Source organism: Ursus americanus, chromosome X (genome assembly GCF_024610735.1).
Source record: "Ursus americanus isolate L20-20 chromosome X, mUrsAme1.1.p, whole genome shotgun sequence".
In the NCBI taxonomy this organism is placed as follows: Eukaryota; Metazoa; Chordata; class Mammalia; order Carnivora; family Ursidae; genus Ursus; species Ursus americanus.
This window is the reverse complement of record NC_142164.1, coordinates 54146599-54434956: the sequence shown is the minus strand read 5'-3', so window position 1 is coordinate 54434956 and position 288358 is coordinate 54146599. Positions and strand designations below refer to the sequence as shown.

General features: G+C 37.0%; 1 protein-coding gene, 1 non-coding gene and 1 pseudogene across 3 annotated transcripts; all 3 read right to left on the bottom strand.

The window, feature by feature from the left end:
- Window positions 1-68691: 68691 nt before the first annotated feature.
- On the bottom strand, window positions 68692-68797 carry LOC123777494 (U6 spliceosomal RNA). The gene has a single exon (XR_006775660.1). It is a non-coding gene; the product is annotated as a U6 spliceosomal RNA (small nuclear RNA).
- Window positions 68798-91953: 23156 nt separating this feature from the next.
- Window positions 91954-280884, bottom strand: CHM (CHM Rab escort protein). Of its 2 annotated transcripts, XM_045774163.2 has the most exons (15): window positions 280789-280884; window positions 251542-251608; window positions 225097-225169; window positions 222149-222273; window positions 204204-204591; window positions 199333-199449; window positions 198713-198833; window positions 196776-197001; window positions 159626-159703; window positions 141337-141441; window positions 140682-140745; window positions 135400-135496; window positions 105642-105740; window positions 99911-100071; window positions 91954-92829 (listed from the first exon to the last, which is right to left on the bottom strand). In XM_045774163.2, exons 1-15 carry the CDS (start codon window positions 280835-280837, stop codon window positions 92638-92640), a joined length of 1962 nt encoding a protein of 653 aa, XP_045630119.2. In that variant the 5' UTR covers window positions 280838-280884; the 3' UTR covers window positions 91954-92637. The 2 variants fall into 2 exon arrangements, with proteins under 2 accessions (XP_045630119.2, XP_045630128.2); XM_045774172.2 differs by lacking the exon at window positions 159626-159703.
- LOC148106912 (prefoldin subunit 3 pseudogene) lies at window positions 163347-173543 on the bottom strand (annotated as a pseudogene).
- Window positions 280885-288358: the final 7474 nt, after the last annotated feature.

Here is a 288358-nt window from a genome sequence, read left to right as displayed (position 1 = left end):
AAAGAGCATTTATGGAAGTCCAAGAATCCAGCAGAGGAGTTATAGAACATCATGGGTATAAAAGAATGTGAAATAGAGTGCTTTGGAAAGGGTAAGAAAAACAGTTTGAATTTACCTGTATCGCCCCTCCAAGAGACTCACTTCAGCATCAAGTACACATAAAAACTCAAATTGAAGGGATATAAAAAGGTTTTCCATACAAGTGGAAACCAGAAGAGAACAGGGGTAAGTATATCAGACAAAATAGACTTTAAGCCAAAAATGATAACAAGAGACAAAGAAGGTTTTTATATAATAATAAAGGGGTAAATACTTCACAAATATAACTGTAAGTATATATACACCCAGCATTAGGGAAGCTAAATATATTAACCACATACTAAGAGATATGAAGAGAGAAACAGACAGCAATACAAGAATAATAGGGGACTTCAACCCCACTTTCAGCAGTGGATAGATCATCCAGACAGAAAATTAATTAATAAACACTGGATTTGAGCTATACCTTAGACTGAATGGACCTAACAGACACACACAGAAATTTCATCCAACAGTAGCACCATACACATTCATCTCAAGAGGATGGAATATTCACCAGGATAGATATTACCTATTAAGTCACAAAAAAAGGCTTAACAAATTGAAGAGACTTGAAATGATATCAAATATCTTTTCTGACCACAATGATAGGAAACTAGAAATCAATAATAGGAGGAAAGCTGGAAAATTCACAAAAATGTGAAAAGTAAACAACATACTCCTGAACAGCCAATGGGTCAAAGAAGAAATTAAAAGGCAAAACAAAAATATCTTAAGTCAAACAAAAATGAAAACATAACAAAACAAAACTTACAGGATGCATCAAAGAGTTTTTAGAGAAGGATGTTAATAATGATGAATGTCTACATTTAAAAAAAGCCATCTCTCTAATGAAAAATTTAACTTTACACTTCAAAGAACTAGAAGAAAGAGAACAAATTAAACCCAAAGTTAGCAGAAGGGAGGAAATAACTAAGATCAGAGCAGAAAAAAAATAGAGACTGGGAAATCTATAGGACAGACACTGAAACTAAAAGCTGATTTTTTGAAAAGATAAATAAAATTGACAAATCTTTAGTTATACTAATTAGGAAAAAAGAGAAAAGACTCAAGTAAATTAAATCAAAATGAAAAAGTAGTCATTACAACTATTACTGAAGAAATACAAAATATCATAAGATTACCATAAACAATTATACACTAGCAATTTGGATAATTAAGTAGAAATGAGCAAATACTTCAAAATACACAACTTACCAAGACTGAAGAATGAAGAAACAAAAAATCTAAATAGACCAATAATGAGTAGGAAGATTTCATCATTTATCAAAACTCCCAATGCAGAAAAGCCTGGAACAAGAAGTTTTAATTGGTAGATTCTACCAAACATTTAAGAATTAGTGCCAATCTTCTTCAAACACTTCCAAAAAAATCAAAGAAGAGGGAATATACTCCCAAACTCATTAACAAAACCCTGGTACTAAAATCAAATAACACTACAAGAAAATAAAACTACAGGCCAATATCCCTAACAAATACAGATGCAAAATTTTTCAACATTAATACTTAAACTGAGCTCAACAGTACAGTGAAAGGATCATAAACAATGGTGAAGTAGGATTTATTTCTAGGATGCAAGAATGATTCAACATATGCAAATCAATAAACATGATAAACCACATTAATAGAATGAAACATTTAAGAATATGATTATCTAAATAGATGCTGGAAAAGCATTTAACAAAATACAAGTCTTTCATGATAAAATTGAATATTGAAGGAATCTGCCTGAATATAATAAAGACCATATGATAAGGCCACAGCTAACATCATACTCAATAGCCAAAAATTGAAAGATTTTCCTCTAAGATTAGGAACAGGACAAGTATGCCCATTCTTACCACTCTTATTCAAAATAGTACTGGACTTCATATCCAGAGTAATTAGGCAAGACAAAGAAATAAAAGGCATCCAAATCAGAAAGGAAAAAGGGGGTACCTGGGTGTCACAGTCAACTGAGCATCTGACTCTTTCAGCTCAGTTCACGATCTCAGGGCCCTGATCTCAGGCCCTGGGGTTGAACTTCATGTTGGGCTCTGTACTTGGTGTGGAGTCTGCTTGGGACTGTTCTACTTTCCTTCTACCCTTCCTTCTCTCTCTCAAAAAAATAAAAAAATAAATAAATAAAATAAAATATAAAAAGGAAGGAAAAAGTAAAATTGTCTGTTTCCAGATGATGTGATCATTCATTCATTTATATATATATAAATAAATAGAATATTCATTCATAGATTATATATATATATAGATTATATATATATATATATATATATATATATATATATATATATATATATATTCCAAAGCCCATATCAAAAAGTTGTTGGAACTAATTAATGAATTCAGTAACATTGCAGGATACAAAATTAACATGCAGAAATTTGCTGCATATCTATATACTAATAATTAAATATCTGAAAGAGATATAGAAAACTATCCCACTCAACAATAGTATCAAAAGCAATGAAATATGTAGAAATAAATTTAATCAAGGAAGTGAAAGATCTGTACAACAGAAACTATAAGATTTTTATGAAAGAAAATTGAAAAAGACATAAATAAATGGAAATATCCAATGTTCATGGATTGGATGAATTAATACTGTTAAAATTTCCATATTATACAATGCATCTATAGTTTCAGTGAAACTGAAACAAAAGAAACAATCAACAAAAAGAAAAGGCAGCATATAGAATGGTAGAAAATACATGCAAACCATCTATTATAAGGGACTGATATCTAAAATATAAAAGGAACTCATATAACTTACTAGTAATAGAAACATTCTGATTTTCAAAAAAATGAGCAGAGGAACTGAGTAGGCATTTTTCCAAAGAAGATATACAAATTGCCAAAAGGCGCATGACAAGATGCTCAAAATTACTAATCATCAGGGAAATGGATATAGAAAAGTGAGCTATCACCTCATACATGTTAGACTGGGTATTATAACAAGTCACAAAATAAGTTTTGGCAAGAAGGTGTAGAAAAAAGAACCCACTGCCTTTTTGGTGGGAATGTAAATTAGTGCAGCCACTATGAAAAAGAGTATGAAGGTCCCTCCAAGAAAATAAATTGAACTACCATATCATCTAGCATTCTCACATATGGAGATATATATATATATATATATATATATATATATATATATATATATATATATATATATTTAGAATTGGATTTTAGAACTAAAATCAGGATTTTTAAGAGATGCCTGCACTGGCATGTTCATTGCAACATAAACACATATTCACAATAGCCAAGATATAAACAACACCTAAACTGGAATATTATTCATGGATGAGAAAGAAGGAAATACTGCCATTTGTGACAACATGGATGGAACTTGAGGGCATGATGCTAATTGAAATCAGTAAGACAGAACAAAACCAAACACTGTATAATCTCACTCATATATGGAATCTTAAAAAAACCAATTCATAGAAATAGAGTAGAATGATGGTTGCCAGATCCAGATATTGCGGGATTGGGGAAATGGGGAGGTGTTGGTCAAAGGTTACAGACTTCCAGCCAGAATAGTAATACTTATATTGGACAAACTAGACATTACAACAAAGACTGAAACAAGAATAAAAAAAGGCAAATATAAAAATAAATGGAACAATCCAACAAGATGTAACAATTGTAAATATTTATGCATCCAACATTAGAGAACCCAAATGTGTATAAAACAAATTATAACAAACATAAAGGAACAAATGCATAATAATACAATAACAGTATTGGACTTTAACACCACTTACACCAATGGACAGATCATCCAAATGGATAGATTTAACAGATACATTCAGAACATTCCATCCTAAAACAGCAAGAATACACATTCTTTTCAAGTGCACATGGAACATTCTTCAGATTAGATCACATATTAGGTCACAAAACAGGGCTCAACAAATACAAAAAGATTGAAATCATACCATGCATCCATTCTGACAACAACACTATGAAACTAAAAGTGAACCACAAGAAAAAAATTTAAAAGAACACAAATAAATGGAGGTTGAGAAAACATGTTACTAAACAATGAATAGGTCAACCAAGAAATCAAAGAAGAAATTTTAAAAAATACATGCAAACAAATGAAAACACAATGGTCCAAAATACTTGAGATGCAGCAAAAGCTGTCCTAAAAGGGAAGTGTATGGCAATACATGCCTACCTTAAGAAGCAAGAAAAATCTCAAATAAACAACAAACTTACACCTAAAGTAGCTACAAAAAGAATAAACAAAATTCAAAACCAGTGGAAGGGAACAACAACAACAACAAAAAGATTTGAGCAGAAATAAAGGATATAGAAACTAAAAAACCACTAGAACGAATCAATGAAACAAAAAGTAGGTTCTTTAAAAGATCCAAATAAACAATAAATGCAGCCAGACTCATCAGAAAGGGGTGCGACAGACAGGACCCAAATAAATAAAATCATAAATGATAGAGGAGAAACAACAACTAACACCACAGAAATACAAAAAATTATAAGAAAATATTATAAAAAAAACTATACACCCACAAATTGGACAACCTGGAAGAAATGGATAAATTCCTAGAAACATAAAAATTACCAAAACTAAGACAGGAAGAAATTGAAAACTTGAACAAACCAATAATCAGCAAAGAAATTTAATCAGGAATTAAAAAAAAACAACACCCAACAACAAAAAAACCTGGGCCAGATGCATTCACAGATGAATTCTACCAAACATTTAAGGATGAAAAACACAATTCATTCTATGAGGCCAGCATTATCCTGATACCAAAACCAGATAAAGTCTCCATTAAAAAGAGAGAGAGAGAGAAATACAGGCCAGGAGACACCTGGGTGGATCAGTTGGTTAAGTGTCTGATTCTCAATTTCAGCTCAGGTCACATCTCAGGGTCTTGAGATTGGGCCCTGCATTGGGCCCTGTGTTCAGTGGGGAGTCTGCTTAACCATCTCTCCCATTTCCCCCTGACCCCCCACTCTCCATCTCTCAAATAAACAAATAATTTTTTTAAAAAAGAGAGCGAGAACTACAGGCCAATATCCCTGATGAAATGGAAACAAAAATTCTCAATAAAATACTAGCAAATGGAATCCAACAATACATTTAAAAAAATCATTCACCACAATCAAGTGGGATTTATTCCTAGCTTTCTAGGGCAGTTAAATATTTGCAACTCAATCAATGTGATATACCTCATTAATAAAAGAAAGAACCATATGATCATTTGAATAAATGCAGGAAAAGCATTTGACAAAGTACAACATCCATTCATGATAAAAACCTTCAATAAAGTAGGTTTAGATAGAACATGCTTAAACATATTAAAGGCCATATAAAGAATACACAGCTAATAATCATCCTCAATAGGAAAAAATTGAGAGCTTTTCCTCTAGTTCAGGAATAAGACAGGAATGTCTACTCTCATTATTGCTTTTTCACATAGTACTGGAAGACCTAGCCATAGCAATCACACAACACAAAGACATAAAAAGCATCCATATTATTAAGGAATAAGTAAAACTTCCACTATTTGCAGATGGCATGATACTCTACAGAGAAAATGAAATGCAAAAGACACCACCAAAAATAGCTAGAACTGATACACGAATTCAGTAATGTTGCAGGTTACAGAATCAACAACAAAAAAAATTCTATTGCATTTCTATACACCAGTGAAGCAGCAGAAAGAGAAATTAAAGAATTAATCCCATTTCCATTTGCACCAAAAACAATAAGATACCTAGGAATAAACTTAACCAAAGAGGTGAAAGAACTGTACTCTGAAAATAAAAAAAAAAAGATGAAAGAAATTGAAGATGACACACAAAAGAATGGAAAAGACATTCCATACTCATGGATGAGAAGAATAAATATTGTTAAGATGTTTATACTACACAGCAATCTACACATTTAATGCAATCCCTATCAAAATACCATCAGCATCTTTCACAGAGAAAGCATGTTTTGCTGGAACAAACAATCCTAAGATTTGTATGGAAACAGAAAAGACCCTGAATAACCAACACACTATAGAAAAAGAAAATCAAAGCTGGTGGTATCACAGTTCCAGAATTTAAGCTCTATCACAACACAGTAATCATCAAGAAATTATTGTACTGGCACAAAAACTGACACATAGATCAATGGAACAGAATAGAGAAACCAGAAATGGACCCTCAATCTACGGTCAATGAATCTTCAACAAAGCAGGAAAGAATATCCAATGGAAAAAAGACAACAAATGATGTTGGAAAAAATGAGACAGCCACAATCAGAAGAATGACACTGGCCACTTTCTTACACCATACACAAAAATAAACTAAAAGTGGATGAAAGACCAAATGTGAGACAGGAATCCATCAAAATCCTACAGGAAAACAAGGCAGCAAACTCTTTGACCTCAGCCACAGCACCTTCTTGCTAGACATGTCTCCAAAGGCAAGAGAAACAAAAGCAAAATGAACTATTCAAACTTCATCAAGATAAAAAGCAGTTTTCATAGCAAACAAAAGAGTTGCCAAACAAAAGGGCAACCTACATAATAGGAGAAGGTATTTGCAATTGTCTTTTTTAATATTTTAAATGGATGCTTTAATTTCTAGCTAAAGCAATACGTTACTGAGTGCACAATGGTCACAGAGAAAGAATGAAATGTAGAATTATTTTCTTAATATGAACACAGGAAAACACAAGAAACAAATAGTTTGCAAAAATAGATAAAGTGCAAGGAAAAACATTAAAAAATGTGGTAAATCCAAACCCCAGTATCTTCACTGGAATATTAAACAACAACAACAAAAAAAAAACCCAAATGTACCTGGTAACACTAAACTCTCCTTGAATATATTCCATTGGGATTTTCCTAGAGCTATAACTAAAACATGAAGATAAAATTAAAAAAACACACACAAAAAAAACCACAGAAAAACCACGAAAGCCCATGGAATGACAACCAATCTAATGAACATCATGACAATATAAATATCATATAGAATAATATGTAACATGAAAGGAGTTTGTCACTGTTATTAACTGTTATTTTTCAGTATCAAAAGTTACACTATTTAGAAGATGGCAGAGGAGTAGGGGTCCCCGTTTTCAGCTGGTCCCCAGAGTTGAGCTGGATAGATACCAGGCCATACTGAACACCCACGGAATCAGCCTGAGACACAGGAAGCTACATCTGGATCTCTACAAATGAACATCTCCAGCACTGAGTATTGAGGTATGAAGCAGGGAGCCATGAATCCGCGCACAGATATTGGAAGATAAATGGAAGGGGGAGGGAGCCGCTATATTCAGGGGCCAGGAAGCGGTAGCCACCTGTACTGAGGAGGGGCTGGACTCGCGCACTGGCACCCGCGAGAGAGAACAGACTGAGACCGTGAGCCAGGGAACGCAGGCAACCAGACTAAAAACCAGAGTCCCGGAGTGTGCGCGAACCACACTGAAACGGAGCTCCGGAGCACGCGGGGGCAGCTTGTGGCTGGCGGTGTAAGAAAGACAAAGGACAGAGATGTGCTGGCCCTGGAAGTGAGGGCTGAGATGCTGGCTGTGGGGCACACATCCTGGGATGCTGTAGGGTTTAGCAACACCAACAGAATCAGAGTTAAAGAGGCGAGAAGAGCTCAGTGGAGAGCGTACTGTGATCCCTCTGTTCTGAGACAGAGGCTGAGATTCGGCCACTGCTGCTCTGACTCTCAGAAGAGGCACAGCAAACCGCCAGGGAAAGCCGCCAGAGAACAAAAGCCTGGAAATACCGGCTCACAGTGTGCCCATCCCCAACCCCCCTCGCAGCAGACAGGGAGACTCTACACAAACAGGGTTGCCTAAGTATCAGCGCAGCAGGCCCCTCACCCAGAAGACAGGCTGAAAAATCAAGAAGCCCACATCCCTAAGGTCCCTATATAACAAGTGTGCACTGCATGGGTCCTGGTCAATAATTTGGGCTCTGGACAACCCCGCAACCTCTCCTCATCAGAATGATGAGAAGGAGAAATTCCCCTCAGCAAAGAAAAGACAATGAGCCTGTGGCATCTGCCACATAACTAATGGATATGGATATAACCAAATTATCAGAAATGGAGTTCAGAGTAACAATGGTCAAGATGATGTGTAGACTTGAAAAACATATTAATGAAAATATTAACGAGAATATAGAATCCCTAAGGGAGGAAATGAGAGCAATTCTGACAGAAATTAAAAATGCTATGAATCAAATGCAGTCAAAACTAGATGCTCTGATGGCCAGGGTAAATGAGGCAGAAGGACGAATTAGTGAATAGGAGGATGGGATGGTAGAAGAGAAGCCAAAACAGAAACATGGCTCAAAAAAATCAAATCTCGAGAATGTAGGTTATGGGAGATCACTGACTCAATGAAACGTTCCAATGTCACAATTATTGGCATCCCCGAGGGCATGGACAAAAAGAGAGGTCTAGAAGAGATATTTGAACAAATTGTAGATGAAAACTTCCCTCATCTAGCAAAGGAAACAAGCATTCATGTCCAAGAGGCAGAGAGGACCCCTCCCAAATTCAACATGACAAACCTACACCACGTCATGTCATAGTGCAATTCACAAATATTAGATCCAAGGATACAGTATTGAAAGTGGCCAGGGCAAAGAAATTTCTCACGTACCAAGGCAAAGGTATCAGAATTATGTCAGACCTGTCTACACAGACCTGGAATGAGAGAAAGGGTGGGGGGGCATTTTTAAGGCTCTTTCAGAGAAAAACATGCGGCCAAGGATCCTTTATCTAGTGAGGCTGTCATACAGAATTGATAGAGAGATAATGACCTTCCAGAATCACTAGTCACTGACCAATTTCATAACCATGAAACCAGCCCTACACGAGATAATAAGGGAGGTTCTATAAAAGTAAAAAGGCTCCAAGAGTGATACAGTACAAAAAGTCACAATCTATAGAAACAAAGACTTTACAGGCAACAAGACATCATTAAATCATATCTCTCAATAATCAAGCTCAATGTAAAAGGCCTAAATGCTCCCATAAAACTCCACAGTGCTGCAGATTGGAAAAAAAGACATGACCCATCCATTTGCTGTCTACAAGAGACTCATTTTGAACCTTAAGACACATCCAGACTGAAAGTAAAGGGATGGAATACCATCTTTCATGCCAATGGACCTCAAAAGAAAGCTGGGGTAGCAATTCTCATATCAGACAGATTGGATTTTAAACTAAAGACTATAGTTAGAGATACAGAAGGGCACAATATTATTCTTAAAGGATGCATCCAACATGTGGATGACAATTATAAATATCTATGCCCCCAACTGGGGAGCAGCAAGATACACAAGCCAACTCTTAAACAGAATAAAGAGACATATAGATAAAAATGTGTTAATAGTAGGGGACCTCAACACCCCACTATCAGCAATAGACATATCACCTAAGCAGAAAATCAACAGAGAAACAAGAGCTTTGAATGCCATACTAGACGAGTTGGACCTCATAGATATATATAGAACACTACACCCCAGAACAAAAGAATACACATTCTATTCGAATGCACATGGAACATTCTCCAGAATAGATCATGCTCTGGGTCACAAACCAGGTCTCAAAGGATATCAAAAGACTGAAATTATTCCCTGCATATTCTCAGACCACAATGCTTTGAAATTGGAACTCAATCACAAGGAAAAATTTGGAAGAAACTCAAACACTTGGAGACTAAGAACCATCTTGCTCAAGAATGATTTGATAAACCAGGAAATCAAAAATCAATTTAAACAATTTATGAAGGCCAACGAGAATGAAAACACAATGGCCCAAAACCTATGGGACACTGCAAAGGCAGTCATAAGGGGGAAACACATAGCCATCCAAGCCTCACTCAAAAGAATAGAAAAATCTAAAATGCAGTATTTATATTCTTACCTTAAAAAGCTGGAATAGCAAGAGAAGAACAGGCCTAATCCATGTATGAGAAAGCAGTTGATCAAGATTAGAGCAGAGATCAATGAATTAGAAACCAGGAGCACAGTAGAGCAGATCAACAGAACTAGAAGCTGGTTCTTTGAAAGAATAAATAAGATCGATAAACCACTGGCAAGGCTTATCCAAAAGAATAGAGAAAGGGTCCAAATTAATAAAATTAAGAATGAAAAGGGAGAGGTCACAACCAACACCAGAGAAATAGGAAGGATCATTAGAAACTTTTAACAACAGCTTTATGCCAATAAATTAAGCATCTTGGAAGAGATGGAGGCCTTCCTGGAAACCTATAAACTACCAAGACTGAAAAAGGAAGAAATTGATTTTTTAAACAGACCAATTAATTACGAAGAAATTAAAGCAGTGATTAAAAACCTTCCAAAAAACAAAACTTCAGGGCCTGATGGATTACCCAGGGTATTCTACCAAACATTCAAAGAAGAAATAATACCTATTCTCCTAAAACTATTTGAAAAAAAAGAAAGAGAAGGAAAACTACCAAACTCATTCTATGAGGCCAATATTACCTTGATCTCCAAACCAGGCAAAGAACCCATCAAAAATGAGAATTACAGACCTATATCCATGATGAATATAGATGCCAAAATTCTCAACAAGATCCTAGCTAATAGGATTAAACAGTACATTAAAAGGATTATCCCTCATGACCAAGTGGGCTTCATCCCTGGGATGCAAGGGAGGTTCAACATTTGCAAATCTATCAGTGTGAAAGTTTATATCATCAAGAAGAAAGCCAAGAATCATATGATCATCTCAATTGATGCAGAAAAAGCATTTGACAAAATACAACATCATTTCCTGATTAAAACCCTTCAGAGTGTAGGGATAGAGGGTACATTCCTCAATCTCAAAAAACCATCTATGAAGAGCCTACAGAAAATATCATTCTCAATGGGGAAAAGCTGGAAGCCTTTCCCTTAAGATCAGGAACACGACAAGGATTCCCACTCTCGCCATTATTATTCAACATAGTACTAGAAGTCCTTGCAACAGCAATCAGACAACAAAAAAGGATAAAAGATATTCAAAACAGCAAAAAAGAAGTCAAACTGTCTCTCTTCACAGATGACATGATACTCTATATGGAAAATTCAAAAGAATCCACCCCCAAACTACTAGAAGTTATAAAGCAATTCAGTAGTGTGGCGGGACACAAAATCAATGCTCAGAAATCAGTTGCATTTCTATCAACAATGAGACTGAAGAAAGAGAAATTACGGAATGCATCCCATTTAAGATACCACCAAAAATCATACATTACCTTGGAATTAACCAGAGACGTAAAGGCTCTATATTCTAGAAACTACAAATCACTCTTGAAAGACATTGAAGACACAAAAAGATGAAAAAATATTCCATGCTCATGGATCAGAGGAACTAACATAGTTAAAATGTCCATGCTACCCTGAGCAATCTACACTCTCAATGCTATCCCAATCAAAATACCAATGACATTTTTCAAAGAACTGGAACAAACAGCCTTAAATTTGTGTGGAACCAGAAAAGGCCATGAATCACCAAGGAAGTGTTGAAAAGGAAAAACAAAGCTGGGGGCATCGCAAAGCCGGATTTCAAGTTGTACTACAAAGCTGTGATCACCAAGACAGCAAGGTACTGGCACAAAAACAGACACATAGAGCAATGGAACAGAATAGAGAACCCAGAAATGGACCCTCGGATATTTAGGCAATAATCTTTGATAAAGTAGGAAAAACCATCCGGTGGAAAAAAGACAGTCTCTTCAATAAATGGTGCTGGGAAAATTGGACAGCTACATGCAAAAGAATGAAACTGACCACTCTCTCACACCATACACAAAGATCAACTCCAAATGGATGAAAGACCTCGATGTGAGACAGGAATGGATCAAAATCCTAGAGGAAAACATAGGCAGCAACCTCTATGACATCGGCCACAGCAACTTTTTCATGACACATCTCCAAAGGCAAGAGAAACAAAAGATAAAATGAACTTCTGTGACTCCATCAAGATAAAAAGCTTCTGCACAGCCAAGGATACAGTCATAAAAACTAAGATACAGCCCACGGAATGGGAGAATATATTTGCAAATGATGTTACAGATAAAAGACTGGTATCTAAGATCTACAAAGAACTCAAACTCAATACACAAGAAACAAATAAACAAATCATAAAATGGGCAGAAGATATGAATAGACACTTTTCCAATGAAGACATACAAATGGCTAACAGACACATGAAAAAGTGTTCAAAATCATTAGCCATCAGGGAAATTCAAGTCAAAACCACACTGAGATACCACCTTATGCCAGTTAGAATGGCAAAAATTGACAAGGCAAGAAATAACAAATGTTGGAGAGGATGTGGAGAAAGGGGATCCCTGAGGGAGGAGTTAAGATGGCGGAGGAGTAGGAGACACCTTTTTCAGCCGGTCCTCCGAGTCGAGCTGGATAGGTACCAGACCAGCCTAAACAACCACGGAACCAGCCTGAGACGCAGGAAGACGCATCTGGATCTCTACAAATGAACATCTCCAGCGCTGAGTATTGAGGTACGAAGCGGGGAGCCATGAAACTGTGCACAGATATCGGAAGATAAACAGAAGGGGGAGGGAGCCGCCGCGTTCGGGCGCCGGGAAGCGGTAGCCACTTGCACGGGGAAGCGGGCGGGGCTCGCGGAAGGCACCCGCAAAACAGCAGACTGAGACCGTGAGCCGGGTGCGTGCGCCACCAGGCATCTCGCGGAACCCCGGAATCCCGGTGCGCTCACTGGATCCAGACTGAGACCGGGAGCTTCCGGAGCGCGCGTGGGCGGCTGGCGGCTGGCGGTGTTAGAAACACAAAGGACAGAGATGCGCCGGCCCTGGAAGTGAGGGCTGGGACTCCGGGTGTGGGGCGCACATCCCGGGACGCTGCAGGGTTGAGCAGCACCAACAGAGACAGAGTTAAAGTGGCCAGAACATTAGTAGAGAACGGGCCGCGATCCCTCTGTTCCGTGACAGAGGCTGAAATTTGGCCGCTGCTGCTCTGACTCTCAGAAGAGGCACAGCAAACCGCCAGGGAAAGCCGCCAGAGAACAAAAGCCTGGAAATACCAGCTCAGAGAGTGCCCATCCCCATCCCCCCTCGCAGGGGACACGGAGACTCTACCCAAACAGGGCTGCCTGAGTATCGGCGCGGCAGGCCCCTCCCCCAGAACACAGAAGGCAGGCTGAAAAATCAAGAAGCCCATAACCCGGGCGCCGGGGTGGCGCAGTCATTGAGGGCCTGCCTTCGGCTTAGGGCGTGATCCCAGCGTTCCGGAAAGGAGTCCCTCATCGGGCTCCTCCGCTGGGAGCCTGCTTCTTCCTCTCCCACTCCCCTGCTTCTGTTCCCTCTCTCACTGGTTGGCTGCCACATAAATAAATAAATAAATAAATAAAATCTTTAAAGAACACGCCCACATCCCTAAGATCCCTATAAAACAAGGGGCACGGCCTGGGACCCAGTCAATAATTTGGGCTCTGGACAACCCCGCAACCTCTCTTCATCAGAATGACAAGAAGGAGAAGCCCCCCCCAGCAAAGAAAAGACAGTGAGACTGTGGCCTCTGCCACAGAAATAATGGATATGGATGTAACCAAATTATCAGAAATGGAATTCAGAGTAACGATGGTCAAAATGATGAGTAGAATTGAAAAAAGTATAAACGAAAAGGTTACTGAGAATATAGAATCCCTAAGGACAGATGAGAGCGAATCTGACAGAAATTAAAAATTCTATGGGCCAAATGCAGGCAAAACTAGAGGCTCTGACAGCCAGGGTCGCAGAAGCAGAGGAAAGGGTTAGTGAATTGGAGGATGGGTTAATAGAGGAAAAAATGAAAATAGAAGATGGTCTTAAAAAAATCCACGCCCACGAATGTAGGTTACGGGAGATTACTGACTCAATGAAACGATCCAATGTTAGAATCATCGGCATCCCCGAGGGGGTGGAGAAAAACAGAGGTCTAGAAGAGATATTTGAACAAATTGTAGCTGAAAACTTCCCTAATCTAGCAAGGGAAACAAACATTCGTGTCCAAGAAGCAGAGAGGACCCCTCCCAAGCTCAACCACGACAAACCTACGCCACGTCACGTCATAGTGCACTTCGCAAATATTAGATGCAAGGATACAGTATTGAAAGCGGCCAGGGCAAAGAAATTTCTCACGTACCAAGGCAAAAGCATCAGAATTACGTCAGACCTGTCTACACAGACCTGGAATGAGAGAAAGGGTTGGGGGAGCATATTTAAAGCTCTTTCAGAGAAAAACATGCAGCCAAGGATCCTTTATCCAGCAAGGCTGTCATTCAGAATTGATGGAGAAATAAAGACATTTCAGAATTGCCAGTCACTAACCAATTTTGTAACTACGAAACCAGCCCTACAGGAGATATTACGGGGGGTTCTATAAAAGTAAAAAGGCCCCAAGAGTGATACAGAACAGAAAGTCACAGCCAATACAAACAAAGACTTTACTGGCAACATGGCAACATTAAAATCATATCTCTCAGTAATCAGTCTTAATGTAAATGGTTTGAACCATCCCATAAAAGGCCACAGGGTTGCAGATTGGATAAAAAGAAATGACCCATCCATTTGTTGTCTACAAGAGACTCATTTCAAACCCAAAGATGCATTCAGACTGAGAGTAAGGGGATGGAGTACCATCTTTCACGCAAATGGTCCTCAAAAGAAAGCTGGGGTAGCAATTCTCATATCAGATAAATTGGATTTTAAACTACAGACTATAGTTAGAGACGCAGAAGGGCACTATATTATTCTTAAGGGAAGTATTCAACAAGTGGATATGACAATTATAAATATATATGCCCCCAACAGGGGAGCAGCAAGATACACAAGCCAACTCTTAACCAGAATAAAGAGACATATAAATGAAAATACATTAATAGTAGGGGACCTCAACACTCCACTATCAGAAATAGACAGAACACCCTGGCAAAAACTAAGCAAAGAATCAAAGGCTTTGAATGCCATACTCGACGAGTTGGACCTCATAGATATATATAGAACACTACACCCCAGAACCAAAAAATACTCATTCTATTCTAATGCCCATGGAACATTCTCAAGAATAGACCATGTTCTGGGACACAAAACAGGTCTCAACCGATACCAAAAGATTGAAATTATCCCCTGCATATTCTCAGACCACAACGCTCTGAAATTGGAACTCAACCACAAGGAAAAATTTGGAAGAAACTCAAACACTTGGAGAATAAGAGCCATACTGCTCAGGAATGACTCGATAAACCAGGAAATCAAAAATCAAATTAAACAATTTATGGAGACCAATGAGAATGAAAATACAACAGTCCAAAACCTATGGGATACTGCAAAGGCAGTCCTAAGGGGGAAATACATAGCCATCCAAGCCTCACTCAAAAGAATAGAAAAATCTAAAATGCAGTTTTTATATTCTCACCTCAAGAAGCTGGAACAGCAACAGAGGGACAGGCCTAATCCACGCACGAGGAAGCAGTTGACCAAAATTAGAGCTGAAATCAATCAAGCAGAAACCAGAAGTACAGTAGAGCAGATCAACAGGACTAGAAGCTGGTTCTTTGAGAGAATCAATAAAATTGACAGACCACTGGCAAGACTTATCCAAAAGAAAAGAGAAAGGACCCAGATTATTAAAATTATGAATGAAAAAGGAGAGGTCACGACGAACACCATTGAAATTGGAAGGATTATTAGAAATTTTTATCAACAGCTATATGCCAATAAACTAAGCAATCTGGAAGAGATGGAATCCTTCCTGGAAACCTATAAACTACCAAGATTGAAACCGGAAGAAATTGATTCCTTAAACAGGCCAATTAATTATGAAGAAATTGAGTCAGTGATAAACAACCTTCCAAATAACAAAACTCCAGGCCCGGACGGTTTTCCTGGGGAATTCTACCAAACATTCAAGGAAGAAATAATACCTATTCTCCTAAAGCTATTTCAAAAAATAGAAACAGAAGGAAAGCTACCAAACTCATTCTATGAGGCCAATATTACCTTGATCCCCAAACCAGGCAAAGACCCCCTCAAAAAGGAGAATTACAGACCGATTTCCCTAATGAATATATACGCCAAAATCCTCAACAAGATACTTGCTAATAGAATCCAACAGTACATTAAAAGGATTATCCATCACGATCAAGTGGGATTCATACCTGGGATGCAAGCGTGGTTCAATATTCGCAAATCAATCAGTGTGATACATCATATCAACAAGAAAAGACTCAGGAACCATATGATCCTCTCAATCGATGCTGAAAAAGCATTTGACAAAATACAGCATCCTTTCCTGATTAAAACCCTTCAGAGTGTAGGAATAGAAGGTACATTTCTCAATCTCATAAAAGCCATCTATGAAAAGCCTACTGCAAATATTATTCTCAATGGAGAAAAGCTGGAAGCCTTTCCCTTAAGATCAGGAACTCGACAAGGATGCCCACTCTCGCCACTATTGTTCAACATAGTACTAGAAGTCCTTGCAACAGCAATCAGACGACAAAAAGGGATCAAAGGTATTCAAACTGGCAAAGAAGAAGTCAAAATGTCTCTCTTTGCAGATGACATGATACTCTATATGGAAAACCCAAAAGAAGCAACTCCCAAATTATTAGAAGTTATAGAGCAATTCAGTAACGTGGCAGGATACAAAATAAATGCTCAGAAATCAGTTGCATTTCTATACACGAATAACGAGACCGAAGAAAGAGAAATTAGGGAATCCATCCCATTTACAATAGCACCAAAAACCATACGTTACCTTGGAATTAACTTAACCAGAGACGTAAAGGACCTATATTCTAGAAACTATAAATCACTCTTGAAAGACATTGAGGAAGACATAAAAAGATGGAAAGATATTCCATGCTCATGGATCGGAAGAATTAACATAGTTAAAATGTCCATGCTACCCAGAGCAATCTACACTTTCAATGCTATCCCAATCAAAATACCAAGGACATTTTTCAAAGAACTGGAACAAACAGTCCTTAAATTTGTATGGAAACAGAAAAGGCCCCGAATCTCCAAGGAACTGTTGAAAAGGAAAAACAAAGCTGGGGGCATCACAATGCCAGATTTCGAGCTGTACTACAAAGCTGTGATCACAAAGACAGCATGGTACTGGCACAAAAACAGACACATAGACCAATGGAACAGAATAGAGAGCCCAGAAATGGACCCTCGGCTCTTTGGGCAACTAATATTTGATAAAGCAGGAAAAAACATCCGGTGGGAAAAAGACAGTCTCTTCAATAAATGGTGCTGGGAAAATTGGACAGCTACATGCAAAAGAATGAAACTTGACCACTATCTCACACCATACACAAAAATAAACTCCAAATGGATGAAAGACCTCAATGTGAGACAGGAATCTATTCAAAATTCTAGAGGAGAACATAGGCAACAACCTCTACGACATCGGCCAAAGCAACCTTTTTCATGACACATCCCCAAAGGCAAGAGAAACAAAAGATAAAATGAATTTATGGGACTTCATCAAGATTAAAAGTTTCTGCACAGCCAAGGAAACAGTCAGAAAAACTAAGAGGCAGCCCACGGAATGGGAGAATATATTTGCAAATGACACTACAGATAAAGGACTGGTATCCAAGATCTACAAAGAACTTCTCAAACTCAATACACGAGAAACAAATAAACAAATCAAAAAATGGGCAGAAGATATGAACAGACACTTTTCCAATGAAGACATACAAATGGCTAACAGACACATGAAAAAATGTTCAAAATCATTAGCCATCAAGGAAATTCAAATCAAAACCACACTGAGATACCACCTTACGCCAGTTAGAATGGCAAAAATAGACAAGGCAAGAAACAACAATTGTTGGAGAGGATGTGGAGAAAGGGGATCCCTCCTACATTGTTGGTGGGAATGCAAGTTGGTACAGCCACTCTGGAAAACAGTGTGGAGGTCCCTTAAAAAGTTAAAAATTGAGCTAACCTATGACCCAGCCATTGCACTACTGGGTATTTATCCCAAAGATACAGACGTAGTGAAGAGAAGGGCCATATGCACCCCAATGTTCATAGCAGCAATGTCCACAATAGCTAAATTGTGGAAGGAGCCGAGATGCCCTTCAACAGATGACTGGATTAAGAAGTTGTGGTCCATATATACAATGGAATATTACTCAGCTATCAGAAAGAACGAGTTCTCAACATTTGCTACTACATGGACAGCACTGGAGGAGATAATGCTAAGTGAAATAAGTCAAGCAGAGAAAGACAACTATCATATGATTTCTCTCATCTATGGAACATAAGAACTAGGATGATCAGTAGGGGAAGAAAGGGATAAAGAAAGGGGGGGTAATCAGAAGGGGGAATGAAACATGAGAGACTATGGACTATGAGAAACAAACTGAGGACTTCAGAGGGGAGGGGGGTGGGGGAATGGGATAGACCGGTGATGGGTAGCAAGGAGGGCACGTATTGCATGGTGCACTGGGTGTTATACACAACTAATGAATCATTGAGCCTTACATCGGAAACCGGGGATGTACTGTATGGTGACTAACATAATATAATAAAAAATCATTAAAAAAAATAAATAAAAGGCTGAACAGTATTCCAAAAAAAAAAAAAAGAAAGGGGATCCCTCCTACATTGTTGGTGGGAATGCAAGTTGGTACAGACACTCTGGAAAACAGTGTGGAGATCCCTTAAAAAGTTAAAAATGGAGTTACCCTATGATACAGCCATTGCACTACCAGGTATTTATCCTAAAGGTACAGACGTAGTGGAAGGAAGGGCCATATGCACCCCAATGTTCATAGCAGCATTGTCCACAATAGCTAAATTATAGAAGAAGCCGAGACGCCATTCAACAGATGACTGGATTGAGAAGATGTGGTCCGTGTATACAATGGAATATTACTCAGCTATCAAAAAGAACAATTTCTCAACATTTGCTGCAACATGGACAGCACCTGAGGAGATAATGCTAAGTGAAATAAGTCAAGCAGAGAAAGACAATTATCATATGGTTTGTCTCATCTATGGAACATAGAACCATGAAGATCGGGGGCGCCTGGGTGACAGAGCGGTTAAGCGTCTGCCTTCGGCTCAGGGCATGATCCTGGCGTTATGGGATCGATCCCCACATCAGGCTCTATGAGCCTGTTTCTTCCTCTCCCACTCCCCCTGCTTGTGTTCCCTCTCTCGCTGGCTGTCTCTATCTCTGTCGAATAAATAAATAAAATCTTTAAAAAAAAAAAGAACCATGAAGATCGGGAAGAGAAGAAAGGGATAAAGAAAGGGGGGGTAATCAGAAGGGGGAATGAAGCATGAGAGACTATGGACTCTGAGAAACAAACTGAGGGCTTCAGAGGGGAGGGGGTGGGGGAATGAGATAGGTTAGTGATGGGTAGTAAGGAGGGCATGTATTGCATGGTGCACTGGGTGTTATATGCAACTAATGAATCATGGAACTTTACATCAAAAACCAGGGATGTACTGTATGGTGACTAACATAAATAATAAAAAATATTATTAAAAAAAACAAATGTTACACTATTTAAATATCCTACATCATGGAAAACAGACATCCATATCTGTATGTTCATATACACATATCTAAATATATACACAGATAAATATATGTATACAGTAAAACATTTATTTTTAGCTCATGAGATATAAAACCATTCATCACAGAAGATTGACCTTATCAAGATAGTGAAAAAGTAGGTCCCACTTCATTACATTTTTTTGCCTTGTCTGTCACTTTATTTTTTTAATTTAAATTCAATTAATAACATATAATGTATTATTAGTTTCAGAGGCAGAGGTCAGTGATTCATCAGTCTTACATAATACAGAGTGCTCATTACATCACGTGCCCTCCTTAACATCCATCACCCAGTTAACCCATCCTCCCTTCTCTCCAGCAACCCTCAGTTTGTATCATAGATTAAGAGTCTCTTATATTTTGTCTCCCTCTCTGATTTCCTCTTGTTTTATTTTTTCCTTCCTTCCCCTATTATTCTCTGTTTTGTTTCTTAAATTCCACAGATAAGTGAGATTATATGATAATTGTCTTTCTCTGATTGACTTACTTTGCTTAACATAATACCCTCTAGTTCCATCCACATCGTTACAAATGGAAATATTTCATTTCTTTGATAGCTGAGTAGTACTCCATTGTATATGTTTATCACTTCTTTATCCATTCATCCGTCGATGGACATCTGGGCTCTTTCCATCGTTTGGTTATTGTGGGCATCGCTACTATAAACATTGGAGTGCAGGTGCCCCTTCAGATCACTATTTTGTAAATACCCAGTACTGCAAATGCTAGGTCATAGTGTAGCTCTATATCAACTTTTTGAGGAATCTCCATACTGTTTTACAGAGTCACTGTACGAGCTTGCATTCCCACATAACAGTGTGAGAGGGTTCTCCTTCCTCCACAACCTTGCCAACATCTGTCATTTCCTAACTTGTTAATTTTAGCCATTTTGAATGGTGAGAGGTGGCATCTCATTGTGATTTTGATTTGTATTTCCCTGATACGAAGTGATGTGGAACTTTTTTTCATGTGTCTGTTGGCCATTTTGGATGTCTTCCTTGAAGAAATGTCTATTCATTTCCTCTGCACAATTCCTGATTGGATTATTTGTTGTTTGGATGTGGAGTTTGATAAATTCTTCATAGATTTTGGGTACTAGCCCTTTATCAGATAAGACATTTGCAAATATCTTCTCCCATTATCTCAGTTGCCTTTTGGTTTTGTCGACTCTATCCTTTGTAGTGCAGGGGGTTTTATCTTGATGAAGTCGCAATAGTTCTTTTTGCCTTTGTTTCCCTTGCCTTTGGAGACATGTCTTGAAAGGAGTTAATGTGGCTGAGGTCACAGAGGTTGCTGCCTGGGTTGTCCTCTATGATTTTAATGGATTCCTATCTCACAGTTACATCTTTCATCCATATTGAGTCTATTTTTGTGCATGGTGAGGAAATGCTCCAGTTTTATTCTACGTGTGGCTGTCCAATTTTTCCAACAACATTTGTTGAAGACATTGTCTTTTTTCCATTGGATATTCTTTCCTGCTTTGTTGAAGATTCATTGACCATAGAGTTGAGGGTCCATTTCCAGGTTCTCTATTCTGTTCCATTGATCTAAGTGTCTGTTTTAGTGCCAGTACCATACTGTCTTGATGATTAGAGCTTTGTAACATTGCTTGAAGTCCAGAATTGTGATGACAGCAGTTTTGTTTTTCTTTTTCAGCAATCCTTTTGCTATTTGGGTCTTTCCTGGTTCTATATAAATTTTAAGATAGTTTGTTTCAGCTCTGTGAAAAATGTCAATGATATCATGATATGGGTTGCACTGAATGTACAGATTGCTGTGGGTAGATAAACATTTTAACAATATTTGTTCTTCGAATCCAAGAGCATAGAAAGTTTTTCCATTTCTTTTTGTCTTCCTCAATTTCCTTCATGAGTGTTTTATAGTTTCCTGAGACAGTTCCTTTGCCTCTTTGGTTAAGTTTATTCATAAGTATCTTATAGTTTTTGGTATAATAGTAAATGGGATTCACTCAATAATTTCTCTTTTCTCTGTCTCATTGTTACTGCATAAAAATGCAACTCATTTCTGTGCATTGAGCTTATATCCTACCACTTTGATGAATTGCTGTATGAGTATTAGCAACTCTGGGTTGGAGTCCTTTGGGATTTCTACACAGACTGTCCTGTCATCCGCAAAGAGTAAGAGTTGGACTTCTTCTTTGTCAATTTGAATTCCTTTTATTTCTTTTTTTAATAATAATATTTTTTATTATATTATTTTAGTAACCAACAGTACATCCCTAGTTTTTGATGTAAAGTTCCATGAGTCATTAGTTGCGTATAACACCCAGTGCACCATGCAACACATGCCCTCCTTACTACCCATCACCAGCCTATCCCATTCCCCCAACCCCTCCCCTCTGAAGCTCTCATTTTGTTTCTCAGAGTCCATACTCTCTCATGCTTCATTCTCCCGTCTGATTACCCCCCTTCTTTATCCCTTTCTTCTCCTACTTCTTATATTCCATAAATGAGTGAAACCATATGATAATTGTCTTTCTCTGCTTGACTTATTTCGTTTAGCATTATCTCCTCCAGTCCCGTCCATGTTGCAGCAAATGTTGAGAAATCGTTCTTTTTGATAGCTGAGTAATATTCCATTGTATATATGGACCACATCTTCTTAATCCAGTCATCTGTTGAAGGGCATCACAGCTCCTTCCATGATTTAGCTATTGTGGAAAGTGCTGCTATGATTATTGGGGTGCATATGGCCCTTTCTTCACTACGTCTGTATCTTTGGGGTAAATACCCAGTAGTGCAATAGCTGGATCATAGGGTAGCTCAATTTTTAACTTTTTAAGGGACCTCCACACTGTTTTCCAGAGTGGCTGTACCAACTTGCATCCCCACCGACAATGTAGGAGGGATCCCCTTTCTCCACATCCTTTCCAACATTTGTTGTTTCCTGCCTTGTCAATTTTTGCCATTCTAACTGGCGTAAGGTGGCATCTCAGTGTGGTTTTGATTTGAATTTCCCTGATGGCTAATGATTTTGAACACTTTTTCATGCATCTGTTAGCCATTTGTATGTCTTCATTGGAAAAGTGTCTGTTCATATCTTCTGCCCGTTTTAAGATTTGTTTATTTGTTTCTTCTGTATTGAGTCTGAGAACATCTTTGTATATCTTGGATACCAGTCTTTTACCTGTAGTGTCATTTGCCAATATCTTCTCCCATTTCGTGGGCTGTATCTTAGTTTTTATGACTGTTTCCTTGGCTGTGCAGAAGCTTTTTATCTTGATGAAGTCCCACAAGTTCATTTTATCTTTTGTTTCTCTTGACTTTGGAGATGTGTCATGAAAAAGTTGCTGTGGCCGATGTCATAGAGGTTGCTGCCTATGTTCTCCTTTAGGATTTTGATGGATTCCTGTCTCACATCAAGGTCTTTCTACATGTGGAGTTTACATTTGTGTATGGTGTGAGAGAGTGGTCAAGTTTCATTCTTTTGCATGTAGCTGACCAATTTTCCCAGCACCATTTATTGAAGAGACTGTCTTTTTTCCACTGGATGTTTTTTCCTGCTTTGTCAAAGATTACTTGCCCAAAGAGCTGAGGGTCCATTTCTGGGTTATCTATTCTGTTCCATTGCTCTATGTGTCTGTTTTTGTGCCAGTACCATGCTGTTTTTGTGATCACAGCTTTGTAGTACAGCTCAAAATCCGGCATTGTGATGCCCCCAGCTTTGTTTTTCCTTTTTAATGCATTCCTTGGTGATGTGGGGCCTTTTCTGGTTCCACACAAATTTAAGGGCTGTTTGTTCCAGTTCTTTGAAAAATGTCATTGGTATTTTGATCGGGATAGCATTGAGAGTGTAGATTGCTCCGGGTAGCATAGACATTTTAACTATGTTAATTCTTCCGATCCATGAGCATGGCATATTTTTCCATCTTTTTGTGTCTTCTTCAATGTCTTTCAAGAGTGATTTGTAATTTCTAGAATATAGATCCTTTACATCTCTGGTTAAGTTAATTCCAAGATAACACATGATTTTTGGTGCTATCGTAAATGGATGGATTCCCTAATTTCTCTTTCTTCAGTCTCATTGTTCGTCTATAGAAATGCAACTGATTTCTGAGCACTGATTGTGTATCCTGGCACATTACTGAATTGCATTATAAGTTCTAGTAATTTGGAGGTGGAGTGTTTTGGGTTTTTCATATAAAGTATCATGTCATCTGCAAAGAGAGAGAGTTTGACTTTTTCTTTCGTGATTTGAATACCTTTTATTCTTTTTTGTTGTCTGATTCCTGTTGCTAGGACTTCTAGTACTATGTTGAACAGGAATGGTGGGCATCCTTGTCGTGTTCCTGATCTTAAGGGAAAGCCTTTCAGCTTTTCTGCATTGAGAAGGACATTCACTGTAGGCTTTTCATAGTTGGTTTTTATGAAATTGAGGAATGTACCCTCTATCCCTACACTCTGAAGGGTTTTAATCAGGAAAGGATGCTGTATTTTGTCAAATGCTTTTTCTGCATTAATTGAAAGGATCATATGGCTCTTGTCTCTTCTCTTATTAATGTGTTCTATCACACTGATTGATTTGCGAATGTTGAACCACTCTTGCAACCCAAGGATGAATCCCATTTGGTCTTGATGGATAATCCTTTTAATGTACTGTTCGATCCTATTAGCTAGGACCTTGTTGAGAATTTTGTTGTCCATATTCATCAGGGATATTGGTCTGTAATTCTCCTTTTTGATGGGGTCTTTACCTGGTTTTGGGATCAAGGTAATGCTGGCCTCATAGAATGAGTTTGGTAGTTTTCCTTCTGTTTCTATTTTTTGAACCAGCTTCAGGAGAATAGGTATTATTTCATCTTTGAATGTTTGGTAGAATTCCTCAGAGAATCCATCAGGCACTGGACTCATTTTTGGGAAGGTTTTTGATCACTGCTTCAATCTCTTCATGATTAATCAGTCTGTTTAAATAATCAATTTCTTCCTGTTTTAGTTTTGGTAGTTTCCAGGTTTCCAGGAAGGCATCCATTTCTCCCAGGTTGTTTAATTTATTGGCATATAGTTGTTGATAATAGTTTCTAATGATTGCTTCTATTTCCTTGGTGTTGGTCGTGATCTCTCCCCTTTCATTCATCATTTTATTAATTTGGGACCTTTCTCTATTCTTTTGAATAAGTCTGGCCAGTGTCTTATCGATCTTATTTATTCTTTCAAAGAACCAGCTTCTAGTTTTGTTGATCTGCTCTACTGTGCTCCTAGTTTCTAATTCATTGATCTCTGCTCTAATTTTGATCAATTGGGTCAGGTCTCGTGCATGGGTTAGGCCTGTTATTCTGTTCCAACTCCAGCTTCTTAAAGTGAGAATTTAAGGAGTGCATTTGAAATTTTTCTATTCTTTTGAGTGAGGCTTGGATGGCTATGTATTTTCCCCTTAGGTCCGCTTTGCACTGTCCTATAGGTATTGGACCAATGTGTTTTCATTCTAATTGGTGTTCATAAATTGCTAAAGTTCTTCTTTGATTTCATGGTTTACCCAATCAATCTTGAGTACGATGGTTATTAGTTTTCAAGTGTTTGTGTTTCTTCCAAATTTTTCCGTGTGATTGAGATCCAGTTTCAACGCATTGTTGTCTGAGAATATGCAGGGAATGATCTCAGTCTTTTGATGTCGGTTGAGACCTGTTTTGTGACCCAGTATATGGTCTATTCTGGAAAAAGTTCCATGTGCTTTCGAAAAGAATGAGTATTCTGTTGTTGTAGGGTGTAGTGTTCTCTGTATATCTATGAGGTCCATCTGGTCCAGTATGTCATTCAAAACTCTTGTTTCTTTGCTGACTTTCTCCTTAGATGATCTGTCTATTGCTGAGAGCAGAGTGTTGAGGTCCCCTACTATTAACGAATTATTATCTATATGTGTCTTTGTTCTGGTTAAGAGTTCACTTGTGTATCTAGCTGCTCCCCTGTTGGGGGCATAGATATTTATAATTGTTATATCCACTTGTTGGATACATTCTTTAAGAATAATATAGTGTCCTTCTGTATCTCTAACTACAGTCTTTAGTTTAAAATCTAATCTGTCTTATATGAGAATTGCCACCCCAGCTTTCTTATGAAGTCTGTTGGCATGAAAAATGGTTCTCCATCCCTTCACTTTCAGTCTGCTTGTATCTTTAGGTTCAAAATGAGTCTCTTGTAGACAGCATATGGATGGGTCATGTCTTTTGATCCATTCTGCAGCCCTGTGGCATTTATGGGAGCATTTAGGCCATTCACGTTGAGAGTGATTATTGAGAGATATGATTTTAATGATGTCATGCTGGCTGTTATGTCTTTATTTCTATAGATTGTAAATTTCTGTTCTGTATCACTCTTGGGGTCTTTTTACTTTTATAGAACCCCCCTTAATATTTCTTGTAGGGCTGGCTTGCTGGTCACATATTCTTTCAATTTCTGCTGGTCTTGGAATGTCCTTGTCTCTCCATAGATTCTGAATGAAAGGCTTCGTGGATAAAGGATCCTTGGCTGCATGTTCTTCTCGCTTAGTGCTCTAAATATGTCTTTCCAGCCCTTTCTGGCTTGCCAGGTCTCTGTAGACAGGTCTGACATTATTCTGATGTTCTTCCCTCTGTAGGTGAGAATTCTCTTTCCCCTGGCTGCTTTCAAGATTTTATTCTTGGATCTAAGATTTTCGAATTGTACTATTATGTGATGTGGTGTTGGTCTGTTCTCATTGATCTGGGGGGGGGGTCCTGTCTGCCCCTTGGACACGAATGTTTTTTTCCTTCTCCAGATTAAGGAAGTTCTCAGCTACAATTTGTTCAAATATCTCTTCTAGACTTCTCTCTTTCTCCATCCTGTAGGGGATGCCAATGATTCTGACACTGGAACATTTCATTGAGTAAGTAATCTCCCATAATCTACATTCTTGAGATTGGACTTTTTTAAAGCCAATTCCCACTTTTTCCTTCTTTTACATCATCTCATCTTCCAACTCACTAATTCATTCTTCTACCTCGTTTACCCTGGCCATCAGAGCATCCAGTTTAGACTGCGTTTGATTCATAATATTCTTAATTTCTGCCAGATTCACTCACATTTCCACCCTTAGAGATTCTATATTCTCGTTAATATTTTGGATATTTTTTCAAGCCTACACATCATCTTGACCATTGTTACTCTGAATTCCATTTCTGACAATTTGGTTATATCCATATCCATTAGTTCTGTGGCAGAGGCCACAGTCTGTTTCTTTCCTTTGTTGGGGGTTCCTCTTCTTGTCATTCTGATGAGGAGTTGTTGTGTGGATGTACAGAGCCCAAATTATTGACCAGGACCCACGGAAGGTGCACTGGTTTTATAGGGACCTTAGGGATGTGGGCTTCCTGTTTGTTCAACTGCCTTCTGGGGGAGGGGCCTGCCACACTGATACTCAGGCAACCCTGTTTGGGTAGAGTTGCCCTGTCTCCTGTGATGGGGAGGGATGGCACAGTGTGAACTGGTTTTTCTGGGCTTTAGTTCTCTGTCGGCTTTCCCTGGTGGCTTTCTGTGACTCTTCTGAGAGTCAGAGCAGCACTGGCCATATTCAAGCCTCTGTCTCAGAACAGAGAGATCGCAGCCTGCTCTTCACTGAGCTCTCCTGGCCACTCTAACTCTGTTTCTGTCAGTGCTGCTAAAAACCCCACAGCATCCCGGGTTGTGCGTCGCACAGCCGTTCTCCCAGTCCTTGCTCCCAGGGCCAGCACGGCTCTGCCCTTTGTGCTTCTAACACCGCCTGCCACCCCCAGTTCCCACATACATTCCTGAGTTCCTGGTTCCAGTCTAGTTCCAGTGAGCACTCTGGAGCTCCGGTTTTCAGTCTGGCTGGGCACGCATTCCCGGGCTCATGGTCTCAGTCTGCTTTCCCATGGGTGCCGGTCCACGAGGCTGGCTCCCCAGCGCAGGAGGCTACTGCTTTTGCACCCAAACATGGCGGTTCCTTCCCCCTTCCCTTTATCTTCCGATCTCTGTGTGTGGATTCACAGCTCCCTGCTTCATAGCTCAATACTCAGCACCGGAGATGTGTGTTTGCAGAGATCCAGATGTATCTTCCTACGTCTCAGGTTGATTTCCTGGGTGTTCAGGATGGTCTGGTAGATATCCAGTGTGATTCAGGGGACCAGCTGAAAAAAGGGTCCCCTACTCCTCTGCCATCTTTTTTTGTGATTTCCCTGATTTCTATTTTCATATTGTTTTTTTCAGAAAAAAAATAATATGATTTCATTCTTCTCAAATTATTGAGACGTGTTTTTTGGCCTAACATGTAATCTATCCTGAAGAATGTTCCATGTGCACTTGAAAAGAATGTGTATTCTGCTGCTTTCGTATGGAATGTTCTGAATCTGTTAGGTTCATATTGTCCAATGTATCATACAAAGCCACTGTTTCCTTGTTGATTTTCTGTCTACACAATCTATCCACTGATGTAAGTGGGGTGTTAAAGTCCCCTACTATTACTTTATCACTGCCAGTTTCTCCCTTTATTTTTTTTAATACTTGATTTAATATTTGGATGCTCCTATTTTGGATGCATAGATATTTATAATTGCTATATCCTCTTGTTGGATTGTTTCCCCTTATCATTATGCAGTGTACTTCTTTGTCTCTTGTTACAGTCTTTGTTTTAAAGCCTATTTTGTTTGATATAAGTATTGCTACATTGTATTTTTCTTCTACTTCCATTGCATAGTATATGTTTTTCTAGACCTTCACTTTCAGGCTTACAAATCTTTAGGTGTTAAATCATTCTTTTGAACACAACATATAGATGGATCTCTTTTTTTATCCATATAATCACTTTATGTCTTTTGATTGGAGAGTTTAGTCCATTTACATTTAAAATAATTATTGATAGATACATACTTAATACCATTTTGCTAACTATTTTCTTGTTGTTTTGTAGTTCTCTGTTCCTTTCTTCTCTTGCTCTCTTCCCTTGTGATTGATGGCTTCTTTAGTGCTATGTTTGGATGCTTTTCTCTTTATTTTTTGTATATGTATTATAGGTTTTTGATTTGTGGTTACCATGGGGTTCATATATAGTATCTTATGCGTATAGTGGTGTATATTAAGTTGATGGTCACTTAAGTTTGAACACATTCTAAAAGCACTGCACTTTTACCTCCCCCTCCATGTTTTATGTAATGACATCCTATTTTACATATTTTATTTTGCATATCCCTTGACTAATTTTGTAGATATAATTGATTTTTACACTTTTGTGTTTTAACCTCCATCCTGGCTTTATAAGTGATGAATCTACTTACCACCTTTCCTATTTGTTGCTTTAACCAGTGTAATTTTTTTCATAATTTTCTTTCTTCTAGTTTTTTTTCTTTCCACTTAAATTCCTTTTAACATTTCTTATAAAGCTGGTATAGTAATACTGAATAATTTTAAGTTTTGTTTGTCTAGGAAACTCTTGATCTCTTTTTCAATTTTGAATGATAAACTTGTTGGTTGAAGATTTTATCCCTTCATCACTTTGAATATATCACGCCCCTCCTTCTGGCCTGCAAAATTTTTGTGGAAAAATCAGCTAATAGCCAAATAAGTTTTCCCTTGTATGTATTCACTTGCTTTTCTCTTGCTGCTTTTTAAGACTCTCTATCTTTGGAGTGCCTGGGTGGCTCAGTCAGTTAAGTGTCTGTCTCATGATTTTGGCTCAGGTCATGATCTCAGGGTGATGTGACCGAGCCCTGCATCAGGCTCCACTCTGGGCTTGGAGCCTGCTTAAGATTCTCTCTCATTCTTTCTTTCTGCCTCTCCCCTCTCTTTCTCTTAAAAAAAATCTCTTTCTCTTTGATATTTGACATTTTAATTATTTTGTGTTAGTATAGACCTGCTTGGGTTCACATTTTGAGGACTTTCTGTTCTTCCTGGATCTGGTTCCTGTTCCTTCCAGGTTCAGTGGAGTGGGACAAAAGAGAAACACCAGGATGGGGTATTCAATGCTAACAAGGTAGTTTCAGAGTGTTAGAACTGGTTTCTGCAAGCATTTGGCTATCTAGGTGTGAGAAGGCAAGAAAAATCACCAGAACTTTTGTTCTCAGAAAAATCTCCTGCAGATTGCTGCCTCTCCAACACATGTCCTAAAATTAGTCAATAAATTTCCTTCATATATACCAAGGCACTTTTCAAACTATTGCTTCTGTGCTGTGTCTTAGGTCAAGTTATTTAGTATCTGGCTCTTTAAGGATAGGGACTCAGTTTCTTTTAGCCCACCAGTTCTTCTGGAGGTAAAGCCTACTGACTTTCAAAGCCAGATGTTATTGGAAATGATCTTCCCATGGCAGGCCCCCATGACTAAGGGTGCCTAGTGTGGTGTCTGATCACCTTGCTCCTCTGTGCTTTTGATGTCCTTCCCATTTGTGGTGATTTGCATTGGCAGTTTGGTTCCCAACCTTCTCAGGACCCCTTTTCAATATGGCCTTCTCACTACAACCAGCTGTGGAAGGTCTGTTCTGCCAGTCTTTAGGTTGTTTTATAACAAGGAAAAACATAGCATATCTGACTTCATGTTGCTTATATTTCCCTTGCTGCTGTGATGTACAGGTTAGAAACTTCTGCTTAGCTCTGTGTGTAAGCATGTTAATCATCAAAGGAATTGTGCTTACACCTGAGATTTGTAAAAATTGCTCTCTACCCAAACCTGACTCATCCAAGGAGATAAGGAAATAGCCAGAGTGGTCATTATCTCAATTCTTTCAAGGCTGAAGAATTATCATAACTCAGGGGAGATTCAAACCGTGCCCCATAGGGTTAACGAGTTTGAAACCAGCAGAAAATTTAAAGCTTATTTTTCAGAGAACTGTTTTTCCCTAATCAGCTGTTGTCTTTTCAGACACCACTGACAGATCCACTAATTGCCTCTGCAGAAGCCTGTACTGAAGGTCAATTGATGTTTCCAACCTTTGAACAAGCAAAGCTCTGCACTCCTTACCTGAGATAATGAGCCCAGGACCCCGCCCACTTTACACCGGCTCTTTAAGCATGCTTATAGCCCCTTTTCCATTGTCCTAAGATAGCCTTCTAAAATCAGGGATTGAATTTTGCCTCATTCTGATGTCAAGTCTCCACCCCAAAGTGAACACAGGATGTTTGTTACATCTATGTTTGTGGCATGCACATGCTCCATCTTTCCTCATGGATAGTCACTCATAAGATTCCCTGTCTTTTCCCCAATATGTATGTAATTTCAATCCCTATAATTATGAAAAAAAACTTGTTCTCTCCCTCTTTGGGGAGGCAGATTTGAGTCTTGCCCTCCTGTCTCCTCTTTTGGCTGCCTCTTGAATAAACCCTTTCCTTGCCGCATACCTGATGTCTCAGTGATTGGCTTTGCTGGGCATCAGGCAAAAGGACATGGGTTTGGTGATAGGTTTCTGAGTTAGTTGTAATACATGTGGTTGTTGACTTGGTGTGTCCATGGGAAAAAATGAGCTCAGGATCCTCCTGCTCCATCATCTTCCCCATTATCCAGTCCCAATATGTTTTTTTTTTAATTTCTTTTTTTAACATTCTTCTCTCTTTTTCTCTAACTGAAATCTAGAAGTCCAATGAGGATACTTCTCTCTTTGCAATCCTCTCAAGTAATGAATATTTTCAGTTTCACACTCCTCTAATCTAGAGCCAGGACATAAAATATATATCTTCCATGCCGCATGTTGCTACTTCAAAACTATTTCTCCTCCCCATTTCTTCAAATCCCAAGATCCTACGACATTTATGCCAATAGCCATGCCATCTGTACACTTTCTTGTTATTGTTAACTATGAAAATTCTGTTCACTTTTCCTCATTCACTTCAACCCTTAGCACCTGACTCATTGTCTTACCCTCACTCCATTATGAATACTATCAGTATTACTGACTACAGCATTTATTCAGATAATCCATAAAAAACCTTTGCTTTTCAATACTGCTGTATTATCTTTAAAATTTTCGTCCTCTCTTTCACTTGATCCATTCATCCCTATGGTTATGCTCTACTTATCACCATTGTATTACCTCCAAAATCTTGGATTCAAGGATCCTACTCTAACCCATTATTTTTCTCTTTCCGACTTAATAATTCAAGTACCCCCACACTATTAATTCTTCAAAGTCATTGAGTCTTCTAGTCTATGTACCTTAGCATTTTTTACTATCATCATTTCCCATGTTTATTGTTTCTAATCACCTCTTTTACATTCACTGACAAGTCTATATTTACTTGTAAATATTTTTAGCCCCCATGTAATACCTGGTAGGAAAGATACCATTCAGATTACCCATAAAGCATACAATGAGTTTGCTCATGCTGTCAGTAACAAAGCAACTGGTTTTATCTGAGACAAATAGCATTGGCAGTTTTATTAATCTTTTTTTTTTATGTTTTCTTTTGTTGCCTGGAGGCTTGGTTTATAAAGATCACATAAAAATTCATCTAAGATACAGAATAGAAAGAACAAATTTTAAAAATAAGAGAGGAAATCTTAAATGTTCTTTTTTGGGAAAGAGGAAAAGAGAGGGGTAAGGATGTCACGGCAATATAGTAAATGACGTAGAAGAATTTCTCCCCTAACAAAATCTACTGGTGAAATGAGAGAGCAAAGGGACTTTTTTCTTTAACCTTGCTCAGTTTTGCTAATACATTTGTGTAATCTGCAAAAATTGGGAAGTTTGGCTTCTCTTCCCTTTTCCTTGATTCTTTCAGTTATTATTGCCTCATTATATAGTCATTTGTACAATATTTAGGCAGACATTTACTGCTGCATAAATCAAAGTCATGGAATTTCATTTTGCCCATTGGTCTTTATGAAAACACCAGCAACATCTTCATTTGAATGTCAATGTTTGTCAACCATTAAATTGATTGATTTTTCATTATACAATTCAATACAAGAGGCAATGTTCAGTTTGTATGCAACATTGCTCTGAAAAAAAGACTCGTTGGAAAATCCTTTCTGCTTATACTTTAAAAATAATATTTCTTTCACAGGAAACTCATGCTTTAAATCTATCTTTATATGTGAATTGCTCCATTAACATGCCTGGTACAGGTATAGCATAATTCACCTTAATGCAGATAAACAGCTTTTTTATTTTGTTGTAGTGACACTAGTCTTTTAATTTCATTTTATTTTAAATTCTCTCAGAATGTACCTATTGTTCATGCAATGTAGATTACAACCCTCAAGAAAATGATCAAATTAACATCTTGAAAATATAAGAGCCTTTACACAGAACTAACAGGTGTCAGCAGCTGTGTTGTGTTTCCTACACAAATCCTTTAAAATGGATCATGAACTTCTTTTGTAGGCACACCTGTTGTGAAAATAGTCTAGGCTAAATTGTAGGTTCATTTACCCTATGGCTATGCCTCTAAAAATGTCAGCAAGGAAGGCAATCCATGCCAACTGCTGCCAGAGCAGCTGTTGGTTAGTTAGGAATGGGAGAGCAACCTTTATATTGGCTTATTTATTTGGAGCAAACAAAGAAAAATGTAGATTTCCACAGTCACATCCTTGCTTCATTAAGACAGATGTGTACCTGTTGTTTGTATGTCATATAATCCCAAAACAGTACTAGGAATGAAAATTGTCCTTTGTTTAAAAACCTCATCACAAATGTCAAAATGAGAAAATTGTCCAGCAATATGAAACTTCATAAGTTGATTTAAAAAACCCTTTTCCTAAATATTCAAAATACACAACTTCTAAGAAGTCAAAGAAGCAGTCAGTGAAAAAAACATACTTTAGAAACTTGAAAGAAATATTTAGAGTTCAGCTTGTAGAATCCATATCCTAAAGCGAGAAATCACAAAGGGAAGAAAGTAAGAAATTGATGCCAAACCTTGCTAGTTTAGTAGCCTTGAATGTCTAAAAAACATCTAAAAGAGAGCTCAAACAGAGAAATCTATTAAGACGATAGACATGGTTCACTTTCAGATATTGTGGATTGAAGTTCAATGGCAAATTCTAGAGTTAAAATTATGAACTTGCACTGAAGGGAACTTTCTGAAACGACCATCTTAAAAAGTGGAAAGATTACGCTGAAGATGTTCTCGCACTGGGAGAACGTACAAATGAGAGGGACAAACTTTGGAGCATTACAATAAGATCAGCAATCACATAACTAATATGTAAAGAAGGATTGTAATAAAAATTACCATCATTTCAACTATCTGTCATGTGGAATAAACCAAATCACAAAACTCTAGGTGGTATTTATTTTGACCTGCTTCTCCAAGTTTACTCTATGACGAGGTGTTCCCAAGATCTATAATTAGATGCCAATAAATATTAACATTTATTTTAAAAAATATAATTTTAAATATACTAAATGTATTTTATGATAAAGAGGAATGCATTTTTATAATACAGTATTTTCCAATTCAATAAAAAAGCTAAGTAATGCACCTGTGAATAATCAGTGGGACAAACAGGTCCCATTAAGGAAAATAGTATGAGAGCAACATACTAAATTATACGATAGAGTATGACATCCATGCAGTGATGTATCAAACATGGACATAAATTGCTAAAAGAAGGGACACCTGGGTGGCTCAGTCAGTTAAGCATCTGCCTTTGACTCCGGTCATGATCCCATGGTCATGGGATTGAGTCCCACATCAGGCTCCTTGCTCAGTGGGGAGCCTGCTTCTCCCTCTGCCTGCTGCTCCCCCAGCTTGTACTCTCTCTCTCTCTCTCTCTCTGACAAATAAATAAAAAGATCTTTAAAAGTAATTGCTAAAAGAATTGATGATTGAATTTCCAGGTTCCTTGTTTGGATAATATTCAGATTTCTGGCATTCTGAATCATTTCCTACTAGGAAAAGAGGAAACTTCCATTTTTCAGAAATGTAAATTATTAAATGCTTATTCAAAATACAAAAGGTGTTCAAAACAATGTTTCTAAGAATTACATATAAAATGCATACTAAAATATTAATTATTTTAGCTATAAAGCTCAAATTGATTTGAAAAATTTGTAGAAAATGGACATTTCAGATTTTTCTTAATAGAAAAGATGTTCATGACAAAAATAGAATTGAGCTGTTTCTCCCTCAAATCTACCCCGTACTTTTCCACCCTCACCAATAAGCAGCTCAGTACATTGAGGTCCATTACATTTTAGAATTAAATATTATTACATTATAAGATTATCACTAAATTTGCAGAAGAACCAACAACAAAAAGTATAGCATAAAATTTCTTCTTTAAAATATATCTGAGGGCACCTGGATGGCATGGTCGGTTGTGCCTCTGACTCTTAGTTTTGGCTCAGGTCATGATCTCAGGGTCATGAGATCAAGCCTCACATCAGGCTTCATGCTCAGCCCAGAGTCTGCTTAAGACTCTCTCTCTCCCTCTGCCCCTCCCCCATACTCTCTCTCTCTAAAATAAATATTTTAAAATTTTTTAAAAAAACAAAATATGTCTGATAAAATCCAAACAAACTGCTTTGAAAAATAATCTACGTACAGACAATTACACTCAGGTAAGAAGCAATTTTGACATAAGATGGAAAGCAAAATGTGTTATATTTTTGGCTGAAATGGAATAATGATTTTAACGCCTCCTCAACTGACTTGATATTTATGCTTTTTGAACTCTAAGTTAAAGATAATTGTGTTCTGATATATAAGGAGTTATTATACACAGATGGCACCATGGAGGCCCATAGATGTGTTTTGTTTGGGCAACATAGTGTTTTTATTATTTTATTACTTTATTTTATATTATTTAAAATCAATTTAATTAATATATAGTTTATTATTAGTTTCAGAGGTTCAGAGGTAGTTTAGTGATTCATCAGTTGCATGTAACACCCAGTGCTCATTACATCAAGTGCCCTCCTTAATGCTCATGACCCAGTTACCCCATCCCCCACCCACCTTCCCTCCAGCAACCCTCAGTTTGTTTCCTATAGTTAAGAGTCTCTTATGGTTTGTCTACCTCTCTGATTTCATCTTATTTTATTTTTCCTTTCCTTCCCCTATGTTCATCTGTTTTGTTTCTTAAATTCTGCATATGAATGAAATCATGTATTTGTCTTTCTCTGAATGACTTATTTCACATAGCATAATACCCTCTAGTTCCATGTTGTTGCAAATGGAAAAATTTCATTCTTTTTGATGGCTGAGTAATATTCCATTGTGTGTGTGTGTGTGTGTGTGTGTGTGTGTGTGTGTATTACTTGTTCTTTATCCATTCATCTTTCAATGGACATCTGGGCTGCTTGCATAGTTTGACTAGTGTGGACACTGCTGCTATAAACATTGGGGTGCATGTGCCCCTTCAAGTCACTGTGTTTGTATCCTTTGGATAAATACCTAGTAGTACAATTGCTGGGTCATTGGGTAGCTCTAGTTTTAAGTTTTTGAGGAACCTCTATACTGTTTTCCAGGGTTGCTGCACCAGCTTGCATTCCCACCAACAGTGTAAGGGGGTTACCTTTTCTCCACATCCTCACCAACATCTGTTGTTTCCTGAGTTGTTCATTTTAGCCATTCTGACTCATGTGAGGTGGTATCTCCTTGTGGTTTTGATTTGTCTTTCCCTGATGCTATCTTCTTTGGAGACATGTCTATTCACAACATAGTGTTTTTAAACTGAATTAGTTGCCAAAATTAATCAGGAGTTTTTATATTACAATTTGTATGTCTAAGTACTCTTCAAAGTCAGAGGGTCTGTCAACAGTTTCCCAACCTGCGTGGGAAAAACCACATTGCCCCAAGTGGCAGTTGTGGAATAGATGATGCTTAGTTTAAATAGGGCCTGTATTCCCCAGTTGGCCAAAGTCCACACCAGACCCTCTCTATTCATTTAGGTCACCTGCCTAGCCCCTATAGGTTTTGTGACCTCAGTCTTGGTTTGTTGGTAACTATACTATATCTCACTGCCATAAAGATTGCAGCTGGCTTTGAGTTAAATACATTTTGATACTTGAGCAACTCATATTATTTTGCCAATATAATAAATAGAAGCACATTATAACTCTGTTGGAGTGGCAATGGCAAGGTGGACATAAATTATGCACCCTAATCATTTCCACAGGTTTTTGTGCAATGATAACAAATTGACTGCGTGAAACTATAACAATGATATAAAATGGGCACTCATCCCCACTTTCTAGTTGAAGAAACTGGGGCAACAGGTTAATTACATAACTTGCTATAAGGATGTTAAGCCAGATCTGTCTGACTCCATGGTTCCATGTGCTTAATACATTACTATACAATAGCCTAGTGAGTTATATGTCCCTAGATACATAATAAAGTCAATTTCACTTATATTATGTCCCATTCCCTGGTAACATGGGAAGGACTGGTACATGGAATATAAAGGTGTGAATATTGTATTCTACAAAGTTCAAACCCACCAAGAAAGATTTTGGAATCTAGTTAAAGGATTATTAGCAGAACTTGACTAGGTGCAAACTAAACAAGAAGCCAACAATTAAGCTTTCCATGAAAGTGTTCAATGTCTTTTGATAATTTTTTACCATAGTAAAAATATTTTAATTATGATCTCAATATTCCTAAAAGGTGTAAATATTTATAAGTTTTCTTGTGAAAGCAGAAAAAGATTATTCCCACTTCCCTTTTTTCACACATGCAGGACTAAATACTCCATAACTCTCTTAAAGTCTTGATTGTAACAAAGAGTCTTAGGCTTTTTATCTCACTTAAAATTAACAATTTTATATATATATATATATATATATATATATATATATATATATATAATAACTCTATTGGAAAGTTATATGGAAGTTAGGTTTTGGGATGATACAAGTGAACTGTAGCTTCATCTAAATAACAGAAAGCTAATAAACAAAACGCAGTATGGAGGTATAAGCAATAAGAGAGTTATGGAGATAAATACTAAAGAACTAAAAAAAATTGGTTAAAAGTGTTGGCATCTGGGGACCTAGAGGAGAGGGAGGGGCCTATTTGGAGGCTCTTGATTTTCATTGTAGATGTTTCTATACTATTTGTTTATTTGACTATGTGCTTGTATTCTTTTTAAAAATATTATAATGTTCTCAGAAGCAGTGGCAGAAATGACACTTCATCTTTAGCTACTTTGACGGAGAGGAATAACTTTCAAAATTGGCATACAAAATGTCAGCTTTGATATTCTATTCACTGACAAGGATGCTTACATGTATTTTAAATAATGCTACATGTTTCTGATAAACTTGTAAATATTAGCAAAGGTTGCTTCAGCTATACATTATAATGTTTCAGCAATTATATATATTATTAAGTGCTCATCATGATAAGTGTACTCTTAATCTCCTTCACCTATTTTACCCACCCCCCACACACACCTCCCCTCTGGCAACCACCACTTTGCTCTCTATATTTAAGAGACTATTTTTTTGTCTCTTTTTCTCTTTGTTCATTTGTTTTGTTTCTTAAATTCCACGAGTGAAACGATATGGTATTTGTCTTTCTCTGACTGACTTATATTGTATACCTGAAACTAATGTAACAAGGTATTTTTAAATATACTTGAATTTTAAAAAATAAATAAATAGATTAAAATTTTAAAGAGAAGACAAATGATTTAAAAATGAAAAAAAAGTTGCTTCAGACAAGGCATGACATATGTTGAGCATTCTCAGGACTGATGAGAGGGAGGAAGCAGAATATGACAGGAAAAGCAATATTCTATGAAAATAATGTCCCAAGAACTAGTGGGGATAAGCACTTGCAGATAGTTATAGTATTTGATAAGTGATAGGAAATTTTAAAAAGCAGTAACATAGTCACTTCAATGGAGTTAGACAAAATTTTACATGAATAAATACAGAATTCAGTAAATACATAGATAAGCAAATCAACAGACAAATAAATGTAATGTGATTGAGCAATTCCTGAAGGCAATGTTTAAAAATACAGGCTGTACACCTAAAATAAAATATTTCCCTTTCTTTTATTCATGTTAAAGAAGAAAAGGACCTATATGTAAAAACTAAAACTGTAAAACTTTTAGAAGAAAACATAGTTGGAAATATTCATGGCATTGAATTTGGTAATGATTTTCTTGAATAAGACACGAAAAAGTATGGACAACAAAAGAAAAAATAGATAAATTAGACATCATCAAAATGAAATCATGAAATGAAATTTCAAATAACACATCTGATAAGAGATTAATATCCAGAAAGTAAAAAAGAAAACCAGCAAAGAACAACAGAACTCTTACAACTCAATAATAACAAAAATCAAATAACTAAATTCAGAAATGGGCAAAAGACGTGACATAACTTCAGAGAAGATATAGAAATGGCCAATAAGCACATGAACAAATGCAAATTAAAACCACAAAAAGATACCAATTCAAAACTTCAATGAACATACTATTTATGTCCTCCCCAAAACTGTAAGTTGAAATGTTAACCCCCAATGTGATGGTATTTGGAAGTGGGGCCTTTGGTAAATGATTAGATCATGAGGTGGAGCCCTCATGAATGGGATTAGTGCCCTTATAAAAGAGGCCTGCCACTCTTTTAAAAAAGCATTCTCTTACCCTTCCACCATGTGAGATTACAGTGAAAAGAGTACCATCTATGAATCAGGAAGTGGGCTGTTACCAGACATTGAATGTGCTGGCACCTTCATTTTGTACCTCTCAGCCAGCCCAACTGTGAGAAATGAACTTCCGCTGTTTAGAAACCACACAATTAATGGTACTTTGGTTTTCTTTCCAGCTTTATTGAGATACACTTGACATGCAACATTGTGAAAGTTTAAAGTGTACAATGGGATGATGTAATACAAGCATATATTGTGAAATGATTATAATAGGGTTAGTTAACACTTCCATCACTTCACATAATTGTTTTATTTTTTGAGAACTTATCCATATTATAACTGCCAGTTTGTACCCTTTGAACAACATCTCCCTTTTTAATTTTTTGAAGAACTTCCATACTGTTTTCCATGGTGGCTGAACCATTTTACATTCCCACCAAAAGTGCACAAAGGCTCCTTTTCCTTCACAGCCTTGTCAACACTTATCTCTGTCTTTTTGACAACAGTCATTCTAACAGAGAGGGAGGCAAGATGACAGAAGAGTAGGGGACCTCATTTCATCTGGTCCCTTGAATTTAGCTAGATATCTATCAAATCATTCTGAACACCTGTGAGTTCAATCTGAAATGTAAAAAAAAAAAAATCCTGGAATTCTACAAATAGAACAACAATCACTTTTTGCAAGGTAGGAGGTGCAGAGAAGTGAATCTGAGGGGATATATCAGAAGGTAAACTGTGTGGGGAGGGAGCATTCATAAGCTGGCTACCGGAAATTGATATAGCCTTGGAGAGCAAAATCAGATCATTTAGACGTTTGCTCCAGAAAGAGATGTCCCTGCCTGAAAGGTGCTCAGGTGGTAAAGCAGGGCAGAATCCTAGGTGGGGCAGGGTGGTCTCAGGATCCTTGGGGTCACAGAAACAATGGGGGTGCCTGAGCCAGCAGAGTTTCCAGACATTGGAGCATGGAAACCAGCTATGGTCAGCGAGCCCGGGAGGGGGCTCTCAGCTCAGTTTGTCATAGACCACGAACCACAGCACAATTGGGTGACTGTTCTCTGTGTGGGGGCCCTACAAAGGGCATAAAGGCCATGACCCTCTGCCTTCCCCTGGGAGGGATGGACAGCACAGGTGCACACTGAAGGAGTCTACAGAGCTTGGTGCACACAAAAATGAAGACTGCTTTTCCCTGAGGGTTTGCTGAAGAGACAGGGCTGCAATCTTTCAGCTCTGGGGCTGGAGATCAGGGAACCACCATTTTTATTTTCATCTTCTGAAGCATCACAGAAAGACTTTGGGGAACAAAAGCCACATAGAGCAACCTGAAGCAGCTTACAGTGAGCCTGGCCCCCTGGCAAGGGGTGGTACAATTCCACCCAGGCAAAGACACCTGAGAATCAGTGCAACAGGCCAGTCCCCTAGAATACTAACAGGAACATTGGGCTGATACCAAACCTATTAATCACACAGAACTGAAGAATTCCTGTGGTAGGGGAAAATAGTATACAGAATTCGAGGGTTTTTTCTCATGATCCTTTTCCCTTTCAGTTTAAAATTTTCCTTTTCTTTTTTTCGTTTTTAACTAGTTTCATATTTTATCAACTCTTCGTTTTTTCTTTTAAAGATTTTATTTATTTATTTATTTATTTATTTATTTATTTATTTATTTGACAGAGAGAGAGCACAAGCAGAGGGAGGGGCAGGAGTAAAGAGAGAAGCAGGCTTACTCCTGAGCAGGGAGCCTGATGCAGGGCTCGATTCCAGGACCCCCAGATCATGACCTGAGCCAAAGGCAGATAGATGCTTTTACCAACTGAGCCTCTCAGGTGCCCCTCAACTCTTTGTCCTTAAGTCTTTTCTCAATTTTCACTTTTACATTTACATTTTATAGATATATTCTTCATTTTTGGCTTCCTTTCACTGTATTCAATTTTATTGAAACACACACACACACACACACACACACACATATATATATATATGTTTTCTTTCTTTACAATTGTGGGATCAATTGTATTTTTTTTATTAAAAGTAGTGTTAATGGAATATCAGGTGATATAACAAACAGACCAAAATACACCCAGGACCAAGTGTATCACCCTGTTCTATTTACCTGTTTGATTATATTCTCTCTTCCCTCAACCCCACCCCACCCCATTTTTTTGTTTTGGTTTCTGATCTCTTCTGATTTGTCTAATGTATATTTCGCTGGGGTCGTGGTTGATATTTTTAGTTTTTATTTCTTTTTTGTTCTCTCATCTATTCTCTGGACAAAATGACTAGAAGGAGGAATTCACCACAAAAGAAAGAACCAGAAGTAATACTCTCTGACATAGATTTAATCAATATGGATATAACTAAAATGTCAGAATTGGAGACAGTCCAAGATGGCAGAGGAGTAGGAGATCTTAGTTTTGTCTGGTCCCAGGAATTCAGCTAGATAGCTATCAAATCATTCTGAAAACCTGCAAACTCAACCAGAGACCTAAGAAAATAATAGCTGCAACTCTACAAATAGAAAACCAACCACTTTCTGCAAGGTAGGCGGTGTGAAGAGGTGAATCCGAGGTGATATATGGGAAGATAAATTGTGGGAGGTTGGAGCTTCCATCAGCCAGCACTGGAAAGTGATATAGCAGTGAAGCACAAAATCAGAACTCTTAAAAGTCTGCTCCATTGAGGGATGTCCCTGCCTGAAAGGTGCTCCAGTGGCAAAACAGAGTGGAATCCTAGGTGGGACAGTGTGGTCTCAGGATCCCCAGGGTCACAGCGAGACCAAAAACACCTGAGTGTGGCAGAGTTCCTAGGCATTGGAGCGGGGAAGCCAGCTGCAATCAGTGACCCCAACAGTGGGCTCACAGCTCAGGGTTGCCATATACCACGAACCACAGCACAATCTGGCAGCTGCTCCCAGAGCAAGGGCACAGCAAGCAGCAGAACCACTGAGAGACTCCCCCTCCCAGGAGGAGTGGCACGGGTGCACACCCAGGAATCTGCAGAGTTTGGAGTCTCAAAATGGAGATGGGTGCGTAAGATAGAAACATCTGGTCACAGGCTGGGAGAGCATGGAGTGTGGACAGAGACTAGGGAGAGAGGAGCGATTGACTGTTTTTCCCTGAGAGCACACTGAGGAGAGGGCCCCTGAGCTTTTGGCTCCAGGGTTGGAGACTGGGAGGCTGCTATTTTCATTCTCATCCTCTAAAGGGATGTGGAAATCCTTTAGGGAACAAAAGCCACAAAGAGCAATCCAGAGACATTTAGTTAGCCCAGCTCCTCAGCAAAGGTGGTGCATTTCCACCCAGGGCAAAGACACTTGAGAATCAATGCAAGAGGCCCCTCCCCCAGAAGACCAGCAAGAACATCCAGTAACAGCAAGTTTACTGATTATAGAGAACTGTAAAATTCCAGCACTAAGGGAAAATAGTGAGTAAGGAAAGGGTTAAGGTATAGGCAGGGAGAGATAGGGGGTCCCTGACTAGGCTCTGAAACTATTCCTGGAAAGCAAAACACTAAGCCAAAGTGAACAAGAGATAAGGGAACAGACCAGAAGACCTGGCCCCGAATGTTAGGAAGTATTTTTCTTTGGCAGCTACAGTGTAATCACAGAAAATGATCAAACCTCAAAGAATTAAGTCATTAATGGTATTATCAATACTGTTTGCTCAAACCAAGATGGCACAAGAATCTCAAGGCTGCAAGCTTTCCAGTCAGTTCTCAATAAAAGACTGCCACTAAAAGCCCACAGTGAGAACCCATTTGGGACCCATCTTACTCTAGAGAGCTTTTTCTTTCCTTTCTGTTCTCACCTTCACATAATAAACTTCAACTTCACTTCACCCTTTTGTGTCCAAGATTCATTCTTTGACACCGTGAGAAAAGACCCTGCAATCCTGAAATAATAGTATATAGAATTCATGTTTTTTCCCATGATTATTTAGTCTTTCAATTTTTTTCCCTTTCCTTTATCAACCAATTCATTATTTTATCAACTTTAAAAAATCATTAATTTTCATTTTTATACTTATACTCTATCCTTTCATTGTATTAAATTTTATATTTATATTTATAATTTATATTTGTATATATACATAAGTTTGGTATATATGCTTTGGTGAAGAACACACATTCTTCTCAAGTGCATATGGAACATTCTTCAGAATAAATCACATAATTGGTCACAAATCAAGTCTCTTCCAGTACCAAAAGATTGGGATCATTCCCTGCATATTTCCAGACCACACTGCTTTGAAACTTGAAATGAATGATAAGAGGAAATTTGGAAGGAACTCAAATACTCAGGAGGCAAAAGAGCATGCTACTAAAGAATGAATGGGTCAACCAGGAAATTAAAGAAGAATTTTAAAAAATTCATTGAAACAAATGATAATGAAAACACAGCTATTCAATAGCTTTGGGATGCAGCAAAGGTGGTCCTAAGTGGGAAGTACACAGCAATACAAGCCTTTCTCAAGAAACAAGAAATGTCTCAAATACCCAAGCTAACCTTACACCTAAAGGAGCTGGAGAAAGAAGAGCAAATAGAGCCTAAACTAAGCAGGAGATGAGAAATAATAAAGATTAGAATAGAAATCAATGTTTCCCAGAGTCCATAGTCTCTCATGGTTCATTCCCCCCCTTCATTCTTCCCTTCCTTCTCCTACCTCTTCCTATTTCTTATGTTCCAAAAATGAGTGAAACCATATGATAATTGTCTTTCTCTGCTTGACTTATTTCACTTAGAAACAAACTGAGGGCTTCAGAGGGGAGGGGGTGGGGGACTGGGATAGGAAATGGGTATTAAGGAGGGCACATATTGCATGGTGCACTGGGTGTTACAGGCAAATAATGAATCATGGAACATTGCATCAAAAACTAGGGATATGCTGTATGGTGACTAATATAACAAAATAAAAATTATTTTAAAAAAAGGAAAAACTAAAAAAAAAACAGAAATCAATGAAATAGAAACCAAAAGAACATTAGAACAGATCAATGAAACTAGAAGCTGGTTCACTGAAAGAATTAATGAGATCTATAAATTCCTAGCCAGATCTTATCAAAAAGAAAAGAGAAAGGACCCAAATTACTATAATCACGAATGAGAGGGGGGATTACAATCAACACCAAGGAGATACAATTTTAAGAACATATTATAAGCAACTCTATGCCAACAAATTAAACAACCTGGAAGAAATGGATGCAGTCCTAGAAACATATAAAGCACCAAAACTGAGAAAGGAAGAAATAGAAAACCTGAACAGAACCATAACTAGCAAACAAATTGAAGAAGTAATCAAAACCAAGAGTCCAGGACCAGATGGCTTCCCAGGGGAACTCTGCCAAACATTTAAAGAAGAAATAATACTTATTCTACTGAAGCTGTTTCAAAAAATAGATATGGAAGGAAAACTTCCAAACTCGTTCTATGAGGCCAGCATTACCTTGATCCCAAAAGCAGACAAAGATCCCAATAAAAAGGAGAATTACAGACCAATATCCCTGATGAACAATGGATGCCAAAATTCTCATCAAGATACTAGCCAATATGGGGCGCCTGGATGGATCAGTTGTTAAGCGTCTGCCTTCGGCTTAGGGCGTGATCCTGGTGTTCTGGGATTGAGCCCCATGTCAGGCTCTTCCACTGGGAGTCTGCTTCTTCCTCTCCCACTCCCTCTGCTTGTGTTCCCTCTCTCGCTGTCTGTCTCTCTCTCTGTCAAATAAATAAATAAAATCTTAAAAAAAAAGATACTAGCCAATAGGATCCAACAGTACATTAAAAGGATTATTCACCATGACCAGGTGGGATTTATTCCTGGGATGCACGGGTGATTTAACATCCACAAATCAATAAATGTGATACATCATATTGATAAAAGGAAGGACAAGAATCATATGATCCTCTCTACTGATGCAGAGAAATTTTGACAAAATAGAGCATCCTTTCTTGATTAAAACTCTCCACAGTGTAGGGAAGGATAGAGGGAACATACATCAATATCATAAAAGCCATCTACAAATAGCCCTCAGAGATTATCATTCTCAATGGGGAAATAGTGAGAGCTTTTCCTGTTAGATCAAGAAAGTAACAGAGATTTCCACTCTCACAAGTTTTTTTTTCAACATAGTAATAAAAGACCAAACCTCAACAATCAGACAACAAAAATAAATAAAAGGCACTCAAATTGGCAAAGAAGTCAAACTCTAACTCTTCTCAGACGACATAATACTTTATGTGGAAAACCCAAAAGACTCCACCCCAAAATTGCTAGAAATCATCCAGAAATTCAGCAACATAGCAAGATATGAAACCAATGCACAGAAATCAGTTGCATTTCTATACACTAACACAATGAGACAGAAGAAAAGGAAATTAAAGAATTGATCCCACTTACAATTGCACCAAAACCCTAAGATAACTAGGAATAAATCTAACCAAGGAGGTAAAGTATCTGTACTCTAAAACTACAGAACTCTTATGAAGGAAATTGAGGAACACACAAAGAAATGGCACAACATTCCATGTTCATGTATTGGAAGAATTAATATTGTTAAAATGTCTGTGCTACCCAGAGCAATCTACATATTCAATGCAATTCCTACCAAAATATCACTAGCATCTTTCACAGAGCTGGAACAAACAATCCTAAAATTTGTATGGAAACATAAAGACCCCCAGTAGCCAAAGGAATGTTGAAAAAGAAAACAAAAGCTGGTGGCATCACAATGCCAGACTTCAAGCTATATTAAAAGCTGTAATCATCAAGACAGTATGGTACTGGCACAAAAACAGACACATAGATCAATGGAACAGAATAGAGAACCCAGCAATGGACCGGACCCTCAATTCTAAGGTCAACTGGTCTTTGACAAAGCTGGAAAGAAGATCCAATGGAAAAAGACATTCTCTTCAACAAATGATGTTGGGAAATGCACAGTCAAATGTAGAAAAATGAAACTGGACCATTTTCTTACACCATATACAAAGATAATCTCAAAATAGATGAATGACCTAAATGTGAGACAGGGATTCATCAGAGTCCTAGAGAAGAACACAGGCAGAATCCTCTTTCTCCCCAGCCTTAGCAACTTCTTGCTAGACATGCCTCCAAAGGCAAGGAAACAAAGGCAAAAATGAACTATTTGGACTTCATCAAGACAAAAAGCTTTTCCACAAAAAAGGAAACAGTCAACAAACTAAAAGACAACCTATGGAATCGGAGAAGCTATTTAAAATGATATATTAGATAAAGGGCTAGTATCCAAGATCTATAAAGAACTTTTCAAACGCAACACCCAAAAACCAAAAAAATCCAGTCAAGAAATGGGCAGAAGACATGAACAATAATTTCTCCAAAGACGACATAAAAATGGCCAATAGACACATGAAAAAATGCTCCACATCACTTGGCATCAGGGAAATCCAAATCAAAAGCACAATGAGATCCCACCCCACACCAGTCAGAATGGCTAAAATTAACAAGACAGGAAACAACAAATGTTGGCAAGGATGCAGAGAAAGGGAAACCCTCTTAAACTGTTGGTCAGAATACAAGCTGGTACAGCCACTCTGGAAAACAGTATGGAGATTCCTCAAATATAGACCCATCTACCCCCCAGCAATTGTGCTACTAGGTATTTACCCCAATGATACTACTGTAGGAATACAAAGGGGCACATGTACCCCAATGTTTATAACAGCAATATCCACAATAGCCAAATTATGGAAAGATCCCAGATGTCCAGAGACAGAAGAATGGAAAAAGAATATGTGTTATACATATACAATAGAATATTATTCACCCATGATTTCTCATTCTCTTTTATTTAACATTATTTTTATTATTTTTTACTAATTATTAATTACTATTTTTAGTAAAACTATTACTATTAATATATTCTTATTTAATATAATAATGACTAATAAATAATATATATTATATTATATATAATATGTATATATTATATTGTATTATATATGTTATTATATATTATATATTATTTATTATAAAACAAAAAATTAATAAATAAAATATATACTATATAATAATATAATTAATTTAAAATAAAATTTATATACAACTATTATTATTACTATTTATTATTAATATTTACAATTTACATCCATCTGGATGGGACTGGAAGGTACTATGCTAAGCAATGTGAGTCAATCAGAGAAACACAATTATCTATGAATATGGACACCAAAATTCTCAACAATCCTAGCTAATAGGATCCAACAGTACATTAAAAGGATTATCCATCAAGACCAAGTGAGATTCATCTCTGGGATGCAAGGGTGGTTCAACATTCACATATCAATCAGTATCATAGATCATATCAACAAGAAAAGAGTCAAGAACCATTTGATCCTCTCAATTGATGCAGAAAAAGCATTTGACAAAATACAGCATCCTTTTCTGATTAAAACCCTTCAGAGTGTAGGGATAGAGGGTACATTCCTCAATCTCATAAAAACCATCTATGAAAAGCCTACAGCAAATATCATTCTCAATGGGGAAAAGCTGGAAGCCTTTCCCTTAAGATCAGGAACACGACAAGGATGCCCACTCTCGCCATTATTATTCAACATAGTACTAGAAGTCCTTGCAACAGGAATCAGACAATGAAAAGGGATAAAAGGTTTCCAAATTGGCAAAGAAGAACTCAAACTGTCTCTCTTCACAGATGACATGATACTCTATATGTTAAACTCAAAAGATTCCACCCCCAAACTACCAGAAGTTATAGAGCAATTCAGTAATGTGACAGGATACAAAATCAATGCTCAGAAATCAGTTGCATTTCTATACATGAACAATGAGACTGAAGAAAGAGATATTAGGGAACACATTCCATTTACAATAGCACCGAAAACCATATGTTATCTCAGAATTAACTTAACCAGAGACATAAAGGATCTATATTCTAGAAACTACAAATCACTCTTGAAAGACATTGAAGACACAAAAAGATGGAAAAATATTCCATGCTCATGGATCAGAAGAATTAACATAGTTAAAATGTCCATGCTACCCAGAGCTATCTACACTTTCAATGCTATCCCGATCAAAATACTAATGACATTTTTCAAAGAACTGGAACAAACAGCCCTTAAAGTTGTGTGGAACCAGAAAAGGCCCCGAATTGCCAAGGAACTGTTGAAAAGGAAAAACAAAGCTGGGGTATCACATTGCCAGATTTCAAGCTATACTACAAAGCTGTGATCACAAAGACAGCAAGGTATTGGCACAAAAACAGACACATAGACCAATAGAACAGAATAGAGAACCCAGAAACGGACCCTCCACTCTTTGGGCGACTAATCTTTGACAAAGCAGGAAAAAACACCCAGTGGAAAAAAGACAGTCTCTTCAATATATGGTGTGGGAAAATTGGACAGCTACATGCAAAATAATGAAACTTGACCACTCTCTCACACCATACACAAAGATAAACTCCAAATGGATGAAAGACCTCAATGTGAGACAGGAATCCATCAAAATCATAGAGGAGAACATAGGCAGCAACCTCTATGACATCGGCCACAGCAACTTTTTCATGACACATCTCCAAAGGCAAGAGAAACAAAAGATAAAATGAACTTGTGGTACTTCATCAAGATAAAAAGCTTCTGCACAGCCAAGGAAACAGTCAAAAAAACTAAGAGGCAGCCCACGGAATGGGAGAAGATATTGGCAAATGACACTACAGGTAAAAGACTGGTATCCAAGATATACAAAGAAGTTCTCAGACTCAATACAGAAGAAACAAATAAACAAATCATAAAATGGGCAGAAGATATGAACAGACACTTTTCCAATGAAGACATACAAATGGCTAACAGGCACATGAAAAAATGTTCAAAATCATTACCCATCAGGGAAATTCAAATCAAAACCACACTGAGATACCACCTTATGCCAGTTAGAATGGCAACAATTGACGAGGCAGGAAACAAGAAATGTTGGAGAGGATGTGGAGAAAGGGGATCCCTCCTACATTGTTGGTGGGAATGCAAGTTGGTACAGACACTCTGGAAAACAGTGTGGAGGTCCCTTAAAAAATTAAAAATTGAGCTCCCCTATGACCCAGACATTGCACTACTGGGTATTTACCCCAAAGATACAGACGTAGTGAAAAGAAGGGCCATATTCACCCCAATGTTCATAGCAGCACTGTCCAGAATAGCTAAATCGTGGAAGGAGCCGAGATGCCCTTCAACAGATGACTGGATTAAGAAGATGTGGTCCATATATACAATGGAATATTCCTCAGCCATCAAAAAGAACAATTTCTCAACATTTGCTGCAACATGGACGGGACTGGAGGAGATAATGTGAAGCGAAATAAGTCAAACAGAGAAAGACAATTATCATATGATTTCACTCATTTATGGAAAATAAGAAGTAGGAAGATTGGTAGAAGAAAGGGAAGAAGAAATGGCGGGTAAATAGAAGGGGGAATGAAGCATGAGAGACTATGGACTCTGAGAAACAAACTGAGGGCTTTATAGGGGAGAGGGGTGGGGGAATGGGATAGGCTGTTGATGGGTAGTAAGGAGGGCACGTATTGCATGGTGTACTGGGTGTTATATGCAAGTAATGAATCATGGAACTTTAAATAAAATAAAATAAAATAAAATAAAATAAAATAAAAAAGAAATTATTATCAACAACTATATGCCAATAGGGGCGCCTGGGTGGCTCAGTCATTAAGCGTCTGCCTTCAGCTCAGGGCATGATCCTGGAGTTCTGGGGTCAAGCCCCACATCAGGCTTCTCTGCTAGGAGCCTGCTTCTTCTTCTCCCACTCTCCCTGCTTGTGTTTCCTCTCTTGCTGGCTGTCTCTCTCTCTATCAGATAAATAAAATCTTTAAACAACAACAACAACAACAACAACAACAACAACAACAACTATATGCCAATAAATTAAGCAACCTGGAAGAAATGGATGCCTTCCTGGAAATGTATTAACTACCCAGACTGAAACAGGAAGTAACTGACAACCTGAATAGACCAATAACCAATAATGAGATTGAAGCAGTGATCAAAAAACTCCCCCCCCAAAAAAAACAAGAGTCTAGGGCCTGATGGATTCACTGGGGAATTCTACCAAACAGTCAAAGAAGAAATAATACCTATTCTCCTGAAGCTGTTTCAAAAAATACAAACAGAAGGAAAACTACCAAACTCAAAACCGTCAGGTGATCAAGATTAGAGCAGAAATCAATGAATTAGAAACCAGGAGTACAGTAGAGCAGATCAACAGAACTAGAAGCTGGTTCTATGAGAGAATCAATAAAATTACAAACCACTGTCAAGACTTATCCAAAAGAATAGAGAAAGGACCCAAATTAATACAATTATGAATGAAAAAGGAGAGGTCACAACCAACACCAATGAAATTGGAAGGATTATTAGAACCTTTTATCAACAGCTTTATGGCAATAAATTAAGCAATCTGGAAGAGATGGAGGCCTTCCTAGAAACCTATAAACTACCAAGACTGAAACAGAAAGAAATTGATTTTTTAAACAGGCCAATTAATTATGAAGAGTTTGAGTCAGTGATAAACAACCTTCCAAAAAACAAAACTCCAGGCCTGGATGGTTTTCCTGGGGAATTCTACCAAACATTCAAAGAAATAATACCTATTCTCCTAAAGCTATTTCAAAAAATGGAAACAGAAGGAAAGCTACCAAACTCATTCTATGAGGCCAATATTACCTTGATCCCCAAACCAGGCAAAGACCCCCTCAAAAAGGAGAATTACAGACCAATTTCCCTAATGAACATGGACGCCAAAATCCTCAACAAGATCCTGGCTAATAGAAATCCAACAGTACATTAAAAGGATTATCCATCATGACCAAGTGGGATTCATCCCTGGGATGCAAGGGTGGTTCAACATTTGCAAATCTATCAGTGTGATAGATTATATCAACAAGAAAAAAGCCAAGCATCATATGATCCTTTCAATAGATGCAGAAAAAGCATTTGAGAAAATACAGCATCTTTTCCTGATTAAAACCCTTCAGAGTGTAGGGATAGAGGGTAATTCCTCAATCTCATAAAAACCATTATGAAAAGCCTACAGCAAATATCATTCTCAATGGGGAAAAGCTGGAAGCCTTTCCCTTAAGATCAGGAACACAACAAGGATGCCTACTCTCTCCACTATTGTTTAACATAGTACTAGAAGTCCTAGCAACAGCAATCAGACAACAAAAAAATAATTAAAAAGTATTCAAACTGTCAAAGAGGGGGTCAAACTCCCTCTCTTCACAGGTGACATGATACTTTATGTGGAAAACCCAAAACATTTAACGTCCAAATTACTAGAACTCATACAGCAATTCAGTAATGTGGCAGGGTACAAAATCAACACACAGAAATCAGTTGCTTTCCTATACACTAACAATGTAAATGTAGAAAGAGAAATTAGGGAACTGATTCCATTTAGAATAGCACTAAAAACCATAAGATACCTTGGAATAAACCTAACCAAAGAGGTAAAGGATCTATACTCTAGAAACTACAAAACACTGATGAAATTCTTTGACAAAGACACAAAAAGATGGAAAAACATTCCATGCGCATGGATCGGAAGAATAAACATTGTTAAAATGTCTATGCTACCTAGAGGAATCTATACTTTCAACATCATCACGATCAAAATACCAATGACATTTTTCAAAATGCTGGAACAAACAATCCTAAAATTTGTGTGGAAACAGAAAAGATCCTGAATTGCTAAGGAAATGTTGAAAAAGGAAAACAAAGCTGGGGCATCACGTTGTCTGATTTCAAGCTATATTACAAAGCTGTAATCACCAAGACAGCATGGTACTGGCACAAAAACAGACACATAGACCAGTGGAACAGAATAGAGAACCCAGATATGGACCCTTAACTCTATGGTCAACTAATCTTTGACAAATCGGGAAAAAAATATCCAATCGAGAGAAGACAGTCTCTTCAATAAAAGGTGCTGAGAAAATCGGACAGCTATATACAGAAGAATGAAACTCGACCATTCTTTTACACCATACACAAAGATAAACTCCAAATGGATGAAAGACCTAAGTGTGAGACAGGAATCCATCGAAATCAGAGGAGAACATAGGCAGTAACCTCTTTGACATTGGCCACAGCAACTTCTTTCAAGTCATGTCTCCAAAGGCAAGGGAAACAAAAGCAAAAATGAAATTTGGGGACCTCATCAAGATAAAAAGCTTCTGCACATCAAAGAAACAGTCAACAAAACAAAGGCACAACCCACGGAATGGGAGAAGATATTTGCAAATGATATTACAGATAAAGGGCTGGTATCCAAGATCTATAAAGAACTTCTCAAACTCAACACCGAAAAAACAAATAATCAAGTCAAAAACTGGGCAGAAGACATGAACAGACTCTTTTCCAAAGACATACAAATGGCTAAGAGACACATGAAAAAATGTTCAATATCATTAGCCATCAGGGAAATTCAAATCAATACCACATCGATATACCACCTTACACTTGTTAGAATGGCAAATATTGACGGGGCAAGAAACAACAAATGTTGGAGGGGCTGTGGAGAAAGTGGAACCCTCTTACACTGTTGGTGGGTATACACGTTGGTACGGCCACTTTGGAAAACAGTATGGAGGTTCCTCAAAAAGTTAAAAATAGAGCTACTCTATGACCCAGCAATTGCACTACTGGGTATTTACCCCAAAGATACATATGTCGTGAAAAAAAGGGTCATATGGACCCCAATGTTCATAGCAGCAATGTCACAATAGCCAACTGTGTAAGGAGAGGAGATGCCCTTCAACAGGCAAATGGATAAAGAAGATGTGGTCCATATATACAATGGAATATTACTCAGCCTTCAGAAAGGATGAATACCTACCATTTGCATCAACATAGATGGAAATGGAGGAGATTATGCTAAGTGACATTAGTCAAGCAGAGAAAGGCAATTTCATATGCTTTCACTGAACATAAGCAATAGCACAGAAGACCATAGGGGAAGGGAGGGAAAACTGAAGGGGAAGAAATCAGAGAGGGATACAAACCATGAGAGACTCTGGACTCCAGGAAACAAACTGAGGGTTCCAGAAGGGAGGGGGTTCGGGGGATGGAGTTGCTGGGTGATAGGTATGAAGGAGGGCACGAGTTGTGATGAGCACTGGGTGTTATGCACAACTCATGAATCATTGAACACTACATCAAAAACTAATGATGTACTATATGTTGGCTAGCTGAACATAATAATAAAAAATAATAAAAAATGAACATAATAATAAAAAAATAATAAAAAAATGTTTGGAAGAAGTCGCCTGGAAATCCATCTTACCCTGCACTTTTGCTTGTTGGGAGTTTTTGATTACTGACATTATTTCTTTGCTGGTTATCGGTCTGTTGAAATTTTCTATTTTTTTTTCTTGTTTTGGTTTTCATAGTTTATATTTCTAGGAATTTATCCATTTATTCTAGGTTTTCCAATTTTTTTGGCATATAGTTTTTCATAATATTTTCTTGTGATTGCTTGTATTTTTGTGGTATTGGTTGTTATTTTTTCTCATTAATTTGGCATTTTATTTATTTGAGTCCTTTCTCTACTTTTCCTGATAAGTCTGGCTAGAGGTTTATAAATTTTCTTGATTTTTTTTCAAAGAACCAGTTCCTTGTTTCATTGATCTGTTCTATTTTTTTTTTTTAGTTTCTATATCATATATTTCTGCTCTGATCTTTATTATTTCTTTCTTTCTGCTGGTTTTATCTTTTGTTTGTTGTTGTTTTTCTTTTTAAAAATATTTATTTATTTATTTTAGAAAGAGAGTGTATGAGTGGGAGGAGTGGGAGAGGCAGAGGGAGAGGAAGAGAGAAACTCAAGCAGATTCCACACTGAGCACAGAGCATGATGTGTGGCTCTGTCTCACAATCTGAGCTGAAACCTAGAGTTGGATGCTTGACCATGCCACCCAGGTGCACCTATTGGTGTTTTTCTAGTTCCTTTAGGTGTAAGGTTAGGTTGTTTATTTGGGATTTTTCTTGCTTCTTGAAATAGGTCTGTGTTGTTAGAAACTTCCCTCTGAGAATCACTTTTGTTGCACATCAAATATATGGTCTGTGGTGTTTTCATATTCATTTGCTTCCATGTACTTTTTAATATATTATCTTATTTCCTGGTTGCCACATTCATCATTTAGTAGGATGTTATTTAACTTCCATATATTTGTGGTCTTTTCAGATTTTTTCCTTGTGGTTGACTTCTAGTTCCATAGCATTGTGGTCAGGAAGGATGCAGGTTATGATTCTGATCTTCTTGAATTTGGTGAGATTTATTCTGTGGGATAAAATGTGATGTGTTCTGAATAATGTTCTGTGTATACTTGAAAAGAATGCATGTTCTGCTGTTTTAGGATGGAATGTTCTGAATATGTCTGTTAAATCTGTTCCACTGTGTTATTCAAAGTTATTGTTTCATTGTTAATTTTCTGTTTAGATGATATGTCCATTGATGTAAGTGGGATGTTAAAGTCCCCTGCTATTATCGTATTATTATCAATGAGTTCTTTTATGTTTGTTACTGTTTTATATATGTGGGCGCTCCCAAGTTGAGGGCATATATATTTACAATTGTTAGACCTTTTTGTTGGATTGTCCCTTTTATTATTATATAGTGTCCTCTTCACTCTTGTTACAGTCTTTGTTTAAAAGTCTACTTTGTCCAATATAAGTATTGCTATCTTGGCCTTCTTTTGACATCCATTTGCATGATAAATGTTTCTCTATCCTCTCACTTTCAATCTGCAGATGTCTTTAGGTCTAACATGGGTCTCTTGTAGGAAACATATAGAGGGGTCTTGTTTTGTTTATACATTCTGGCACCCTATGTCTTTTGATTGGAGCAATTAGTCCATTTACACTCAAAGCAATTATTAATAGATATGTATTTGGTGCTATTTTATTACTTGTTTTGTCATTGTTTCTGGAGGTTTTCTCTCTTCCTTTCTACTCTTTGTCACTTTTGGTCTTTCCTTCCCATACAGAGTCCCCTTTAATATTTCTTGCAGTGCTGGTTTAGTGGTCACTAACTCCTTTAGTTTTTGTTTGCCTGGGAAACTCTTTCTTTCTATTGTGAATTACAGCCTTGCTGATTTTTCCCATTCAGCACATTGAATATATTATGCCACTTTTCTCTGGCTTGTCAAATTTCTGTGCTGAGATCTGCTGGTAACTGTGTGGGTCTTCCCTTGTAAATAAGGGACTTCCATTGTCTTGCTGCTTTTAGGATTTTTTTCTTTATCACTATATTTTGAAAACTTAGCTAAAATATGTCTTGGTGTTGGCCTGCTTTTTTGATTTTGATGGGAGTTCTTTGTGCCTCCTGGATCTGGATGTCTTTTTCCTTCTCCAGATTTGGGAAGTTTTTAGCTATTTTTCCTCAAATAAACTTTCATTCCCCTTTCTCTCTCTCCTTCTTCTGGATTCCTATATGAATATTATTACATCTGCTGAAGTCACTGAGCTCCCTAAGTCTACTTTTGTGATCCATCATTCTTCTTTCTCTCTTTTGTTCAGCTTCATTATTTTCCATTATTTTATCTACTGTACCACTTATTTATTCCTCTGTTCTTCCATCCTTGTGGTCATTACAACCAGATGGTTTTGACTATCAGATATCGTATTTTAAATTTCTGCCTGAGTGGTTTTTAGCTCTATCTTCTTTGCAGTAAGAGTCTCCCTGATGTCTTCCACACTTTTTGCCAGCCCTGCAAGTATCCCTATGACTGTTTCTTTAAATTCTGGATCAGGCATATTACTTATATATGTTTCAATTAGACCTTTGACCATGACATTTTCTTGTTCTTTCTTTTATATGAGTTCCTCCATCTTGGCATTTTGTCTAGGTCTCAGTCTACTTCTATGTGTTAGAAGAGCCTGTTATGTTTCCTGCTCTTGAGAGTAAGAGCATTATGATGAAGAGGTCATATAATGTCTAGGGCTTGGCACTTCAGGAAGTGTCTCTGTTGTGTGCTACATGCACTCTGCTCTTGTATTTTGGCAGCTCTATCCCTCAGGTCAGATGTCTGTGGAGGTTATCCTTGCCTGGAGTGTACAGTTTTTGACCTTGGACAGAGTGTGGCGAGTTTTAACTAGGTGTGCTCTGGTCTGCTTGTTAAAAAAGACCTGATACTATTTCCACTAGAACTGAAGCTTTGCAGAATTGTATGGTCAGTAGAGTGGTATGTGCAGGCATTCCTGCTGGTCTTCTGGAGAATGGGCCTGAGATGTTATTCCTTAGGCACACTTGCCCAAAAAAAGCGGTACCAGCTGATTGCTGGGGAGGGGTGGACGGGACATGCTGTAGGCAGATTAGGCAGCCAGTGTTGGCACTGTGCTGCTTACTGAAGTTGGTTTATGCTGAGGGGCTGGGGATGGAAGTTGTTCCAGTCAGCTCTTTTGTCCCAGGAGAAGGGATTCCATGCTTTCTTCTTCAGGGAAGACCTCCCAGAAGAGCTAACAATTTTCCTTTGTGTATCTTAGGCATTTTTCAGATCGTTGTTTTCACACTGTCTGTCTCTGGGTTGCCTACCTGCCTGGAGCAGTGCAGTGCACTTTGGGCTCTATCCAAGCCAAGCCAAATGACTTTTAAAACTCCAAACTTTAGGGACCTGGTGTGACTGGGACCTGCACTGGTCTGGGGGAGGACCCCACTGCACTGGGACTGATGCAGTTTTGACCCAGAAGGGCAGTCATGCCAGAGTGCAGGGGCCTGGGATTTGGAGCAAAGCAGGCTGAACAGCCAGTATCCATCCAGGTAAGCTGCCCTAGCAGGTTTTCTCTGCATGTATGCTGAGCAGTGGGAGAGCAAAATGGTGACCTTTGTCCCTGGAGAGGCAATGCCACCTCTCACAGATGCACTTCATGAAGAGGGAACAGTCTCTCCCCATATGTCCTAGATAATTCTCTGATCATGCCATCTGCCCCCAGGTTACCTGCTTGCCTTCTCTCCAGGCATAGGGCAGCACCCTCAGGGCTCTACCTAGTCATGCCATGGCCCTCTAAAACTCCAGACTTTGAGTCCTACTGATTGCAAAAACTCATGAAAATCAGCCCCTCTTATTTTCCTAGCCAACGGCTTTGGGCAAGTGTTCTCCTTGTGTAATCCTCTGTGCACCTCTCTCTCTCACCTGTCTCTGGGACCAGGGCTCTCTCTCCTCTGCAGCACCTGCAATCTGTTTCTCCCCCAAATCATGTCTCCACACTTCTTACCTTCCTCAGTGTGGACTCTTCTCTCCCTCTAGTTGTGCAGTTTGTTCCGTCAGTCCTCAGGTTTATTTTTTGGGTATTCAAAATGATTGGTAGTTATCTAGCTGTGTTCAATAGACGAGGCAAGCTTACAGTCCCCCTACTATGCTGCTGTCTTACCTCCCTGGCTTACAGAGTTTCTGTTGACAGTCTCCTACTAGCCTTATGGGATTTCCTTTGTAAGTTAATGACTTCTTTTGTCTTGCTATTTTCAAAAGTTTTTCCTTATTACTATATTTTGCAAGTTTAATAACAGTATGTCTTGCTGTGGGTCTGCTTTTGTTGATTTTTTTGTGGGAAATTTTCAGCTATTATTTCCTCAAATTTTCTGCCCCCTTTTCTCTTTCTTCTTCTGTGACTCTTATAATATGAATGTTATTACCTCTGATGGAGTCAATGAGTTCCTTAAGTCTATTATCGTTTTTGTAGAATTCTTTTCTTTCTTTTATTCAGCTTGCTTACTTTCTATTTCTCTGTCTTCTAGATCATTAATTTGTTCCTCTGCTTCTTCTAGCCTGCTGTTCATTCCATCAAGCATGTTTCTCATTTTGTTTGTTGTGTCTTTTATCTCTGTTATGTTATTACTAATCTCTTTGTTAATGGTCTCACTCATGTCTTCCACTCCTTTCAAGTCCAGTGAGTGTCCTTATCATCTTTTAAATTCTCTATCAGGCATGTTATGTATATCTGTTTCACTTAGCTCTGGGTGTGGCCTTGTCCTGTTATTTCATTTGGGATAAATTTCTCAGTCTCCTCATTTTGCCTGTTTCTCTGTGTCTGTTTCAATGTTAAGAAAGTCAGCTGTGTCTTCTGTTCTTGAGAGTACTGAGTTTATGAAGAAGATGTCCTGGAGTGCCCACTTTGCCTATCGTGGCAGGGTTTGATCCCTATGCTGTTATGAGGCCAGCCTGGGCCACCACGGAATTTTATTTGGGCAATGTCAGCATTCAGAATAGATGTCTGCTCTCAGCTCATTTGCCAAGGTTGTGGTCTCATCAAACTGCAGAACATTCTTTCTGTATTGTCCTAAGAGGATTTTCTTGGTGGGTACGACCTGCAGATATACCAAATGCCTATCCCCAGTTAGTTGGGAGAGATAAATACCTTCCCAGACAAACAAAACTGAAGGAATTCATGACCACTAAACCAGCCCTGCAAGTAATATTAAAAAGGGACTCTTTGAGTGTGAAAGAAAGACTGAAAGCAACAAAGACTAAAAAAATACAGAGAAAATCTCCAGAAACAATAACTTGACAAACAATACAATGGAACTAAATTCACATCTATCAATAATCACTCTGAATGTAAATGGGCTAAATACTCCAATGAAAAGACATAGGGTATCAGAATGGATAAAAATACAAGACCCATCATATAGATGGGGAGATGACGGGGAAACATCTATCATGCAAATGCATGAAAGCCCGAATAGCCATACTTAATATCAGAAAAACTAGACTTTAAAACAAAGCCTATAACAAGAGATGAAGGGGACTATATCATAATTAAGGGGTCTATCCCACAAGAAGATCTAACAATTGTAAATATTTATGCCCACAAATTGGGAGCACCCAAATATATAAAATAATTAATAAAAACACAAAAGAACCCATTGATAACAATACAATAATAGTAAGGGACATTAACAACCCACTTATAGCAATGGGCAGATCTTCTAAGTAGAAAATCAACAAGGAAACAATGGCTTTGAATGATGCACTGGACCAGATGAACTTAACAGATACATTCAGAACATTTCATCCTAAAACAGCAGAATACACATTCTTTTCAAGTGCACATGGGCCATTCTCCAGAATAGATCACATACTGGGTCATAAATCAGGCCTCAACAAATAAAAAAAAAGATTGAAATCATACCATGCATATTTTCTGACCACAATGCTGTGAAACTTGAAGACAACGACAAGAGCAAAAATTTGGAAAGACCACAAATACATGGAGGAAAAGAACATCCTACTAGAGAATGAGTGGGTTAACCAGGAAATGCAAAAAAGAAATTTAAAAATACATGGAAACAAATGAAAATGAGAACACAACAGTCCAAAACTTTTGGGATGCAGCAAAAGCAGTCGTAAGAGGGAAGTATATAGCAATAGGGTCTACCTCAATAAGCAAGAAAAGTCTCAAATATCTAACCTTATCCCTAAAGGAGCCAGAGGAAGAACAGCAAATCAAACCTAAAACCAAGAGAGGAAAGGAAGTAATAATTATTACAGCAGAAGTAAATGATATGGAAACAAACAAAAAAGCAGTCAAACAGATCAGTGAAACTAAGAGCTGGTTCCTTGAAAGAATTAATGAAATTGATAAGTCTTAGCCAGACTTATCAAAAAGAGAAAGGACCCAAATAAATAAAAACATGCATGAGAGAGGAGAGAGTATAACAAACACCACAGAAGTAAAAAGAATTATAAGAGAATATAATAAAAAACTATATGCCAAAAAACTGGACAATCTGGAAAAAAATGGGTAAATTCCTAGAAACATATAAACTATGAAAACTGAAACAGGAAGAAATAGAAAATTTGAATAGACCATACCCAGCAAAGAAATCGAATCAGTATTCAAAAATATCCCAACAAACAAAAATCCTGTGCCAAATGGCTTCAAAGGCAAATTCTACCAAACATTTAAAGAAGAGTTAATACCTATTCTTCTCAAACTGTTCCAAAAAATAGAAGTGGAAGGAAAACTTCCAAACTTATTTAAAGGCCATATACAAAAGTCCCACAGCTAATTTCATTCTCAATGGGGAAAATCCGAGAGCTTTTCCCCTACAGTCAGGAACAAGACAGGTATGTCCACTCTCGCCATTGTTATTTTACATAGTACTTGAAGTTCTAGCCACAGCAATCAGACAACACAAAGAAATAAAAGGCATCCAAATTGGCAAGGAAGAAGTCAAATTTTCTCCATTCCCGGATGATATAACTCTATGTAGAAAACTCAAAAGACTTCACCAAAAATTTGCTAGAACTCATACATGAATTCAGCAATATCACAGGATACAAAATCAACATACGGATATCTATCACATTTCTATACACAAATAATGAAGTAGCAGAAAGAGAAATCAAGGGATCCATCCCATTTACAACTGCACCAAAACCCATAAGATACTAAGGAATAAATCCAGCCAAAGAGGTAAAAGATCTGTATCTGGAAAACTATATTGAGAATGACACAAAGAAATGAAAAACATTCCATGCTCATAGATTGGAAGAACAAATGTTAAAATGTCTATACTACCCAAAGCAATCTATACCTTGAATGCAATCCCTATCAAAATACCACCAGCATTTTTCACAGAGCTAGAACAAACAACCCTAAAATTTGTATGGAACCACAAAAGAACCTAAATTGCCAAAGAATCTTGAAAAAGAAAAAAAAAAGCTGGAGGCATCACACTTCCAGATTTCAATCTATATTACAAAGTTGTAGTGATCAAGATAGTATGGTACTGGCACAAAACCAGACACACAGATCAATGGAACAGAACAGAAAACCCAGAAATGGACCTGCAACTGAATGGTTAGCTTACTTTTGACAAAGCAGGAAAGAATATCCTTTGGAAATAAGACAGTCTCTTCAACAAATGTGTTGGGAAAACTGGAAAGCAACATGCAGAAGAATGAAACTGGACCACTTTCTTACACCATACACAAAAATAAAATCAAAATGGATGAAAGACCTACATGTGAAACAGGAAACCATCAAAACCCTAGAGGAGAACATAGGCAGCAACCTCTTTGACATTGGCCGTAGCAATTTATTACTAGGTACATCTCTGGGGCAAGCAAAACAAAAGCAAAAATGATCTACTGGGACTTCTTCAAGATATCAAACTTCTGCACAGTCAAGGAAACAATCACCAAAACTAAAAGGAAGCCTATGGAATGGAGAGGATACTTGCAATAACATATCTGATAAAGGATTAGTTTATAAACTCTATGAAGAACTTATCAAATTCAACACCCAAAAAAGAAATAATCTAGTTAAGAAATGGGCAGAAGTGGGTGCCTGGGTGGCTCAGTTGGTTGAGCGACTGCCTTCAGCTCAGGTCAGGATCCCGGAGTCCTAGGATCAAGGCCCGCATCAGGCTCCCTTCTCAGCAGGGAGTCTGCTTCTCCCTCTGACCCTCTCTCCTCTCATGCTCTCTCTCACTCTCTCTCTCAAACAAACAAATAAATAAATAAATAAAATCTTTAAAAAAAAGGGCAGAAGGCATGAATAGATATTTTTTCCAAAGAAGACATACAGATGGGCAACAGACACATGAAGTGATGCTCAACATCACTCATCATCAGGGAAATGCAAATAAAAACTATGATGCAATATCACCTTGCACCTGTTAGAATGGCTACAATTAATAACACAGGTAACAACAGATGTTGGTGAGGATGTGGAGAATGGGGAACCCCCTTACACAGTTGGTGGGAAAGCAAACTGGTGCAGCCATTCTGGAAAACAGTATGAAGATTACTCCAACAGTTCATATAAGAACTACCCTACAACCCAGCAATAGCAGTACTATGTATTTATCCAAGGAATCCAAAAATACTGTTTCAAATGGGCACATCCCCCCGATGTTTATAGCAGCATTATCAACAATAGCCAAATTATGGAAAGAGCCCAAATGTCCATTGACTGATGAATGGATAAATAAAAGGTTTTGTATATATATGTGTGTGTGTGTACACACACACACACACAGGAATATTATTCAGCCATCAAAAAGGAAGATATCTTGCCACATGCAGCAAAGTGGACGGAGCTAGAATGCATTATGCTAAGGAAGACAAATACCATATAATTTCACTCATGTGGTATTGAAGAAACAAAACAAAGAAGCAAAGGAATAAAAGAGAGAGGGAGGCAAACCAAGAAACAGACTCTCAACTAGCAGAGGAGAGGTGGAGGTGGGTGAGTAAAATAAGTGATGGGGTTTAAGGAGTGCACTTGCTGTGATGAGCACTGGGCATTGTATGGAAGTGTTGAATCACTATATTGTACACTTGCGGCTAATATTACGTTGTATATTAGCTAACTGGTATTTAAGTAAAAATTTTAAAAAATAAAGAAAAGAAATGACACTTATATGAAACTAGCCTGTTGACCAGAACCAGAAACCTAGGAATCATCTTGTCCTCTTTTGTCTTTTCCACTACTCCATGCTAATTCTTGTCACCAAATCCTTATGAGTCTACTTCTAAATTTGTCTTTAATATGTCTTTTCCTTTCTAACCAACTGTCACTGCTGTTTAAAATATTATCACCTCTCAGCTGGACCCCTGCACTAGCCTGCTAACTGAACCGATCTGCTTGCCACCACTTGTGATCCCCTACAATCTTTTTAACACAGTGCTACCAGTACAATCTTTCTAAAATGCAAATATGAACACATCATTATTCCTCTGCTTGACATCTTTCAATGTCTTTATCACCCCTATCTTTACCACTTCACAGTCTAAGCTCCAATCATTCAGAATTATTTGCAGTTCATTGAAGGTGCCATGCTCTCTTGCTTGTGCACTTGTTCATGCCATTCTTACTTTCTTGCATGCTTTTCTTCATCTGGATATCTTTTACATTAAGACTCTTAGGGCATCACCTTGCCCCAAAGCTTTCCCTGTTACCACCAGTCCAGGTTAAGTGCCAAGTTAAAGTACATTCCAATACCTCATTAAATTGCTTAGCATTACCATTGCCTGTTTTTAACAGGTCTGTCTGTTCAGTAGACTGGAGAGCTCCTTGAGAGCAGAAACTGAGTTGAAGTCATCTCAGGGTTTCTGAATTATGTTCTCTTAAGTCTTGGTTTTGTGTATTTTGGAATAATAAAACTGTTCTCAGCAAAGTCAGGTCTAGGTTTTCTCTGAATCTTGAATCCTACAATTCTTCTATGGCAACACAAAATCAGTAAAAAACTACCACATTCTGGGGCACCTGGCTGGCTCAGTTGGCTAAGTGTCTGCCTTTGGCTCAGGTCATGATTCCAGAGTCCTGGAGATTGAGCCCCATGCCGGTCTCCCTGCTTGGCGGGGAGCCTGCTTCTCCTTCTCCCTCTGCCTTTCCCCCGCTTGTGCTCTCTCACTCTCTGTCAAATAAATAAATAAAATTGAGAAAAATAAAAAAAAAAAGTTACCACACTTTGAAACAAGTTGCTCAGAACTCAGAATACAGAGTGTGTCTCCTTTCTTGGAATGAGGAAGAGAAAATGTCTACAAAATGTGAGAACAAACCTGAATTAGTATCTTGATAAATGATCCTGTGACAGAATAAAGATGCTGTTTTAAGGACAATAAACTGCTACTAGTAGAGAAAGCCTTGAGAGCTTCTCAGTTTTGTCTTTTTACTTTGCCTAAAGCAGGTCAAAATTCTCCAGTGTTTTCTTTCAAGTACAAAACACACTTGGTACTAATTTAAATAAGTTGTACATTCTGAATTCAATTCAGTTTAAAATTGAGTAATTATAATAAAATGAAGATTTTGCTAGATTAAATTGATAGGAATAGAAACAAAGTCTATTTAGGCTATATAGGGTTTGGTCAAAAACATTTTTTTTAACATAACAGTTTCTGATTGGGAAATCATGGAGTTTTAGAGCTAAAAAGACACTTTTAGATAAGGAACCATCTCAGCATTGGTATGATGGCAAAAAATAAATACTGTGTACACTTGTAACTTGTAAAAATACAGGATTCTATCTTCTCCCTACTCATTTTTCCAGCAAGGAAATGTCTACTTATTCTGCTTCATGTATCTGCCATATAGTTTAGACTGGTAGGCTTTCAGGAGGTGGGAGCTTCTTAAAATTGATCATCAGCAAAAGGATTTCAAAATTTCAATCAAAGCTTTCAGCATGGATCCAAGTTAAATTGGGTCAACAAACTGAAGTTTGTATGTTACAAATGCTGCTTTCATTCAACTTGAACATGCTGAGTGGCAGGTATGATATGCCTGTTGAAATAGGAGTTCTGAATTCTAGACAATCTAAATCTGAAAGCAGGGGAGAGGTCAGACAAAATATCTAACAATTAAACAAATGAGGTCAATAGAAAAAAATACAACAAGCAAAGCAATCTTCTCTTTAGAATGAGAAATGTGTTTTTTTTTAAAGTCAGGTTTACCTTTTATTAATTCATTTTTATGATTTACTAAGATTAATAATTAACTAGTAACTAACACATAGCAATACCTGTAACAGGTATTTTTCAGGCATTTTATATACATAATTCAAATCAGTGAAGGAGGCACTATTATTATCCCCATTTTTACAGATGAAGAAACTGTAGCATAAAGAGGTTAAATAACATGGCCAATATCACACAGCCAAGAGGCAAACCAAGGCTTGAAACCAAGCAATGTGCTTCCAAAACCAGGACAATTAAAACATATGGCGGTTTGGTATTTGAAATTTATAAAAGCAATAAATAAATCTAAATGCATAGTACCTGCACTTCCTGCCCCCTCTCTCCTACTACCCTTGCACTGTCTCCTTCATTTAGGGGGTTAAACTAAAAAGAGACAGCAGCAGTCAAATGTTTGATTTCGATGCAAATGTCTCTCATTTATTTAAAGCACAACATATTGGACAATATTAGTTCTCAATATTTGCTGCAGCATGGACGGCACTGGAGGAGATAATGCTAAGTGAAATAAGTCAAGCAGACAAAGACAATTATCATGTGATTTCTCTCATCTATGGAACGTAAGAACTAGGAAGATCGGTAGGGGAAGAAAGGGATAAAGAAAGGGGGGGGGTAATCAGAAGGGGGAATGAAGCATGAGAGACTATGGACTCTGGGAAACAAACTGAGGGCTTCAGAAGGGAAGGGGGTGGGGGAATGGGATAGGCTGGTGATGGGTAGTAAGGAGGGCACGTATTGCATGGTGCACTGGGTGTTATACACAACTAATGAATCATCGAACTTTACATCAGAAACCAGGGATGTACTGTATGGTGACTAACATAATATAATAAAAAAACATTAAAATAAAAAAAATATTAGTTGTTCAATTTCTGTAGAATTTTTTAACCAACAACTTTAGAGTAGAAATGCTGTGATAACATCATCTATAACTTCACTGTGGCAGAGTTTTCTTATTTGACTTCCATTAAAAGAAAGTAACATATTTTGTTTTTAGAATCTTCTAGTCTAATAATGTAGGCTGCTGAGAAAAAAGGTTTATAGGTGTAATTTTCACTATCATAGAGCAGCGCAGAGTATGCTACACCGTCAGATAAATGAATGTCTAGTAAAATATTTCAACAAAATTAAATGAGTCCCATCTTAAGTGGGCCATCTTGCCCATGAAAATTGGGTCCTGACAGGTAAGCTGGATCAATCAGGCCCAGGTTGTTTGCTAAAGAGTCAGGATTATATCCCGGAAATGAGAGACAGATCACATCCTTTTACACCTAATGTAAGAGATATGGCCCTGTTCAATTCTTAAAAGATACTGGGAAGCGAACAAAAGATTGAAATCTGAGCTAAGTGGAACTATTCAAGCTTAATTGGTGTGTCAAAAGAATATAAAGATCATATTTTCCAAAGGCTCTAAACTTTAATCTGATGATAATGTGGCAATAGAATGCAATCAAAGGTGCCAGTATATCTTTGAAAGTGTATAATCTTGGTATGCAACTCAAACTATTTATTCTGCCTGATTTAATTATACAGCCTGATTGACAACACTCAGTGCAAGCAATCCATTCTAATGCCTTCTGAAGAGAATACCTGAGTCCAGGTACATAAATGTTGCCAGAACAGTGATAAATGACTAGATCACCTTCTTCTGACATGAATAGCAACACTGATTCAACAGTGTGGAGTGTTGTTTAGAAAAAGAAAAAGTGAGTGTTAATGATATGCTGTAAACGTGTGCTGGAAAAAAAATGCTGAGGACAGGTGCAAACAATTTTCTGTGTGGAAAATCAAATATAGCTGTAATGATATGTGATAGAACAGCAGATGTTTCCCAGAACAAGTATCACTTCCATCACTAATGCTTTTCTTATTTTTTTAAGCCACTTTCATTGACCCACAGACACACTGCTTTGTTTGGGGTTTAATAAAAACAGAGTTAATTAACATGTAACACAAAATGACATTTTCTTTTACTTCTGTACATGATTTGTTAGCAGAAGGAAAACTGCTTCATTCTTTAATTATGGCCAAATGCTAAAGTCATTATATTCTTGCTTGATAAGGCTGTGAGCTTTCCTGTTTATGACCAAGTGATAAAAAAGTCATATTTTTTACTGAAATAGTTCTATGAAATACATGTTTTAAGTTTTTTCAAAAAATATTCATTTTATGCATACTTGAAATTGACATTATTATGAGAATGAATGCCATTGAGTCATATATTTTTCTATGATTAAACCAGGCAAGAAATCTATGCTCATGGATATAAATGTCCTCATTTATAGACCTTTGTGTCTATATAAGGGAGAGAAAGCTAAGGAAAATGGAAGGAAGCACATGGGCATATAAATATATAACTGCAAAGGGATAGGAATGGTGGATAAGGGATGCTGGCACTGTAATCCACAAGTTACTATTGAGGGGGGGCTTTAATGGATGGATTGGCTTTCCCAGGTTACTGGTACTAAGAAGGAATCATGCCCTTTTTAAGAGGAAGTAATGCAGAAAGAAAGAAATTGCAACTTGGTTCCTTTTACTCTTTCAAAGTTAGGATACTGTGAGCAGAATAGTGTGGAATAATCTAAGGAACTCAGAATATGGATGAAGGTGTGCCAGAATCCAGAAAGATATCCTTGAATTTTGAAATACATGGGAGAAACTAAAACGTTAGGAAAAGTGAGAGAGGTTGGAGCACTAAAGACAACATAGGATGGTGGGGAAGATGAAACAAGTGCATTCCTTAACTTTTTAGTTATTAAGGGTGAAATCATAGGAATTGAAAAGAGAGGAGTTTAGGCAAAATTGGAGAATTAAAATCCTTTGTATATCATCTATGGACATTACATGTTAGAGCTTAATTTTTATAAAAATATATTGTGATAAATACATATTAAGATCTAAGAAAGAGATTCAATATGTCTTTTTAATATGGAAGCTATTCTCAAAACTGCTGACAAAGGGGGAATGTGTGTGTGTGTGTGTGAGAGAGAGAGAGAGAGAGAAAGAGAGAGAGAGAGAGAGAGAGGGACCAGGAGCAGGGGACTAATGGTGTGAGTGGAACAGAGGGAAATATTACTCAAAGGCAAGGTACATTATGACAATTTCAGTTTCAAATGAAGAATAACCCAACTCAAACTAGTTTAAATAAGAGAGAAATCCATTCTGTGTAAATGAAAAGTCCAGAGCTTCAAGCAGAGCTGGTTCCAGTCACTCGAAGGATAGCTCTCACTTCTCCTTGATTCTGATTTTCTCTGTGTGTGTTTTATCTTTTGGAAAATTCCCTCCCATTGTATTAACAAGTATAGATTTACACCATCTTTATATCTTTTAATTACAGAGATAGAATTTCTTACTCAAGTTCCAGCAAAACTTCTAGCAATTTCCCCCACAGACTGGCTTAGATCACTTGCCCATTCCTGAACTAATCATTTTGGCCAAGGAGATGGGATACTGCTATTGAAAATGTCTATCATCTTACAACTTCTTTGGTCAGTCAGAGAAGTAAACCCAACAAGATGAAGTTTCTATTACTAGAGAAAGAATGAGGTGGAAGAAAATCACGTTAAGCAAAACTGTACAAACTGTACAAACATGTAACAAAACTGTAGCTAACACAACAGACTATCAGCAATATGTCCAAAATGATGATGTGAGAAGGGCACATATAATATGAGTGTAAATACTTTGATTTCAATTATCTGGATGTTCTATATAAACGTATAGGTGGAAGGGCGCCTGGGTGGTTCAGTCATTAAGCACCGGCCTTTGGCTCAGGGCGTGATCCTGGTGTTCTGGGATCGAGCCCCGCATTGGGCTCCTACACTGGGAGCCTGCTTCTTCCTCTCCCACTCCCCCTGCTTGTGTTCCCTCTCTTGCTGGCTGTCTCTCTCTCTCTGTCAAATAAATAAATAAATTCTTTAAAAAAAAAGTATAGGTGGAACACATGCCCATTTTTTTCAGGTAATAGCCTTCATTTTTTTTTAATGGAATGCTTCATGATTTTGTGTGTTATCCTGGTGCAGAGGCCATGCTAATCTTCTCTGTATAATTCCAGTTTTAGTATTTGGGCTGCCAAACTAGTGCAACAGCTTTCATTCTTAATTAGTGTTTCTCCAGTACAGTCTTTGGACCAATCGCACCAGAATTATTAGGGAACCCTGTTAAAAATAATTTCCTGGGTTCTACCCTAAATCTGTTGAGTCAGGATCTACAAATAAATTCCTCTTGGCAGGAACAGTTTTAGCAGGTACTCTGGGTGATTTTTGTGTAACTTTAAGCTCCAGAGCCATCGCTTTATGTTATTTAGACACACTGAATTGTAATACTGGGAGAAGCTATTGTGTTTGGTTTTGTAATATAGGATGTAAACAAAGTAAGCCCATTTTTAGTGCTCAACAAATATTTGATGCATTAAATAACTGTTTCTTATTAGTTCAGAATAATTAAGTAGAAGCCCTAAGAACTAAAGATAATTCAAAATCACAGGTAATTTTTTTTAATGTGGGGACTTCTGGCTATGGTGTGGTAATGAGGACAGCAAAAATTCTTTGCTCTCAAACAACGCTAAAACTTGACAGCATAGTTTTTAAAAAATCACCATTTCAGGGATCTGGAATGGAACAGAAGCAACCGACAAACTGAGAAACATTTATTCATGTAAAACTGAATTTCAGGAAAAAACAATGAAAGTCTGTAGCAGTCTTGTCTGGGACTTCTCCCAGCCTGCTCCCCTATCAGTGTAAGGTAGTTCTATCATAGTGGAGCTGGCAGTGAAAATTAGCAGCACTGCTGGTAGAAGGGGCTAACTTGATTTGGAGTAGAGAATGACAAACCTATGTCCAATTGCATTGTCAAAAAAGCAGCTACCTCAATAGAAGATGAGCAGAAAAAGTCAGCAGCATAGTAATCGCAGGGCGAAGCCCTGATTGGAGTCAATGGCGGACCAAACAACCAGCTGAAACTTAACAGAAAAATTCTGGATATGAGAGAACCCTGGTGGCGGTATCCTTGGCTGTCCAGGAGATTACATCAATGCAAAGGGAGACCTGAAAGGATTTGGTGGAAATGAATGTCTGGGCAGTACTAGAAAATGACCTGAATTTGTACATATACATAAAGTCACACACAAATCCATCAGCATTGGGTGGATGCCTTACTGACACATGTTGTTTGAGCACAACCTCTGACCAATTGTTAGCTGACCATTAAATTATGAAAACACAGAGGTGATTCCTAGGAAGCCAGGCTGAAAAGAAACAAAATGATTAAAAAAAAAAAATAAGAAGAACAAGCACCAGAGACCACAAAGCACGGGGGAGACAGATTCCACTGAAAAGCTACAAATAAATGAAATAAAACTAGCAACAACAACCAGCTTCAGGGGGAAAAAAAAGAATCCAGAGCTCTTACAATATATTACATAAAATATTGAGTTTTTAAAAATAAAATGACAAGATATGAAAAGAAACAAGATTCAAGGGTAGGATCAAGATGGCAGAGTAGGAAGATCCTGAGCTCACCTTCTCCTGTTAAATTCGACACCAAAATTTACAACTACATATAGAACCACTACCTGTGAGAATGAATTGAAGACTAGCAGAACAGATCATACACAACTAAAGATAAAAAGAAAAAAAATCACCTTGAAATGGTAAGAGGGGTGGAGATGTGATTTAGTCGGGACCCACACACCCAGCACAGCAACCCATAAGCAGGAGTGGTATCACAGTTGCAGAGGTCCTCCTTGAGGAATGGGGGCTTTGATCCCCACATCAGGATCCACAGCCTGGGCAACCTGCATGAGAAAGATGAACCCCCATCGTGTGTGGCTTTGAAAACCAACAAGGCTTATGTTCAAGAGAGCTGGAGGGCACTAGGAAACTGCAACTCTGCTCCTAAATGGTGTGCACATGATATCACTCATTCTGAGCCCCAGCACAAAGGCAACAGTTTGAAAAATACCTGGCTTACATGTGAAGATCCACTGACTAATTCTAGGCTGGGATCTATTGGAACATTCTCTGGGGACAGAAGCACTGGCAGGTACCTTTTCCTTTTTTAGCCTCTCCCATCTACCTAGCTGGCCCAGTGCTGGTGAGTCCCATTTCTGACATTCTCCATCTACTGTACAAGAATTGCTTGCACAGTCCTGACATTCTCCTGAGAATTCACCTGGCTCAAACCACCCACTGGGCCAAAGCCCCTTCCCAGCATCTCACTGCCTTGCCAATCCTGGTGGACAGCCTTGGCCAGCAGCAGTGGCCCTCTCTAGGAGCTCACAGCCCTGAAACTCCTGGTGGACATCCTCAGCTGGCACTGGAGCCCATCCCAAGGGCTCCTGTCCCAGGGAACCAGCCCTCCACACTAGAATATCTACTTCACAGCAAGCCACACAGGAGGCCTAATCTGCCCACCAGTACACCCATAGCTGTCATAGCCAGGCCTGGCAGCCAGCCATGCTGGAGTTCAACCCCATATATCAGCATACCCACAACAGTTGTGGCTGAGCCTCTCAGCTAGCTGAGCTGAGGGTCAGATCCACTCACCAGCAAGCCTGTAGCAGTCATGGCTGGACCTTCCAGACAGCCATACCAGGGGTCACCCCAATATAACAGCAAGTCTACACTGGTTGTGATGTGGCAACAATGGAAGCGTGCATGCAGGCCACACAGGGGTCATTGCTGGGGCACCCAGCTCAGGTGACAAGGGGGGGGCGTGTATGTACTACTGTAATCCAAAGCTTTATTATAAAGCCACTCTTTCAAGACTGGAAGATATAACTGATTTACTCAATATATGGAAAAAAATCAAAAGTTAGGCAAAATGAGGATACAGAAGGGTATGTTTCAAATGAAAGAATAAAACAAAACCTCAAATAAGAACTAAATGAAATGAAAATACAAATTCCGCCAGATAGTGAGGATACTCAGAAGATGGTGGAGTAGGAGTAAGCTCACTTCATACCACAGACACACCTAGGTAACAGCCACATCAGTTTGTCTAACCCAGAAAATGACTAGAAGACTGGTCGAACACACTTTCCACAGTTAATTGTAGAGAGAAGGCCACTCCAAAAAGAGTAGGAAGGGCAAAGACTTGGTAGGAACCAAACTGCCATCAAAACAAACCACAAATGGGAGGGTGCCACAATCATGGAGAAAAGGGAGGAGCAGGCCGTACACCAGGCACCCCACACAAGGGGGACCTGCAGTAGGAAGACAAGTCTCCATAACAATTGGCTTTGAAAACTAGTGGGGCTTAACTTTAAGTTTTTTACAACCACCCGGGCTTATCTCTGGGTACTTTAAAAACCAGGAGACTCAACTATGGGAGAGCTGGACGGTGATAGGAAACTGAGTCCCCACCATTAAAGAGGCAGCATAAAAACAATCCCGCTGAGATATAGCATAAAAGCAACAGTTTGAAAGGCTTCTGGGTATATGTGAAGGCAATTTCTTTACTAATCTCAGAATGTATGCCGGAAGGGCAGGGACCTTTAGGAGACTGCTCCAGGAACAAAAGAATGGCAGGTACCATTTCTCTATACCCCACCCTCCACCAGCTTAGATGCTCAGTCATCTCTGGTAACCAGCATGAACATTCTCCACCTAACTTCTTTTTAACTTAAATTCAAATAGTTAACATATAGCGTACTATTAGTTTCAAGGATAGAATTTAGTGATTCATCAGTTACATATAACACCCAGTGCTCATTACATCAAATGTCCTCCTTAATGCCCATCACCCAATTACCCATCCCCCACCCGCCTCCCCTCCGGCAGCCCTCAGTTTATTTCCTAGAGTTAAGAGTCTCTTATGGTTTAAGATGGCGGAGGAGTAGGAGACCCCTTTTTCAGCCGGTCCCCTGAGTCGAGTTGGATAGGCACCAGACCACCCTGAACATCCACGGAATCAGCCTGAGACACAGGAAGATACATCTGGATCACTACAAACGAACACATCCAGTGCTGAGTATTGAGGTACGAAGCGGGGAGCAGTGAAACCGTGCACAGATATCGGAAGATAAACGGAAGGGGTAGGGAGCCACCGCGTTTTGGCGCCGGGAAGCGGTAGCCACCTGCACGGGGGAGCTGGCGGACTCGCGGACCGGCACCCGAGAGAGAGGAGACTGAGACTGTGAGCTGGGGAACGCGCTGCCACCAGACTGAAAACTGGAGCTCCGGTGTGCTCAGTGGAACCAGACTGAGACCTGGAGCTCTGGGAGTGCGTGGGGGCAGCTGGTGGCTGGCGGCTGGCTGTGTTAGAAACACAAAGGACAGAGACTCACAGGCCCTGGAAGTGAGGGCTGGGACGCTGGGTGTGGGGCGCACATCCCGGGATGCTGCAGGGTTGAGCAGCACCAACAGAAACAGAGTTAAAGTGGCTAGAACACCAGTGGAGAACGGTTCGCAATCCCTCTGTTCTGAGACAGAGGCTGAGATTTGGCCACTGCTGCTCTGACTCTCAGAAGAGGCACAGCAAACTGCCAGGGAAAGCCGCCAGAGAACAAAAGCCTGGAAATACCGGCTCAGGGAGTGCCCATCCCCATCCCCCCTCGCAGGGGACACGGAGACTCTACCCAAACAGGGTTTTCTGAGTATCAGCACGGCAGGCCCCTCCCCCAGAAGGCAGGCTGAAAAATCAAGAAGCCCACATTCCTAAGATCCCTATAAAACAAGGGCGCACGGCCTGAGTCCCAGTCAATAATTTGGGCTCTCTACAACCCCGCAACCTCTCCTCATCAGAATGACGAGAAGGAGAAATCCCCCTCCCCCAGCAAAGAAAAGACAATGAGTCTGTAGCCTCTGCCACAGAACTGATGGATATGGATATAGCCAAATTATCAGAAATGGAATTCAGAGCAACAATGATCAAGATGATGTGTAGACTGGAAAAAAGTATTAATGAAAATGTTAATGAGACTATAGAATCTCTAAGGGCAGAAATGAGAGCGAATCTGGCAGAATTTAAAAATTCTATGAGCCAAATGCAGGCAAAACTAGAGGCTTTGATGGCCAGAGTGAATGAGGCAGAAGAACGTATCAGCGAATTGGAGGATGGGTTAGTAGAAGAAAAAACGAAAATAGAAGCTGGACTCAAAAAATTCCACGCTCAGGAATGAAGGTTACGGGAGATTACTGACTCAGTGAAATGTTCCAATGTCAGAATCATCGGCATCCCCGAGGGGGGAGAGAAAAACAGAGGTCTAGAAGAGATATTTGAACAAATTGTAGCTGAAAACTTCCCTAATCTAGCAAGGGAAACAAACATTCATGCCCAAGAGGCAGAGAGGACCCCTCCCAAGCTCAAACACGACAAACCTACACCACGTCACGTCATAGTGCAATTCGCAAATATTAGATCCAAGGATACAGTATTAAAAGCAGCCAGGGCAAAGAAATTTCTCACGTACCAAGGCAAAGGCATCAGAATTACGTCAGACCTGTCTACACAGACCTGGAATGAGAGAAAGGGTTGGGGGGGGCATTTTTAAAGCTCTTTCAGAGAAAAACATGTAGCCAAGGATCCTTTATCCAGCAAGGCTGTCATTCAGAATGGATGGAGAAATAAAGACCTACCAGAATCGCCAGTCATTGACCAATTTTGTAACCACAAAACCAGCCCTAAAGGAGATATTAAGCGGGGTTCTATAAAAGTAAGAAGGCCCCAAGAGTGATACAGAACAGAAACTCACAATCTATAGAAACAAAGACTTTACTGGCAACATGGCATCATTAAAATCATATCTCTCAATAATCAGTATCAATGTAAATGGCGTAAATGCTCCCAAAAAACACCACAGGCTTGCAAATTGGATAAAAAGACATGACCCATCCATTTGCTGTCTACAAGAGACTCATTCTGAACCTAAAGATACATCCAGACCGAAAGTAAAGGGATGGAATACCAACTTTCATGCCAATGGACCTCAAAAGCAAGCTGGGGTAGCAATTCTCATATCAGACAGATTGGATTTTAAACTAAAGAGTATACTTAGAGACACAGAAGGGCACTATATTATTCTTAAAGTATGTATCCAACAAGTGGATATGACAATTATAAATATATATGCCCCCAACAGGGGAGCAGCAAGATACACAAGCCAACTCTTAACTAGAATAAAGACACATAGAGATAAAAATACGTTAATAGTAGGGGACCTCAACACTCCACTATCAGAAATAGACAGAACACCCATGCAAAAAATTGACAAAGAAACAAGGGCTTTGAATGCCATACTCGACGAGTTGGACCTCATAGATATATATGGAACATTACAGCCCAGAACCAAAGAATACTCATTTTATTCTAATGCTCATGGAACATTCTCAAGAATAGACCATGTTCTGGGACACAAAACAGGTCTCAACCGATACCAAAAGACTGAAATTATTCCCTGCATATTCTCAGACCACAACACACTGAAATTGGAACTCAACCACAAGGAAAAATTTGGAAGAAACTCAAACACTTGGAGACTAAGAACCTTATCGAATGACTCGATAAACCAGGAAATCAAAAATCAATTTAAACAATTTATGGAGACCAACGAGAATGAAAACACAACGGTCCAAAACCTATGGCATACTGCAAAGGCAGTCCTAAGGGGGAAATACATAGCCATCCAAGCCTCACTCAAAAGAATAGAAAAATCTAAAATGCAGTTTTTATATTCTCACCTCAAGAAGCTGGAACAGCAACAGAGGGACAGGCCTAATCTACTCACGAGGAAGCAGTTGACCTAAATTAGAGCAGAAATCAATCAATCAGAAACCAGAAGTACAGTAGAGCAGATCAACAGGACTAGAAGCTGGTTCTTTGAGAGAATCAATAAAATTGACAGACCACTGGTAAGACTTATCCAAAAGAAAAGAGAAAGGACCCAAATTAATAAAATTATGAATGAAAAAGGAGAGGTCACGACCAATACCATTGAAATTGGAAGGACTATTAGAAATTTTTATCAACAGCTATATGCCAATAAAGTAAGCAATCTGGAAGAGATGGAATCCTTCCTGGAAACCTATAAACTACCAAGATTGAAACAGGAAGAAATTGATTCCTTAAACAGGCCAATTAATTATGAAGAAATTGAGTCAGTGATAAACAAACTTCCAAATAACAAAACTCCAGGCCTGCAAGGTTTTCCTGGGGAATTCTACCAAACATTCAAGGAAGAAATAATACCTATTCTCCTAAAGCTATTTCAAAAAATAGAAACAGAAGGAAAGCTACCAAACTCATTCTATGAGGCCAATATTACCTAGATCCCCAAACCAGGCAAAGACCCCCTCAAAAAGGAGAATTACAGACCGATCTCCCTCATGATTATGGACGCCAAAATCCTCAACAAGATACTTGCTAATAGAATCCAACAGTACATTAAAAGGATTCTCCATCATGATCAAGTGGGATTCATACCTGGGATGCAAGCGTGGTTCAATATTCACAAATCAATCAGCGTGATACATCATATCAACAAGAAAAGACTCAGGAACCATATGATCCTCTCAACTGATGCCGAAAAAGCATTTGACAAAATACAGCATCCTTTCCTGATTAAAACCCTTCAGAGTGTAGGAATAGAGGGTACATTTCTCAATCTCATAAAAGCCATCTATGAAAAGCCTACTGCAAATATTATTCTCAATGGGGAAAAGCTGGAAGCCTTTCCCTTAAGATCAGGAACTCGACAAGGATGCCCACTCTCGCCACTATTATTCAACATAGTACTAGAAGTCCTTGCAACAGCAATCAGACGACAAAAAGGGATCAAAGGTATCCAAATCAGCAAAGAAGAAGTCAAAATGTCTCTCTTCGCAGATGACATGATACTCTATGTGGAAAACCCAAAAGAATCCAATCCCAAACTATTAGAAGTTATAGAGCAATTCAGTAATGTGGAGGGATACAAAATCAATGCTCAGAAATCAGTTGCATTTCTGTACACAAATAACGAGACCGAAGAAAGAGAAATTAGGGAATCCATCCCATTTACAATAGCACCAAAAATCATACGTTACCTTGGAATTAACTTAACCAGAGACGTAAAGGACCTATATTCTAGAAACTATAAATCACTCTTGAAAGACATTGAGGAAGACATAAAAAGATGGAAAGATATTCCATGCTCATGGATCGGAAGCATTAACATAGTTAAAATGTCCACGCTACCCAGAGCAATCTACACTTTCAATGCTATCCCGATCAAAATACCGATGACATTTTTCAAAGAGCTGGAACAAATAGTCCTTAAATTTGTATGGAACCAGAAAAGGCCACGAATCGCCAAGGAACTGTTGAAAAGGAAAAACAAAGCTGGGGGTATCACATTGCCAGATTTTGAGCTGTACTACAAAGCTGTGATCACAAAGACAGCATGGTACTGGCACAAAAACAGACACATAGACCAATGGAACAGAATAGAGAACCCAGAAATGGACCCTCGGCTCTTTGGGCAACTAATCTTTGATAAAGCAGGAAAAAACATCCGGTGGGAAAAAGACAGTCTATTCAATAAATGGTGCTGGGAAAATTGGACAGCTACATGCAAAAGAATGAAACTTGGCCACTCTCTCACACCACACACAAAAATAAACTCCAAATGGATGAAAGACCTCAATGTGAGACAGGAATCTATCAAAATTCTAGAGGAGAACATAGGCAGCAACCTCTACGACATCGGCCAAAGCAACCTTTTTCATGACACATCCCCAAAGCAAAAGAAACAAAAGATAAAATGAACTTGTGGGACTTCATCAAGATTAAAAGCTTCTGCACAGCCAAGGAAACAGAAAAACTAAGAGGCAGCCCACGGAATGGGAGAATATATTTGCAAATGACACTACAGATAAAGGACTGGTATCCAAGATCTACAAAGAACTTCTCAAACTCAATACACGAGAAACAAACAAATCAAAAAATGGGCAGAAGATATGAACAGACACTTTTCTAATGATGACATACAAATGGCTAACAGACACATGAAAAAATGTTCAAAATCATTAGCCATCAGGGAAATTCAAATCAAAACCACACTGAGATACCACCTTACGCCAGTTAGAATGGCAAAAATAGACAAGGCAATAAACAACAATTGTTGGAGAGGATGTGGAGAAAGGGGATCCCTCCTATGTTGTTGGCGGGAATGCAAGTTGGTACAGCCACTCTGGAAAACAGTTTGGAGGTCCCTTAAAAAGTTAAAATGGAGCTACCTTATGATCCAGCCATTGCACTACTGGGTGTTTACCCCAAAGATACAGACGTAGTGAAGAGAAGGGCCATATGCACCCCAATGTTCATAGCAGCAATGTCCACAATAGCTAAATCGTGGAAGGAGCCAAGATGCCCTTCAACAGATAACTGGATTAAGAAGTTGTGGTCCATATATACAATGGAATATTACTCAGCTATCAAAAAGAACGACTTCTCAACATTTGCTGCAACACGGACAGCACTGGAGGAGATAATGCTAAGTGAAATAAGTCAAGTAGAGAAAGACAACTATCATATGATTTCTCTCATCTATGGAACATAAGAACTAGGATGATCAGTAGGGGAAGAAAGGGATAAAGAAAGGGGGGGTAATCAGAAGGGGGAATGAAACATGAGAGACTATGGACTATGAGAATCAAACTAAGGGCCTCAGAGGGGAGGGGGTTGGGGGAATGGGATAGACCGGTGATGGGTAGTAAGGAGGGCACGTATTGCATGGTGCACTGGGTGTTATACACAACTAATGAATCATCGAGCCTTACATCGGAAACAGGGGATGTACTGTATGGTGACTAACATAATATAATAAATAATCATTAAAAAAAATCTGTGTTTATGCTTCAACAAGCCAGAGTTGGAATGACTGGGCATCAGAATGAAAAATTATATTTTAAATTATTTTAATTGCTTTGCCAATTGGAGTAAGGTTTATAAAATTTAAAGATAAGCATTTTTATTAGCTTAAACTACAGGCAGAATATTTGCTATCTCTCTTACATATATATGGAGCTTAAATAATGGAAAAAAAATAAAAAATAAAAAATAAAAAGCTTCTGCACAGCCAAGGAAACAGTCAAAAAAACTAAGAGGCAGCCCATGGAACGGGAGAAGATATTTGCAAATGACACTACAGATAAAGGACTGGTATCCAAGATCTACAAAGAACTTCTCAAACTCAATACGTGAGAAAAAAAATAAACAAATCATAAAATCGGCAGAAGACATGAACAGACACTTTTCTAATGATGACATACAAATGGCTAACAGACACATGAAAAAAATCTTCAAAATCATTAGCCATCAGGGAAATTCAAATCAAAACCACGCTAACATACCACCTTACGCCAGTTAGAATGGCAAAAATTGACAAGGCAAGAAACAACAGTTGCTGGAGAGGATGTGGAGAAAGGGGATCCCTCCTACATTGTTGGTGGGAATGCAAGTTGGTACAGCCACTGTGGAAAACAATGTGGAGGTCCCTTATAAAGTTAAAAATTGAGCTACCCTATGACCCAGCCATGGCACTACTGGGTATTTACCCAAAAGAGACAGACGTAGTGAAGAGAAGGGCCATATGCACCCCAATGTTCATAGCAGCATTGTCCACAATAGCCAAAGCATGGAAGGAACCGAGATGCCCTTCAACAGATGACTGGATTAAGAAGTTGTGGTCCATATATACAATGGAATATTACTCAGCTATCAGAAAGAACGAGTTCTCAACATTTGCTGCAACATGGACGGCACTGGAGGAGATAATGCTAAGTGAAATAAGTCAAGCAGAGAAAGACAATTATCATGTGATTTCTCTCATCTATGGAACATAAGAACTAGGAAGATTGGTAGGGGAAAAAAGGGATAAAGAAAGGGGGGTAATCAGAAGGGGGAATGAAGCATGAGAGACTATGGACTCTGAGAAAGAAACTGAGGGCTTCAGAGTGGAGGGTGGTGGGGAAATGGGATAGGCTGGTGATGGGTAGCAAGGAGGGCACGTATTGCATGGTGCACTGGGTGTCATACGCAACTAATGAATCATCGAACTTTACATCAGAAACCAGGGATGTACTGTATGGTGACTAACATAATATAATAAAAAAACATTAAAAAAATAATAAAAAATAAAAACAAATAAAAACAAATACAAAAAATAATGTCTCTTATGTTTTGCCTTCCTCTGTTTTATCTTATTTTTCCTTCCCTTCCCCTATGTTTATCTGTTTTGTTTCTTAAATTCCACATATGAGTGACATCATACAGTATTTGTCTTTCTCTGACTGACTTATTTATTTTTTAAAGATTTTGTTTATTTGCGTGCCTTCATTGGAAAAGTGTTCATATCTTCTGCCCATTTTATGATTTGTTTATTTGTTTCTTCTGTACTGAGTTTTAGAAGTTCTTTGTAGATCTCGGATACCAGTCTTTTATCTGTAGTGTCATGACTGGATTAAGAAGATGTGGTCATTATATACAATGGAATATTACTCAGCTATCAAAAATAATGATTTCTTAACATTTGCTGCAACATGGACAGCACTGGAGTAGATAATGCTAAGTGAAATAAGTCAAGCAGAGAAAGACAATTATCATATGGTTTCACTCATCTATGGAACATAAGAAGTAGGAAGATCAGTAGAAGAAAGGGATAAAGAAAGAGGGGGTAAACAGAAGGGAGAATGAAGCATGAGAGACTATGGACTCTGAGAAACAAACTTAGGGCTTTAGAGGGGAGGGGTTGGGGAAATGGGATAGGCTGGTGATGGGTAGTAAGGAGGGCACGTATTGGGTGCACTTGGTGTTACACACAACTAATGAATCATGGAACTTTACATCAAAAACCAGGTAAGTACTGTACGGTGACTACTATAATAAAAAAATATTATTATAAAAAAAATAAAGAGTTTGAAAGAGAAAAAAAGACCCAAAATCAAACAAACAAATAGGATTTTGTTTATTTGGGGCACCTGTGTGTCTCAGTGAATTAAGTGTATGCCTTCAGCTCCCTCTGCCTGCCACTCCCCCTGCTTGCCCTCTGTCAAATAAATAAAATCTTTTTAAAAATCTTCAAAAAAAGATTTCATTAAATTATTTGACAGAGGGAGACAGAGCACAAGCAGGGGAAGTGACAGGCAAAGGGAGAGAGAGAAACAGACTCCCCACTGAGCAGAGAGCCTGATGTGGGGCTTGATCCCAGGATCCTGAAATCAGGACCTGAGCCAAAGGCAGACCCTTAATCCACTAAGCCACCCAGGCAACCCTCTGATGTCTTATTTAGTTTAACATAATGCTCTTTAGTTCCATCCACGTCATGCAAATGGTAAGATTTCATTCTTTTTGATGGCAGAGTGATCTTCCATTATATGTATATACGACCTATTCTTTATCCATTCATCTGTTGATGGACATCTGGACTCTTTCCATATTTTGGCTATTGTGGATATTGCTGCTATAAATATTGGGGTGCATATGTCCCTTCAAATCACTTATTTTTGTATCCTTTGGATGAATACCTAGTAGTATAATTGCTGGGTTGTAGCGTACTTCTATTTTTAACTTTTTGCAGAACTTCCATACTGTTTCCAGAGTGGCTACACCAGTTTGCATTCTTACCAACAGTGTAAGAGTGTTTCCCTTTCTCTGCATCCTTGCCAACATCTGTTGTTTCCTGAGTTGTTAATTTTAGCCATTCTGACTGGTGTGAGGTGGTATCTCATTGTGGTTTTGATTTGTATTTCCGTGATGCCAAGTAATGTGGAGCATTTTTTCACGTGTCTGTTGGCCATTTGTATTCACGCCTTCACTTCGTCCATACTTGTGCTCATTACATCCAGTGGGTTTTGCATCTCAGTTATAGTGTTTATTTTGGCCTGAGTAGATTTTACATCTTTTATCTCTGTAGTAAGGGGCTGGTGTCTTCTATGCTTTTCTTAAGTCCAGCTAGTAACTTTATGATTATTGTTTTAAATTCTGTTTCAGGCATATTACTTACATCTGTTTTGATCAGCTCCCTCGCCATGACCTCTTCTTGTTCTTTCTTTTGGGGTGAATTCCTCTGTCTCGGCATTTTGTCTAGGTTTCTGTCTTCTCTGTGTTAAGAAAGCCTGTTATATTTTCTGCTCCTGAGAGTAATGGCTATATTATGAAAATGTCATATACTGACCAGCGAATCGTGCTTCAGGAAGTGTTTCTGGTGTAAGCGGTTTCCACTCCGTTGTTGTGTTTGAGCTGCACTTTCCCTCAGGTCAGTCCTTTGATTGTTTCACCTTGCCAGCAGTGGGGAGTGTTTGGACCTTGTCCAATGTGTGGCAAGTTTTAACTATGTGGGTTTTGGTGTCCCTGTGAAGAGGCCAGATCCTATTTCCAGTGGAACTGAATTTTTACAGCACTTTATGGTCAGTAGACTTGGGGTGTGTGTGTGTGTGTGGCAGGGGGGTGTTTGTGCTCATCTTTTGGGGGAGTGACATGCTGCTGGTCTGCCTCTCACACACACTTGTGCTAGTTCAGACTCACCTGCAGAACACAGGGGCAAGGCTTGGTATAAGCAGCTCAGCCTCCACTGTGGGCACTGTGCTGCTTACTGAAGTTCCTCCAAGCGGAAGCAATGAGGGAAAAATTGTGTCAGCCAGCTTTCTTGTCCCTTGAAAGGAGAGTTTCTGCCCCCTGCTTTTCAGGAAGCCCTCACAGAACAGCACACAATCTTCCCTCATTTGTCCCAGGCTTCCCTCAGTTCCCTGTTTTCATCTTGTCTATGTCTGTGGCATCTCCTTTTATGACAGTACATTGTTCCTGTTTTATCTCAGGTATGCTGGCTGGTTTTCAAAACTCCAAATTTTAAGGACCCGGCATGGCCTGGACCTGTGCTGATACCCTCAGACAGGGTCTCACAGTGCTGGTTGTTCCATAAGGTTGGTGCGGTTTGTTCCTAAGGGCAGTTCCGTGGACTTGCTGGGGCTTGGAGTTTATGGCAAAGTGCAGCAAAAAGCTGATGCCCAGGTACAGGTTAGCTGCCCTCAACAGGTGTCTCTGCTCATATGCAATGAATGGGGCAGCTCAGTGGCACCTGCTAGCTCTTTTGTCCTCAGATAGGCAGTGATGCCTCTCCCAAATGCCCTCCAAGATGGGAAACTCTCTCTCCCAGTGGGACCCAGGGGTTCCTCAGACCATCCTACCCACTACTGAGCCTCTGCCCTCCTTCACAGGAGCACCTCTACACCCACCAGGCTCCACCTGGCAATTGTGCTGACTTCTAAAACTTTATTATTTAATCTCTGCTGCTTGTGAAAACTTGTAATAATCAGCCCCTCTTGTTTTCCCCATCAATGGTTTTGGAGAAGTGTTTTCCTTGTGCAATGTCCTGTGCTCTGTTCTCTCTCTCTCTCTCCTCTCCCCCTGATCAGGGCTCCCTACCTTCTGTAGCACCATTGATTCTTTTCCCCCTAAATCACAATTCTACATCTCCTACCCTGCATGATGTGGTCTCTTTTCTCCTTCTAGTTGTACAGTATGTTCTCTCAGTTCTCAGATTGATTTCCTGTGTGTTCAGAGTGATTTGATATTTATCTAGCTGTGTTGGAGGGATGAGGCAAGCAGAAGGTTCTAATACTGTGCCATCTTAACTCCTCCCTCATGATTTTTTGCTCCTCTAAATCACATCTCCATGTCACCTACCTTCCATGATGTGGCCTCTTTTCTCCCTCTAGCTGTTCAGTTTGTTCTCTCAGTCCTCAGATCTATTTCTTAGGTGTTCAGAATGATTTGATATTTATCTAGATGTGTTTCAGGGATGAGGCAAGCATAGGGTCCCCCTACTATTCTGCCATTTTCTCTCTTCTCTGGTGTTTAATCCATTTTGAGCTTACCTTTGCATGTGGTGAAAAAAAGTGGCCAGGTTCTGTAAGCACCCAGATACATAAAACCGTTAGTAACAAACATAAAAGAACTAATCAATAGTAATACAATAATAGTAGAGGCCTTTAAAACCCCATTTACACCAAAGGACAGATCACCTAAACAGAAAATCAACAAGGAAACAATGGCTTTGAATGACACACTGGACCAGATGGACCTAACAGATATATTCAGATCATTCCATCCTAAAACAGCAGAATTGCATTCTTTTCAAGTGGGCATGGAACATTCTCCAGAACAGATCACATATTAGGCCACAAAACAATCTTCAACAATTAAAAAAGATAAAAGTCTAACCACACATCTTTTCTGACCAAAACACTGTGATACTAGAAGTCAACCACAAGAAAAAAACATGGAAAGACCACAGATACGTGGAGGTTAAGTAACATGCTACTAAACAATGAATGGGTCAACCAGGATATCAAAGAAGAAATAAAAAATTACATGGAAACAAATTAAGATGAAAACAGTGTTCCAAAATCTTTGGGATGCAGCAAAAGCAGTCCCAAGAGGGATGTTTATAGCAATATAGGTCGAACTCAAGAAACAAAAATCTCAAATGAACAACCTAACCTTACACCTAAAGGAGTCAGAAAAAGAACAAACAAAACCCCAAAACAGCAGAAGGAAGGAAATAATAAACACTAGTGCAGAAATAAATTATATAGAAACTAAAAAAACCCAAACAAAACAACAACAACAAAAACCCCAACAGAAAAGATCAGTGAGGAGCTGGTTCTTTGAAAAGATCAACGAAATTAATAAACCTCTAGCCAGACTCATCAGAAAAAAAGAGGATTCAAACAAAATCACTAATTAAAAAGGAGAAAAAACAACCAACACCACAGAAAATAGAAGCAATTGTAAGGGAATATTATGAAAAATTATGTGCCAACAAATTGAACAACTTACAAGAAATGGATAAATTTCTAGAAACATATAAACTACAAAAACTGATGCAGAAATAGAAAATTTAAACAGACTGATAACCAGCAAAGAACTCGAATCAGTAGCAAAAAACTCCCAATAAACAAAAAGTCCAAGACAGATGGCTTCACAGGTGAATTCTACCAAATATTTAAAGGGTTACTACCTAATCTTCTCAAAATTTCCAAAAAAACAGAAGAGGCAGGACTACTTCCAAATTCATTCTATGAAGCCAGCATTATCATGATACGAAAATCAGATAAAATTACTACCAAAAAAAGAGAACTACAGGCCATATCTCTGAGGAATATAGATGCAGAAATCCTCAACAAAATATTAGGAAACTGAGTCCAACAATACATTTAAAAAAATCATTCACTTGACCAGAGATCAAGAGTCAGATGCTCAACAATAGCCAAACTATGGAGAGCCCAAATGTCCATCAACTGATGAATGGATAAAGATGTGGGGTGTGTGTGTGTGTGTGTGTGTGTAATGGAATATTATTCAGCCATCAAAAATAATGAAATCTTGCCATTTTCAATGACATGGATGGAGCCACAGTGTATTATGCTAAGTGAAATAAGTAAGAGAAAGACAAATGCCACATGATCTCACTCATATGTGGAATTTAAGAACGAAAACAAGTGAACATATGTGAAGGGGAAAAAAAGGAGAGAGAAACAAACCATAATAGACTCTTAATGATAGAGAACAAACTGAGGGTTGATGGAGGGAGATGGATGGGGGATGGGCTAGATGGGTGATGGGTAGTAAAGAGGGCACTTGTTATGATGAGCACTGGGTGTTGTATATAAGTGATGAATCACTGAATTCTACTCCAGAACTCAATATTACACTGCACGTTCACTAAAACATAAATTAAAAAAATCATTCATCACAATCAAGTGGGATTTATTCCTTGAATGCGAGGTTCAATATTCACAAATCAATGTAATACACCACATCAATAAGAGAGGATAAAAATCATATGATCATTCAATAGATGTAGAAAAAGCATTTGACAAAGTACAACATCCATTCATGATAAACCCATCAACATAGTAAGTTTAGAAGGAACACACCTCAACAGAACAGAGGCCATGCATGAAGATCCCATACCACACATCATACTCAATGGGGAAAAACCAAGAGCTTTCCCCTTAAGGTCAGGAACAAGAGAAGGATGTGGACTCTCAGCACTGTTATTCAACATAGTACTGGAAGTGCAGGCCAGAGCAATCAGACAACAAAAAGAAATAAAGGGCATCCAAACTGGTAAGGAAGAAATAAAACTTTTACTATTTGCAGACGACATAATATTATATATACAAAACCTGAAAGATTCCACCAAATAACTACAAGCACTGATAAATAAATTCAGTAAAGTCACAGGATACAAAATGAAAGTTGCATTTTTATACATCAATAATGAAGCAGCAGGAAGACATATTAAGAAAACAATCCATTTACAACTGCACCAAAAAGAATAAGATAGCTAGGAATAAGCTTAACTAAAGAGGTGTAAGACTTGTATTCTGAAGACTATAAAACACTCATGAAAGAAGTTGAAGACAGCACAATCAAATGGAAAGATATTCCATTCTCATGGACTGGAACAACAAATATTGTTAAAACATCTATACTACCCAAAGCAACCTACGGATTTAATACAATCCCTATCAAAATACCAACAGCATTTTTCACAGAACTAGAACAATCTTAAAATTTGTATGGAACTACAAAAGACCCCAAATAGCCAAAGCAGTCCTGAAAAAGAAAAGCAAAACTGGAGGTATCACAATTCCAAACTTCAAGTTATATTATAAAGCTATAGTAATCAAAACAGTATGGTACTGGCCCAAAAGAAAAGACTCATAGATCAATAGAGCAGCATAGAAAATGTAGAAGAAAAAAAAAACACCACAAATATATCATTGACAAAGCAGGAAAGAACACGCAATGGGAAAGTCTCTTCAACAAATGGTGTTGGGAAAACCGGACATCTACATGGAAAACAATGAAACAGGACCCTTACACCATATACAAAAATAAACTAAATATAGATTAAACACCTAAAGGTGAGACCTAAAACCATAAATATCCTAGAAGAGCACAGGCAGTAATTTTTCTGACATTGGCCACAGCAACATTTTTCTAGATATGTCTCCCAAGGCAAAGGAAACAAAAGCAAAAATAATTGAGACTACATCAAAATAAAAAGCTTCTACACAGTAAAGCAAATAATCAACAAAACTAAAAGGAAACCTACAGAATGGAAAAAGGTATTTCCAAATGACATAACCAAAAAACAATATTCAAAATATATAAAGACCTTGTACAACTCAACACACCAAAAACAAATAATCAAACTTAAAAATGGGCAGAAGACTAAGAAACAAAACTGAAGAACATAGGGGAAGGGAAGGAAAAAATAAAATAAAAACAGAGAGGAAGGCAAACCATAAGAGACTCATAACTATAGGGAGCAAACTGAGGGTTGCTGGAGGGGAGGTGGGTGGGGGATCGAATAATTGGGTAATGGGCATTATGGAGGGCAGTTGATGTAATGAGCACTGGGTGTTATATGCACCTGACGAATCACTAAATTCTACCTCTGAAACTAATAATACACTATATGTAAACTAGCTTAAATGTAAATAAAATATAAAAATAGTAAAAAAAATTGGTCAGAAGACATGAAAAGACATGGGACTTCACCAAGATAAAAAGCTTCTGCACAGCAAAGGAAACAGTCAACAAAACTACGAGGCAACCCATGGAATGGGAGAAGATATTTGCAAATGACATTACAGATAAAGGGCTGGTATCCAAGATCTATAAAGAACTTCTCAAATTCAACATCCAAAATACAAATAACCCAGTCAAAAAATGGGCAGAAGACATGAACAGACACTTCTCCAAAGAAGACATACAAATGGCTAATGGGCACAGGAAAAAATGTTCAACATCATTAGCCATTAGGGAAATTCAAATCAAAACCACAGTGAGATACCACCTTAGAATGGCAAAAATTAATAAGGCAGGAAACAAGAAATGTTCGAGATGGTGTGGAGGAAGGGGAACCCTCTTACACTGTTGGTGGGAATGCAAGCTGGGGCAGCCACTTTGGAAAACAGTGTGGAGGTCCCTTAAAAATTTAAAAATAGAGCTACTCTATGACCCAGCAATTGCACTACTGGGTATTTACCCCAAAGATAAGGTACTGAAAAGAAGGGGCACATGCACCCCAATGTTCATAGCAGCAATGCCCACAATAGTCAAACTGTGGAAGAAGCCCAGATGCCCTTCCACAGAAGAATGGATAAAGAAGATGTGGTCCATATATACAATGGAATATCACTCAGCCATCAGAAAGGATGAATACCTACCACTTGCATCAACCTGGTTGGAACTGGAGGGTATTATGCTAAGTGAAATAAAAAGTATTTTAAAAAACATACTCATTTTGTCTGTATGTTCATGTGTATGTACAGTTTCACATCTGAAGAGGAGTGACATTAGAAGTGGTGAATGAATACCTCAAAAAATGTAGACAATTCAAAGAAATATAAGGAAAAAAAGATTCATAAAATCACACTATGCAAAAAAGTATTACCATTTTGTGTGCACTCCTCTAGACTTTGCACAAACATACACATATGCATAAAGACTTTCTTTTTCACACAAAATGGGATCATGCTATAAGTCCTCTTTTTGTAACTTCCTTCTTTTGATTATATATTGTGATCTTTTCCCATGACATTATTTGCCCTTTTTGTTTATTTAACATTTATAGTGCTTGCTATATTCTAGGCACTCTCCCAAATACCTTGTTTATATATACCTGAATTCTTTAATGTTCTTTTAAGACATTACTTTTGTTTTTTTAAAAGATTTATGTATTTATTTGAGGGGGGGCAGAGGGAGACAGAATCTCAGGCCAACAGTTCCTCTCCCTCTGCTCCTCCCCTCGTGCAATCTATCTAATATAAATCTTTAAAAATATGTGACATGGGATGCTAAATGTTAAACCATTTAACGTCTTTGTTTTGTTTTTTTAAATGATTTTATTTATTTATTTGACAGAGAGAGAGCGCGCACAAGCAGGGGGAGTGGCAGAGGGAGAAAGCTCCCTGCTGAGCAGGCAGCCCCATGTGGGGCTCAATCCCAGGACTCTGGGATCATGACCTGAGCCAAAGGCAGATGCTTAACCAAGCCCCGGAAGCACCCCTAATTAACGTTTTAAAAAAGCCATCATTAAGGAGGAGAATTCAAACATCAAATCACTTGTTTAAAAACGTGTGAATACTTTATGAGCTCCAAGGTGCTTAATACAGCTACTTGCTTAAAAATTCAATTAACCTTATTTTTCCTAGATTTATTAATAATCTCACAGATAAATTGTCGGTTTTGAAGGAGTCCTGTTATCCTTTGAATGCATTCTGAGCAGCTTTAGGAAACTACCTGGAATTGACAGAAAATGTCACTCTGCTTTAATTATTTGATCCAAGAGCAAATCACAGTTCAATGAATGATTTCTGTATACAAAGAACATCAGCAGTCTCTTATGTATTTCAAGTAAGCTGTTGTGGACTCAACCACCAAAGAGAAAAACATTTCAGGTTCTCATTCACCAAGTAAATATGAAAAACATTTCATAATCTCATATACTAAGTGAGATGTGAAAACAGTTTGTAGGCAATCAATGTACTATAAAGCCATAGTCCATTCCTCAAGCACCAATTTCAAACAGAATGAAGTCTGATCCTGGCATCTAGAACAATATGCTAAGTGAACCAACCCAGGTATCATTTGATTGCCTTTCTCACAAACCTGACAGTTGACAAATGCTTAGAAACAAAACCAAGTATGCAACTGGAAAATTAAATCAATGAATAAATCAGTTCCAAGACAATCTTTAATTTCTTGGCATATATGCAAAGTTTTAATATTAAAAAATAGGAAACCACACCTGAAAGGCATCAAAACACTTTTATTTCCTCTGAAAACTTACTGCTACAGTGTGAAAATTATGAATAATTATATTTATGCCTCTGAAGTGCATATAAGAAAATTAACCAAGAGTAGAGATAAATTATTCAATATCAATAGCAGCAAATAACTTATTTATAAGAAAATTGTTTAATTCCCGCTTTAAAGGATCAATACTACTCAGCGATCAAATTTCAACAAAATTTTTTGAGGTCTTTAGGACTTTAGACAAAGGGCTGCCTTCTTGGGAACTATAGCTATGACAGAAGTTGTAATCATTAGCATGGTCATTATTTTAGATAAAGGGCTGCTAATCTCAGAAACTACCATTCTAGAAGTTAACCATTAACATGGCCATTTTACTATGGGCAACTAAATATCATCTGAGACGGGGAAAACTGTAACTCAGTTTTCCTATAGAAAATACCTACATTTATAATATCTACCTACCTACCTATTTGCTTTTCTGGGCAGGCATACCAACTAGATAAAGACACAGTAGCAACATAGGTAACTGGTTTTCAAACAGATCACTAAACTGAATGTTATTATCATTTTTGGTTAATAAGCATGTATAACTAAACATTTTAAACACATGAATCAAAATTCTTTGATGACGATATTCAAAATGTTAAATTAGCTACTGAACTTTCTGTATCACACACAATGTTATCAACTTTATTCATATAACTTCAGGCTTATGGTTTTACAACAAAACCAAAACGTTTTTCTTCTTTTGGCTTAAAACTATGAAAAAAAAAAGATTTATTTGCAGTAATTAAGATAGCTGAAAAGAAAGCTCTTAGAATAATTTCTATTATATTCTGAGGCAACAGGATATATCTAAAGTTCTCTAACGCAATGTTTTTTAACAGTTGTGTAATATTTTAATCACTAATCATATTGAGGAGCTTTTAAACATTTAAATAGTATTTAATAAATAACCTGGAAGAGAGACTGTGGTGCTGGCTAATGGATAAAATAGGGTACAATATAGGTTAGGCCATGAGACCACAGAGCATCTCCTTCCTTATCGACCTATAAACAGCTGCAGTAAAGCTATCATAGTCTTTGTAGTTATTATTCTGGGCCTACTCTGCTTGGTTGCTTACATTAATGTGTATGCTGCATTCAAGAGGCCTTAACTCTTAGACTATAACAAAGTACAATATCTTAATTGGTGCAACTTACTGCAATTGTATTCAGACTCAATACTTTCATATAGTGGAACCTTTTATATTGCTTGTATTGAGGGGCAGGGCCAATACCTGGTGCTTCTAGGCACATGGCATAGTTGCGTTTCAGGAAATATGATTTAAGAAAGATATGAATGTATATTAACAAAATGGATTATAATGCAATTCTACAATTCCTGATTTGTAGGACATTAAAGGGGAAAAGAGAGGAAGAGAGAGGGCCAGATAGGAGATGGGGTGTACATGGGCAGAGGAATTAGGAGCAGCCTGAGAGGCTGGGAAGGTTTTCCTTCCATCTGGATTCAGCTATATCCCCAGGGGATTGGAAAGGTGAGGTAAGAGCTACATTCCTTGGTTCTTCCCATTTTCTATGAATCTCTGACCTGATGGAGCTAGCTTTCTTTAAGACCTTTTCTGAAATCTGGAGAGGTCACAGCCTCACTGCAACTACGTGCTTTCTACTGTAGCAATGGCTCTCTGATTGGTAATGTAGGCCAGAACGCACAATAAACTTTTTATATATTTAACTACTGAAATAAATTCAAACTATTGCTCAAAAAGAGCAAACCATCAGAACTTGGCATCTGGAAAAATTTTAAGAGTCACTGTCACTGTAACTAGATTTGGTGGCTATGTATAGCCCCTACATTTTTATGTTAAGTGTATATTAGAGCTTACCATCCGTCATACTGTATTCAGAGTCCTTAGTGGTTCAGATTTACCTAAGCAGAAAATGAATATGAAGAATTTATAGCATGCTTTCCTTCCAAGATTCAAAACCACAATTCCATGTTGCTATCTTTACTGGTCTATAAAATACCAATTTAGGAAATAGTTTTTTAAAAAAGCTTAGTTGCAATAAAAACACTGTGATCTATTGTGTTGGGGGAGTTGACAGTAAACAATTATTTGCCACATGAGACTTTTGATATTCACCTCCAAGTCAAGGAGAAAACAACTTTCCCCCCCCAGAAATACCATTCTAAGGATTACACTGCATTTATCTTCAAAACTATTCTCCTACAGTAGGCAACATGTTACTATTTCTACCTTACATACAGAGAAAGTGAGGCCTGCAAGTTAAACAGTTTGTATAATATCATCAGTAGTAATAGCTAGGACTAAATTGGGTCCATATACAATTAGACTTTAGTTACCTGACTAGACAGAATTTCCATATACTGATGAGCATATCCATATCTTTCCTTCCATTTCTTCAATCTTATAAGCTTTCCTAGAGTGTAAATGATTCACATACAAATATCATTACTAACATTAAGAAATGCTGAGTAATGGACTCATGATTTGTAAATATGAGTACTTTAATACTGGCATTTTCAATAATTCTCAAGATAGAAAATAAGCCTCTATTCCAAACATAGGCTCCTGCCTAGATCATGATACTTTAGCTTTCCTCAACTACATTTACATGTGCTTTTATCATTCGTGTTATCATGCCCATACCCATAAAGAAAATAGAATTAAAATAATCAAAGGAAATATGTGACCTGATTCTGAAGATGCGGCTTTCAAACAAAGATTCAAAGTGGTAAGCAAAAGCTTTCTGAATATGACAGAATTATTAACAACGCAGAGGTACACTTTCATATCCACAGCTACTATACTCCTGGGAACCAATCCATTTATATTTATCTGCTAATTCTACAGGTTTGGTATCTTAAATTAGCAGGCAGGCCAATGTGCTTTATAAGTGTTTTGTGTTTTTACAATGTCCTCTTTAAGGAAAATCCCCCTTTGGATTTCTATGACCTGCTTCACTTGATAATTATGTATGTCAACTGGCTGCTGTTTTCTAACATTTTTCAAACAGTTCTTTCATGAAGAAGACTCCGAGGCCAAGAGGGATTTCCAAAGTGGGGTATTCAGTTTGGTGTATATCTATTACTGAGAGGTCTCCTCTGGGTTTCCCAGGCTTGTGCTTTCCTTGGGAGTCTCTGAGTTAGCTTCTGGTATGACACTGAATTCAGAGGTCTCCGATTGTAAACTGTCCCCATCAATGATAATGTCTTCAGGATTTGGTGGGGGTGGACAGAAGTCTTCATTGGGGCAGATTAGCTGGAAAAGTCTTTCAGCCTGGCAAGGGAAGAAAGGACACAATAGTTTTTGGATATCAGCTTAAAATGTATATGCCTTTCTGCGATTATTAAAAAAATGAATTACCACCCGTGAAAATTTCTTTAAGTTATAGAACTTTGTCAAGTATACATGACCTTCTGAAAATCTGCTTTCAGAACTCCATGACTTCTCCCCAATTCTATGCATGCATGCAGGCCCACCCTTAAGTATTATCAGTACTTGATCAGATTATCAGGTGTTAGATAGCTGAGAATTTAAGGACATTCATTCTACAAGGATGGTAGAAATATAATTTCCTTTAATACTCTTTATGCAAATTTCCAATAGAGCCTATTTGTGATAGCTGTAAAATCAAACAGCATATAATTTTAATAAGTCATTATTAAAATCAAGAAAATTATTTGTTCAACTATTTGCTTTTTTTTATTTTATTTTATTTTTTTTAAAGATTTTATTTATTTGACAGAGATAGCCAGCCAGCGAGAGAGGGAACACAAGCAGGGGGAGTGGGAGAGGAAGAAGCAGGCTCATAGCGGAGAAGCCTGATGTGGGGCTCGATCCCATAACAACGGGATCATGCCCTGAGCCGAAGGCAGACGCTTAACCGCTGTGCCACCCAGGCACCCCAACTATTTGCTTTTCTGGTATAATTTAACTCCCCCTGGGCATTAAGGAGAATATCATGGTGTTCAAGATCATGGAGTCTGAATAGATGGCCATGTGCAAATGCTGGTTCTGCCACTTAGTAGCAATACAATTTGGGGGAATGCTTAATCAACTTCTGAGCCTTGCTTTCCTTGTCTATGAAATGGCAGAGGCTAAGCCTCTATATGTGGAGCTGTTATCACTGTTATTAATAATAATAATAGCTAAAAGGTCAAGATTTTATTTTATTTTTAAAGATTTATTTATTGAGAGAGAGAGACAAAGCATGGGGGGGGGCAGGGAGGGGGGCGAGGAGAGGAAGAGAATCTCTAGCAGACTCTGCCAACACTGGCCAATAGGATCCTATGTGGGGGCTTGATCTCATGGACCTGAGCCGAAACCAAGAGTCAAAGGCTTAACCAACTGAGCCACCCAGGAGCCCCAAAATGTCAAGATCTAAGGTGAGCTTAGTCTGGCACGTAAGAGAATAAGAAACCGAATGTGATTTTAATGAACACACACACACACACACACACACACACACACACAAGCAAATGTGACAAGAAACATTGCTATTCTATTCTAAACATATCCTTACTTTTATTTAGATGAGTACAGCTCATTGTTAGATTAGGGTCCCTGCCATACTAGGGAGCTTGCACTCTATCCCCTTGGTAAACAAAAGTCATTAAACCATTTTAAGGTATATGCTTGTTTTAAAGGCAACAGTGTCTTCTCTACCACTTTAATCCTTCTTCCTGACATGAACGCAAAGTCATCCCTTAGGCCAGGAGTTGACAACTATAGTCCATAGGCCAAATCCAGCCTGCTATTCCTGTAAATAAGGTTTTATTGAACACAGCCACTCTCATTCATTTATCTATTTTTTGTGGGTGCTTTTGCACTACTGTGCAGCACTTCTGTAGCTGCAGAAGAGACAGTAGGAGCTGTAAAATCTAAACTATTTACCATCTGGCCATCTACAGTTGGTAGACTCAGGTGGTTGGTCCATCAGGTAATTAAAAGTGACATTCCTTGGGAGTGGGTAGAGGGATACTGAACAAACTTTTGAGCTTTGATGTGAAGTTGCAAGAAGGGACAGAGAGAAAAATACTTTCCTATCTTCAGTATAATTCAAGGGTATATTTTTTGGACGTGCCATTTTACTGTGACTATTTTGAAACTAAATATTGAGATGCCTGCTTTGCTCTCCACCCCAGGAACGCACCACAGGTCTTTGCTGGAGAAACTTAGCTCCTAGCAGCAGGAGGACTGAGGTCAGAGCCTCTATCTCATCCTTTTGTTCTTCTTTTTGTCTTTTATCTCAACCTTGTCTGCCTATAGAAGTTATCCCTCCCTCTTACTTCCTTTTACTCTGTATGCAATCAATGGCCAAATCCTGACAATCTTCTCTCTTAGCTCTTGACTCATTATTTTTTCTTCCCTATAGATACAGCCCAGGCATGTATCATCTTTCCCTTAAACAACTGCAACATCTCAGAAATGGTCACCTTGCCTCTAAGATTCCCCCATGTAATCCATTTCCATGCTGCCTTCAGAGGGGGTCTATGGAAATGAAATTCTGGTTATGCCACTTTTTGGCTTAAAAGTCTTCAATGACTCCCCATTTCTTAAAAGGATAAAAATCCAAATCTTTGCTATGGCATACAAAACTCTGCAGGCCTATTTCTCTGGTCTTACCATTCACTCCATCCCATCTTCACCTTTCAGACTTTTTGCTTCACTAATACCTATTTATGTGCACTTTCTTAAACACACCATGACGTTTCTATCATGGATTGGTGCAGATGCTGGAATGTTTCAATTATCTTCCATTTGTGTGGGGGAATTGCTGCTTATCTTTTATATCCCTCTCTGCAGTTCTTTGACTCCTAAATAGAGCTCATGGCTCCTCTGTATCATTTTTGAATTTTGGATATTATTCTATTATTGCATATACTGTACTGCATTATCTTTTGTTTACATGTTCTTCTTTACTAGTCAGTGATTCCTCCAGGGATGACAAGGACTGCGTTTTAATCAACTCTGGATCCTTAGTTCCTGGTGTGGAGTAGTGTCCCAATATACATTTTTTTTTAAAATGAACTAAAGAACTTTTAAAACTCCAGTTCCTGTGTGTCTCACACCTTGTCTCCCTTTTGTTACCTACCTGTAGGATACATTTCCCCCTGGACCTCAGTCCCTGTGGCTGGATTCCACACTCTATTTCCATATATCCTTGTCATAATCTGTCTAACTGCTAATCAACTTCAGGCTACTGCACCACCCTTACTTGTTTTCTACCTGCCTGTGGAACTCTCACCATCAGCCCATCTGCCACTGGCCCTCACTGATGACAATTTCCTACAGCCAGCCTCCAGCCCTTCCCATCTCCCCTCTCTAACTGCTGGAATCTTTTAGGGTCAACTGCTGTGCTCTGGAAGGTCTATCTAATACTTCTTGGTCTTCTGCATTTCATTTGTCAACTAAGCCTCCATTGTGAGAGTTGTCATAAATAGAGGTTAGTTCAGAGTAGTTAATTGTTAATTTTGAATCCTTTTTGCCCCCCCCCTTTTTTTCAGAAAGAGAGAACATCAGTGGGGAGGGATAGAGTGAGAGGGAGAGAATCGCAAGCAGGCTTCATGCCCAGCATGGACCATGATTCTGAGATCATGACCTGAACCGAAATCAAGAGTCAGATGCTCAACTAACTGAACTACCCAGGCACCCCAATACTTTTTGCCCTTTTAAGCCAAGTTGAAGAGTAGAGAGTTTCATGTAGTTAAAAAAATTAAAAAGGAATAATTATATTGTGACTTGGTTTCTTTATATCGGGAAGTATGGAGAGGACACACTGAGATACTGAAGACGTTCCTATGTTTATTTAACATACATCTAGACAAAACAAAAAATATTTTGTCAATCTTGCAGTTTAATGTATTTAGAATGTACCCACATTAACAAGATAAAAATAGCACAGCACACTAGATCAGTGTACAAGCACTGGGGTCCAACAGACCTGAGTTTAAGTTCTGGTTCACAAATTTACCAGATCCGTTACCTTTGTACAAGTTATTTAGCCCCTTTAGGTCTTAGTTCCCTCATCTGTAAAACAGGCATGTCACAGATACTTACCTCATAGGGTTGTGAGGACCAAATGAAATAATATACATGTGATGCTTAAGATACTGTCTGGTATACAGAAAATGTGCAGTGAATGGTAGCTTTAGAAAATGTGACACCTGAAATTTCCCTCTCCCTCAATGGCATGAGAAAGTTAATGATACTGCAATATGTGAGCAACTTGATAGGTCATATGATCTATAAAACTAGTCTTCAACTTAAAAATTCTGTACCAAAAGTCATAAACAAATTGCTAATATGCCATAAAGACAACATTCTAAATGGTGGGTAGGCTGCCCACATCAGCCAATTTAAACCATTTTACACCTGAAATATAATAGAAGGAGGACATTACTATATAATTATTCTTGTTCTCATGGTAGTGATACCTCCTAGGAGATGGGGGCTCCTGAAGGAGGAGTGAGTTATCAATGCCCTTGGGAGTAACAACTATAGACCAGTCTGTTCACCAGTATGCGTGGGTAAATGAGACACTACCTGTATTAAGAAAAGAGACATCATCATACGTCAGTTTCAGAAAAAAAACCCCAAAACCCTAAAGTAACAAACTATAAAAACCAGCAAGTCACAGAATCACAATTACCAATTAGGCTACTTAGGCTAGCGTCATTGTGGTGATAATAAAGAATGTCTTGGTGTGCACAACTTTAACCTGTATTAAACACAGACCACTTTATATTTTTAGTATGTTTTCAAATCATAAATAGTTCCATATGAACACAAGGGAGGCAGGTCTATGCTATTCAACATCTACACATTTACAAATAGGAAAAGTAGATGCAAACTTGCTAACTGGTAAAATAAACCATTTGTAAAAAAAATAAATAAAAAAGAAATCTGCAGGTGCTTATGTTTGTTACACAGACAAAGCCTAGGTGATGCTCTAACAGCTTTTATAGACAATGTGGAAAACAGAATTTATCAATTAGTGACTAGGATGGACACAGGATGAAATACAGGAATCAGAACACAAGTTTATTTAAATACACTGGCTATTTGTAAATATTATTACTGATGCCCTTTAAAGTAGGTATATGGGTAGTAAGGAGGGCACGTATTGCATGGTGCACTGGGTGTTATACGCAACTAATGAATCATCGAACTTTACATCAGAAACCAGGGATGTACTGTATGGTGACTAACATAATAAAAAAACATTAAAATAAAAAAAAATAAATAAAGTAGGTATATTTCTCCCCAAACTGATATGAGGTTTAAAGCTATATAATAATTTAAAACTACTCATATTTAATAGTATATAATTAGTACCAAAAGTAGCATTATTATTGTTTTGTACTATGATAACACTGAAGTCTATCTTCTTGGGAAGCAAATTACCTCATAAAAAAATTATCCTTCAATTATAATCTAGCTGGTAGTTAAGATCACATTAGTACTTGCATAATAAGCCCTTATGTAAAAAGCCTTCCCATTTTGGTTAAAAAACATTACAGTCCACTCAGGAATAAAAATGACCTAAGCTAGGGGTGCCTGGATGACTCAGTCAGTTAAGCATCCTACTCTTATTTCAGCTCAGGTCATGATCTCAGCGTCAGGAGATGGAGCTCCGCATCAAGCTCTGCACTCAGTGGGAGTCTGCTTCTCTCCCTCTGTCCCTCTGTACACATGCTCTCTAAAATTAATAAATAATCTTTTTAAAAAAATGCCCTAAGCTATCTGGCTGGAAACATGTTGGCAATTCCACTTGGAAAAAAGCAGAGCATCAAGCAAAAATGCCTTGGTCATTTTAAGCCATAAATGTAGAACTTGAACCATCTCGGGTTCCTATTAAACTAATAGAATGAATGATGGATGACTTCCCACTTTTGATATCACTGGCTGAACAGGATTATCAAGGATCACCATTAGACTCTGAAGATGAGAAACAAAGAATGAGGCAAAAAAAAAACTATAGATACATGGGGTCGTGGCCTTGCCACTGTGATTAAAAATTAAAGGGTCAATGAGGCCATTTGCTCCTATGAGATCCCTGCCACTAGCTGGATTGAAACTTCCATCTGTAGTCTTAAATGTTAAATTATCCACTTACTGATTCAGTAGACAGATATGCCAACTGTATCTGTGAAAAGTTTAGACTTGTGCCTCAAAAAATATATATTTTCTGTTCTTCTCTTCCTGTCAGGTACAGAGAAGTGTATTTATATACACAAATGGATCTTCATCTAAATAGAATCATAGTTCACTTTCGTCAGCTTGTGTTGGCTTGTGCTATACCAGTTCACAGCCCTGCCCAAAAGTGCTGTCACAAAATTCCACCTTGATTTACCATATTCCTCAGCAGCTATGACAGTAACTTTTGGCACACCAGCTTGTGTCAAAGCATTAAAGGAATCATGTTAACTCTGAGAAACTGTAAGTTACATGTTCTTTTCCAAAGTAAGAAAATGCCTTAAGACCATCTAAAAATTACATTTTGTATGTGATTACACTCCTTCTGAAATGACTCAGAGGTTAACAAAGAAAAACGGTTAGTGTATTTCAAAATAATAAAACAATAGGCCAACAGTTTAAATTAGAAGCAACGTTTCTTTAGAAAACTAGTATAACTTTCATTTTTCAGAATATGTATTTCTAATATCTTCCATCCTTACTCCCACAATGGAACTCATAAATGCTCTCTTGCAAATTCATCATTATAGTCAAGAATGTGAAAATATGGGGCGCCTGGGTGGCACAGCAGTTGGGCGTCTGCCTTCGGCTCAGGGCGTGATCCCGGCGATCTGGGATCGAACCCCACATCAGGCTCTTCTGCTATGAGCCTGCTTCTTCCTCTCCCACTCCCCCTGCTTGTGTTCCCTCTCTTGCTGGTTGTCTCTATCTCTGTCAAATAAATAAAATATTAAAAAAAAAAAGAATGTGAAAATATGGGGCGCCTGGGTGGCGCAGTCGTTAAGTGTCTGTCTTTGGCTCAGGGCATGATCCCAGCGTTCTGGGATCGAGCCCCGCATCAGGCTCCTCCACTGGGAGCCTGCTTCTTCCTCTCCCACTCCCCCTGCTTGTGTTCCCTCTTTTGCTGGCTGTCTCTGTCAAATAAATAAATAAAATCTTAAAAAAAAAAAGAATGTGAAAATACTGGATACTATATTTAAAGTATATTTAAAGAAGCTTTGTCATTCACAGGGAAAAGTTTGGGGGCAAGTTACAGAGATGATATTACATGACAAGCTTTTCTAGTCTTTTTTTTTACCACATCCCAGAGGAAAAAACAATTCATTCTCCCTACCACACCAACTTTTTAACACAAAACTGAAAAACACCAACAGCTTACCTGTTTGACTGCATTATCATTTCCTAAACCACAGTCTGGGCCAGAGCAGACATAAACGTTGGACGGTAAATCATTATAAGAGTTCCTGCTGACATCTGAAGAATCTCTCATATTGAAGTAAAGAGCCCACAGAAGTCTTGGTTTCTCAACTTCTTCATTTTCTAAATGTAGACATAAATTTTACTCATATATGAAGCACAATAAGCTTGTCAATTAATACAATATGTAGACAATTACTAACAAAGCCATCATTATACAGTGTAGTAAATCAGAGCTTCGTGTGTAAAAAATATAAATCTTTATCCACACTCTAATAACGTGTATATATTTCAAGCAATGATGGCTTTTCAACCTAAGACAAGTTAGATTTTAAAAATTATTTTGATTTCTAGTAAGTTACTTAACTATAACTCCAATTGTGTTCTCGTTTTTTTTTTAATAATAATTTCTTATTATGTTACGTTAGTCACCGTATAGTACATCCTTAGTTTTTGATGCAATGTTCCATGATTCATTATTTGCGTATAACACCCAGTGCACCATGCAATACGTGCCCTCCTTAATACCCATCACCGGCCTATCCCATTCCCCCACCCCCCTCCCCTCTGAAGTCCTCAGTTTGTTTCCCAGAGTCCATAGTTTCTCGTGGTTCATTCCCTCTTCTGTTTACCGCCCCCTTCGTTCTTCCCTTCCTTCTCCTACCAATCTTCTTATTTCTATTATTTCTCCACAGCAGTATCAAAGTGCTTCTGAACACACTCATCCTTAAATTATGCCACTAAAGAAGATAACAAATTTTTTTGTTTTACATAAACAAACCAACTTGAAAAATTATTTATTAAGTCAATGATCTATACAGGATTATGAGATGTCCAGAAGAGACAAATCTATAGAGACAGGAAGTAGATTAGTGGTTACTTAGTGCTGGGGGAATTGGGGTAAGTGAGGGATGACTGCCAACAGGTGTGGGGTTTCTATTTTGGGTGACAGAAATATTCTAAAATTGACTGTGGTCATGTTTGAACCATTTGGTGAATATATTAAAAAATACTGAATTTTACACTTTAGGTGGGTGAACTGGATTGTACCTCAATAAAGCAGTTATTAAAAATAGTATATGCAGGATTAACTCACTGATACCATAACTCACTAACACTTTGTCCTACTGGATTATAAAATGAACCAAATGAACCACGAGAGACTATGGACTCCAGGACACAAACTGAGGGTTTTAGGGCGTGGGGTGGGGGGATAGACTAGACCAATGAAGGGTATTAAGGAGGGCATGTATTGCATGGAGCACTGGGTGTTATACTCATGGAGCACTGGGTGTTATATGCAAACAATGAATCATGGAACACTACATCAAAAACTATAGAGATGCACGGATAAAGCAGAGTCAGTCCTTAGTCTCTTGATTTTTCATGTTCCCTAATACAAAGGGCCTGGCATACAACAGACATTCAATGAACAATTTCTATATTGATTTTCATCCTGTTTTCAAGTATAATCAAAGTATGATGTGCTTATTAAAAGGTTCAACCTCATTAATACCTAAAACCTATTTTTTGCTATCTTAAAAATTATTTCCTTGCCATTCTTCCTTAGAAATGTTATAATTAAATTTTCTTTGCTTGAAAACAGAAAACATTGCTGTTAAAAGTATTGACTACAGGATCTTTTTTAGCCTGAATCTGAACAAAAATTCGAATTCTGTACAATGATAACAATGGATGTATATTAAGATTATCCAAGACCATGGGGCACCTTGTGAATCATAAAGAAAATGCAAAAGGTGTAATTATCTAGTTAATTAGCTCTTATTGTTAAATTGGTAATCAATGTAGCAAAATTCACAGCTAATTGCAGTATTCAATAAAGAATGCCCAATTCCCCAATTCAGGATAAGTAAGATTTTGTTATATTTAATTTAAAACATCTCTACTGCAAGAATACCAAATATGTTATTTTTCTAGTTCATTTTAAATAATCTGCAATTATTAGTGTGACAGGATGATGTCCCTTCCTAATGCTAAGATCTATGAGCCTAAGGTATCACTAACTTCATATAAACACATGACAGATGGTAAAACCTATTTACTGACAAAATAAAGGAACATAAGGAACTCATATTTCACATCTAAAACCATATGGCTCTTAGTAAATTTATTGGTTTTAAGTTCAGTTTCACTAAATCTTATGGGAAGATAATTAAACATACCACCTGTGATTTGCACCACCAGAATCCAGGAGCATTGCAGAAAAGTGGGCTAAGGTCTGGAATTCCTTTAATATTGCCCACTCCATTTCTAAGCATACATGAAGAGAGTTTATCTTGTATTTCATGAAAGTTCCAGCTCAAAGGAGGACTTTCACTCAAAAGAAGTTGGGAAAAATGAATAATCCAATAGATTATAGGAAGAAATTTCATAGAGGTTGAAGCACTGAGAAGGAACCAGGAGGAAGATGAAAAGTTGACACAGGCTGAAGATAAATGCTCTAGACAGAAGGGGGTTATCAGGCTTTGACCTTAAAACCCTCAAAAAGACATAAAATTGCTTCATCTTTCTTTGAGGTCAGCTGGAAGGCAGAGAGATAGTTGAAAAAATAACATGCAGTTGTGAACTACAGTTGTCAAAAAAATATTAAAGCTGCTGAGGTTTGGCTAGGAATACATCACCTAACCAGGAGTAGAACTGGTTTTCTTTAATAGCTCATTTCATCAATTAGGTAGAGTAAAGAACTGAAGACGTAATAGGTCATTTAGAATAAGATCTCAGGCAAATTAAACTGGGTTAAGTACAGAATAAGGTAGGCAGAAAAAAATCAACAATGGCATACCAAATACAAGCCATAAATGGTCTACAGTTACATGCCATACTTAGGAAGAGACTATTTTCGCAACGTAGCAGAGTAGCATGAGGCCAAGAGTGTAGGAGACTGTCATAGCTTGTGACGTAGTCTGGATACCAGAAATACAGAAAGGAATTAAGATAAGGCATTTGACTTTTGAGCCCAACAATTACCTAACATCCTCAACAGCCACAGACCTCAAAATAACACCTATAAGGGTAATTTTTGTTTTTAGGTGGTTTTGTTTTTTTGAGGTAGGAAATGGGATGAGATAATTCCACATGCCATGCACAATCAAGGGAAAAAGAGAAAGAACATGGTGCAGTAATCATACTACATTGCAGACATTTCAAGATATAGTACTAATGAAATTCTTGTTTCAGTTCACATAGAAAATCTCAACTTCCTGGGTAAAATAAGAAACCATTTAGGATAGTTATACCATTGCTCACTCAGTCCTTTGAAGGATATTCTGAAGTCTGGAAGAATACAGACTGGTATGAACGGTGAGCAATCACCTAATTTTCTCACCTGTACAATCAGGTTCATTAAACATAACACATCTGAAATTTCTTTGGACCAGGAAATAGGGAAGGGTTTAGAGATCTTTGATGTTCCTAAAGGAGGCTGGGAAGTAGGGCTCTTGGAAGTACTGGTACAACTGCTTCTTAAGACAGCATATGTTAAGAGCTCCAGCTGATACCTTAAATGTGAAAAAGTAAGTAGAAGGAATAGAGGGAATACCATTCACAAACCTACTGGAATTTCTTAGATACACCAGCAAAGAAGTACTGTATTTCAGAAGAGAACATTATCTTTTACAATAGACTTCCTTGCAAGGTAACTAGGCTGACTTTCACAAAGGCTTATGAAGCACAGCACTGAACAGAATGTAGAACTCTAAAAGAAAAAATAAGCTCAAGTAGTATCATTCTTTTGGCACACATTTTAAAACAAACTATTTACAATGCTCTAAAGCATAAGATTTCATCACTATCAAGTAATTAAAACATAATAATAAAAGCCGTTAATCTGTGAAAATAGGTGCTTTTGCTACAGAGAAGAATGTGCTTAATGCACTAAAAGTTGATATTGCTCATAAAGTTGTTTCTCATTTAGGCAGGAAAATGAATTGAGCTCTCTTCTCCAGGTGACTTTGCCTCTTTGACCTGCCATGGCCCAGTGCTCACTTTATCTGGTGATTCATTTTCAATAACTCCAACAGTATTTGTTCTGACATTTTAATTAAAATATGACCACTACCTCATCCTGATGATAAAAAGGCCTATGTGTCAGTGAAAACTAGCTTTTCAGTGCCTCAGTGCACCTGAGGACCCCTCTGAGCACATAGTTCTTACTAAAGAATTTCACTCAGGTTCTAAACAATATATCATTTCAAAATGGGATCACTTTAACCATTAAGATTAATGCTTAAAAATCTAAAATGACTAGAGGATGCTAAGTAATGAATATGTAATTTCCTCAGCTTGTTTTTTTTACAAGAAAATTAAATGCATTTAAAAAGTGAAGAGCAATGATACAAGATTCAAATTTAGTGTATTATTGGGACTACCACAAAAAGGAAAATTTATGAAAAATTTCAGAAACGAGGGAAAAAATTCAGTTTTTAAAAGCAAGGTAATCAAAGCCAAGGACAAAACCATGATTCCATATTAGGTTTATGAATATTGTCATGTTTCTACGGTATGGTGACTAACATAGAACATAATAAAAATTATTATTAAAAAAAAGCACACACACAAAAAAGAATATTATCATGTTTCATAACTTTGCAATCAAGTTTTTAACAATGATCCAAATACTTATATGAGACTTTCTAATGAATAAAATGTAAATATGAAACAAACTAAATTCCAAACTAAAGTGAAATAAAGTTACAGATTTCAGGATTTTATTCATGTGGCAGAAAAAGAAATTATATTGATATTAGTTCTTAAAAATGGAGTTTTCTATGTAAATATAAATGCCCCACTATATACTATCTCTGCATTAAGAAAACAAATAAGACACATAGGAGATAAACTAAAAGAAAATACAACAGGCAGGAGTAAATAAATGGTTGCTTGAACAAACCCAAAGGAAACGAAGATATATGACTCAGTGAGGAAACTGGTCATGATTCAAGTGGACACGCAAATCCTAAAATGAAAATCACTCTCGCTTCATATAAATGAATAATATCCATTAGGCTACTTTTTGATCACTTACACACAAAATACACTCCAATTTGTTCCATTCATAGCTACAAGAGCTCCCCTATGATATGAGGAGAAAAGTTTAAAAATCTGTTGTTGAAAAACATTTTTCCACCATGAAGAAGTAGCATAGTGGCATATATATTTTGAGAGCTAAATATTTATCACATCACTAGCAAGCTACACATAAAAGGACAATTCTTAGGAAGGGTTCCTACATTTGTCAATTAATACTGTAATATTATCTCAGCTTTTTTTAAAATGAAAATAACTTTTTCTGATAAAGATATACTCTTTGTATAATATCTGTAAAATGAAGAAAATTAAAAGGAAAGAAATAAAAGTTGTCCATATTTCCACCAAAACTGAGACTTAAGAGTCTTTTTTCCTATGCATGTATATAGGCATATAAATGTATATTTTTTGCATTTAATTATAGTAATGTTGTATGTGAAACATACATTTTTCCTTTACCATTACAGAGTGAACATTTTCCCATTTTTAGGAAGAGAATGTGCTCATTCATGCTACTAAAACGTGTAATGACTGTTTCTGAATACATCACATTTCAGTCCAGGTTGCAGAAACCTTCATGAGATATCTAAGAGGTGTAAAGTTGTTATATTACCTTTTCATCATGAATCGCTGATTATTATTCTTACCTATCTCCGTTTCAGTATATGGAGTAAACAATTTCTGCACAACTGGTTCTAAATCTTCTCTTGCTGTTTTAGAAGTTGTACAAGTCAAATGAACCAAATCTGTTTAAAAAAAATAATATCTTGAGTTCCTGCTTACACACATTTCACTGTGTAACATTATTTTCAAGGCACTAAACTGGTGCCAGGGGAAAAAGAGAACTGAGCAAGTCATGGCTCCCGCCTTTAAGGAGTTTATATTCTAGTGATGGGGAACATGTAAAAACCGTAACAATATGCTACATGTGTTAATAGCTAACATATGTGTTAACTAATAATTAAGAGCACATTAAGACCCAAGAGGAAGTAGCAGTTAGTGGTTCATTCTGTAAAACTAGCAGAGTAGAAAAGATTAGGAAACCATTTATTCATAGAAAGAGCTTAACTTATCCTTATAACATTCTCAAAGAGGCTGGATAAAGGATTGCTAAGCAAAATAACTGTAAAAAAGACTGAAAATGGAGTATTTATTTACCTCGAGAACACAGTTCATATTCTTCAGACGGAAGAATCCATTTATATAAACTTTACTGATAAGTTAGCATACCTATTCATTATAGGGTTTTCTAAGAAACCTTTTTGGGGAACACTGTTGACTTAGTTTGAGTGATACATATACTTGAAAGTCCATAAATGGCACAAGTGAAAGCAGTATATAGTATTTAGACCCCAAATCACTTCCTTTTTGCATTTACAGATTCATGGGGCCTGGCCTTGGAGAATGTTTGCACGAGAGAATGAATATCATGCACAAAATAGGCCCTTCACAGAGGTAAAATACGTAGCCTAATACACTTAGACTTGCTAAAGGCCAACACACAAATATAAAGAAAGGACTAAGGGGATCCCTAAATGGGAGAAATTCTTATTGACCAAGAAAGGGCCTGGGGCAGGATAAAATAGTAACAGAAAGAATATATTAGAGAACGATGTAAGTACTGAGAAATTCTTTCCCCTAAAACACCAGCAGAAAAGTATACCCACTTCTTTTCTGAAAGTTTAGACCAGTAGACTTTTTTTTAAACCCCAGGAAGACAGTTCAAAGCTTATCATGGAAGTTGACATCAGAAATGGATTCTCATTATCAAAATTCTTTCTATTCTAAGCATAAATTGAGGACTCAATAACCATCTGAGCTAAAATCAAATTTTGTAGTATTTTTTTTCAGGTCCACCAAAAAAAGTGATATTGTAAGAAGGTTTCTATTTTATGTGAGTATAGTTTTTACATGACTGTAACAATGATTCCCATTGATTCTGGGATACAGTAAGACACATGATACTATCATTTCAAAAGGTATAACAACATTCACAACAAAATCATTCCTTTTTTTTAAAAAAGATTTTATTTATTTATTTCACAGAGACAGCCAGCGAGAGAGGGAACACAAGCAGGGGGAGTGGAAGAGGAAGAAGCAGGCTCCTAGCCACGGAGCCTGATGTGGGGTTCGATCCCAGAACGCTGGGATCACGCCCTGAGCCGAAGGCAGACGCTTAACGACTGCACCACCCAAGCGCCCCAACAAAATTATTCCTGATTAACTAAAATTTTTCAAACGCCATATAACTTTGCTGGGGAGTTTAAACTCCCTAGGTAATTGCTGAATTAAATGAGGTATATGACTACGAAGGCAGAAATCCCTGATAAAACTTGAGAGAAATTGTCCTGTCTCATAAAATACCAATATCCATGCCAAAGTTCTCAATTTTCCAGTTCTTCCTATTCAATTAATGTGTACTAGGGAAAAAGCAGATGAACATGAATATAAATAAAAGTATATTTTGAATATCTTAACAGTACACTACTGGTTCCGTTTAACAGGATATATAAAAGAAATATATACTGGAGTAATTACATCCTTTTGTTTTGTAACAATATATCATAGTTTGGTTCAGGGAGTGCCACCAAAAATTTCTAGTAGTCAAGTCAGATTAACATCTTACACTTAATGAGTTTTATAACAATTCTTAGAAAGAGAGGTGCCTGGGTGGCTCAGTTGGTTAAGCATCTGCCTTCAGCTCAGGTCATGATCCAGGGGTCCTGGGATTGAGCCCTTTCCTTTGTCCAGCTCCCTGGTCAGCGGGGAGTCTGATTCTCCCTCTCCCTTTGTCCCTCCCCCTGCTCATGCTCTCTCTCTCTAATAAATAAATAAAATCTTTAAAAAAAATTCTTAGAAATACTAAAGACATTCATAACCTGAATTCTAATGTCTAAGCATTGATTCTGATTAGATGTTACATTATTAACTGATCTACAAATTTAAGGTATAAACAACTATTTTTTTCTCCCTACACTTCCTGCTTTTTCTGTTAAGATCAAATTAATATAGACTACTACTTATTTAGGAAGTTATCCTCATGGTAATCACAAACCCCAAAACTATAATAGATACACCAAAAATTAGGAGAAAGAAAGCCAAACATAACACTACAGAAACTCATCAATCACAAAGAAAGCAAGCGAGAGAAAAGAACTACAAAACAACCAGAAAACAATGAACAAAATGGCAATAGTGATACCTATCAATAATTATCTTAAATGCATTATGTGACTTTAATTCTTCTCCACAAAATTAACTTGCTCAATAAATGCTAAAAATGACTACAAATTAGATCAGAGGGGCTAAATGCTTTCCTAAAAGCATTACACTTACTAACACCAATCAATAACTATTACTAAGATTGCAGAAGATACAACAGAAGTAAAAATATTACCCACTGGCATCACGTGATATTATAAGTGACTCAAAAACTTTTAAACCTTGGCTCCACTTTTTATAAAAACTATGCTCCTTTTACTTCATTTAGCAACTGCTTAAAGTCTTAATGGTCTGAAAGATGAGGAAATGTATTCTCTATCACAACTTCTCTGCTGGCAATACTACTTAGATTTGATTGGCATTAAAGAAACCTTAGCGCAAAATAAGCTTTAATTCATAGAAAGTAACAGTAATACTTAAAAAAGTTTGGTGAATGGAGTGCTAGTCACAATCAGTACCACTGAAACAAAGGTATCTGAAATTCACAAGTCTGACATCACTCAACAGGAAACTAAAAATACCACCATGCTTTCAGGTCTCTAAAACTGGGATTAGAACACTGATCTCTCATATAATAAGCTATTGCCCTTTAACAAGTTTTAGTTTTTGTTCTAAAATACAAAAGAACCAGGATTTCTACTCAGAGTTTGCATGACAATAATGAGCACATTTAAAAGTGACAAAAGTGCCCTCAAACACCACTAGATAAAAGAGAAGGAGAAAGAGATGGGGGGGAGAGAGAGAGAGAGAGAGGGAGAGAGAGAGACAGAGAGAGAAGCTCATAAGGAAATGCACAAGAACACTTCCCCAAAGCCACTGGCTGGAAACAAGAGGGGCTGATTTTCATGAGTTTTTGCAAGCAGTGGCCTCAAAGACTGGAGTTTGAGAGGTCCACAGGCTCGGCTGTGATAGAGCCCTGAGAGCACTGCCCTACTCCTGGAGAGAAGGCAGAAAACTAACTCCAGGACAGACAGCGCAATCTGAGGATCACCTAAGGCACATGGAAGAGAGACTATTAACTCTTTTTGGAGCTCATCTGGGAGAGGTGGCATTCACAGAGACACCTCTCCAGGTACAAAAGAGCCAGCAGGCACCACTTCCATCCCTTCCCCCTCATCATAGGCACAGAGACATCTGCTGAAAGCAGCTAACTCAGACACCGTCTGTTTAACTTGTTTGCTCCAAATCCCAGGCACCTGCACTCTAATGCCCTTCTTGTTTAAACCCGCATCTGTCCCAGCGCAGTGAGACCATCCCCCAAAAGACCAGTGCAGGCCCCCACCACGGCACTTCCCTAAAATTTGGAGTTTTAAAAGTTAGCAGACTTGGCTCAGACAGAGCCCAAAGTGCACTGCACTGCTCCAGGCAGGCAAGCAACGCAGAGGCAGCATGAAAGCAGAGGCACCATGAAAACACCAATCTGAATAATACTTGAAACGCACAAGAGGAAATTATTCCCTCTTCTGGGAGTGCTTCCCTGAGAGCAGCAGCACAGAGACCACCCTCCAGGGACAAAGGACCTGGCTGGCGCCATTTCCCTCCTCCACCAAATCCTACCCACCCTGCAGTCTGCTGGTACTACTCTGCTCCTGCAAGTGTGCGTAAGTCCCAGTGCAACAGGCCCCTTCTCCAGAAGACCAACAGAAATCCCCCCCCCCCCACACCACGTATACTGACCAGAGAGTTCAGCAAGGCTTCAGTTCTAGTGGAAGTAACACCAGGTCTCATTTAACAAGTAGACCAGAGTACGCCTAGTTAAAACTACCTACACACTGACCAAGGTCCAAACAATCCCCTCCCCACTGCAGGCAAGGAGAGCCTCTGCAGAGGCTTGCTTGAAGGACAGAACAGTGGAAATGCAGCAGCAGAGTGCACAAGGCACACACCAGAGACACTCGCAAGTCCCTGAACATTCTATGACCTCTTCATAAAGCCATTACTCTCAGAAGGAAACATAACAGGCCTTTCTAACACAGAGAAGACAGAGACTTAGATAAAATGCCAAGACAGAAGAATTCATCTCAAAAGAAAGAACAAGAAAAGGTCACAGCCAGGGATGTAACTGAATAGATATAAGTAAAATGCCTGGAGATTTTAAACCAACAATCATAATGATACTCACCATGCTTGAGAAAAGAATGTAAGACTTCAGGGAGGCCCTTACCACAGAGATAAAGGAGTTTAAAAAAAGTCAGAAATGAAAAATGTAATAACTGAGATTCTTTTTTTTAATAATTGAGATTCTAAAAAGACTGGATGTAATGACAACAAGGACAGAAGCAGAGGAATGACTGAGTGATACAGAAAACAGAACAATGGAAAATAAAAAAGCTGAAGAAAATAAAGAAAGAATTATTGATCACAAGAACACACAGGGAACTCAGTGACTCCATCAAATGTAGTAACATTTGTCTAATAAGAGTCCAACAAAAAAAGGGAGAAAATGGGGCAGAAGGTTTATTTGAGGAAATAATCGATAAAAACTTCCCTAACCTAGGGAAAAAAACAAACATTCAAATCCAGGAGGCACATGGAACTCCCACCAAAATAAACAAAAGCAGGCCAACACTAAGACATATTGTAGTGAAAATTGCAAAATACAGTGATAAAGAATAAATCCTAAAAACAGCAACACAAACAAGTCCCTAACTTACAAGGGAAGACCCTTGAAAGGCTAGCTGCAGATCATTCCACAGACTTGGCAAGCCAGAACGGAGTGGCGTAATATATTCAACTTGCTGAATGGGAAAAATCTGTAGCGAAGAATACTCTATCCAGCAAGGCTATCATTCAGAATAGAAGGAGGGATAAAGAGTTTCTCAAACAAAAACTAAAGGAGTACCCCCAAATTACTAGAATTCATACAGCAATTCAGCAACATGGCAGGGTACAAAATCAATGCACAGAAATCAGTTGCATTTCTATACACTAACAATGTGACTGAAGAAAGAGAAATTAAGGAATCAATTAAATTTATAATAGCACCAAAAACCATAAGATACCTAGGAATAAACCTAACCAAAGAGGTAAAGGATCTACACTCTAGAAACTACAGAACACTTATGAAAGAAACTGAAGAAGACACAAAGAGATGGAAAAACATTCCATGCTCATGGATCGGAAGAATAAACATTGTTAAAATGTCTATGCTGCCCAGAGCAATCTACACTTTCAATGTCATCCCTATCAAAATACCATCGATATTTTTCACAGAACTGGGACAAACAACCCTAAAATTTGTATGGAACCAGAAAAGACCCCGAATCACCAGGGGATTGTTGAAAAAGAAAACCAAAGCTGGGGACATCACAATGCCTGACTTCAAGCTCTATTACAAAGCTGTGATCATCAAGACAGCATGGTATTGGCACAAAAACAGACACAAAGACCAGTGGAACGGAACAGAGACCCCAGAAATGGACCCTCAACTCTATGGTCAACTAATCTTCAACAAAGCAGGAAAGAATATCCATTGGAAAAAAGACCGTCTCTTCAATAAATGGTGCTGGGAAAAATTGGACAGCCACATGCAGAAGAATGAAACTGGACCATTCTCTTACACCATACACAAAGATAAACTCCAAATGGATGAAAGACCTAAATGTGAGACAGGAATCCATCAAAATCCTAGAGCAGAACATAGGCAGCAACCTCTCTGACATTGGTCACAGCAACTTCTTTCAAGACATGTTTACAAAGGCAAGGGAAACAAAAATGAAAATGAACTTGTGGGACTTCATCAAGATAAAAAGCTTCTGCACAGCAAAGGAAACAGTCTACAAAACTAAGAGGCAACCCACGGAATGGGAGAAAGATACCTGCAAATGACATTACAGATAAAGGGCTGGCATCCAAGATCTATAAAGAACTTCTCGAATCATGGAACACTACATCAAAAACTAATGATGTACTGTATGGTGACTAACATAAAAAAAAAAGAACTTCTCAAACTTAACACCCCAAAACAAATAATCCAGTCAAAAAATGGGCAGAAGACATGAACAGACACTTCTCCATACAAAACATACAAATGGCTAACAGACACATGAAAAAAAATGTTCAACATCACTAGCCATCAGGGAAATACGAATCAAAACCAGGATGAGATACCATCTTATACCTATCAGAATGGCTAAAATGAACAACAGAGGAAATTAACAGATGTTGGCAAGGATACAGAGAAAGGGGAACTCTTACATTGTTGATGGGAATGCAAACTGGTGAAGCCACTCTGGAAAACAGTATGGAAGTTCCTCAAAAGTTAAAAACCCTAATGACCCAGCAATTGCACTACTAGATATTTGCCCAAAGGATACAAAAATACTGATTTAAAGGAGGACACGCACCCAATACTTATAGCAGCATTATCAACAATAGCCAAACTATGGGAAGAGCCCAAATGTCCATCAGCCAATGAATGAATAAAGAAGATGGTATGTGAAATACTACTCACCCAATCAAAAAGAATAAAATGAATAAAATCTTACCATCTGCAATGTCGCTGATGGAGCCAGACAGAGTATATTATGGTAGAGAAAAGTCAGAGAAACAAATAGCATATGATTTCACTCATAGATGGAATTTAAGAAACAAAACAGATAAACATAGGAGAAGGGGACAAAAAATATGGGCAAGCGAACCATAAGAGACTCTTAACTCTAGAGAAAAACTGAAGGTTGATGGAGGTGAGGTGGGCAGGTGATGGGCTAAATGGGTGATGGGTATTAAGGAGTGCACCTGCTGTGATGAGCACATGGTATTACTTTTAAGTGATGAATCACTAAATTCTACTCCTGACACTGACATTACACTATACCTTAACTAACTAGAATTTACATAAAAACTTGAAACAAACGCAGAAGAGGAAAAAATACTTATTAAATATCATGAATTTTATTAATATATGCTATGTATACATATTTAGTTATATATTAGTAATTGGCAATAACATGTAGTCTATATCAATATAGTATTATTATACATATTATATATAATTATATAATACATGTTTTATATGTTTATACACAATGAAATATTACGCAGCCATAAAACGGATAAGATTTTGCTATTTGGACCGACCTATACAATGTTATTCTAATTGAAATAAATCAGACTGAGAAAGACAAATACCATATGATTACATTCTTATCTGGAGTCTAATGAAAAAAGAAATGAATAAACAAGCAAAAAACAGAATCAGACTTATAAATACAGAGATCAGACTGATGGTTGTCAGTGGGAAGGGGGGTGATGTGATGGACAAAATGGATGACGGGGAGAGGGAGATAGAGGCTTCCAATTATGGAATAAACAAGTCACGGGAATAAAAGGCATAGCATAGCGAATATGGTCACTGATATTGTAGTAGCCCTGTATGGAAAGAGATGGTAGCTATATTTGTGGGGAGCACAGCATAACGCATAGGGAAGTTGAACTCCTTTGTTATACACCTGAAACTAATGTACCATTGTGTCACCTACATTCAAAATTTTTTTAAGTGAAAACATATTTCTTGAGTTTTATAAGTGCCATATACTGTTCACATGAATCTGATCCTTAAAACAGTTCTGAGGTCTAGATACTATCATTATCCCTATTTTATAGATGGGGAAACTGAGGCACAGAAAGATTAAGCAACTTGCCTAAGTCATTCAGCTATCATATAAAAGAGATAGGATTTGAACCCAGCCTATGTTCTCAACTACCATATAATAGTGTATTGTCCGAATTCATCTTCCTGGTTAACTGAACTGTTTAGCTGCCCTGGAAGTACCTTTCATAGACTATTTCTATACCATATGAAAGTAAACTCTTACACTTACAGTTTTACAAATTCAAAATAAAGTCAAAGATAAGGCAATATGACATCCATGAAAAGTCATTAAAGAGACTAAAAAGTGAAAATAAACAATGTATTTTAATGTCTTAAGCGCATTTTTGGCCATATACTTAAAACTACAGTGCATCTGCATAGCATAGGATAAGGAACAGAAAGTCTAAAATATGTGCTCTGTAAAAAGAAAAATTAAAATTGCTTAACAATTGATCACTTGCTTTGTTAATGACTAAAGATTAAACCAATTTTAGTATTACACTCGAATACATGATTTTTATGATATTTTCTACTCTGAATAAGAAATTTGTATTTATTTGGTATATTTCTGTCAAATAAATCTGATTTTATGCATTAAAATTCTGACTGATCACAATACAAAAAATTGCTGAAAAACTGAAAATACTGTGAGAATTATATACTGTATCTTATTACACAATGCCTACAATTTCCTAAACAGGATCTTCTCTTTAACAAACACTACAAAATGAATTTTATGTATTAGACGTTACTGAATGCAACACAGTAACTGAATAGTATTTAATGTAAAGTACCACAGTATTTGTCAACCCTCAATTAAACTACAAAAAGTTACAAAATTCTACCTTGTTCTTAATGGAAAGAAAGTAGAAGTTGGTGCTGATTCAAGAATGGGTGAATTTGATGAGCTGATACTGAAAAAAGATAAAGATAAACTGAGTATGAGAATTAAGAAGTGAGAATATTCTCAGAAAGAATAACGTAAAATCTTCATTAGCTAAAAGAGTACCTGAGCAAGTTTAAATTCCTTTATCTTCCCATATTTATTTAACCAGGAAAAATACCTTTGAAATCAATAACATCCTTAAAAGGAAATAAATCTTTACATATAGATTACTATGGCTAATGAAGAATGGAGTATACCAGATTTTGACATTAATTAAACCCAGTATTTAAAAGTAAAAAAGACTTAAATTTTACTAAAGAATTCCCATCTTTTCTCTAAAGCCATAATTTTGTAGTATGTCTTACAAACAAGCTAATTTGCTCACAAGTATCTTTAAAATGCATTTCTTTGTTAGAAAAGCTAAGCAATAAATCATGAGACTTCACATCATTTACTTTCTATAAATTTCATTTTATTACCTCTGAGGAATGAGTGTAACCCACAAAGTCTCACTGGTATGTATTTTGATTATGTTTGATTTACTCAGGTGTAACTGCATTAGTTACAGCGCTTACCAACATTTGTCTTCAAGTGATTCTCCCAATAGGAAGAGCGATGAGTTTAGTTCATAACTTTGTCATTACAGTCTCAAATTTTAAGGCAAGTGAAGGCATTTGGTTCCACTCAGCTGGACATACTAATTATATGCATGTCATTTATATAATGAGACCAAAGTCTAGATGTATTTGTCTACTTAAGTAATTGTTTTAAGGGAAAATGGTTAACAATGATAGGTGCTTAAAAATTAAATAACAGATTCATACAGTATTTAGAATTTACTCTTCCTTAATACTATTTTACTTTTTTGATTTCTACAAAACAATCAGCATATAGATGATCACTAAGAGCTCAACACTATTAGTATAAATATGAGAAGTCTACAACACAGCTAAGCTAATCCAGATATATAAAAAACAAGAGGATTCAGACAGAATAGTAAAAAGTTTCTCTCAGGAATCCTAATTGAGACGAATTCTTCTGCAGATACTTTTTTTAAAAGTATGAATGATGTCAAATTCTTAAAAAGGTGGGATTCTTGTACCACTTGAAAGTACTCACCATTTTCAGTTTTTGCTGTTTAACCTGGGAAGTAATTAAATTTTCCTGTGAAGAAACAATTCTGTAAATTTTTAAAACCTGTTCTATTGTGATCAAGATAAATTTTATTCAAAAGGTTCAGGAGAAAAGACAAAACTCTCAAAAGAGATTTAGAAGTAAAAATTGTGTAAGTCTTCGGAAGACAATTATTATGTAGCACTGTAAGCTAAAAAATTTGCTCATAACCAGTGAGCTTTGAAAGAGGAAAATAAATGAGCTGAGAAAAGGTTTGGCTACTTAAATACATAGCAAATACTTTTTCTGACTTGAAAATTTTAAAAATTAAGAGAAAGGGAAGGGGTGTCTTAAAGCCTTCTGTGACATTAGCCTAGTTCTGTTTCAGAAGACAGGCAAGCTAATTACCAAGAGCAGAACAACTTGCCACCAGTTCTGACACCATGACTCTCATTAGGGCAGAAGAAGGAAAATACACTATTAAAGACTTCTAATGCCCAAGTTACAAATTACTCCTGAAAGTCTATGAACGGGCCCAAGACATAAGACAAGAAGGAGGAATAAAGAAGCCAAACTTGAATTAAGTAAGAAAATGAAAAAACCAAACAAATATGAACTTCCTTCTCTCCCCCCCCCCAGGAACAGGACTAAGCATATAATAATAAATTCAAGCTTTTCTCTTTCAGTTAACCCTCCTGGTGTAAGCCTCAGTATTGAGCCCAAAAAACCAAAGCCAGTGTATTTGTCTATACTGCTGGCTTTGCATTTATAAATTAAGACATTAAATATTAGCAAAACAATTTTATCACAGAAAAAAGTGAGAAAGCTGAAGTTGGAGAGAGCTTTAAAGAAAAATCCAGTTTACTTAAAATGCCATGTATTTTGTCAAACATGTATACAGGACAGGTGTTTTTCTACATACATGCAAAATATGGACCACTGAGGGTGTTCAACGTGTAGGGGATCTTTTCTAAACTCTTTTGACTAACACCCTCATTTTTTTAAAAAGATTTTATTTATTTATTCGACAGAGATAGAGACAGCCAGCGAGAGAGGGAACACAAGCAGGGGGAGTGGGAGAGGAAGAAGCAGGCTCATAGCGGAGGAGCCTGATGTGGGGCTCGATCCCATAACGCCGGGATCACGCCCTGAGCTGAAGGCAGACGCTTAACCGCTGTGCCACCCAGGCGCCCCAACACCCTCATTTTCTAATAAAGAAACCAAGACCTAAGAAATTATGGAAACTTGTTCAAGGTCAAAGAATTAATTGCAAGCAATTCTGTAGACTCTTGGGCCAATACTTTTCCACTATAACAGTATTCTTCCTTAATTTCCTATGAAGTCAAGCTGGAAATTGATTCTCGTAACATTAAATACAAAAACTGAAAACTAAATAAAAAACTTGTTAATTTTTTTTTCTTTTCAATATCACGACACCTTAAGATATAGTGTTTTTAAATCTTTTATTTTTTATTTAGTAGTGGGTAAAATGTTTCCAAGAAACTTTGTTTTTTTAAGTGAGAAAATGTGACTGTAGAAACAAAACTGGATATAGAGGGTTTTTTTAAAATTATTATTTATTCAGTAGTGCTAAGCATAACGTACATATGTAAGTTCTAGGAATAGAAATGGTAAGCCATGACTCAGTTCCTCATATTGGACAAGAAATGTTAAAGTTATTCATGCTATAATTAACCCTAAAAAGCAGTAGAGTGCAGAGTTGGATGGTGGAGGAGTAGGGGACCCTAATTTCGTCTGATCCCTGGAATTCAGACAGTTATCAAATCATTCTGAACACCTGCAAAATTGACCAGACATCTGAGAAAAGAATTGCTGCAATTCTATGAATAGAAAAACAACCACTTTTTGCAAGGTAGGAGGTGTGGAGACAGGAATCCGAGGCGATATCCTAAGATAAACCGCAGGGGAAGGGAGCCTCCATAAGCTGGCTACTGGAAAGTGTTATAAACAGTGGAGCGCAAAATTGGAACTTTTAGAAGACCGCCCAAACTGTGCTCAGGTGGCAAAGTGGGGCAGACTCTCAGGTCGGACAGCATGGTCTTAGGAACCCTGGTGTCACAAAAAGAACAGGGGTGCCTGACGGTGGGAGAGTTCCCATGCATTGGAGGAGGGAAGCTGGCTGCAAATAGTGAGTCTAGGTGCCAGCTTTCTGCTCTGTATTGTCATAAACCAGAACAGCTGCACAGTTGGGTGACTGCTGATCGAGCAGTTCAACAAAAGACAGAAGCGCTGAGATCCCCCCTCCCTAACCTGGGTAGAACAGCGTGGGTCTGCTGTAGTAGTCCGTGAAGTCTGAACACTGGAATGGAGTTGCAGGCCTGAGATAAAAACTAGTTCACAGGCTGAGTGAACACAGAGTTGAGATGGAAACCAGGGAGATAAGAGTGACTGACTGCTTTTCTGTGAGGGCTCACTGAAAAGTAGGGGGGCACGAACTTTCAGCCCCAGGGCTAGAGACTGGGGTGTCGCCATTTTCATCCACCCCCATTGGTGCTGAAAGCCTTCAGGGAGCAAAACAGCAACACAGAGTGCAATCTGGAGCTGCTTACACTGAGAACAGTCCCCTGGCAAGGGGAGTGCAATTACACCAGGGGAAAGACACCTGAGAATCAGCGCAAGAGGCCCCTCCCCTAGAAGACCAGCAGGAACATCCAGCTAATACCAAGTTTATTGATCATAGAGTATTGCAAAACTTCAGCTCCTAGGGAAAACCATTTATGGTTTATATACCATTTGTGGTTTTTTTCTTATTTTTCTTATTATTCTTTAGGCTTTCAGTTTTACAATTTTTTCCTTTTCAGCTATTTTCTTATTTTATCAATTCTTAAAAGATTTTTAATTTTTACTTTCACATTTACGTTGTTTATATATACACATATATTTCATTTTTGGTTTGCTTTCATTTATTCAATTTAATTTTTGTATATACAAATTTTTTGTATATATAAGTTTTTCTTTCTTTCCTATTTTGGGATCTTGTTTCTTCTAACGAATAGACCAAAATAAAACCAGGATCTAGTTTACTGTTGTGCTCTGTTCTACTTATTGTTTGAAGTTTTTCTTTTTTTTCTGTTTTCTTCTGATTTGTTTAGTGTGTTATTTTTCTGGTGCTGTTGTTGCTATTTTTGTATTTTCTCTCACCTATTCTTTTCTGACATAATGACAAGATGGAAAAATTCACCCCAAAAGAAAGAACAGGGGACAATACTCATGGCCAGTGATTTAATCAATATGGGTTAAGTAAAATGTCAGAACTAGAATTCAAAACAACAATAATAAAGATACTGGCTAGGCTTGAAAAAAGCATAGAAGACATTAGAGAAACCTTACTGGAGATATAAAAGAACCCAAATCTAATGAGGACAAAATAAAAAAGGCTTATTACTCAGATGCAATAAAAAATGGAGGTTCTAACTGCTAGGATAAATGAGGCAGAGAGTCAATTATATAGAAGACAAAATAATGGAGAATTAGGAAGCTGATAAAAAGAGAGAGAAACAACTAATGGATCACAAAGGGTGGATTCAAGAGATCAGATATACCATAAAGCAAAACAAAATTAGAATAACGTGGGTCCCAGAGTAAGAGGAAATAGAGAGGGGGCCAAAGGTTTATTTGAACAAATTACAGCTGAGAACTTCCCTAATCTGGGGAAGGAAACAGGCATTCAAATCCGGGAGGCAGAGAATCCCCTTCAAAATCAATAAAAATAGGTCAACACCTTGACACATTAACAGGGAAGCTAGCAAATTTCAGACATAAAGTGAAAATCCTGAAAGGAGCTCCAGGCAAGAGGTCCTTAACCAACAAGGGTAGTAATCTAAGGATGGCAGCAGACTTGTCCACAGAGACCTGGCAGGCCAGAAAGGACTGGCATGACATATTCAAGGTGCTAAATGAGAAAAATATGCATCCAAGAACACTTTATCTAGCAAGGCTGTCATTCAGAATAGAAGGTGAGATAAAGAGCTTCCACGAAAAACAGAAACTAAAAGAATTTGTGATCACTAAACCAGCCCTGCAAGAAATATTAAAGGGGATCCTGTAAGCGAAGAGAGAGCCCAAAGGTAACACAGACCAGAAGCGAACAATCTACAGAAAAAGTGACTTTACAGGTAATACAATGACACTAAATTCATATCTTCCAATAATTCCTTTGAATGTAAATATACTAAATGCTCCAATCAAAAGAAACAGGGTAGCAGACTGCATAAAACAAGACCCAACAATATGCTGTCTACAAGACTCATTTTATTTTTTAAAATTTTTTATATTAGTCACCATACAGTACATCATTAGTTTTTGATGTAGTGTTCCATGATACAAGACTCATTTTAGACCCAAAGACACCTCCAGATTGAAAGTGAGGGGGTAGAGAATCGTTTATCATGCTAATACACATCAAAAGAAAGCTGCAATAGCCATCCTTATATCAGACAAACTAGATTTTAAACCAAACACTGTAATGAGAGATGAAGGACACTATATCATAAAAAAAGAGTCTACCCAACAAGAAGATAAAACAATTTTAAATATTTATGCCCCTAACATGGGAGCAGCCAATTATAAAGCAAATTAATAACAAAATAAAAGAATCACATTGATAAAAATACAATAATAGTAGAGGACTTTAACACCCCATTCACAGCAATGGAAAGATCACCGAAGCAGAAAATCAACAAAAAATAAAGGCTCTGAATGACACACTGGACTAAATGGACTTCACAGATATGTTCAAAGCTTTCCACCCTAAAGCAACAGAATACACATTCTTCTCGAGGGCACATGAACATTCACCAGAACAGATCACATAGTGAGGTCAGTACCAAGAGACTGGGATTATTCCCTGCATATGTTCAGACCACAATGCTTTAAAACTTGAATTCAATCACAAGTGAAAATTTGCAAGGAACACAACAAACAAATGAAGGTTAAAGAATATCCTATTGAAGAATGAATGGGTCAACCAGGAAATTAAAGAAGAATTTAAAAAATTCATGGAAACAAATAAAAATGAAAACACAACTGTTCAGAACCTTAGGGATGCAGCAACGGTGGTCCTAAAGGGAAGTACATAGCAATGCAGGCCATCCTCAAAAAACAAGAAAACCTAACCTTACACCTAAAAGAGAGGGAGAAAGAACAGCAAACAAAGCCTAAATCCAGCAGGAGAAAAGAAAGAATATAGAGCAGAGATCAGTAAAACAGAAATCAAAAGAACAGCAGAACAGATCAACGAAACTAGGAGCTGGTTCTTTGAAAGAATTAACAAGATCGATAAACCACCCACCAGACTTAGCAAAAAGAAAAAAAAAACGAACTGAAATAAATGAAATCATAAATGAAAGAGGAGAGATTGTAACCAACACTGAAGAAATAGAATTATAAGAGCATATTATGAGCAACTATATGCCAACAAATTAGGGAATCTGGAAGAAATGGATGCATTCTTGGAAATAAACTATCAAAACCGAAACAGGAAGAAATAGAAAAATTTGAACAGAACCGTAACCAGCAAAGAAATTGAATTGGTAATCAAAAATCTCCCAACAAACGAGTCCAGGACCAGATGGCTTCCCAGCAAAATTCTATCAAACATTTAAAGAAAAATTAATATCCATTCTTCTGAAGCTGTTTGAAGAAACAGAAATGGAAGAAAAACTTCCAAACTCCTCCTATGAGGCCAGCATTACTTGATATCCAAATCAAAGACCCCACCAAAAAGGAGAAATACAGTCTCACATCCCTAATGAACATAGATGCAAAAATTCTCACCAAGATACTAGCTAATAGGACCCAAAAGTACATTAAAAAGATTATTGGGGCACCTGGGTGGCTCAGTGGATTAAGTGTCTACCTTTGTCTCAGGTCATGATCTCAGGCTCCCGGAATCAAGCCCCGCACTGGGCTCCCTGCTCAGTGGGGAGTCTGCTGCTCTCTCTCCCTCTGCCTCTTCCCCCTGACTTGTGTTCTCCCTCTCTCTCAAATAAATAAATGAAATCTTAAAAAAAAAAAAGGTTATTCACCACGACCAAATGAGATTGATTCCTGGGCTGCAAGTGTGGTTCGAAAACTGCAATCAATGTCATACACCACATTAATAAAAGGACAAGAACGAGATGATCCTCTCAATAGATGCAGAAAAAGCATTTGACAAAATACAGCATCCTTTCTTGATTAAAACTCTCCATATAGGGAACATACCTCAATATCATAAAAGCCATATATGAAAAACCCAGAGCAAATATCATCCTCAGTGGGGAAAAACTGAGAGCTTTTCCCCTAAGGTCAGGAACACTACAGAAATGACCAGTCTCACCACTGTCGTTCAACACAGTACTAGAAGGTCTAGCCTCAGCAACCAGACAAAAAGAAATAAAAGGCATCCAAATTGGCAAGGAAGAAATCAAACTTTTACTCTTAGCAGACGACATGATATTCTATATGGAAAACTGAAAACACTTCACCTAAAAATTGCTAGAACTCATTCAGCACAGTGGCAGGATATAAAGTCAACACAGAGAAGTCAGTTGCATTTCTACGCACTAACAATGAGATTGAAGAAAGAGAAATTAAAGAAGCAGTCCCATTTATAATTGCAATAAAAACCTTAAGAAACCTAGGAATAAACCTAATCAAAGAGATAAAGGATCTATACTCTGAAAATTATAGAGCACTTCTGAAAGAAACTGAAGATAACACAAAATGGAAAACACATTCCATGCTCATGGGTTGGAAGAACAAATATTGCTAAAATGTCCATGTGATCCAAAGCGATCTACACATCCAATGCAATCCCCATCAAAATACCATCAACTTTTCACAGAGCTGGAACAAATAATCCCTAAAATTTGTATGGAACCAGAAAGGACTCTGAATAGCCAAAGAAATGTTGAAAAAGAAAACCAAAGCTGGAGGCATCCCAATTCTGGACTTCCAGCTGTATTACAGAGCTCTAATCATCAAGACAGCACGGTACTGGCACAAAAACAGATACACAGATCAATGGAACAGAACAGAGAACCCAAAAATGGACCCTCAACTCTATGGTCAACTAATCTTCAACAAAGCAGGAAAGAATATTCAATGGAAAAAAAAGACTATCTCTTCAATAAATGGTGTTGGGAAAATTGGGCAGCCACATACAGAAGAATGAAATATAATAAAAAAATATTTTAAAAAAAGAAGAAGAATGAAACTGGACCATTTTCTTACACCACACACAAAAATGAACTCAAAATGGATGAACGACCTAAATCTGAGACAGGAATCCATCAAAATCCCAGAGAACACAGGCAGCAACCTGTTTAATCTTGGCTGCAGCAACTTCTTGCTAGACATGTCTCCAAAGGCAAGGGAAACAAAAGCAAAAATGAACTATTAGGACGTCATCAAGATAAAAAGCTTTCGCACAGCAAAGTTAAGAGACGACAAAACTAAAAGACAACCCATGGAATAGGAGAAGCTATTTGAAAATGACATATCAGATAAAGGACTAGCATCCAAAATCTATAAAGAACTAATCAAACGTAACACCCAGAAAAACAGAAAGTCCAATCAAGAAATGGGCAGAAGACATGAAAAGACATTTCTCCAAGGAAGACATACAAATGGCCAACAGACACGTGAAAAAACGCTCAACATCACTTGGCACTGGGGAAATACAAATCAAAAGCACAATGAGACACCACCTCACACCAGTGAGAATGGCTAAAATGAACAAGTCAGGAAACAATAGATGTTGGCAAGGATGCAGAGAAAGAGGAACCCTCTTACAATGTTCATGTGAATGCAAGCCGGTACAGCCATTCTTGAGAACAGTATGGAGGTTCCTCAAAAAGTTAAAAATAGAGCTACCCTACGACCCAGCAATTGCACTACTAGGTATTTATCCGAAGGATAGAAACAATGATTTGAAGGTGCACCTGTTTCAATGTTTATAGCAAAATGTCCGTAATAGCCAAAATATGGAAAGAGCCCAGGTGTCTATCCACAGATGAATGGATAAAGAAGATGTGGTATACATATATGATGTACTATTACTCAGCATCAGAAAGGATGAAATCTTACCATTTATATTGAGGTGGATGGAGCTAGAGGGTTTTATGCTAAATGAAATAAGTCAGTCAGAGAAAGACAATTATCATATGATTTCACTCATATGTGGAATTTAAGAAACAAAAAGATTATCATAGGGGAAGGGAGGGAAAAATAAAATAAGATGAAATAAAAGAGGGAGAGAAGCCAAAAGAGGCTCTTAACTATAGGAAATAAACTGAGGGTTGCTGGAGGGGAGCTGGGTGGTGGAATGGGGTAACTGGGTGATGGGCGTTAAGGAGGGCACTTGAAGTAATGAACACTGGGTGTTGTGTGCAGCTGATGAATCGCTAAACTCTACCTCTGAAACTAATAATATACTATACACTGAGTTTTAATAAAATTTAAAAATTACTCTAAGAAGCAGTATAGTATGATGAATGAAGCATAGACTCGAGTCAGACTGACTGGATTTAAATTCGGCTCCTTCCTACTACAAGTTCCGTGACCTTGGGTAAGTCATTTACCTTTTTTGTGCCTCCATTTCTTCATCTGAATAACAGAGAAGACAATTGGCCCAACTCACAGAATTGTTGTTGGGGTGGGGTTAAATTAATTCAATTAAAGTACTTAGAACAGTGCCTGCATATACTGTTTAATAAATATTAGTTATCATTATTATAAAAACAGAATAAATGTTAACCCTACAGGAAAGTTCAAGGTTCTACCTAAATAGAGGAGCAAAAGTGTAATAAGTACACAAATGAGGCAGGGAAAACTTGAAAAAGGTGGTTAATATATGAACTAGGACCTAAAGGATGAAGAAGCATTTAACCAGTTGGCAAGTCCACTTTAGATTAAGGGAAGAGTTTGTGAAAAGGCAGAAAAGGGAGAGAAAACATGGTAATATTAAAAATATTTTGTTATATGAAGTATCAATACCCAGAGTACATTAGCAATGGTATTCTTATTGTCAATAGGAGCTGCCATTTCTTATATGCTTAACTCTTTTCCAGGCACTGTGTGTTAAATGTTTTATAAATATTGAATCTTTACAACAGCTCTAATTCATTTATTTCCATTGGCATGCAACATTTCCTTGGAGCTCAATACTATCATCATGGTATGTTAGGACACTATTTTCTTTATTGTAAGATAGGAAAAAGCCCATAGTTTTAAGGTTGGCACAATATGATGATGATTTATGACTAGAGAAAGTGTATGAGGGCAGCATTTTTTTTTTTAAATTTTGGCATCAGCACAGTGGTAGGCTCTATGGGCCCTGAATCAGAAAAAATTATGTTTGAATCCCTGCTCTGCCACTTACTGAATGAAGTATGTGATTTAGGTAATCTAATTAAACTCCATTAGCCTTAGTCTCCTAATCTCTATAGTGGAACTAATGGTACCTACTTCATAGGGTTATCTTAAGAACTGCATGAAATAACTAATGGGAGTACTTACCCCATTACTCCCAGCAAATACGTCATGATAGCTGCTGCTGCTGCTGCTGTTGTTATTATATTCCAAAGATAAATATCACCATATGACCTTGTACAAATGATCTTAACATCTCTGTGGTTCTTCTAGGCAGACCTAAATAAGACCTATCCAGTACTATCTAGGTTACTCTTACCCAGCTGACTGACAGTCCCTGTGTGAAATGCAGGAGTGAGCAGACCGTAAGTCTGCGTCACCACAACCTACTTTAACAGATACTGTCAAGGAGTGTACTTCATCCAGAAGTAGGGATCTTCTATAATTGCAAAGTGCAGAGATGCACCATGTCTTACCATACAACACTGTACTCTGAAGAGTTTTTATGAGGGAAGTTCTTTGACCTCTGTAGTGATTTCACAAATAAATGTAACTCTATTACATGAGAAAGCTATTAAGACAAATACATACATGTAAAACATATTTTTGTGTTTCTCCCCAAAAATACACTGGACGTTAAACTATTTCAAAATGCCAGGGAAATGTCCAGGGGATGTCTAAAATAACTATGATGTTGCTTATAAAAGAAAATGTGAAGGTTACAGCACCACTTCAGGCTACTTATGACTGCAGGACACAAGAGGCAATCGCTGTCTTCAATCAGTAGGAAGACTTTTCTGAATAAGCTGGCGTGAAAAAGAGGTGTGGGAATGGGAAAGTATACACACACAAAAATAGATGAATTAAGTAGAAACACAATCCAGATGACAAGGAAGGACCCATGTGAGAAAGGACTTACCTAAGATGGGTTACTGATTGTTATGTTGCAGGGCAATTTGGAAAAACAGTTAAAATTTTCAGGAAATATTTACCAAAGTAGGAAGATTTGAGAATAATGAAGATTATGGAAAAAATAGTCAAATTTAAGGACTACATGAAACATTTTTGTATCTTAGTGGCTTGGAAATATACACCTGAAACTGTGGATTCAACTGTACATAATCAAAATTATAACTGTTTAATATGTGGTACAGTATGTCAAATTTTGATCACACTATTACACATTTATGCAATATGATCCTTTATGCTTGTGGCATATCTACTTAAGTCTATTTTTAATTCATATTATACAGAAGCCAGCAAATCAAGGTAAACAAATAGAAAAACATGTCAGTTACCTGTATTCCCATCATTTAGGGATAACCACTTCTGTGACCATTTTGGCATATACTCCTCGGAATTTATTTGCATAATATGCTGATGTACCAAAACATGCACAAATGTGTTTGTGTGTATAAATACACATGAATATATTCACCCCTCACAATAAAAATTAGTTCAAAAATTTTACTCATAACAGAAAACTTATATAAGCAAACCTTACATTATCACTGTAACATGAAACAGCCAAGTCTCTTATATGCCATTATTTTGCCATAAAATAGAAGTTTATTAAGCAAACACAAATGGCCTTTGACAACTCCCTTTACTGCCAATATCCTCTAGTACTCTGCCACTAGCTCACCCCAGCCCTTAAAAACCTCCCCACCCTCTACCTCAGGGGAGCTGAATTCAGACTGAGTCGTTCTGTCCTCTCTCTTTTTTGCAATACTCTTCAATAAAGTTTTCTTTGTCTTTTAAACTTTGACACAATCTTTCCTCTGACACCACCTTTTCACCCTAAAAAGGCATCTCATTCCTTTGTAGCAGTAGCTTTCAAACTTTCATGTGTTTCTGAATCACCTACAGGGCTTCTCAGAACACAGTTTCTGAAGTACTAGGCCAGGGTTGGGTTCTCATATATTTCCAACAAGTCTCCGGATAAGACATGGCTGGTACTGAGACCATGTTTTGGCCTAATTTTTCCGCAAACTGTCCTAACCTTCTGAGGCCCTTGGAGGCTCAAGCACATTTGCTGTAATGAGGTCATTTCTGGAGCTGATGGAGGTGTGTTCTTCCTCGTAATCTTCTCACACTCTTCTTTTAAAAATTTTTTTTGTTAATTCCAGGATAGTTAACATACAGTGTTATTTTTGTTCCAAGTGAACAGCATAGTGATTCAACAATTCTGTACATCACTCAGTGCTCATTATGGTATATGTACTCCTTAATCCCCATCACATATTTCAGCCATCTACCTACCTACCTCCCCTCTGATAACCATCATTTGTTCTCTATAGTGAAGAGTCTATTTCTTGGCTTGTCTCTCTTTCATTTTTCCTTTGATTATTGTTTTGTTTCTTAAATTCCACATGAGTGAAATCAGATGGTAATTGCCGTATTCTGACAGACTTATTTCGGTTAGCATTGTAATTTCTAGCTGCATCCATGGTATTGCAAATGGCAAGATTTCATTCTTTTTATGGCTGAATGATATCCCACTGCATAAATAAACCACATCTTCTTTATCCATTCATCTATTGATGGACAGATGGGCTACTTCCATAAATTGGTTAGTGTAAATAATGCTGCAGTAAATACAGGGGTGCATCTACTCCTTCAAATTAGTGTTTTGTACTTCTTGGTAAAATGCCATTACTGGATTCTAGAGTAGTTCTATTTTTTTTTAAGATTTTATTATTTGAGAGTCAGAGAGAGTGTGAGAGAGAGCGAGAGAGAGCACAAGCCAGGGGAGGGGTAGAGAGAGAAGCAGACTCCCTGTGGAGCAGGTAGCCCGATGTGGGACTCAATCCCAGGACCCTGGAATCATGACCCGAGCTGAAGGCAGATGCTTAACTGACTGAGCCATGCAGGCACCCCGAGTAGTTCTATTTTTAACTTTCTGAGGAACCTCTACATTGTTTTCCAAAGTGGCCACACCAGTTTGCACTGGCACCAACAGTGCACAAGTGTTCCTTTTTTTCTACATCCTCACAAACACCTGTTGTTTCTAGAGTTGATTTTAGCCATTCTGACAGGTGTGAGGTGATAGCTCCTTGTAGTTTTGATTTGCATTTCCCTGATTTTAAGTGATACTGAGAATCTTTTCATGAATCCACTGGTCATCTGTATGTCTTCGTTGGAGAACTATCTGTTCATGTCATCTGCCCATTTTTTAAATTTATTTTAATATTTTTTATTATATTATGTTAGTCACCATACAGTACATCCCTGGTTTCTGATGTAAAGTTCGATGATTCATTAGTTGTGTATAACACCCAGTGCACCATGCAATAGGTGCCCTCCTTACTGCCCATTTTTAAATTGGATTATTTCTTTTTCGGGTGTTGAGTTGTAGAAGTTCTTCGTATCTTTTAGATAGGAACCCTTTATAGAGTGTCATATGCAAATATCTTCACACATTCCAAAGGTTGCCTTTTAGCTTCGTTCACTGTTTCCTTCACTGTGCAAAAGCTTTTTATTTTGATGGAGTCCCAGTATTTAATTTTGCTTTTGTGTCCTTTGTCTCAGGAGACATATAATTCAGCAGATGCCAGAAAAATTACCACCTGTGCCCTCTAGAATTTTTATGGATTTGGGTCTCACATTTAGGTCTTTAATCCATTCTGAATTTATGTTAGTCTATAGTGAAACAAAAAGGTCCAGTTTCATTCTTTTTCATGCTGCTGTCCAGTTTTCCCACCTCCATTTGAAGAGACTATCTTTTTCCCACTGTACACTCATTCCTCCTTTGTGAAAAATTAATTTACCATATAATTGTGGGTTTATTTCTGGGTTTTCTATTCTGTTCCACTGATCTATTTGTCTTTTTTTGGGTGAGTACCATGCTGTTTTGATTACTATAGTTTATAATATAAATTGAAGCCTGGAATTATGATACAACCAGGTTTTTCTTTTTTCAAGATTGCTTTGGATTAGGGAAATGGAAATCAAAACACAATACTATATATGGAAAACCCAAACGACTGTACCCAAAACTACTAGAACTGATAAAGGAATTCAAAAAAGTTGCAGGATACAAAAGCAGTATAAAAGAGAAATAAGAAAACAGTCACATTTACAATTGCATCAAAAAGAAAAAAATACCTAGGAATAAATTTAACCAAAGATGTGAAAGATTTATACTCTGGAAACTATAAAACACTGATGAAAGAAATTGAAGAGGACCAGAGAAATGGAAAGACATTCCATGTTCATGGGTTGGAAGAACAAGCATTGTTAAAATGTCTGTACTACCCAAAGCATTCTACAGAGTCAATGCAATCCCTATCAAAATGCCAACAATACTTTTCACAGAAATAAGAATAATCCTAAAATTTGCATAGAACCACAAAAGATCCCAAAGAGCCAAAGCAATCCTGAAAAAGAGAAATAAAACTGGAGGTTATCACAATTCTAGTTTTTAAGTTATACTACAAAGCTATAGTAATCAAGAGAGTATGGTACTGGCATAAAAATAGACACATAAATCAATGGAACAGAATAGCAAACCCAGAAATAAACCCACAATTACATGGTGAATTAATCTTCAACAAAGCAGAGAATAATATCCAATGGGGAAAAGAGAGTCTCTTCAATAAATGGGGTCGGGAGAAGTGCACGGTGTAACATGCAAAATAATGAAACTGGACCACTTTCTTATACCATACACAAAATACATTCAAAATGGATTAAAGACCTAAATGTGAGACCTGAAACCATAAACATTCTAGAAGAGAACACAGGCAGTGACTTCTCTGACATTGGTGGTAGCAACATTTTTCAAGATACATCTCCTGAGGCAAGGGAAACAAAACCGAAAATGAACTATTGGGACTTCATCAAAATAAAAAGCTACTGCACAGTGAAGGCAACAATCAACAAAACTAAAAGGCAGCCTATGGAATGGGAGAAGATATTTGCAAATGACATATGTGATAAAGAGTTAGTATCCAAAATACGTAAAGAACTTATTAAACTCAATACCGCAAAAACAAATAATCCAGTCAAGAAACAGGCAGAAGCCATGAATATACTTTTCCAAAGAAGACAGAGATGGCCAACAGACACATGAAAAGATGCTCAACATCACAAAACCACAAGGAGATATCACCTCACACCTGTCAGAATGGCTAAAATCAACAACACAAGAAGCAACAAGGGTTGGCAAAGATGTGGAGAAAAAGGAACCCTCTTGAACTGTTGGTGGTAATGCATATTGGTGCAGCCACTGTAGAAAACAGTACGGTAGGTTCTTCAAAAAGTTAAAAGTAGAACTTCCATAGGACCCAGCAACTGCACTACTGGGTATTTGCCCAAAGAATACAAAAACACTAATTCAAAGGAATACATGCACCACAATGTTTATAGCACCATTATTTTCAATAGCTAAGATACAGAAGCAGCACAAGTGTCCATCAACCGATAAATAAAGAAGATGTGGTATATATGTATATACACAATGGAATATTATTTAGCTAGTATAAGAAATGAAATCATGACAACTTCATGACAATTTCAACAACATGGATGGAGTTAGAGACTATAATGCTAAGTAAAGTAAATCAGAGAAAGACAAATACCGTATGATTTCACACATATATGGAATTTACAAAACAGAACAGATGAGCAAAGGGAAACAAAGAGAGACAAAGTAAGAGACTGTTAACTAAAGAGAACAAACTGTTGGTTACCAGAAGGAAGGTGGGTGGGGGGGGGAATGGGTGAAATATGTGATGGGGATTAAGGAGTGCAGTTATTGCGATGAGCACTAGATGATGTATGGAATGGACGAATCACAATACTGTACACCTGAAACAAATACAACACTGTATGTTAACTATCTGGAATTAAAATAAAAAATAAGAAGAAAAGATGAATGATGTGATTTAGATCTTGTTTAATTTGTTGAGACTTCTTTTGTGACCTGGTATTTGATCTCTAGTGGAGAATGTTCCATGTACACTTGAAAAGAATATATATTCTGCTGTTTTAGGATGAAATGTTCTGAATATATCTGTTAAATCCACCTGGTCCAGTGTGTCATTCAAAGCCATTGTTTCCAGGTTGATTTTCTGTTTGGATGATCTGTCCATTGATGTAAGTAGGGTGTTTAAGTCCCCTACTATTATTGTATTACTATCGATTAGTTCCTTTATGTTTGTTATTAACTGTTTAATGTATTTGGGTGCTCCCATGTTGGGTTCATAAATACTTAAGAACTGTTACATCTTCTTGTTGGATTGTCTCCTTTATTATTATATAATGTCCTTGTCTCTTTTTACAGTCTAGTTTGTCTAAGTACTGCTACTCTGGCTTTCTTTTGACATCCCTTTGCCGGATAAATGTTTCTCCATCCCCTCATTTTTAATCTGCAGTTTCAGTAGAGACCATGGCAGGATCCTGGATTTCGACACCACCCCCCCCCCCCAGCAGTAATGAGACACTGGGGTAGTGTCATTGGAGGCCTAATGGAGAGTCAGGTCTCCCACCACTGCCTGAATAATGAAACCATACCCCCCCCATCGTGTCATGTGGGGAGCAGTAACAAGGCTCTCCTGTGCTCTTCCTAGCCAGGGTGGAAATCAGTGAGGCCTACTAGATAGCCTACACTATAATCACTCTGCAGTAATGAGGAAGTTCTCCAACCTCCAGGTGCCAGCAGAGGGTAAGTGGGGAACTGCCATGTCCCTGGCTAATAAGGTGGCACCCCTTTTCCCCACCAGAGCAGTGTCAGAGGAGGCCTGCTAAAACAGAATAAGACCCAAGTCCCATTACAGAATAATAAAAATGCCCATGTATCAATCCCAAACTACTCATTATACCAAGAAATAGGAAAACCTCAACTTGACTGAAAAAAGACAACTGACAGACGCCAACATGACACAGCTGTTGGAGTTAAGTAAGATTTAATGCAGCCATCATAAAAATGCATTAGTGAGCAATTATAAATCTGCTGGAAACAAATGAAACTATAGACCATCTCTGGAAAGAAAGAGAAAGCCTCAGCACATAGGAGATTTAAAGAACCACCAAATGGAAATTATTAAACTGGAAAATACGATAATTAAATTTTAAAAAAACCTTCAGTGGATGGGTTCAACAGAATGGAATGGACAAAGGGAAGAATCAGTGAACTTGAAAGTAGAACCATGGAAAGGATACAATATGAAATGAAAGAAAATAGCCTACATAAAAATGAACAGAAGCACACGTAATTTGGGCTATTCTTGCTCTTTGTACTAGCTTAGTATTGTTATTACTTTGGCTATATTCCTTTGTATAATCCATTGTCCCCAGCATGATGTATTCCTCCTAATAGGTATAGTATTTTTCAAAAGATTTTATTTATTTATTTATTTATTTGACAGCGAGAGAGAGAGAGAGAGAGCGCGCGCACAAGCAGGGGGAGCAGCAGGCAGAGGGAGAGGGAGCAGGCTCCCAGTAGGGAGCCAGACATGGGGCTTGGTCCTGAAGGCAGATGCTTAACTGACTGAGCTACCCAGGAACCCCTAATAAGTATTTCTGAAGAAAAAAAAATGAACAGAGCCTCAGAGACATGTGGAACTATATAGTGAAAGTTCTCATAGTCATGTCACATGCATCCCAGAAGAAGAGGAGAAAGAGGATAAGGCTGAAAAGTATTCAGAGAAAAAAAGGATGAACATTTCCTGAATTTGGCAAAAGACATAAACCTGCAAATTCAAGAGGCTGCATAAATGTCAAATAGAATAATTCCAAAGAAATCTATGCCAAGACACATCGTATTAAAATTTAAAAATTAAAGACTAAGAAAAATCTTGAAAGCAGCCTGGGGTGGGAGGAACACATTACCTACAGTGAAAAAGCAATTCAAATAACAGATTTCTTACCAGAAACCATGGAGGCCAGAAGGAAGTACACCTTATCATGGACTACTACTCCGTAATAAACAGGAATGTACTATTGATACATGCAACAAGTTGGGTGAACCTTAAGAAAATTATACTGAGGAAAAAAAACCTCAAAAGATTACCTATTGTTTTAAATAAAAAAAGAAAAAAATTTAAAAAGAAAAAAAGATTACCTAATATATGATTCATTCTATATGACATTGTCAAAATGACAAAATTACTGAGATAGAAAAGAGATTATGGCTGCCAGCGATTAGGTAGCTACTGTGGGGATGGAGGGATATAGCTATGGCTATGAAAGGGCAATACAAGGGATCCTTGTGGTGATGGTCACAAGAATCTACACATGTGATAAAATCACATATGCACATTATAACAATGTCATACTCCTGGTTTTGACATTGTACTATAATTTGGTAAAATATAACTACTGGAAGAAACTGGGTGAAGGGTACATGGGACTTCTCTGTACTATCTTTGCAAATACCTATGAATCTATAACTACAAAATAAAAAAGAACACCTATACACTTTGACCCAATAATTCCACTCAAAGAAGGTTTTAAAAAATAATGGAATTTCACAAATATTTGTTTACTAGGCTGGCTGTTTTTTACAGGACTATGAAGTAAAAATTTTCAAAACTCTTTAATCTCAACAGCATGGGATTAAATAAAAATAGTATACCCACAATCACTGAAAATATCATAGACATGCAAAAAGATTTTTGTTGTATTAAGTCTTTTTAAAAAGCAGATTATAAAACAATATATAAAACGGTATTGCATAATTATGGAAATATATATGTATACATATATAAAATCAAGATAAAGAAACACACACAAGTGTTTATGATCTATGGGTAGAAGGATTATAGTAATTTTACTTCTTTATATCTTTTGAACTGTCAATAGTGACAGTATTATTAGTAGTGAATGTATTATTAGACTGGACACACAAAATATTTCACACAGAAAAATAAAATAAATTTATAAAAAGAAATTTACAAAAATATTCACAAACATAAAATAAATGTAATTTAGAAAACCAAAGATGAGTGTAGTTTTATTTTATATCTAAGATACTAACACAGATAAAAAGACATGGAAAAAAAACAGTTAAGGTAATAGGGAAAAATAATGTAATTGTCATGGTAAAAATTTACTTAATTCACCAATCACTATAAAAGGTGGCAAACAATCAGTGAGCTACTTTTCAAACTGAAATTTAGGATTACAGCAATAAGGGACAAGTTCTCTTCACCCTCCCTGCTGGCAAACAAGCTCCCAATTCTGTTTAACTACATTTCTGACATCTTTTAATAAGTAGTAGTTCTACACTTGAAGACATAGTCATGTTTTCATTGACCATGCCAAACCAGATTAGTCTTCCGCTTCTCATAATTCATGTTAACAGTTTGAATAAAACTTAATATAAATTTACAGAATTTTTAAACATCTAGCTAATGACATTGTTGCTTCCCTCCTATGAATCTCTACAGTCCACTGTTTGTTGGTAACTCTCTTGTGGTACTTTCATATTTTGCCTCTTACGGCTACTTTTGTGTTTGTCTTATCTGTCCCACTAGATGGAGTCCTCTAAGGTCAGGCCTATGTCATACTCATCTTTACCTATCCCGAAATGTCTAGCAGAATATACTGCACACAGTTAATACTGTTTTGTTCTATTAGATGTGCGTAAGATTATGAACATTTCAAATCAGGCATGCCACCCTCTGCTTTTTTGTAATCCCTACAGTACACAGTTTAGGTCTAGGCATAATGATATCCAGTGTAACCTTACTGACTTCTACCTAGTGAAACACCTTTAAGAAATATGTTCTACAAGGCATGGTGTCTGACAGTGTTAGAGACAGAAATTCTGATACATACTGGTAAAAGAAAGTAGTACCTAACTTCAGACTCATAAAAACTAAGAGGATTTACATATGGCAGAAGTTCATAAACTGGATTAAGAATTCTAAGGAAAAGCAAAGAAGAAAACTAGCAGTAAAGAAAATGAATTTTGTGAAAGTATGTTTCTAATAAGCTTAAGTAAAATTACAGAAAGAACTGGAAAATCACAGAAATTCTTTCACTGGAGGGTTTATAAATTGTGCCTATGAAGATTTAGCCACAAAGATGATTAGAGGCAAGGGGAAGGTATAAAATGACTTACTATACGAACACAAAGTGTGTGAACAAATAGTGTGAATAGAAAAATATATGGCAAAACTATAAATAGAACCCAGACAACTTTATGAATGGCTGCCCCCATTTACTTCCTAAACAAACACACAAGACAACCAGATTCTACTGCGCTTACATGTGCCTTTCATGCATGTCATTGTTGAAGGACACAACTCAATGACCCGAACAGCAAAAGTTCCTGGTTCCTCTCCTGGTACTGTCAAAATGGAAATCTAAAAAGTGGAAACAAAATATTAGATGTAGCTGGTAGATCTCATTTTCATTCTTCTATCATTAGAGTGCAGTTAACTTTCAAATTGAGTGTCTTTTTTCAAACTCTACTGCTGTTTGAAAAAATTTAACTTACAAGCATTTAATTTAGAATAGAATTTGAAACTTGTAACACGAACATGTGTCCAAACATCGAATTTCTGCTTTATATACTTATATATCATATACATTGCATTCATGTAATTCATAGAAATAAATATTTCAGATTATCTTTAATGTTTAATTCTTCACTTATTTTCAAAGGATTCAATTATGACATTATTTCTTTTTTTTTTAATGTTTTTTTATTACATTATGTTAGTCACCCTACAGTACATCCCTGGTTTCTGATGCAAGGTTCGATGATTCATTAGTTGCGTATAACACCCAGTGCACCATGCAATATGTGCCCTCCTTACTACCCATCACCAGTCTATCCCATTCCCCCACCGCCCTCCCCTCTGAGGCCCTCAGTTTGTTTCTCATAGTCCACAGTCTCTCATGCTTCATTCCCCCTTCTGATTACCCCCCCTTTCTTTATCCCTTTCTTCCCCTACCGATTTTCCTAGTTCTTATGTTCCATAGATGAGAGAAATCATGTGACAATTGTCTTTCTCTGCTTGACTTATTTCACTTAGCATTATCTCATCCAGTGCCATCCATGTTGCAGCAAATGTTGAGAACTCGTTCTTTCTGATAGCTGAGTAATATTCCATTGTATATATGGACCACAGCTTCTTTATCCATTCGTCTGTTGAAGGGCATCTCGGTTCCTTCCACGATTTAGCTATTGTGGATAATGCTGCTATGAACATTGGGGTGCCTATGGCCCTTCTCTTCACTACGTCTGGATCTTTGGGGTAAATACCCAGTAGTGCAATGGCTGGGTCACAGGGTAGCTCAATTTTTAACTTTTTAAGGGACCTCCACACTGTTTTCCAGAGTGGCTGCACCAACCTGCATTCCCACCAACAATGTAGGAGGGATCCCCTTTCTCCACATCCTCTCCAGCAATTGCTGTTTCCTGCCTTGTTGATTTTTGCCATTCTAACTGGCGTAAGGTGGTATCTTAGTGTGGTTTTGATTTGGATTTCCCTGATGGCTAATGATTTTGAACATTTTTTCATGTGTCTGTCAGCCATATGACATTATTTCTGAATTATATACACTTTAGTATTTGAAAACAGATATTAAATCAATTTTGATTATTCATAATGGCTAAAAGCAGATACAGAGTACTAAAATTTAAAAATGTTAAAAACCCTAAAGATACTGAAATAAGCAAAGTATTTGGTCAACATACACCAAAGTACAGCTGAACATATACCAAAATGTTTCAAAATCAAAGTCTTCAAATTAATTTAAGGATTCCATTAATAAAATTAGAAACCCAGAATTTAAAGTGGAAAATTATTTTTAAGTAATGTTTATTGACATGCAGTATAGTGACATGCTATAGGCACTACTAATGTATTACATGGCTTTATACTTACAACTTTAAATGACCATCAGGTCAATGTTTCTCTATAAAACCAAAAGTTTCAATATGAATTCACAATAATCTTCAATCTGAGGAAACTATATCCTTTCATATATAAAATACTTGCCAAAAGGTAAAGTCCTATCTGTGAGCACTAAATGCCTAGATTTTGACTGGTGATGTCAAATTGACAGCCCACACAGGAAATCCCTACGAGTTCTCAAAACAGAAATTCTTCTGATAACCCTGACTGTTCTACTATCATATTCCTTGTAAGAACATTTTCAGGCTTAATATGTCTCAAAAACTGTGTTCTCCATACCCCTCTTAACTCCCTTTTGCTACTGGCTGTCCATGATACCAAATGTTGTCTTTTGAAGAGCGAGGAGCCACTAAAACATGTATCTAATGTTGTACAATAATTATCAAATGATTATGACTAAAAACATGTGCATAACTGGAAAGGTATCTTAGGGACTGCACCAACATGTAAGTTCAGGCATACCACATTTTACTGCACTTCACTTTACTGCACTTTGCAAATACTACATTTTTTTTTTTTTTATTGAGGGTTGGTGGCAACCTTGCACTGAACAAGCCTATTGGTTTTTTCCAACAGCATTTTGCTTACTTCATGTCTCTATGTCACAATTCTCACAATATTCAAACTTTTTCATTATTATATTTGTTATGGTGATCTGGGATCAGTGATCTTTGATGTTACTATTGTAATCGTTTAGGGGCTCCATGAACTGTGCCCATCTAGAACAGCATTCTGACTGTTCCACCAACCAATCATTCCCCAGTCTCTACCCTCTCCTCGGGCCTCCCTATTCCCTGAGACATAGTGCTACTGAAATTAGGCAAATTAATAACCCTATAATGGCCTCTAAGTGTTCAAATGAAAGGAAGAGTCACACATCTCTCATTCTATATCAAAAGCTAGAAATAACTAAGCTTTGAGAAAGGTACATTGAAAGCTGAGATAGGCCAAAAACTAGGCCTCTTGCGCCAAACAGTTAGCCAAGTTGTAAATACAGAGCAAAAGTTCTTGAAGGAAATTAAAAGTGCTACTACTCCAGTGAACATAAGAATGGTAAGAAAGGGAAACAGCCATATTGCTGATATGGAGAAAGTTTCAGTGGTCTGGATCAAACCAGCTAAAACATTCCCTAAGCCAAAGCCTAATCCAGAGCAAAGCCCTAACTCTTTTTAATTCTATGAAGGATGAGAGAGGTGAGAAAGTTACAGAAAAGTCTGAAGCTTAGCCAAGGTTGGCTCATGAGGTTTAAGGAAAGAAGCCATCTCCATAAAGAAGTGCAAGGTGAAATAGCAAATACTGATATAGAAGCTGCAACAAGTTATCCAGAAAATGTAGCTAAGATAATTCATAAAGGTTGTTACACTAAAGTACAAATTTTCCAGGTAGATCAAACAGTCTTCTATTGAAAGAAGATGTCATCTAGGACTTTCATAGCTAGAGAGAAGTCAGGACCTGGCTTCAAAGTTTCAAAGGACAGGCTGACTCTCTTGTTAAAGGCTAATGTAGCTGGTGACTTTAAGTTGAAGACAATGCTCAATTACCATTACAATAATCCTAGGTCCTTTAAGAATTATGAACCATGGACTCCAGGAAACAAACTGAGGGTTTGGGGGGGGGGATGGGCTAGCCCGCTGAAGGGTATTAAGGAGGGCACGTATCGCATGGAGCACTGGGTGTTATATGCAAACAATGAATCATGGAACACTACCTCAAAAACTAATGAAGTACTGTATGGTGACTAACATATCATAATAAAAAAAAATAATTATGTTAAATCTACTCTCCCTGTGCTCTGTAAATGACACAACAAAGCCTGGATGACATAGCCATCACTGCTGTGCAGCCAACTGACCATGAGAAAGGTCACTCTCCAACTCCTCACAGTTATTACTGTATACCCTTCCTTGAGCTTTGACTTATTAAGCACTCTTATACCCTCATTTTCAGGAGATGACCTCACTTTGTAATTTAAAGAGTAAATGGAGGGGTGCCAGGGTGGCTCAGTTGATTAAGTGTCTGCCCTTGGCTCGGGTCCTGATCCCACGGTCCTGGGATCAAGCCCTGAGTCAGGTTCCCTGCTCTCCCTCTCCCTCTGCCCCTCCCCTGCCTCTGCTCTCTCTCTCTCTCTCTCTCTCAAATAAATAAATCTTTAAAAAAAAAGAGTAAATGGATCCTATCAGATGGGAACTCCCAAACGTACGAACAGTCCTGCATTCATCCTCTTATTTCAAGGTGTCTTACATCTCATCTAAGGGCAATGCTTTTTACCTGTTCTCTGAATCCCATCCTCCCTAGCCTTCACCTGGACCTTGCTGCATTAATTGTCTTCCTTTTCCCCTGGGTATCTTCAACCTTTCCTTACCTCTCTACTAGCTCCACTGCATCAGCTGAAATATACACAAATCTTTTAAAGAAAAGCCCTCTTCACTTCTACATCTATCTTCAGGAATCACTTCCTCTTTCCTACTCTTCGCAGTTCAGCTTCTACAGAATTGTCTCTATTTTCTCTCTTCACTTTAATGCCTCCCTGTCATTCTTCAACACCCTCACAAAGCTTGTAGTTTACTGGAAGATACAGACAAGTTAACTGGCAACTATAGGACAGTGTGAGGACAGAGATGCTATCATGGTTAGCACTGTCTTCAGATCTCAGCACACTGGATGGCATGGAAAAGACACTCATTGTTTACTGAATGATTAAAGTACTTATGCTCATATGCATAGCAAACATTTGTTTTATGTATCAGAAAGCTTCTAACTTAAGGAATTTTTGGAACCTATTTTTAGCAGTACCATACAGAGAAAGTCTGAGAATCATACTAAGCAAGCTGATTTTATCAGTCACTGTGTAATATGATCAGGAGAAGGGGGCATACTTCTTGGAAATTTAAGAGTTCAGACTGAGGGGCACCTGGGTGGCTCAGTCATTAAGCGTCTGCCTTCGGCTCAGGTAATGATTCCAGGGTCCTGGGATCAAGCCCCGCATCAGGCTGCCGGCTCAGCGGGAAGCCTGCTTCTCCTGCTCCCGCTCCCCCAGCTTGTGTTCCCTCTCTCTCGCTGTCAAATAAATAAATAAAATCTTAAAAAAAAAAAAAGTTCAGACTGAGAAAAAACCACAGGCATAAAGACATTCCTATAGAATTGGTAGTGAGGAGATGGAAGAGGTACTGAAAGGACCAATGGTGATGAGGAAACATTAGAACCAGAAATGTGTGCTGGTACTCATTCACACCAGGACTAATGGTGAGCTTAACACCACTGTTCAGGGTTGGTTACCATAAAACCTTTTCCTCCAAGAGTTTTCAATGTATTCTCTGGAGATTCTCTTTTTCTTCCCAAAACAATATATTTTCAATTTCACAGACTAGCTATCAAAAACTAGGGTGTAGTCCAATTTCCACAGAATCAAAATATTGCATAAGATGTAATTATTTGTCCTGCTGGACAGAAATCTTTAAGAAACCAAGATTATTACAGAACTGACATTATGTATTTTTTTAAAAAACGCATTAAATACCTTAGCACATATGCCTTAATACATTTTATTTCACCAATATTAATTTATACATAATACCATGTAGATTAGGTTAGCAACATTTATTAGAAAGTACAGGACTAAAATTACCTGTTGATCTGAATCCGTTTTTAGTACAGATCTATCTGTAATCAGGACTGACCTGGAGATCTGCCTGTAATGCACAAAACAGTTAATCAGTGATTCAGATTCCACAGATAAGTTTCATTTATAGTTATATAACTACCAGAAGGCATATATCAAAGATTTAAGTCATAATAAAAGAGTTGCCTCAAGCCAAGTCAAGCTCTGCTTTAATCTTTTCTCGGCTCGCTGAAGGGAGGATATTGTGGGGGCGCCTGGGTGGCACAGGTAGTTAAGAGTCTGCCTTCGGCTCAGCTCATGATCTTGCATGGGGCTCCCTGCTCAGTGGGGAGTCTGCTTCTCCCTCTCCCTTTGCCCCTCCCCCCACTCATGCTTTCTCTCTCTCTCTCTCTCTCAAATAAATAAATGAAATCTTAAATTTAAAAAAAAGGAAAGGAGGATATGTGACCTGCAGATCAATCCCAGCTGACACAAAGGAGTCAAAATTAGACTGGACTCCCCTACAACCAGACTCAGTGGATATACTGCATATACCTCCGGTTTGGTACACATTTGCATCTAACTTGAAGAACACAGTTATACAGAAGTGTCAATATAATCACACAGATAAATTTTCTAATGTTTCACCTTCACTTGGACAGTGGGTGGAGGGGTGTCTTACCGGTATTGTACATGTGAGCATGTGTTCTCAGAAAAGTAACTGTCTTCCACAAGGAAATGCTTAGAGATTATTCTCTGACCAAACTGATCTATGATTGCTTTACATCTACAAAGAAGATAAACATAGCAAAAAAGTTCTCATTAATGATTACACAATTGAAAAAGAAACAGTTACAATTTTTAATCTGAAACCAATTTCTTGGAAGACAAAATTTAAAACAGTATACAATTTCACATTTTGACATAAAACTGCCACTAAATTACAGAATATATATTCTTGTTGCTACTTTGAAACCTTTAAACTATAAGCATAGGATACAATTTAAATTTATTTTGAATACCATTAATAAGAATGTTAGTGTAAGTATTACAGTATAAGCATAAGCTTTCTAATGTTTAAGAATATAGAAGCTTTTCTTCTGTTTAGAAAACAGGCTTTTTTCCCCTTAACAGATCTAAGAAAAGGAGTGAAAAGTTGATTAAACATCTTGTTATATCATTCACAGTCTGTAAAAGTCACTAAAGCCTTTTTACTTTTGTTAAGTGTTGCTTTCTCTTTTGTTCAAGAATAGCCATCTGGTCACACATGTGATAATGTTTTAAACAAAAAAAAAGAGGGATAAAGCTTCTTTTAATATGTTTCTACTTTACTTCAAAGGATGACCACAAAAAGACTTCTTTCAAGCGCTATTTCTAAATAAGGAAAACACTTATACATGGACATTATCAGGTCTCTGTCATGTGATATGTGTTGGGACAATGAATCATATAGAACCCTCCATTGACCTTCTTTCAATGTGTCTAGATAAAAGGATGAAAATTAGAATCCATCTCCTTGCAGTGCCACAAGTTATAAATGTACTTTATAGGGCTCATTATCCAAACTAATGGACTAAGGGCAACATCCTTGAAATGGACTTACCAGTACTGACAAAGCCAGTATGCAATATTTCAGGAATGATATGCAAATGGCTGCATGTTTGCCATATCTTTTTAGAATGAAAATATCACAATTTACTTTTGTCACAGCTTCTCCTTTTGGGATCAGAATTATTTTATTAGAAATACATCTGTATGTTATTCCTCATAAAATGCAAGCAAATAATTTCAAACTTATACCATATTTTAAATATACTGATATAAATTAAAATATGTTACATCACTCTAAAAATAAGCCGAATCAGAGACATTTACCAGGCATAAAGGCATTAAAAATAAAATGATGAACACCCAACACCAACAGTAAGAAGAATTTAATGTGTATTTCTTAAAGGCAGACTATGATATGTTTATTCTTGAATAAATGATATGCCACTGTTGTCAGGACAGACTGTGATATCCCATGTTAGATATATATAATATATATTTTAACCAATTAGCCACATATTAATACATGTTATATTATTATTTATGTGATTTTTTCCTATCTCACCTCCAATTCCTTTCTCTTCCCCAGTTATGTTTCTATGCATATGTCCTCACATTTCATTAAACTAGAGTTTTGGCCTTATAAAATACTTAATAGATACAAGATATTTATACCTAGATACAGTATTTTCCAAAATAATTACTTAAAAACTGAAAAGGTAAGTTACTTACTCAGTATCCTGTTTTAATACATTCACATACAATTTAAAACACAAGGTACTTTAGGCAATGGAGGAGAGAAATCTGCTGATCCATCATTAAACATTGATCCCTACTTGTCTTGGAAGCACTGACAAGCCTTTTTCTTACCTTTAAGTCAGAAACTATAGAAGTCAAGAGGGAATAAACTGGGCGGAAAAAAAGAGGGTGTTATAATCTATACCTTAATAGGGATTTGGGTTATTCAGATTTATCATTTATCAAAAACTCAGCTACTGAGTACTTAAGATTTGGGCACTTCACTGTATGTAAATTTTACATCAAAAGAAAAGGCTATAAATAAATATTAAACTCTTAATGATAGGCATGCCAAGGCACTTAGGGGAAATTGTACTAATCTCTGGAATTTACCGTGAAATTCTTTAAAAAAGTGAACAGATGGCTAGAGGAATAAATATTTTGGTAGATATATGATTAAGCAAGTAATATATTAAGATGTTTATTGTAGAATCTAGGTTGTGGATACACAAATATTCATCCTGAAATTCTCTCAACACTGGTGTAGATTTGAAAATTTTCATCATAAAATGTTGGAATAAAATTGGTGGGGATGGAGGAGTGGTGTTAGCATAAATCTTAGACTGTAGTCTAAGTCTTTGCAAAAGATTCCCATTTAAATAAATCACACTATTAAAGCTGGCCCTCAAGCTAGTGGAGACCTTCTTGTTTTATAGGCTTCCAAACACTAACAGGGCTGCTTCAGTGGTAGCTATATCCTTGGTGACAGGGAGAAACTGGTTTCAGAAGCCATGGTATTAGAAAGAACTACTGGTACCACTCAAAAGGAAGGTAAGGGCGCATGAGGATTAGGGAGTTCAACTATGCAAGGTCAATATACCAATAAATGCGTCTACTTATGCTGAAGCTTCCAGATGAAATAGTGATTCTCAGAGGAGGCGGCGGAGGAGGAAGAGGAAGCAAATCAGAATCACACCTGGGGGACTTTTTCAAATTATAAGTACCCCTGGAGATTCTGATAAACTCCCAAATCCCGGGGAAGAATCACTGTCGAGCATGCCACTGCACCGTTGTAGTTTTAGGCTGTGCTAGGTAGAGAAAAGTCAAGAGCTACTGCTACCAAAAAAAAAAAAAAAAAAGTGACTTCTGCAGAAATTGATGTGATGGTCACATATGCCCAATCTGGTAGATGATGGTAACACAACTCACCTGATAGTCTCACTCTGAAGTACTAAAGCTCTAGGCCTGAGCAAGGCTGTACAAACCGAAGCATGTATTAAGTAAGGAATAAGATTTGTTTTCCCCCCGATACTTGACTTACTGTCATATATTAGGCCTAATTAGGAGAACAATGAAGAAAGGAATATTAATTTGGGACCTAGACTTAGACTTCATATTATAAAGATTAATATAAAAAATTAGATGACACTTAAGTGATGGTAAACAGTAAAATGAAATAGTACTGCCAGAGACATTAAAACACCCTTTCACATAAACCTGAGGAAGCCATGAAAGATTAATAGCATTCTGGATTTAGTCGAGGGCCTTGCTGAGCCTCATAAATAGTAAACTGAGGAGGAACATGATAGAGTTCTCAATACACAGAAACAAGGACCAGGCTGATCCTAAGAATCACTGAGGCCAGACAGAACATTTCTAGAGCTGAGTTTTCTAAATCCAAAATCACAACAGTTATTCAATTCTTGGTTCAATGACATGAGGACATATACAGCAAAATGATAAGAAAGAAAATGCTCAGCAAGATGAAAACTCTTTATCTGGAATTTGGTCCAGAAGAGAAATATAACATAACAGGTATCCAATCACTACGATTTTCAGAATATCCCAACTAACTGTATGATAAGAAATGCAGAAATCACATGAAATAATTAAAGAAAAAACACATTAAGAAAATTAGAAGATCCCCAATCACTGAAGGAAACAAAATAATTCTATTCACTACACCTTTCCATGCTTTCTAAAACACATTAGTTCAAATATGACCTCTTCAATAAAACCATTCCAAAATGCTGATCATTTATTTTTCTTGGATAAAAATCTACTCCAATAGTTTCAAATACCATTAACAGACAGATAACTCCAAATCCATGGTTCTGTGTTCTGACCAATCCCAAGCTTTGTATCCATATTTTTAACTGTGTCTTATCTATTTCTTTCTGGATAGATTCCAAACCCTTTTCAAACCTAGCACACCCCTGGGGCACCTGGGTGGCTCAGATGGTTAAGTGTCTGCCTTCAGCTCAGGTCATGATCTCTGGATCCTGGGATTGAGCCCCACATCAAGCCCCACACCGGGCTCCCTGCTCCCTCTGCCTCTGCCTCTCCCCCTGCTCATGCTCTCTCTGTATCTCTTTGTCTCAAATGAATAAATAACATCTTTTTAAAAAATAAGTAAACCTAGCATACCCCAAACTGAGTTCATCATGACTCCTCACCTGTTTCCCCCCTTGGAATACCTATCTCATGTAATGACATGACCAGTAGTTAGCTTCCCTAGCTCAGAAACTTTCTTTCCATATCTAATATGCTACTCAATTTTGATTCTACCTTATAAAGATTTCTTGAAACTAGCTTCTTCTCTTCATCTCTACTATATTGCCTTAGATTTGTGTTTAGTCTAATAAGGTAATGGACTGCTAGCAAGTCAGTAGCTCATTTGTTTCATTTGTTGATGTAAATGACGGCATAACCATCATGTGCCAAGCACTCCTAAGATAAAGAATAAAAATATCTTATCCTTGGGGCGCCTGGGTGGCTCAGTCGTTACGTTTCTGCCTTTGGCTCAGGGCGTGATCCCAGGGTCTGGGGATCGAGCCCCGCACTGGGCTCCCTGCTCCACTGGGAGCCTGCTTCTTCCTCTCCCACTCCCCCTGCTTGTGTTCCCTCTCTCGCTGGCTGTCTCTCTGTCAAACAAATAAGTCAAATCTTAAAAAAATTTATCTTATCCTTAAGGAGCCCCCAATATAATGAAGATTCAGACATAGGCACTGTAAGATAATACCCAAGTCCAGGGATAAGAAATGAGGACAGGACATATGAGAGTACTAAGGGAAGGTATCTAACTAAGCTTAGAGGGGAAAGGTAGAGCATCAGGGAATGCTCCTCAGAGAAAGTGATAACATTAGCTGCTTTTAAAGGATAAAAACTAGTTAAGCAAGCAAATAAGAACATTTCAGGTAGAAGGGCAGAATTTGCAGGGGTACAGAGGCAAATAAGAAAAGCACAGGGAACCACATACGGTTCAGTGTTAAATGACAATAAAATGGAAGCAGGGAGGGAAGAGAGATGAGCTTAGAAAGGCAGGCAGAGGCCAGATCCCAGAGCCTCACATGTCATGTAAAAGGGTCTTACACTTCATTCGGAAGTGATATAAAGCCACAGAAGCTTTTTACACAGGGAGGGACAGAGTTAGATATGCATAGCAAAAAGATCTCAATGTGTACTTATTATTTTTTCTTTAATGTCCCCCAGTAGACTCTAAACTCCATGCAAACAAACACCACGATATCCTGTTCTCGGCTATACTTCTAGTGCATGGGACACAGGAAATAACTAATACTTGTTGCATGGATGGCTGAATGGATGGATAGACAATGGAAATATTCGGTGCATGTGAACAGTGTGTAGACAAAACCAAAGATTCAGAATCTCTGATTTAGGAGAAAAAAGAATCTCTTATCATCAAAGTGTTTCTTCCAAATCACTGCCAGAATTAATAACTTAAAGTAGCAAATCTAATCTTGTTATACACCCACTTAAAACCACCATTGATCACAGTCCAAAGTCCTTAGCTTGGGCACAGAAGGATCTTCAGGATATATCTCCTCCATGGGATTCCAAAGTATCTCATTACATTAACAACTGCAACTAGCTAACATGTACTGAGCTCTGTTACACATGGTTCTACCTGCTTTATCTGTTAATAATCATAATCACCAAATAAGGTAGTTACTGTCATGCCCCACTTTATACAGAAACTAGAGCACATGGAGGTTAAACAACTTTTAAAGCCCATTCAGTTAGTAAGTGGGGAAGCCAGGAAATAGACCCAGGTCTATCTGACCTTACAGACTGCACTGTTTATTGCTCTCTTTGTACATGAAGGCAAGGTCTGTTTTATTCATCTCGTTATTCCCATAGCAACTAGCATGGAGCATAGAGGTTAAATGTATAGAATATTATCACTACCATTTTGCAAATGAGACATGCTAAAATCAGAAATTCAGCAATTTTCCTACAATGACTAATGGTAGGATCAGTCACCCCACATGCGCTAACATACTATTCATTACTAACTTCCAAGTATCTGGAAAAGGTATAGTTACTCCCGGTATCAGAAAAAAGATCTCTCCAAGAAATAGTCACAGCAGGAATTCTAGTAAGTGAGACAGCTGAAGTAAAAAAGAACAGTAGCTGAAGTGATTCGATTCAGACTACTGGTTACAGACACATCTAGTCCAAGGTCATCCATACCCTACCCAGTATCAAATACTATACTGCTAAATGGCCAAATCTACTTTATAGGAGTTTTACCTAGTCAGCACAGCTGCAAAGAAAAGGAAAGCTGCTCAACAAGAGCACTTAGTATTTCTAGAAACAGTCAAAAGAGTGGTTCAGTATTAGAATTTAGTGACAGGGTATATAAAAGAATTGCTGATATCTACGTCCTCTGAAAACTGAAAAGCAGAGCCAATGGATAATATAGCAAAGAGAGCACAGTCAATGTGGCTCTCAGGAAAAGCAAACTAAACAAAAATGAAAAATAAGACCTATCTGAAAATAAGTATGGTTAATAGTCTATATTTCTTCTTTCAAAGTTTGTACAATACTTTGATGTGTAATCACCATACTGAATTCAATGCTATGATCATTTATGCTTCTATGGCTTTACTCAATGGATGGTGAAAAGAAAGCACCAAAAGATCAGTTTTTTAAGATTCATTCATTCATTTAACACATAGCTACTGAGTATAATGGGTGATACAAACCTGCTATGCCTCCGGACATACAGTCATGAGATCGGGCCTTTTCTTACATAGAACTTACAATCATACAAGAGGACCTGGCTTAGGGGGCCAGGGAAGGGTTCTGATCTAGTCTGTGGAATCAGGAAATAAACTTAGACCTCAGAACTCAAGCATGAGTAGTTCTTAGCTACACCCAAGGGAATGCCAAGTGTTCCACACAGAAAAACAGGAAAAGAGAAGCAATCTAAGACCATAAGGAGACAAATGCAAGTCTTTGCTGATTTCTTTATGAATACTCTAATTACACTTAGAATAAACACTTGTTTAAGTCAACCTGGATTCCTTAAAAAGAAATGTATGCTGGATATGTCTAAATATAAGTTCAAGATTTTTCCCTCAAAAAATTATCCCTCACTTTATATTCGAGTCCTGACAAAATAACTCCTATTGATGTGGGAAACTAAGGCAAAAGAAATGTAGCTTAAATTAAAATCTCCTTACAGCTTGCAGCCCACTGATAGGTACCTGAAGCATGCAGAGCATGACCTTCCTCAATGAACTGGTGGCTGCCTTAGTGCCTTAAAGTTTAAAAGTAACTTTATCTTGGCAGCAGCTGGCCCCTCAAGGTCCTGATAGCCTTACTTCCAGATTCCTTGGAGACTTGTGCTATCCCTAATCCCCACTAATAAAAAAATATACAGTCATTCCTCACAATCTCAGTATAGCTCTTTCTGCCCACAGGTCTTGTCTCATAAATAGGGAAGGGGTTAAGGTATAGGCAGTAGAGAAAGGAGGCCCCTGACTCCCCGGACTAGACTCTGAAACTGTTCCTGGCAGGTGGAGACGCTGCGACTGAGCTGAACAAGAGATAAGGTAACAAACCAAGATGGCGTAAGAATCTCAAAGAAACAAGCTTCCCAGCCAGTTCTCAATAAAAGACTGCCACTAAAAGCCTCAGCGGCAACCCATTCAGGTCCCCTCTCACTCTAGAGAGTTTTCTTTCCTTTCTGCTCTCACCTTCACTTTTTTTTTAAAGATTTTATTTATTTATTTATTTAACACAGAATGAGAGGAGAGATCACAAGCAGGGGGAGTGGCAGAGGCAGAGGGAGAAGCAGGCTCCCGGCTGAGCAGGGAGCCCGATGTGGGGCTTGATCCCAGGACCCTGGGATCATGACCTGAACTGAAGGCAGACCCTTAACTGGCTGAGCCACCCAGGCGCCCCTGCTCTCACCTTCACTTAATAAACTTTCACTTCATTTCACCCGTTTGCATCCTAGAGATTCATTCTTCAACTCTGTGAGACAAGAACCCTGTAATCCTGCACTATTACTGGTAGCTCTGTTTAAGTATTTGACTTTGAACATGAAAGTAGTGTTTGGGAAAGATAAATTAGCCCCAGTCAACTTTAATCAATGTTAGCTTTAGATATGTATAGAGACTATTTGACTTGACAGAATGGGATTTTTATTAAAAAGGCAAAAAATTATAAATTTGGTAATTATTAGTGAAGGTATGAATTTACAATTTTTTAAGTATTGGTGGTCTCTTAAATAAAACTTTTAAAGATCACTTAAGCAATACACTATCGTGAGAAACTGGAGATATCATGAATACTATGAATGCAGGTCAAATTTAAAAATTATTCTACTCTTAAGGAAGTAAATAATTATGGCTTGGAATAAATGTTCAAGTAAGAGAATCACAAGTGGAATCCTAAATGGCTGTATCTTAAACAACCAAGATGGACAATAGAAAAATATTCATTGGAAAACTGGAGGTCTATAAAATAATAATATGATAGTCTAAGTAGACATTTTGCTATTTCATTTATATCCACAGAAGTTTTTTTTGATGTCTTACTGGGACTGAAGATTACCTAGTATTTAAGAATGGTCTACATTTAAGCTTACAAATCACGTTAGGATAATTTATAAACATTAAGCAAAAACTAAGTACTTTTATTAATATAGTCAAAGCACGTTATATATGGAGGAAACTCAATGATTACTGGACAGTCCATCTAACTCATCTTACAGATAAAGGAACTGGCCCAGAGAAAAGTGACTTGCTCACTGTCATTCACGGCAGTGATGGAGTTCCAGGTCTTCTCTTATTCGGCTACCTGACCATGCATGCCTTAGGAGTTATTGGGCAATAATTGTTATGTTTGAGGTCTTTCCATGAAGACATAAAAGAAAATGTTAAGTAAATAGCAGTATGCCTGCTATTTAAAATTCAGGAGAAGAGCCTGATTGCTACTCAGAAGAAGGAACCTAGTATCTCTCCCCCTTCGAACATAACTAGATAACTATCAAATCATTTTGAATGTGCAAGAAATTGACTTGAGGACTGACAGAACAAACTCCACAACTACAAGGAGAGAAGAGGCCACATCCAGGAAGGTAGGAAGTGCAGAGACGTGGTTTGGGGAAAGAAACAGATCACGGGTGCTGTGGAGGGGAGGGAGCCCTGGTTGCACAGAAAGGTGAGAGAAAGAAAGGAGCACACAGGGAAACTCACAAGGAGCACAATTCCCCAAAGCCACTGGATGGAAAAATGAGAGGGGCTGATTTTTGTGAGTTTTTGCAACCAGCTGGGCTCAAAGACAGCGGTTTTAGAGGACTTCTGGATTGGCTGTGATAGAGCCCTGACGGCACAGCCCTACTCCTGGAGAGATGACAGGTAAACAACCTGAGCGCAGACAGCTCATCTGAGGATCACCTAAGGCCCAAGGGGAGAAACTATTCTCTCTTCTTGGACCACCTGTGTGAGAGATGGCATTCACAGGGACACCTCTCCTCCTCTCCCGGTGTGTGGGAGGGTGTTTGAAGAGCTGGCAGTCACCATTTCCCTCCACCACCATCCAGCATAGGCAGAGACACCTCGTGAGGGCTTCTTGCTCCCAAATGGCTGTTTGGCCTACTTGCTCCAAATCCCATTCCTCTGCACTCTGTGCAACTGCCCTTCTCAGTCAAACCTGCAGGGCCCCCAAGACTGCGACATCCTCCTCCAGAAGACCAGAACAGGCTCCTACCATGGCATTTCCCTGAAGTTTGGAGTTTTAAAAGTCTGCATGCTTAATGTCCACAATAGCCAAAATATGAAAAGAACCCAGATGTCCACTGACAGATGAACAGAAAAAGAACAGGTGGTATATACAGTGGAATATGACTCAGCCATCAAAAAGAATGAAATCTTGCCATTTGCAACGATGTCGATAGAACTAGAGGGTATTATGCTAAGTGAAATAAGTCAGAGAAAGACAAATAATCCTATGATTTCACTCATATGTGGAACTTAAGAAATAAAACAGATGAACATGGGAAGAAAAAATAAAATAAGATGAAATCAGACAGGGAGACAAACCAAACCATAAGAGACTCTTAACTCCAGGAAACAAACTGAGGGTTGCTGGAGGTGAGGTGGGTTGGGGGGGTGGGGTAACTGGGTGATGAGCATTAAGGAGGGCACTTGACGTCATGAAAACTGGGTGTTAATGCAACTGATGAATCACTAAACTCTACCTCTGAAACTAATACACCATATGTTAATTAATTGATTTTAAAAATAAATAAAGAAATAAAAGTAAAATAAAACAAAATGAAATAAAATAAAAGTCTACATACTTGGCTGGGATTGGGCCCAAAGTGCACTGCATTGCTCCAGGCAAGCAAGCAACCCAGAGACAGTGTGAAAACAGTGATCTGAAAAATCCTTGGGACACATGAGGGGAGATTATTTGCTCTTCTGAAAGTGGTTCCCTGAGAGCAATAAGCACTGAGATCCCTCTCTGGGGATAAAGGAGCTGGCTGGCACCATTTCCTTCCCCAGCCTCTCAGCATAAACAAGCTTCAATAAACAGCACAGTGCCAACACTATCTGACTAACCTGTTTATACCAAGTCCCACCCCCTTGCACTCTGCTGGTACCACTTTCTCAGGCAAGTGTCCCTAAGTCCCAACACAGTAGGCCCCTTCCCCCAGAAGACCAGCAGAAAATCTTGCAAACACCATACTTCACAGAGAGTTCTACAAGGCTTCAGTTCTAGTAGAAGTAGCATCAGGTTTCATTTAACAAGCAGACCAGAGCACACCTAGTTAAAACTCGCCATACTCTGCCCAAAGACCAAACAATCCCCACTGCAGGCAAGGAGAGCCTGTGCACATGACTGGCCTGAAGGACAGAGCAGCCGAAACACAGCAGCAGAGTGAAACCCAGCAGACACTAGAGATACTCCCTGAAGCACCAGGTCCTGGACACTATATGACCTCTTCTTCATAAAGCCATTACTCTCAGGAGTGGGACACAAAATGGGCTTTTCTAACACAAGAAGACAGAGAATTAGACAAAAATGCCAATATGGAGGAATTCATCCCAAATGAAACAACAAGAAGAGGTCACAGCAAGAGATCTATTTGAAACACATAAAGTAATATGCCTGCATGGAGAATTTAAAGCAACAATCATGAGGATACTGACTGGACTTGAGAAAAGAATGGAGACTTCAGGGAGGCCCTTACCACAAAGATAAAAGACAACTGCTTAGAATGAAAAATGCAAATAACTGAGATTGTAAACCACAAGGATGGAAGAAGCACAGGAATGAAAAAGTGATAATGGAAGACAGAATAATGGAAAATAAACAGAACAAAAGAAAGAAAAAAGAATTATGGATCATGAGAATAGACTAAGGGAACTCAGTGGCTCCATTAAACATAATACATTTGTAGCACAGGAGTCCCAGAAGAGAAGAGTGAGCAAAGGGGACAGAAGGAAATAATATCTGAAAACTTGCCTAATCTGAGGAAGGAAACAGACATCCAGATCCAGGAGACAGAGAGCACTCCCACCAAAATCAACAAAATCAGGCCAACACCAAGATATGTTAGAGTAAAATTTGCAAAATATGATGATAAAGAAAAAGTCCTAAAAGCAGCAAGACGAAAAAAGTCCCTAACAAACAAAGGAAGACCCACAAGGCTAGCTGTATCTCTCCACAGAAACGTGACATGCCAGAAGGGAGGGACATGATAAATTAAAAGTGTGGAATGGGAAAAATCTCAGCCAAGAATACTCTTATCTGGCAAGGCTATCATTGAGAATAGAAGTAGAGATAAAGAATTTCTCAAACAAAAAATAACGGAATTCATGACCACTAAACAAGCCCTGAAAAAATATTAAAGGGAACTCTTTGAGTGGGAAGGAAAGACCAAACGACAAAGACTAAAAAGGAGAGAAAAAAACCTCCAGAAACAATGACAAAACAAGCAATATAATGGCACTAAATTCATATCTACCAATAATTACTCTGAATGTAAATGGACTAAATGCTCCAATCAAAAGATATAGAATGGATTAACAACTAAGACACATCTATATGCCTACAAGAGACTCATTTTACACCTAAAGACACCTGCAAATTGACAGTGAGGGGATGGAGAAACATTTCTCATGCAAATGGAAAAAGAAAGCCAGAGCAGCAATACTTGTATCAGACAAATGAGACTTTAATCCAAAGACTTTATAAGAGATGAAAAAGGGCACTATATCATAATAAAGGACACTATATCAAAATACAGGGCACCATCCAACAAGAAGATCTAACAACTGTAGATATTTACACCCCCAACTTGGGAGCACCCAAATATATAAAACAACTAATAACAAACATAAAGGAACTCACTGATAATAATACAATGATAGTAGGGGACTTTAACATCCCACTTACAGCAATGGACAGATTATCTAAGCAGAAAATCAAGAAGGGAACAATGGCTTTGAATGACACACTGGATCAGATGGACATAACAGATATATTCAGAACATTTAGTCCTAAACCGGAAGAATACACATTCTTTTCGAGTGCACATGGGACATTCTCCAGAACACATTCCAGTTAACATACCATGCATAATTCTGATAACACCACTATGAAAACTGAAGTCAGCCATAAGAAAAAAATTGGAAAGACCACATATACATGGAGGCTAAACAACAGGGTACTAAAGAATGAATGGGTCAAATAGGAAATCAAAGAAGAAATTTTAAAAAATACACAGAAACAAATGAAAATGAAAACATAATGGTCCAAACCTTCAGGATGTAGCAGAAGCAGTCACAAGAGGGAAATATACAGCAATACAGACCTACCTCAAGAAGCAAGAAAAATCTCAAATAACCTAACCTTACACTTAATGGAGCTAGAAAAAGAACAAATGAAGCCTCAAGTCATCAGAAGAAGAGAAATACTAAAGATTAGAGCAGAAATAAATGATACAGAAACTAAAAAAACAAGAGAACAGATAAATGAAACCAGGAGCCGGTTCTCTGAAAAAATTTTATAAATTGATAAACCCCACTCAGACTTATCAAAGAGAAAAGAGAAAGCACCCTAATAAATAAAATCAAAAATGAGAGAGGAAAAATAGCAACTGACACCATAAGAGAATAGTATGAAAAACTATATGCCACAAATTGGACAACCTCGAAGAAAGAGATAAATTTCTAGAAACATATAAACTACCAAACTGAAAAGAGAAAAATAGAAAACTTGAATCTAAAAGCCAGCAAAGAAATTGAGTCAGTAATCAAAAACCTCCCAATAAACAGAAGTCCAGGGCCAGATGGCTTCCCAGTGGAATTCCACCAAACACTTAAAAAAGAGTTAATACCTATTCTTCTCAAACCATTCCAAGAACTAGAAATGGAAGGAGAACTTCCAATTCATCCTATGAGGCCAGCATTACTAAAGATTAGAGCAGAAATAAATGATACAGAAACTAAAAAAACAAGAGAACAGATAAATGAAACCAGGAGCTGGTTCTCTGAAAAAATTTTATAAACTGATAAACCCCACTCAGACTTATCAAAGAGAAAAGAGAAAGCACCCTAATAAATAAAATCAAAAATGAGAGAGGAAAAATAGCAACTGACACCATAAGAGAATAGTATGAAAAACTATATGCCACAAATTGGACAACCTTGAAGAAAGAGATAAATTTCTAGAAACATATAAACTACCAAACTGAAAAGAGAAAAATAGAAAACTTGAACAGTCTAAAAGCCAGCAAAGAAATTGAGTCAGTAATCAAAAACCTCCCAATAAACAGAAGTCCAGGGCCAGATGGCTTCCCAGTGGAATTCCACCAAACACTTAAAAAAGAGTTAATACCTATTCTTCTCAAACCATTCCAAGAACTAGAAATGGAAGGAGAACTTCCAATTCATCCTATGAGGCCAGCATTACACTGATTCCAATACCAGACTAAGACTCCACTAATAAAGAAAACTAGAGGCCAATATCCCTGATGAACACAGATAAAAAAAAATTCTCAAAAAAATACTAGCAAATCAAATCCAACAGTACATTAAAAGAATCATTCACTACGATCAAGTAGGATTTATTCCTGTGCTGCAAGGGTGGTTCAATATTTGCTAATCAATCAACATGATACAAAACAATAAAAAAAGGCTAAGAATCCTTTCAATAGATGCAGAAAAAAGTATCTGACAAAGTACAACATGATAAAAACCCTTAACAAAGTAAGGATAGAGAGAACACACTTCAACATAACAAAGGCCATATACAAAAAAACCCACAGCTAGTATCCTCCTCAATGGGGAAAAACAGAGCTTTTCCTCCATGGTCAGAGACAAGACAGGGATATCCACTCTTACCACTGTTATTCAACATAGTACTGGAAGGCCTAGTCTCAGCAGACAGCAAAAACAAATAAAAGCCATCCAAATAGGCAAGGAGGAAGCCAAATTTTCACTATTTGCAGATGACATGATACTATACATAGAAAACCCAAAAGACTCCACTGAAAAATTGCTAGAAATGATACACGAATTCAGTAAAGTCACGGGATATTCAACGTACAGAAATCTGTTGCATTTCTATACACCAATAACGAAGCAGCAGAAAGAGAAATCAAGGAATCGATCCCATTTACAGTATCACCAAAAACCATTAGGTATCTAGGAATAAACACAATCAAAGAGGTAAAAGATCTATACTCTGAAAACTATGCAACATTTATGAAAGTAACTGAAGATGACACAAAGAAATGGAAAAACATTTCATGCTCATGGATTAGAAGAACAAATATTGTTAAAATATCTATATTATCCAAAGCAATCTACACATTTAATGCAATCCCTATCAAAATACCAACAGTTATTTTTCACAAAGTTACAACAAAGAATCCTCAAATTTGTATGGAATCACAAAAGAGCCCCAATAGCCAAAGCAACCTTGAAAAAGAAAAGCTGAGCATCACAAATGTAGTCTTCAAGTTTTATTACAAAGCCGCAGTGATCAAGACAACATGGAAATGGCATAAAAACAGAAAAATCAATAGAACATAATAGAAAACCCAGAAATGAACCCACAACTATATGGTAAACAAAGCACGAAAGAACATCCAATGGAAAAAAGACAGTATCTTTAACAAATGGTACTGGGGAAACTGGATAGCAGTGTACAAAAGAATGAAACTGGACCACTTTCTTACAACCTACAGAAAAATAAATTCAAAATGGATTAAAGACCTGTGAGACAGGAAACCATTAAAATCCTAGAGAACAGAGGCAGTAACCTCCTTGACATTGGCTATAGCAACTTCTTACAAGATATGTCTCCTGAGGCAAGGGAAACAAAAGCAAAAATAAACTACTGAGACTTCCTCAAAATAAAAAGCTTCTGCACAGTGAAGGAGACAATCAACAAAACTAAAAGGCAATCTTCGGAGTGGGAGAAGATATCTGCAAACGACATATCAGAGGAAGGATTAGTATTTAAAATATTTAAAGAACTTATCAAACTCAATACCCAAGAAACAAATAATCCTGTTAAAAAATGGGAAGACATGAATAGACATTTTTCCAAAGAAGACACACAGATGGCCAAGAGACATAGAAAGATGCTCAACATCACTCATCATCAGGGAAACACAAATCAAAACTATGATAAGATATTACCTCATGCCTGTCAGAATGACTAAAATTAACAACACAGGAAACAAAAGCTGTTGGTGAAGATGTGGAGAAAGGGGAATCCTGTTACACTGTTGGTGGAAATGCAAACTGGTGCAGCCACTCTGCAAAACAGTATGGAGGTTCCTCACAAAGTTAAAAATAGAACTATCCTAAGACCCAGGAATTGCACTATTATGTATTTACCCAAAGGAAAAAAAAAATACTGATTCAAAGGGATACATGCACCCTGATGTTTACAGCAGCATTATCAACAATAGCCAATTCATGGAAAGAGCCCAAGTGTCCATTGACTGATTGAATAAAGAGGATGTGGTACATATCTACAATGGAATATTACTCAGCCATCAAAAAGAATGAAATCTTGCCACTGACAATGACATGGATGGCACTAGGGACTATTATGCTAAGTGAAATAAGTCAGTCAAAGACAAACACCATATGATCTCATTCATATGTGGAATTTAAGAAACAAAGACAAATGAACATTGGTGGGAATAAAAGAGAGGCAAACCAAGAAACAGATTCTTAACTATAGAGAACAAACTGATGGTTATTAGAGGGGAAGTGGGATGAGTTAAACAGGTGATGGCTATTAAGGAGGGCACTTGTGATGAGCACTGGGTACTGTATGTGATGAATCACTAAATTCTACACCTGAAACTAATATTGCACTTTATGTTAACTAGATGGAATTTACATAAAACCTCGGGAAAAATTAAAAAAAAAAACATTTATAGCGTAATGAAATAACAAAAAACAAAAAAATAAGTAAAATTCATATTTGACTCCAATAGATCTGGAAGGATCATCTTCATAAGGGCCTAGAATGAATTAAGATCTAAAGCTCCCAGTCTATCTTAGAACACTGGCTAAATCCTGAACTTTACATTACAGGTCAGTGTTTCTTAGAGTCATCTATGGAGCACCTACATTAGATTCATTTGAGGTGTTCCTCAAAACTGCAAGTTCCCTAACTCCATTCTAACCACATTATCCAATTTCACTCTCTGAGGGTGAGACACAGATATCTCCTTAAAAAAAAAACAAAAAAACAAAAAACCAGAAACAGAACAAGTTTACCTGGTGATTCTTAAACACATTAAAATTTGAAAACTACTAATGTTTGGTCTTTAGACCCGTAGCCCCCAGCTACCTGTTGCAACTGCAACCTGTAGCAGATCATAAAGAAGAGTTCCTCTCTTCAGAGTTTATAATAAAAACTACATCAAAGTGAAGGTAAATGTAAGCTTTAGTTGAACAAATGCTATTACTATACTAATGTATCCATTAAAAAAAAAACATGAGCCATGTAAATTCTTCATGTCACTAAGAGTAACAAGTAGAAATGGAACTGGGGCCAAAAAGGGTAAAAGGATGTAAGTAAATAAACACCAAATAAACAATTCACTATCTGGCTTTCCATCATAGGAACACACTCATGCTTCAAAATGAATGTATAAGGAAAAATGACTCTAAGAGGCTTAAAAACATCAGTTCCTTAAAAACAACCACTCCACAGTTATTCATGATCCAGTATATGAATATCCTGGGCCTTCAAAGATAGATTTTTCACTATACATTATCATTCTTCATTTCTGTGGTACCTTTGCATTAAGGTGCTAAAAGTACTTTACAAGCCCTTAAACTGTGTGTCTATATTATCTCATACTAGAGAATTACTTTCTAAGTTAAATTCACTGCCTAAATATTGCATGTTCTAGACTTGAATTTTTCTCCACCGTATCTCAAAATACCAGCTCTTGGTGTTATAGTCTATAAGAAATTACACTGCTTAGACTATACAAAATTACTGTAAAATGAAACAGCTTAAACTTTATATTTGTAAGCTTCCAGTTCACAACATTATTTTATGGCCTGAACAATGACTACTTCTTTATATATCCCCAAAAATAGTCATACTAGAGATATAGTGCTTAACAACACGGAACTGGAAAGAAAAATACACAGCAATTTAAACAGCTCCTAAAACTTAACCCAGTTTTAATTCAAACACAGAAATCAAAGAATACTAGTGTAATTCAGACAAGGGCGTATCTTAGTAACTAAATAATAAATCCTAGAAAAATGTAACTGAAATATAAAAACACAGACATAGATAGTATTTGGCATTTTTTAAAAGCAGGTACATTTTTATTTCAATCCTAAACCAGTCTGCAGGCCTAATATGATTGTATAAGAATTTATCTGCAGATAACAAGGTAGCATAGTTTATGACAACAATCTACCTAAAAAAATCACTAAAGTGTTTTCTCTTGGGAATGACATGCATTATCAGCAGAGATTAATCTGATGAGTCTTTAGGTGAGCTCCATTTTTAAAAATGCAATAACAGAGGGCTTTGTTGTCATCTGATAAAAATCAATTAGAGGAGGTAAGGCCACAAGGAAAACTAACATCACTCACCACCCACCCCCGGCAGCTGAAATGATTTGTCTTCCAAGCTTCGATGATCAGGAGCTATAGTTATATTGCAGGGAAATTAATTTAGTTTTTATATTCTGAACTCACTTTCTTTGTTCTGGAGGATCTAAATACAAATTACTTTTAATCAAGGTTGATATGATATTAATACCAGGGAAGATCTTTGAAGAATCATTTTTTTTAAATTGACTTTAGCATTTTTCACCTGTGCTTGGGGTGTAACTATAGGAATGTAACTTATATCATCCTTACTTTCTGGATTCTTTGTCCACAACAAGGCACTGTACTGAATGGCGAAGACAATAGATTCCACCAAACACTGCACACATCCTAGGAAGAGAATAGGGAAGTGTGAATTAGGATTCTTCAGGTGAAAATTAAGGAAGCATTATTTTCTCTGTCATGGTATTAAGAATCCTTCAGAAGTAATATTACTAATATTTTGATGCAACTAGAGGTATCAGTACTAATAATACAATGTTCAAGCCTACAATTATGATCAAGCCGAAAGTATCCCCAGGCGAAGCTCAGCTATTCCCCCAAACCACCACAGGCTACAAATACCCTTAAGAGGTAACGTCTGAGATCCCCAACAGAAATGACCACAGAGGGACACCTGGGTGGCTTAGTCGGTTGAGCATCTGACTCTTGACTTTAGGTCAGTTCATAATCTCATGGTCAGGAGACTGAACCCTGAGTCAGGCTCTGTGCTCAGGAGGGAGTCTGCTTGAGATTCTTTCTCCTCTCCCTGTGCCCCTCCCCCCACTCATGCAAGCTCCCTCTCTCAGTCTCTGTAAAATAAATAAATAAGTGACCACAGAGAAGTCTTAGGGAGGGAACAAGCAGGGAAGACTGGGAGACCCCTGAAGATTTTGCTTACCATAAAAGTAAACAAAAACTACACTAGGAACTGAAAACTAGAGCAGTAAGCACATGAGTTAATGCTGCAGTAGTTCTAAGGAGTTTGCCTATTTCATGAACCTAAGGGCTTGGGTTTAAATGCTTATGTAGGGACAGGAGAAGCCTTAGGATCCAAATAAGGCAGGGAGTAGAAAATGAGATATTGTCTCATATCCTTAAAGGACCACACTTCAGTGAAAAGGTGATGGGGGGGGGGACCCACTTAACCACATGAGGGAGAAAAATTGTTTTATCCAAAGCCCTGGGTGGAGGAAGATTATACCTCTATTATAACCAGAGGTCTGTCCTTACACAGGTAGGGGGTTTGAAATTATACTACGTGATCCAAGAAACCCTTAACCAATAAAACATCATGAAAGAAAAGTGGCTCTGCGTCGGTAGTACCTCTGGAGATTTGGTGGAAGCAATTGCTAAAACTTTCTGGAGCAATACGAGGCCACATGAAAGTGCCACAGATAGAATCCCCTTATGATATGTTTATAATCTAAAATTATACAACGCATGAAGAAAAATACCTTACCCTGAGTGAGGATTAACAGACATAACAAATGGGGTGGGGTAGCTGAAGTATGGACAGTCTTGTGGGGACTGCATCCTCTAACTGCACAGTTGGCTTAACCTCTCACATTGTATAATGGAATACTATAAGCAATTTAAAGTAATGAACTACATCCCCATCTATCAACATGGAATAATGGCAAAAACATAAAAATTGAGTGATAACAACAAACTAGGGAAGAATATATTCAGAATGATATCATTTATAAAATGTTTAAAAACTTCATTTGCAAAATACTACTATATATAATGTATGGATACATATATATGTAGTAAAAGTACAGAAACATTTAAGGGAATTGTAAACACCAAATTCAGGATAGTAGTTATCTCTGGGAAGAAAGGGAGTAAAAGTTACACTGAAGTTTCAATGGTTCCGTTTCTTAAAAAATATACTGAGAGCAAATATGGCAAAATGTTAAGATTTGACAAAACTGAATGGTTACATGGGTGACCTTTATATTATTCTGTGTACTTTCTGGAGTGTTCTTGAAATATTTCATAACCAGATTATAATGAAAAATATAAATAACTGGTAGAGATAAGTGACATTCACTAAGTATGGCATAATACTCCTATTATCTTTCTAAATTTAATTCATTTTACTGAACATGACCAAGCTATTTAGGATAGGTGAGGTTAGGTAATAATTCATTCTGGTATAGGACAACATAGAAATCAGGGTTTTTTTTCCATTGAGAAATTTGGAATATAAGAAATGGCACATTAGAGCAAGCAAGCAAAACTTCATGTGCTTAAAAACCCTTAGACTGCAAATTTTACCCAGGACACCTGCCACAAGAGAGTCTCCCTTCTTGCTAATCTTGTTCACTAGTCACATACCAAGTTACAGAATGATATTTATTAATTGTTCTGGATACCTGGTACTATTTGAGACACTGTACTGGACAGATCCTACACAGGGTTGGAAAAAAAAATCACCTCTCTATTAGACTGTTTAGATACATTTCCCAGGTGGTATTCTAACCCCTGTTGGCAGGGAAATACCAATATAGTGATTTGATGTGATTGAGATAATCAGCCCAACCTTCACCATCAATTTCCTGTTGAAACTGAAAGAGGCCACATTCACATAAAATATTACTGGCCCACTAAAAATACAGGATAAATTAGGTTAAGGTTACAAAATGGACAATCAAATTAAAAATGTGAATCACACAATCAGCATTCTCATTTGCCTGGGTATATCTTTGTTACATGAGTAGCAGCATCAGTGTTTCCAACTTCCTTGTAAGCAGCTACAGATGAACTGTAACCAACTAACTGGCCTACGGATTTTTTCATTTCAGTCATACTGGTCCATGTTTTTATACACATGCGTGCGCACACACACCCACGCACCTATCAATCCCCACCTTGGGAAAAAACAATTTTTAAATAACTTCCCATATTTCAAGAAAAGCGAGGGGATCAAGTTCAGAATCAGAAGTTGTATACAGTTAAAAAATCATAAAATATTATGCCATAGACTATTATGGTATTATCAAAAGCATGAGAAATCCACTTAACCAAAATTAAATTTTTTTTACAAAGACCTCCTTTCATTATCTATTACACTATCTATGAAATACATTGCTATATTAAGTATCCCTTCATTTTAAAATTAATTTCTATTAAGTTTTAGGGCAAATGAGGCCTCTGAAAAATTTATTTAAATATAAAATGCAATAGAGGCATTTATAACTTTATTTTAGTAAGTCATCAACAAATTCCCTGCTTTTCAACACGATTTAACTAATAGTGGACACATACTACACAGAAAGAACACAAGAATATACTACATAGAAGGAACACAAGAATGTAAAGAATGTTTAGGACTGGTTTGTGTGGATGTTATTTTTTTTAACGTCAGTGTTTTAATATCATGAAATACAAGTACAAAACATTGTACAAGTATATGTTGTACTACATGGAGAGAATAATACATCTGTGTTTTTATCAGAATCTGTATCACCCACTGTACCTATGGCTTTCCACGAGGATTTTTTTTCTTTTTTTTTTTAAAGATTTTTATTTATTTATTTATTTGACAGAGAGAGACAGCCAGCGAGAGAGGGAACACAGCAGGGGGAGTGGGAGAGGAAGAAGCAGGCTCCCAGCAGAGGAGCCTGATGTGGGGCTCGATCCCAGAACGCCGGGATCACGCCCTGAGCTGAAGGCAGACGCTTAACGACTGAGCCACTCAGGCGCCCCCACGAGGATTTTTCTACTCTTCCTATGAGGTTTTATCATGAATAAAAAGACTCACAAATCTCTTCAACCACTGCAGATTTATATTTATCTTAATATTCTTGTTCAGCTGCTCTGGATAACTACTAAGAAATATAAAATTGGGAATGCCTGGGTGGCTCAGTCGGTTAAGCGTCTGCCTTCGGCTCAGGTCAGGATCCCAGGGTCCTGGGATCCAGTTCCACATCAGGCTCCCTGCTCAGTGGGGAGCCTGCCTCTCCCCCCCCCACCCCCCCCCCCCGCTTGTGTTCTCCCTCTCTGACAAACAAATAAACAAAAGAAAGAAAGAAAGAAAGAAAGAAAGAAAGAAAGAAAGAAAGAAAGAAAGAAAGAAAGAAAGAAAGAAAGAAAAAGAAAGAAATACAAAATTGCCTTAGCCAAGAGTTTTGAGTGGCTAAAGAATTTTGTTATTTCACGTAGGCCAAGATCTCCCTTTTGTTGGCATTGCAAAGACACTGTGCACTTCTTTGCAGTAATAAAAAGCAGTCTCAATATCCCTCTTACTGTTTAGGAAGGCAAATTACGATTTCTTGAAAAGTACACAATATTACAATAGTTATTGGCTAAGCAGTAATTCATGAAAATCCATTTATATAAGACAAACAACAACAACAGAGAGCCATAACGCCCCATATGTACTAAAGGAAACAAGTTTGGAAATATTTAAATTAACTTTTTTCTACCTCCACACTGGTTTAACCACATCAAGTGAGAGTAACATCAGCCAATAAAGAAAAGTGTCCAGAATTCAGCTGCCATAGCATACCTCAGCCATTTCAACTAAGACTTTTTTTTTAATGACAAACCAAAAAAATGATGAAAGTAGCATTTACTTTGTTGGAAATTAAAAAAATGAAAATACTGCTGATTTCATAAAATATTTGAAACTAATTTTGTTTTTATAAAATGATGTTTATCTTTTTTTTTAAGTTTTAATTATCGTTCTTGCTGTTAAAAAAATCAGCAGAGTCATGTCAACCTTTAGGGATAAACTCTCGGGTATTTCAAATAACATGTTTGGAAAACTGAACCACATTTTTAATTACCAGCATTATGCTTTGTTCTTGGTAGAATCATTTTTGTTTCTTGTTTTTTACATCCCAGTTATAAACCCTGGCCGTACCGACTTCTGTGGTAGTAAACTAATCTCAAAGAAAGTCATGGTCTTCCTCAAGAGAATCAAGATTCTTCATGGCAGTCGATAAATTCTTTTCCAACAATGCTTGAGCTTCATCAATACCATATTCAAGCATTACATTAGCCCCCAACCACTTTATCACTAGGAGGAACTGAAGCTTTGCAATACAGGTTATCTGCCAGTAAGAATCTGGTCTCCAGTGAACTGGTGGCCTCTTTTCTCTTCTGCATGTATTTTAGAATTTCTAAAGTCTGACCCTTTAGCCTCCTTTTGAGCAAGGTTGAGTTCCGTAAACATACTTCTGGTACCATTCATCCAGCTTCTTTAGTACTGTATCTGCAGTCTCATTCCCATGCTGTTTCATGAAAGAATCTACATCTTCCACAAACACGGCCTCAGGAATCCCTGGGTGGAGCTGCCACTGTGGCCACTTCTCCTAAGCCAATGATCAGATACTGTCAGAATCCAACAAATTTCCTCTTAGTTTTAAATAAGAACTGGGTGTATCTTATGCTCTTGGAAAGAATCACTTGATATTTACCATAAATCTACACAACTGCAAAAGTGTGCACCTGCATATGTATATGCGTTTTTCATGCTCCTTCTCATTGGCTTCCCCCCCCATTCCAGTCATGCCTGTTAGGGAAAATATGTGTTGCTCACAATGGTGGCATTTGTTCTCTCTTACATCTGTGTTTTTCTCACATAGCTTATGCCCAAGTGAAAAAACCAGTGGTTCTGTCACCAGCTAAATCCTAAGAGCTGACCTTTACTGCCCACCTACTTGTACTCACCAACCTTTGTCCCACATTTTTCCTTAAGCTCCTCTTGTCAGCTCATCTCATAACTCAAGCAAACAGAAACCAAAACTACCCCCTCAAACTATAGCCACTGCCCTGAGAAGACCTCCACCAGTCCAGACCAGTTTGAGTGCAAACCCTGACCCTGACTTGCTCCTGCACAGACAGACCACGGATTAAATTCTAGAATGACTGACAGCTACCTTTATCTCACAATACTACTAAAATCTCTGCCCAAGGAGGAGCAGAAGCCTCATTTACGTAACATGCAATGTGTGTATAGGCATGTTTCCTTAAGGAGCATGTGTCACCTATGCCTGCCTCTACAGAGAATGACAAGGCTTCCCTATCTAAATATTCATCTGAACCCTAAGATAAAAGGCACCCATTCACCCTTGCTCGAGGAGTCATGGCTTTGGAAGTTATTCCCCATGATCTCCTTATTTGCTGCAAATCTAGTATCTTCCATGTGACAACTCACCTGGTGTAGTTTCTATCTGTGACTCACCAAGGAGAGAACTCATGTTAAGTTAGTTTGGAAAAAAGTGCCGGGCAAAATGAGACTGATGAAAACAAATTTTGGTTGAGGGAGGGCTATTTGGTGGCAATGAGTTACTGAGGAAACATCACTGACCAAATAAGTAAGGAGCACAATAGCAAGCAGTATTTGACAGCTGCATTTAAAACTCAAATAGCAGACATTTACATAAGAAGCAGGGAATTACAAGAGAAATGAGGAAATAACAGATGGTTACACACAGGTCTTTGGGGCAAACGGCCAATAATAACAATACAAATAATCATCACAGCTAGCACTGAGTACTTACTACATGCCAGAAGCTTTACATGTATTAACACATTGCATCCTACAGGCAGAGTTTCACAGATTTGGAAACTAAGGCAAAGAGAGGTCAAGTGACTTACTCAAGGTCATTTAGTAGATGGTATGGCTGAATGAAAACTCAGGCAATATGGTTCCAGTGGCTTCTCTGTTAACTATCATACAAACCGGGTGTTATACGCAACTAATGAACCATCGAACTTTACATCGGAAACCGGGGATGTACTGTATGGTGACTAACATAATATAATAAAAAAACATTAAAAAAAACCTATCATACAAACTGCCTCACTGTCAGTATCATCTTATCTTGGCATTATGAAGGAAAGCAACATGAAGTCAGATGGTCAAAGTTACTCTCAAGAGTTGTCCTAACTCTTGGCAAGTTGCAAAGATTATTACACAAAATAACATAATTTCTCAATTTCTACACATTTTGTCTCATAAAAAGAACGTGTTTATTTGTACATATGAAATGGATTATGTGCACTTCATTTTGGATAGAACATAAGCTCAGAGTAATAACCATGGGAATACTCATCTTTAGAGTACCTAGCAAATTATGAATACTTTGCAACCACATTTTAAGAAGTAATTTATAAAGTATATTGGCAAATAGAGATCTTCAAACAGAGAAAGGCAAACACTTTGCCATGAATTATTTGCAGGTAATAAGGTTCCACAAGACAAATGTTTTCTTCCAGTGCATTAAATGGCAGCCTAGCAACCCACCAAGAGTTAACACACCTTTAATGATGGACAATTAAGCTACCAAAGACAGTGAATACTACTGAGATGCCAGTCAGGCCCCAGCTTTGGTGCAGTTCATACCACCCATCTTGGGGTCTAACATAAGGCCTAGCAAGGTAGCTCTGTATACTCACCTTAGGATACTATGGGGCCTAGAGGCAAGCAAGTATACATTTTATGGGATTTGCCTAAAAAAACAAACTACAAATGCACTAAATATAGTAGGTAGTAACTATTAAAAAAAGTCACTACAAAAATACCTTTGAAACACTTTATCAAATGCCATTAAAAACAAAACCAAAAGGGTCCATTACAAGAGAATTCTGAATGACCACTGATTGTCATCACTGTACTTTAGTGAGACCCCCACTTAAATTATACTGGTAAAGCAGAAGTTCACTCAATGGTAATTAGGCACATCTTAAGTTTCATGAGAGACAATAAAGCTTCAGTGATTGCCATCTATCTTACACAAAGTTAAACCGTTGTATTTACTTGTTAACTATATCCAGACATACATTTATCAGAGTACTATGTTTGAAACGACACTGAATTTTCTATCACGTTTATCAAGTGTCTGCTGGCCACAAAAACGTGTGTAGGGAAAACTTCTAGTGTGTGTATGTGTTTATTTTTATATATTTAAATATATACAGGTTTATATATATTATGTAGTACATAGCATGTTTATGGGTTATATACTTATACTGCATATTTATATTACTACATCATGTTTACTGGTTACGTATTTATATTTCTTAGCAATGTGTTTGTTTATACTATCATCCCTCTTTTTTTTTTTTCTTTCTAGGTATCTGGTATCTTTTTTCCTAGCAGGAAGCTGGGGGAAGGGAAGTATTATTGTTGCTGTAGTTGGTCTGTCTCCTGGGAATGCGAAATTGGACAGCTTCATCTCCTCTCCCCTACTCAAGAACTCCTCTGCAACTCAAACAATTGTCATCCAACTCAGCACAGACTTCCTATTGGCCCAGAACTAAGTGTTTTCTTAAGAACATGAGCTAAACAATAGGTACTGACTCCTGTAGCCTCAGGAAACAGTTATGCTCATAACAATCCCAAGGCAGGCCTCCTCCCTTGGTATAAGTTCTTAGGAATCATTACCTATGAAGTTTTAGACTATTCAGTAAGACCATAAGAAAAAAAAGAAAAAAAAAACCCAACCCTCAAATGAATGGTCCATTACAACATGGCCTCACTCACAGTGATCCAGTATGACCAAAATGGCAAGCCCTCCTTGATACTAGTCATGGTGACAGAACCCAAGGGAACTTGTTTGGCAAGCAGCAATCACCAAAACTAAATGGTGACTGAAAGTCAAGCATATAATCTCAGTCATGCTGTACAAATTGCACAGAGATCAGCTCCTGAAGATGGTTGTGAAATCAATATGACAGTCTACGGACTGAGACTGCCTAGGTGCCTATCCTGATTCCCCTACTTATTAGTTGTATGACTATGCTTCAGTTCTCAAGATTATAAAATGGAGATAATAATAATACCTATCACACAGGGTTGTTGAATGGATTAAATGAGTTAATGCATGTGACATGTTTGTTCTGTACCTGACACACCATAAACATTCCATAAATTGGTAGCTTTTGTTAGGTACCACTTTCTACAGCAAAGGGACGATGATTATAGACTATATACCACCCATGTTTGTAGGCTACATTGCTGTAACTGACTCTGAGAATCTGCCTATATGTATTCAAGGCCTGTATTTTCTTCTAACAATTTAAGCAACTTAGGCAGCTGGTCAATTCAACTACCTCCCAGAAGGGAACTGTGACAGTTCTAAGAGAACTGTTGATGCTGATAAGGACAAGCAACTGAGATTTACTTCTTCATTCCCAAATATTTATGAAACTAGACCTACTATGTACCAGAGGCAGCTCTGGGCAGCACTAAGGATATAAAAATAAACTAGACAAATGCTGTCCTTGCTGACATATAACTTATCTAGCGCATGAGAGACAATAAGCAAGAGATATAATAACAGTAGATACTGGTATGTGTTCTGAAACAAAATAGGATAACGTAAGGGTGATGTGAGGGTCTGAATGCTAGACAGGATAATCAGGGACAACTTCTTTGAGGAATTTATATTTGAGCCAAGACCTGAGTGACCAGAAGAAATCAACCATGTGAAGATCTGGAGGAACAGTCTAAGCAGAAGGAACAGCAATTTGAAAGCTTGGAAGTGCAAACTAGTTCAGTGTATTTGAGGAAGAGAGAAAATGAGTAGGGCTGGAACACAGTAATAGAAATATAGTATGAAATGGGGTCACAGAGATAATCAAGGGCCTGATAATGCAGAGCTTCAAAGGCCAGAGTGAAAACCTTAAAATTTATTCTAAGTACAATGGGAAGCCACCAGAAGGTCCTGAGCAGAACAGTGACATAATCAGATTTGTATTTTATTTTTATTCTTAAAACCTTCTATTATGAAAAATATCAAATGTACATAACAGTAATACAATATAGTTCCCTTACATCCATCACCCAGACTCACCATTTATCAAGATTTTATAGCATTGGACTATATCATTTTTTAACTAAAAAATTTTAAATTCCAGTATAGCTACCATACAATGTTGTATTAGTTTCAGGTGTACAATACAGCAATTCACCAATTCTACACATTACTCAGTGCTCATCATGTTAAACGTACTCTTAATCCCCTTTACCTATTTCATGTGCCTTCCCATCTACCTCCCCTCTGGTAAACATCAGTTTCCTCTCTATGAGTCTTTTTTGTTTTTTTCTGTTTCTTAAATTCCACATATGAGTGAAACCATATGGTAATTTGTCTTTCTCTGCCTGACTTATTTCACTTAGCATTATACTTTCTAGATCCATCCATGTTGTTGCAGATGGCCACAATTTCATTCTTTTTTATGGCTCAGAAATAATCGTGTGTGTGTATATGTACATGTGTATATATATACATATACACACACACACACCACGTCTTCTTATTCATTCATCTATTGATGGACATTTGGGCTGCTTCCATAATTTGACTAGTGTAAATAATGCTGAAATAAACATAAGGGTGCTATATCTTTTTGAATTACTGTTTCCATAGTCTTTGGGTAAATACCCAGTAGAGGAATTACTCGATCAAATTTATATTTTTTAAAAGATGAGCTTGGCTGCTGTGCAGAGAATTGTCAATAGGGCAAGAGTGGAAAAGGTGAGGCCAGTTATGTTTGCAGTAGACCAAGTGAGAGATGATGGGAACCTGAAGCAGGGTAGTGGCAATGGAGATGAAATGGAGAGACTGAAGACCTATTTGAGACACAAAGCCGAGAAGAATTGCCGGTGGACTGGATGTAGCAGGGAGATGTCCTCCTGAAGACAAGTTCAAGGTAATTCAGATATTCATGACAGGAGTCTCCCCTCTGAAATGTTTAACTATCAAATTTAACTGTTCAAGCCTGATACAATCTTCCTGTACAGGTAGTGCTTTGAAGGATTCTGCAGAAACACTCTTCTTCCACCTAGGGTGTGACTATTAGAGCCAGCTAATTGTTACCAACCTCAACAACCACTGTATCTATCCTGGCCATTCATTAAGATTGCTACTTAATACTCTAGGTACAAACATCCAGATAGAGGTGGTACCAGGAACAGATCAGTTTCTGGCATTCAAAAAGTTATCATGACCTGTAAGGACACAGCACTGCTGATAATTCAGGAAATTATATGTCACAAGTATCTGAGTCCAACGGGGCTTTTGATGCAAATTTCACACTCATGAAAAGGTTGTGGACAGATGGATTGCCCTTTAGGCATTGCCGTCATTCTTGAAAGGCATAATCACCATGCTTAACGTAGAAAAAGCTGCCAAAAAGCAATACACAGCCTTCAGAAAACTCATGCCCAGAAACTGCCTCTATTTTATAGATCCTAGCCATATATCTAGCTTCCTCTGTTCTTGGTGACATTCTGTAGATGATGTATTCATTTTTTTTTCAGCTTTTTCAGCTGTCCTTAAATTAACCTTCTATAGGAAGAGTCACAATAAAACAATGTATTGTATGACAGAAACAGATCTGTATTAATAACGGCACCAGGGACCCAGAATAAATTAATATAAATTATAGAATACAAGTCATCAATCTTCTTTTTCACTAGTTCTCTTTTCTTTGGAGGGATGGGTGAAATAAGTGAAGGGGATTAAGAATATACTTACCATGATGAGCACTGAGTAATGTATAGAATTGGTAAATCACTATAATGTACACTTAATATAACATTGTATGTTAATTATACTGGAATTTTAAAAAATTAAAAAGTCACCATTCAATATTTAAAAAAAATTAAGCCTTCCAAAAATACTGGAGGTCAATTTATATGGTTGGGTCATAACCTAGGCTCTATATCTACACATCATGTGTAAAATGGCTCCCCAGTTTATATGCAAACCAGAAACACCATGTCAACTCAATGACTCTCTAATACAGCCTATTGCAATGACATCAATGGAGCTCTTTGGGAGAGCACTAATGGTTCCTAACTACTCTTTAAACATAATTTAAATTAAGCTTTTAATAAAACTGAACTTTTTAGTCTGAACACACAGACTAGCAGCTTCATGTTTTTTTATTTTTTAATCTGCCACATATCTACTTAAGCAAATTCATTTAAAAAGAGAGCTTTCAAATTCTGAAGGAAGTCCTTGGTTCAAACTTTTAAGATGTAGCAAAGAAGTCTATAGTAAATCTACTTAGGCTCTCCAAGAGACTTCTTTCGGTTAATTTCCTTTCTCTGCCTCTTTCTCTGCTTTGACATTCTGTACACAATATATTCATTTCTTAACATAATTCTTATTAAATCATTGATTCATTTTGCTACCTAGTCTTCAAAACTCAAATTGTACAAATAGCACAGGCAAATAGGCATCAATTTTAAATCAGGACAGTAATATACTTTTTTTGTAATGCCCTTCATGACTATGTCCAGTACAGTGTGTGTTTTTCTTAATGCAGACATAAGAATATCCAAAGCTAATGTTTTCTGAGATTCCCTACATAATGACTCCTACGTCCTTTTCATGGGTTGAAAAATATGGTCAGCAGATCCATCTAGAGATACAATCACTTTTATGCCATTTTCCTGCCTTCTCACACTGCCTTATGAAAGTCCTTCAGCTAATACTCTTTCAGCTCAATATTTTACTATCTACAAGCCCTCAGTGTCAACTATAAATTGGGAAGCAGCTGAGAGTTACTATGCTGACTGTCCAAAATCATTTATAAACATGTTGAAAAAAAACGGTAAACATTTCTTGGGAGAGCATACTGTAAAAATCTCCCCATGCAAGGAAGAGTTCATTTAATCCACCCATTCCTTTTTTCCTGTGTTTGAACTAGATCTCTATGCATGACTAAACATTATCCCTAATCCCACGGTAGGAGGACATTTTTAAAGCAGTATTTGGTATAAAATCTTATCAAAGGCTTTTTGAAAATCTAAATGTTCACGGACTCCTCCTTGTTCACACCATATTTATCCCCTCTCAAAGAACCCTGTCAGATGGCTGATGTATAATTACCTCACAAAAACCATATTATGTCTTCTTGTGGATTACATGTTCAATAATTTCATCCTTTAGCTATTTATTAAAAAATTGACTGTCAAGTCAAATAGCCTTATTCCTCTGCGATTCCTGGGCTCCTTCTTTAAACTATATACCCTCTATACCTTCTCCATACCCTCAAATCAACTGATTTCCTTTAACTGCCCCTCCCAAACCAAATCCCTGCTCAGGACTGTCTTAAACTGAATTGGTTCAGACAAAAAAGTACCCGAGGCCCCTTCAGTCACCAATACTTTCATTTCCCCCCCCTTGGATTGTATGTATCCACTCATAGAGTAAAAATAAAACAAAGGATAGTCATTTGTGTTAAGCAAATCCTAGGAAAGACCTGCAAGCTTTCTCAATTCAAAGGCTAATGGTACTAACCTGGAACATGATTCACCTAGGGCTACATATAAAACTGCAATTGCTCAAATCAACCAACTAGCCATTGGCATATGCTAGTTTCACAGTAGATACACAGACTTAGCCCTCTGTTAGGTAAATGAGAGAAATGACATTAAGCGTAACAACTGGAAAAAATTAAAGACTACTAGAAGTATTATAAGGGAACTGAAAGAGAAGAGGTTAATATGTGTTGGAAGAGGAGTTACAGAATGTCAAAAGTAGAGGAAACCTTTAAAACAGCTAGACCAATTTCCTGTTACAGAAAATCAGAGAAGGTAAACTACTTGCCTAAAAGCATACAGCTTCTAGCAGTCAGGTGTAGTGAAAGATCTGATGGCTAGGCCTGTATCAACCCTTGAAGAGGAACAGGTCAGACTGTTGGGGGCAGGAACAGATCCTAAAAGGTGGAAAAGTAATGAGAAAATGCAGAAAGGTGAGAGTGTGCATAGACACTGGAATAATTAAATGAATGTACAAAGTAGGGCAGCCGGGTGGCTCAGTCGGTTAAGCGTCTGCCTTTGGCTCAGGTCATGATCTCAGGGTCCTGGGATCGAGCCCTGCACCCAGCTCTCCGCTCAACGGTGAGTCTGCTTCTCCCTCTCCCTCTGTGATCTCTCTCACTTTCACTCTCTCAAATAAATAAAATCTTTAAAAATAAATAAATATATAAATAAATAAATAAATAAATAAATAATGGATGTACAAACTGGGGAATGACAGGAAGGAGCTAAAGAATAAAATTATTACAGAATGGGGCTAAAAGGTAAATAGAAGTGTTTGTATTTGATGTGACAGACAATGCCACTGGAAGTGCCATGCTGGTTTGATGAAGGAGACAGACAGTGGGAGCAGGAGAGCAGCTAGCAATTATAGTCCTGACCATGGCAGAAGAGTAGAAACTGGGGGGCGCCTGGGTGGCACAGCGGTTAAGCGCCTGCCTTCGGCTCAGGGCGTGATCCTGGCGTTACGGGATCGAGCCCCACATCAGGCTCCTCTGCTATGAGCCTGCTTCTTCCTCTCCCACTCCCCCTGCTTGTGTTCCCTCTCTCGCTGGCTGTCTCTATCTCTGTCAAATAAATAAAATCTTTAAAAAAAAAAAAAAAAAAAAAAAAAAAAAGAAGAGTAGAAACTGGGGAAAGCATAACTCTAAGAAACTGAGAAAAAATAACATACTAGTTAGGACAGAGTCAAAGGTTAATCCCAGAATTACTGTTGATTTGTGAGAAGAAAAATACCACTGGAATGCTTGTGGTTTCCTTAAAGGGTGCTCAATTTATAGAGTACCTCAAAATCCAAATCTAGACTTCTGAGGTGATATGGAGATGGCATAAATTCACTACATACCATAGTTGCGAACTATGAGTGACATAAATGAAGGGCATTTTCGAATGGCTATAATTTTTTTTAAAAACTCAATTTGGTGAAAGATACCATCCTCTGACATGTACAAATAAAAACTGTCATTTACCTATAGCAAGGAGTTACCAACTGGACATCCATGGGATAGATCTGCTTGTAGATAAATTTTGTATGACCTCACAGTTTAAAAGAAAAATGTTACTTTGGCATAAACAATCTAGATCTCTGTCTTCTTTAAAAGAGAAAATCTGGCAACACTAGACCTATAATCAAGACTTACAGTCACACAGCAGCTTCTCTCTTTAGATGTATCCTGTGCTCAACAGCTCACCATGGTTTCTACTGCTCCAACCATCTTCTTCCAGCCCACTACACTTCTTATGAACTGCCTGGTCCCTGTAGACATTTGACATTGCAATCCCTACGCCTCAGTTGTTCAGTAAGTTTTCTTTTGGTATTTTTATTTGCCTTGTTATGAATGTTCTATGTTAAACAATTATTATTCAGGATGTTATACATTAAAATTTTAAATATGAATCTTCTAGAAGAAATCAAAGACAGCAAAATGCAAATGTTAATAGAATTGGTACAATTTTGAGAGTGTCCACTCATTTTATTAGCTGCAGAACATGTGGGAAAAGGGAAAGGTATTTGATATTCTGAGGTGGTCACGATTTATTTTTTGAAAACAAGTAGGGTTGTAATAAGTAATAGTGGTATCTTGGGAAATCCTGTGAATCTAGATTTATCCCAGCTTCTATTTTTAGGTTAAAAAAAAAAAAACACCTACGAAATGAGAGTCAGTGATAAATCAAAATTTAAACCTTATATTGAATTTCTCTTAGAATGCTAACACATTTAGGGGGCGCCTGGGTGGCACAGCGGTTAAGCGTCTGCCTTCGGCTCAGGGCATGATCCCAGCGTTATGGGATCGAGCCCCACATCAGGCTCCTCCGCTATGAGCCTGCTTCTTCCTCTCCCACTCCCCCTGCTTGTGTTCCCTCTCTCGCTGGCTGTCTCTATCCTGTCGAATAAATAAATAAAATCTTTAAAAAAAAAAGAATGCTAACACATTTATACTTCAGTTATTAACCATTTATACATAGATACTCTTCATACTTTTCAGACATCTGATAGAGTTAAATTAACACAATGAAAATACAAATCTGAAAAATAAGCAATGATCATTAATGTGAAATTAATATCTGGGTCTGCTGAATAAGAGTAAAGACAATTTTCCTGACTTGTAAATATGTCTTTCTTTTGTCAAATTAGTGGGGAAAAATGTCACTTTCAAATACACAAAATAATTATACTGCACCTAATTTAAAGAAAAAAAACTTGTTTTCTAACTTCACAGATCTTAAGATTTTTTTCCAAAATCCACTTTCTTTTAATAGGCTCTGACAGAGTATAATGCTTGACTACACAAAGCTATGGTTAGAGCTTGTTTTTAAATATCTTCAACCATCTGACATGAATGGTGGAGACCTACTATTCCCATACATGCAACTGTAAAAAATACAAAGCTCAGCAAGGAAATTTCCCATTTGTCCCACTGTAATTAAAGTTAGAAAGAACGTGGGAATCCATGTAAATTCTTCCTGAGAAATATGAAGCACTGAGTCTATAATGGGATTTTTTTCTGTAAGTTTCAAATATTAAACTGCCACTTCAATTACTTGTTTATAACTAGCTCAAGGAAAATTCACAAAAGCAACCTAATGTCTATCCAACACATTATTCAGATAATTGTGTATATTTGGAGTATAATCTAACTCTGATGCCATTAACCCCAAACAACATTCAAACGAACAGAATTTTAATTAATTGAGTACTGCTTCCAAAGAGTCAGATTTTACTGAAAGAACAAACCAACATGCTACTCAATTTCAACTTTGCCCTGGTACATCAAATTGTATTACAGATAAATTAACAGTTGTGAAAAATTTTGGCTGGAAGCCCTATCCTACAAAGCCTTTAAAAAAAGCAATTTCAATGCCTATCAAGGTAGAAATCAGCAGTTGTAATTTTTTTAATACAGGTGCAAAACAATGGGACCCATTAATAGCTGAACTTTTCACAACACTATTCATCATGATTTATGAGTTAGTATATAATTTGATTATTCTATTAATTCTGATTACTGCTTTGGCTAATAAAGTGAAGGTCACTTCCAAAATAAATCTTCATTACATTTCACAGAAAGTAACTGCCTTCAACTAGTTGTTTTCTTTAATTAAAAACTAATGTAACAAGAAAGAAAATAGACTTCAGGGTTACCATGTCTGTTGCCATTAAGAGAAATATACTGTGTGGATGTAATGTTCTCAAGACAAATCCAACAAAACAAAGTGTCTCTTCATCTAATCTCCGTATTTTTCAATATGGGAGAACTATTTTATATGTATTTAGAGTAATTCTGGAATTACAAGAATAAAAACAGAACTGTATTAATGCTTTAGAAATTGAAAAGAATCTTTGAAAATACTCTCCAAATTCATGAATGTAAAATGTAAGGCAGTATTTTTATTTCTAAAATTATGTATGTGGGATTCTGTATATGAAAAATTAACAGTAGGTCTCTGTCTTAACCAAAGTTTCTCCTAAAGGTGGCAAGAAACCTTCTCTGCCTCTTAGGATAAATACTAGACACAGGGTCCTGACAGCTTTGGAGGGAGATCACAGGAAAAATGAAAAAGGCTCATTTTAATTTATTATTCTCATTTAATCTATTTTTACACACAGAAAATTCCGTGTCCTAAATTTAACATTTCATTTTATTTTTTATAAAGTCTTCTAGACCTTCAGCTGAGGTCCTATTATCGAAGCTGTTGCATCATACAACTATATCAAACGAATAAAGGAAATTAAAGATACGTATTTTCTCACAGAAGTAAAATACTAATCCTCAAACAGGAAATCTTATTTCAAAAGCTAGAAAGCTTAAATGTAAGAAATTATTAGGGCATGACAATGCTGTAAAGAAGCAGGTGGCAATGATTTGTATGCTCACCAATGGCCTCAACTGATAATATATTGTCACAAACCCCATTCCTGATAAACTTGCTCACTCTGTCCTGGTCATATTAATCGTTCTGTTATCTCAAAAGACCCCATCTTAGACCTCTGTCACAGTTCCTGCTGCCTAGAAAGTTCTTCCCTCAGATCTCCAAAAGCATATGTCTTACCATCATATTTTGGTGTCACTACACTCAAATACCACCCTCCTAAACGGCCTTCCCTGACCACCAAAGCATCTAAAGGGACACCTCCCTACTGCCGATAGTCACTTCCTGCCATATTACCCTACCTTCTTTTCTTCACAAGACATACTACTCTCTCAAATTTTATCTTTCTACTCTCTAACACTCTTCAACAACCCCTCCCAACCAGAGACTTTCTCTGTTTTCAACAATGTTTGTCTGGCACCTACAAAAGAGCTAGTATAAAATGTTTTATGTATCTCTATATTTTTAAACGAATTCTAACTTTTATTCTAAATTTGCATATGATAAAACAGAAAGCCCAAGTTTATAGCCAACGTTCCCTTAATATTTTATGTAAGAAAATAGTATTAGTGTTAAGTCTTTGGTAAAAAATTCCGTAACTGTTACCCATACCTATCATGCCCTGAGTGAGCATGTGCGTATGAATGAGTGTATGTGTGCTTAGACAAAATACGTATGGCTATCAAAGAATGTACAAAAGCTGCAAATGTACTGGTAGTAACAAACACAATGAACACTTGCTAGGTTCCTCTTGTGATTGTGATCAAGAGTACATATTACCAAGACAGGTTTAGGGGCTCAATTATTAGCCAGGGAAGATACCTATTTCAAAGGGAACATATTTAGTGCACAGGAAAATGTTGAGATCAGAACCACTGTAAGCCCCCAACATTTCAGAAACTTTTTGTATTTTTATACCTTTTCTTAAAATCTCTAATGTAGAAAAGGTTGATTTCAGTTTAACTTCAAGGTTCCAATTCAAAATCACAGTAGCTAGTATTCTTTACTCTTGTAAAAAGTAGTACACAAACATATAAACACTGAACTGTTCTCTATACTATTCCTACATCCGGGAAAAAAATTCTTTAACTTTGATGGCTTGACCTCTGAAATATATACTCTCTTTACAGTCCTCACAGAAACCTTGTGATACTTTAAAATTTTTAAAATAAAAACAAATAAATGTTATCCTTTCCCATAACTTAATGTCCCTGATATATGAGCTATATATGAGTTAATTAACTCTTGTTACTCTTCCTCTCATGGGAAATTCAAGCTTTTCTCAAGTTATCTGTAGAAGGATTGGTTCTTCCTTTGTCAATAAGCTGTGTAAATATTGAAAAAGGCAAAAATGTGCTTATGACACTGGAAGCCATGGTAGGAAAAAAAGCAAGCTTTGGAATTTTCAAACTTAGAAAACAAATTTGTTTACAAAATGATATTTACCACATTGAGCAATCTGAAGGAATTCAGTTTTCTGGCATTAAAGTAGTTGACACTACGTACGAAGTAAGGATGGGATACTAGGTAAATAACATTACGGTCAAAGTAAAGATGAAGAACCTTACAAAAAGCCATTTTATTTTTATTTTTTAAGATTATTTTTATTTATTTGCAAGAGTGAGGACAAGCGAGAGTGAGAGCAGAGAGGGGGGTGGCAGGGAGGGGCAGAGGGAGAGGGAGAAGCAGAATCCCAGCTGAGCAGGGAGCTGGAGCAGGGCTGGATCCCAGGACCCTGGGATCATGACCTTAGCCGAAGACAGATGCTTAACCAACTGAGCTACCCAGGCGCCCCACAAAAGCCATTTTAAAACCAAACCAAAATGAAAGCAATTCTGGTAAAAATCATCTCGTCAATTTGATTTTTATGTTCTTCACACCTCCACACTGTCTAAATTTCTCAACATAAGCATGGATTATTTTGGTAAGCAGAAAAAGAAGAAAAATTATTTCTTTTCAAGAAAAAAATAAAGGTCAGCTTGCTACAACCTATAACTAGAGAGTGTACAGTACCAAGTTAGTTAAGAAAATAGCAAGAGTAAACAGAATCCTATGCTTAATACATGCACTGCTGAAAATATAGCTTTTTTTTTAATTACAAGTTTTTAAATTCTAGTTAACATATGGTAATATTGGTTTCAGGTGTAGAATTTAGTGATTCATCACTTAGCTACAACACCCAATGTTCATCACAACAAGTGCCCTCTGTAATACCCATCACTGATTTAGCCCATCCTCCACCCACCTCCCTCCATCAACCCTCAGTTTGTTCTCTCGAGTTGAGTCTCTTAAAAATACATAAAAACCGGGCACCTGAGTGGTTCAGTCAGTTATGCAAGAGTCTGCCTTCAGCTCAGGTCATGATTTCAGGGTCCTAGGATCGAGCCCCACATCAGGCTCTCTGCTCAGTGGAGAGTCTGCTTCTCCCTCCCTCTCCCCCCCAAATGAATAAAATCTTTAAAAAAATACATAAAAACCTAGAACCATAGAGAGTAAGAGCTCATATACCTTAGACACTATTTTTTCTTCCAAACAAGACATCTACAATTATGTTTTCCCAGGCACCTGGGTGGAACAGTTGGTTGAGATTCCAACTCTTGGTTTTGGCTCAGGCTGTGATCTCAGCATCATAAGATCAAGACCTGCATGGGGCTCCACACACTGCTTGGATATCTCTCCCTCCCCCCTCCCCCCTTGCACTCACTCTTTCTCTCAAATAAATAAATCTTTAAAATTAAAAAATTAAATTATGATTTCTTTTCCTTAAATCACAAAAAAACACAAAATAAGCCAACTTCCATTTAACAAGACTGATAAAAGCTATCACTCCTAGATGAATTCCAGATCTAGTATGAATTTCATGCTTAGTTTAATAACATAGTGGTTCTCAACCTTGGTGTTCTGTGAGATAGTGCTCCCTAAGTCTGTGGGAGAAAAAAAAAAAAAGGCAATGTTACAGTGGGTCCTATGCAGAGCCTGCAGCCTCTCTTATCTATTCCAAAGCCTCTAAGAATGCTGGGTATATCCCTGGGAATGGGTCAAACATACAAATACATCCATCACGCATGCTGGCACAGAAAAGGGCTGCAAACTACTGATTGTCTACATATGCTGTTCCTAACAAAAAACAAGAAGGCATCCTGTAACACAGAGAACCTCACAGCTGCTCAACTAGCTTCGGCTATGCTTTTGTGCTTTCCTGTCTTCGGTATTCTCCTTCTTGCTACCTTGCTTTTACTTTCCATAGACAAGTAGGGTGTTTTTCCCAGTTTCCACTGCAACATTTAACTACAGACTCCAGACAGACATAAGGAATTAAACTTACGTGAGTTTGCAAACTTAGCTTTGTATCCCTCGAGAAAACATGAGAGATTTTATCCATGATTTAACACCTTTCAAGAGGAAAAAAATGCAGAGAAGCTCAACTTTAATCTGCAAGGTTGACAGGCTAATTTCCTTAATCTCACTAATTATAGATCACATTTGAGTATATTTTAAAAGCCGTTCTGAATTGGTCAGGACAATTTTATTAGCGTCTTTCTGTGCCTAAGACCATCTCCATAGGAATGATCGACATAGAAACATTTAGAAGCATCAGAAACATTAACAGTAGAAACATAAAGAACTGAACATCAATAAGCATCAGTGTGTTTACTGCGGTCTTAAAAATACCAGTCCCAAAGTTTACATTCTAAAGAGAATTATTTTCTCCCCAGCAACTATTCAGAAATAAAGCAGTTCTTTTCTCACGTAAGTTTTGACATTGTTAGATATCTAATATAAAACAGAAACTGTATTGGAGATAAGTAGAATAGTATCATATGGCCAGAGTATTTAAGTTAAAATGTAGAAACGGATATCCAAGTTCTTCTTTTTTTTAAAGATTTTATTTATTTGAGAGAGCGAGAGAGGGAACACAAGCAAGGGGAGTGTGAGAGGGAGAAGCAGGCTTCCCACGGAGCAGGCAGCCTGATGCGGGGCTGGATCCCAGGACCTGGGGATCATGACCTGAGCCAAAGGCAGACGCTTAACGGCTGAGCCACCCAGGTGCCCTGATAACCAAGTTCTTCTGATTCATACTTGATTTATCTGTATCATACAGACAGTGCCTTAGTTTGCTGTTCTTAAGAGCCCATTTCAAGCATTAAAATATTCGTATCCTAGAAAGACACTCCATAGTGGTTTTTATTTCTACTTTAGGAGCACAATGAAAATTCATGCTTGTTTTCAACTGTATTTGTTTGTTGAAAGAAATACATCTAACCTCACAAAAGAAGGGACAAACGAGAAAGCTAATTCCAGGGAGGGGAACAGGTATACTGCACTAGATTTCAGACAGTAGCAGCTCTAATCTTGGTACATCCACCTCTGCAAGAAGACTACAGGCTGACAATAAAGTTCTGATTTCAGAAACATCATGGAAGGTGGAAACACCACAGTCAGAAGTTTAGCTCTCAATTCATTAGGCATTTGGGAGCACTCTACCATACCAAACAATGTGAATTCATATATGCACAAGAAAATTAACACGGTCTGGAAATTATTTCACTTTATATAACAAAGGCTCATGCTGTGCTTATTTGTGCCAGGTATGATTCTACAAATAATTTCCTTAAAACTCATAACCACCCTAAGAGGTAGATACTATTGTTATTCCCTTTTTATAAGGGAGGAAACTGAAAAAAACAGAGGATTAAACCAGTAGGTAAGTGGCAGAGCCAGGATTCAAACAGAAAGTCTGGTTTAAGGGTCTCTACTCTTAACAACTATACTGTGCTACCTCTCAGGATACATTAAAACATAAAATTAGGATCAAGATTAATTGTTCATTCAATAAATGTAGTATTATTCAAAAGCTTAGAGTTAATTCCTCCTATTTTTAAATATACCTGAAGAATATGACTCTATGTATATAGGACCATGATTAAAGACTGTAGGTTCAAGAATGAGTATTTTCAAATTCTAATATAGTCAAAAGAAAAACAGCCACACTCTGAATCCCATTTCTCTTTTAAAAAACTCAGATTGAGGGGTAGGGAGGAGAGAGGGAAACAAACCATAAGAGAGTCTTAATGATAAAGAACAGAGGGTTGATGGTGGGAGGTGGGTGGGGGATGGGCTAGATGGGTAATGGGTATTAAAGAGGGCACTTGATGTGATGAGGACTGGGTGTTGTATGTAAGTGATGAGATCGCTGAATTCTACTTGTGAAAACATTATTGCACTGTATGTTAACTAAATTTTAAACAAAAATTAAAAAACTCCAGATGGGAAAGCAAAAGTTGAAAGATATGGCTGTTTATAAATACATGCGCATTCATATGAAATAATGTAGAGATACCAGTGTAAGTGGAAATTATAAATGACAGGTTTATGACTTTCAAATGTGCATGAATTAAAGACCGCAGGAGTCATTTACAAACAGCTGAAATCAGTTTGGCTTCTTGAGTAGGCTACATATACTTTCCTGTTTATGCTATTCATTTGTTTAGCAAACAGTTTACAGAGTACAAAGTAAAAACACTCAAATTATTATGAATCCTGACTTGGTGAGTTTAAAATCAGTGAGGTTTTACCACACGGAAATGGCATTTTTTTGGACAAAACTTTTATTCTATTTCATTATATCGGGTAAGTGAGAATCTACTGCCTAATTTGGGGAGAGGGGGTAAGTGACGGGAGAGGTTGAGGCATGAAGGGATAGAGAAATAAGGAAGAGGAATGGCTAAAAGCTGTATTAATTATTTCAGCTCCAACACGGAGTTCTTTTTTACAAATCATTTCTCTAACACATGAAAAAAAAATAGTTTCTGTCCTGCAATATTTGATTTCATTCTATGGTAAGTTCTAATCCAATTTTTTTACCTAAGGATTTTATTAAACACCTACTATATGCCAACCAAAGTTCCAAGTAGTTCTACTGAAGCAGCTAACTACATATGAGTAAAATACATCAAACTCAATAGTAAGGGAAAAAATATGGCACACCCATTTTGTAAAAGGCTATGTACTAGAAACTACAGGAGACACAGAGAGGACTACATTTTATACAGCTAATATACCTATCAATAGACATACTATAAGGTAATTTAATTACAGAATTAAATTCTAAATACCCGATCTTGTTTGTATAAAATGAAGACTCTATAATATATATGTTTCAGTAATTACAAAAACATTAATTCCAAATACCAAGACTATGAAGTCATACAACTTTTATGTTATAATACCCTACTTGGTGTTGGACAATCTTCAATGCACTTTCCCTAACATCACATTTAAGTCTCACAGTAGCCCAGGGCAGGAGTTAGGATTAGATTTAATTACCATTTCCATTACACAGGTGAAACAATGGAGGCTCTGAGAATTTAAATGACATGTTCAAGTTCATGCAAATAATAAGAGAGCTAGAATCAGAATCTGAGACTGATATTTTTTAACATATGGAAAACCTTATAACTTTCATGAAACAAGACAAGGAATTTTATAAAAAGTTTTTTGAGTATTCCCTACTAAAGTAGAAAGCAAATTGATGAAAAAGTTGCAAATGAACAGCTTCATTAAAATTCTATGCAATCACGCTAACTGGATCACTTTGGAATAAAAAACAACTTAAATGGAATAGTAGAGAACACATGGAAATCCAGCTACCTAACATAGACTTACACTTGCAAACAAGTAAAGCCTTAGATCTTTGTAATTTGGCTGCCTTCAGGGTTGTTTTTTTGAATTGGCTTGAAAACAGACACACTTCACATACTATTTCTATTACACTTGCACAAAAGTACATAGGTTCCAAAGAGACAGTTCAAGAATTGTTTTGAATGATCCTTAAAAAGTTAGTCTATGCAATAACACAGTGTTACCTTTCAATTTAACCAAACTAAAATCTCAGCTCCAAACACTGGACTTAAAATTCAATTATCATTCTTGCCCTATATGAAGTCAACCACCTTTCACTCTACTACAAGTTATTAGAATTATTTTAAGATCTGGAGTAGTATGCACTATGTAACCTGGGGAGAAAACAACTGGGTGAGTTTTTGTATCTATGTGTGAGGATAATCTAGTATCTGAATTTTTAGCATTGAAGGATGCTATTATTAAAATAAAAACTCGGGGCGCCTGGGTGGCACAGCGGTTAAGCGTCTGCCTTCGGCTCAGGGCGTGATCCCGGCGTTGTGGGATTGAGCCCCACATCAGGCTCCTCCGTTATGAGCCTGCTTCCTCCTCTCCCACTCCCCCTGCTTGTGTTCCCTCTCTCGTTGGCTGTCTCTATCTCTGTCGAATAAATAAATAAATAAATCTTTAAAAAAAATAAAATAAAATAAAAACTCAAATTATGTTATTTGAGGAGCCAATATAATTCAAATATATTCACTAGTCATAATCAATGCTCCAGCACCACACACTTAAATATATATGTTTTAATAAGAAGTTACTCCCAAATTAAAAGTCTTTTCCTGTCACAACCTGAGGAATAATGCAGGCAAGGACACAAAAACATTCCGTTGCTTTATTAATGACAATGCTCAATGATCCGTGAATAACCTGGGAAAAAATGAAGATTATTGAGTTACTTTACCAATCTATCCATCCATCACCAGAGAACAGGTTTCAAAATGATGGATTATCTCACCACCCTGCTGTTTATCCCACATAATACTCTCTCCTCAAGGGAAAAACAAACAAATGATCATACAAACATAATTATGCTTACCCTCTATACCCTCTATACCTTATGTATCATTTCTATGCCAATATTATTAACTAGAAGGCTGTCTTTAAAATTGTATGCAAAAGATTCTATTTTTTACCCTCCAGGATTCTACAATTTATAAAAATTCTATTCAAACAACAGCCCTCCAACTTTTGGGAGACAACCTTTTGGTTAACCTATTCAACACTGCTCTTCAAATTTAATAAGGTCAGGTCTCAATTAAGATAGTGCATCTCAGTGGTTCTTAACCTTCTCGGGAGGTGACAGACTCCCTTGATATAATGATAAAACTATGAACCCCCTTCCTAGAAAAATGAAGCCATGTATATCACACAATTTGGCATGCAACTTCAGAGTATTCATCCCAAAACCCAGATCACTGATTCCAGGTATTGGATGCCAGGTTAAGGACTCTGAATTTGAAGAACTTCTCTTACTACACCCAGCTTTCCAATGCTATTTTAAGCTGTCAGATACATGTTTCTAAAAGGATGGCTGTAAGTCTGTTTATGCTATAACTGAAGATGGCCAAATAAAAAAATTTCTACATATGAAGTTATATTTTTTATATAATACAGACATAATTTTAATTTTAGCATGGTAATACCAACTACAGGAAAATGTTTGAATGAACTATGGTATATACATCCAAATACCAGAGAACTTCTCAGCCATTAAAATTTTTTAAGTATGCATGTATAGACACATTTATACATACATGCCTGTATAAGCATGGAAAAGATGTGAAGATATGCAACTGAACAATGTTAACTCAAGGGGTGGAATTTGAGGGTGGGTCAACTATACCAATTCAATATACACTGAATTGGACTAACCCATTATTTCTCAAACAGGGACTGGTTTGCCCTAAGGGGATATTTGGCAATGTCTGGAGACATTCTTGTCTGTCACGAGTAGGTAGGTGGGTGAGGGTAGTGACATCTAGTGCATAGAGGCCAGGGATGTGCCAAACATCCTATTATGTACAGGACACCCCATCCCCCAACACGGCAAAGAATTAACCTGCCAAAAATGTCAAGTATCCTGTCAAAAATGAGACTGAGAAATTCTGGCCTAAACCAAAAGCCTCAAAACAGTTATGTATCTCACATAATCAGGCCATGTTCAATGATAGGTGGGATCATATCACTCACTGATGGTACTTGGCTCAGAGTAGAACCCAATCTTCTTGCTCTTTTCTGGAAATGGACAGGTTAACCAACCAGTCTCAGATTCCTGTAACTCCATCAAAGTATCATCTTGTGTGCCTTGATTAAATTAATCTCATATCTCTTCAGATTTTTCTGATCATTTCTGAGTACTGATGTCATTCATACCTACATTACACACTCTGGAACCTGATGAAATATATTTTGTTATTTTGTAATTGGTCCATAAGTGTGCATTTTCTTTCCTCAACTAGAATAAACACTCTTGAAATTAACATCAAAGTCTACATTGTATTCTTTTTCATATACATCTACTATACCTAGGCGAGCACTAGGCAGGGAATGGATGCTTTAAAAAATAGATGTTGAATTAAATGGAAAGAAATGAAAATAATCAAGTTCACAATAAATGACACAGATGCTTCTTCACAACTTTTCTGTCACTCTAAATCCTTTTCTTCTTCTTGATCAAAATTGGGCCCAGAGAGCAATTACCCTGGTTACTTACTCTTCAGCTGTGTTCCCTAGACAACCAGCAACACTTGGAAACTTATTAGAAATGCAAATTTCCAGGCTTCACAGCAGATCTAAAAGTCAGAAACTCTGGGAATGGGGCCCAGTAATGGTGTTAAATTCTAACATAGGTGAAGGCTTGAAAACACTGCCCTACTACTTCTTTGACACACAATTTTTTGCAGCAATTCATAAATACTTACTACTCATTAATTTATCCATCAAATACTTAATTACTAATGTACACCAAGCAGTGCATTGAGGCAATCTTGTAATATCTCCTAACATCAGTTTTTTAAAAAAATATTATTATATTTGGCAGATAAAAGACTACTGACTGATTAAACTGGGGTCAGAAAACCTGCCACCTATTTTGTAAATAAAGTTTTTGGAGCACAGCTGTGTCCATCCTTTTACACATTGTCTATGACTGCAAACAGTTTCAATGGAGATCACATGTCTTACAAAGCCAAAACTATTTACTATCTGACCCGTTACAGAAAAAAAATTTGTTGACCCACTATATTAGAATACTAAATCCCACTATATTAGAATACTAAATCTGGCTCAGTCCCCAATTCAGCCTCATACTTACCCTGACGGTATTCTACAACAACAGCAGCAACAGCAATAATTTTAATAATCATATTAAGAGTAATAGTAATAACAGCTAACACTTATGTTGTACACTAAGGCAATCAACATTTTAACCACTTTCTAGATATTAATTCATTGTCATCCTTACAATCTATGAGGTAGACGCTATTATCATCCCCAAGAAAAATGAGGAAACTGGAACACAGAGAGGTTAAATAACTGGCCCAAGAACACACAGCTAGTAAATGGTAGAATGAGGATTTAACCCCCATTGGTCTGGCTCTAAAACATACCCTCTTTTCATTATACTATACTTAACCACTACTTCTTCACAACACTAGAGCATAAATACCTGCTCTCATCTATCCCAAGAGGTTCCTGTAAATTACAGTTCCAACAGCAACATTTTCCAAGTTTCCCCATCCCTCTCCTGTCTTTATACCCTAGAAGCACCTTTATTATAAAAATTCTTTAGGACCTCTTCTTTTCATAAGCTCTTAAGGAATGATTATCTGAGTAAAAAATAATGTTTTCTTTTATTGAAAATTCATAACAATAGTTCTCAATCCTTGTTTCTGGGTCATGGATGACTGAAAATCTGATGAAACTATGAATTCCTTTCATAAAGACACACATATAACACTTTGTATATAAAGTCCAAGGACCCATGGACCCTAGGTTAAGAACCTTTGGCATAGCGTATCTCAGCACAGCTCTACTCAGCTGCAGTGTTGCAAAAACAACAGTGTGTAGTGATCCGCAATGAAAATATTTCTTACTTAACCGTAAGATTTATGCACACAACGTTCATTTAATTAATGTTTCTGTTGCATTCACTTTGGCAATTTTTTAACATTTAATTTCAAATATTTAAGGCTCAATTCAATAATCAAGCTTTACACATACAAACAATTTGTACTGGTCAAATCTACCAACTGATATAGGTCATTTCCACACCTACATTTTTAGCTGTATCATGGAGTTCTACCTAGGACACTGAGGCGGGGTGGAGGGGAGGGCAGGGAACCAATGGGGTTGGGACCATGAAACATAGGAATGATAGCTAGCCTCCAACACGTGTAAAATCTAACTGCTCCTGGCCTCATCTGCATTAGCGTTTATCAAATGCACACAAATTATAGGGGTGAAGGAGACACTTATTTGCTCATGATCTGTTTTTCCTTTTACCTTTAAAGAATTCCTTCATTCATCTAAACTGGTATTTCCTACTGGGCAGAGAATTGGAAGATGTCTCTAAGAATACTCTAAGAATGGCCCTTATTCTCACCAGCTTTTTTGGGGAGAGTAACTATGTATTGACAGTAAGAAAAGAAAACATAGCAAATTACAAATCGTTAAAAGCTGACAAATACCACAAATGTTTTTTTAAAGTCCTCCAAAATAACAATATTTTCATTATCTCCTTTTAATTTTTTCAGAAAAAATGTTTAAAAATTGTGCGGCACCTGGGTGGCTTAGTTGGTTAAGCGTCCGACTTGATTTCAGCTCAGGTCATGATCTCAGGGTCGTGGGATTGAGTCCTGTGTTGGGCTCAATGCTCAGTGTGGAGTCTGCTTGTCCCTCTCCCTCTCCTCCTCCCCCGATCATTCTCTCTTTCTCAAATAAATAAAATCTTTAAAAAAAATTGTATAAGATTGTGTAAGAGGTAAGTCATGAAGAATGCATACCAGGAAGTCTGGTTTCCAGCTTCAGCCTCTTTTTATCTTTCCTCATTTATAAAATTAGACCAGTCAAAACAATATGAAAGCATTCTTTCAATTCTATTTTTTTTGTTATATTACTACCAGAATAGTAGGGAGAATTTTACAAGAAAGAGACTAAAGAGAATGCTGTTAAAGGGAAATAATAATGTACTGTTAAAGTATCTAGATCTATAATTTAACCCATACTTATGTGGGTGGAAGGGCAAGAACACTGTGGACAGACTTTAAGAAGCCATCTCAATTTTGCTCTGACTTCACATGCAACTGAATATATAAACTCATAAAATTTTCCATTGGTATAATCTTTGGCCAATTTTAACATTTCGCTTGGTTTTCCAATTGATTCATCCAGGTTAATCTCTCTTAGATTTCTGAAAATTCCCTGAATAAAAGGGGGTTGGTTATTAGAGAATAAAATAGGTAGGTTACTTTGGTCTGAGAGATATTTTCTATGGAGCTCTCCAAATATAACAATAAAGCAGAAGAAAAAGATAAAACAATATAAGATACCTTACAATTTATATTAAAAAACAAATTCCATGATTATAACAAAACCAGAGTAGCACCTATGTGGCCCCTTGTAGGCATCATTATTTAAGCCATTACTGAATGAATGTATCAAGTGGGAGATTCCCTTTCCTGTCTTTCCATGCTGTTTCTATAACCTTGAGTAAGTTACTTACATATTTTGGACTTTTGGTGTTCTCTCATTCTTTTTTTAAAAGCTATAAGTTAGAGATAAACTCATGGTCCAAAATTTCCTGAGACAGATCTCCCATTTGTTCAATTTTCCACATCAATACTCAGAAAAATGTCATTTGAGTACGAAACACCTAGTAAGAAGTATCTGGTGGTGGGGCGCCTGGGTGGCACAGCGGTTAAGCGTCTGCCTTCGGCTCAGGGCGTGATCCTGGCGTTCTGGGATCGAGCCCCACATCAGGCTCCTCCGCTATGAGCCTGCTTCTTCCTCCCCCACTCCCCCTGCTTGTGTTCCCTCTCTCGCTGGCTGTCTCTATCTCTGTCGAATAAATAAATAAAATAAAATCTTTTTAAAAAAAAGTATCTGGTGGTGATTCTACATGTGTGTGCATGCACAATATTTATATTACATGTTAAAAATTAAAAAAAAACACCCCACATCCTTTATGTTTTAAGAATCCTACTACATTAAAGGAAAAAAGGAAATAAAATCTAGACCACAGAAGAATGGAAGACTGAATTACCCAGTAAATTACCAGTTAAATATACTCTTTTTATAAAAATCACGTAACAACCCCTGGGCAGTCTAAGTCTACTTATAAAAAAAGTGTCAAGTTTGAACTCACTGGTACTGCTCCATTTCACAGGTTATGACACATATGCGAAATCTATTCTGAACTACAAAGTAGTTTTAAAGGCTACTATGTTACCAACCACACAGGTAACAGAAATAAATTAGTCAGGGCTTAAAAATGACTTCTGTTTGTAAGATGTATTTTGAGAGTCTAAAAACCTATATACTGTACACATATTCTGTTCAGCATACCAGAAAAAATATTAACCATCAAATATATGGTAGGGAAAATTCCACGGCTTTCTAGACTAGAAAAATATATAGGTTTCAATGACTTTTCTTCCAAAATGGTCCAATTTATGACATATTAATGGGTGGCAAGTAGTACAATAAGTAAGCTTCATATTTTTTACTTAAAAAAAAATCTACCAGGGCGCCTGGGTGGTTAAGTCGGTTAAGTCTGACTCTTGATTTTGGCTCAGGTGATGATCTCAGGGTCCTGGAATGGAGCCCAGCGTCAGGCTGCCTGCTGAGTGGAGTCTGCTTGTCTCTCTCTCCCGCTGCCCCTCTCCTGCTCACTCACTTGCGCGCGCGCGCGCTCTCTCTCTCTCTTAAATAAATAAACTTTTAAAAAAATCTACCTATTTAAATGGATAAAAACCTCAAAGGGTGTTTATTCATCAAAGTTATCTTTAGTAGTTAAAATGTTATACTGTTTATGCAGAATTCATTTAGAATGCAAGGATATGACTTACAAATGTCTTTGAATCCTCACATAAATATGCATGCGTGCCATTTACAACAGTAGCCTTGATGAGTACCCACTGCAACTGGATGAGAAATGCTTAGGCTTACAATAAAACAGAACACAGAATGGTGGTTAGAAATCACAGGACAGGGGACACCTAATTCTGATAACCTGGTGACAAAAAGTGTAGGCTAGATGTATAGATGGTAGTAGTGTTATTACTTTAGGATATAAACAAAACAACATTTATATGAAATTATAAACTACGATGCAGGGAATCAAATATAAAGTTAATATCTCTAGGCTAATGCATTTTTATTATAATTCACATACATATATGTATGTGTGTAAGTGTGTATATATTTTATACACCTTACAGACCTCAGATTTACTTTAATTACCAAAGAACCACCCAAAAGTTTAATATACTACTTCAAAAACAATGGAAAAAAGGTTTTTTTAATTTTGTTTTTAATTAACTATCAATATGTATATACATTTAATTATAAAATTCCCTGAAAGTATCAGTTCAAATTGCAGAGACTGAGATATAATTTTTATAATAAACATTAAATCTGCATCATATACAAAATTCTGAGATATGCTCTGCAGAGGATAAAAATATATAGAAGGCTGATAAAATCTCAGCCTTAAAGTGGGTACAGGACCGCCTGGGGGCTCAGTGGGTTAAGCTTCCGACTCTTGATTTTGGCTCAGGTCATAACCTCAGGGCTGTGTGATCAAGCCCCGGCTCTGGGCTCAATGCGGAGTCCGCTTCTCTGCTTCTCTCCCCCTCTCCCTTAGCCCCTTCCCCTGCTCATAGGCACATGAGCCAGCACGCACGTAAGTACTCTCCCACTCTCTCTAAAATAAATAAATCTTAAAAAAAGAGAGAGAGAACAATCATTTTCGGGGAAAAGGTCTTCTTTATCTAGGATTCAACACATACAAGGTCTCATTTTGAAATCTATCATTATAGGACAAACAAAACTTTTCAGTGTCTTTTCCCTTAAAAACAACAAATAAACAAACACCAAGTAGTATTTACAAGATGTAAATATGATCTGAATTAGGAAAGGAAATACAGGAATTTAGTGGAAAAATAGGAACGAGGTTAAAAATTCCATTTTCAAAAAATGGTAAGGAAACCAGCAAGCTTCTGCTCATTCCGCAGTGATCTGTCCATTCTGTCCCTATTCCTTACCTAAAAGAATTAAATTAATTAATTACTTTCAAATTTATAACATCCTCACCTCCGCATGGTTAAGAAATGTGGACTGGAGAATATCTACTTCCAGCAGTATATTGGACTGGATACTGTGAAGGGACCTCTTGTTTCTACCAAAAAAACGACTCTTTACATTAAGCATAACTTCTATTGCACTGCTGAGTTTGAAAGAAATAAATGTCCACAAGAAACCCTCAACCCCAAATACACACACATAGTACAAACAAACCCTGAGCTAAATTCAAAGCTTCAAGAAAAAAAGAACCACTGCAATTAAAAAAAAAAAAAAAAGCAAGTCTTGGGGCACCTCGGTGGCTCAGTCAGCTAAGCATCTGCCTTCAGCTCAGGTCATGATCTCAGGGTCGGGCTCTCTGCTCAGTGGGAGCCTGCTTCTCCCTCCCTGCCACTCCCCCTGCTTGTACTCTCTCTGTCAAATACATAAATAAAGTCTTTATATAAAAAAAAGCAAGTCTTAATTCTAACCATAAGTAACTCTTTCCAAGATACATGAACCATGTTTTTAAACAGTCATGTTACTATGAGATGCATTTTTTAAGTTTTTATTTAAATTCCAGTTAGTTAACATACAATGTAATTTTACTTCTCAGGTATACAATATAGCGATTCAACACTTCCATACTAGGTGCTTATCACAAGTGCACTCCTTAATCACTTTTTTTATTTAATAATATTTTTTTATTATGTTAGTCACCATACAGTACATCCCCAGTTTTTGATGTAAAGTTCCGTGATTCATTAGTTGCGTATAATACCCAGTGCACCATGCAATACGTGCCCTCCTTAATACCCATCACAAGCCTATCCTTAATCGCTTTTTAACCCATTACCCCACGCAGCTCCAGTCTAGTAACTACTGGTTTGTTCTAAGAGATGCATTTCCAATAAAGTTTTACTAAAAGTCAAAATCTTGTTGCTCGTATTACTCACTGTGGGAGCTGTACCTGGGGCTCCTTTAATAAGAAACGATCCCCTTATTACACACAACTGATGAATTAGTGAACACTACATCTGAAACTAATGATGTACTATATGTTGGCTAACTGAATTTAAATTAAAAAAAAAGAAAGGATCCCCTGAAAGGAGCTGAAATGGTCCCAAATCTTAGTGCCTTCTGGCTAAAGCAAACATAAATAATCCTTGAAGGAAAGCATCCTTAATTTGGGTCCCCAGATTTCCAAAGATTAAAATCAATCAAATATAAACTCTCAAAGATAAGCATGGCACAAGAAACTAAACCAATAACATGAATCAACAGAAACAATGGCAGAATGTAAGATATATTGAACAAAATGAACAAGCAAATGAGAATATCAAATAACAAGAAAGATTTGGGGAAAGGAGCAGAGCTTCTACAAATGAAAGATTACAATATTAAAGTGAAAAAAAAAAAGAGAGGATTGATCAGAGACAAGTACAGAGAATTAATAAACTGGAAAAGAGATCTCAATAAAATACCCAGAATATAGCCAGAATGACAAGGAGATAGGAAGTATGAAAGAGAGATTAAGAAATAGGGATGAGAGAATGAGAAATTCTAAAACATTTCTATTTAGAGTTCCAAAAAGGTGAGAAGAGATACAATGGAGGAAAACCAGTATTTGCAAAGATATTGGCTGATAATTTTCCAAAATGATAAATGACAATTTACAGATAGAGGAAATACACTGAAGTTCTTTGAACCACAGGAATTGTAGGTCAAAATGGTTTAATATTGTTAATTACACATAGTTTAACCTATACCAAGCTAGATAAAGACAAAGAAACACCTAAATACACTGTAGTGAAAATGCAGAACATCAAAAACAATCTTAAAAACAACCTAAGAGAAAAGAAATATGATTTATAAAGAAATTACAATTAGGCTGATATCAATTTTTCAACAGCAAAAAAGGAATCCAAATGACAGTGGAATAAAATTTTGAAGTACTAAGAAAAAAGAATTGCCAACCTAGAAGTGTTTACGTCACAAATCTTCACTCAAGACAAAAAGACAAAAAAACAGTTATGTTCATATACACACAAACTAGGCATTTGCTGCCAACAGATGTAAACTAAGGAACTTTTAAAATTAGATACTTCAGAAGGAAGGAACAGACTCCTATTAACAAAATTCATCCTGCTTGGTAAAAGACAGAGACTGTCAGATGGGATTAAGAATATGCAGTAATTTGGCTATTCAGAGCCCCAAATATAGACTCAAGAAAAGTTGAAAAAAAGAGATGGAGAAAGATATAACAGGCAAATACTAATAAGTTGTAGTAGCTATTTGAATATCAGACAAAGCAGACTTTAAGAAAAAAAATGCATTATTAGGGATGGAGAAAGTCAGCAAATAATGTAAAATATTAAATTCATCAGGAAGTTTAAACAGTTATAAATTTAATGATCTTAATAAATAGCCTCAAAATAAATATAAGGTAAAAATTGAGAGAACTACAGGGAGAAATTGACAAATCAAACATCATAATGGGAGATTTCAAAATACTTTATTACTGGCAGATCAAAGAAAAAAAAACCTCAGTAACATCTGCAAATTACCAAAAAAAAAAAAATTGCAAATTACAACTCGAAGCCTGCCTTATTAGACTCCAAGACCAATAATTAGAGATCCCTGTGCCCAAGAACTAAGCACATTCTTCTTGAACACAAATGGAAAAATTACAAAAACTGATGACATACTAAGTCATAAAATAAAGTTCAAAGTATTAATACCATAAAAACACATTTTCCATAGCAGCAATGTCCACAATAGCCACACTGGAAGAAGTGGAGATGTCCTTCAATACAATATAATAATAATATAAGAAATAGGGCAGATAACAATAAAGGAAGGGAGGGAAAACTGAATGGGAAGAAATCAGAGAGGGAGACAAACCATGAGAGACTCCTGACTCTGGGAAACAAACAGAGTTGCAGATAGGGAGGAGGGTGGGGGGATGGAGTAACTGGGTGATGCGCATTAAAGGAGGGCATGTGATGAGCACTGGATGTTATACGCAACTAATGAATCACTGAACATTATATCAAAAACTAATGATGTACACTATGTTGGCTGACTGAATTTAAATTAAAAAAAACATATTTTCCAGACATAATTTAATTTTCTGCAATGAAATTAGATGGTAAGAAGAATCAACCAAATCAGCTATTTTAAAACCTCTCATAATGGGCCACCTGGGTGGCTGTCAGTTAAGTCACTGCCTTCGGCTCAGGTCATGATCCCAGACTCCAGGGATTGAGCCCTACATCAGGCTCCCTGCTCAGCAGGGAGTCTGCTTCTCCCTCTCCCACTCCCCCTATTTGTGCTTGCTCTCTGTTGATTTATTAAATAAATAAATCCTTAAAAAAAATAAAATAAAACCTCTCATAACAATTCATAGGTCAATGAAAAAATCGTAAGGGAAATTAAGATATTTAGGACTAAAAGATAATGAAAATAATATATAATAACTGTGAAGAATCAAAACAGGAGTTGGCACTTTATTATATTAAATGCTTATATTAGAAAATTTTAAAAAGATATAAATTTAACAGTGGGTTTCATCCTAAGAATTGGCAAGGACAGAAAAGGGGAGGGATGAGCTGAACAAAACCCAAAGAAAGCAAAATAAAGGAAAAGAACTAGGAACACAAAGCTATAATAGAATCAAAAAGCCAAAAGTTGATTCTTTGAAAACATAATAGAGAGACTGTGAAACTTGCTCAAGGTTACGTGGCCAATGAATGGAGAAGCCAGGATTTAAATTTGGTAGTCTGTCTCCATAGTCCAGGTTTTTAACTAATATGCTCCACCACCCTAAAAGTGCTAAGTATAAAGAGAAAAGACTGTTATGTCTGACTACATTAATCTTAATGACCTCCATGCATCATGAATACCCTAAAGCGAGACATATGCAACACATACAACTAAGAAAAGATTAGTATTCACAATAAAAACTCCTACAAATCAGTAAGAAAAATACAATAACCCAATAGACAAATGGGGAAAACACAGGAACATGCATGTCCCCAAAGGGAAAACACGAATATCCAATAACTACATGAGAAGATGCTCCACCTCATAAGTAATCTCGGAAATGCAAAATAAAAGTATAATGCAAGGATATTTTATGCGAGTTAGATTGACAAAAATGTAAAAATCTAATAACAAATGTTGGCAAAGATGAAGACCTACGGAAATTCTTATATACTACTACGGGCTGTAAACTGGTATAATGCTCTGGAGAAAAACTTGGGTACTATCTTGTATGAACATTCATATACCCCATGACTTGGAAATTCCACTCCTAGATATGTATCCTAGAGAAACTCTTGAACATGTATATTCTGATACATACACAAGGACGTTAGTAACAGCAAAAAACAAAACAAAAAACCAAAAACCAAAAACAAAACAAAAACCTGGAAACATCTTGTGCCTCCAAAAGAAAAGTGGAAAAATAAATTGTGGTATATTCATATTGGAATACTACATGGCAATGAAAAGAACTATAATTATGCAAAACAAGGATGATGCTTTGAAACATAATATTGAGGGAAATAAGGAATTTACAGTAGGGTTCTATTTTATGAAATTCAAACACAGGCCAAACTGAATATATCATTTAGAAGGTAGGTAGGCAAATACATAGATTTATAAAAGAGTAGAACAACAAAGTATGCTTGCATATACTAAATCTTGAATAAATCTCATTTTTGTCTTTTTAATTTTCACCTGTTATTTAAGTATTACCTTAAGAAGAAACAAGAGAACCAATGCCAGTCTTACCTGCAGAAACACTGAGGAAGTTCTCCTTGGCCATATAAAGGAAACAAAAACGGAGTGTTGCCATACCGCCCAAGACAGTGAAGAAAGTTTTTGGTAGCTTTGAGACCATCTACGGTATTGCTGGCTGTCTCTGATGTCATTGCAATTGAATGCAGAATGAAGTACTGGAGGTTGGGGGTTAATTTTTGAGTTTTTAAATACTCAGAAAATGTAATCTCCTCATAGGCTATGTAAAGATAAAAATTTATGTTAAAATCAGAACCAAACTTCAATTTAAAAACACTGCACAGAAGAGATCAAGCCTGTTCAAGACACTTGGCAAAGGATCCAGATGGTAAATATTACATTTTGGACAGAGACCACAGATTTTAGGGGGGAAAAAAAGAAACTAAAAACAATCTCACTATCTTAATTGAATTAATGGCACAATTTCTAAGCTTTAAATGATGAAACTTTATTTAGTATTTTACAGACTTAAAAACTAGAAAAACATTAAATAATTCATTAACCATCACAACAGGTTTCCATAATTGGCAATAATTTACTTTATTATCATTACAACTGCAAAATAATGTCAATAATTACACTTTGAAATATTAAATATGACAAATGGCAATTTCTGGTGAAAACAATGATAGAGTGATACTTAATTTTTTTTAATGTACACTTCTTACTAAAACTAAGAACAATAAACTATGACTAAAAAGTAATGAAGTTAATTTCTGTGTGGCTAATGGAATCAGTCTTACTGCCTTATATCACACCTCAAAACAAGGGACCCCCTAAAAACTACTCATTTAAAGAACAGAAAAAAATGTAACTGGACTGTTAGTGGCAGGAAATACAATTCCATGACTAAAGAAAAAACATATATAAATTATAAAAAAAACCACTGAGAGAACAGAATTTTACACCACGGTGAAGAACGATTTGGCAGTTCTAAATGGACATGAAGCTTTTAAGAGCAAGAGCTTGACTTTCAATATTACATCAAGTAAAAAAAAATTGCTATATTTCTCATTGTAACTTAATAAATGAAACATCAATAGAATATTCCTATTTTAGTTAATGTTTCCAGCCCAATGCACTTAAAAAGTATAAAGCTCTGATACTAAACTGAGATACTCAATTTTCAACAAACTCTGAAGTAACTGTATGATTTGGGTCAAAGCCAAGACTAGAAACCATGTCCTCTAATACAGTGGTTCACACTCCCCATACCATCTAGCCTTTTTTTCTTTTTTTTTTCTTAAAGATTTTATTTATTTATTTGACAGAGATAGAGACAGCCAGCGAGAGAGGGAACACAAGCAGGGGGAGTGGGAGAGGAAGAAGCAGGCTCATAGTGGAGGAGCCTGACGCGGGGCTCGATCCCATAACGCCGGGATCACGCCCTGAGCCGAAGGCAGATGCTTAACCGCTGTGCCACCCAGGCGCCCCTAGCCTTTTTTTCTTAATCAGTCAAAATGAGTAATTCAATATGCCAAGCAAAAGTAATCCTGGGAAAATGAAAATATAAAGATTTTTTTAACTGCTGAAAAAAATTAATGGAACAATGAAAAGAGAATATCACCTATGAAGAACTAGTTGACAGCAGTTTTTAATTAACAAGAATAAAAACTAACACCCAGCATGGCACTTCCGCAATGATGAAAACATTCTATAGCTGTACTGTAACCATAGTAGCTAACAGCCACATGTGTCTACTGAGCACTTCAAATATGGCTAGTCCAACTGAGAAACTGAATTTTAAATTTTATTTAATTTTAATTAATTTTAATTTAAATAGCTACATGTTGTTCATGGCTAACCTACTGGATAGTGCAGAGTAAGAATGTACTTTAACATGGAAATGAGCGGCTTACTGTATCAGAGCAAGCATATTAAAATAAGACAGTTCAAATAATTAGAGAACACAATTTAATGGAAAACAATACCTTTATACTCATCCGGATGTTTTTCATACTCCATACAAAATGTAAGAAACTTCATTAGCATTCGCTTTTCTACCATAGTAAGTTGTTTGCTATTAAAGACATCTGCTCTAGAACAAGGAACCTGAAAAACATGATTTTAAGTTAAGAAAACTGCTTCCTAGTGATACAGCATTCCAAATTACATTTTTCCCTATAACTATAACAAGATCATTATTTCCATTCTAGCCATTTGTGTTACTTTCCATCAGTTCTAATGGTATCTGTTGGCTTCAGAGCTAATTAACTTGTGAGCTCTCTTACTTAATTCTGCCAAGTTGCTCCTTATGCCATTAAAAGGCCAATGGCATGTCACCCCTAACTGGGTACAAATAACAGCTCAAATCTAGCAATACTGCCTGATAGTAACCTTTCTTCAACACCAACATCAGGCTGCAGAATAACTTATGAAAAATTAACACTAGAAATTTTAATTGAGTAATCTCTTACTATTTACTTTTACCATGCAGGATTGGAATTCGCTGCTTTGCCAGGAAAACAACAACCCTATTTGCTTATCCTTCCAAAACAAATCATAATAACTTAAGCTCATACCCAGTTACAATACTTGAGTAGCAAAGTACCTGTTCCACTCTTCCTTCTCGAAATGCAAGAATCCTGGTAATATTTTTGAACTCTGCATATCGACTTACATTAGATTTGATTAAAAGATCAATTAGCAATCCTCGAGAATACAGCAGCTGTACAAAGAAAATATTTTATAGGATGAAATAAAAGGCAAAGTTGTGGAAAAATTGATAAATGCTAAATAAAGATATATGATTCCATATATTTTTTAATATTTGTAAAAAGCACTTTACCTATTAATATTGTAGTACATAACACACTTTACTACAGGTTTACAACTGATTATCTGAAAAGTCAAAACCTAAAAAACACTGAATCCAAAGTTTTTCTGTATTAGTTTGGCAACAAAATGACCCAAACTGGTATCAGGCTCTTCTATCTCTGCCCCACTTACTGTGAATATTCATACATTTGACTGCAGAAATATTAATAGGTTTAATTAAAGAGTGCCTCCTCAGACCTTGCTAAGAATTTTTTTAAATCTAAATAACAGAACACAACAGGCCCAAGGGTTTTGAGTAAGAAACTGTAGCCTAAGGACAGTGGTTATTAAGAAGACATGAGTTCGCTGGACTTCCTCACCAAACAAAAAAGAAAAAGACTGGTTACGCATTTCTACCACAAGAGTCAAATTTTAGGTCCCTCTATAATTCTAGCAGTCTAGATTTATATGAGATATGTCTTTTTCAAGAAATGAGGATGATGGTTATTGTCAGCATGCACATGAGGAATTGATTTAATCTTTCACATCTCTCATAACAATTATCAGAGAGACAAAAACAAGTTCAACAGTATTATCTAGCATGTTCCAAATTTAACCATATGGTTAAATGCAACAGATTTGGCTATGTCCTATACTGATATACCTTTAAGTGTCTATACCTCAATAAATTTTAAAAATGTAAGTGTTACATCTGTAATAGTGGAGGGAAAGAAAGCAATTAGCTTTACTACAAAGAAAAAGGGAATTTCAAAAATCAATCCAAACCCTTAGTCTGAGTAACCAAGAGGTCAGTAAAGTCTTTGAAAATCATTATTAGGTAAATTTTTATAAAGTCCAGCATTGTGCTGAACAAAACTGGCATTCCTTTTTTTTTTTGGAAACTAATCCAAACTATCCTGACTACTAAACTCAGCATGTTATTTCATTATCTTCAGCTTAATACCCTACACAACTGATATAGCCCATGTTTTTAATAATATACTACCAAGTATTCTGTAATTATAATAAAAAATATGTACTTCAAATACCTAATTTGCTTAAAAACAAATACTTGAAATTCAATGATCCCTCAGTAGTCATAATTTCACAAATATTAATATAAACATAAGATGTATTTTCACTTAATTAGATCTAGTAATACTTAAGATTTAATGCCAGCTTAAAAATAATTCGCTTACAATAGCACCGAAGAGTAAGAACACATTTCAATTAAAACTACACTAAACTTTTGTCTGAAGCTTAGTAATAACAAGTACAGTATTTAAACCTAAGCCTCTTTTTCACCATTCTCTAAGTGACTTAAAACAGAAATTTCAGTGATGAGAGGCTAAAGAATACCAAGTATCCTTCAACAGAAAAATGGATAAAGTTGTGTGGAATTATTTGGTCATAAAAGAGAATGGAATTATTTGGTCATAAAGAGAATGAAATCTTGCCATCTGCAACAACACAGATGGACCTAGAGGGCAGTATACTAAGTGAAATAAGTCAGAGAAAGACACCACATGATTTCACTCATATGTGGAATCTAAAAAACAAAACAAATGAACAAAGAAACAAAAAACGAGACTCTTAACTAAGAGAACAAACTGGGTAGTTGCCGGAGAGATGGATGGGTGTGGCTGGGTGAAATAGATAAAGGGAACTAAGAGTTACAAACTTACAGTTATAAAATAAGTCATGGAGATGAAAAGTACAGCACAGGGAATATAGTCAATAATATTGTAACAATGTTGTATGGTGATAGAAGGTGAGTAATCATGGTGAGCAATGAGTAAACGTATAGAATTGTCCAATCAATATGTTGTACAACTGAAACTAATATTGTATGTTAATTGTATTTCAATAAAAATAAATAAAAAAGAATATTTCAATATTACATTTAATAATTAATTAATCATTTTTGCTTCACTTGGCCATGTTGGTTCCATAACTATTAAGGGTATGGACTTTCTTAAAAAAGAGTTCTAATTCTAAGAACTTCAACTCTGATTTTCTCTATTACTCTAAGCAGTACAATATTATACTATAATCATAATATATATACTACATAAAAATGATAAATATTTGATTTAACTAACCTACCCTGAGTAGTATAAGACTACTTTTTAAAAGCCTATATTTATGTGGATGTGTTTTGTAAACTGTAAAGCACCACAGTAATGTGTCAGTTTTACCATGACGACTTTGAGATGGAATTCATGTAGAAATATCAAGTAGTTTGGAGACATCAAACTGGACTTTAGGAAAGAGGCAGGGCTTGAAACAGATATTTGGCAATCACCCTAAATTTAGATGCAGTAACTGAAATTAGATCAGACAGAATTTCCAAGGAGTAACTGATGGCCCCAATATCATGGAATGCACTGCTTTCCACACCACAGGTACTCAGTAAATATTCACTAAATGACTAACATTAAAAAACGATAGAAAACCTCTTATATTGCTATGGTTCTACATTCTTTAGCTACTGCTGCTTTTGTAGGATGAATTTATTATTATTTTTGAAATATATAAAACCATAAAAATTACTATCAGGACGAAGTACAACTGCCTTGACCACTCTGGACACATCTGTTTTTAATTTACCCTAAAAGAACCACTATTATGATCCACTTAAACTCATGAAAATACCCAGAAATCTTAAAAGTCTCCTCAAATGTCTTGGCATCTAATTAAACTATCTCCCCCTCCACTACAATAAGCATTCATCACGTTCTTTTACAAGTGAATAATTTCCTACACTAATTCCAAAAATTGATAACAGCACCATCATCTACCATTTTCCTTTGCAATATTTATACTCTATTTCAGCTACCATAAGGGTTAGAGACTATTATAAACTAGTGCTGATTCTTTTTTTTTAAATATTTTATTATTTATTTGACAGAGAGAGAGACAGCCAGAGAGAAAGGGAACACAAGCAGGGGTGTGGGAGAGGAAGAAGCAGGCTCCCAGCAGGAGGGAGCCTGATGCGGGGCTCAATCCCAGGACCCTGGGATCATGACCTGAGCCGAAGGCAGACGCTTAATGACTGAGCCACCCAGGTGCCCCAACTATTGCTGATTCTTAACCAACATTTATATCATCATTTAAGTTAGATATTCCATATTCCAAGTAACTAATTAAAAATGAAAATTTCAGAACAAAGCCCATTTGTTACTTCAGTTTTTTTGTTTTCTTTTTCGGTTTTGTAAAACTTATTTTCTGTTCATGAGAACAGTAAGACCATTAGTAAACTATGAATAAACTTCCACCCAGGAATCAATAGCCAAGGTAACATGGAAAAAATGCTAGATTTCAAAGCAGGGCAGGGTCACAGTAGCTGGAGAAGATGAAATAGATGGTGCAGAAATATGAAGTAGGCCCAAAGTAGCAGTCAACTCAGAGCAGGACAGAATCAGACACAGAAAGCTATGTGATAGAAAGAAACAAAGGGTAGTAAAAAACAAAAACAAAAACAAAAACAAAACAACAAATCTCCTATTTTTAGGCATCAGGTTCAAAAAGAGCAGCATATGAGTATATGGGACTGTATTAGCAAAATGTGAAGAATATGTAATTAGTCTCTCTCTTTACTCTGTAACTTGAAACTTCAAGACAGCACATTAAATTGAAAAGCCTAGTTTTGAGGCAAGTCTAATTTTGTTTACTACACTCTCCTACCTCTTTTTAATTTCTTATTGTTTGCCCTCAGTTTATGGATTTGGTCTGTTTCTTTCTACTTTCTCCCAGCCCTGTTTCTTTTTTTCTTTTTTTTAAAGATTTTTATTTACTTGAGAGCAAGACAGAGACAGAGAGAGTGTATGTGCATGCACAGAAGCGGGGGGAGGGGCAGAGGGAGAAGCAGACTCCCCACCGAGCAGGGGACCCAATGTGGGGTTCGATCCAAGGGCCCTGGGATCAAGACCTAAGCCGAAGGCAGCCACTTCACCGACCGAGCCATCCAAGCGCCCCCTATATCTAACCTTTTAAGACCATTATCCTTACTTGTTTTCTGTTCTTTTTGTGCTACATTAACCTTGCTTCCTATAAACCCAATACAACATTGTACTCTCCAAAGACTTGGAGGGGGACCTCCTCTGAAGTTACACTGATCTAACATCGGAGTTAAGGACTGAAACATAACCAAAGACAACAGCATTGTTCTGAGCCTCCCTCCTCTTGCCAACTGTTAAATTATCCTCCAAAGCCCTCACACCTGAACAGATGATTTTCAAGAATGTATTGGTTTTTTTCAGAATGTTCACCATCATACAGATGTTAAAATAGTTATATAGAAGGGCTAAAAAAAGTTCATTTAATAAACTATAAATATAAATTTATAATTAGGTTCATTAGAATTTTTCTCTTGATAGAATTCATACTGTCCACGTAGTAGGAGAATATTAGAATGGACTCTGCTCTAGTACAAAAGTATTCTTGTGCTATAGTACTGAGCATTTTTACTGCATTTTTAAACCTATATTTAAAAAATATTTTAACTGAATTATAAATTTCTGGCTACTATCTCTTTATAAAACAAATGTCCCACACTTTAAAAAATAAAATTATAAAAATTGGGTTTATGGTCCCAGATGCTATTTTCAATCAATTAAAAATTAGTATTATTCTAATAATAAGGTGAAGAAAATTAGCACTTACTTTTGATACCAAATCAATATTAAATCTCCTGCCTTCTTTAATAATTTGTGAGTAAGTTATCCTATTTTTCTTTGGTTGCAACGCAGTGTCTTCTGCTGTGGGCACATTTTCACTTGTTTCTTCTTCTGAAGCTGACTTCACACGAGTTTTATCATCATAATGTTTTTCGTTTTCCCCTGTTACTTCCCCATCGTTTATTTCTAGGGCAGTCTCTTGATCACTGCTTGGAGTTTGTTCGGTGGGCATTTCGCAGCTCACAGTGCATAATGACTCATCTTCTGAAGGCTGATAGGCAGAATGTGCAGCTTCAGTGGGGTTCCCAGATATCACGGAAGCATGATTTTTCTGCAGTGCACCAGCTTCTTCGACATCTTCATGTAAATCCTGACTAATGAGAAATTATAATAACAACACACTTTTGGTAATTGCACTGGCCACATCTTTACATTATTTTAATGGCTATTTTTATTTCTTTACCCCATTTATATTATCAAGTTCAGTATACATTTTGTCTTATCTGAACCACACACTAAACATACATCTGTTAAGATTTCAATACAATATGAAACATAATTAATATTTGAAAAATACACATAAAGATTTCAGAGTTTAGTAGGGTCTGTCACATGTACACTTTTGAGAATCTAATGCCATCAGGGGAATTTTATTTTAGAAACAAATCAAAAGTGCTTACCAGCACAGCCTTCAGAATAAATAGGACAGTGTTCAAACCCTGACCCTGTGATTAGGGAACTCTGTGAACTTAGACAAGTTATTTATCCTCTCTGATCGAAATTATTCATCTATAACATATGGATAATAGCATCTACCTCACAAGGTTGTTTTGAAGATTAATAGTTTAGTTTTCATGGTATCACACGCAAAGAACCTGTCACAATGCCTAGCACATAGTAAATGCTCAACAGTGGTAGTTATCAAAGATTATTATTATTAATGGTGTGACAGAGCTATAAAAAGTCTGCCATAAAGTTTAAGGTGGCTTATCACAATGTGGTACCTAAGAGGATCTTTCTGTATTTTTTCCTGCTTTATTTTGTTTTAGTATTAGTGTCTATTACTCTACTGGAAGTCCCAATTCCAAAGTTACTACTAGGGTTAACATTCTCAGTCCATACGCTTTGACTGATAAAACAGGCATTATGCATTTCACTTGCATGGTTTATCCATGATCAGGTCATGAAATTGAGCCCCGTGTTAGGCTCTGTGCTGAGTCTGCTTGAGATTCTCTCTTCATCTCCCTCTGCCCCTCCTGCCCATGCTCTCCTTCTCTCTCTCTCTCTCTCTCAAATCAATAAATAAATCCAAAAAAAGGAATAAATGGGTGAAACAGGAAATTAAAGAATAAAAAATAGATGGAAACAAATTAAAATGAAAACACGACAGTCCAAGAAAGAAAAATCTCAAGTAAACAACCTAACCTTAGACCTAAAGGAGCTAGACAAAGAAATACAAACGAAGCCTAAAGCCAGCAGAGGAAAGGAAATAATACAGATTGGAGAAGAAATAAATGACATAGAAACTAAAAACAAAACAAAAACAAAAACGAAACAGATCAATGAAACTAGGAGCTGGTTCCTTGAAAGAACTGTTAAAAGTGATAAACCCCTAGACAGACTTATGAAAAAGGAGAAAGGACACAAATAAATAAAATCAGAAATCGACAGAGGAGAAATAACCAACACCACAGAAATACAAACAATTATCAGATAATATTATGAAAATATCAGAAAATATTATGAAAAATTATATGTCAACAAACTGGACAACTTGAAAGCAACGGATAAATTCCTAGAAACATATAAGCTACCAATACTGAAGCAGGAAGAATCAGAAAACTTGAACAGACCCAGAACCAGCAAAGAAGCTGAATCAGTAATCAAAACTCTCCCAACAAACAAAAGTCCAGGGCCAGATGGCTTCCCAGGGGCATTCTACCAAACATTTAAAGTAGAGTTAATACCTTTTCTTCTGAAAGTATTCTAAAAAAACAGAAGAGGAAGGAAAACTTTCAAATTCATTCTACAAGACCAGTATTACCTTGATTCCAACACCAGACAAAAACTGCACTAAAAAAGACAACTACAGGCCAATATCCCTGACGAACATGGCTGCAAAAATTCTCAATAGGATACTAGCAAATTGAATCCAACAGTACATTAAAAGAATTATTCACCATGATCAAGTGGGATTTATTACTGGGCCACAATGATGGTTCAATATTCAGAAGTCAATCAATATGATACACCACATTAATTTAAAAAAAAGGATAAGAACTATATGATCCTTTGAAAAGATGTAGAAAAAGCATCTGAGTACAATGTACATTCATTATTTAAAAAAAAAAAAAACCTCAACAAAGTATGGTTAGAGGGAACATACCTCAACATAGTAACGACCATATATGAAAAATCCACACCTAATACCATTCTCAATGGGGAAAAACTCAGAGTTTTTCCTCTATGTTCACGAGCAAGATAGGGATGTTTACTCTTACCACAATTATTTCACATAGTACTGGAAGTCCTAGCCACAGCAATCAGACAATACAAAGAAATAAAAGGCATCCAAACTGGCAAAGAAGAAGTCAAACTTTCACCATCTGCAGAATGACATGATACTCTATACAGAAAACGCCAAAGACTACGCCAAAAAATTGCAAGGACTGATACATGAATTCAGTAAAATAATAGGATACAAAACCAACATACAGAAATCTGGTGCATATATATACCAATAATGAAGCAGCAGAAAGAGAAACCAAGGAATCAATCCCCTCTACAATTATTCCAAAAATCCTAAGATACCTAGGAATAAACCTATCCAAAGAGGTAAAAGATCTATACTCTGAAAACTAGAACACTTAATGAAAGAAATTGAAGGTGACACAAAGAAATGGAAAAACACTGCAAGCTCATGTATTAAAAGAATACTGTTAAAATGTCTATAATGCAAACAATGAATCACGGAACACTACATCAAAAACTAATGATGTACTGTATGGTGAATAACATATTTTTAAAAAATGTCTATATTGCCCAAAGCAACCTACAGTCTTCATGCAATCTTTATCAAAATAACAGCAGCATTTTTCACGGAACTAGAACAAGCAATTCTAAAATTTGTATGGAACCACAAAATACCTTAAATAGCAAAAAGCAATCTTCAAAAAGAAACGCTAAGCTGGACACACCACAATTCAAGACCTCAGCTTACATCATTACAAAGCTGTAGTGATTAAGAGAGTATAATACCGGCATGAAAATAGATACATAGATCTCAAAACAGAATAGAAAACCCAGAAATGAACCCACCACTATATGGTCAATTAATCTTCAACAAAGCAAGAAAGAATATCCAATGGGAAAAAGACAGTCTCTTCAACAAATGGTGTTGGGAAAACTGGAAAGCAACATGCAAATAATGAAACTGGACCACGTACTTACACTATACACAAAAATAAATTGAAAATGGATGAAAGACCTAAATGTGAGACAGGAAACCATCAAAATCCTAGAGGAGAACACAGGAAGCAACCTCTCTGACATTGGCTGTGGTAACTTCTTACTAGATATGTCTCCTGAAGCAAGGGAAATAACAGCAAAAATAAAACTTTTGGGACTTCATCAAAATAAAAAGCTTCTGCACTGTGAAGGAAATAATCAACAAAACTAAAAGGCAACCTACAAAATTGGAAAAGACATTCTCCAATGATGTATCTGATGAAGGGTTAGTGTCTAAAATCTATAAAGAACTTTTCAAACTCCACACCCAAAAAACAAATAATTCAGTTAAAAAATGGGAAAAAGACATGAACAGACATTTTTACAAAGACAACACACAGATGGTCAGCAGACACATGAAAAGATGCTCAACATCACTGATCATCAGGGAAATACATATCAAAACTACAATGAGATATTACCTCACACCTGTCAAAATGGATAAAATTAACAACACAGGAAACAAAAGGTCTTGGCAAGGCTGTGGAGAGAGGGGAACCCTCTTATACCATTGAAGGGAATGCAAACTAGTGCAGCCACTCTGGACAACAGTATGAAGGTTCCTCAAAACATTAAAAATAGTACTGTACAAACCAGCAATTGCACCACAGGGTATTTACCCAAAGAATGCCAAAATATTATCTCGAAAGGATACATGCACCCTGATGTTTATAGAAGATTAACATTAGCAAAATTATGTAAAGAGCCCCAATGTCCATTGACTGATAAATCGATAAAGAAGATGTGAGATACACATGTATCATAAATATGATAGGAATAGTACTCAGCCATAAAAAAGAATGAAATCTTGCCATCTGCAACAACATGGATGGATCTCATGAGTATTATGCTAAGCGAAATAAGACAGAGAAGAAAACCACACGATTTCACTCATATGTGGAATTTAGGAAACAAAAGACATGAACATAGAGGGGGGAAGAAAGAGAAGAAAACCAAGAAACAGACTCTCAACTATAGATGACAAGCTGATGGTTACCAGAGGGGAGGTGGGGGGAAGGGGGAGGTGGGGGGAAGGTGGGGGAGATGGTTGTGGGGGGGGCAGTTAAATAGGTGATGGGGATTAAGGAGGGCGCCTTGATGAGCACCAGGTGTTTTATATAAGTGTTGAATGACTAAATCTACACCTGAAACTAATGTGTATGTTAACTAACTGGAGTTTAAATAAAAGCTTGGGGAAAAAAAAGAATATTTACAGTCCAACCAAAGAAAGAAATATATATATTTAAGAATCTGGGGGTATAAATTCAGGTATTATCTAGTATTGTTTATCAATAAATTGTATTAACAAAGTAATACCTCACAGTGAATGCAACTTTTTTTATGCCTAATATCAGTCACAGTTTGAGATAAGTCAAATAAAAATTGCCAACCAACTGATTAATTTACTCAGCACAGCTTTTAACTATTCATTTCCATTTGCATCTTTTTCACCACAGTATAGGTTGTTGCAAAAATTGTATTATTTTACTTAGTTGTGTGTGCTTTGTTCTAAGGCCAATCATTCCTGATTTGCACAGTATATGTTAAACTTCTAACCAGCTATTTATTCTTGCAAATAAATGTTTATGGTTACCCATAAGAGTTACAAAAATCAGACTATCCAAAAGTTATTGTTCTGGAAACTAGCAATATAAAAAACCACTATATTCAATTTTGAATTGCTACAATAAAATATATTGGTATATATTTTTCTCTACTCTTACCAACTTCAAATGTTAACACACATTATGGAATATAGCTGACATACTAACCTCCTGTCACATTTTTCCAAGGACAAAAGTTTGTAAGATGATGTACAGCAAGTACTGCTGGTTGTCTACAGAGCAACCATTAGTCTCCTCCTCCCTAGCAAAAGAGATGTAATTCCAGAACTAGGGAAAGGATCATGGCTGATTAAAGCCTATTATAGTAATTTATAGCCCTTTGCTGCTAACTGATTTAGGAGTGAGCTGGTTATTCAGTTTTAGCCAATACGACAAGGGAGAGTGTGCTAGGGGCTCCTGATGAAGACTCTCTAGTATAATAATAATAAAAATATATACATATGGGGCACCTGGGTGCTCAGTCAGTTAAGTGTCTGCCTTCAGCTAAGGTCATGATTTCAGGGTCCTAGGATCGAATCCCACATGGGGCTCACTGCTCAACAGGGAGTCTGCTTTGCCCTTTCCCTCTGTGAGCACGCTTGTGTGCACGCTCGCGCTCTCTCTCTCTCTCTCTCTCTCTCGTAAGCGCGCGCACGCTCACATTCTCTCAAGTAAATAAATTAAATCTTCTAAAAAAATAAAAGGGATACATATGTTAGGAAAACTCTCCCCCTTCCTATTATTTTTAGAGGTCTTTGCTGCATGAAAACCTGTTTAGAATTCTGGTAACCACTTTGTAACTCTAGACAGCAAGCTAAGAGAAGTGCAGAGCAGATACCCCAAAGCCTTGATGTGATTAAGATGATCAATTAATGAGAAAAAATACAAAAACCACAAAACAAGTAACAAAATAACAATAAATACGCATCTATCAATAATTACTTTGGATGTAAATGAACTAAATGCTCCAATCAAGACAGAGGGTGACAGAGTAGATTAAAAAAAACAAGACCCATTTATAAGCTACCTACAAAAGACTCATTTACCTGCACATTAAAAGAGAGGGGATGGAGAAATGTTTATCATGCAAATAAATGTCAAAAGAAAGCCAGGACAGCAACACTTATATTGGACAAAATAGACTTTAAAACAAAGACTGTAACAAGAGACAAAGGATACTATATAATTAAAAAGGAGACAATACAACAAGAGGATATAAGAATTGTAAATGTTTATGCACCCAACATGGAAGCACCCAAATAAATAAAAGAGTTAATAACAAACATAAAGAAACTGATAATAATACAATAATAGTAGGGGACTTAAAACACCCCACTTACATAGATGGGATTCATCATCTAAACAATCAACAAGGAAACAACGGCTTTGAATGACATGCTAGACCAGATGGATCTAACAGATAATATTCGCAATATTCTATCCTAAAACAGAACACACGTTCTTTGCCATCACACATGGAACATTCTCTATTAACAGATCATATATTAGGCCATAACACAAGTCTTAAATTCAAAAACACTGAAATCCTATCATGCACCTTTTCTGACCAAAACACCATGAAACTAGAAAGTAAGCACAAGACAAAAATCTGGAAAGACCCCAAATACATGGAGGTTAAAGAACACGGTCCTACCTAAACAATGAATGGGTTAACTAGGGAATCAAAGAAGAAATTAAAAAATACATGGAAACAGGGTGCCTGGGTGGCCCAGTCCGTTGGGCTTCTAACTCCAGCTTGGGTCATGATCCCAGGGTCCTGGGATCGAGCCCTCCGGTGGGCTCCCTACTCAGCCAGAAAGCCTGTGTCTCCCTCTCCCTCTGCCCTTCCCCCATGCTCGTGCTCACTCTGCCGTACTCTGTCTCTCTCTCTTGAAAAAATAAATAAAATCTTTAAAAAATATACACGGAAACAAATGAAAATGAAAACACAACAGTCCAAAATCTTTTGGATGCAACAAAAGCAATTCTGAGAGGAAACTATATAGCAATATGGGCTACCTCAAGAAGCAAGAAAAGTCTCAAATGAATTATCCAACCTTACACCTAAAGGAGCTAGGAAAGAAAAACCCAAAGAAACCTAAAGCCAGCATAAGGAAGAAAATAATAAAGATTAGAGTAGCAATAAATGATGTAGGAACTAAAAAAGACAATACAACAGATTAATGAAACCAGGAGTAGGTTCTTTGAAACAATTAATACAACTGATAAACCTCTAGCCAGACTTATCAAAAAGAAAAGAGAAAGGACCCAAATAAGTAAAATCACAAATGAGAGAGGAGAAATAACCAACATCACAGAAATACAAACAACTGTAAGAAAATATTCTAAAATATTTATATGCCAACAAATTGAAAAACCTAGAAGAAATGGATAAATTCTCACAAGTATAACCTACCAAAACTGAAGCAGGAAGAAATAAAAAATTTGACCCGACAGATTACCACCAATGAAATTCAATCGGTAATCAAAAAACTCCCAACAAACAAAAGTCCAAGGCCAGATGGCTTCACAGGTGAATTCTACCAAATATTTAAAGAAAAGTTAATACATTTTCTTCTGAAAGTATTCTAAAAAACAGAAGAGGAAGGAAAACTTCCAAATTCATTCTATGAGGACAGTTATCACCCTAACACCAAAACCAGATAAAGACACCACCAAAAAAAAAAAAAAAAAAAAAAAAAGAGAACTTCAGGCCAATATCTCTGATGAACATAGATACAAAAATCCTCAATAACATACTAGCGAACCAAATCCAACAATGTTAAAAAAAATCATACACTACAATCAAGTGGGATTTATTCCTGAGATGTAAGGGTGGTACAATATTCACAAACCAATCAACGTGATACATCATCATATCAATAACAGGAAGAATAAAAACCTTATGATCATTTCACAAAATGATGAAAAAGCATTTGACAAAGTACAACATCCATTCATGATAAAAACCCTAAACAACTGGTCTATAGGGAACATACCGCAACAGAATAAAGACCTTATATGAAAACCTCACAGCTAAGATCATACCCAATGATAAAAAATTGAGAGGTTTTCCTGTAAGATCAGGAATAAGACAAGGATGTCCACTCTCACCACTTTTATTCAACGTAGTACTGGAAGCCCTAGCCATAGCAGACAATAACAAGAAATAAAAGGCATTGAAATTGGTAAGAAAGAAGTCTAACTTTCACTATTTGCAGATGACATGATAGTACACAAATAAAACACTAAAGACTCCACCAAAATACTACTAGAACTGATAAATGAATAAAGTTGCAGGATACAAAATCAATGTACAGAAATCTATTGCATTCCTTTACAGTAATAATGAAGCAAAATAATAATAATAAAGCAGAAAGTGAAATTAAGAAAACAATCCCATTTACAACTGTACCAAAAACAGTAAAATATGCAGGAATAAATGTAACCAATAAAGTGAAAGACCCATACTCTGAAAACATAAAACACCGATGAAAGGAATTCAATATGACACAAAGAAATGGAAAAACATTCCATGTTCATGGGATGAAAGAACAAATATTGTTAAAAATTCTGTATTACTTAAATCAATCTACAGACTCAATGCAATCCCTGCCTAAAGAACAGCAGCATTTTTCACAGAACTAGAACAAACAATCCTAAAATTTGTACGGAACCACAAAAAAAGCCCAAATAGCCACCTTGAAAAAGAGCAATCTTGAAAAAGAAAAAAAATTAGAAGTATCACAATCCCAGACTTCAAGTTATATTACAATGCTATAGTATTCGAAAACAGTATGGTACTGGCACAAAAACAGACACTTAGATCAAAAGAACAGAATAGAAAGCCCAGAAACAAACCAACAATTACATGATCAATTAATGTTTGACAAAGGAGGAACGAATATCCAATGGAAAAAAGACGGTCTCTTCAACAAACGGTGCTGGGAAAACTTGACAGCAACATGCATAAGAATGAAACTGGACCACTTTTTTCACCATACATGAAAATAAATTAAAAATGTAGTAAAGACCTAAATGTGAGTCTTGAAACCATAAAAATCTAGAAGAGACACAGAAAGTAATTGCCCTGATATTGGCCACAGCAACATTTTTCTAGATATGCCTCCTGAGGCATGGGAAACAAGAGCAAAAATAAACTGTTGAGACTACAGCAAAATAAAAAGCGAAGGAAACAATCAATGAGACTAAAAGGTAACCTACAGAATGGGACAAGATATTTGCAAATGACATACCCAATAAACAGTCAGTATCCAAAATATACAAAGAACTTATAAAACTCAACACCTCCTCCCCAAAAATAATCCAAATAAAAATGGGTAGAGGACATGAAGAGACATTTCTCCAAAGAAGACATACAGATGGCTAAGAGACACAAGAAAAGATGCTCATCATCAATCATCAACAAGGAAATGCAAACCAAAACTACGACACACCACCTCACACCTGTCAGAATGCCTAAAATCAAAAACACAAGAAACAAGTGTTGGTGAGCATGTATAGAAAAAGGAACACTCTTGCATTGCAGGTGGGAATGCAACTGGTGCAGCCACTATGGATATCAGTATGGAGACCCCTCAAAACGTTAAAAATAGAATTACCCTACAATCCAAAAATGGCCCTACTGGGTATTTACCCAAAAATACAAAAACACTAACTCAAAAGGATACATGCACCCCTATGTTTATAGGAGCACTTACAATAGCCAAATTATGGAAGTAGCCCTAGTGTCCATTGGCTGAGGAATGGATAAACAAGATGTGGTATAGATATACAATGGAATTATTATTCGGCCATAAAAAAGGAATGAAATCTTGCCATTTGCAACAACATGGATGGAAATAGAGAGTAAAATGCTAAGCAAAATAAGTCAGAGAAAGACAAATACCATATGATTTCACTGGAATTTAAGAAACAAAATAAATGAGCAAGTGAAAAGAAAAAAGAGAGACACAAACCAATATAGTCTTAAACTATAGAGAACAAACTGATGGTTATCTGAGGGGAGGTGGGTGGGAGGATGGGTCAAATAGGTGATGGGGATTAAAGAGTACACTTACCATGACACTGCTGAGTAATATATAGAATTGTTGAATCACTATATTGTACACCTGGAACAAATATCATGCTGTATGTCAACTGGAATTTTTTTGAAGTTTCTATTTAAATTCCAGTTAGTTAACATACAGTGTAATACTGGGTCCAGGTGTACAATATAGTACCTCAACACTTCCATACACCACCTGGTGCTCCCCACAAGTGCACTCCTTAATCCCCTACACCTATTTAACCCATCCCCCCCACACCTACCTTCCCTCTGGTAAGCATCCGTTCGTTCTCTATAGTTAAGTAACTGGAATTTAAATAAAAACTTTTAAAAAATGTTAACGAATTCTTCAATGACCAACCTACTGACCTACCTACCTCCTCACCTTCCCACCTTCCCATCTACCTATCCTACTTGCTTAAAGCACTTTTAGTTGGGCATTATGTCACTTGCAGCCTAAATCAAACTTATTTGTACACACTGATTAAAAAAAAAATAGCTTCCTCTAAATTGTAATGATTACATTTTTAAAATTTATTCCTTTTTCTTACTGATATTACTCCATTTTTGCTAGGAAGTTCATAAGTTAAAATATTCTTAAGTTAAAATACTAGAATCCAAAATTAAAAAGTAGAATTTTAGATTACTGTTAAAGTAGTATCTTTATTTTGTTATTAATCAACTAGAGAGTTGGTTCATTTGCAAATCTAACAGGAAAGTTTTCATCCTGCTTTAACATTATCATGCCAGAAAAGGGGAAACAATGTTCAGTATTTGCAAAAACAAACAAACAAAAAAATGGGGCAGAAAAATACAAGTTAGTGCCAATACTTCAGAAAGATAAAATCCCTTTTTGCTAAAGAAACTACATGGCATTATGCAATTAGCAGGCAACTATCTTTTACCTAAGAATTCCCTGGATTAGGGGCGCCTGGGTGATTCAGTTGGTTAAGCTACTACCTTCAGCTCAGGTCATGATCCCAGGGGTCTTGGGATCCAGCCTCACTGGGCTCCCTGCTCAGCGGGGAGTCTGCTTCTCCCAGTCCCTCTGCCATCACCCCTCCCTCATGTGCTCTCTAGCTCTCTCTCTGTCAAATTAATAAATAAAAATCTTTAAAAAAAAAAAAAGAAAAGAACTCTCTGGATTTGTGTGACTGAAGTGGGAATTAATGTATTGTACCTTTTCATCATCTATTGAATAAAATAAGAAACAGCAGGTGCTTTTATTCCTTCATATGAACTACAAAAGCATCCTGGGGTGTATAAACTACAGTCACCACAACTAAAGGTTACCGGATTGATTTATCCTTTACCTTCCTAACTCTGCGAGTTAGGCACTTTTAATTGCTCATTATAGATAGGACTACTACTACTTTACAATACTGAATAGTATTCTAGTAAATTAAGGAAGTAAATGCACCTCATTAGGTGCTAGTTTCCACAAAGGAAATATTTTATTCACCTGATGGAATGGTTCTCTTGATGTGGGTGAAATACAACATGAAAAAAAAAATGGACAACACAAGCTTTTGAGTTAAACAGACATGGTTTCAAATCTTGGCTCTGCTCTCTCTAGCTCTCCCTGAGCTCCAGTTTATCCAGCAGCAATATACACTAATAGCTCATGCACACGGCTATAGTACAAACTGAATGAAATTGAATAAACTGTGTAAAGCACCAGGTTATAGAACCTGTCACACAGACAATATCCAATAAATGCTAATTCATTTTCACTTCCTTTCCATAAATCAATTATATAATCACAAAAGTTTTTTCAATGAAAAACTATGTATAGCAGAAGTATTTTTGGCTCAAACTGGAAATTATCCCACTTACTTCAAGCAGCATTCAGGATAACAAAGCTCTGATATAACAAAACAATCTGGATAGTTCTTGATGGAGTTTATGATATGTGGACTTATGCTATGATAGTAGACTTACCATAATTTCTATTTTAGTATTTAGACCAATTTTGCAATAACCAAAAGTACTAAATTTAATGTTCAAAAGATCAATAAAGCCTTTAGTTTGAATACTTCAGAATTACTTTTAAAAACAAGTCAAGTCAACAACAATAAAAAAATAATACACCATCCTGTATGTTTATATTAGAGTATGGTGTTACCGACTTTCCATGTACTTTGAGGTATTTTTCAAGCAGTGGTGATGAGTCTGCACTGATTTATTTCCATCCTTGCCCTGGCCTCCTTGTAATCAAAAAATTAAAAATCAAGAGGCTGCTGGTTATGGCTACAATATTGTTTATGGCCAAGAGATACACATTTTATTCTCCCTTGATGAAATAACAAGTGGCATACATGAGAATCTAATTGTAGATTTTGGCCTAATAAACATCAACTCTATAAATAAGCTAACACATCTGGTCTAAAATGTCAGTATTCATATTATTATAAAGCTGTCTTTATGTGATATTTTTGAAATTAACCAAAATATTAAAAACCGTATTCTATATATGTAGTGTATCAAGGACTGAAGTTTGACTTCTATTTGTTTGATACAACTAGCTACAATAAACTCTTGGCATAAATGACCATTAAAGTGACCATTACTTTTGGTAATCCTGTTATCTGATCAGATTGTGGATTTGATGTGCACAGGCTAAGAGAGTAGTGTACAAAAACAAGATGATAAGCAAGTGAGAGACCCTAAATGACTGGCCATCATTAGGGTATAATTACAAAGTCATCAGAAAGTGACAACAACTTTCTTTCTGGGAAAAAAAAAAAAAGCTCATTGAGGCTAAGGATAAGCAAGAAACACAATTAACTCGTGGTGTGTGGCTATGGACTGAAAACACACGACTCTCAGTAGGAAACAGACTCTTTAAAATAAGCAAATGAAGAGGAATACATAAAGCTGTTCCTCTTTGTATAAGACATGACTGTCTATGTAAAAATCCCAAGGAATCTATATAAAAAAAAAATATCCCCCAGAACTAATAAGTGAGTTCAGCAAGATGCCAGGATACAACTCAATGCAAAAAAACCAATTGCATTTCTAGATACCCATAATGAACATACAAAAGTCAACATTAAAAAGACAATGCCACTTATTAATTGCCCCAAAGACAAGTAACTACTTAGGTATAAAATTAACAAAACATGCACAGGATTGGGATGCTGAAAATTACACAATTCTGTACAAAGAAATCAAAGTCACCCTACATAAACGGAGAGACATACCTTGTCAATGAACTGGAAGACTCAAAATAATAAAGGTATCAATTCCCCCCAAGTTGATTTATAGGATTAATGTAATTCCTATCAAAATTCCAGCAACGCTTTCTAGACATAAAAAAGCTTATCGAAACATTTATATGAAAAGGCATAAACCCTGGAATAGCTAAAACAATCTTGACAAAAAAGAATAGATTTAGAGGAATTATTCTACAAAAAAGAAAATTTAAAGGAATTATTCTACCTGATTTTAAGTCCTAATATACAGCTGCAGTAATCAAGACAGTGTGGTACTGGTGTGGGAAAAGACATACACATCAATGCAACAGAATATAAAATCCACAAATAGACCATCTAAGTACAGCCAACTGATTTTTGACAAATATGCAAAATTAATTCAGTGGAGGAAAAACAGCCTTTATAACAAACTGTGCCAGAGCAATCAGATAACCTTATGTTAAAAAAAAATAAACACTGACCTAAACCTCACACCTTATACAACAATTACAGATCATAGGCTTAAACATAAAATATAAAATATTTTTTTTCTGAAAAATAGGAGAAAATATTCTGGATCTATACCAAAGAAGAAAGTGATAAATTGGACCTCACCTGAATTTTAAAATTTCACCTGCAAAATATCCTGCTTAAAGAGGATGCCAGACAAGCTACAGACTTCAGGAAAATATCTGCAAACTACATACCTAACAAAGGACACATATATAAGACATATAAAGAACTCTCAAAAATCCACAGGAAAAAGCCAATCCAGTTAAAAAATGAGCAAAAGATATGAACAGATTTTCAACAAGAAGGATGTAAGAATGGCAAACAAACACATGAAAAGATGTTCAAAATCATCCATAAGGAAAATGCAAATTAAAACTGCAATGAGATATCACTACACCTAACAGAATGGTGAAAAAAGTGAAAACACCAAATGTTGGGGAGCATGTGGGGAAACTGAATCATGAAATTCTGATGGAAATGTAAAATGGTACAGCTCCTCTGGAGAACAGTTTTTCAGTTTCTTTTAAAACTAAACATGTAATTACCATATGACCCATCAATTATACACTTGGGCATTTATCCCAGACAAATGAAAACTTATGTTCACACAGAATCCTATAAACAAATATTCATAGCAGCTTTATTTATAACAGACAAAAGTGAAAAAAGCCCCGATGTTCTTCAATAGATGAATAAGTGAATTTTGGTATAACCATACCATGGAATACTATTAGCAATAACAAGGAACAAACTATTAATTCATGAAACCACCTGGATGAACCTTAAGGTTAACCACAATGAGTTGAAAAGAGCCAAGAGCAAAAGGTTACATACTGTACAGTTCTATTTACATAACACTCTCAAAAATGACAAAATAACAGAGTTGGAAGAGAGACTAGTGGTTACCAAGAGTTAGAAATTGGGAGAAATGGTAGGAAGGAGATGAGCTATGGTTATAAAATGGAAACAGGAAAGTTCCTTGGGGTGATGTAACTGCTCAGTTCCGTAAGTTGACTGTGGTGATGAATACATGACCTGACATATATGTTAAAATTATACAAAACTAAACACACACTCATGCCCTACCTCCACAAAATGTAACATTAACATCCTGATAATGCATATATAAAAAAGCAACAACAAAAATCCAGGAACCTGTACCATATTTCTCATTATTTACAAAAGGGAAATCTAAAAGATTTTTTGATGTAGCCAACAAGAATGTCAAGGATCTATTACACAGTGATACTCTTTCTTACTCATATCAATAAAGGAAAATAAAAACCACATCACCACTTCAATAGAAGCAGAGAAAGCATTTGACCGAGTACAACAGCCATTCATGATAAAAACTCTCAACAAAACAGAGATAGAGGGAACATACCTCAGCAAAATTAAGACCATATATGAAAAAACCACACCTAGTATCAACCTAATGGAGAAAAACTGAAAGCTTTTCCTCTATAGTCAGGAACAAGACACTCTCACCACTGTTGTTCAACATAGTACTGGAAGTCCTAGTCATTGGAATTAAGACAACACAAAGAAATAAAAGGCATCTAAATCAGCAAGGAGGAAGTCAAACTTCCACTATTTGCAGATGGCATGATTCTCTATACAGAAAACAGAAGACTGATAAATTCAGTAAAGTCGCAGGACACAAAATCAACATAGAGAAATCTGTTCCATTTCTGTACAACAATGACATGGCAGAAAGAGCTATCAAGGGACCAATCCCATTTACAAATGCACCAAAAACGATAAGATACCTAGGAATAAACCTAACCAAAGAGGCAAAAGATCTGTACTCTAAAAACTATAAAACACAGATGAAAGAAATCAAAGATGACAAAAAGAAATGGAAAAACATTCCATGCTCGTGGAATGGAAGAACAAATATTGTTAAAATGTCTGTATTACCCAAAGCAATCTACACAGTTCATGCAATCCTTTTCAAAATAACAGCAGCATTTTTCACAAAAGTAGAACAAACAATCCTAAAATTTGTATGGAACCACAAAAGACCCTCAATAGCAAAAAGCAATCTTGAAAAAGAAAAGCAATGCTGGAGGCATCACAATTCCACACCTCAAGTTATATTACAAAGCTGTAGTGATCAAGAGAGTATAACACTGGCACAAAATAGACACATAGTCCAATAGAACAGAATAGAAAACCGAGAAATGGACCCACAACTATATGGTCAATTAATCTTCGACAAAGCAGGAAAGAACAGTCAATGGAAAAAAGTCTCTTCAACGAATGGTGTTGGGAAAACTGGACAGCAACATGCTAAAGAATGAAACTTTATTACACCATACATAAAAATAAACTCAAAAGGGACTAAAGACCTAAATGTGAGACTTAAACTATAAAAATCCTAGGAGACCACAGGCAGTAACTTCTCTGACATCTGCCATAGCAACTTTTTTCTAGATAGGTCCCCTGAGGCAAGGCAACAAAAGGAAAAATAAACTATTGGGACTACACTAAAATAAAAAGCTTCTGCACAGTGAAGGAAGCAATCAACAAAACTTACAGGGCAACCTACAGAATGGGAGAAGATATTTGTAAATGATATATATGATAATGGGTTAGTAACCCAAGTATATAAAGTTTTAAAATTGAACACCCCCCCAAAAACAATCCAATTAAAAAATGGGTAGAGGACATGAATAGATATTTCTCTAAAGAAGACATCTACATGGCCAACAGACAAATGAGAAGATGCTCATTATCGCTTATCATTATCACGAATGCAAATCAAAACTACAATGAGATATCACCTCACACCTGTCAGAATGGCTAAAATCAACACAAGAAACAACAGGCGTTAGTGAGGATGTGGAGAAAAAGGAACCCTGTTGCAGTGTTGACAGGAATGCAACCTGGTGCAGACACTGTGAAAAACAGTATGGCGGTTCCTCTAAAAGTTAAAAATAGAACTACCCTAGGATCCAGCAGTCGCACTACAGGTTGTTTAACCAAAGAATACAAAAACAATAATTCAAAGGGCCATGCACCCCTATGTTTACAGCAGCATTATTTACAATAGTCAATATATGGAAGCAGCCCAAGTGTCTATCAATTGATGAATGGCTAAAGAAGATGCGGTATATATACACAAGGAATATTATTCAGCCATAAAAAGGAATGAAATCTTGCCATTTTCAATGACATGGATGGAGCTAAAGAGTAAAATGCTAACTAAGCAAATTAAACCAGTGAGAGAAAGACAAATACCACATGATTTCACCCATATGTGGAATTTAAGAAACAAGTGAGCAAAAGGAAAAAAGAGAGGCAAACCAAGAAACAGGATCTTAACTATGAAGAACAAACTGTTACCACAGGAGAGGTGGGTGGAGGAATGGGTAAAATAGGTCATAGGGATTAAGGAGTACACTTGTGATGAGCACCTGGTGACCTATGTATGGAATTGCTGAATCACTATATTGTACACCTGAAACTAATATAACGGTGTATGTTAATTGGAAAATAAAAGCTTAAAAAATGAATTTTCTCACTTAGAAAGAGACACTTAAATATCACTTCCCAATATTCTCTCCTGATTTTCAAAAATATGTCTCCAAGTGTTATGACCAATTGTTTTTATTTCAAAATTGTAATTCTCCATTTTGCTACATTGAATATTACCTAAGAAAAGTTAGAAGAACACTGGAGTAGAACTAAATAATCCTGGGTTTTGATCTTGGACTCTACCACTATCTAGGCTACATGTGGTCTTGACATTTTTCAAGCCATGTGACTTTCAACAAATTAATCTCTGCACTGAGGATTCTGTAAAAATGCAACTAGTACTATCTGCTCTATCCCAGCACAGGATGGTTTTAAGAATCAAGTCATTAATGTAGCATGTTATCATCATCATTATCACCTAAGCAGAGAAAACGAAGTTATATTTTTAAAAAGGCAAACCATCTTATCAATTGACTTTTTAGCAACCAATGTCATATGTTGGCTTCTTTCCAACAGATGTGAATAAGAAGTCATTAACTCAGTTTAACCTAAATACTTTTCATACCTGGCATAACAAAACACTTCCACATGTTGAATGGTTTTGTCCTTTCTGCTAAGAGCAATGGCTTCTTCATTTTCAAGAATCTGCTCTTGCCATGTTGGACTTTCATTCACAATGTCACTGTTTTCCTAAACAAAATATAGATGAGAAATTTTATTTAAATCGTGCAGTCTGAACCTCTACTTTTTTGTGAAAATGTATACCTTTGTCAATTAACGCTCTGCCTTTGATCCCATCAAATTCTGAAGTGACTGTGGTGTAGTGTGCCATCTTCAAAGGAAAGAAAAGAAAACTGTGTAAAAACCTATCCTATCAAATGCTACCTCTGGTTTACAGCTTTCTATCAGGATATCATGACATTTTGATGCAGTCACTGGATGTGCCTGTTTTGACATTACAACTAACCCTGTTATCTGCTGAAAATCAAGTGTGTCTAGTGTGTGTATGTGTATATATATATATATATATATATATATATATATATTACTTGTTATTAATAAAGTTTTTGCATTTTGTTGTCCAAAAGCAGGCTCACAATTATTTCATTCTACTTACTTTTAGGTCTCTGAAGGTTAGTCGCTGGCAAATTTGATTATATGTAAAAATATTTTTGAAAAAGTATTCAGCCCACTATAACTAAGGACTATATAATAATCAACCTCTAAATATTTTATATTCAGAAAAACAATAAAAACAATAATGTATGATAATGTATATAAACTTATAAGCGTTGAAAGTGGCCTTTCAAAATCTTTAATAATTCCTAATTATATTTTATAGAGATAAATTATATATACAGCAATATCTGAATCAGGGGATTTTTGGAAATGTCAAAATATGCCTTTTCCAAATGACTTCAAAATAATCTACTACTTTACAATACTGAATAGTATTCTAGTAAATTAAGGAAGTAAATGCACCTCATTAGGTGCTAGTTTCCACAAAGGAAATATTTTATTCACCTGATGGAATGGTTCTCTTGATGTGGGTGAAATACAACATGAAAAAAAAAATGGACAACACAAGCTTTTGAGTTAAACAGACATGGTTTCAAATCTTGGCTCTGCTCTCTCTAGCTCTCCCTGAGCTCCAGTTTATCCAGCAGCAATATACACTAATAGCTCATGCACACGGCTATAGTACAAACTGAATGAAATTAAATAAACTGTGTAAAGCACCAGGTTATAGAACCTGTCACACAGACAATATCCAATAAATGCTAATTCATTTTCACTTCCTTTCCATAAATCAATTATATAATCACAAAAGTTTTTTCAATGAAAAACTATGTATAGCAGAAGTATTTTTGGCTCAAACTGGAAATTATCCCACTTACTTCAAGCAGCATTCAGGATAACAAAGCTCTGATATAACAAAACAATCTGGATAGTTCTTGATGGAGTTTATGATATGTGGACTTATGCTATGATAGTAGACTTACCATAATTTCTATTTTAGTATTTAGACCAATTTTGCAATAACCAAAAGTACTAAATTTAATGTTCAAAAGATCAATAAAGCCTTTAGTTTGAATACTTCAGAATTACTTTTAAAAACAAGTCAAGTCAACAACAATAAAAAAATAATACACCATCCTGTATGTTTATATTAGAGTATGGTGTTACCGACTTTCCATGTACTTTGAGGTATTTTTCAAGCAGTGGTGATGAGTCTGCACTGATTTATTTCCATCCTTGCCCTGGCCTCCTTGTAATCAAAAAATTAAAAATCAAGAGGCTGCTGGTTATGGCTACAATATTGTTTATGGCCAAGAGATACACATTTTATTCTCCCTTGATGAAATAACAAGTGGCATACATGAGAATCTAATTGTAGATTTTGGCCTAATAAACATCAACTCTATAAATAAGCTAACACATCTGGTCTAAAATGTCAGTATTCATATTATTATAAAGCTGTCTTTATGTGATATTTTTGAAATTAACCAAAATATTAAAAACCGTATTCTATATATGTAGTGTATCAAGGACTGAAGTTTGACTTCTATTTGTTTGATACAACTAGCTACAATAAACTCTTGGCATAAATGACCATTAAAGTGACCATTACTTTTGGTAATCTTGTTATCTGATCAGATTGTGGATTTGATGTGCACAGGCTAAGAGAGTAGTGTACAAAAACAAGATGATAAGCAAGTGAGAGACCCTAAATGACTGGCCATCATTAGGGTATAATCACGAAGTCATTGAGATACAGCAGTTTTTGATTCCATGTATGATGCTCTCAGTAGGAAGTTCACTTCAAGCCACATGTACCAATCACATAAAATTAGACAAATTTTTAAATTTGTCATAAAAATCAGTAAACTCCAAGACATAACCAACTCCCCATATTAATATGCTATACGTGTCCTCTAAAAAACTTCTTTACAATGATATCCAGTAGTTGTAGTAGTGAGATCCTAACTTAGAAAAAAAACTTACTAAATTTACATTAAATTGTTCCTTGCTTTTTGTTTTTACTGATTCTGTCAGGTGACTTCTATAAATATGCAAAACTACCAATGACTCAGACCATTTCAAATTAACGTATTTTCCCCCGAATAGTTGGGGTTTTTGTCTCAAAATATACTACTGAAAGAGCAACTAGTAATATGTGAGATTTTATAAGGACCAAATTTTTTTTTGAATGACTATTTTGGAGAAAAATATCTTGCCTTATATTTGGGAATGTAATGAGACAATGGTATCAAGTATATATGATGTACTCTTCAGCCAACATATCTATGTATATTTAAAAAATGGTATCTGTATTTTGAAAGCATTGGAAGAGCATTAACTAAAAAGATGACTGCATAATTTTTGTTAAATAAATAAATAAAAATAAGGCATCAATCCTACATTGCAGAAGCTTAGGGTTTTCTTCAATGTAGGGTGTTTATGTGATACAAAATACAACCTAGTAGATTTAAAATCAACTAAAAAGTTTACCTGGTATTCCTTTAGCCAGGACAGTATTCCTGAAAAGCTGAAACTGGCCCAGTTTCCTCCATAGTAGTTTCTTCTGTAACAATAAAAAATCAGAGTAAAGAAAAGGGTATAAAAATTAAGTCACTGAAAAAAAAATTAAGTCACTGATCTCCATCAGCAAACCACCCTGCACCATTCAAATAATCTCAATATTTCTACCTCAGAGTTCAAAACATAATCGGGATGTTGGAAATACTAGGCTGAAATAAAAGTTGTTCTCTCGGATCCCAAAGGTAACTTTCCATTGTATAAGGAGTTAAAAAAAAAAAAACAAAAAACTCTTTGGCCTCCTTTGAGCTTTCTCCACTGATCAAATGCCACTGATCATGTGATTGTAAACAGGTTGATATGGGCATTGAGCAGGGAATATGAACAAAATTTGACTCCTGGGTTACAAAAAAAAAAAAAAAAAGATGGGGAGAAAACCTTGGCAGATCTCAAGGAAAGCCAAGGGAAAAAACTGCTTTCTATAAATAATTAAATAGCCACTGTCACCACCACCAACAAACCCATAACTCATGCCAATATACACACCCCCACACACAAATGGCTACTCTAGAGCTAGTGGCCCTGTGTTATTCTCAGCCTTTAGAACCAAAACTAAACTGTGTCCTGGGACACAGTTATTCACTTTTGTGATAAGTAAAGCAAGAATAATATTCCCGCTGATAAATGGGTGAACTATTCTTCATTCCATAGTCCTGTGAAGATCATCATTCTGCTTTAAAAAACTCAGAGGTCTCCTAATTAGGATCAGGTAAGCCCTGTAGACATCAGAGTTCTGATTAACTTCCTTAAGTAGGAGATTTGTGGCAACCAGAATTCTCTAATTCTGTACTACATATCTGTACTGGGGCTTCCCAGTTCTTGCAAAACTCTTCATGTTTATTGATTCTTTGTATGATGAGCCCCAAAGTACACTCAGTCCCACCTACAACATCCACTCTGGTTATGGGGTGGGACAGATTCTTGGTTTTTTGTTTTCATTTTTGCCTTTGTATTTTACTCTAATGAAATCTATAAAAGATCTTTCTAAAATGAGATGAAAACTAAAACCTTTAATATAATACCCTAAATTACTCATCCATAATGCTACTGGAGATCCTCTCAATATTCTGATATATTTCTCCTCAATCAAATGTTGAAACAGGCCTGCAAACAGTCAGACTTTAGGCCCAAGTATTTTACCAATAATCACTGTTTTTGCTCTAATACAGAAAATGGTTAAACTGAATATCTATGAAAATAGGTCTATTCATACAGATCACTGCTTCACTTATAATCTGATAGTTCTCTCAGAGATAATGCAAATTCATACACCATTCAGAATCTCTAACGAGCTTTAAAATTTAGATAGAATTTCAGCTATATTAACAATTCTAGATGGCCACCTTTGCTAACATGTTGGGATCAGGAGACCTGGAAGCTATGATCCCTTGGGTCATAGAGAGCAGTGGAAGGAGAAGGTGGGCAACAGCCAGTATAGAGAAGAGGGAGGAGTAAAGAGAGAGGGGTGTTAGAACTAGTGGTCTTTCCCATAGAAATTTATACCCTCTTTTCCCTTGCCTGAGAATAATACACTTCTGCCATCCCTTCCCACCCTCTAAATACTCAACAAAACTAGAAAATATCCTGGGTGTTAAAAAAATAAAACAACTGTCTTCATATTTTTTGTTAAGATATTTATACTTCTTTTAAACCACCATAAGGTCATAAATAAGAAACTCTGACTATTGGGTAAAAGTTTTAAGATTGAAGTAAATTTACTGGATATACCAATTTATAAGTAATAAATATACATTAGAAATCTGACACTAGGGTAGACAAAGGTTTCTTAGATAACACACAGAAAGCAATAAAACTACTGATAAAGTGGAATTCATCAAAATGAAAAAGTTCTACACTAAATACATCATTTTAAAAGTGAATGGGCTAGCCACAAACTAGAAGAAAATAGTCATAAAACATATATGACAAAAGACTGGTATCCAGGATATATAAAGATATTTTTCAACTTAATATGACAAATATTCAAATTTTTAAATGGGCAAAGGGCTTGAACAGACATTTCACAAAGGAAGATAGATGTGGTTAATGAGCACATAAAAAGGTACTCAACCTAACTAGTCATTAGATAAGTACACATTAGTCTACAGCCATACCATTCTGAACATGCCATCTCATGTGATCCTGGAAGCTAAGCAGGGTCGGGCCAGATTAGTACTTGGATGGGAAATAAGTACATATTAAAATAAGCATTAAAAATGAACATAATGAAATAGCACTACACATCCACCAGAAGAGTTAAAATTTAAAAGGCTGACAATACCACGTGTTGGTGTGGATGGCCAGAACACTCAAACATTTTGGTGGGAGTGTAAAATGGTACAAACACTTGGAAAACTGTCTGGTAGCTTCAGAAAAAAGCTAAACATGTAACTACCCTACGACCCAGTAATTCCATTCCTAGGTATTTACAAACCAGGAAAGTATGTGTTCACAAAATACTTGTACAAGCTTTTTCATAGTAGCTTTATTACTTAATAGCTCCAAACTGATCAGAATTCAAATATCCATCAATAGGCAAATGGATAAATAACTGAAGTATAGCTATAGGATTGATACTATTCACCAATGAAAATGAATACTGGTAACAACACAGATTAATCTCAAAGCTAAGTGAAAGAAGCTCTTACCCAAAAAAGAGTACATTCTGAATGATTCCATCTATATGACATTCTAGAACAAGTTAAATTAATTATAATAAAAAATATCCCGAGAGTGACTGGGTGGGAATAAGGGCAGGACTTGACTTGGATGGGACATAAGAGAACTTTCTAGAGCAAAGACAGTATTATTTTATCTCAGTAAGATTCTTAGTTACACAAGTGTATGCATTTCCCAAAACTTCAAAATGGTACACTTAAAATTCTAAAAAAAAAAAAAAAACCATAAATATTGAACTCTAGAATAATATGAATGCTGAAGTGTTCTAGACTGAAGGTACTTGATTGTGTACAACTTACTTTGAAACATACAAAAGAATAAGATGGAATAATAAATGGAAAGAAAAATGAATACATGGGCAGTTATGTAATAAAGCAAATACAGCAAAATGTTAACAGTAGAATCTAGGTAGTGATACATGCTCATAGTACAATTTTTTCAACTTTTTTGTCTGAAAATTATAATAAATTGTTAGAAAAACAAAAGTAACCTGAGTTTTCAAACATGGACCAATATGTGCCAATTTACACAGTATTTTCTATTATCAAAAGCTTACAGATAGTCTAAAAGAAAGTCACCTTGCTGTTTCTTTCCATTATTAAATGACCTAAAGTCAGTTCACGGTCAAATTCCTTTTCCCCCTATATTTGGTCATGGTTTTTGAGAGCCAACTGGTTCTAGTACTTTTCCGTGCAGCTCACATTTTCAACTTTTCCTGTTGATGTGTTCTTAACATTAGCATCTGGTGATCTCTCCAATGTATATAAAAGGTGAAACATGGTTTTCATTACTGTGGTCTTTCTGACCAAAGAGTGTAACATAATTATTAATAAACTCACTAGAAAACCAACACAGATTTACTAAGTTCCTTTCGATATTTGTATAGTTCTAAGTATGGTTTATAATACCCCTTCATGAGAAAGCAAAAGACTTTAGGTATCAAAATCAATATGGCAAAAAGAAAATGAAAAAAATCAATGTAACATTTTAATATGCTCTCTAGGAATATTATTGCAATGAAATAGTAAAAATTAAAGTCTACCAAATATTTTCTTAAACTTTATCTTTAAGAACACAGCTTCAGAATTCTGACATTCAAATTCAATTTATAAAATACTATTTCTACTCTCTTTAAAAGTATTTCTGCAGGGAATAACAAAGCTAGGTTACTGGTTTTGTTTTTAAAACCCCATAGACACAATTTATTTTAAGGACAAAGTGAGAACTTCCTGACAGAAAACAAAAGTGAGAAAAAAGGGGAATGGAACATTTTCTGCCAATTTTGTGTCACGACTGCCTCTGTACATCAAATAAAGGAAAAAGAAGTTTATGATAAAGGATGATGTTTATCTCTAATGCCAGGGAACGCTATTTTATATGGTGAAAGACTTCCTTAAAACTAGAGTCTCTTTGTAGAACTATAAAAAGACTATTCATCGTATTTAAACAGCAAATATAAAACTCATGTCTAGGGTGCCTGGGTGGCTCAGTCGGTTAAGCGGCTGGCTCTTGATTTTGGCTCAGTTCGTGATCTCAGGGTCCTGGAATCGAGCCCCAAATCTGGCTCCGTGCTTGGCAGGGAAGTCTGCTTGTCTCCCTCCCTCTGTGCCCCTCCCCACCATTCACATATGCCTGCTCTCTCTCAGATAAGGAAATCCTTAAAAAAAATAAAATAAAAACGAATGTCTAAAGTCCTCTGAAGTCTCGTGACAGTTAAGTGACCTAGTCCTCTGAAGTCTCGTGACAGTTAAGTGACCTATAAAATAGTAAAGATCACAAATGGACATTTTTATTTTCAAAGATAAAAAAATCCCAATAATCACAATACTAAGGTATAGCTCTCCACGGTGTGAAATGTTGACCTTAAAACTGTAGAAAACATGATTTTAATATTTCTGAAGTTTTACAAAGCTTACTTAAAATACTACCTAAGTTTTTCCAGACACAGAAAGGAAATGGTTACACAATTATCTCCATTAACACCAACCAATAAAACAACAGAAAAAAATAGTTTTAAAACAATAACAAGAGGGGCGCCTGGATGGCTCAGTCATTAAGCGTCTGCCTTCAGCTCAGGCCATGATCCCGGGGGTCCTGGGATCGAGCCCCACATCGAATCGAGCCCCACATCGGGCTCTCTGCTCAGCAGGAAGCCTGCTTCTCCCTCTCCCACTCCCCCTGCTTGTGTTCCCTCTCTTGCTCTGTCAAATAAATAAATAAAATCTTTAAAAAAAATAGCAAGAGATTGCTCATCCTTTACACAGTATTTAATATTAAAGCAACATCATTTTGCTTCATGTCTGCTAGTAGACATAAAGAAAGTTGAGCTATATGAGAAGGCTGAGTATTAAACCTATTAATTAGAGCCTATTTATTAAATCCTAACAATCTTCTTTTCCATTGTATGTCATAATTATAATTCAGTGTTGAATATTCAGCAACACCCATAGCTACATGATGCTAAACTACATCCTTAGTGGGAAATGGCTTCCGTAAGCAAGTACAAGAACATGGACAAAAGACAGAGCTACGAACATTCAGGCACATAGATCTGAGAATTCTTTTAATTATTAAAGAACAAAGGAGTTAAAAAAGGAAGCAGCACAGATCAATCTCTAGGCCTCCCCTATTCTATATTCACTGCTCCTACAATTCCATTTCCTTATATAGTAGTAATTCCACCCCTTCCACTGACAGCATTTTTAATGTTTTGTTTTTAAAACTGTTTTTACAACTATTTTCTCATGGACTTTTCCAGCAATCTTGTGAAGTAGGTAAGGTATTTTACAGATGAAGACACTGCTGTTGTCTATGTAGAAATTAAGTCACTAGCTCAGAGCCACACAACTACAAACAGTAGAACTGCAGTTAAAATTCAGTTCTCCTAAATCCTAATCCTATCCATTGGAACATAATCCTAAATTCTAACCTGGCTAGCATTATTTCGTCCATAGGATATCATAATGTACCTACAGTTCAATGAAGCCAAACACTTAGATATCAAATACTTGTGGTAAACACAGCATAATGCATAAGCTTGTCAAATCCCTAAGTTGTATGCCTGAAACTAATTTAACATTGTGTTTCAACTATACTCAAATTAAAAAAAAAAATGTCACCTGGACCTGATTACTAAATTCACCTTTCCCAAATGTATCCCACTAATAACATGGACTATTAATAGGTGTTCCAAGGAAAAAAAAGGTACAATGACAAAATAAATTTAGAAAACACTAGGTTTTTAAAAGTTAAACCACCAAAAAAATGCTTTATGACAGAGCTTCTCAGCACCGTTATGAGTTGTATGAGAAGACTGAGTATTAAACCTATTAATTAAAGCCTTTTTATTAAATTCTTAGTGCCATGTCTGTTCTCACCAAGAGGAAAAAATTTAGTTGACCAATGAGCATTTTTCTTAAAAAGCATTTGAAGGGACTGGGGGGTTCAACAAAACATATTTTGAGAAATGCTGCCTTAATTCATATTAAGGTGAAGGAGAAAAATAGGATAATATATATGATAGAGCTTGCCATTTTCCATTCACTGTTCACAAGAATCCCGAGAGATTGGTGCTAAAAGTATCCCCATTTTACAATTAGGAAAAAACAACAACAACAACAACCAAGAGGTTGACTATCTTGTTTATTTAACTCACTCAGCTAGGAAATGGCCTGGATTTAAACCAAGGGCATATCAGACCCCAAAGTCCAAGCTCTTTCCACTATAAAGACTGTCTTCTATAATCTACAACACTGTAATATTTAAAATTATAAACATAAGCATATAACACAAATCCCAGAATCTAACTTACTATCAGTAAAGGCAATGGAATCTGTTTACAGATATTAGAACGATGTCTAATTTTTGTTTTGCTTCTCCAATTCATCTGGATAATGAAAATGAGAAAATAATTTCATGACTACATCTACTCTAATGCCAGAGCTGGAGGGACTATTCATTTCTAGGACCTAAAATACAACCTTTTTTTTTTTTTTTTGCATTTCTCAACTTTAATGTGTTCAAATACCTTTATGTATATGATAAAAACAGGAAAATAACAGTGTGGTATGTCTACTACTATTGACTTACCAGCTATTAAAGAGTACAAATATACCATGCACATTAAGAGAACTTATTCCATTTAAATCTGATTGGACTACTATTAAGAATCAAGACATGTTTCTACCTTCCTGGTTAACAGAACAGACCAGGGAATATATCGGATTTACTCCCCACACAAATTCTCCTTTACTAAAACCTCCACATACCTGATACACAAGAAAGCCAAGTTCCTTTCACAATCCACTCGTTCCAAGATAAAGGTATGTGGGCCTCCTTGGTAGACTATGCAGATGCAATTCTAATGTTAGAGAGGAAGATCAGGCCCTTACTCGGTTTTAAAAGCATCCCATGAGGTTACATTAAGTTGCTTTGACAGTCGGATCAGTCTCCCAGAATGAAATACTACAGGCTGAGTCCCCATTAATTAGGGTTGGACAGAGAGCCTCCTATGTTGACAGTTATTAGTCATTGACACTAGGCCACCCACTCAAATCCATTTTTGGACAACCAAACCAGGTAGATAAGTAATATACACAGATTGCCCTAAATTCTTGTTTTTCTCTGTGATCTCATCTATTCTTACTGACTCAATTATCACTTCTCTGCTGATGACTTACAAATTACTATCTCCAATCTGAGCACCTCTGGTAAACTCCAGACTCACAGCTATTTGGGGCTGGAAATACATCAGCTAACTGGACAACTCCGTTTATTAAATATCCCTGATTAACTTTAATCTCTACATGATGAAAAGACAAATTTTTTATCTTTTACCCACGCCATGTATCCTACTGGGCTCTTGCAGTGACTCTTCAAGGTAAGTCATACACTAGCCACATTTTAGACTTGAGGAAAACAACTTAAATCACATAACTAATCACTGACAGAGTCACAACGTGAATCAGGTCTCTTGACCCTCAAATCGAGTGTTTGTGTCTGTTTTCCAACCCTACGGCTTTTCTTGGACAAAGAGCATAGGATCTGCTGTCAAAAGGACCTGGGTTTAAATCCCGGCTCTTCCCCTAATAGACATGTGACACTGGGCAAGTTATTTCAATTCTCTTAATTTGTTTCCTCATCTGCAAAAGGGGAAACATTACACTTCTTTTAGAGAAGTATATTTCAGAAAAATTTCTCTAAAATTACAGTTTAGAGAAATATAAGAATTAAATAACTTAATATCTGTAGACTACCAAACACAGTACCAAGCAAATATTCTATAAACAGAAACTATTATTATTATATGACTTCATCTCAAATAGCAAACAACATGCTAAATGCTAGATTAGGTTAAGCAAATTAAAATTACTTTCACTCATAAATTAGTGTCGCAGACATAATGATATCTCTTTAAAGTGGGAGAATATGGAAAGGAGAAAACCAGGGCAACACTTATTCTTTAATATTTCATATATATTTTTCTCACCCCTACATGAGACCACTGTTTTCTTTATCTAAATAATAGAAGGTAGAGGACTTCTGCAAGATGGTAACACAGGAAAATCCTCAATTCACCTCTTCCCATGGACACACCAAACCTACAACTACATATGGATGATTTCCCTCTGAAATATATATATATTTTTATATTTTTTATTATGTTATGTTAGTGTTCCATGACTCATTATTTGCGTATAACACCCAGTGCTCCATGCAATACGTGCCCTCCTTAATACCCATCACTGGCCTATGCCAGTCCCCCACCCCCCTCCCCTCTGAAGCCCTCAGTTTGTTTCCCAGAATCCATAGTCTCTCGTGGTTCATTCCCCCTTCTGTTTACCCCCCTTCATTCTTCCCTTCCTTCTCCTACAGATCTCCTTGCTATTTCTTATGTACCATAAAAGAGTGAAACCGTATGATAACTGTCTTTCTCTGCTTGACTTATTTCACTTAGCATAATCTCTTCCAGTCCCGTCCATGTTGCTGCTAATGTTGGGTAATCGTTCCTTCTGATGGCTGAGTAATATTCCATTGTATATATGGACCACATCTCCTTTATCCATTCGTCTGTTGAAGGGCATCTCGGCTCCTTCCACAATTTAGCTATTATGGGCAATGCTGCTATGAAATATACTTGAAAACTAGATAAGCTGCTTCTCCACAACAAAGAATTAAAAAACCAAAACCAGATGGCAGGAGAGGCAGAGACACAATCTTGCCAAAACTCTACCGTGGTACTGGGGCACACAACAGAGAGGGGTCTCACAAGTCCAGTGCTTCTCAATATGTACATGCTAGTAAGCAATAAGTACTTACTAATCAGTAATTACTTTAAAGACAAATGGATTAAATTCTCCTAACAAAAGACACAGAGTGGCTGAATGGATAAAAACACACCACCATCTGGGGGCACCTGGGTGGCTCAGTCAGTTAGGCATCTGCCTTTGGCTCAAGTCATGATCTCAGGGTCCTAGGATCGAGCCCTGCATCGGGCTCCATGCTCAGCAGGGAGTCTGCTTCTCCCACTCCCTCTGCCTCCTTCATGCTCTCTCCACTGTCTCAAATAAATAAATAAAATCTTTTTAAAAAAACCAACAAAACAAAACACATGACCATCTATATGCTGCCTACAAGAAACTCACTTCTTGTAGGACAAACACTGGAAGTGAATTGAAAAAGTATATTCCACGCAAATGGAAACAAAAAGCTGCTACAGCTATACTTATATCACACAAAATAGACTAAAAGAATGTAATAAAAGACCAAGAGGGACACCACATAATGACAGAGGTGACAATCTAGTAAGAAGATATAACATTCATAATTATATATGCACCCAACATAGGAGCACCAAAATATATAAAGCAAATATTAGTAGACCTAAAGGAAAAAATGGCAACAATACAATAATAATGAGGTACTAACACCCCACATACATCAATGGATAGATCACACAGAAAATCAATAAGGAAACAGTGGCCTTGACTGACACATTAGACCAGGTTAATGTAATTGATATATACAGAACATTCATTCATTCCCAAAGCAGAATACACATTCTTCTCAAGTGCATGTGGAATGTTCTCCAAAACAGATCATATGTTAAGCCACAAAACAAGTCTTAACAATTTAAGAAGACTGAAATTGTATCAAACATCTTTTCCAGCAACAATGATATGAAACTAGAAATCAATTACAAGAAGAAACCTGGAAAAAATGCACGAATATATGGAGATTGAACAACATACTACTGAACAACCAATGGGTCAATGAGGAAGTCAAAAAATACACTGAGACATGGGGCACCTAATTGGCTCAGTTGGTGGACCATGCAACTACTGATCACAGGGTTGTGGGTTCAAACCCCATGCTGGGTGTAGAAATTACTAAAAAAAAATAATAAGATCTTTAAAAATGAATACACTGAGAGGTAGAAGAAAGAGAAATCAAGCAATCAATCCCATTTATAACTGCACCAAAAACCTTAAGATACCTACGAATACGCCTAACCAAAAAGGTAAAGGATCTGTAATCTAAATACTATAGAACACACTGGGTGCTATATGCAAATACTGAATCATGGAACATCGCATCAAAAACTGGGGATGTACCGTATGGTGACTAATATAACAAAAATTATTTTAAAAAAAGAACACTTATGAAAGATATTGAGGAAGACACAAAGAAATGGAAAAACATTCCATGCTCATGGATTGGAAGAACAAATATTGTTAAAATGTCCATGATTAACAAGATGTGCTCCATATATACAATGAAGTATTACTCAGCCATCAAAAAGAACGATTTCTCAACATTTGCTGCAACATGGACAGGACTGGAGGAGATAATGCAAAGCGAAATAAGTCAAGCAGAGAAAGACAATTATCATATGGTTTCACTCATTTATGGAACATAAGAAGTAGGAAGATCGGTAGGAGAAGAAAGGGAAGAATGATGGGGGGGTAAACAGAAGGGGGAATGAACCATGAGAGACTATGGACTCTGGGAAACAAACTGAGGGCTTCAGAGGGGAGGGGGGTGGGGGAATGGGATAGGCTGGTGATGGATATTAAGGAGGGCACGTATTGCATGGTGCACTGGGTGTTATACGCAAATAATGAATCATGGAATTTTACATCAAAAACTGGGGCTGTACTGTATGGTGACTAACATAATATAATAAAAAATATTACTAAAAAATTAAAAATATTAAAAAAAAGAAATGAAAAAAATTGATATTTTATCCCTCAAAAAAAATGCCTATGTAACGCGAAGCAATCTACCTATTCAGTGCAATCCCTATCAAAATACCATTGACATTTTTCACAGACCAGGAACAATCCTAAAATTCATATGGAACCAGAAAAGACCCCAAATAGCCAAGGGGATGTTGAAAAGGAAAACCAAAGCTGGTGGCATCACAATTCAGATTTCAAGCAGTGTCACCAAGCTGTAATCCTCAAGAAAGTATGGTACTGGCACAAAAACAGACACACAGATCAATGGAACATAATAGAGAACCCAGAAATGGACCCTCAACTCTATGGTCAACTAATCTTTGACAAAGCAAGAAAGAATATCCAACGGAAAAAAGACAGTCTCTTCCAAAAATGTTGCTGAGAAAACTGGACAGCCAGGTGCAGAAGAAAGAAACTGGACCACTTTCATACACCATACACAAAAACAAACACAAAATGCATGAAAGACCTAATTGTGAGACAGGAATCCATCAAAATCCTAGAGGAGAACATAGGCATCAACCTCTTTCAACTCAGCCACAGTAATTTCTTGCTACACAAGTCTTCAAAGGAAAGGGAAACAATAGTAAAAATGAACTATTGGGACTTCATCAAGATAAAAAGCTTTTGCACAGCAAAGGAAACAGTTAACAAAACTAAAAGGCAACCAAGAGAATGGGAGAAGATATTGCAAATGACCTATCCAATAAAGGGTTAGTAACCAAAATATATAAAGAACTTATAAAACTCAACACCTACAAGACAAATAGCCCAGTTTAAAAAACGGGCAGAAGACATGAATAGACATTTCTCCAAAGACGACATACAAATGGCCAAAAGACACATGAAAAAATGCACATCACTCAGTATCAGGGAAATACTATCAAAACCACAATGAGACACCACCCATGCCAGTAAGAATGTCTAAAATTAACAACTCAAGAAAAAGCAGATGTTGGAGAAGATGTGGAGAAAGGAAACCCTCTTATAACACTGGAGGGAATACAAAATGGTACAGCCACTCTGTAAGACAGTATGGAGGTTCTTCAAAACGTAAAACTAGAGCTAAACTACAACACACCAATTGCACTACAATGTATTTAGCCAAAGGATACAAACATAGTGATTCGAAGGGGCACATGCACCTCAATATTTATAGCAGCAATGTCCACAATATCCAAAATATGGAAAGAGCCCAAACGTCCATCGACAGATGAATGGATAAAAAACAGGTGATTTCCAGGAGAGGGAAAAAGATGGCGGAGGAGTAGGGGTACCCTTTTTCAGCTGGTCCCGAGTCGAGCTGGATATATACCAGACCACCCTGAAAACCCACGGAATGAGCCTGAGAAGCAGAAAGATACGTCTGGATCTCTACAAATGAGTATCTCCAGCACTGAATATTGAGGTAGGAAGCAGGGAGCCATGAATCCACAGAGAGATATCGGAAGATAAACGGAAGGGGGAGGGAGCCTCGGCTCTTGGGCACCAGGAAGCAGTAGTCACCTGCACTGGGGAGCGGGCTGGACTCGCGGACCAGCACCCGCCAAAGAGCAGACTGAGACCATGAGCCCGGGAACGCGTGCACGTCCAAACTGAAAACTTGAGCTCAAGAGCGCTCACTGGAACTGGACTAAAACCAGGACCTCAGGAGCACGCGCGTCCGAACTAAAAACCAGAGCTCCGGAGCACACACTTGAAATAGACTGAAACCGGGAGCTGAGGAGCACTCGCACAACCAGACCGAAAACTAGAGCTCCGGAGTGCTCACTGGAACAGCCTAAATCCCGGAGCTCAGGAGCGTGTGCACGACTAGACTGAAAACCAGCGCAATGGAGAACGGGCGAACTACACTGAAACAGGGAGCTCAGGAGCGTTCGCGGGAACTGGGGGTGGCTGGCGGTGTTAGAAACACAAAGGACAGACCTGCGGGCCCAGGAAGTGAGGGCTGGGACACCGGCTATGGGGCGCACAACCGGGAAGCTGCAGGGATTTTGACAGCACCAACAGAAAAAGAGTTAAAGCGGCCAAGAGAGCTCAGTGGAGAGCGGACTGTGATCTCTCTGTTCCGAGTCAGAGGCTAGAATACAGCCAATGTTGCTCTGACTCTCAGTAGAGTCACAGAAAAAGGCCAGGGAAAACCGCCAGAGAACAAAAGCCCGGAAATAATAGCTCACATTGTGCAAATCCCCATCCCCCCCTCGCAGGGGACAGGGCACCTCTACCCAAACAGGGTTGCCTGAATATCAGCGCAGCAGGCTCCTCCCCCAAGGGGGCAGGCTGAAAAATCAAGAAGCCCACATCCCTAAGGTCCCTATAAAACAAGAGCACATTGCCTGGGTCCTGGTCAATAATTTGGGCTCTGGGCAACCACGCAACCTCTCCTCATCAGAATGACGAGGAGGAGAAATCCCCCCCAGCAAAGAAAAGATGAGCCTGTGGCCTCTGCTACAGAACTGATGGATATGGATATAACCGAATTATCAGAAATAGAGTTCAAAGTAACAATGGTCAAGATGATGTGTAGACTTGAAAAAAATATTAACGAAAATATTAACGAGAATATAGAATCTCTAAGGGCAGAAATGAGAGCGAATCTGGCAGAAATTAAAAATGCTACGGGATGAAATGCAGTCAAAACTAAATGCTCTGATGCCCAGGGTAAATGAGGCCGAAGAAGGAATTACTGAATTGGAGGATGGGATAGTGGAAGAGAAAGCTAAAAGACAAACATGGCTCAGAAAAATCCAATCTCAAGAATGCAGATTAAGGAGATTCTGATATTGGAATGTTTCAATGAGTCAGTAATCATCTGCATCCCTGAGGGGGTGGAGAAAGAGAGAGGTCTAGAAGAGATATTTGGACAAATTGTAGCTGAAAACTTCCCTGTAGCTGAAAACTTCCCTAATCTAGCAAAGGAAAAAAGCATTCATGTCCAAGAGGCAGAGAGGACCCCTCCCAAGCTCAACAAAGACAAACCTACGCCACGTCACGTCATAGTACAATTCGCAAATATTAGAACCAAAGATACAGTATTGAAAGCAGCCAGGGCGAAGACATTTCTCACACTCACAGGCAAAAATGTCAGAATAATGTCAGACCTGTCTACACAGACCTGGAATGAGAGGAAGGGTTGGCAGGATATTTTTAAAGTTCTATCCGAGAAAAACATGCTGCCAAGGATCCTTTATCCAGCAAGGCTGTCATTCAGAATTGATGGAGACATAAGCACCTTCCAGGACTGGGAGAAACTGAAGGAATTCGTAACCACCAACCCAGCCTTATAGGAAATATTAAGGGGGGTTATATAAAAGTAAAAAAGCCCCAAGAGTGATACAGAACAGAAAGTTACAATCTATAGAAACAAAGACTTTACAGGCAACATGACATCATTAAAATCATATCTCTCAATAATCACTCTCAATGGAATGGCCTAAATGCTCCCATAAAATGCCACAGGGTTGCATACTAGATAAAAAGACATGACCCATCAATTTGCTATCTACAAGAGACTCATCTTGAACCTAAAGATACATCCAAACTGAAAGTGAAGGGATGGAAAATCATTTCTCATGTCAATGGACCTAAAAACAGAGCTGGGGTAGCAACTGTCATAACAGATTCAATTTTAAACTAAAGACTGTAGTTAGAGACACAGAAGGGCACTATATTATTCTTAAAGGATGTATCCAACAAGTGGATATGAGAATTATAAAAATATCTATGCCCCCAACAGGGGAGCAGCAAGATACACAAGCCAACTCTTAACCAGAATAAAGACACATATAGATAAAAATACGTTAATAGTAGGGGACCTCAACATTCCACTATCAGCAATAGACAAATCACCTAAGCAGAAAATCAGCGAAGAAACAAGAGCTTTGAATGACATACTAGACCAGATGGACCTCATAGATATATACAGAACACTACACCCCAGAACAACAGAATACTCCTTCTTTTCGAATGCACATGGAACTTTCTCCAGAATAGACAATACCCTGGGTCACAAAACAGGTCTCAACCGATACCAAAAGACTGAAATTATGCCGTGCATATTCTCAGGCCACAATGCTTTGAAATTGGAACTCAATCACAAGGAAAAATTTGGAAGAAACTCAAACACTTGGAAACTAAGAACCATCCTGCTCAAGAATGATCGGGTAAACCAGGTAATTCAGAAGGAGATCAAACAATTTATGGATACCAACGAAAATGAAAACACATCAGTCCAAAACCTATGGGACACTGCAAAGGCAGTCCTAAGGGGAAAATACATAGCCATCCAAGCCTCACTCAAAAGAATAGAAAAACCTAAAATGCAGTTTTTATATTCCCACCTCAAGAAGCTGGAACCGGAACAGAAGAACAGGCCTAACCCACGCACGAGAAGGCAGTTGATCAAGATTAGAGCAGAGATCAATGAATTAGAAACCAGGAGCACAGTAGAGCAGATCAACAGAACTAGAAGCTGGTGCTTTGAAAGAATAAATAAGATCGATAAGCCATTGGCAAGACTTATTCAAAAGAATAGAGAAAGGACCCAAATTAATAAAATTATGAATGAAAGGGTAGAGGTCACAACCAACACCAATGAAACAGGAACGATCATTAGCAACTTCTATCAACAGATTTATGTCAATAAATTAAACAACCTGGAAGAAATGTATGCCTTCCTGGAAACCTATAAACTACCAAGACTGAAACAGGAAGAAATAGATTTTTTTAAACAGACCGATTAATTATGAAGAGATTGAAACAGTGATCAAAAACATCCCGAAAACAGGAATCCATCAAAATCCTAGAGGAGAGTATAGGCAGCAACCTCTACGACATCGACCACAGCAACGTTTTTCATGCCACATCTCCAAAGGCAAGAGAAACACAATAAAAAATGAACTTGTGGGACTTCATCAAGATAAAAAGCTTCTGCACAGCCAAGGAAACAGCCCAAAAAACTAAGAGGCAGCCCACGGAATGGGAGAATGTATTTGCAAATGACACTACAGATAAAAGACTGGTATCCAAGATCTACAAAGAAGTTCTCAGACTCAATACAGAAGAAACAAACAAATCATAAAATGGGCAGAAGATATGAACAGACACTTTTCCAATGAAGACATACAAATGGCTAACAGACACATGAACAAATGTTCAACATCATTAGCCATCAGGGAAATTCAAATCAAAACCACACTAAGATACCACCTTACACCAGTTAGAATGGCAAAAGTGGACAAGTCAAGAAACAACAATTGTTGGAGAGGATGTGGAGAAAGGGGATCCCTCCTACATTGTTGGTGGGAATGCAAGTTGGTACAGCCACTCTGGAAAACAGTGTGGAGGTCCCTTAAGTATTTAAAAATTGAGCTACCCTATGACCCAGCCATTGCACTACTGGGTATTTACCCCAAAGATACAGACGTAGTAAAGAGAAGGGCCATATGCACCCCAATGTTCATAGCAGCATTGTCCACAAGAGCGAAATCGTGGAAGGAGCCGAGATGCCCTTCAACAGATGACTGGATTAAGTAGCTGTGGTCCATATATACAATGGAATATTACTCAGCTATCAAAAAGAACGACTTCTCAACATTTGCGGCAACATGCACGGCATTGGAGGAGATAATGCTAAGTGAAATAAGTCAGGCAGAGAAAGACAATTATCATATGGTTTCTCTCATCTATGGAACATAAGAACTAGGAAGATCGGTAGGAGAAGAAAGGGATAAAGAAAGGGGGGGTAATCAGAAGCGGGAATGAAGCATGAGAGACTATGGACTCTGAGAAACAAACTGAGGGCCTCAGAGGGGAGGGGGCTGGGGGAATGGGATAGAATGGTGATGGGAAGTAAGGAGGGCACGTATTGCATGGTGCACTGGGTGTTATACGCAACTAATGAATCATCAAACTTTACATCAAAAATAAATAAATTAAAAATTAAAAAAAAACATTCATCACAATCAAATGGGATTGGTGCCAATGATATAAGCATGGTTCAATATTAACAAAGCGATCAACATGATATAACACATCAACAAGAGTCATGACAAAAACCATATGGTCATTTCAGCAGATGCAGAAAAAAAGCACTTGACAAAGCACAACTTACATTCACAATGAAAATCCTCAAAAAAGTAGGTGTAGAGGGAACATACTTCAACATAATAAATGCCATATATGAAAAACCCACAGTTATCATCCTGATGAAACTGAAAATTTTCCCCGTAACGTCAGGAACAAGACAAGGATGTCCACTCACGCCACATTTATTTAACATAGTACGGGAAGTCCTACCCACTGCAATTCCACAACAAAAAGAAATAAAGGCATCCAAATCAATAACAAGTAAAACTTTCACTGTTTGCAGATGACATAATACTACATACAGAAAACCCTAAAGGTTCCACCAAAAAACTACTAGAACTGATAAATGGATTCAGTTAAGATTGTAGGATACAAAAGTTGATTTACAGAAATCCATTGCATTCTGTACACTACTACTGAAGCAGCAGGAACAGAAATGAAGAAAACAATCCCATCTACACGTTTACCAAAATAATACCAAAAATAATAAAATACCTAGGAATAGACTTAACCAAGAAGGTGAAAGACCTATATTCTAAAACTATAAAACACTGGTCAAAGAAATTGAAGACAATACAAACAAATGGAAAGATATTCCATGCTCACAGAATAACAAGTATCATTACAATGTTCATACTACCCAAAGGAATCTACACATTTAATGCAATCCCTATCAAAATACCAATGGCATTTTTCATAGAACTAGAACAAATAAACCTAAAATTTATATGGAACTACAAAAGACACTGAATAGCCAAAGCAATCTTCAAAAAGAAAAAAACTGAAGGTATTACAATCACAGTTTCAAGATATAATACAAAGCTGTACTAATCAAAATAGTACAGTACTAGCACAATAACAGAAACATAAATCAACGGTACAGAATATAAAATCCAGAAATAAATCCACAATTATATGGTCAATTAATCTTCGACAAAGAAGGTAAGAATACTGAATGGGTAAAAGTCTTAAATGGTGTTGGGAAAACTGGACAGCTACATGAAGAAAAATGAAACTGGACCACTTTCTTACACCATACACAAAAATAAACTCAAAATGGAATAAAGACATAAATGTGAGACCCGAAATCATAAAAAATCCTAGGAGAGAGCACAGGCAGTAATTTCTCTGACATCAGCTATAGCAACATCATTGTAGATAGGTCTCCTCAAGCAAGGGAAACAAAAGCAAACATAAACTATTGGGACTACATCAAACTAAAAAGCTTCTGCGGAGCAAAGGAAATAAAAACTAAAATGCAACCTACAAAATGGGAGAAGATATTTGCAAATGACCTTATAAAGGGTTAGTATCCAAAATATATAAAGAACTTATACAACTCAACTTAAAAAAAAAAAACTAACCCAATTAAAAAATGGTCAGAAGACATGAACAGACATTTCTCCAAAGACATCTAAATGGCCAACAGACACATGAGAAGATGCTCAACATCACTCATCATCAGGGAAATGCAAATCAAAACTACAATGAGGTATCACCCACACCTGTCAAAATCACTAAAATCAAAAACACAAGAAACGAGTGGTGACAAGGATATGAATAAAAAGGAACCCTCGTGGACTGTTGGTGGGAATGCAAACTGGCTCAGCCACTGTGGAAAATAGCATGAAAGTTTCACAGAAAATTAAAAGAGAATTACCATATAATCGGGAAATTCCGCTACTAGATATTTTGCCCAAAGAATACAAAAACACTAATCTGAAAAGATATACGCACCCTATGTTTACTGCATTATTTACAATAGCCAAATTATGTAAGCAGACCAAGTGCCCATGTATATACATGAATGAATCAAGAAGGTATGGTGTGTATATATATGTATGCATATATATATATATGTGCGTGTGTATACACACACACACACACACACACATATCGCCAATGGAATATTAGCCATAAAAAAGAATGAAATCTTGCCATCTGTAACATGGATGGATCTAGACAGTATAATGCTATGTGAAATCAAAGACAAATATCATATGATTTTACTCATATGCGGAATTTAAGAAACAAAACAAACGAACAAAGAAAAAGAGACAAATTTAAAAAAACAGACTCTTTAATAAACAGATGGCTACCAGAGGGGAGATGGTGGAATGGGGTGAAATAGGTGAAGGGGATGAAGAGTACACCTATCTTGATGAGCACTGAGTAATATACAGTATTTTTGAATCACTACATTGTACATCTGAACCTAAAAACAGTTTGTTAGCTATACTGGAATTGAAGTTTTAGTAACAGTAAAATTTAAAAAATTTAAATCAAGAAACAACAAGCGTTGGTGAAGATAAGTAAAGGGAACCCACATGTACCGCTGGCAGGAATGTTAATTGGTGCAGCCTCTAGGGGAAAACAGTATGGAGTTTCCTCCAAATATTAAAAATGGAACCACCATATGATATAGCAATTCCACTTCCAGGTATTCTTCAACGGAAAACACTAATTCAAAAATTTATATGCACCCCTATGTTAACTGCAACATTATTTACAAAAGCCAGGATATGGAGAAAACCTAAGTACACACTGATAGATGAATGGACAAATATGTATACACACACACACACACACACACACACACACACACAGGAATACTACTCAGCCATAAAAAAGGAATGAACTCTTCCCATCTGAGACCACACGGATGAACTTGAGGGTATTACGCTAAATGAAATAAGTCATAGGAAAGGGAGGCAAGATGGTGGAAGAGTAGGGGACCTCATCCATCTGGTCTCTTGAATTGAGCTAGGTACCTATCAAATCATTCTGAACACCTGTGAATTCAACATGAGATCTAAGAAAAGAATTGCTGGAATTCTACAAATAGAAAAGCGACTGCTTTTTGCAAGGTAGGAGATGAGGAGAAGTGAATCTGAGGCGAATATATCAGAAGATAAAAGGGAGGGGGAGGGAGGCTCTGTAAGCCAGCTACCAGAAAGTAATAAAGCCCTAAAGCACAAAATCGAACCTTTAGAAGTCTGCTCCAGTGAGAGATGTCCCTGCCTGAAAGGTGCTCAGCTGGTGAAGCAGGGCAGAATCCTATGTGGAGCAGTGTGGTCTCAGGATCCCCAGATCATAAAAAGAATGGGGGTGCCTGAGCCAGCAGAGTTCCCAAGCACTGAATTGGGAAAACTAGTTACGGTCAGGGAGCCCCAAGGGGGCTCTCAGCTCAGTTCGCTATAAACCAGTAACAGCAGCACGATCGTGACACCACTCTCGTTTGGGGCCCTTCCAAGGGCAGAAAGACAGTGACCCTTCGCCCTCCCCCAGGAGGGGCGGCAGGGGTGCAGACACCATCGGGGACCACTCTCCATGTGGGGGCCCTGCAAGGAGCAGAAAGGCAATGACCCTCCACCTTTCCCTGGAGGGTCTGTGTCAGCACGCACCACAGGAATCTGCAGAGTTTGGCACACACAAAAGAGAAGAACTGCTTATTCCTGAGGGTTTACTGAAGAGAGGGGGCCTCGACCTTTCAGCTCCAGGGCTGGAGATCATAACAAGGCCATTTTTATTTTCATCCTCTAAAAGGGCATGGAAAGCCTTCAGCGAACAAAAGCCACATAGAGCAACCCCAAGCGGCTTACACTGAGCCCTACTCCCCCAGGCAAGGGGTATTATAACTCTGCCCAGGCAAAGACTCCTGAGAATCAGGCAGCAGGATCCTCCCCCAAGAAGACCAGCTGGAACAACTGGCAAACACCAAGTTTACGGGGAACACAGGACTGCAAAACTCCAGTGCTAGGGGAAGAGTGTACAGAATTCGAGGTTTTTTCTCACGATTCGATTATCTTTCAGTTAAAAGTTTTCCATTTATTTTTTCCTTTTCAATGAGTTTCTTATTTTATCAACTCTTTGTTTTTAAGTCTTTTTTAACTTTCATCATCTACATTTACATTTTATAGAGATATTTTGCATTTTTGGTTTTCCATTCACCATATTAAATTTTATTGTTGTATATATATAACTTTTGGGTTCTTCACAATTTTGGATTTAGTGTCTTCTAACAAACAAACCAAAATACACCCAGGACCAAGTAGATCACGCTGTTCTGACATAGCTGGGAGGTTACCATTTCTCATTATCAGACAAATTCACTTGTAAACCAAAGACTGTAGTAAGGAATGAAGTATACTATATACCATACTTAAAAGGTCTATCCAACAAGAAGATTGAACATTTACAAATATTTATGCTAACTTGGGAGCAGCCAATTATGTCAACTAATGAATAAACACATTAAAGAAACACACTGATAATAATACAATAATAGCAGGGGAATTCAATACCACACTCCCAGCAGTGGACAGATCATCTAAGTAGAAGATCAAAGGAAACAAAGGCTTTGAATGACACAGAGGACCAGATACACTTCACAGATATATACAGAGCATATCATCCTAAATCAACAGAATACACATTCTTCTTGAGTACACAGCACATGGAACATTCTCCAGAACATATCACATACTGGGTCACAAATCAGGTCTCAACTGGTACCAAAAGACTGGGATTATTCCCTGCATATTTTTAAACCACAATGATTTGAAACTTGAACTCAATCACAAGAGGAAATTTGGAAGGAACTCAAACACTTGGAGGTTAAAGAGCATCCTCCTAAAGAATGAATGGGTCAACCAGTAAATTAAGAAAGAATTTTTAAAAATCATAGAAACAAATGAAAATGAAAACACAACTGTTCAAAACCTTTGGGATACAGCAAAGGCAGTTCTAAGAGGGAAGTGCATAGCAATACAAGCCTTTATCAAAAAATTAGAGAAGACTCAAATACACAAGCTAACCTTACACCTAAGGGAGCTGGAGAAAGAATAGCAAATAAAGCCTAAACCAAGCAGAAGAGAAATAAAGATTAGAACAGAGATCAATGAACCAAAAACCAAAAGAACAGATCAACAAAACTAGAAACTAGTTCTTTGAAAGAATTAGTAAGATCAATAAACCCCCAGCCAGACTTATCAAAGAGAGGAAAGTCCCAAATTAATAAAATCATGAATGAAAGAGGAGCAATCACGACCAACACCAAGGAAATACAAACAATTTTAAGAACACGTTATGAGTAACTCTATGCCAACAAATTAGGCAATCTGAAGAAATGGATGCATTCATGGAAACAATCAACTACCAAAACTGAAACTTAGAAACTACAAAAACTAAAACAGAAAGAAAAGAAAAACGTGAACAGACCCATAATCAGCAAGGAAATTGAAGCAGTAATCAAAAATCTCCCAAAGAGTCCTGAGCCAGGTGGCTTCCCAAGGGAATTCTACCAAACATTTATTTTTTTTTTAAGAATTAGCTTCTTTTTTTTAAAGATTTTTATTTATGTATTTGATAGAGATACAGACAGCCAGTGAGTGAGGGAACACAAGCAGGGGCAGTGGGAGAGGAAGAAGCAGGCTCCCAGCAGAGGAGCCTGATGTGGGGCTCAATCCCAGGACTCTTGGATCACGCCATGAGCCGAAGGCAGACGCTTAATGACTGAGCCACCCAGGCGCCCCGGCTACCAAACATTTAAAGAAGAACTAAAACCTATTCTTCTGAAGCTATTTCAAAAAATAGAAAGAGAAGGAAAACTTCCAAACTCACTCTATGAGGCCAGCATTACCCTGATCCCAAAACCAAAGACTCCATCAAAAAGGAGAGTTACAGACCAATATCTCTGATGAACATGGCCGAAATTCTCACCAAAATACTAACCAGTAGGATCCAACAGTACATTAAAAGGATTATTCACCACAACCAAGTGAAATTTATTCCTGGGCTTCAAGAGTGGTTCAACATTCCCAAATCAACCAACATGATACATCACATTAATAAATGAAAGGACAAGAACCACATGATCCTCTCAACTGATGCAGAAAAAACATTTGAAAAAATAGAGCATCCTTTCTTGATTAAAATTCTCCACAGTGTAGGAATATAGAAAGCATACATTGGGAAAAACTGAGAGCTTTTCCTCTAAGGTCAAGAATACAACAGGGATGTCCACTACCACCACTGCTATTCAACATAGTACTAGAAGTCCTAGCCTCAGTGATCAGACAACAAAAAGGGAAAAAAAAACATTCAAATTGGCAAAGAAGAAGTCAAACTCTCATTCTTCACAGATGACATGATACTTTATGTGGAAAACCCAAGACTCCACCCCGAAACTGCTAGAACTCATACAGGAATTCAGCAACATGGCAGGGTATAAAATCAATGCAGGGTATAAAATCAATGCACATAAATCAGTTGCATTTCTATACACTATGAGACAGAAGAAAGAAATTAAGGAATCAATCCCATTTACAATTGTACCGAAATCTATAAGATACCTAGAAATAAAAACCTAACCAAACAGGTAAAGGATCTATACTCTTAAGAACTACAGAAAACTTATGAAAGGAATTGAGAAAGACACAAAGAAATGGAAAAACATCCATGCTCAAGGATTAGGAAGAACAAATACTGTTAAACTGTCTACACTACCCAGAGCAATCTACACAGTCAATGCAATCCCTATCAAAATACCATCAACATTTTTTCACAGAGCTGGAACAAATAATCCTACCATTTCTATCGAACCAGAAAAGACCCCGAATAGCCAGAGGAATACTGAAAAAGAAAACCAAAGCTGGTGGCATCACAACGCCAGACTTCAAGCTATATTACACAGCTGTAATCATCAAGACAGTATGGTACTGGCACAAAAACAGACACATACATCGAACTTTACATCAGAAACTAGGGATGTACTGTATGGTGACTAACATAATATAATAAAAAAAACATTAAAAAAAAACAGACACATAGATCAATGGAACAGAATAGAGAACCCAGAAATGGACCCTCAATTCTATTTTTTTAAAATATTTTATTTATTTATTTATTTATTTATTTATTTATTTATTTGAGAGTCAGAGAGAGAGCATGAGCAGGTAGGAGGGGCAGAGGGAAAAGGAGAAGCGGGCTCCCTGGGGCTCAATCCCAGGATCCCAAAATCATGACCTGAGCTGAAGGCAGATGCTTAAGTGACTGAGGCACCCAAGCGCCCCTGAACCCTCAATTCTATGGTCAACTAATCTTCAATGAAGCAGGAAAGAATATGAAATGGAAAAAGAACAGTCTCTTCAACAAATGGTGTGGGGAAAATTGGACAGCCACATGTAGAAGAATAAAACTGGACCATTTTCTTACACCATACACAAAGATAAACTCAAAATGGATGAAAGAGGAGAGATGTGAGACAGGAATCCATCAAAATCCTAGAGGAGAACACAGGCAGCAACCTCTTCGACCTTGGCCACAGTAACATCTTGTCAGACACACGTCTCCAAAGGCAAGGGAAACGAAAGCAAAAATAAACTATTGGGACTTCATCAAGATAAAAAGCTTCTGCACAGCAAAGGAAAGAGTCGACAAAACTAAAAGACAACCTATGGAATGGGAGAAGCTATTTCAAAATGACATAGTAGATAAAGGGCTAGTATCCAATATCTAAAAAGAACTTACAAACTCAACACCCAAAAAACAATCCAGTCAAGAAATGGGCAGCAAAGGGGCGCCTGGGTAGTGCAGTCATTAAAGAAATGGGCAGCAGACATGAAGAGACACTTTTCCAAAAAAGACATACGAATGGCCAACAGACACATGAAAAAATGGTCAACATCACTCAGCATCAGAGAAACACAAATCAAAAGCACAATGAGATACCACCTCACACTAGTCAGAAGGATAAAATTAACAAGACAGGAAACAACAAATGTTGGCAACGATGCAAAGAAAGGGGAACCCTCTTACACTGTTCTTGGGAATGCAAGCTGGTACAGCCACTCTGGAAGAGAGTATGGAGGTTCCTCAAGATGTTAAAAATAGAGCTACCCTATAACCCAATAACTGCACTACTAGGTATTCACCCCAAATATACAAGTGTAGTGATCCAAAGGCACACCTGCACCCCAATGTTAATAGCAGCAATGTCCACCCAAGCCAAGCTGTAGAAAGAACCCAGGTATCCATCAACAAATGAATAGATAAAGAAGATGTGGGGTGTGTGTGTGTGTGTATGTATATATATCTACAATGGAATATTACACTGTCATCAGAAAGGATGAATACTTACCATTTACATTGATGTAGATGGAACTAGAGGGTATTATGCTAAGTGAAATAAGTCAATCAGAGAACGACAATTATCATATGGTTTCACTCATATGTGGATTCTAATAAACAGCACAGAGGATCATAGGGGAAGGGAGAGAATACTGAATGGGAAGTCATGAGAGAGGGAGAAAAACCATTAGAGACTTTTTCACTACAGGAGACAAACTGAGGGTTGATGGAGGGGAGGTGGGTGAGGGGATGGGGTAATTGGGTGATGGGCACAAAGGGGAGCATGTGATGCAATGAGCACTGGGTGTTACATGCAACAGAAAAATTACCGAACACTACGTCTGAAACTAATGATGCACTACATGTTGGCTAATTGATTTTATACTTTTTTGTTAACTGAATTTAAATAAAAATAAATAAATGAAATAATCAGAGAAAGGCAAAATACCTTATGAGGTCACTTAAATGTATAATCTATGAAAGAAAAGAAACAAAACCAATCTCACAGATACAAAGAACAGATTATTGGTTGCCCAGGGGTGGAGGGTGGGTGGGCTGTCAGTAAAATAAGGGGATCAAGAGGCTCAAACTTCCAATTATGAAATAAGTCATGGGGATCTAATGTACAGCACAGTGACTACGGCAATGTTGTATTGCAAATCTGAAAGTCTAAGAAAGTAAATCTTAAAAGTACCCATCATAAGAAAATACAGTGTTTTAATTTTGGTGACAGATGGTAATTAGATTTATTGTGGTGGTATTTCCCAATGTATTTAAGTGTCCAACCATTATGTCATACACCTGAAACCAATACTGTATGTCAAATACACTTCAATAAGAAAGAAAACATGAAGCCCAAAATACAACAGCACACACAGGTTGTATACACCCTAACACTTACGTAAGAAAAAAAGCAAGTGTTAGGTTTCCAAGTTTCTTACATAATTATCACTTAAAAAACAAAATCACTCATGAGAAAAAAAATTATGCTACATTTGGGTATTTCTCAAAGAAAGCAGATCACTATTTCACAGAGTAGGAAACTTGTATTTTACATATTTCACATATTTTGGATGAAAATTAAACAATTCGTATCATTTTTCTAACTTAGCTTATACATGACATATATAGACACATATATACATACATGCGTGTGTATTTAAATTGCCATTTTGCATAGAGATACTTAGGAAGTATTAAATGTTACCACTGATAAACTTACGAATCAACATGCAGAACCCTCAGGCCACTTCTTGAACATGCAGCTGCAATGATGGATTCAGGCAGACCTATAAAAACACACACCTATATCACTTAGAATGTACGGAAAAAAAAATATATATATATAAATATTACACAATTAGTTCAATGCATGCCATCACTGCATAAAAAAGTTTAACAAAAGAGGGTCATCCTTGTATTCAAACTTCTAACATTTATATTATTATACCATCGGATATTTGTTAAATGTATACTACTTATCCTAAAATTTTATTATGTGGAGATTTTTAAATCAAGCACTTAAATTCTTTTTATATGCAAATTTCCATAAAGCAACTATAAAATATCATCCATGTAGCACTTTGTTATTTAGTAGCTATGTTCACATACTAGCTCATCTCACTTAGCAAACTGCACTGAGAGTGAAGCATCATCAGCATAGAAAAGAAATAACTGAGGGGCAAATATGTTAACTTACTGCCCAAAGACAACATTTTTTCCTATTGTTGAGATTTGAATCGAAATCTAACTCCAAAGCCACACAATGCCTATGAGGGGGAATGGCATACATTTTTAGTTTAAGCAACAGGTTAGCTAGTTTAAAAAGAAGCTATTTTGAGACCTGAAACCATAAAATACCTAGAAGAGAATACAGGCAGTAATTCAATGGAATATTACACAGCCACAAAAAAGGTTGAGGTCAAGCCATTTGCAACAACATCGATGAGCCCAGAGGGCATCATGCTAAGTGAAATCAGTAAGACAGAGAAAGAGAAATACCAAATGATTTCACTTATATGTAGAATCTAAATAACAAATGAATAAACAAACAAAAAGCAGATCAGACCTATAAATACAGAGAACAAACTGATGGTTGCCAGAGGGGAGGGGAACAAAATATGTGAAAGGGAATGGAAGATACAGGCTTCCATTTATGCAATAAGTCACATGAATAAAAGGTACAGCACAAGGAATATAATCAATGCTATTTTAATAGCACTGTATGATGACAGATGGTAACTATACTTGTGAGCGTGGCATAATGTATAGAGAAGTTGAATCACTATGTTATACAAATGAAAATAATGTAACTGTTGTCTGAATGAATGAAGAAGAAAATACTATTTTTAAAAAGAGGCCATTTACAAGATACATTATCTCACTTTCTGGTTAATACAGCAGTTTGGGGAGAGGAGTTAAGATGGCGGAGGAGTAGGGGACCCCTTTTTCAGCTGGTCCCCTGAGTCGAGTTGGATAGGTACCAGACCATCCTGAACATACACGGAATCAGCCTGAAATGCAGGAAGATACATCTGGATCTCTACAAATGAACATCTCCAGCGCTGAGTATTGAGGTACGAAGCGGGGAGCCGTGACACCACGCACAGATATCGGAAGACAAACAGAAGGGGGAGGGAGCCGCCGTGTCCGGGCGCCGGGAAGCGGTAGCCACCTGCACGGGGGAGCGGGCAGACTCGTGGATGGGCACCCTCGAGACAGCAGACTGAGACCGTGAGCCGGGAGAGCATGCCACCAGACTTCTCACGGAACTCCGGTGTGCCACTGGAAACAGACTGAGACTGGGAGCTCCGGAGTGCGCAGGGGCGGCTGGCGGCTGGCGGTGTTAGAAACACAAGGACAGAGACACGCCGGCTCTGGAAGTGAGGGCTGGGACACCGGGTGTGGGGCGCACATCCCGGGACGCTGCAGGGTTGAGCAGCACCAAAAGTAACAGAGTTAAAGTGGCCAGAACACCAGTGGAGAATGGTCCACGATCCCTCTGTTCTGAGACAGAGGCTGAGATTCGGCTACTGCTGCTCTGACTCTCAGAAAAGGCACAGCAAACCACCAGAAAAAGCCACCAGAGAACAAAAGCCTGGAAATACCGGCTCACAGTGTGCCCATCCCCATCAACCCTCCCAGGGGACACGAAGACTCTACCCAAACAGGGTTGCCTGAGTATCGGCGTGGAAGGCCCCTCCCCCAGAAGGCAGGCTGAAAAAACAAGAAGCCCACATCCCTAAGATCCCTATAAAACAAGAGCACACTGCCTGGGTCCCGGTCAATAATTTGGGCTCTGGACAACCCCACAATCTCTCCTCATCAGAATGACGAGAAGGAGAAATCCCCCCCAGCAAAGAAAAGACAATGAGTCTGTGGCCTCTGCCACAGAACTAATGGATATGGATATAACCAAATTATCAGAAATGGAATTCAGAATAATAATCGTCAAGATGACGTGTAGACTTGAAAAAACTATTAACGAAAATGTTAATGAGATATAGAATCTCTAAGAGCGGAAATGACAGCGAATCTGTCAGAATTTAAAAATTCTATGAGCCAAATGCAGACAAAACTAGAGGCTTTGACGGCCAGGGTGAATGAAGCAGAAGAACGTATCAGCGAATTGGAGGATGGGTTAGTAGAAGAGAAAGCTAAAATAGAATCTGGGCTCAAAAAAATCCATTCTAAGAATGTAGGTTACGGGGTGCCTGGGTGGTGCAGTTGTTAAGCTCCTGCCTTTGGCTCAGGGCGTGATCCTGGTGCCTGGGATCCAGCCCTATATCAGGCTCCTCCGCTGGGAGCCTGCTTCTTCTACTCCCACTCCCCCTGCTGTGTTCCCTCTCTCGCTGACTGTCAAATAAACAAATAAAATCTTAAAAAAAAAAAAAAAAAGAATGGAGGTTATGGGAGATTACTGACTCAATGAAACGTTCCAATGTCAGAATCATCAGCATCCGTGAGGGGGTGGAGAAAAACAGAGGTCTAGAAGAGATATTTGAACAAACTGTAGCGGAAAACTTCCCTAATCTAACAAAGGAAAAAAGCATTCGAGTCCAAGAGGCAGAGAGGACCCGTCCCAAGCTCAACCACAACAAACCTATGCCACGTCACGTCATAGTGCATTTCGCAAATATTAGATCCAAGTATACAGTATTGAAAGCGGCCAGGGCAAAGAAATTTCTCACGTACCAAGGCAAAGGTATCAGAATTACGTCAGACCTGTCTACACAGACCTGGAATGAGAGAAAGGGTTGGGGGGGGGGGGCATTTTTAAAGCTCTTTCGGAGAAAAATCTGCAGCCAAGGATCCTTTATCCAGCAAGGCTGTCATTCGGAATTGATGGAGAAATAAAGACCTTCCAGAATCGCCAGTCACTGACCAATTTTGTAACCATGAACCCAGCCCTACAGGAGATATTAAGTGGGGTTCTATAAAGGTAAAAAGGCCCCAAGAGTGATACAGAACAGAAAGTCACAATCGATAGAAACAAAGATTTTACTGGCAACATGGCATCATTAAAATCATATCTCTCAATATTCAGTCTTAATGTAAATGGTTTGAACCATCCCATAAAAGGCCACAGGGTTGCAGATTGGATAAAAAGAAATGACCCATCCATTTGCTGTCTACAAGACTCATTTTGAACCTAAAGATACATTCAGACTGACAGTAAAGGGATGGAGTACCATCTTTCATGCCAATGGACCTCAAATGAAAGCTGGGGTAGCAATTCTCATATCAGACAGATTGGATTTTAAACTAAAGACTATAGTTAGAGACACAGAAGGGCATTATATTATTCTTAAAGGATGTATCCAACAAGTGGATATGACAACTATAAAAATATATGCCCCGAAAAGGGTAGCAGCAAGATACACAAGCCAACACTTAACCACAATAAAGAGACATACAGATAAAAATATGTTAATAGTAGGAGACATCAACACTCCACTATCAGAAATATAACACCCATGCAAAAAATCGACAAAGAAACAAGAGCTTTGAATGCCATACTCGACGAGTTGGACCTCATAGATATATATAGAACACTATACCCCAGAACCAAAGAATACTCCTTCTATTCTAATGCCCATGGAACATTCTCAAGACTAGACCATGTTCTGGGACACAAAACAGGTCTCAACCGATACCAAAGATTGAAATTATCCCCTGCATATTCTCAGACCACAATGCTCTGAAATTGGAACTCAACCACAAGGAAAAATTTGGAAGAAACTCAAACACGTGGAGACTAAGAACCATCCTGCTCAGGAATGAGTCGTTAAACCAGGAAATCAAAAATCAATTTAAACAATTTATGGAGACCAATGAGAATGAAAACACAAAGGTCCAAAACCTATGGCATACTGCAAAGGCAGTCCTAAGGGGGAAATACATAGCCATCCAAGCCTCACTCAAAAGAATAGAAAAATCTAAAATGCAGTTTTTATATTCTCACCTCAAGAAGCTGGAACAGCAACAGAGGGACAGGCCTAATCCACGCACGAGGAAGCAGCTGACCAAGATTAGAGCAGAAATCAATGAATTAGAAACCAGGAGTACAGTAGAGCAGATCAACAGAACTAGAAGCTGGTTCTTTGAGAGAATCAATAAAATTGACAGACTACTGGCAAGACTTATCCAAAAGAATAGATAAAGGACCCAAATTAATAAAATTATAAATGAAAAAGGAGAGGTCACAACAAACACCAATGTAATTGGAAGGATTATTAGAAACTTTTATCAACAGCTTTATGCCAATAAATTAAGCAATCTGGAAGAGATGGAGGCCTTCCTGGAAACCTATAAACTACCAAGACTGAAACAGGAAGAAATTGATTTTTTAAACAGGTCAATTAATTATGAAGAGATTGAAGCAGTGATAAACAACCTTCCAAAAAACAAAACTCCAGGCCCAGACGGTTTTCCTGGGGAATTCTACCAAATATTCAAAGAAGAAATAATACCTATTCTCCTAAAGCTATTTCAAAAAATAGAAACAGAAGGAAAGCTACCAAACTCATTCTATGAGGCCAATATTACCTTGATCACCAAACCAGGCAAAGACCCCATCAAAAAAGAGAATTACAGACCGATTTCCCTAATGAATATGGACGCCAAAATTCTCAACAAGATCCTGGCTAATAGAAATCAACAGTACATTAAAAGGATTATCCATCATGACCAACTGGGATTCATCCCTGGGATGCAAGGGTGGTTCAACATTCACAAATCAATCAGTGTCATAGTTTTTATCCAGAAGAAAAAATTCAAAAATCATATGATTCTCTCAATAGATGCAGAAAAAGCATTTGACAAAATACAGCATCCTTTCCTGATTAAAACCCTTCAGACTGTAGGGATAGAGGGTACATTCCTCAAGCTCATAAAAACCATCTATGAAAAGCCTAGAGCAAATATCATTCTCAATGGGGAAAAGCTGGAAGCCTTTCCGTTAAAATGAGGAACACAACAAGGATGCCCACTCTCGCCGTTATTATCCAACATAGTACTAGACGTCCTTGCAACAGCCGTCAGACAACAAAAAGGGATAAAAGGTATCCAAATCGGCAAAGAAGAAGTCAAAATGTCTCTCTTTGCAGATGACATGATACTCTATGTGGAAAACCCAAAAGAATCCACTACCAAATTATTAGAAGTTATAGAGCAATTCAGTAATATGGCGGGATACAAAATCAATGCTCAGAAATCAGTTGCATTTCTATATACAAATAATGAGACTGAAGAAAGAGAAATTAGGTAATCCATCCCATTTACAATAGCACCAAAAAACCATACGTTGCCTTGGAATTAACCAGAGACGTAAAGGATCTATACTCTAGAAACTATAAATCACTCTTGAAAGACATTGAAGAAGACACAAAAAGATGGAAAAATATTCCATGCTCATGGATCGGAAGAATTAACATAGTTAAAATGTCCATGCTACCCAGAGCAATCTACACTTTCAATGCTATCCCGATCAAAATACCGATGACATTTTTCAAAGAACTGGAACAAATAGTCCTTAAATTTGTGTGGAAACAGAAAAGGCCCCGAATCGCCAAGGAACTGTTGAAAAGGAAAAACAAAGCTGGGGGCATCACAATGCTGGATTTCGAGCTGTACTACAAAGCTGTGATCACAAAGACAGCATGGTACTGGCACAAAAACAGACACATAGACCGACCAATGGAACAGAATAGAGAACCCAGAAATGGACCCTCGGCTCTTTGGGCAACTAATCTTTGATGAAGCAGGAAAAAACATCCAGTGGAAAAAAGACAGTCTCTTCAATAAATGGTGCTGGGAAAATTGGACAGCTACATGCAAAAGAATGAAACTTGACCACTCTCTCACACCATACACAAAGATCAACTCCAAATGGATGAAAGACCTCGATGTGAGACAGGAATCCATCAAAATCCTAGAGGAGAAAATAGGCAGCAACCTCTACGACATCGGCCACAGCAACCTTTTTCATGACACATCTCCAAAGGCAAGAGAAACAGAAGAAAAAATGAACTTGTGGGTCTTCATCAAGATAAAAAGCTTCTGCACAGCCAAGGAAACAGTCAAAAGAAACTAAGAGGCAGCCCACAGAATGGGAGAATATATTTGCAAATGATGCTACAGATAAAAGACTGGTATCCAAGATCTACAAAGAACTTCTCGAACTCAATACATAAGAAACAAATAAATCGTAAAATGGGCAGAAGATATGAACAGACACTTTTCCAATGAAGACGTACAAATGGCTAACAGACACATGGAAAAATGTTCAAAATCATTAGCCATCAGGGAAATTCAAATCAAAACTACACTAAGATACCACCTTACACTAGTTAGAATGGCAAAAATCAACAAGGCAGGAAAAAGCAATTGCTGGAGAGGATGTGGAGAAAGGGGATCCCTCCTACATTGTTGGTGGGAATGCAGGTTGGTGCAGCCACTCTGGAAAACAGTGTGGAGGTCCCTTAAGTATTTAAAAATTGAGCTACCCTATGACCCAGCCATTGCACTACTGGGTATTTACCCCAAAGATACAGACGTAGTGAAGAGAAGGGCCATATGCACCCCAATGTTCATAGCAGCAATGTCCACAATAGCTAAATCGTGGAGGGAGTCGAGATGCCCTTCAACAGATGACTGGATTAAGAAGCTGTGGTCCATATAAACAATGGAATATTACTCAGCTATGCAAGAGAACGATTTCTCAACATTTGCTGCAACATGGACGGCACTGGAGGAGATAATGCTAAGTGAAATAAGTCAAGCAGAGAAAGACAATTATCATATGGTTTCTCTCATCTATGGAACATAAGAACTAGGAAGATCGGTAGGGGAAGAAAGGGATAAAGAAAGAGGGGTAATCAGAAGGCGGAATGAAGCATGAGAGACTATGGACTCTGAGAAACAAACTGAGGGCTTCAGAAGGGAGGGGGGTGGGGGAATGGGATAGACTGGTGATGGGTAGTGAGGAGGGCACGTACTGCATGATGCACTGGGTGTTATATGCAACTAATGAATCATCGAGCTTTACATCAAAAACCAGGGATGTACTATATGGTGACTAACATAATATAATAAAAAAAACATTAAAAAAAATACAGCAGTTTAAAAAGAACATTAGTGTTCTGGAATCAAATTGAGCCACAACATAAAGTTGGTTATCACAAAGGTAATACACATTACTACTACAAGTACTAACAAAGAAAAAATCACAAATTACCAAAGATGATTTCATAAGATAAAAATTTCAGATGCTCACCATAGTCAATACACTATATTGTACATTCAAGACCATTCCATAACTTTGTATTATAAAATCTACCATTTCAGTAGAAACTATTAAGAATCATTTATATCAGACAAAGCATGTTTTGAAAATTTAGTGTAATTCTATAGTACTACCACTGACTCTTTAACTAAATGAAGTACACTGATCCTCTTGGATTTTTAAGTAGTAGAAAAGAAACAGCACCATTTTTTGTCAAGGATTTAAAACTACACACTAAGCATCAAGGATTTCAGGAAAAGTGACAGTTTATACATATGGAAGAAATTGACACAATCTAGCTAAAAAACCACATTAAACACAAGCTCCAGCTGCTTTCACAGAAGAACTAGAGTTCATCAGTGGTAACTACTGTGGGTGTGTAGTGTTTGGTTCACAAAGTTCTGACTAAGTGTACTGAAGACAACCATTAAGTATCAATTACTGGAAATAAGCCATCATAAACTTTCAACCTTAACTTTGGATAATAATTCAAAGAGAAAACATATTAAGAATTTGTGATGTAGAAGGAACTAGGAGAAAGTTAGTTTTAAATAGTTAACATACTTAGTTCGTCAAATAGTTAAAACTGTATTGTTCTAACGTCTTTTACCTTAAGACTATCTGAACTTTTTACACCTAAAGAAGTAACTTTTCTTACTAATGAAACAGTCACTGTGGTATTTCAAAAGCTGCTAAACATCATAGTTAAAAAGGACAATAGGAAAGATATATTCAGGCAGTAGAATCAATACGTTAATGCATGTAATAATGACAGCATTAATAATATATCACCAAACATTAGTATAGGACTTTATGGTTCACAATATCTTTTCACATACATCACCTCATTTATTCCTCATTATAATCCTGGGAGGCAGGTATTATTATCCATGGGAGAAAACAGGATGAGAAAAATAACTTGCCAAAGATCAAGTAATTCAGTAATTTGATGTCTCAAATTCCAATTACCATGGTAAATTCACTCTCTTCAACTTGAACATGAGTTTGAGCATGAGGATTCGAGGGAAGGACAGCAGCATAAGGAAACGGGCATGGTCTCAATCAGATAGACTTAGGCTTGAAATCTTAATTTTGCTGCTTAACTAGCTATGTGACCTCACACAAGTCACTTGCCGTCTCTGAGCTTTTGTTTCTTCATCCATCAATGGGAATACCACCATTTACCTCACAGGACCATTAAGTTGTTGGAGGATACTTGCTCTATAAAAACTACCTACTTTTATTATTGTTCAGTAAGATATTTTAGAAGCAATACATTTTCATTTAAATACTACTCCAAACATACATCTACTTTTCCTAGATGACAACTCCAATGGCAAGCAGTAACAAAATTACTCCTCTATGTGTCTCTATTAGCTCTTACTCTGGATAGGCAAATACGCATGTGGTTATTTCCATGGCTGCAATCAACAGTCAGAGGTCGTTATCTCTGGCTGACAAAGCAAAGCCAGGGACAGATTTCAATAGTGAACATGGTTTGAGTCCAAAAACACAACACCAAAATAACTATCCTTTGTGTTTTATACTTCTATCCAGACATTCCCACTAGTTTGTGAAATTGACAGGTTGTTCCTACATTAAATGGCGAGGGCCTTCTATCTTCATGCTTAGAGAATAACAAAATAATACAGTTAGTAATGTCTTCCCAGATCTCGTATTTCTTCCCACCCATTTAATAAACACTCAGTTCCCTGAACAGAGGAAGCATGTAGTAGATTCTCTATAAATATGTGCTGAAGGAAAGAAAAAAAGAGAAAATGGGGAAAGGGAAGATAGAGAGGGATGAAGCAGACTTTGACAGGTGGTGAGAAAAAAAAAAGATAAGATTAAGACAATTCCTAGCCTAAAATATCTCAGTCTAAAAAATAAGAATTTAAAGGGATTGGGACGCCTGGGTGGCCTAGTCAGTTAAGTATCTGCCTTCAGCTCACTTCATGATCCCAGGGTCCTGGGATCAAGCCTGCATTAGGCTCCGTTTCTCCCTCTGTCTGCTGCCCCCCCCACTTGTGCACACGCTCACACTCTCTCTCTCTCTGACAAATAAATAAATAAATAAATAAATAAATAAATAAATAAATAAAATCTTTTAAAAAAGGAAGGGAGGAAAATCCAAACAGGGGAGAAATCAGAGAGGGAGATGAATGATAAGAGACTATGGACCCCGGGAAACAATCCGAGGGTTTCAGAGGGGAAGAGGGTGGGGGAAGAGAGTAACAGAGTGATGGGTGTTGAGGAGGTCATGTGCTGTGATGAGCACTGGGTGTTATACTTAACTAATGAATCACTGAACATTACATCGAAAACTAATGTACTATACAGCAGCTAACTGAATATAATAACAAATTAATTAATTAATTAATTTGAAAAGGAATTTAAAGGGATTAAAATAATAATTAAAGCTATTATAGGAACACAATGGAAAGATGCAGTTCCTCTGTGGAGCAGTCACTGAAAGCTCCGAACAGCAGAGGACACTAGCTGCATCTTTCAAGATCTGTAATAACGCAACTGAAGAGTATCGAAGGAAAAGTGAAAGAAAAAAGGAAAGTGGAAGGGAGTATTCCTGGCAAAGGGTGAAGGGAGAACCAAAAGGTGATGTTCAAAAAAGTATCTGGAGCCAAACTGTGGAGTCTGAACTTGGAACCTGTAAGCAACAGGGAATCTCGAAAGGAGTTTAGCCAGAACAGCATGGTGAAATCAGTATTTCAGAAAAAATAATTCTAGTAACAGCACGAAGGATGAACTTGCATAAAATTGGAGGTTTAAGTTTCAGGGGTTTTTTCTTAATTATTGTTTAGGAAAAGTTAACATATTTAAACTTCTTGGTCTTATCGATAATTTAGCAAAATAAGTAAAATAACTGCTTGTTTTGTTTAAATTCACATTTATAAGTTCGATTTTAACAGCATTTAAACCCTTGACTGATTAAAAAATGAAACCTTTTTTTAACACCTGGCACCATAAAAAGTGAACTACTTCTGAATCATTACTCAAATTCACACAATGTCCTGTGAGGCTTTTATACAGAACATGCATAAGCTTACAATGAATTATATAGTCTCTCCCACAAGGAAAAGCCAGACATGAGTTAGAAACAGATAACCTAAATCAGGGTCAAATCACAAAGCATTACACTGGAAACACACTGTAAAATATGTGAGTACAAATATACAATCACCATGTTTTCAACTACAACATGGGACTCATATCTCACAGGAATGTAGGGAGGAATAGGTACAAAGTAGTATAAAACACTTTACGCAGTGCTTCTTAGCATGTCACTGACATTCAATAAACACTGGTTCTATTCCCTTCTCTTCCAACCCCTTCAGTAAGATTAGTTGTTTGAAGAGGGGGGAAAAATCACTTGTTTATTATTTACTTAAGTTATCTTCAAAGATTGAAAAACTTAAAAGTTGTTGGAAAGAAGTCCATTAGCCTTTCCTATATGTACATTACAGGCTTTTTCCATATGTTCACTAAAGAAGTTCATCCAACACTTAGTATCATTTAAATATTCCACATTAAATATGATTATTAAATTCATTTGTGAGGCCATATCACATAACTCTGCCAAAAGACTGTAGAAAAAATATCTAATTCTGATTCAAGACCAACACCTTTTACTAGCCAGTCATTTTTATCAAACCACCCAAGTAAATATTAGCATTTCTTAAGTTTATAATGGGGGAAATTAAGGTTTGTTACTTCACGTCTTTTTCAGTTGAGATTCTGTGTAAAGTTGACAGCTAGAAAAAATACATTAAGAGCTTATGGAATGTTATACGATCATATATACAAACATGTATAGTCCCAGATTTCTGCAATTTTCCAAAACCTGTCTAGATAAGATAGATATGTTTCATTCTCAAATGAAGGAGCTAGGCTAAAATCAGAACCAAAAAGGTATGAAATTAGTATTTTCAAGAATCTTTTTTTTAAAAGATTTCATTTATTTGACAGAGAGAGACATTGAGAAAGGGAACACAAGCAGGGGGAGTGGGAGAGGGAGAAGCAGGCTTCCTGCCAAGCAGGGAGACCGAAGCAGAGCTCGATCCCAGGACCCAGGGTCCTAACCTGAGCAGAAGGCAGACGGTAGAAGCTTAACAACTGAGCCACCCAGGCACCCTATTTTCCAGAATCTTATCTAAAATATTTTATAGGAATGAAACCATTATTCATTCATTTTTCAAAATCCCCTTTTAATCCAAATGCTTAATGTTGAACTTCATCTTTTACAACTATAAAATTTAGGTTAGTTTTCTATGATCTACTCTTAAAACTGTATTAGTGTCTGGAATTGATTTTTCCTGATGCTATACTTACATAAGATAAACATAAAATAAAGTACTTACACCACTCCCAGCATATTGAACAATAAATAATAGATTCCCCTGACAGAACTTTGATGACCTGGCAAAGCCCAAGTGCTTTCAGCCCAAATCATATGAAACCATAAATCACTCTTTACTTTATAGAACATTTCAAAATGGATCCCTGCTTTCTACCTTGAAAGTCATTTCATGTGTTATCTATAACCAGTGAAGACCAGAATGGAAAGAAAATTACATAGAACTAGAAATTTTACTGTAACTATTTTTTACAAAGAATAACTTTTTTTAGGAAAAAATACAGAACTACTGTACTGGCAAGGAAAAATTTGTGGGCATGACAAGCTTTTAGAGAGCCACATTCCTTACTACTTAACCCTACGTACAGACTTTCTGCAGCACCATCGTAAAAAAGCACAAACAACATTAGAACTGAGTAAACTGACTAAAATGAGCAACGCAAAGTAAAACTACATGTGTAACTCACATAGCAGTCACTCAAATAAATGACATCACAAAATTAAACAGAAATAGAATTTCAACCAAGGTTCAAGTAGTTTTGTTCATTTCTATTAAATTCTAATTAAAAGTTTCTTTTATTTACTTTTTAGCAATTACCTGAAAAAGAGAAAAAAGTGTCAGTGAAGCAGCCCAAGGAACGACCAAGAAGTACAGATAAAAATAGTTCTTAAATTGACAATTATCTTAATTCACTATGTCTCATACAAAATACTGAACATATAAATAAGTGTACTAATGGAGTAGCTATGGATTTCTTCCTCCTGGGAGAAAATAGTTATTAATGCCTAAGTAATTTTTAGAATTTACAAAAGTATATATTATCCACTAAATATTAACTTACAAAATTTATGTTAACATTTTAAAATTCAATATAGTGTGAACTTTGAGTGTTAAATAACAAGAACACTGTTCTAATATTCAGGGTACTGAACTAAGCATCCAGAAAACTGGATTCTTGTTTTCAGATCTATACTAAGTAGTTGAAAAGTCATTTAACCTCTTTGGAATTCAGCTTCCTTACAGATGTTCTTTTAGGTAAAATGAAGGGCTTGAAATAAATGACAAGTTTGTGGCAAGTTCTCAAAGGTGAATGTTAAAGGTGATCAATAACTTGGCCTCTGTTCTTGGGCAAACGTCTTTAACTTAAAAAATGAAAACAGAATTTTGGGGAAGATGATATGAGCAGCAAAGTTGTTGAATCTCCCCCAAGATTCTCATAAAGACAGAGAATATAACCAAAATATCAAAACCAAACACGTAGGGGCAACAAAGCTAGGTGACAAAGTATGATGAACTCCAAAATACAAGTGGATCATTACAAATCATCAATAGCTCTAAGATCCACATGTTATCAGAAAGTGTCTGTAAGAAAATAAACGGAAGACAAATTTGTGACAGCACTGAAAGCCAAAGAAACCCAAAACTGCTAATAAGCATTCACTGGAAACTTAGCAGGCCATTTGAGAACAGCAGCCACAATTGGGAGGAATTCTGCAGGCTCCAACCTATGGATGAGTGCAAAAGAACCCGTGGGAGGGCTAGAGTGGTGAGGAGAATGGGAGTGGAGTTGGGCCCTATAAATTTAGGAAACCAAAGAAGCAAACTCTCCCTATAGATAAATACCTGAACTGAGGAGTAACTTGGGAATCTAATCCAAAGTCAGCAGAACAGGAAAAATAGGCACAAAGGAAAGAGAAGCTCCATACAAAACTAGGAGAGGGTAACACAGCCAGCAGATCTCAGGCTACATTTTTTATTACTTTGTGAAAATGAAAAAAGATAGATATCAAACAGTGATGTTAGAAAAGCTATCCTGACCCATACTACCCTTTAAAAGCACATAGAAAAATTTTACTTAAAAATGAGCACAGGAGTGCCTGGGTGGCTCAGTTGTTAAGCGTCTGCCTTCGGCTCAGGGCGTGATCCCAGTATTCTGGGATCGAGCCCCGCATCAGGCTCCTCTGCTGGGAGCCTGCTTCTTCCTCCCTGCTTGTGTCCCCTCTCTCGCTGGCTGTCTCTCTCTCTGTCAAATAAATAAATAAAATCTTTAAAAAAAAATGAGCAACACAAAAGGATCTTGGTTGAATCCTATTCAATGTACAGTTAAAAAAAAGATACAGAATAAGGAGTGAAATAATATCCCGAGAGACAATGAAATAAAAGCATGCCAGAAAGACACGCTCACAAATTAGATAAAAACTATAACCTAACTACAGTAATAGAAGCTTAAAAAAAACAAAGAAATATAAGAAAATGATAGAAGCTCTGAAAGAACAACATAAATCAAAATTAGAAAAACTCAGAAGTGTGATTAGAGAATAGTAACATTCGAAAAGAGTGAAATGACTCAAGAAGAAATCAAAGAAAAAATTATTTCAGAAATAAAAATTAATCTAGAAAGAGCACTAGAGCAAACACAATGGATAAATGCCTTAGGAAAAACAAGATGCAAACAAGGGCATAAAGGTACTGGAGTTATGTTTTAAAAAGAGGGGCCTTATCTGTTACGTACCTGTTCAAATATTTACAAATAGAATATGATATCTTGAATTTGCTTAAAAATAATAGGGCTGGACAGTGAAATGAGAAGATGGGGAGCTGGGGTACAGAGAACACAAGATGGCCCATAAATTGATAACTGCTGAAACTGGGAGATTGGTACAAGGGGGTTATTTTAGTCTACTTTTTTATGTTTAAAATTTTCCATAATAAAAAGTTTTAAAAAAATTTAATACCAAATTTTGGACAGCTAATGAAAGCTGGGGACTCTACCAAATAAATAATCTCTTGGAAAGCAGAGATTTAGTATTGTTTTTACCTACATAGAGAAAAATGTATCAACTCAAACTCTCTTAATGAAAGTTTTACTAAGTAATGTAAATATTTGCTGAAGACTTATTCCATGCCAGGAAATGAAATAAGCAGATTCTACTACAACTGATTTTTACTTACTTTTCATTACAATAATATTTGTTTTATCAATTTATTAAAAGGATCTTTTCACAGCAAAGAATATCCCAAGCGAGCTCCCTTCAGACATCATAATAATATTTAACTTGTGATGAAAAAATAGTTTCTTTGTTCAGCACATATTTTATTTCTGTGCCACAGAAGAAAAGTGAAATTTATTATATTACCTATAAAGCTATGAGACTAAAACAGATGAAAGAGACTGTGTACTCATTCCAATAACGCTATAATCATGAAATAACCTTCTTCCCTTATTTAAAATCTTACCATGAAATCCACTTTTTTAAAAAGTAGAGAAAAACAATGAGCCTTATAAATTAAATCTGAAAGGGCTTCTGAATTTCTTCTTTCAAACCATACAACATTCCATAAAGTAAAAACACTTCAAATTAACTTTTAAACGTAGTCTCATTAGGTATTTAAGAGAAAACTGGCAACATATCATTTAGGAAACATTAATAATTATTTTATCCTGCTTATTAAAAAGCTGAACAGTGATTACATTGAGTTTATTAAAACAGTTGAAGGATAATTTTTTATCTAATGAAAATTACAGTTTTAATGCATTAAGAATTTCATTTGGGCTACTCCTAGAGAGAAGGCAGGGCAAACGGCCTGTGGACAAACAGCCTGGAAAGAGCGATCTGAAGAGCACCTGGGGCACACGAGTGGGAAGGTTATTTGCTTATTTTAGAGCATGTCCTGTAGAGGCAGCATTCACAGAGAACCCTCCAGGAATAACGGAACTGGCAGAACAAATATATTTAGAATATTCCATCCAAAAACAGAATTCACATTCATTTTAAGTGCACATGGAACATTCTCCAGAACAGATCACATAATTACCCCATAAAACAAGCCTCAACAAATTAAAAATCAAAGTCAGACCACGAATTTCTTCTGATCACACTATGTAACTAGAAGACAACCATAAGAAAAAAATCTGGAAAGACCACAAATACATGGAGGTTAAACAACATGCTACGAAACAATGAACGGGTCAACTAGGAAATCAAAAAAGAAATAAAAAAGTACACAGAAATAAATGAAAATGAAAACACAAGACTCCCAAAACATTTAGGATGCAGCAAAAGTGGTTCTAAGAGGAAAGTTTATAGCAATAAAGGCCTACCTCGAGAAGCTAGAAAAATCTCAAATAACCTAACCTTACACCGAAAGAGGTAGAAAAAGAACAAACAAAACCTAAAACCAGCAGAAGTAGGGAATAGAGTAGTAATAAATGATAGATACAGAAATTTAAAATACAATAGAACAGATCAATGAAACAAGGAACTGGTTCTTTAAAAAAAATAATAAAACTGATAAACCTCTAGCCAGACTTATCAAGAAAAAAAGAGAAAGGACTCAAATAAAATCACAAATGAGAGAGGAGAAATAAAAACCAACACCACAAAAAACAAACAGTTATAAGAGAATATTGTGAAAAACTATACACCAACAAATTGGACATTGCAGAAGAAATGGATAAATTTCTAGAAACATATAAACTACCAAAACTGAAACAGAAAGAAACCGAAAATTTGAACAAACCAATAACCAGCAAGGAAACTGAGTTAATAATTTAAAAAATCCTACCAAACGAAAGTCCAGGACCAGACGGCTTCAAAGGCAAATTCTACTAAACATTTAAAGAAGAGTTGATACCTATTCTTCTTAAACTATTTCAAAAAATAGTAAAGGAAAGAAAACTCCCAAATTCATTCTACGAGGCCAGCATTACCCTGATACCAAAACCAGATAAAGACAACAACAACAAAAATACAGGCCAATATCTCTGATAAACACAGATGCAAAAATCTTCAACATAATATTACTAAACCAAATTCAACAACAGATTTAAAAAATCATTAATCAATGGTCAAGTGAGATTGATTCCTGGGGTGCCAGTGTGGTTCAACATCTGCAAATCAATCAATGTGACACATCAGTAAGAGAGAATAAAAACCATATGATTATTTCAATAGATGCAGAAAAAGCACCTGACAAAGTACAACATCCATTCATGATAAAAACCCTCAACAAATAAATAATAAACCCTCAACAAAGTAGGTCTAGAGGCAGCATACTTCAACATAATAAAGTTCATATATGAAAAACTCACAGCTAACATCAGCCTTAATGGGGAAAAACAGAGCTTTTCCCCTACAGTCATGAAGAAGACAAGGATGTCCATTCTCACCACTTGTATTCAACACAGAAATGGAAATCCTAGCCACAGCACAGACAACAAAAAGAAATTTAAAAAGCATCTAAATGGGTAAGAAAGAAGTAAAACTCTCACTATGTGCAGATGACATGATACTATATATATAAAACCCTAAGCATTATTTACAAGAGCCAAGATATGAAAGCAGCCAAGTGCCCCCCAACTGAAGAATGGATAAACATACATACATATATATATATATAAGTATTTTTACATATATACACACACAATGAAATATTACTCAGCCATAAATAAGAATGAAATAGTGCCACATGCAAAGACATGGATGAAGCAAGAGAATATAATGCAAGGTAAAAAAGTCAGAGAAAGAGAAATACCATATGATTTCACTCATTTGTGGAATTTAAGAAACAAAACAAATGAGCAAAGAGAAAATAAAAGAGAGAAACAAACCAAAAGACAGACTCTTAACTATAGAGAACAAAGGGATGGTTTACCAGAGGAGAGCTCATGCTGTCTCTCTCTCCCCCTTACTTTCTCGTCTTTGTCCACTTGTATTCATAAGGCAGAAACTGAAACACAGAAGGGTTAAGTAATTTGTCCAAAGTCATATACCCAGTAAATGGCGAGTTAATATTGGAACCTAGCCACTCTGGCTCAAGTCTGTGCTCTTAAGTATTATACACTTTCATGACATCTAAATCTCCTTGTCCATCCCCACCAAACCACCTTACAATTAATTCCATTTTCTGAATTACTTGATTCTCAGAAATGAGTAATTGGTAGACACCAATAATGCTAGAAAGGTATGTTCCCTTTTGTGAATTAATAAATTGGCATTCAGTGGCAGCTACTATGCGTAGAAAGAATCAAAGAACTAAGAATCAAAGAAAAAACATCATTTTTGGCAAGCCCTAATGAGAATACTTATTTCTACAAGAACTACCTACTGATGTTAAAACAATTATGTGATTAGTTGGTATCAAATTGACTATTTGTACAGTGCCAAATTAGCAGTACACAAGTTATGTTCAATACACAGGGGAAATATATCCATACAATGGAAGCATCAGATTATCATCATTCTAATCCAGGGTTAATCTTAGAAACACTCATGGTGGATCAACCAGATATGATGTGTGTTCTGGCATAATCCAACATGGCATCCAATCACTAAAGATAAATTCTAGCCAAAAATATTAACCTTAAATCCATCAAGCCTTTAGATATAACTCTCAGTTTACAGGAAACACATAGGCTAGAGTAATAAAGTAACTGATACCACAATGAAGAAAGCAGCCAAATCTAAAAGGCAGAACATTGTGTATGATCACTGGCCCAGTCTCAACATTTCAGTCATCATTAAAAAAAAAAAAAAAAGGAACTATGCGAGGACAAAACAGACTTACAGGACATTAACAACCAGCAGCACATAATACTGAACTGGACACAAATTTGTAAGTATCAGCTATAAAGAGTATTTTGGGGTGGGTGTTTGTAGAAGTTAAATATGGTCTGTCTACTGGAGATAAAAATGAACTGGAACGGATAGAAAGGTGAGTATTATTGACTGAAAAAGTTGCAGAATGGTATGTACAGATGACCTTATTTTGTCATGAATATATTTACGACATTACAAATTTCCTGGGGTGGGGGAGAGGCTTGAAAAGCTGTAAACTGAAGGGCAAATAAATACAATTACCTTGGTAAATAGGCATAACCTACTGAAGCTGAAAATTTGCAAACCTAGTATATAATACAATAGCAGTGTGTGTGTACATGGGAGTGTGCGGGGAGGGGGCATTACATCTGTACCCGTCTATACAGATGAATCTCACAAGCATTGACACTGGTCAAGTCACAAAAAGCAAGTCACAAAAAGAATACATACAACAGAAGTCCAAAAGTTAGACAACAGTCAAAAGCAGGTAAAACACTGTATTTTTTAGAAATGCATACACACGTAATAAAGACACTTTTAAAAATATAAGGGAACAATACAATTTACCATAATTGTTACATCTATGGGAAAGGAAGGGAAGACAGATGATAGGGATGCACAAGGAGCTTCTAAAGTTCTGGTAATGCTCTTTTTCTTTAACTGGGTCATACATACACACCATTCACTTTATTATTGTTCACTGAAATAAATATACACACACATACACACATACTTCATTTGTACATATTATTTTATAATATACATGAAAGCTGTGGACCAGATCCCAGGCCACATTGTAAGACTGCCTACTCCACCAGTTAACTGGCCTCCTGTGAGCTTTCAGAGCACTTTTAATATATATTTATATTTTCAAATTTCACTATGATAAGCAGCTTTAAAATAGGTGTCACTCTTGTAGCTTTTAACTCTACTGAATGATTTTCTCAAAATAAATTCTCAGATCTGGAGTTACTGAGTGTAAGAGAATAAACATATTTACAATTAGTATACACTGTCAAATTACTTTGCTCAAGTGTTATCTCAATTTATATCATCATATTAATTGAATACAACTTCATCAACAAATTAGTTATTACTCTTTCAATGTTTTTAATTAGGTTATTTTGCATTCAACTTGCATTCAACTTAAGAAAAAATATTTTCCCAGCAGTTTGTTGACTATTTCTATCTTCTCTTTATATTCTCTGCCCATTTGTCTAAAGAGATTTGGTGTTTTTCACATGAATTTGGAGGTACTCATTTTCTGTAATTAGTCCTGTTATGAGTTGCAAATATTCTCATTGTTTTTTTTCTTTTGGTTTTCTATTTTTCAGAGTAGATGCTATAATTTTTTATATACTCAAATAGTACCTTTTGTTTTTTGAGATTTCAAAGAAATTATTTCTCTATATAGCAGATGACCCAGTCTATTCCTAATTTATCGTTCCCACTTTGAAAGAGACTACACTGAAAGAGACACTCAGATTATGATCAGAAAGTTCAAAAATTGATCTTATAGTAAAAAAATTTAATTTCAACTCAGTGAAGACTAGATTATCAGATCAATGGTGTTAGAAAAACTGGCTGGTGATTTACATGGGGGGAAAAAACCCTCATACATTACAACAAAGTTAATTTCAAGTGAATTAAAATTTAAATGTAAAAAATAAAATATTAAAAAATAAACTAAGAGTTAATATTTACTTAATCTTGGAAGTGAAAGCTATCTATGCATATCTCCAAAGGCAGTTAACAAAAGTAACACAAGTATATGTAAAACTGATGAAATCTGAATAAAGTCATTGGGTAAGGTCAATTTCCTGGTTATGCTAGAGTTATCTAAGATGTTACTTGCCACTGGGGAAACTGGGTGAAGTGTATACAGGATGGTCCCATATTATTTCTTACAACTGCAGGTGAGTCTACAATTATCTCTAATAAAACCTTTTTAAGAAGGGCACTGGAAAGAATATTTGGTTGACATGGAATGATGTTCATGACATACTGTGAGGTGAAAAATAGGTTTCAAAACAGCATCTATGATACACTTTTATAAACATAGAAAAGTAGACATATATCTATACACACATAGTGAGAAAACATCTGGAAGTACATACATAAAAGTGCTACTTTGTTAATAACACAGCCCTTGGAGGAAAAAGGTATTATCATATTCATTCTATTAAGATGCATCCATTTTAAGTGCTGACAAATACTGAAAATTTTAAGAACCAAAAGAACAGTCAACCAAAAAAACACAAGTTTCATAAACAGGACAATGAGTCCAATACTTGATCTTGAAAATTTAATTTGCAAGTGAAGAAAACAAAAACCCCTAAAATGGCAAACTCCAGCACATGCACAAGCAGCCTATTTGTTATTTTTAATAATAATTTTATTACAGTGGGAAACTATGTATCTTGAAGTATCTTGAAATCAATGAATAATTAATTCCTGGGGAAAACAGATTATCGCCTGAAATAGGACTATATTCTCTGATCCCATTTTCTACCATTACTTGAGTGGCTGTGATTTTTATTTTCAGTTTTAAGGGATAAACACAACCAGGTCATGCAGTTCACCTTCATCAGAAAGTTTGCAAGCTAACACAGATGCCATGATGTTGTAAACGATGAGTTAACACTACAAGACTCTGTTGGCATCTGGATTTTAATGTCAACAATCGTGACTCCCAAAAATGAAGCGATTGCGAACCACAAAGCCAGGGCACATTAATACAATATTGATAGTATAAGGCATTTTTTCACTTGGAAGAATCCCACAAGCTCATTCTAATAACTCAGTTTTAGCTAGGACAACTCTAGTCTTAATAGTCTGACCTAGGTCAAACTTAACTAAGCCTTATAGGTCATATATTTGTAAAATGGAGATAACTATATCTACCACAGACAGGGTTATTTTGAGAATCAGATGAAATAATGCATTTTAAGAGCTTAGAATAGTACTCACATGTAGTAAATATTTCTCATATGTATTTTTTTAACAGTGTGTTGTAGGTACTAGAACTAATTCTCTGTCATCTATCTGACTTAGCTAGTTCATGCCAAAGTAACACAGTTCATAGAAAAATAAGGATTAGAACTCACAACTCAGTCAGGGGAATGAAAGATACAGTCAATGATATTGTAACAGCAATGTAATGGGACAGATGGTAGCTACACTTGTGGTGAATATAACGTATAAACTTGTCAAATCACGAAGCTGTGCATCTGAAACTAATGTAACTGGGTCAACTACACTCAAGTAAAATTTATCTGAAAAAGAACTCACAACTCAGCATCTTCCTAATATATGCCTTTTATCTGTATGTAAAACCTGTTCCTCTATACTTTAGCTTGTGTAAATTTTTCCATAATAATTACCTTAAGCTCATATATAGAAAAGTCATTTAACAAATGTGCAAATTTGGATCACAGACATATGATCCAAACATTTCAAAGCAATATAAAATGATTAAAACTCCATTAATTAATAGCCATTGTAACCCAATGTGAACACTAGGCTGGACAAAAAAGATGTTAGAATACTACTCAGGGAAAAAAAAACAAACAAACAAAAAACGTAGATGTTGGTACTATTCTAAATGTGATATAAACCAAACCAGTCAAGTAGTATGACTTAGACTCTTGGTAAAATCCCATTATGAGATGAAATACTTACATTAAGGACCACACTGGCCAAGCTGCCCCCGGTCTGTCTGCCTTTCTGTCTCTCTCTCTTTTTTGCCCCTGGTCTCTTATTTGCAAACTATTTTTTTAAACAGCCTCAATATGATAACATGATGGCTCTCATAATCATGCTTTGGAAAATCACTATCTGTGATAAATAATCATCTCTCTTTACACTGCCCTTTAATAAGATTATCAGAAAAGCAAAAAGAGGGGCGCCTGGGTGGCACAGCGGTTAAGCGTCTGCCTTCGGCTCAGGGCGTGATCCCGGCGTTATGGGATCGAGCCCCACATCAGGCTCCTCCACTGTGAGCCTGCTTCTTCCTCTCCCACTCCCCCTGCTTGTGTTCCCTCTCTCGCTGGCTGTCTCTGTCTCTGTTAAATAAATAAATAAAATCTTTAAAAAAAAAAAAAAAGAAAAGCAAAAAGACAATAAATCAATCTTTCAAAGTATCCCTGTTTTGTTGGCTACAACTAAATATCCTCAAAATGTTTCCAATCTCCCTAACATTTTTTATATATATATATATATATATATATATATATATATATATATATATATATATATATATGTAGTTTTTAGTATATATGTTAATACAAACTGATAGGGACTTTAGTCTACTTTTAAAACCATACCAGGCACAACCTAACGTTTCAGTTAAAAGACTCCACTGAAACGGAATAGCAGGTGATTTAGCATGAGTAACAGGTCAATTATATGGAATTATAATTATTTCTGTGCACTGGGATTTTATGCTAAACATGAGAATGTGATGGTGAGCAGCCGTATTTGATTTTAATTGCTGCAGCTTGAGTTATCCAAAACATCATGAGAACACTAGAGAAAATGAGAAAATGACATGAGGCATAGGAGATGAAAATGATGCTGCAGAGGGAACTCTGGTAACAGATGGAGCTCTGAGGAATTGGCTCAAACTTACGATTTACAGGGAAGGGTAAGCCTCTCCCAACAAGTCTTCTTCGGAGTTAGATAACTCCCTTTATTTTCCTAGGACCTGAGAGCAGAAAAGACATACTTTCCCATCAATAAATGCCTTAAGAATTGCAAAGCATTTTTCGGAACAGGAAAATCTGTGGGCTTTCTTTAGCTCCTTCAGCATTCTTACACTGACAAAGAAGAGTTTCACACTACGCCCCAAATAAGATAAACTTCTTCAAAACCTTTAGACAAAACAAAATGACAAATAATTCAAGCTGATGAACGAAAGAGAAAAAAGTAGAAAACCTCTAAACTTACAAGAAATCCATTAGAAATAGTGGTAATAGACACACAAAGGTTTTTCCGACCAACCAGCCAATGGGAAGAGGAGGAAGAGGACTCAGACACCTGAACCTTTCTATTACTTTTCATGGAAAGCCCTTCCTGGGAAGAATTCAAGTAGCAATAGTGATGATAAAAGCACCTGGGAATGGCATTATGGGGCATAAAAATCAACTACATTTTCTGAGCACTTACTAAGCATTTTACAGGAATTATTTCATTGAATTCTCAACACAGCCCTGTGAGGTTTATTCTTATGTAGAGACGAGAAAATTGAAATTTAGACATTAAGGGACATGTGTAAGGTGGCAAAAGAGACACAGCTGATTCAAACCAAATCTGTCTTATTTCAGAACCACACTGTCAATCACTACATTATCACTACACTGCTCAAATGAGATACATACATGTCAAAGTAAATAAAATATATGGATGGTATAGCATCTGTAAACTAAAGGACTTTTGAAATACCATTTTCATTACTATTCATTGTTATTCAGTTAATATTCTCTAGACTTTAAGACTTTTCGCTCTGGACAACCCCCCAAAAATATGTATATGTATACAGATGTATGTATTTTACACAGTGCTCTATTATACACACATGAAATATTTGTTTCATAAAACTACTTTCATCCTTAGTACATGTAATATATTCCGATACATTCTTCTCTACCTCTTTTTTTAATGCTGGAATTGATTTCATGACCCACAAATAGGTGGCATCTTGCAATTACGACACAAAAAAAATCACAACTCAGCTCTGGACGATAAGTGTATGTATGCTTGGAAATACAGACAGAGGAAGTATGGGCATCCTGTCATGTCAGAAACATATACAGGCATCCTGGGAGAAGAGTAAGGAAGATATATATGTGGGAAATCACATATGGGGTACTTGGTAAATATGTTTTCACAAAACCTCCAGCAGCACTACTATTCCCCAACATTTAGACAAGTGAAGTTATACCACCACTATCATAAGCATTACAGACCATGAGCTGCCAGCCAAGGCTGACATTAAGATTCTCAACCAACATCAAAGAATGGAAGCATGCTACTTACATACTGCCCTGATAAAAGCAGCTTACTGTGCTGGGGTTAATGTAGAGCACGAAATTGCCCATAATACCTGGCTTGCTAAAATGTAACATAGAGGCTGCTGGGGGCGATGGAAGGTTTTGGAATTCAGAGAACGCCAAAGGCCTTTCGAATGCCAAGGCCTGCGTGACCACTCTGCTGTTGGTTGCCTTCCCGGTAGCTTCCCCCCCACACACAAGCTTTCTTAGCCCAAACAGCCGCCTGTGATCTAAGAGATGTATACATTGTCCCTAAGGCTATGTTTAGCTAGAACTCCTAGAACACACAGATTAACATATTGTATCTTTCCTGTAAACAGATCCTCCTAGTTCCAGTAAGATCCCTTGTCACGCATCACCTGCTCAGAGAAACAGTGATAAGGATTTGTGATTATCCTGAAGGACCAATAAAAGTGGGAGCAAAGAAGAGCAGAGTCTTCGTCTCTGAGCATTGACCCCCTTGCCGTCTCCTCTCTTTCACAGCAAAGTTTGGAGTAATCTTTCATCCATCGGTACAGGGATAGCTGGCCATTCCCGGCATTACCATTTGCAAGAAGACTTTTTATGAGCCATTCTGATACCCAAATTTCTAAAGTATATTAAACACTGACCTGGCTCCTTAAAAGGACTATACAGAATTTAGCCTTTTCAAGGACCCAGGGTCATACTTACGCACCCACAATGGTAAACTTAAGAACTTGTAGATAGGTCACCTAATTCAAATCTCCCACTTCACAGATAAACAAACTGGCATCCCAAGAGGTGATGCAATTTGCCCAAAGTCACCCAGTAAAAAGGTCAAGTGAGTCCCATTACACCATGCTGCCACAGTTATTATCGTACTATGTCGAACACTATCTAGGAAAGTAGTCACAATTTAGAAGCAATACTCTTTGTAATTTCTCCCATGTTTGTAATTTTGGTTATCTCATTTCTTTCCCCGTAATCTTTAGCAATAAAACTCTTAAAAAGGATCTATGTGTTTACCCTCTGCAGGAAAATTTCAAGCTATCCCACTCCATAGCCCATTTTAGGGAAGGAACTCCCAAAATATAATTGTGTGGTGTACTTCAGAAAGGAAAGGGTTACAGACTGAATCCCTATGTGGTCTTCAGAAAGCAAAAAGGATACAATGGAAAGCCCACATTTAAGAACAGTTCTGAGAATGTGACTATCAGGAACCCCAGTCTCTGAAAACAGGCAATACAGTAAACTTCACAAAGACAGCGACTAGGTTCTCAGTAAATGTTGGTTGAATACTCTGAAAAATGAGTGTTTGTCACTGTACAAACTGGTCCCAGGCCATTTTACTGTTTGAGGTAGGCTTGCACTTTAGGTGTTTGTCTCTTCCCTTTCCCATTAGGATATGAACATCACTTACATCTAATGACATTCCCCAAACACAGCTTTTGCAGAAGTTGAGGATGTTTCTAATATGCTCTGAGCATATTATTTCTAAAATAAGAATATGCTCTAAGTGAGGGCCTGAAGGATTCCACTATGTAAGGAGCATGCCAGTATTATCACAGCTCTCCTAACTTCTATCTTGCCTGCTCTTCTGTTGAACTGTTGGCTCTGATGCAGATTGCAGATTACACAGATGCCACCTCCAGCGAGGTGTTATGATACTGGGACTATTTTTAACCTGAAACCAATGATAATTCTCTACAACCCACAAAATTATCATTCCAATGTCTTTTTAAATGGCAAAATGTCTTGAAAATGAAAACTGTGTACCCAAACTGAAAGCCACTTTCTGGAACATCACTTACATCCAGTTTTGTCCTCTCCAGATGGCCCCCCTTCCTTATTCCATTTTCTTCTATATTTTTCACAGCTCAAATACTTTATTTTATTCCTCTGCCTTTGGGTATTTGACAGATACTTCCTGTATTTTGTCATCAGAAAGAAATGGATGTAACTAAGAAAATACATAGAAAACTTTATCTTCCCACAATCCCTTCAAAACATGACCTTAAGGAAAATCTTGTGATATGAAAAGTAAATATATATATACACATACACACACACTAATTAATCAAGGACAAAGGGATTAAAATATTATCTACAGATGTTTTTACTTGAAGCAATTGTCTCTTGACAAAGAGCTAAATCTACTAAACGAAAAATTACATTTCATAGCCTATTTCTTCATGTCTGTGATATATACATGATTAATTCTGCGTTTGTCAGTAAAACAATCTAAGAAATGCTTTTCCTAAGATTTACTCAGGCTAGTATTTAGTAATGCAAATATATATATATATATATATATATATATATTAATTTTAAGTAGGCTCCATGCCCAATGTGGATCCCAGCGTGGGGTTTGAACTCAACGACCCTGAGATCAAGACCAGCGCTGAGATCAAGAGTTAGACACTTAAACAACTGAGCCACACAGGTGCCCCTAATGCAAACATTTTTAAGGCTACTTTCAGCAAACTATTTCAGAAGAAAAATATTCCAAACACATTAACAGTAATTCCAATTAAGTAATGATTGGAATTATTAAAATCATTTGGGAAATGACTTTTATTCAATTTTTCCATTTCAACATACCTAAGAACAAAGTTTCATAGCATAAATTTATGCAACGTGCTTGATAACTCAGAGTATGCTCACCATTAAGAGAAAAGAAAAATGTAACTTACAATTAACTTCAAATAAGTTCTTCCCATACTTTGAGAAACACTATCACCCTCACCGGAATAAGTCTAAAATGAATCTTTTCCTAAATACACCAGATGCCACCTAATGCAATTTTCTGTATCACTCACAGTATCTTCCTATATCTACCAGAACACATTCTAACAAGATGAATATAGTCTGTATTATGAACTGAACCAGAAAGCAACTATTTAAGAATTCATGGCATTTAATAATAGGAATTAACACTCTTATCAATTAAAATTTGAATCCAGATAAGAAAAATCTCATAATGATTCAAAAAATTTAAAAACACCCCAAGTTCCTAGGTAACAAAAAAGAAAGGCAATAATATAGAATCCAAGCATGGTATAACAACTATTCAAAAATGGATGTTGTTCTCAGTTTTAGGAGAAACTGGAGAGAACAAATGAATAGTCAGTCTATTGACTCCTTCCAGCTCTCATCCAGTATCTGTTTACAGCAGCTACAGCCAAGTTATCTGCAGCCATGCAATTTTCAGAATGGGAATAAACATGTCTTTGCTGTCCTAAGACCAATTACCCAGGCGCAACTAGAATAAGAGAATTTTTGGTTAGACAATACCTGAAAGATTATCCAGTACCCTCTCTGTATTTTAAAACAAGAAGACTGAGGCTCAGAGAGATTAAGTGCCCTAGCAATTCAAACAGCTATTTAAAGGCCAAACAAGGTCTAGAAACAACTGTTCTCAATTATATCTATTAATACGGGTTAATTCTGAAGGTCTGAAGCCCTGATTCCTCTTCTGAGATGAAATGGGCCTTTGGAAATTTACCAGCTGCGTCATCTTGAGCACACAGCAACCTTTCTAAGCCCCCTTTTCCTCTTTTGTAAAGTGTAGAGAATACCTACTCTAAGGAGGATGTTGTGAGGATTACAAACAGCTTCTAAGTGCTTAGCACATCAATTAGCAAATAATAAGCATTCAAAACCAGGTAGCTATTATTTTTACTCCCGCCCTGCGAACATGGCTGCCCCTGTTTGAGAAGACAACGAACTCTATTAAACACAACGGACAGGTTCTCATCCACCAGAGCTTCTCCGACCTACCACATTCTGCAAACAGGAGAAAACCCCACTCAACAACCTACTTCACGCCATTTAAAATCCGCCCTTTATCTATTAAGAAAAACAAAATACCAACTGCTGCCAATGTCTTCTGCCACGTGTTGTACGTTGAATTTGTCAACTAGAAATTGCAGGGGATTTTTCTGGCTCCACCCAAAACATGGAGAATGAATGATGGGTAAACCAGAGGAAGATAAGGTCACACACCTGAAATGGAATTCACAGAAGCTTCTTCTCAGCTCATTTAGTTGTGAGTAGATAGGTGGATAAAGGAAAGCAAAACGCTATCTTTCAGCATCATAAAGCAGAAATGGCTACCTCAACAAAATACAACTCCCTAGGCTTGTCAACACAATAGAAAAGAATCCGTGTCCTTGTCCCAGTAAATTAATATGCACACGGGAAACAACTGAGCATCTTTCTCGAAAACCTAAGGACTAAGCTGTTTCCGAGCTGCACTACACCCCAGGACTACATAAATATATGAAAAATTCCTAAGAAAGGGCGAGACAAAATGATGGGGAATATCACCTTGAAATCAACAAGGAGGGAATCATGTCGTGCCAAAGGCGTCCCCTTGGATAAAATCCCGAACCTCCGTTCTCATGATACTACAAACCCACCTCCCTCTAAGGAAATTACAGAATCACCCGCAGCAACCAACCTCAGCAATCGGCATCGACCAGATCGACCCCTACTCAAATGGCGCTAAGTACCGTGGGTCCAAGCCCCTCCCTGGAGCTGCCAAGTCCCGCGCTGACTCCACACTACCTCACTTCCTTCCCACCCTCCCTCCCATCCTCAACCCCCGGCATTTCGCTCCAACCCTCACCACTGACAGAGAAGGTAGGAACGAGACAGATTTTCTACACTTTGTTCGGGGAGTACCAGAGCCACACATACCCGTCCCTATTACGATCACATCAAACTCCGAAGGGAGATTATCCGCCATCTTGAAAGAAAACGTGTCATGTGACTATGCCTTGTGGAAATGAGATCTAGTGAGGCCTTGCCCTGGTAGAAGGCGGAAGGAAAAACAGTGCATTCTGGATATTGTAGTTGTTGAGTGGTCGGTCCAGGTAGGCGGCTACAGCATTTTATTTGAAATGTTTACGCAAATGTTAAAAGCTCAGTTTATTTTCCAGGCTGAGTGCAGTAGCGCATTTAGCCTGGAGGTTTGGGGTACTAATGAGATGGAGATTTTTGCTCTGCTAGCTAGGATGAGTGGGAAAACCTGGGTGCCCCTTGACAATGATGAAGCAAGAATTGCTGGGATAGATGAAGGGCGGACTGAAATTGAAAGGGGATTGGTCTGTGAACAAAGGAAATTTTCATTCCAGCCTGGAAACTTGTTTTCCCCAATGTACTTTCGTTTTGGCCCCCCGAGGCATAATTTTTCGCACCAATTCTTTCAAACTGAATCCCGTATCTTTTTCGTCTCCATGTCTCCCCAGTGAAAACCCATGAAAAACCTCTCGCCTTAGTTTCGCCGCAATGAAACCTAAATTGCGTCTGTATTTGTTCTAGTTAGTCCAAGCAGCCACCCGGCAGTATTTTTTACAAAATTAGCTTTGCTTTACAGGAGGGAAAAAAAGATATGAGAGCATAGTGGTTGCTTGATAAGCGTTTATTGGTTATGAATCTGGTTTTTTATACGTATACAAGGTTCCTCTGATAAACTGCTGCAGAAATGATCAAGGTAAAATGGCCTTTATATTAAAGTGATTGATTTGATGAGGGGCTTTAGGGTTCACTGTAGTTATTTTATTTTACAAGAGTTTCAAAATCATTCAAGAGAAATAATTTCAAAAGAGAAAGTGCCAGTAGTGGACGGTCCCTTAAACCACCTGGACTCTGAACTGTTTGTGGTTTCCCAGTCACACTGTTTTTCCTTCAGCATGGAATGATATTCCCATTCTCCAGCTAACATATCCTTAATATTCCGCTCAGGTTCTACCACCTCCTCCTTTTATCTCCACCCTATATTGGGTTAAATTTCCCTATGTAGTGCTAACACCCTGTCATAGCCTCCCATACTGCACTGAAATTATTTGCATTTATGTTGGTTCCTATACAGTACACACATCCCCACACATACAAAAATATACACCCAGATACATAACGTCCTAAATTATAAGTCCCTCTATGACAGGGACTGGGCCTTACTTGTCTTTTTACCCTGCATCTAATATGAGCCTGTTGCTTAGTAGGATTGCCAATAAGTGTTTGCTGAACTGAGCTTAGTTCTGACTTCCCTAATAGGTGGTAAGTACAATGAATACAGGGACTAAATCTTCATCTTTATATCTGCCCATAACTATCATGTTTTATACATTGAAGAAGCTCAACACATGTTTGTTACTTAGGTTCCATGAAAATTCTTTAAAATTGTATTCACTCGGATTGGGTTTTGTTTTGCTGCATTTTGCCATAATCTTTAGCAATATTTTACATGTTTCATTAATTTCTTTTATGGACTCTCTGGATTTGTTGAACAATTCTCTTGTGATATGGTCCTCTGATGAATATTTTGTGTAAGATATTCTTCTGGGAAGTGTAATGTATTGTTCAGTAAATCACTCTGCCATTTGCCTTCACATGAAAAGTTTTGAGTACTATAAGAAGTGAAATAGATCTTATCTATGAGACTCTTAATACCACCAGTGGAAATGAAAATTAATAGATTTCCCAGAGTAAGCACAGGAAACTTCAAAATCTCCTCTAACAGTGAGAAGCTATGGATGGGTGGTTAAAAACATGATAAATTAAGGTAGCTCTATCTTACTTTGGCGATATGTATATATGTGTGCATATATATATATATATCTTTTTCAATATGAGTATATCTAACTTTCTATGGACTCAGATATTTTCTAACATAGACACAATGTGAGGACACAACTTATTATTTCATTCAATTTTCCTTAAATATTTATTGAATACCTACTATGTGCAAGGCACTGATTTAGATGCTGGAATTACAGCAATGAGTAAAACATACAAAAAGCCCTGACTTCATAAAGTTTACATCTACTGGGGTGTAAAACAAAATAAACAAGTAATATTACTCTGCCGTGCTAGTTTTCCAATATGTTTTGCCCCAAATAGGAAATCCCTTTTATTCTGAAGCTAGAAAGCAGGACCCTCGGAAAGATAAAATTGCCAGCCTGCATGTAGCTGTCCTCTATCACACCCTCTCTGAGCATGAAAAATATGATTACATCAGAAAAAGTTAAAGCCTTATGCATGGAGAAAATGCTTAAAATACCTTTTCCATCAAATGTATTTTTATAGATCTTCTGTAAAGTAAAGATGAATATAGGGGTTGATAATGTCAGTAAAGTAGCATGAAGCAAAGCAGCTTAATTGCTGTCTATTCTATTATTCTAAGGACATCTATTTTTGAAAACTGAAATATTTTATTTGGATAAGTCAGAGTACAGTGAGATGAGGTATGCAAATTGACTTACCCTGTTAAATCACTGTGATCCTAATTTTGTACTTAATGGTTTCCTGAGTTGAAAAACCATGATTCCCTGAACATTTACCTTGCATTCAGAAGCTTACTTAACTGTGGGATCTGATGTGTCACCTTTTTACAAACAAGTTATTTAATGGGCTCTATTCCTGGGCTTTCCTTTGAGTTCCAGATCCATATATCCAAGCCCTTACTCAACATCTCTTCTGAACATGTCCAATACCGAACTCCTGAGCATTTCATCCCTACTCCCAAACCCCTTTATCCAGTGTTCCCCACCTTAGAAACGGTACCACCTACTAATCGGTTGCTCAAGTCAAAAACCATAAGAATCATCCTTGATACATCATTCTCTTTCACTCTTAAACCAATTTCATCTCCAACTCTTGCCAGCTCTATCTCAAAGTTATATTGGAAATATATCCACCTCACAATCTGGACCGCCTGCATAATCTCTTCCCTAGACTACTACAATAGGTCCCAGCTGCACCCCTCATTTATGCTTGCTTCTCTTCAGGCCACTGTCTACACTGCAGGTAACCTTTTAAAAACTCAAATATATTGGGGCGCCTGGGTGGCACAGCGGTTAAGCATCTGCCTTCGGCTCAGGGCGTGATCCCGGCGATCTGGGATCGAGCCCCACATCAGGCTCTTCTGCTATGAGCCTGCTTCTTCCTCTCCCACTCCCCCTGCTTGTGTTCCCTCTCTCGCTGGCTGTCTCTATCTCTGTCAAATAAATAAAATCTTTAAAAACTCAAATATAGGGGTGCCTGGCTGACTCAGTTGGTGGAGCATGTGACTCTTGGTCTTAGGGTTATGAGTTCAAGCCCCACATTGGATGTAGAGATTACTTAAACATAAAATCTTTTTTTAAAATTTCAAATCTAATTATGTCCTCCCCTCCCTAAAACTTGCATGATTTCCCATTGCTCTTAAAATACACTCCAAAATTTTAAACGTGGTCTAAAAGTCCCTGCTGAACTCTCTAGGCTCATCTCATACCTTTCACCCTTCTCTTTCTAAGCTCCAGCCATATTGTCTCTCCATTTTGTCTGATACCCCATGCTCCTTCCGGTTTCAGGGTCTTCATTCATGTTCTTCCACGTGCCTGAGGTGCACTTTTGTCCTTCTCCCTTTCTTCTACTTCAATCCTACTCATTTTGCAGTTCATTCAAAACATTGCTTTCTCTGGCAAGTCTTCATGTAGTCCTCAATCTGCCTTAAGTCTCCTATCACCTTATACTCCTCCTTTGTTGAACTTTTCATGATTGGAAATATCAAATTACTTATGCAATTTCTTATTTCATATCTGTTATCCTCCTAGGACGTAAGTTACACAAAGGCAGGGACTGTTGCCTTTATATTTCCGATATAATATTATATATTGTATTTCTAATACATTATTCAGTGCCTAGCACAAAATAGGCACTCAAAAATATCTGCTGAAATCCCACTTCTGGGTATATATCCAAAGCAAATAAAATCACTATCTCAAAGAGATATCTGCACTCCCATGTTCATTGCAACAGTATTCACAATAGCCAAAATATGGGAACAACTTAAGTGTTCATCAACACATGAATGGAGATTATATATATATATATATACATATATATACTTTTCAGCCTTTAAAAAGAAAGAAATTCTGCCACTTGTGATGATGAATGAATGGATGAATCTAGATAACATTATGCTAAAGTGAAATAAGCCAGACACAGAAATACAAATATTGCATGATCTCATTTATTTGTGGAATCTAAAAAATATGTATTTTTAAGTCAAACTCGTAGTAACAGAATAGAACAGTGGTTACCAGAGAGAGGATGGGAGTAGAGGAAAGGGGAACATATTGATCAAAGGGTACAAAATTTCTGTTTGTAATATGAATAAGTTCTGGAGACCTAATGTACAGCATAGTGATTATAGCCAAAAACGTATACTTTCTGAAATTTACTAAGATTGTAGATCTCAAGTGTTCTTACCACAAAAAAAGGGTAACTATGGGAGGTGGTAGATATGTTAATTAGTTTGATTGTGCTAATCATTTCACATCATATATATCAAAACATTACATTGTATACCTAAAATATATGCAATTTTTATTTGTCAAAAATAAATATTTTTTTAAATCTGTTGAATGAATGGGTAAATAATAAGGTACAGGAAGTCTTCAGGAAACAACACATGAGTACTACTTTAAGTGGGAATAAAATGAGTTGATTGCCCAGTAAACTTATTTGATCAGCTGGTTTTGTGTTTATAATTGAACAATACACATGTGGTTAATAAACAATCCAACTAGCACAAAAGGTCATGCAAAGACTCGTAAGACTAAGAAGTCTCCATACCCTCCCAGCCCCACCCCCAGGTTGTCCTCCGCAGAGATAAGCGCTATTATCAGTTTCTTGTGAATCTGGCTGGAGATTGTGTATGCATATGCATGTGTGTGTGTGTGTGTGTGTGTGTGTGTGTGTAAGGGAAGCAGTAATCCCTTTATTTCTTTTTTTGACACAAAGATTTTATTTTTAAGTAATTTCTACACCCAACGCGGGGCTCAAATCACAACCCCCAAGATCAAGAGTCACATGCTCTACTGATTGAGCCAGCAAGGCGCCCCCTGATATAACTTCTTTGAATGGCAATTTGGCAGTATCTGTCAACATTTTAAACGCATATATTTGGTTATTTAGCATTTTCTCATTTGAAATTTATCCTGCAGACTAGTGAATTTTTTATTCTTAGTTGAAATGATTGATACCATATTGATCATTTCAATATTTTTTCTACCTTTTGGGTTTTAATTTTTTGTGACCAAAAAATAACTTTTCATGTTAATAGTTATTTTGTCATGCAGTACTATAGAATACATAATTTGTTCTTAAATAAAATATAAATTATCTCCCTCCATAATGGCTTAGGAATTGAACATACAAACACATTTAAGAATTGAACATACAAACATATTTAAGCAAGGCTTCCCTAAATTCAAGGATGAGGGTAGGGGTCTTTGTTCACTGACTCCTAAGCATCTAGAAGAATGCCTGTAATTGAGTAAGAGCTTAATAAATATTTCTTGAATGCTAAAGGAGTGGAGATCTATAATAATCCCCTATGAAACCCTTTTCAGTGCCATGGTCAGCCCTTTTCCTAAAGTGTGTTCTGGGGAAAAGTAATTCTGTAGGATGTTAATAGGGGTTTCATGATCAAATACATTTAGAGAGCAATTAAAATCAAATGGTTTCTTTACTGGAAGACTCTTCAGATATTTTATAATACATATGTGAACTATGAAGATTTCATAATAACCTTTCAAAAATGTTTTTTACTTGAGTATAGTTGACACAATAACTTCTTTTAAGTGGCATATTTATTTATCTGAAAGAGAGAGAGAGAGGACGCACATGAGCAGGGAGGGGCAGAGGGAGAAAGAATCTGAAGCAGACTCCTCACTGAGTGGGGAGCCAGAGTGGGGCTCTCTCTCATGACCACAAGATCATGACCTGAGCTGAAATGAAGATTTGGACGCTTAACTGACTGAGCCACCCAGGTGCCCCAACACAGTAACTTTTGAAGCGCAGAACGTATTTTGGGAAACTCTAGCCTGGACCATTGGCCTGACTCAGAATGAAATTTCTCGTGTTTTCATAGATGATGTTTTTGCTCCATCACCATTATGACACAGCAAAAAATTTTCTAGGAGTAGTAATGGGGCCAGATGGAGCAGAACTGTTACATACTCTTTCCAGCTGTCAGTGTTACTAATAGTTTATGATCCAGCAGCCACGTAATTTTATACACATATGCGTGTGGGCACGCACACACACACACACACACACAAATTGAATTCACTACCATGGAATCTCATTCTTACCCTATTGTAAACAGCCAAACTTACCAGACACTGATCTTCTAGTATAAACTAAAGTAAGAGTGCCAAATAAGCCATTGATACCCTGAGTTCTTTAAATTTAAAAAGAGCTTCTTAGAAAACATTATGTCTGTATGAATGTGTATCTCTTAACACTGTGAAAAACAAGCGATAACAGTTAAAAGTAGATTACTAACTCCTTAATACAAGTTCCAGACTTACAAAGGAAATTTTTTTAAATGCATAGCTAATGTTTTTTTTTTTTTAAGATTTTATTATTTATTTATTCGACAGAGACAGAGACAGCCAGCGAGAGAGGGAACACAAGCAGGGGGAGTGGGAGAGGGAGAAGCAGGCTCATAGCGGAAGAGCCTGTTGTGGGGCTCGATCCCGTAACGCCAGGATCACGCCCTGAGCCGAAGGCAGACGCTTAACCACTGTGCCACCCAGGCGCCCCTAAATGCATAGCTAATATTTAAGCTTACTTTGAGTTAAAATTTTTCTGTCTCTAAAGCTGTGGTGGTAGTGGTAATGAAAATTCATAAACACATGTATTCTGGACAGTAAAACATAGCTGGAAGTGGAGAAAATCCAGTCCATTGGAGAACAACCTGAAACTACCCAAAATAGCACTTTTGTAAGCATGCATACTCTTTAAGGAGTTTTACAGTATACCCACTTGAAGTCAACTTGGACTTTTCCATTTCAACTATATACAGATATTATCCCATCATACCATTTTCTGTATAAAATTCAGGTTCTTTGAGTTCATGTTCATTTTTACCTTACAATATAATCAATGTCATGACAACAATCATTTCCACTATATTAGAAATATGTTTTAAGTACTAGTTTAAGTAACAAAATGATGATTTGTACTAACTATTGTGTTTGTCAAGTTAGTCAATACAAAAATATTCAGAATACATTTGTATTTTTTCATAGTCCTTGCAAAACAAAACAAAAAAACTATGAATAATTTTGTGGGAATTTCATGAATGTTTATAGATAGTCTTGCTGTTCCTTTAGCTGTTTAATTGTAATGTCATAGTAATAGAAAGCAGCATACCGAATTTTGCATGGATGAATAAGCACATTCAATAAGGAAGATTAAACAGAGTAAATCA

Excerpts from the sequence above, each read along its gene's own strand:
- CHM (XM_045774163.2), bottom strand. The coding sequence starts at position 280,837 with ATGGCGGATAATCTCCCTTCGGAGTTTGATGTGATCGTAATAGGGACG. Across the intron at positions 199,450-204,203 it reads ATATTGATTTGGTATCAAAA|CTGCTGTATTCTCGAGGATT; the intron begins GTAAGTGCTAAT and ends TTCTTTGTACAG. Across the intron at positions 92,830-99,910 it reads ATGATAATGCAGTCAAACAG|GCTGAAAGACTTTTCCAGCT; the intron begins GTAAGCTGTTGG and ends TTCCCTTGCCAG.